This window comes from Hippocampus bargibanti, linkage group LG19 (assembly GCF_051943395.1).
Source record: "Hippocampus bargibanti isolate YZ-2025 linkage group LG19, ASM5194339v1, whole genome shotgun sequence".
NCBI classification, from domain to species: domain Eukaryota; kingdom Metazoa; phylum Chordata; class Actinopteri; order Syngnathiformes; family Syngnathidae; genus Hippocampus; species Hippocampus bargibanti.
Window position 1 is genome coordinate 5517924 of NC_142752.1, and position 222077 is coordinate 5740000.

Here is a 222077-nt window from a genome sequence, read left to right on the forward strand (position 1 = left end):
GTTTATCATATATCTTCCATAGAAGGCTTGCATGCTATCGTGTTGTTACATATTGCATACAATCTTGTGCTCAGCTGCTCTGATTGTAGAAAAAAAGCTGTCCATTTTCTGTACTGCTAGTCCTCACTAGCAACACCTTTAAAAAAAAAATCTAATTAGGTAGTGAAATGTTTGTTTTTATAAATTAAAAAGGGTTTTTTTTAAATAAAATTTCAGGCACAATGCAACAAGTTTATGACAGCAACTACGAGCTAGCAAGACTTTACCCTTACCGAATCTAATCCTTTCCCATGCACTTACTTAGTATGACATGTACCTAAATCTAACATGAACTTTTTCACAGTCATGCTTTGGTGTTTGTGTTTCATTTCTAACATATTGTGCACCATAAAAAATCTACCATGATGTTAATAATGTTTCGGCTGGCGTGTTTTCTAAGCATAATACATAAAAACCAAATTTTCACATTAGTTGTGCTACAGGAAGTGGAGTTTGTTATTACAGTTTAACAATATCATTTTCGACAAGGGCTCAACTTGCAAAGCGGTGACCTCCTAAACTGTCAGATCACTTAGCACCCTCTTGTGGACAATTTTGGCAAACAAAAACTCCTGCTCGACTGAAATTGTCTTTTCCTTATAATTTTGAGGGTTTCTTTCCCCTTTTCAATACCAACTGTTATGTTTAATCCAACAGTGTGTGCCGCATGCACCTCATTCATGTATCTGCAATGCTAGTGTATGAAGTAGTGCCTTCACAGATGAAAATCACTTTTTCCCCCGACACTGCCCTGGAAGAAAACGTTTGTCTCATCGCAACCTCCCAACCCTCTTCGCCTTCAACTCTTGTTGTCATGGTAACAAAATGAGTCCTCCCAATTACCAAATGTGCAGTGAGCAATTGGTCATTTTGCACAAGATAATGATCTCCCCACATTTTGGTATAGCGCCATCCCTGCCTTCAGAAAGAATTAAACCTGCAGTGTGCTTACGGGAACAGGTGGCAGGCGTCAGACACACACGCACAGACACACACATAGTTAATTATTGATCCACTGACTGAAATACTGACATACACACCACACTTCCTGAAGTGTCTCAGCTGCACAATTGAAGCTATAGTCACATGTTGATGGTTAAAAACCCTCCACAATTTATTGTAGGGTGTTAAAATACAGTATATGAGTAGCTTTAAATCGTTTTTTTGTAGAGTTTGTGAACTACACATATTTATGAATTTGATGTAACAGTAAAGACTTGCTTTGTTGTAAAAATATTTATTTATAATGCACGCTGCTAAACTTTATTTTTTAATTCAGTTTTAGTTTTGTAATATTTTCTTCTCGTACGTGTTTTTAGACAGGGAGCTAATAATAGTCAACGGAGATAATTTTCCATCGGACGCTGCGACTTTTTCTCGGATGGAAGCAGCAAGCAGAGAGTGGAACGAACCATTCCGTGAGTAGGGGGGTTGGCAAATATGACTCAGTCACAATTTAAACAGACAACATTTCACCACTCTAAACATTCATTTTAACAACGTAGTAGTGAATTAAATCGCATAAAAACTCGTTATTTCACAAGGTGTTGTGATAAATCACGCGTACTTTGGGTCATATTTGAAAAGTAAATCCCATTGTTAAATTTTTGGTCGAGTCGGATGAAAATCGAGATCGTGCCACATCTTCCTGCAACCGTTAAAGGTTCTCAGCATCGCACGCAGATTGTAAATAGACAAACATCGTGAGTTGACAACATTTTTTCAACAACTTTTGAACATATATGTAATTACCCCCCCCCCCCCTTGTTTTGGTTGGATTCATAGAAGACGCTAAAGTTAATGGTGAATCCTATTCTGCTGAAGACGACGTAAAAGTGGACCGACCAAAGCGGACTTTTCTCCCGTGAAATTACCAAATCCTCCCGTTAAAGGTAACTTTTATTTCAGTATATTTCATAACAAACTTCTTGGGACGTCAAAGTCTTATTAAGTCTACGATCGGATGTCGTACCAGTTTTCTCCTCAAAAAGACACGATGGTAGTTTGAGGGTTACACCCATTGAAGACCAGACTGCACCACATTCCGATTTCTGTCAAGGCTGAGTGAATTCTTCAGTCCAATTATTTCATTTCAAATTCATATTATTGTGTTACGTTACAGTTGCTTACTTAAAAAAAGTGACGACTGGAAACCGTTATTACGCATCAACAAATAATTGGAAGGAAGTACAGTATCCTTTTTAGTTCGTTACTCTAGTGTCAAGCATCATTCGTAGGGTGGGGAAAAACATTTCAGGAAACAACAAATGTCATTCAGATTATTAATAACAAAGGCTAACTGCACTTTGCATAGTTATCAGATTGATGGAAGTCTTACGGAGAGTCAGAACATTTGATTTAGTCTTATTTGTGCTATCTAACCTCATGTTAAATTGTGACTGAAAAAAAAACACAATGGACAACGACTTTAGTCCACCCACACATTGCACCCACGTGAGTTCTTCCATCCAGCAATATTGTCCAGTTCACATCGAAACTACAAAGAATTGTAACATTATTGCGATTTGTGTTTCTTAACTCTGAGCCCTTTGGATGTGGGGGTCTTCAAACTACCCTCCAATGTCTACTAGTAAAGGTCATGGAAAATGCTTGTGGAACGCAAACAGAAAATGCGTGACGCAATCTCAAACCACAGGAGGGAAACGTTACATCTGACCCCGTGGTATTGGTCAGTTTATCTTAAGGTGAAATGTGACGTTTTTGAAATTAAAGTCACAATAATGATGGGAGGCAGTGACAAAACATTTCAAGAACATTGAACATCATAAGGTGCAACTGTGCAGTTTTTTTTTTTTTTTTGCAGGTCTCTGTGGTGCACACTTTTTTTTCCATTTCACTTTCTCAGAACTCATCTTCTGCTCTAAATCCAGTGTAAGCGTGACAGGTGTGACAGTCATTGCTGTTTGCCTTCTCTATCTTTTTTGTTAAATGCAGTTTCTGTGATCTGACTCTTGGTCGAGGCTGAGCAAATTTAGCTTATTTATAATTGTGTATTTTTTTTCGGAAAGTTGCTACCTATCTCAGACATGTTTTGTTACAACTGGCTCACAGTATGCTAGCAAGAGACTAGCTTAGTGGCAAATGTCAACAACCACGGTGCCGTGGACCATTACCGGCCTTTGGGTTATTTGGTACCAGGCGGCACAGAAAAAAAAAATAACTTCCATTTTATTTTATTTTAGAGTCTGAAAAAATATTTTATTTTGAAAAATTACCTTTGTTAGATCCATGTTTAGTATTACATTTCAAAAACACCAGTTTTCATGCAGATTATATCATATTAATTTTGTTGTACTTATCCAACACACACCCTCAATAGAAAAAAAAGTAGAAGCTTACCTGTTTTTTCGATTTTGGTCAGGTGACATTCGCAAAATGAGGGGAGTCCTTTGGTGTTGTGATGTCATTTTCAATCAACAAAAGTACAAAACAAAATGGCCGCCCTGGATAGTGACAAAAAAATGGGTGAATTATTTTCAGTCACATTGTAACAAATGCAATATTAATCAGAATGCCATATTTGGGCAAGTGTTGGCGCATTCATAAAAGTCTTATTCTGATGGATGGCAAAATCAGAATACGCAATGACATGCTAATTCCTATTTTTTTGCTATAGTATAGCTAGCTATCAATGTGTGGACTGGAATCTTGTGGCAGAATTGACTATTTTTGAAGCGCACACCTTATAAGGTTTGCTAGCTCATCTTTAAACAGTTATGAAAAAAAAGTCTTTGCATGACACCATATTAAAAAATAAATCTAAATGGTCTTCGGATCATCTTGGAAGTCTTTGGAGCTCAATTACCGTCATATTCATTAAGGCATGGCTAATTGTATTAGCGTATGCTAAATTCTGCATCATCTGTCCCGCAAGAGCCCCAGATTGGCTTTTTTGCATTGGCTCCCTTTTTCTTTGCTTCAGCACCACTATTCGGTTGCCGTAGCAACTGGTGTGTCAGGGGACCTCATCCCGAGCCAGCGCACGATGTTCTCCGTAGCACTTCAGAGAAAAGCACAAAGCGAGAAATGACACGAGAGCTCGTTTAGGCTTAATTTTTTTTTTTTTTTTTTTGGAAGACCAATTAGTTTCTAAAGCAATTCTGGGTTGACAGATTTCAGTAGGAGTGACTTAAAATGAAATTAAAGTTAAACAATAGCTCCCAATTGAACATTTTAATATTTTTAATCTGTTTTTTTTTTACTTGCTATCCCATCCCCTTGAAAAAAATATTAGATTTCACATTTTTTAAAATATAATTTATCGGTATATTATTTATCAAATTTCGGGCCATTATTATAACAATAATGGCGAGAATTTTCCAGAGTTGAACCCTTTCATGGTATTTCGTCAAACGGATGACACACCCGGCTCGGAAAGCGCCGTCATCTCTTGAGAGCAAAGTTGACGGGTTGAGGAAATACGGTAATGAGGATGGAAACAAAAGACAAGTGTCATTTGTTCTGTTCCCTTAATAAAATCATTCACATCGTTTGTTCTATTCATACGCTATGGTCGGAACGTCTCATTCATGCAATTAAATACAAATAAGACACTTTTCATTCACTCCAGATTATTATTTTTTTCCTTGATGAAGTCACATACAACAGTGGAATGTATTGACTTTAAACAAAAAAAAAAAGCCAATGAATGCCAGTCATGCTTTTTTTTCAGGGAAATGTCCTAATTTGGCCAAGCAGATGGTTGTACGATAAATGCAGTATATTTACAATGACTCATCCAATCCAAGCGCGGAAACAAGTGTGATTGTTTTTTCCTTTCATGCTCATTGACACCTGCACTACCTGTGATGCTGCCATCACACACTGATGCTGCTCATGAAGAGCCAATTATTTTCAAACTTCTTTCTTTTATTTTTATTCTTTTTTAGCTGGCACCCATAGCATCCACCTGAGTAATTTCAATCAAACAGCTTTTGCAAAAAAATATACATACTATATAATTACACCTATACACAGTACATATATACATACATAAAGATACATACACACACATATACACAAACACATATACATATATACACACACATATACATATATACACACACATATACACAAACACAAGTATACACACATATACACAAACACATATTCAGATTCATATACATACAAATATATGTAGATATATTTTTATATCTATACATATATAGGTATATGTATATATACATATACACACACATACATACATACATATATACATATAAAACACACACATATATACATATACAAATATATACATATAAAACATATATATATACACACATACATACCCATATATACATATACATATAAAACACACACATATATACATACACACATATACACAAACACATACATATATACACAGACATATACACAAACACATATTCAGATTCATATACATACAAATATATATGTATAGATATATTTTATATATATACATACTATATAAGTATAGGTATATATATACATATACATATACATATATACACACACACATACACATACATATAAAACACACATACATACATGCACACACACACACACACACACACACACACACACACACACACACACACACACAAATATACACAAACATATACACATATAAACACACATGCATACAAATATACACACACGCATACAAATATATACACACATGCATACTCATATACACACATGCATACACAAACACACATGCATACACATATACACACATGTATACACATTACACACAGACAACTTTTTCAGGGACAGCGGTTACTACGGCTGGAGAAATGGGTTATAGAGTACAAATACCACATGTATTTGTATTTTACATTCAAAAAAGTGAACTCATGATAAATCTGTTTGAGAAAAAGTGGTATTGATCATTGATTGAAACAATTAATTATTTTCCCATTTATATGCTATTTGATGGAGATATTGAGATTTGACTGTTCCATATGTTTCTCCACAGGAGTGCAGAAAACAAGGTAGTCGTCCCAATCCAAAGCACTGGGAGTGTCAAGAGCTTCCAGGAATAGTGTTAAAAATATCGCCCGAGCAATCATCCCCCGTCGACGGGACCGCTGCATCATGGGAAAACAAAACAGCAAACTCCGGCCCGAAGTGTTGAACGATTTACGAGAGAACACGGAGTTCACCGACCACGAGCTGCAGGAATGGTACCGCGGCTTCCTCAAGGACTGCCCCACGGGCCACCTGACCGTGGAAGAGTTCAAGAAGATCTACGCTAATTTTTTCCCTTACGGAGACGCCTCCAAGTTCGCCGAGCACGTTTTCCGCACGTTTGACACCAACGGTGACGCCACCATCGACTTCAGGGAGTTTATCATCGCCTTGAGCGTGACGTCACGTGGTGGGCTGGAGCAAAAACTGCGCTGGGCCTTTAGCATGTACGACCTCGATGGCAATGGTTACATTAGCCGGGCCGAAATGCTGGAGATCGTCCAGGTGAGATTTGTTTTTTACCTTATTGCACCCAAATGGTCAAAAAAAGTGCTTTTAACATTTTTTATTATTTATTAAATGATATTGATTTTCGTATTTTAACTCATTCACTACCAGATATGTGCAAAAATATGTCCACTCCGATGCCAGGGTTTTTGTCATTTTCACTCAAATTCCACACATTTTCACTCAAATTCCAGGACCCACAAAATATTAAGTTTTCGGACTACATAAACATTCAATATAGCGTTAGAAACCTGGAATTCTCTTCTTTCATGTGAAAAAAAGTTAATTACTAAATTATATGGGTCTGGAGTTATATGAGCTTGAAATGAGGGCGGCTGTCCAAAATACAATACATACATACAGATTTATATAGCGCTTTAACAACAGCTGAAGCCGGACAAAAGTGCTAACATGGACAAAAGACAAATGCAATCCCTTGCAATTTGCAAATCCCTTATGGAAGGGAAAACAACATTGCCAGAGGTCTGGCCAGGACGTTATCAGCACCCAAGCATGAAACAAATCCGGCGGGAATGGCGCTTTGCGTCATATTTTCAATTCCCGAATAAATTCGTGAATGGAAGTGAATAAGTTAAGTGTTTACACTGACATCATCATAAACATAATTCAGTTAAGAAATGAATCAGATATGATAAATGGACTTTGACGGACATGGGATGTCAAACACTGGTATTATTTTATCTGAATCCACCAGCATATTCTCTCGACATTCCAGAATTTGCCCTTTCCATGGTTATATTTACTCCTCCGCCATGGTGAGCTCAGCTGCCTGCGAGGTCGTATCAATATTGGCTTTAGAACTGCATCTGAGCTTTTTTTTTTTTTTTGGGTCGTCATCCAAGGCTGAGATTTTTTTTGTAACGATTTCCAAGGTTCTCGCTTGCATCATGGGGAAAAAATGTGAAATATGACTGAATCCCTCTTACATGGCAGGCCATTTATAAGATGGTTTCATCGGTGATGAAGATGCCCGAGGATGAATCCACACCAGAGAAGCGCACAGATAAGATCTTCAGACAGATGGACATCGACAACGACGGTGAGACTTGAATCAAAATCCGGGAGACTATTAGTGCGAAGGCAAATAGTTGTAAGTTCGACCCCTTAAAGGACAACCGACACCATTTTTTTGTTTCCTAACTGACATCAGAAAAACGTTTTATAGCATCTAAAATACCCAAAACACGCAGTATGATATTTTTAGTCAAATGCAAAACACCAAGAAAAACGACTTAAAGTGTGCTAAAACTGCAACAAAATGAGCTGCGAATTGGGGATTTTCAGAAAGTCCCGCCCCCAGTTCGTGACGTCATGCCTTGCTCCAGAATCAAAACATTGGCTTCAGAGAGTTCACATTCGGAGGAGATGCTTTCTTGCTACTCATCCAGTTATGAATATGATTCAAATAGTTCCGAAGAGGAAAGCATAAATGTTTGCAATCGATTAAAGAAGTTCTTCCATATCAATTCGAGCCGTCTGGACTCCAATGTAGCGCCCAGAAAATGCACAAAATGGCGCCCAAGCTCCGTTGGAAATAGGCTGATTTGTCTGCCGGGAATTTGTGTCGACTTCTTTATGGTGTTACCGCAATTGGTAGTAGTCTTGGTGCAACACACAACGATTCACCATCGAGGTTATTCATGTGTTTTCCTTCTAATTTCGCCATCAACACACAAAGTTTTCAGACCAAACAAAGTACCCAAAATGCATTGTGTGTCGCTTTCTCGGTCATGGGCGTTCCTGACGCGATGTCACGTCAGGCATCGGCATCAACTCGAAAACAAGACTTCCTGAATATTCAGCGCGAGTCTTAAGACATAAAATATAGCTATATGCGGTGAAATCTTTGTAAAATACGCTCAGTAGAAGTCATTTTACAAATTATGGACACAACTTGTCCGGCGGTGTCGGTTGTCCTTTAAGTGTTTGTGCCGTGTCACCAACAGGTCGTTTGTCCTTGGAGGAGTTCATCAAAGGTGCCAAGAGTGACCCGTCCATCGTTCGACTGCTGCAGTCCGATCAGGGAACCTCTCGTCAGTTCTGAAGCTAAAACGCATGTGCGCCCAAGCAGCACTCCATGACGTCTTATTGTTTACAAATCCGGGTTTCCAAAAATACCGTTGACGTTGAATGGTTAATTATTAACTCATTCACTGCCAGATATGTGCAAAAATGTGTCCACTCTGGTGCCAGGGTTTTTGTCATTGTCACTTGAATTCCAGGACCCAGAGGAATATTCAGTTTTAGGACTACATAAACATTCAATAGAGCGTTAGAAACCTTAGAGGCTCTTCTTTCAACAGAAAGAAAAAGATAATTGCTAAATTATATGGGTCTGGAGTTATATTAGCTTGAAATGACGGCAAATGTCCAAAATACAGGTAACATCCGACTCACGACCGAGTTCCATTCCGACCAAACGGTCGTAAGTCAAAATGGTCATAAGTCGAAATCCATTCAAAATGTTGAAGAGAGACTCTGAGGTTAAATGCCTTGCAAACTACCCCCTCTGGTGCCATCACACGGTCGATTGCTGTGCGAGCGTGAGATGCTGGCTGGCCAAAATTGTCAAACACGTTGCCGGCCTGTTAGCGCGTTGCAGTGCCAGGCGTAGATTAAAATTTTTAAAAAATGGAGGTCGTGGTCGTAAGTACGGGTGGTTGTAAGTTGAGCGGGTCGTAACTCGGATGTTACCTGTACAATGCAATACATACATATTGGTTTATATAGCGCTTTAAAAACAGCTGAAGCTGGAACAAAGCGCGAACATGGGAAAAAAACGGAAATGATGCTTCCTTGTGGAAGGGAAAAATATGCTCAGAGGTCTGACCATCGGCACCCAAGCATGAAAAAAACAAATACAATCGGGAATGGCGTTTTACGTCATATTTTCAATTCCTGAATGGCAGTGAATGAGTTAAACACACAAAAAGTGGCCATTTTGAGTCCAGATCGTTCTTTTTTTTGGAAATGCAGCTTTTCATCATTCTATTTTTGTGGCTTCTTATCTTGTGGACTGCTGCGCTTTTTTTCCTGCTGGGTACACATTTTTGATCCTGAAATGGACTTTATTCATCCTCTTAAAAAGTCAAGTGCCATATTAATATTTATATTGACTGGATTTCTCACATGGCAAGTATTAAAACTCTCGCTTTGTTACCATTCAGTGAGAACTCATCATATCGCTACGTTGAGATTTGATTCACTTCAACTGTTATCGCCCGGGAATGCTTTGAGGGCTGTTTAACACAGTCAAACCTCAGTTTTCGAACGTCTCCGTTCTCGATTAATTAGGTTTTCGACCCCAAAAAAATCTTTCTTTTATGACTCGGTTTCCAACTGAATCTCTGATGTCGACTTAACCGAGTGCACCTGAATGCACCATTTGACTCCCCTTTGCTTTCTTAGACGTCACTTCCTCATTCACAATTGAACGCTACACAAGCATACAGTGATACCTTGGCTTACAAACTTAATTGGTTCCCAGAAAGTGTGTGTAAGGCAAAAAGTGTGTATCCCAAACATTAATGTCCCATAGGAAACCATAAAAAATGAGAATAATCTGTTTTCAGGCCCCCATAAAACACAATTTTCTACTAAATAAGCCTTAAAAGTACAGAAAATATACCGGCTTTTATGTATAATAAATGTGATATTGTACTGTAATTAAAGAAATAAACTGTACTATATAATAAAGTCGTTTTATTTACCTATATGATGGTCAATGTCGTTCCCGTGCTTCTTGGTGATAATATCCTCACTAACACGGTCCCTGCGAGCTGCTTTTCGTGAATCCAAATCAAGTTTTTCAACCTCTTCTATTGCCTGAGACCGTTGCAGCCATTGTGGCGCTGTGTGTTTCTTGAAAACTAGTTCGTATGCCAAGATTATATTCTCCTCAAATTTAATGTTTGTAAGGCAAAAAATTCGTTAGCTAAAACAAGGTATCACTGTATTTGTATTGTTCAATCACGATAAACAAACCAAAAAAAAAAATCAGACATTTCTAATGGGAAATGTTTCAGTTGTCGAACTGGAACGGATTATGCTTAAAAACCGAGGTTTGACTGTACAGTATATGCCTTTTAGTATCGCATGCACTTTTGTGATATACTCAACGTCGTGACTTTAAATAGAGAGACCATGTCTGTTTTTTTTCATGTTTTATTATTGTAACAAATGTTTTCACACCATTGAAATAAAGTTTGTGTAAGAAAAATCTACACAATAACCCCCCCCCCCCATCCTGGCCCCCTTTTAATCCACTTAGATTTTTCACCCATTTGGGATTGGAAAACCAGGTAAAAGAAAAAAAAAAAGATATGATGTAGCAAGGAGTTTTGACGTTGGAGCGACGGTTCTCCATTTAAATACGGGACAAGAATCAACAGAAAGAAGTATAAAAAAAAACAATTGTTTTTTTAACACATCCAGCGGCAACGTTCAGAAGGTTCGTAAATCATTGACCCCCCCCCCCCCCCCCCCCCCCCCCCTCATCGTATGAGTATTTGACAAAAAAAATGGAGTATTTCAGTTACTGCGACCAACCTGGCCTTCCATTCTTCCACAGGAGAAAGGGGGGGAGGGGAGGAGGCACACGCGGGATCAGACTAGACCGCATCATCCGACGTCAACCAGCCTGGATTATAATCTGAGCCGCCTTTTGATTTGGATTCTGAGCTTCACAACTCAATTTTTTTGTCAAAGTCATCCTCCAAATCAACATCGCTCAGGTCGTATTCCTCTTCCTCTGGAAGCTGGTGGTGAGAGAAAAAGATGTTGTTGATTTATGACTGGAAATGAATCGGACATTTTGCGTTAGTCGGAATTTGTGATTGATTGATTTATCGCCCAGCCCGAATTTTACCTGTCCATCTTTTCCATCCCATGGTTCAGTCGATTGAATTTTGGGAATGGCGCCTCCTGCCAATGTGGCAGTTGAGCCTCGTCCTACAGAAAGTTCCCTGCAAACGATTCAGCAAATAATGTTTTTTTTGTGTCATTCCTGCTGTTAACACTTTCACTGCCATTCAGGAATTTATTCGGGAATAAAAAAATATGACGCGCAATCCCGAATTAGTTTTTTTTTTTCATGCTTGGGTGCTGAATAAAGCGCTGGCCATGGGCTCTGGCTATGTTTTTTCCCTTCCAGAAGGTGGCAGCATTTCCCTTTTTTTCCATGTTAATGCTTTGCTCCAGCATCAGCTGACGCATTAATATTGTTGTTTTATTTTTGCGAAAATGATGACGTATTTAGCTAAGATCTCCTGAATATTATGATTTTAAAGCAAGCAGAGGATGGTTTGAAAAGTTAGTGTGCCCTGTGTTTGGGATAGGTGCCAACACGCCCCGTGGCAGAGCGATAGAGAGATTTTTATGTACATATGTTGATGTTAAAAATTGGTGAAAATAAAAATAGAATATTACACATGACCTGCTCTAGTATTAAGTTTTTATCCGGTTTATGCGATGAAATAGTTAAAAAGTTGTTTTCTCGACTTTGAACGGATTAAGAATTTTTACATTGATTTTAATGGAAAGTGCTGTTTCGGTTTTTGAACAAATCGGTTTTCGGACAGGTTTCTGAAACAGATTATGGTCGAAAACAGAGGTATTGCTGTAGTCTAGGTTTTTTACGCTGCAGTGAATGTTTACATCATCCAAAAACTCAATGTTCTGTGGGTCCTGGAATTCAAATGACAATGACAAAAACCCTGGCAGTGAAATGGACATATTTTTGCAGTAAATGAGTTAAGTTGGAGCCTCACCTGAGGAAATCGTGAATGCCGCTTTCACTGAACGAGCCCTTGAGCAAGGCGAATTTCATCTTGCGCGAGTTGATGGCGGCCATGGCGGGATAACCGAAGCCGCCGATACCCAGCGAGGCTTCCAGCTCCATCTGACTGCCGGCTTCGGCCCACAGCCAGCTGATGAGGGGGTGGGGGGGAGGGGTGCGTTGATATGATTAAGTAATTTCTTTTTGGAGATCAAGAGTTTGGCTGTCGTTCTTACCCCCACATCTTCTTTTTGTACTTGTCGGCCATCTTTGTCATCACATCCAGGTAGCCGTTTCGTCCAGAGGCGCCTTTTTTTTTCAGATCAAACGGGACAAATATACTTGATCATAAAAATGTGCGAGTGTGGGTGGGACGAGGGGGTGACAATGACAATTCTGGCTGAAATCTTTATGAAAGATATTTACAAATAAAAAATCTGAAACTATATTTTACATTTATAAAGCACACTGAAAATCTCAAGACAAAAGGTCACATGATATGAGAAATTTACATTTTACCAATACTGTTTCAAAAAAATCAGTACCAGAAGCATAAAAAAATTAAAGCGCTGGGAATGTTTCTTCCCTTCCAGGAGGAGGCCATTTTTACAGCCACCCCTATTTCAAGATCATATAACTCCAGACCCATATCACTTAGGAATTAACTTTTTTTCCTTGATGAAAGAAGCGAGTCGAAGGTTTCTAACGCTGCAGTGAATGTTTTTGTAGTCCTAAAACTCAATATTTTCTGGGTCCTGCAATTTGAGTGAAAATGACAAAAACCCTGGCACTGGAATGGACACATATTTGCATATGCATATACTACAGCGATACCTCAGTTTTCAACCTTAATCTGTTTCAGAAACCTGTTCGAAAACCGATTTGTTCAAAAACCGAAACAGCACTTTCCATTAAAATCAATGTAAAAATTCTTAATCCGTTCAAAGTCTAGAAAACAACTTTTTAACTATTTCATCGCATAAACCGGATAAAAACTTAATACTAGAGCATGTAATGTGTAATATTCTATAAAAACAAACTTATTTTCACCAATTTTTAACATCAACATATGTACATAAAAATCTCTCTATCTCTCTGCCACGGGGCGTGTTGGCACCTATCCCAGCTGGTAGTGAATAAGCTACAAAAAAAATTATACTAAAAAAATCACTACATATGACTTGAGTTTGTATAGAGATTAACTGGTGAGTGACATGGGTGTCAGGGAACCAAAGTGCAGTTTGCCGGACACTATGGGCTCACCTGTGTCCAGGATGTGCGGCAATACACCGATGACGCACAGCTGACTGTCCTCGCAAGTCTTCTTCAGGACATCTTCGTTAATAATCTAGAAAAGAAGACATTTTCTTCCTTGAAGTTTGACGTTTGAGAAGGTCAAATCTCATTCGTTGACTGACCTCAAGCAATTCAGGAGCAGGGGCATTATCAGAAAACAGATCCAAGGCCCTCTCGATGATGTCGCCACGGGAACGACCACCCTGGTAGTCTTCGGGTTCCTCCCCTTTGCGGAAAATCTTAATGGTGGGGAAACCTCGGATCTGCAAACACAAAACGGAAAATTAGAGCCTCTTAAAGCAACGTTGTCGTGTTTAAAATATATATTTTTTTAAATTCCAAGTTTTAGACTCACCCCATAGCGGCCAGAAACACCTTGATGGACAGTCGCATCCACAGCTCCAAGGCGAACTTTGCCCTTTGTCTGCTCCTTGACGGCTGAAGCAGCGGCTGCCCATTCAGGCTCCAAGCTGACAATTGAAAAAAAAAGGACGTGATGACATCACTTTCCACATCAAAGGTGTTTTTTTCATAAAAACGAGTTCAAAACTTACTTCTTGCAGTGTCCACACCAGGGAGCAAAAAACTCCACCAACCACACGTCGTCGCTGTCCAGCACCATCTTGTCAAAGTTGTCATCAGTGAGCTCCACCACGTCATTTTTACCGCCACTCCCACCGCCACTCTGATAGGGAGTAAAGCATTACTTTTTCGCACTTTTTTGACACCTTAAAAGCTGCATTGACCCTGCTCGTACCTGTTTGCTGTATCCCGAGCTGCCAGAACTTCCACTTAGACGTTCTTTAACCAGAGTGCGCGCGGCATTCATGGCTCCATCCACGATGGCCTGGCTAGATCGTCCACCTGAAGATGGAGGAGGCGGTAAAAAAAGTTGTAAAGATCATTTCAAGTGAAATCTAAAAAAGACGGAAGTACCTTGATATTGTTCCGGTTTGTTCTTGTTGGCGCCAAAAATCTTGATCGTGGGGAAGCCGGAGATGCCATATTGGCTTCCCAAAGACTTGTGTTGATCTGCATCTACGGCACCGACCTTGACGATACCCTGAAAGAAAACAAAAGCAGGTAAATTTAAAAGACAACCGACACCAGAAAAACGTTTTATAGCATCTAAAATACCCAAAACACGCAGACTGATATTTTTAGTCAAATGAAAAACACCAAAAAAATGACTGAAACTTTCCCAAAACTACATCAAAATGCCCTCAGAAAGTTTCAGTTTCAGAAGGTCCCGCCCCCTTGTTCGTGACGTCACACCAGGAAGTCTTGCCTTGCTTGAGAATCAAAACAATGGCTTTAGATTCGGACAAAATGCTTTCTTGTTACTCATCCAGTTATGAGTATGATTCAAATAGTTCTGAAGAGGAAAGCATAAATGTTTGCAATCGATTAAAGAAGTCCTCCCATATCAATTCAAGCCGTCAGGACTCCAATGTAGCGTCCCAGAAAATGCACAAGATGGCGCCCAAGCTCTGTTGGAAATGGGCTGATTTGTCTACTGGGAATTTGTGTCAACTAGTATCCAATAGTAGTGTTGATGCAACACACATTGATTCACCATTTATGCGTTTTCCTTCTAATTTCGCCATCAACACAAAGTTTTCAGACCAAACAAAGTACCCAAAATGCATTGTGTGTCGCTTTCTCGGTCAGGGGCGTTCCTCCATGACGTCACATGGGGATCGTCATCAACTCGAAAACAAGACTTCCTGAATATTCAGCGCCAGTTTTAAAACGTACAATATAGCTATATGCAGTGGAATCTTTATAAAATACGCTCAGTAGAAGTCATTTGAAGTGATTTTACAAATTATGGACACTACAATTTTTCAAAATATGGGTATCACCACAATCCACAGTTGAAAGTCAAATGACTGTACACTGATGTCATGTTTACCTTGAGGGCCGTTGCTGCCTTCTTCCACTCTGGCGTTAAACTCTGACAATGGCCGCACCTGATAACGTCAAGGCATCAACATTAGTCACCTGTTTATGACAGTCAAGAGAACCATTTTTTCTAACAATGTACATGATACCAAAAAATATACATAATGAAGCTAGAGATATTACAATTAGTGGCCACAATAGACAAAATAGCATTTTTTTTTGTTGGGACACCACTAGACACTGTTATGTGCCGACCAAACTTGTGTTTGCACACTAACCAGGGAGCGTAGAATTCGATCAGCCATAAGCTGTCGCTTTGGATCACCTCTCGGTTGAAGTTGGACGGGGTCAATTCGACCACATCGTCGCTGGACGAATAAAAGGCTTGCACACGAAAAAGCAGCAAGCAGCACAACAACACCCCTGAAAGAAAATCCACAGCAACACGATCAGTACTTTTTTTTAGTTAGCTATTGATCTGTAGCACATTTAATCAGCAAATGAGTCGTTTTGAAACACATCTTATCACGCATTGGCACATGATTATATTTCGTAGAGTAAAGCTTTACCAGTGAAATTTGTATTGAATCAACGAGGCCTCACAATGACGCTTTCGTGATTCAAGCAAGCTAATCAGCCAAACTTAACGATTTCTTATTCAAAGAATCTCTGTGCCTTTTAATAAAGTAATTTCAAGGTTGTTTTGTTCCACTTACCAGGAAGTAACGGTTTCATTGTTTTAGCAGCGTTTACGTCTCCTCCTGCAGTTGCAAATACCACGGTTTGCTACTCTTGGTTCAGCAGCCTGAAATAGTCAGTGGAGGAGATTCACCGTGGCCCACGCTGATTGGCTGAAATCGGGTGATGTATATAAAAAACGAACGCCGATTGGCTGCAAAGAGAAGTTCCGAATTGCTGACCAATTGGAAGGCGCCGTGTAAGGTTTTTCAAGGAAGTATTTCATGCAAACAAATAAAGAAAAGTCAAAACACGGGAATGACGTTTAGCGATTAAAACACAGAGAAAACACCACAAAGGCTGATATGTCATGCATTGCTTTTCTGGAATACATTTGTAATTGTAACGTTTCAAGTCAATGTCCTTTGGTGCTATGAAAGGCTCCTGTCAATGAAATGTATTATTATTAATGAGGTTGATTGGCAGTTCAGATTATTCACTTGTTTAGTGCAATTTACGGAAAGTTAAAAATAAAATATAACCCTGGGTCTGTTCACAATATATTTTTTCGCCTATAGATGGAGACAAATAATCATTCAAAAACTGTGAAGTATTTTTTTGTACCACGATTTGTAAATCCCCTTTAAAAAAAATAAAAGATCGCTCTTATATTGTTGTCGTACCGGAAGTTTCCCTTTTCGTCATTTTTAGCTTGACGCATAGTTGCGCACTTGCAATCCAACTTTGTCCACTCCCAGAGACGCCAAACCTCAGGGCGTAAAAGCAAGGACAGAGCTTCGGATTTTTTCTTTTTATTTAATTACAGCAATTAATTTTATTTGACTTTGGCAAAAACATAGGGACACCCCCGCCTCCTATTCCATTATAATGTGGGGAACCCACAGGAGCCGGCATCAGTGCGTCTCCAGAGCCAGTGAGGAGCCCGAGATCGTGGTGAACATCGGCGGATTGAAACAGGTGTTCTGCCGGGACGTTCTCAACCGTTTTCCGGACACTCGCCTGGGGGAACTGGTGAACTCTGTGTCCCTCCTCCCCAGGGAGGACATCTCTTCCCTGTGCGATGACTATGACCCTGAAAAAAGAGAGTTTTATTTCGACAGGGATCCGGACGCCTTCAAGTGCATCACGGAGCTTTATTATTACGGAGAGATCCACGTCAAGCGTGGCATCTGCCCCATCTGCTTTATGAAGGAGATGGACTTTTGGAAAATTGATTCGGATTTCTTGGATGAGTGCTGCAAAAGCCACTTGAAGGAGGTGGAAGATGAGCTGGAGGAAATCGCAGAGAAAGTGAGGACCATTCTGGTGGATCGGGATGGAGACCCGAACGTCAGTGGCTGGCAACGCTTCCAGACGAGCGTTTGGAGGCTGATGGAGAAACCCGAGTCATCCTTCGCTGCTCACATCATCGCCATCCTCTCTTTTGTCTTTATCCTCATCTCCTCCGTGGTTATGTGTGTCAGCACAATACCGGATCTGCAGTTGGAGGACGAGGAGGGGAACCTCATGGAGAACCCCACTTTGGAGGTCACATTGAAAAAAAGGGGAATTAAAAAAAAGCTTTCAGAGTTGTCTGAATCTTTTAAGGTTTTTAAAAGAAGTCACATCTCAGTTTGAGATGTTCTATCTATCTATCTATCTATCTATCTATCTATCTATCTATCTATCTATCTATCTATCTATCTATCTATCTATCTATCTATCTATCTATCTATCTATCTATCTATCTATCTATCTATCTATCTATCTATCTATCTATCTATCTATCATTAAAATTAATACGAAAAATAAACTAAAAAAATCATTTACAGGGGAAAAACAATTAAAAACACAAAACCAATTCATCAAAATCAAAGATTTCGGCAATATTAGATTTATCGCTTCACCAAATATTTTTTGATTACTTTAAGCATTTCATTGATAAAATAGTGGTTCTTAACTCATTCACTGCCAAAAATGTGTCCACTCCAGTGCCAGGGTTTTTGTCATTGCCACTCCAATTCTAGAACCAAACAGAATATTGAGTTTTAGGACTACATAAATATTCAATATAGTGTTACAAACCTCTTTCATCAGAAAAAAAGAGTTAATTCCTAAATTATATGGGTCTGGAGTTATATGAGCTTGAAATGGGGGCGGCTGTCCAAAATACAATGCAATACATACATAATAATAATAATAATAATAATAATAATAATAATAATAATAATAATAATAATAATAATAATACATTTCATTTATAAGCGCCTTTCAAAACTCTCAAGGACACTTTAGAATCACAGGATATTTTTTCTGCGGGTGAGCAGCGGCAGCCACACGCGCCAGCGTTCACTCAACCCAACGCCAGGGTTTTTGTCATTGTCACTCGAATTCCAGGACAAAACAGAATATTGAGTTTTAGGACAACATCAACATCCAATGCAGTGAAAGAAGCAGTAGACTCTATTCTTTCATCAGAAAAAAGGGTTAATTCCTAAATTATGTGTCTGGATTTATAAGAGCTTGAAATGAGGGCAGCTGTCCAAAATACAATGCAATACATACAAATTGGTTTATATTGTGCTTTAACAACAGAAACAAAGCACAAACATGGGGAAAAAGGGAAATGATGCCCCCTTGCGGAAGGAAAAACACTGCCAGAGGTCTGGACAGTGCTTTATCGGCACTCAAGAAAAAAACAAAACCCAAACAAATTCGGGAATGGCGCTCTACGTCATATTTTCAATTCCCGAATAAATTCGTGAATGGTAGTGAATAATCAAATAAAATTCCATCTGAAATCAGAAAATAATTTCAACAACTTTCATTTTTTTTTTTTGCCCCTGCTAGTGCATCGAGACGGTGTGCATCGGCTGGTTCACCATCGAGTACGTCCTCCGCCTGATCTCCTCCCCGAACAAAGTCAAATTTGCGCTGGCCTTCATGAACGTGGTGGACTTCATGGCCATCATGCCGTTCTTCGTGGTGCTCCTCCTCACCTCGCTAGGCGCCGGCGTGATGGAGCTGGCCAACGTCCAGCAGGCGGTGCAGGCCTTACGCATCATGCGCATCGCTCGCATCTTCAAGTTGGCGCGCCACTCGGCGGGATTGCAGACCCTCACCAGCGCCCTGAAGAGCAGCCTGAAGGAGTTGGGCCTTCTCCTCATGTACATGGGCGTGGGGGTGTTCCTCTTCTCGGCGCTGGGCTACACCGTGGAGCAGCATCACCCGGAGACGTTGTTCACCAGCATCCCGCAGTCGTTCTGGTGGGCCGTGATCACCATGACCACGGTGGGTTACGGCGACGTTTACCCAAAGACCACCCTGGGCCGTTGTAACGCCGCCATCAGCTTCCTGTGCGGCGTGATCGCCATCGCTTTGCCCATCCATCCCATCATAAACAATTTTGTCCTGTTCTACAATAAGCAGCAGGTTCTGGAGACGGCCGCCAAGCACGAGATCGAACTGATGGCGCTGCGCTTCGATCAGGACGGCGGTGAGAAACACGTATGCGGGGTGCTCCCGAAGAGCCCACGCAAGGCTAACCGGGGCCCCGACCTCCATGCTAGCTTGTCGAGAACAGCTGAAAACAAACGTTCTATGGTTCTCTGAACAATTCCTCACGTTAAAAAGATGGCAGAGCATGTCAAAATGCAGCTCTAAGTGTATAATATGTACAATATAGATTTTAAAGAAATAAAAAGCCTAGCTTTTAACCTGATCATGATTAGCATTTATGTTAGCTAGCTCCAGGTCTGTTAGCAGTTCATTCCATTCCATTAGGCATAGCTAAGGGTTTTTTTTCAAGACCATGAAGCCTCAATAAAAAAATAAAACATATGACAAAAAAATTGATTGAACCATGCATATGTGGAACTGTCGCGGCTCGGAATTGAAGCGGATTTACATGAGGTAGGAGATGTGAGACAATCTCTTTTCGTCAATGGATGCTATAGCTTCGTGTTTGCTTTCAAAATGTAGCTTGTAGCAGACGTGCATATGTCACCCTGACGTCCCTGATCCACTGGTGAAAAGGACGATTTGAACCTCTCCTCTTTCATCTCAAGCTGCTTTAAACGAAAAAAAGTGGGCAGAAAGTGTGTATGGTTGAAAGGCTGTCTGTGTCTTGGTGTTGTTATTTTGATTATTTTGACTTCAAGATGGCGCCGCAAGAGTGGTTACCTTTACAGCAGTTCCTGTATTTTGTTTTTCTAGTTCCTCTTTTTCTTCCTTTTATCACTTTGCTGCTGTGAAATGTACATTACTCCAGTGTGCGGCTAGTAAAGGCTAATCTAATCTAATCTAATGAAAAATTAGACAGAGAGAGCATTATTTTTTTTTTCAAAATAATTGAAAAAAACATTTTTTGAAATGATTTGTTCTTACTGTTTCTATTATGAACCTGCTATATAAGCAGATGTGTGTTTGCTTTGTGCATATATCCAATCTAAAGTAAGCCTGATATTTGAGAGCCTTATTCTTCTTCTGTATGAATCATAATGTTCCTATGTTTGTTTTTGTGTCATTGTGAAAAGTCTGGGTGGGAGGGGGGAACAATAGGACGCTTTACAGTGTTGTGACATTATAGCAGCTTGGTGCTTAACCACGCTGGTGTTCTTAGATTTTTTTTTTCTCCGTTTTTATTTTGATTTTTTTGGGTGCTTGGTATAATAGATTTATTTCATTTTTTTATTATTAGTGAAGGCAATATTCCAAATGTTTTTTGTTTTATTAAAAAAAATCCCTGTTATTTTTTACACTGTTTTGAGTTTTTTTCTGTCATTTCCACAACTTAACATTTAGAAAAATATTCAGGGGGCAAAAAGGCAGAAACAAATATGTATATGTAATAATAATAATAAAATATATAATAACAATAAAATAATAAAAATACTAAAATTCTAAAAAATGGATAAATATACATAAATTATAAATATAAAATATATTGATTGTATCCGAGGAGTTCACAAAACTCTGTCGTGGTTGTTGTTATGCACTCTGGCGTAACGTCACAGCTGTTCACAGTGTGTCTGTCGCTGTCATATTTTGGGCCGCGGTGGAATTGCGAGGCATTGGATCTACTGTAAACTCGATCTGGTGGGGGTGGAATATTTCTAAGGTCGTGACCCTCTATTTTTTCCAAACCCACTGTAAAACTGACACTGCAGGACATTTAACCGGGATGGCTTTAAATGTTGTAGAGGATATGTCCTTCTCTTTGGATGATCTCTGAATGAAGTTGATTGCATGTGATCTTAACAATAGCCTCAGTTACTTGAGCTTTCATTCATCCTGTAACTTGATAACATGATAAAGTTTGCACTGGAGTAATTGATGTCCCGAAAAGGGTTCAAAGTGGACTGATATGTAAGATTTTGTGTAGAACAACAGTAGAGTGAGAAATGTGCCAGATTTAAATGATTTTTTTTCATGTAAGTGATGCTTAAAATAAAGATCAAATAAAAAAATGTTTTGTGATTGACAGAGTCATTCTTTGCGGTCGCATTTGAGACGACAATAAGCAATGTTACAATGTCTTTAGTTCACCGGTAGGTCAAATAATGTCACTTATATGCAATTATTCATTATTACTATTATTATTATTACATATATTTTTTGAAGTATATCAAAGGTGCGTCGGCGCAAAATGTCGATGCGGATGTGGAGCTGTGGCGGCTTGGAATTGAAGCGTATTTACGTGGGACAATAGATGTGAGACAATCCCTTATCGTCAATGGATGCTACAGCTTTGTGTTTGCTTTCAACACTTTCAGATGTGTACATTCCATCATGACGTCCTTTATCCACTGGTGACAAGGAGGCTTTGATCCTATCTTCTTTTATCGAGAGCTGCTTCATGTAACAAAGAGGGTGCAGAAAGTGGTTAAGAGGGAATGACTGTGTCTTTGCGTTGTCATATTAATTTGTTATTTTATTTTTTTGTTGTTGTTTTGACTTCAAGATGGCGCCGCGACAGTGGCTACCTTAACAGCAGCTCCTGTATGTTGTTTTTCTACTTCTTCCTTTCCTTTCCTTTCCTTTCATCACTTTGCTGCTGTGAAATGTAGATGTCACCACCGTGAGACTAATAAAAGGCTCCAAATAAAATCCAAAGGCGCAAAAACAGCCCAAAGTGCAAATCCCAGCTAACGAAACCTCGTCTTGTATCCATGGGGCTGCACGCGCAAGGTCAGGCAGGGCCAGACTGTGCGCATCTGCATCGCCCACACGCTCTGCCGACGACGACGGCTGACCAGCATGCGGAGAAAAAGCTTTTTGTGCACAATGACAGCCGACGTTATAGAGTGAAAATATTCTTTAAAGAGGATTGGATCATACATCTTCGGGCGTAAATATAGATTTCACAAGCTGCCAAGCCGAGACAAATATTCTCGTTTTCGCCCGCCCACCTCGGATGCATGCAAACAACTGCATACATTGGCTCCTATAGTTGTGAGCTGCTGTAGGCTGATGGCTAATCAGTATTTTTACTCCTCCATGTTGCTTGTCTGTGGCATTCTGTGGGCGCTGGAAATTTGGAACAGATAATCATAACAATAATAATAATAATAATAATAATAATAATAATAATACTCAATAATCATAATAGTAATAGTAATAATAATAATAGTAATAATAATAACAATAATAATAATAATAGTAATCATAATAGTAGTAATAATAATAATAATAATAATAATAATAATAATAATAACAATAATAATAATAGTAATAGTAATAATAGTAATAATAACAACAATAATAATAATAGTAATAATAATAATAGTAATAATAATAATAGTAATCATATAGTAATAGTAATAATAATAAATAAATAATATTAATCGTAATAATAATAGTAACAACAATACTAATAGTCATAATAACAATAACAATAATAATAATAATAATAATAATATTCATAATAATAATAGTAATATTAGTAATCATAATAGTCATAATAATAATAATAGTAATAATAATAATAATAATAATAGCAGTAATAATAATAATAATAATAATAATAATAATAATAATAATAATAATAATAATAATAATAATAATAATAATAATAATAATAATAATAAACGTTTCTACAAGACAGAGAAATAAAATGCATCCAAACTTACTAGACACACAGAAAAAAATGTAGTTCAAGTGACATATTGTGGGTCTATATTCTCCTGCTTCCACTTCTTTTGACACCTAAGTAAACATTTAGACGAGTTAGGGTGGGCGGACAATAATGGCACCGCGGCTCTATTTAAAAAGAAATGTTTGTCCACGTAGGAGGCAATTATTCCTGAAACTCCATTTCGCTGACCTTTACTTCTCATTACAAATATTCATCGTGACCTGGTGTAAAATAAAAACATCTATGGAAGAAATACGCCTCAGTTGCTTTCATGAAAAGTAGTCCTGATTTGTATGATATGTGAATGAAATTTTTTTTTAATATTTTTAATATTATTTAAGATGTTTTGGGAGGTGTGGAAAGGCATAAAAATATTTTTTTTATGTTATTATTAATATTTTTACACCCCTTAACAGTTCTATTTGTGATTGCATTTTATTTATTATAGTACTGTACCTGTTTGTCTGTGACTGTAAAGTCTCCTTGAGAGCTTTGAAAGGCGCTTAAAATAACGTATTATTATCATTATTAAAAACAGAAAATAATTATTCAGGAAAAAAGAGAAAAACATTAAGTATATATAATAACAAAAAATAAAAACACTATTTTTATATATCCGTTTTTTAGAGTGAATGTATTTATTTATCATCCTCCATTCCAATGTCGATATTTGGTCCTCCTATGCAGCAGAGGGCGCTAGACTGCGTTAGAAACAAAGATCCTTCTTCACTTTAAATTATTGTGTTAAATTTCACATACAAAATGGTTTCCTGTTTGTTTATATCGAAGAAAGAAGTGTAACTTTAAAACACTGTGTAAAATTGTTTAAAAAAACTAATAAAAAACATTTTAACTTCCTGATCATTTAATTTTACAGCGTTTTACCATCTTTTTAACGCTTGTTCGACCGTTGAAAATATTAAAATATTGCCTTCATTTTTTTGTGCTTTTAGAAGTTGGAGAAACCTGATGACAAGATGTTTTTTGACATTTCACCTGAATCTGGGGGGAGAAAAATGAAATAAATGAACGCAAGGTGGCTGATGATAAAATCTGATGCAGCATTGATTTATCAACACCGCATTATAGAGATGTAACATTACTGTCTTCTCTGTTAATGGAAAAGATAAAAAACACATAGTCGGAGGAGAGTTGAAAGAATGCTTCCAGGTGCGTGGAAAAAAAAATATACATTCAGCACCTCACTATCTTCCCGTATCGGCGAAGAGTTACGGACTCATTATTTTTTCTCCCACGTTGCAATCTAAAGAGGAATTAGGGAGCTTCTAATGTGAATGTGAAAATAGGAATTTAAAGTCAGTTTCACCCATGATGAGATTTGCTGTTGTGTAAATTACTTCTTTGCATAGATTGTTGTGATGTGTGGATAAATTTACTACTAAAGGGCCAAATTATTTGCTGAACGAATTTCATTTTGTGTGCTTCATTTTGTCTCCGTAGTATTTTTTCTTTGTTTGCTAATGTGGATCCTTGAGCTCCCTGTGTTGCCGTTGAGCGTTATTACCCCACCTCCCCCCTAGCAAACGGTAAATTTCTTTCTCGTTTGGGTTGCGCGGGCGTTACCGACGGCGCTGCCTCTGAGTGTTTGTTTACATTTGCTCATAAAACACTCCAGGCTATAAAAGTCATGGAGACGAGCCGATGCTGGCATGCGCTCGTGAATGCGGCAAACGTTTATGCATTAAATCAGATTATTTAGCTTTTGTTTTTTTTTGTCTTATTTCGCTCTTTGGCTCAACTGTCTTTTGTTACATTTAGCATTTTTTTTGTCTTTACTCTTGACTTTATTCTTATTTCTTTTTTCCTCCCTTCACTTCTTTTTATTCATCTCGATTTTAGCTACCTATACCCACCTATTTAAAATAGCATTTTCTATGTAGCTTTATCTCCTGTTTCTATTTATAATTGTATTTTATTAATTATTGTATCCATGCTTGTCTATGACTGTAAAGTGTCCTCGAGAGCTTTGAAAGGTGCTTGAAATAAAATGTATTATTATTATTATTATTATTATTATTATTATTATTATTATTATTATTATTATTATTATCATGATCTATCTGGCGAGCTACCTAGCAAGCTAGCTTTTTGCTATCTATTTGCTTTCATCTAATCTTCATGTAATAAAGTGTTTGTCTTGTACTCAAACATCATAGAGTATATGCCTGTTGTGTTTATTTTTTTACTTTATGTTGACTATTATGTTGAAGGGAGAAGCCGAAAGGAAAAGAAGAAGTTGACTATTATGTGAAGTGCCTTGTTACAGCTGCAGCTGCTGTGAAAGCGCTATATAAATGAGGATGTATTGTATTGTATCTATTTGGTAACTATTTGCTGCCTAGCTGGCTATATATTAGCTATATAGCTATTTAGCTAGCCACCTATTAGCTATGCCATTCGCTAGCAAGCTGGCTTTCTATCTATTTGAGTGTGTGTCCGCCGCTGCTCACCCACAGAAAAACGTATCTTGTGACTGTAAAGTGACATTGAGTTTTGAAAGGTGCTTATAAATGAAATGTATTATTAATATTATTTATTTCCATCCAACATTCAGAAAATATTCAACCCATCATTCGCCCGATGATACATGATCATGCTTTGACCCTCCCCTGGTTGCACCCTGGGCAGCCCCGCAACAGGTGAAAGGTCTTTTATAGATGGGGCACAAAGCCTCCTCAAGGGGACAGTTGCTAGCCGGATGCTAATCCCTTTCACATCAGAGCGAAAGAATCGTTAGAGGATCCAAATAACTCATGGCAAGGGATGCGAGAAGCCGTCAAGGAGATTTAGATGTCGCACGCTGATGAAATACCCTGTGCTGTCTTTTATTTATTTTTTTCTAATCACCTCTTTTGAAATATGTGGAGGTAATTAAACTCTATCGCCAGTTTTTGCCCTTGCTTGATGGATCACTTTGCTTGTATAAATCAGTGTACAAAAGTGAAAGGGGGTGAGACACAAAAAGATGGTGTTGTTTTTTTTGGTACTGGTGGACTTTTTATGAATAATTTTAGCATGGCAATGAGGTGTTGCAATCCAAGTCCGGGAGCATAATGAGCTTGCGCTTTATTTTTTCACGTCAAAGGTGAAGGTGAATTGACTTGGAGGAAATCATTAAAAGTTTTAGTGGCTCTCATCAATAGCTAACCCTGACCCTGCCCTCGACTGAGCAGAAACTCTTTTTTTTCATGCTTGAGTGGGCAAAAAAAAGGTGCGAGGGATGACATGAGATCCTTACTTTTAATAGCTTTTAATGTGAAGATGTTGGAAACTTTTTTAAAAGCAGGATGTGCTAGTTGAGCTGATTTGAGAAGAATTGCCAATTGAATCTGATGTTCTGGTTTATCGTTATGAATGTATCCATCACAAAACATTTATTCCCAAATAAAACACATCCAGCTAACATCAGGATATTAAAAAAAGAGTACATTTTAAGCTATAACAAGAACATGGTTTAAAATTGACCCACCAACAAAGAACCAATGGCTCGGAATAGTAGGTCCAATTAGCCAATTTGGAAAGTTTAAAACAAAATGGGAAAATGGGATGAATATAAAAATAACAATGAAACAAATGATTGAACGAATAACACCACACATCAGGCAAAGTCAATATAATACACAAATATAAATCCAAAATATGGAAAACTTGTCACTATTGAACACTTTAAAAATATATTTCTTTATTATTTTTTTATTGACAGGTTCATTGGTTGTTTTCCTTGTTGAAGAATGTGCAGTTACACACGGATGTTGCTATAGAAATTGGCCACAAGTAGTAATAAACAAGGCATTCTGTATTCAAATATTCATTTTCCTCTGGTCTTATATGTTTTAAAAATAATAAAGATGCAAGTTACACAAAAAAAGTAGATTTTCAAACCATACCTTCACTTTAGCCGGTGTAGATTTATGATCTGGGTGACGGAATGGCTACGATGCACATCGAGGTAGTGACGGAAGATGATGGAGGGTGAACACAGGGGATGTTGTGTTTTCACACACATTCACCCCAGCGATGCGATGAAAAATCCCGTAGAGCCTCAACATGACATTTGAGTCCCCGCGTCGTGCGTGGGTGATTTGATAAAAGGCACAGCGGGGCATTCGTATGCTAATGTTGCCTGGAAGCCACCTTGAGGTTGCATTTTAATGAGGGGAAAAATGTCTACCTTTTAACCTGAAAGGTGGTTAAAGAACCAAGTGCGCTCTTAATGTTCAAAATTGAACTAATTAGTTTTTTTAAATACCAGAAAACTTCTAATGGAGTTCTTTCGGTGACATTGTCGTGAAATTATGGAAGAGACGCCACAAACTCAAGCCAAGAGCAAGTGACTCCGGAAGTGTTCACATTGTGACAGGAAGTTACCCGGAAGTGCCACATCGCCCAAAAATAAAAATACCTTTATTTTTCAACTTTGGATTTGTAAAAAGCTCAAATAACACACACACACACACACACACACACACACACACACACACACACACACACACACACACACACACACACACACACACACACACACACAAATACACACACACACACAATATATATATATATATGTGTGTGTGTGTGTGTCACACACACACACACACACACACACACACACACACACACACACACACACACACACACACACACACACACACACACACACACACACACACACATAAATTTAGTTATCTGTCACATTACAGGAAGGGACATCGACACTTTAAATTGTGACCTTTTGTATTCCCGTGTCAGACCGACATCTGAACGGCGCCGCTGTGGTAAAATGTCAAAAGGTTTCTTTGTCATTTCATTTCAGCAGCCTGCTCACTCTGCAACGAGAAAAAATATGACAGCCCCGAAGATACCTTGCAGCAATTTTGGCACCATGGAGCCCGCCGGTGCATTGTTTTTTGCTTTCACACTAAACGCAGTCTTTGAGCCTCTTTATCAACATTTACCTCCCAGTGTGTTGAGCTGCACTCAGCCCGGGCCTGTATATCAAAATCAAATTGTTTTCCTCAGAGCTTTCTTGGATGAACGATGTGTCATTTTCATAAGTGAGGATCGTAGCAGCAGGCTGTATTTTATCCTTGATTGGAATTACAACCCTTGCAGAGGTTCCATCATGGTTGTTAGTGATGACGAGAGAAGGGAAAAAAAGCCAGAGGAGGTCAGCTGGATGATTCAACCAGACAGACACATCATTCAAACAACAGGACACTCTAAATAAAAATAAGGACAAATATGCATCAATTTTATCACAAAAATGACACATGCCGAGAGGAACACAAACAACTACTTTGACAATGAACGATCTTATCTGATCTTTATTTTCATGGAATCTTTTTATCTAATGATACCAAGTTCACTTTCCGTTAAAGACGCCACTTGTCTCTTCTTGAGAACTTCGGGCCCATCGCAGGTCATCTCCTCCACATAAAAAACATTCTGAGGATGTTCATTGAGCCATCTCCACAGATAGTCCATTTTCCCATCGCAAAGCCATGGATTGGTCGCTAGGATCAGCCGAAAAGACGAATCCCTGTCATCCAGCAGGCCCACGGGGAGATTTTGCAACCTGTTCTGGTTGAGAAGAAGTAACTGAAGTTGTCGTAGACCCGAGAGGAGGGATGGTGGAAGGTCCCGAAGTTGATTCTCTTGCAGAAACAGACGCGAGAGCATCGGGTTATATCTGAAGGTCGTCAGCGTCAAAGCGCTCAGTTTGTTCCCGGCGAGATTAAGAATATCCAGGTGGTGCAGGTTCTTCAAGGCATCCGGTTGCAGCGCTTCTAGTTTGTTGTCGCTCAAATCCAAATGCTGCAGATGTTGCAGTTTTTCAAGAAACGTCACCGGGATGTCGGATAAACGATTCCCGGACAAGTCCAACAAGATCAGGCTGTTGTTCGCATCAAACCATCCTGCTTCGGCTTCTTCGATGCGATTGTTTTTGAGTATCAAATCGCGGAGCGTCTTCTGGCGGAAGACTCCCAGAGGAAGACGGATCAGCCGGTTCCCCGTGAGATCCAACGAATTCAGATGGGAAGCGTTCCGCAGAAGATCCGGAGGAAGTTTGTCCAAGTTGCTGGAGTACAGCTGAAGCCTGTTCAGAAAAGGCACGGCATTGAAATGACGCGCTTCTAAAGACGAGATCTGAGTGGACCAGATGGACAACACCGTGGTGTTGGACGGTAAACCGGCGATGGGGAACGACGTCATGTTGGAGACGTCGGCGCACTCCACTTCGGAACTCGAACAGGAGCAGCCATGTGGGCAGGCATGGACAGCGCCGTTACTTAGCGCGCAGAACATTAGCACCAGCTTTAAATTCATCTTCAATCACTGCAAACATGTACCAGGATGATGAAAAATAAAGACGATGGCAAAGATTTTTAGTCTTACCTAAAACTGGAAGGAAATAGTTCCGTTATTGCCGAATGGAGCTGCTGTATGGTGAACAAGGACAGTCAGTTGGGACGCAAGAGGCAAACAGAATCAAGTCAACACACCACATCATCCACAGCTGACCCATTGGGTGGACTTTCTACCTTGGACTTTTAGCCCTAAGTGACAGTGCAGTAATTCCAGACCATCGCTAAATCCATTACAGTGATACCTTGGTTTAGGAGATTATTTGATTCCCAAAAAGTGTGTGTAAAGTGAAAAGTGTCTATTCCAAACACTAATTTCCAATAGGAAGCCATTAAAATTAGAATAATCCGTTCCCAGGTCCCCATAAAACATAATTTTCAACTAAATAAGCCTTAAAACTACACAAAAATACACCTTATTTTATTTATAATAAATGTGCTATGGTATTGTAATTAAAGAAATAAACTGTACTGTATAATAGTCATTTTATTTACCTTTGTGATGGTCGTTGATGGCTTGATGGAATGGAGTACGAGGGAAAGTCACATTCAATAAGGACTGTAGGAAGGAGGGTTAGCCTATCTTTCATAGGCTTATGCCCAGGGACGAACTTTTCTTCCTGTGTAATGAAAGTCCGGTTCGGGATCTTTTTCCAAAAAAGGCCAGTTTCATCAGCATGTTTTCTCTCCATTGTTTCACCTTTTTGTGTCCCCTCCCTTCTCGACCACGGATCTTGACCAATCACGTGCGGCATTAACCGAAGACTGAGGGCGGGGAATAGAGGACAAAAAAAACCCGGCTGCCATTTCCAGCTTCGTTCACTTCAGAGATCCAGCTTCAAGAACCAGTTCGTTCGCGAATGACACATCACTCATTGTGGCGCTCCGTGTGTTTCCCGAAAAATAGTTTGTATGCCAAGATTATATTTGTGCGAATATAAGGTTCGTAAGGCGAAAAGTTCGTTAGCTAAAGCATTCGTAAGCCGAGGTATCACTGTATTTAGATTTTTTGGAAAAAAATATTTTCTGTTACCAGAGCAAAATTTGTTTTAAAAGGTTTTGACAATAGCATCAGTAATATTAACAAAACAAAGACGGGTCTTATTATTTTTTTAATCCTTTACTCAAATTTTTAGTTCAGCATCTGTAAGTGACATCACCGAACGACCCTTAAGAGATTGAGGACCGGAACAAATGATGGTCTCGGGTAGGAAAGCTTTCTTTTGTTGTTTTTGGAGCCATTTGGAGAGGTACGACATCTTCCCATCGCACACCCACGGATTGGCAGTCAGGTCCAGGCCTTCGTCCTCCAAGGCGTTCAGATGGTCGAGAAGTCCTTGAGGGACACTGCTGAGCTGGTTGTCATCCAGACTGAGGTGCTTGAGTTGAGTGAGCTTCTGGAAAATGTTTAAGGGAAGATTGCCGAGCCGGTTTCTAGAGAGGAATAAGTAGGTGAGGTTCCTGGCCTTTTCGAATAAAGAAGCATCCAGGCTTTCCAGTTTGTTGTTCTGCAGATTTAGACGATCAAGTTTGATGAGCGGATCCAAAGAATTTGCCATGATTTTCACCAGACGGTTGTTGGAGAGATCAAGATTTTCCAGGTGGGGCATTTTTTGAAGAAATTCTCCCGAGATGGTGCTCAGACGATTGCCAGAGATGTCCAACCAGGTCAGGTTGGAGTTATCTGGAAGCCACACGGCGTCCGCTTTCTCCAGCAGGTTGTTCTTGAGCACTAGGACTTGAAGTGGGGCATGGCTGAAGACATCTGCGGGCAAATGGCTCAGCTTGTTGCCAGTGAGGTCCAAAGTGGTGAGCAGAGGCACACCTCTGAGGAGGTGCGGCGACAGGTTGTCGAGGTGATTGTTGAACAGATGGAGCTGCTTCAACTGGGGTATTGCGTTGAGATTCTGCTCCGAGATGGATGTCATGTTGGTGAACTGGATGGTGAGGAAGCTGGTGTTCTCGGGGAGGTTCTCAATGGGAAATAGCGTCAGGGGAACCTCATTGCAGACCACTTCTGCTCTTCTTGGGTAGCATTTGCAAAGCGCCGGGCATGCTAAGGTGGCATGGCTAAAATAGGCCATGAAGAAGATCACTGCACCAAACACCTTCATGACTGGGGGGAAGGAGTAATTATAGTTTTAATTATTCGATACATTCAAGTTATCCCTAATTAGTAAAATCTGTATGCTTTCAAAATACTGCAGGTTCACTCCTCCCACTGAAAGATAGTTAAAAACATTTTAACTACCACCTTTATTGAGCAAATATGTACGATCATATCAGGAATTCGTCTCTAGTAGTTTGTGCCACAAACAACGGTGCCTCATTTCACGCTTGTTTTCACATCTTAATTCCCAATTTTTGTTTAAAAGTCAGATTTTGTAACATACAAAGGAGCAACAAATACAAACACATCTTAAAATAATATTCATTGTTATATATTATCTGAGCACTGTAGGAACTCATGTTAAATTGAGGAAATGTGAAAACATAACAGACAAATTTCTTCTTTGTGCTGTTAAGATGTATCACTGTCAATCGAACTCAGTGCTGACCCCTGTGGCCTAACAAGGTATTACACGGAGGGCACACCACATTCTTGTTTTGTCGTACAAATTCCACTGGTTAATTGCAGTTTTGACATTATGTGGATGAGCATTTAATTTAATATGTCATAAAACGTCACTGGCTGTGACTGATGGACAACAATAAATTGCGTGTAGCGCGGAAATTATTTCAAATTAATTGAATGACATTTCCAGTGCATACCTGGTGATCGCTCATGCTGATGCACCACAGTTCGCTCATTATGAATCACTGGCCGAATGTCGTGATAACCATCTAGAATCCAACTTACCGTCGTTGCTGATGCTTGAAGGCGGATGAGTGAGAGTGAAGCTGCAGGATCCGCAGAACCACTGAGTCATTCGGGGAGCCCCGATCCCAAATGTAATCATTACTTAGTATGCAAACAAGTCACTCACACAAACAGTCAAGGACGGACACTTGCAGCGGATCATGTGACGTGGGGTGAAAACAACAGGACATAAAGTTTACCTATTACATTTGATGATATGGTGAGTAAGGGGTTTTTGCACATGGGCACTTTGAATATACAGTGATACCTCAGCTTACGAACTTATTTGGTTCCCAGAAAGTGTGTGTAAGGCGAAAAGTGTGTCTTCTAAACATTAATTTCCCATAGGAAACCATTAAAAATGAGAATAATCCGTTTCCTGGTCAACATAAAACATAATTTTCTACTAAATAAGCCTTAAAACTACAAAAAATATAACTTATTTTATGTATAATACATGTGATACTGTATTGTAATTAAAGAAATGAACTGTACAGTATAATAAAGTCGTTTTATTTACCTTTGTGATGGTCATTGATGTAGTTGCCTCTTGATGATATCCGAGTGAAGTTGCCATGCTTTCTCAGCGATAATACCCTCACTCACAATGTCCCCTGCTAGCTGCTTTTCGTTAATCCAAATCGACAGAAGTTTTTCAACCTCTTGCCTGAGACTGTTGCTTAGATAACACAGAAAACTAGTTTTCTCACAAATTTAATGTTCGTTAGTTAAAGCATTCGTAAACCGAGGTATCACTGTACAAGCATTGTTTGTCTCAATGTACTCTGTGATTGGCTGAGACTCACGCTCAATCTAGATGAGAACAAATTCCACAGAAAATGGTTAAATGCCTTGGTATAGGTTTCACAAAAATTCTGTTTGTGGTTATGAGTTATAAGTTTGGTGGTCGTTCAACCAGGGAATTCAATGTGTAGTGTGAAGGACAATTTTTCGCAGATGGCTAACATGATGAGGTATTCCATTATGTATGATGAGTTCCAGTTGGGTTTAGGCGCTTTTTGAAAAATTAATGTAAGCTCCTACTACCAGAACACTTGAAGGGAGATAAAACGATTCTGGTCAAATATTTTGTGAAAAAAAATCTTTCTCTTTTATTGAACACAAATTGTTGATAAAATTGGATACACTTTAAGTGTGAGTGAATGAGGACGGGGGTGATCCATGTGTAATTTTATTGGCGCATTGGAGCAAAAATAATAACAAAAAATGTATTGAGTTATCTTTAAAAAGGCAACTGTCAAATGTGACAAAATAAAACGTAACTGGTGTCTCAATATTAATGTGCAATTTCGGTCGGTAAACTATTTCCAGAGAAGCTCGTGTTGATGTGATAATATTTGACGCTGAGAAAAAAAAAATCCACGTGTACGAAACCTTCGAAGATTTACACAAATAGTCCTCTTCATTTGATGCACGCACCCTGTTGCACTTCAAACCCAACTGTGAGCGTTCGTTTTTGTTCTTAAGGTCCATTTGACAAATTGGCATGTAAAAATTGTGCTCTTGTTCATTATTTTCAGAGTAAAACTACTTTCTGAGTAAAATTACTTTCCTGAAGAGTTGGCACGCTGCTGTCAATCTTCCACAAAGGAAGAATTCCTTCGTCGAGTCAGGGTTAACTGGAGGAGAGAAATAGAAAAGAAATTACATTAAAAAAAAAAAGATACCCATGCTGCCAATGGCACACGCACACACAAGCAAAAAAATATTTAAAATATCAATGAAGAAAAATAATTGTCCGCTTGGACAAATACAACACTTCATTAAAAAAAAATTAAATGAAGTTGTACCAAGCCATAGAAAACTATATAAAGGCCCATTCTGTCAATGATTATTTTTGATGCTTCTGAATTCACCGCAAGTGTCAGGCAAACACACAAAAACGTGCTCGTAATCCAGATGCAAAGGTGCAGAGGCCAAGTTTACCCTCCTTCCCCCCTTTTGTCACTTCTTTCAGAGGAAAATATCATCATCACTGTCGGTGTCGTCCAATGACCACCTCAAGTCTTTCAGGCCAAAATCAAGCAATCTGCAACGGTAAGTCGGAGGTTCAACTGAGGGACGTTAGCCACCAGCAATAATAAATCAGGGGGGGTGCAGAGAGCTGTGAGTGGAACGATGAGCAGGTTAAATCGGCGTTGCGGCATGCGGGCCGGCAGGTGGGGAGCTGTTGTCGAGTGGAAGCTCAGTTACTTACAGTCTCCCAAACATGGGAAACATTAGAATGGTGTGTGAAGAGGTCAGTGGAGGATGATGCGTAGCATGGGGCCGCTGCTGAGGGGCGAGAGCCAGTTAACTTGGGGGGGGGGGGGGTGTGAACAGTTAAAATTAAAAACAGGACGGCTGACAGATTGTGCGGTTGCCAATCGGCTTCATGTAAAATGTCCGTTGCTCGAAAGCACAATGCTTGGTCCCATTCAGGTGGGCATTTGTGAACACGTACAAACATGAATACAGTGAAATCACATTCATTTCACGATTCAATATTTGCAACGTTTTTGATGAAGGGGAATTATTCACTGAGAAATAAATGCATGTTGATTAATTCTTATGCTTTTTTTTGTAAAGACACAAAATCGCCATGTCAGAAGAGTAGCTAGCATAAGCCACTGGCTAATAGCCAGCTAGCTTGACAATTAACATTAGCGTGATTCCAGCTAGATTGACAGTTAACATGAGCGTGATTCCAGTCAACGTCGGAAAAAGCAGACTGTTCAATTTTTCTGACGACGCAATGGAAATTGTGGTGCATATTTTTGCTATTTACGTAACTCTGATGAATAGCTTCATATAATAGTCACAGAAATATAGAAATAAATAAACACATGACAAAATGTTTGAAGTAAAGCAGCAATAGATGATAAACTTGTGTATAAAAATAAGTGTCAAGACAGTGTTGGAACCCTTACCTGGCTTTCCCGGATGACTGCTGCGGTCTGGTGGATGAGACTCTGATGGCCCCGCGATGCGGCGAAATCTGCGGCGAGCCCCTTGGTGACGGACGGGGCGAAACGCGGGGGGAGGATCGGGCCGATGCCTCGGGTCGGTGGGCCGGAGCGGTGGACTGCGGGTGTTTCCTAGGGATGCGTTTGAGGAGGTGGCTAACCCATCGCTGCTGTTCCTCTCGGCTGCCGGTCAGCAAGAGCAGCTCTTTGGCGGTGGACATGTCGTAGTTCACTGTTCACGGACAAGAAAAGAACCTTAGATTGACATTTACGTCAAAATGAACAAAGTGAAATGGGTTAGCCATTATCGATCTGACCTTTACAGGGGACAATGACCTCCTCCTTCTTATCCAGGTGGTCCTTGTGGCACTTGACGTGGCAACGGCGGCACTCGAGTGCCGGCGGCGGCTTAAAGACGTGCCACAAGGGTCGAGTGCACGCCTCGCAGCTCGAGGGGAAGTGATAAAGCGTCAGGATAAATTCGTGGCCCTTGTGGCTGATGTGGGAAGGGCGTTCGCCGAAGGGCGTGGTCTCCATGACGACCTCTTGATCACGCTTGCTCTCACCCTCGTTGGCGTACAGGATCTGGAAGGAGGTTCGGTGTTAAGGGGGTCATTGTGCTTCATATCAGAATGGGCCTCAAATTGTTTGAAAATAATATTGCAGTAAGCATAACTGGCCACTTGTGGGCAATGTAACTTTGTCATTAATTTAACTGACTTTAAAATGTAATGGAACAATACAGGAATCCTCCGGATTGTTTCATTTTTCTACTTTTGATGTACAAAAAGGAGGAAAAAAAGTGTCATTTGTATTGTACGATCGCCTTACCTGAAATATCCGTGGGATTTCTACGGCGTCTGCACGGTACACATCAGTCTGAGTGACAGGTCGGACGTGAAAGAGTTTGCTGCAGCAGACAAAAGAGAATACTTTAAATAACTGGAAGAATCCATAGGAAATAATATAATGATAAATGGGGTCACAGTATACCACTTCTCGACAAGTTAAAAATTTACAATGGTCTTGAAATGCCGATGCAGAAAATGTATTGATTTTAAATGAGATCTTATGGTCATATTCAAGCTATGAATCATCATCTTTTTAGGGATTCTCGTCTCTATTTCGGAGCAAGAACGTCATTAAAGTTGAATGATTCCTGGCCCCGGCGTGTTGGAGGTGGCTCGGGGGGCAAAGTAGAAATCAAAGCAGACAGACTCACTCGATGTCCAAGATCATGAAGGGGTTGGCCTGTTCTCGGTCCTGCTCGCTATTGTAGAAGAGAATCTTTTTACTGCTAACAACGACAAACTGTTGAAAAGGAAATGAGGGTGAAATTTGGTCAGAAAATGAGATAAAATAAAGTTACTTGACGTAATGCTGTTACCTTTTTGTCCCAGCCGAAGCGCTTTGTGTGCTTGGTAGGGAGCGAAAGCCAGCCCTCGAGTCTGGAATCTAAAAACAACACAGTCAACAATGATGTATTTTATGTGCTCATTGATGGAATTTTATTTGAATAAATTGAATCTCTTAGACTCCCTCTCCCCGCCATTTATCATACATATAAATAAATAAATAAACAAATAAATAAATAATAAAGGCAAATCCAATCCAATAACAAATCACGTGCCTCTTTTGAAGTCAAAAGTCAGGCTGTGATTATGCATCGGTGGACATCGAGGATATTAAGACACGGCAGAATCAGAGTAAACAAGAGGAGAAGGGATTAGTTGACGTCACGCTGAGCTCAACCGTGGTCGGATTTAGATTTTTTTTCCATGCACAGAGTGAGACCAAATTGGGTATTCAGCGGGACCTAATTTCACAATGGTACGCTTAAAAAAATTGTTATTATGTGTTGGATTAAAACGACAATAAGAGCGAGTAAGATCTGTCAAATCTAAATCTGTCAAAATTGAGACGAACACAGAGAACTTCAAGCATCTATAATTTTGAGTAAGTAAGGTTTGAAGCTTCAAGCCTTTCTTTAATTTTCACCACCATGCAAGGGAGAGGACTGGAGGGGTCACCTGCAAGATCAGGCTCCTGATAGGTGAGAGCCAGGGGACGCCGTCCCCGCTTCTCATTTTCAACTTTTTCTCCATCCTCCGAATCAGAGTCGGAGTCAAAGAGAGAACGCGCCGAACGGAGGTCAGGCCGGGTGTCCACGCACACTGATTTGTGTGTGCGCTCGTAGGTGAAAGACATTGATTCGGAGGTGTGTGAGTGAGTAATGCGCACTGCGCCCAAAGGGAGGGGAAGAAGAAAGGAGGAGTGGTGCAGAAAAGCGGGAGGGAGGAAAAAAAAGTCAGAAACACCGCAGACGATGCTGCGGAATATGAAGTAAAAAATGAGAAATGAGACGGAAGACTGAAGAAGTGACGGACGCTAATGATACGCTTGAAAATGGAAAGTCACGTCGTTACCTGGGTAGCCTTCGCCCGCGTCCATGTCGCTGCTGATGCTGGTGGTGTCCAAAGAGTGAACGCTAAGGGAGGTGAGCTGGCAGCGGAGTTGCTCAATGTCGCTGTCCTTACTGTCTAATGTCATCTGAAGCTCCTGACGCACTTGGTTTTCCTCTGCTATCACCTGGGCGGACAAAAACAAACGCAAAAAAAAATGTAGATGGATGAAATTTGCTTTCAAAGTCGTCAGAAAAGAACTGGAATGACGTTAATCTGTTCCTGGCTTAAAAAAAACAAAAAAAAAAAAAATGCTTTTGAAATACAGTGATACCTCAACTTACGAACTTAATTGGTTCCCAGAAAGTGTGTGTAAGGCGAAAAGTTTGTGTGTCAGTTATTTCCTATAAGAAACCATTAAAAATGAGAATAATCCATTCCCAGGTCATCAAAAAACATAATTTTCTGCAAAATAAGACTTAAAACTACACAAAATATACCTTATTTTATGTATAATAAATGTGCTATTGTATTGTAATGAAAGAAATAAACAGTACAGTATAATAAAGTCGTTTTATTTACCTTTATGATGGTCATTGATGTAGTTGTCTCTTGATGATATCGGAGTAAAGTTGCCGTGCTTTCTCTGTGATAATAACCTCACTCACAGTTTTTCAACCTCTTCTATTGCCTGAGACCGTTGCTTAGACCACTCAGAAACACCCTTAGCCACACGTAGCAATGGTCGACTTTGCATATTGGTACTGGGACGCTAAGTCACACAAACGCACACCTCGTATGTGTTTTTCATTGATCTTCTTCTGCTCTTCCATAATTTTCTTTTGTGTCCTCTTCGGCTTAACACTAGCCTGTGGTGGGGTCTTTTTCGGTCCCATAATACCAAAAGTACTCCACTCGATAACAAACCACATCTGCATTCAAAGGGGGTGTGAAAAACTAGTCCGCCAGCCACGGTGGCGCTGTTCGACCGTGGCTGTTCGTATGCCGTGATTATATTCTCTCAAATTTAATGATTCGTGACCCGAGGTATCACTGTATTATGAACATAATAGAATGTAAACAATGAAATGGGCACAGTCAATCTCTGCGGAAGATAAGCCATTCTCACCGCCTGCATTTCCGACAACTCCCGCTGGTATTTGATAATGGTGCTGTTCAGTTTGTCCTTCTCTGATCGCAGCTCAAGTTGGAGCTTCCTGTTCTCCTTCTCCTTCTTGTGCACCTCCGTGTCGGTGCCTCGATGGCCTCCCCTCGCCGGCTCCCTGCGGTTCATCACCTCAGCGAGCTTGTTGATCGCCTGGGTGACGGATCGCACAATTTAGTGAGTAAACCGAGTGAAATCGCAAGACTTGCTCGAAAGCATAAGACGCACTTGAATTTTTAGCGTCCGTTCAGTCTGCAGTTGCTTTTCAAAGGCCACGATGAGAGTGCTCATGTTCTGCTCCTCATCCTTTGCGTCCTGGAGCTCTGCGGTAAGAATGGAACATTAACGGGCGAAGTTGATTTGTGGAGTAGAGGGAAAAAAAAACATTTGAAATTATTTCTCGCACGTTGCTGCAGTTCTTTTAGCTGGCTGTTGAGTTCCTCCTTCTCACTGGCGAGGTTGGCAACATCCACCGTCAGCGTGCGATTGGATTCTTCCAGCTGGGAAGGAGAAAAAAAATGGTTCGAACAAGTGCATCCACGTGCATAAATAAATTGCAAAATGTTAACAGTTTGGTGGAATAACGGGTCTTGTAGTGGTTAGCCGCGCCTCACCGATCCGATGGTGGCCTCCTTTTCGCCAAGTTCCTGTTTGTGTTTTGCCATCATGTCTTTGATCTCCAGTTCCTTCATGATCTTCTCCTTTTCCAGATCAGAGTATTGCTCCTCTGCAATGGAGCGCGCCAACTGTTCAGAGTCCGCCTTGGTAAGGCTGACTTCAAGTTGGGAAGTGAGCGATTCCCTGTGGTTGGGAAGAGAAGGGGAAAAAAACAATCGATGAAAGTGATCGGGGGGAAAAAGTATGATTCTCTGATATGTCATAAATTCAATGTGCAGGGTAACACAGACACACCTATTTTTTTTTAAATTGGAAATAAATTCAGGCGTCAAAAGGATTGAATTTACCATTCTTGTTTGTTATATTTTGTAGTGACAATATGATCTGGAGAAAACACTAAATTTAAATGACCAGGTCGTTAAAATGTTTCATATTTGAGGGTTTTGTTTTTTTTTATTTTTTTAATTTTACACTTTCATCACAACGTGCTTTAAAGTTACACTTTTGATATATAAAATTTAATTTAACGCAATAATAAAAAAAGTGAAGGATCTGTTTCTAATGCTGACCGAATATTTTTTTTGCCTGAATATTAATAATAATAACATTTTATAATAATAATAATAATAATAATAATAATAATAATGCATTTTATTTCTAAAGCCAATACTTGGCATTTGTACTTCGCAAAACTATTTTCCGGTGTATAAGGCGCACCAAAAAGCATTGATTTTCTTCAAAAGGTGACAATGCGCCTTATACGCAGTTGCACCTTTTATTTGGAAAACTTTTATGTATTGATATACAGTATTATATTTGTAGTCCGGTGTGCCTTATATATGGAAAAAGTTTGAAAATACACCATTCATTGGGGGATACGCCTTATACACCAGAAAATAAGATATTTTTAGAGGAGGTTCACAATTCCAATGTCCTATTTGTGGTAAAAAAAGGCTGCTCTTTATACCGCCAAGTGGCACAAATTGCATGAGAGCAGAAGCCCTGCAGCATTAAAAAATATACATTGTTGCTACTTTGTGCCCCTTGGACGTGTTGCGCTAGCGCCACTCAGCCGCAATTACCTCTCCTCCTGGTACTCTTCCAGACGCTGCTGAGTCTCTTTGTACAAGGTGCTCCTCTCATCACACTCCTCCTTCAACTCGCGGATCTGCGTCTTGTAAAGGGTCTAAATACAGAAGCAGGGTTTCGTTTCCATTTCAGATTGGAAAACTCGCACGGGGGTGGGGGCAATACCGACGGTCAAACATGGTGGGAAAAAAAAATTCCAGAGAGCGTGAGAGTTCTACCGTGAAATATTGTTCCGCTTCCAGCTGGTCCTTTAAATCTTTCAGCAGGCCTTCCGACTCTTGCTTCTCCCTGTAACGGCACCATCAATCTATCACGCCCACATCGGTTTCTTCAAATCAACACGTGTGTTTTAGATCACCCATGCTCGAGGTGGTTGGCCTGACCTGCGCAGTTCTTGGTTTTGTTTCTCCAGAACCTGTTTCATCTCCAGGAGTTGATTGAGCTCCTGCTTGAGCTGTTTTTCGGAGGTGCGCAGGACGGTCATCTGCTGTTTCTCCATCTTCAGGTCACTCTGGGCCAGGCTGAGCTTGTGAACTTCCTGTTCCAAACGCAGGCCCAGGTTCCTCACCTACGTGAGGACAATGTCCACGTGATCAATCACTCATCATTATCTTGTAATAAGTCGTATCGCTGCCAAGCTCACCTCTTCGGAAACTCTTTTCTTCACCGAGTGCAGCTCGTCCAGTTTGTGCTGCGCCTGTTTGTAATCGCAGTCCAGCATGGAGTGATCTTTCTTGAGCTGCAGGAGCTTAGCTTCCAGCTCCTGCTTCAGAGTGCGCTCCTCCTGAAGGCTGCGTTCCATCTCTGAATGACCAAATACATAATTTCGATGAAAAAGACTTTTAAAGCAGAGGAAAACGTTTTTTTTTGCTTGTTATTTATAACCCGATTGTTATCGAGATTCATTTGGAATAATTTTATGGTTATACAGAATCCCTTTAAAGAAGATTTTATGATAAATCAAGTGAGAGGTATATTTCGTTTCCACTCACCTTTTAAGGCTGCAGATTTTGCCACCTCGATCGACTGATAAATTTGATTTTCATCCGCCAACTTGGCCTTGGTAGCTTTGTGTTCACCTTCCTCCTGCTCCAGATTATGTTGGAGTGACTTCAACTTAAACGTCAGCTCGATTTCTTGGTTGCTCTTTTCCTAAACGGTCCGAGCAGAGTTTACAGGTTACATTTTTTTAATTATTTCAATCAAACCATCAACATCCGAGTTTGGTAAATCCGGTAGTTAAAACGAAGAAGAAGCCAACCTTCTCAAGGTTATTGAGCTTCTTCTGGAGTTGGTTCTTTTCAGTCTGGACGTTGGATAAACATGACTTAATTTCTTTCACTTCCTCTTTCAGCCCAGATGTGTGTCCTGAGGGAGGTGAATACAAGTGTGTATATAGAATAAATCCTTTAAAAAAACAGTCAAAGATAAATAAAAAACAGCCAGACATCTAGTAGTGAGACATGATGACATAATGTTTGTCTAACGTGGGCCCCAAAAACAAATAATATATTTTACACTTATACCGATCTTCGCCCATGTGATTTTTTTAAAAACCAATTAGAGAGGAAAAATGGAGTCATCGCGCGAAAAGGCCAAACTCTGTTTCCACCCACTGATGACCGAAACATTTCCAAACATTGACTTCAAATAAACAATTGACATCTTATTTGCCTGTTAGAGCTCCAAGTGGGAATTTATCATCGCAGCGGATGTGAATATTCTCTTTATTATTCAAAAGTATGAACAATTTTCAGTTATTTCATTAAGATTCAGATTTGTAAAAATGGCAGCATTGTAATCCAGAATCGTATACAACCAGTTGCGTGCACGAAGCCCCGTCATGAAGCAAATGGCTCACCCTGGAGGTTGGCAATAAGATCCATCTTGATGCTGCGTTCCCTCTTCTCAGTCTCCAGCTCGTCCCGCAGTGCCGTCAGCTGCTTCTCCAGCGCCGACTTGGCCTCCTCCAGCCGCTTGCACTTCTCGTGTGCTTCCGTGAGGCTCAGCTCAAGGCTGTGGGTCTGTTTCTGCATCTCCGCCTGGTTCTTCTTGAGCTTCGTCGCCGTCTCCTGTTCCGCCTGAAGTGTCCCCGCTGCCTCCTCAAGCTGCCCATGAGAATGTTTTTACTTAATTTTTTGGTAAGTCTTCTCAAATGCATGTTGAAATGATACATTTTGACTACTTGTTATACTTTTTGTTGTCTTTATCTACACAAATTGAGCTTGTTTTCCTGTTGTGGTGCGTGCTGAAGGAGAAGAATATTTAATCTCATATTCTGCAAAAACTTTGGTGACAGCCGGAACATTTTCTCTCCTATTCAGACATCACCCTTTACTTCTCTTTTCCTCACTTGTTTCTGCAGCTGGATGTTCTTCTCACTTGAGATCTGTGAATTGTAGTTTTTCTTCTTGAGATCCTCGAACTGGTCCTTCAGGTTATTCACTAGAATGACACAAGTATGAGATGGCAAAAGGTTTCATCTAACAACATCGGTTAAAAAGGAGCAGTTTGAACACACAGAATGACACTTGGTAGCATTGAAATATGGCCGCTCACATTCGTTCTCCAGCCCGCGTTTCCTGTCAGTCTCAATCTCGACTTTACGTTGGTTCTCGGTACTGTGGTGCTGCAGCAGCGCGTGTTCGCGCTCTATCTGCCTCAAAGAGGCCTCCACGCGCTGTCTGCTGTTCATCTAATCAAAAGGAAGACACTCAAGGTAAGCCGTCGGGGGGGATGGAAAAAAAAACATGGCTGGAATGGCATCTATCCTCACCTCCTTGTCTAAATCCTTGACTAACTTGTCTAAACGATTGGTGGCATTTCTGCAAAAAAACAAAGCATTTGTCACGACAGAATATTGAGTCCAAAAGTGTCACATTGTTTTTCTTTACGGAGTTCCCCTTGTACCGAAACTTGTGCTCCAGCTCGTCTTTGGCCTGCATTTCATGGTCGAGCTGCTCCTCCAGTTCATTCAGTTTTTTCTGCAGTTGCTAATAAATCACAGGACACTGCTAGTACCTCATTTCTATCAATTCCGTTTCCCCAAATGCTTACTTCTTTCTTGTTGTCACAGTGCTGTTGCTTTTCCTCCACTTTTTCCTTTTCGTTCTCTTGCACAGACTTGTTTTTCTTTTTCTTCAGCAGTCTGGAAGACACAGGGAGCGAAAAAAGTCAAGCGTTAGTTAGCAACAGGTATGTAGTTTTTACATGTTTATGTCATATTTTAACCTTCAGCAGCTCCTTTAGATGAGACAGCTGACGCATATGTTGGGAAAAAAGCTCATGAACTCTGACAACTACAAACCCAAAATGGATTTTTATTTATATATTTTTTTTACAGGCACGAAAGCGTGCAGGCTTAGGGAGCTTATGGTGAGAGACGAGGGCAATTTTGGGTCGGCTGTCAGAACAAGGCAGCACAGTGTGAAGACTGAACAAGCATACAGTGTGTGAAATCTGGTAGGCTCTTTAAATAAAAGGTAGCTGCCGTGCCCTCGGTCTCCAACCGTCACAGGCCTTTAAAAAAATAACTCATTAAAAAAGTAATAATATAGTATCAGGATAAAAATAAGAAAAATGACATACTGGTCTTCCTTGAAGTAAGTGAAGCCCACAAATGGTAGCTGGTTGCCCACGAAGGCTTTCGGTGGAGGGAAGGTCTCAGCGGCTCCTTTATCATCCTCAAAGTCATCAAAGTTGCTGGTGTCAATGTCGCTGTTCAGCTCGGGTACGACGGGAGCGACGGCTGTCGGGAGACATTGGGACACGTTAAAAGTGCCTTCAAAAGTGCCTTTCACAAGTGGAGCAGCTTCTTGCTTCGCTGCTCATAGTAAAAAAAAGGAAAAAAAGAAAAAGAGAGAGAGAGAGACTTGCGCATGGACATGGTGACCGCTGCTCCTTTTTTCACACACAGTGCTTACTTTGTGCGAACATGATCGCACGCACACATACACAGTGGCTTCCATAAATATAGCCTTAACGCTGGTCTCTTCTAAGGGATGCTCATGAAAAAAAATCTGTCAAAAGACGACACGGAAAGGTGATAAATGACGTAAAGCTCTTTATGATGGCTTGAACGAAAATGATCACTTCCATTTGTAAGTTTGCTGTTAATAGCGTGTGTATTCTTAATACTGTATATACGAAGTTTCAGGGTTCCTTGGCTCAAGCCATAAGAGCATTTGAATTATACTAAATGTTAAGGTCTGTGTAGGCTCTCAGTCATACAGGAGTGGTCCATCGATGAAAAGGTTTCTTCATCCGTCATCTGTACTTCTTTGAAAGTGTTGGACGTTTCGCTTCTCATCCAAGAGGCTTTGTCAGCTAACTAAAATTTTTGCTAGTAGCTCTGGCCCTATATACTGTATATATCCCTACTGTGGTGGTGTTGCCAGACCACTGCTCTGATAGGTCCCTGCTCTGAGGTTGGGGGGGAGCAGAGGACTATTTCTTGAGGCTACACTGATTACCCCTATTGTCCTGACTGATTATGGTCTATGACTGGCCTGATTGCCCCATTTGCTCTGGTATCACCTCATCAGCATAACTAATCCTATGTGGTAACAATCTCAGATGTGTGTTGTAAGCACGATCCAAATTAAACCTCACACCAACAGGGTTATTTAGTTCTGCTGTTTTATAAAAATAGCTTATTTTACTCCCCTTTCAAATGTTTGGCCGATTGAATTGAATAGTGCCTGTGGCGATCGCTTAGCTGTGAACAAAATGCCATGCAAATGTGTTTTTCATTCAGAATCAACAACGTCATTGATATCAATGACATATGGTTAAAAATAATTTTCTTTCGTGGTGGAACTTTCAAGAAAAAAAGTGACAAGAGCTCATCCTCGCAATCTAAATTCATCTTCATGAAAGTCGAGCGCGGAGAATTGAAGCGAATCGGGATTAAAAAAAAGGCAAAAAGTGGTGGCGTTTGTGGCTCAATTTCCCAGAATGCACCCTGATAGAGGGTGCCTAATGACAGGCAGCGTAGGCCACAGTGACAGCGAGCGAGCGGGCGCAAAACCTCGCTACCGGGGCGTCCCTTCTCATTACGCCCCGGCCGCACGGTGGGCCCCACCCGACCCTACGAGGAGGGTGCCTCTGCCTGCCACATCCTTCCAATCACCCGCTGGGACGAAGTCCTGGTAGGTCGAATCTACGAGGCGCAAGGATGGCGTGGAGGGGCATTGGAGGTGCATAGGAACATGCACTCGTCAGATTCTGATCAGAAATCATGTGTTGTCAAAATGAAAGGCAGATGGAGCTAAAGTATAATTATTGTGCTCTTGCTACGAATCCTCCCCCCTAAAAAACACGCAGTGTTACGCAGTGTTACGTGCCTATCCTGTACTTGATAAAAGCCAGGCAAATATGACATAATACTTGGCTCACAGTTATCCGGCTGCTCCGGAGATTGTCACAACCTTTTTGCTTTGATTAGTGTGACTCTCAAAAGTATTCTCATCCATTATTATTCCACTCTAGGCTTCACGAAAAGAAGATTTGTTGAGTTATTCCTGCCTGCAGGTCCCTTCTGCATCACATCTTGAAGGATGAGCACATGGAAATCATGCGTGCCAAAAATACAGCGCATACATGGAAGTCATCCGTCAACCGTTGGCAGGCCCTGTGGTACCAAAATGCTCAAAACAAGAAGTAGGAAATCTCAAGAGAAATGAAGAAAATTTCCAAAACAGAAACTTACTCTCTCGGATGTTGTCAAAGGTCCACTGATCGCTCTTGAAGAAAGGATGGCTTTTGATTTCCTCCACTCCGGTGCGTCCCAGACGAACCTCCCTGCACACAGGGGGGGGTGGGAGGAGTCTAAAACAATCTGACTGAAAACACCTCCACTGTCAGCATTGATCCTCCTGTGACTGCCCGAGATACTCAAAGTCCAATTAACATGCACAGACTGAAGAGCACCCCCAACTTGCACCTCTTTGAAAGTCAACCTACACCCCCCACTGGGTGCACGGCCCGAGAGACGCGAATGCCACGTGTGGGACATTCCAAACTCAGCCAACAGGAAGAAAAATGAAGGGGCGGGGTGAAGGAAAGGCGGCACAGTGGGCTTAAAACTCGCCCGCTCACATAATTAAAAAAAAAACGGTGAACATTCTGTCATTGGAGAAAAGGGAGAATGCTGAGTGAGACGGTAAATAAACAGAGGGGCAAAAAAGTGAAAGGCTTCTCTGTATTGAGGTAGAAATGGTTGCGTTTGAGTCCTTTTGGGCGTGGGTGCGAGGCGTGAGTTCTAAATGTAAATAGGAAGCTGTCTCTTCTCTCGTGAAGCTATTTTTTGTGGGTTAATATGATTTTAACTCATTCACTGCCATTCAGGACTTTATTCGGGAATTGAAAATATGACGTGAAGCGCCATTCCCGAATTTGTTCGGGTTTTGTTTTTTACTTAAGGTGTTGATAAAGCGCTGGTCAGACCTCTGGAAATGTTTTTCCTTCCAGGAGGGGGCAGCAGTTTTTTCCATATTAGCGCTTTGTTCCAGCTTCAGCTATATAGACTATTATGTGTATTGCATTGTATTTTGGAAAGCTGCCCTCATTTCAAGCTCATGTAACTCCAGAACCATCTAATTTAGGAATTAACTTTTTTTCTGATGAAAGTAGAGAATCTAAGGTTTCTTACGCTGCATTGACAATGACAATGACAAAAACCCTGGCACTGGAGTGGAGTGGACACATTTTTGCACACGTCTGGCAGTGAATGAGTTAGCTATCTAGCTAGCTATTAGCTATATATATTAGCTATGTCCTTGAGTTTTGAAATGCGCTTATAAATACAATGTATAATAATAATAATAATAATAATTATTATTATTATTATTATATATCAATAATAATAATACATTTCATTTATAAGCGCCTTTCAAAACTCTCAAGGACACTTTACAGTCACAGTATAATAATTATTATTATTTAAAAGAAATAAAATATATGGTGTCAATTCCAGGGCGTTGAGTGTAAAGATGAGAACAAACCTGTCAGTTAGAAAAGCACAGATGAGGTTTTTGGCCTCCTGGGACATTTCCATATCATCTGGAAAGATGAGGGAACTTTTGTGGTTCATGATCTTGCCGTAGGTTCCCACCAGGGAATCGGCGTAGAAAGGAGTTTCCCCTGTGTGACAAATAAGTTCACATATTCATAGCGGAAGGGTAATCAGATCAAATTTAAAATGACCTCTATCGTTGTTGGGTGCGTACGCACATTATATCCACAAGAGGTCACTCACCCACTAACAGCTCATATAGAAAGACCCCAACAGCCCACCAGTCGCATTCCCGCCCGTAGTGACCCTCGCTTCCTTGAGACTGCAGCACCTCGGGGGAGATGTAGTCGGGTGTGCCCACGGCCGTGTCACAGTGGACCATGCCTGTCTTTGGACACACAGAAGCACATTGTCGATGGTTGGGTACTCAAAACACTAGGTGGGGCAATTGAGCTCGGCAAAGAATCAACCGGGAATGAGAACAAGGTCCAAAGTACACAGACGGCAACTTACAGAGTCCATCTTCATGCAGGTTCCGAAATCGGCCAGTTTGAGATGCCCGTGCAGGTCGAGGAGCATGTTGTCTGGTTTGATGTCGCGGTGGATGAAGCCCATGGTGTGGATGGCGTCCAGGGCCAGCACCGCCTCAGCCGTGTAGAAGCGAGCCCACTTCTCCGGGATGTCATAGTTCAACGTGAGCGTGACCATGTCGCCCCCCGCCATGAATTCCATCACCATGTACAGGTGGCGGTCATCTTGGAAGGCGCAGCATAACTAGGAAGCGCACATAAGCAAGCGGATGCATTTTTTCACGATTTTTTTCAAGTTAGTTATCTGGCTAACAATGTGTTGCTAACATCTAACATAACTTTTAGGGGATCATTTTTCTGCGGTTCAGGGTATCCCTCGCCCGTTGCCCGAAGATTTGTTCACTCCGCTCCTGCCCGTAAAGTGCATAAATTGCAACAAGGACAGGATCTTCGCTAACCTGGATGACCCATGGGCTCTCGGAGAAGGCCATGATGTGACGTTCCTCCCAGAAGAAAGCCGAGTCGCATCGTTTGATCATCTCAAATTTGTTGAGCTTCTTCATGGCGTAAACTTTCCGGGAGGCTTTGTGTCGGACCTGGGGTGGCAAAATTGGCACAGATGAAGCGTTCGCGCCCCGGGAATAATCAGAAAAAGTATTATAATGTCGGGACGATTGGGATCATTGATGAGGCATGAAGCTGTAATTAACTAATTCGCTGCCATTCCCTAATTTATTCAGGAATTGAAAAGTGTGACATTTAACGCAATTCCTGAATTTGTTATTTTTGTTTGTTCTGCGTGGGGTGCCTATAAATAACAATAACAGTAATCATCATCATCATCATCACCAACATAATAATAATACATTTCATTTATAAGCGCCTTTCAAAGCTCTCAAGGACACTTTACAGTCACAAGTTTTTTTCCACGGGGGAGCAGCGGCAGCCTAACGCAGCACAAAGCGCTGGTCAGACCTCTGGAAATGTTTTTGCTCTTCCACGTGGAGGCAGCATTTGCGTTTTGTCCATGTTAGAACTTTGTTACAGTTTCAGCTGTTGTTAAAGCGCTATATAAATCAATATGTATGTATTGTGTTTTGCAAATCGTCCCCATGTCAACCTCAGATAACTCCAGACCCATATAACTTAGGAATTAACTCATTTTTTTTCTGATTAAAGAAGATAGTCTAAGTTTTCTTATGTTGCATTGAATGTTTATGTCGTCCTAATACTCAATATTCTGTGGTTCCTGCAATTTGGGTGAAAATGACAAAAACACTGGCACTGGCACATATTTGCACATCGTCTGGCAGTAAATGAGTTAAAATGCACACGCCTGAAGAACGACGTGCTCGCACATGTTCAACTCCAGCGAAGCAATACCGCCATACACACACAGACATACACAAAATCACTGGCATCTCACGTGCTGCTCCTGTCCCAACAGGCTCGTCGCACAAGCCTTGTGGTGCTACACAAGCTCCCTTATGAGCTTGTGCCTCCAAACTTGAATGACGAGCATAGGCCTACTAGTATAAATTATTATCATGCTTTCATTTCACTCATGTCGCCAAAAAAAAAACAATCACTGATTTTCAGTTTCGGTACAGAGCAGATCTTTTTTGATACACCTCGATCGATTGTGCAGGTGTACCTAACAAAGCGGCTGCCGGGTGTGCGGTTCATTGAGTTCCCGAGGCCTCTCACCAGCTGCACTTCTCCGTAAGCTCCTCTTCCGATCAGCTTCACCTTTTCAAAGTCATCAAGCTTGACCTGCAGCTCACGGAGCTGGCTCACCGCCTTTTCGTCTGCCGAGAGAGTTGATGGGGTCTTTTTTTTAAACACATTTGGTTGCAAAATGCTTGGTAACACCGAAGCAACTTACATCGGCTGAGAAATGTTTCAATATTCTTGTTCTTCCGCAGAGCGGGGTAGTTTAAATCGTGAGCCAAGGCATTTATGGAATCCTGGAAGAGAAAGAAAAATAATCATCAGGAATTATGACAGACCGACAATATGAGAAGTCAGGACATGAACTCGAGACGTAATAAAGGATAAGACGCCTTGATCAAAATGTAGAGACAAATCAGTCATTTTCATCTCGACACACGACCCCTTCCCCCTGCTTCTCACTACTGCCCCCTCGCTGTCAGGCGGATAGTTGGCTTAGCGCCACGGCCTCCCCTTGCGTCAGTGCCTGCATCGGGTTTCTACATGGCATCAAAACGCCAAGCCAGCCGGTGGATCTTTCACAACCCGTTAGTGACAGACATGTGCCTGGGTGAGCAAGGGGGGCAACCGGAACAATTCTGTGCTTTAAATAGCAGCAGTGAAGAGAGATTCCCCCCTAAACCCCCAACCGCAGATGGGTGGAAATAGGCTCACATGCTATTTATTGTGCGACAAACAGCTTATGGCTTTGGACTTGGAAAAAACTTCTATATGTTTGGCATTAAATAATGTAAAAGAAAAACTGATCGGCTGTCTACTGTATTGATCGATGATGAAGAGTATTTTTGCCACGGTTAGACCCTGGAATGTATCATTTCATTGACATTGTTTCCGATAAAATCACCATTTTTTTTCTTATTTTTCTTTTTTAATTTCATTGACATGTTTCACTTGAGACTGAAAGTTTCTATTGTTTCGTATTTCCGTTTGCTGTGTTTATTCTTATTGAAAGTGCAAAAAAAAAACATAGGATCTATAACGATTATTAATACTTTCAAGTGATGTGTTGTTCTCAACCGTGACCATCTCCATTGATCACACCAAAAGCGCAAACACCTGTCAAAACCTTACAAGTTGTCACGTTTTCAGGGAAATTCACAAATTTAAACAGGCATGCCTTCGTGAACAAACGGGATGGAGACAATGTGAGGTCACAGCGGGTTATCGGCACCTCAATTCCAGGATGTGACCAGACGCTTCCTGCGTGGGAGGTGCCAGAGCACTTAGCTAGCTTAGCGGACATTACTGTGTCCATCTGGCTGGATGTTGAAAAAAAAGGAGACACCCATGACAGTCTTTGTGATTACAAAGACACAAAGTTATTTTCTTGAAATGACGTTGCATGATGTCATTTACAAAAGTGACAAACAATTCAAGTATGAGGAAACATTCCTTTCAGGACTACGTTGACATTTATTTGGAGTCTGAATGAGGCCATGAATGAACTAAACTGTAGAATGTTCGGAAAATCAAATAGGAAACGGGGTTAAACTGGTCCTGTATTCTTGATAAAATGTGATAGCAAGCAACAACTGGCATGTGAACTTTGTATTTGGCACAACACAACAGTGGAAAGTCAAAGGTAGCCCAATGTTAACCGATGATAACGTGGGTATTCCTACCCCATTTTGAATTGAATTCCAGCGGTCTTAAAATGTCACAGAATCTGATTCGCGTCGTTTGTCTTCGTGACCATGCTGGAGCCTATCCCTAGTTGTCTTCGCGCTTGCAATAGTAAGGTGCACTATGACAAATTCACCCTCACAATCACACCCAATGACAATTTAGAGTGATCAGTTAACCAACTAAGTTAACCTACGCAGTACCCAGAGAAAAGCCACATAGGTGGCCAAGAAGGCTCTAGCCCAGAATTGAATCACAGACCTCTGTAATGTTTTGTCCTTTTATATATGAAGAGTGCTACTCACAATCGAACCAATTCCAAAAATCGATTGATAGATAGATTGACATGCACAAACGCACACACATTGACATTTTAGGAGTCTTTAGCGAACCTAACATGCCTGTTTTTGGAATGTGGGAGGAAGCAGAAACACGTAGAACTCTGCACAGTGCACACACAGGAACAGAGCTGAGACTCAAAACCCCAAACTGTGTCCTCACAGTTTGCAAACCACTTGTCCACCGTGCTGTGGGTAATAAATGATTATTGTCTGATCAGCATTAATCAGAAATAAGACCCGAATGTGTAAGTGTAGCTATGATAACCTGTCTCGTAAGTGTTTGTGTTTGCAGGTGTTATACGAGCTCGTCTAACCGGTGGCCATTAATGACGTGAACAGAAAATGACGTTAACATCTTTAGTGTCCCTTCGATGTGTTTTTTTCTACTCACCAACAGTGTTGCCAAGTTTAACACCGACTCCGGATTCCTCATGAGGACCTCCAGCGTATTTAGCCGGCTTTCTAGTCTGCTCTCCGCCCCGAGCATACTTAAATAAAATCCTCTTCAGATATCATAAAAAAAATAAAATAAAACCACACCGGAAGTGTGGTTTTTCCCCTCTCCTCCTTTTTAGTAACTTGGCCCGACTACTCAACCGGCCAAGGGTACTCTCGTGCTGCCACTCCAGTAAATGTTAGTTAAAAATTAGCCAGGTTTATGAATTATCCACAGAAAAAGTTCCACAATTGTCCTGGACTTGGTCCTCAAAGGTGTCCCTGAACAAGTGGCCGACGACCGGAGGGGTTTTCTGTGCTCAGGTGCGCCCGCGTCTTGAAAGCCCAACAAAACTGATCCGAGTTCAGCGCGTCAACGTGGGACAAGCGCCTCTGTTACTGAAGTGGGTCGCATCCTTTCCGGTTTATACTACCAAAATAAAACTTAGCTCTTCTTTATCTTCGTATTATTATTATTATTATTATTATTATTATTATTATTATTATTATTATTATTATTAGCTGGTGTGAGAGAAGAGGATGCACAAAACCGGGATAGATGGAGGACATTGATTCGCTGTGGCGACCCCAGAGGGGAAAAGCTGAAAGGAAAAGAAGATTATTATTATTATTATTATTATTATTATTATTATTATTATTATTATTATTATTATTATTATTATCAATCCATTATTGAGACCGCTTTATCCTCATTAAGGTCACAGGGGTGCTGGAGCCTATCCCAGCCGTTTTCAGACACCAGGCGGGGGACACCCTGAATTGGTTACCAGCCAATCGCAGGGTGCAGAGAGATAAACAACCATCCACACACACACTCACAATTTGGAGTGTTCAATCAGCCTGCCGTGCATGTTTTTTGGAACGTGGGAGGAAACCGCGGGACCCGGAGGAAACCCACGCGGGCCTGGGTAGGCTGGACCGGGTCTTGAACTCACGATTCTGCACTATGAAGCCGGCATGCGAACCACTCGACTACCGGGTCACCCTCATTATTATTATTATTATTATTATTATTATTATTATTATTATTATTATTATTATTATTATTATTATTATTATTATTATTATTTTATTTATTATTATTTTTTTTTTCTGAAACCCATGATAATAGCCCGAGGAAGAATTAGAGGATTGAGGGTTGGGGAGGCCAAGGTGCCTTTTTTTTACTTTGTTGTCTGGGTGTGGCTGTCTGTGAAGGTACAAATAGATAAATGGAGTCTGTATGTGACCATTAAATAACAAAATAGATTATGTTGTATTGAGGTGTACCCCCTGCCCCATTTAAACCCCCCTTCTCATCCCCATGCACACAATTTAGAAGACTTATAGGTGTTTCAATATCACGATTTGTCAGAATAACCCCAAGAATAAAGAATAGCACCCTCTTAGCTTTTTTGTCATTGCCCTTTTTCTGCTGTTATATTACATTTTTGTATGCTGGTGTTTTGCATTTTCTAAGGGTGTGTGTTACCGACAGCTGGCTGCTTGCCTTGACATGCAGTATAGCAGTGCGTAGTTTGAAAAACATGCTTGCCAACATAAAGACAACAATAGGATACTTGTTGCACATGGATACACCGCCAAGCAAAAAAATCGCCCGTGACGATGCCAAAAACTTGAGGGAACAATTAAATTTTAACAGTTTATATTATCACTCAAAATACGTATACTGTATGGTGGTGTGGAATTTCATAACCAAGCTGTTTTAAATTGTACTTATCAATTTATGTCTCATTTAAACAGCAAAAGGAGAATTATTTACATTCCCAGCACTACTTCATGCTTTTATTTGGAAATTTCCGCCAGGGTTCTATTTTATTTGAGCTCACTTGTCATGCAGCTTCCCCGTTTTACATATACATTATTATTAGATCGTGTTTTTCAAAGACTTAAGCCAGACCGATTTATTCATCCATCCTGCCCATCAATGTTGTTCCCTCCTATCCGGATACACTTGCACCCTTCCCAACCCTCTCACCCCTACCCTTGCCCCCACAGGCCGGAATTCCTGCCCTCTTATCTCATCAATCTGTTTCAAAGCCTCAACTCACTGACTTTCAGTATTTGAGGAATGCTGATGCGCAGCCTCACAGACATGCAGTTGCTGCTAAAAATAGACTTTTGAACCTACAACTCTGGCCGTCATAGACCTGAATTACTTAATATTGTAAACAAATGGAAAAAAATCAAAGATTTGCTCTTAGAATAACTTTTATTTAACTTTACAAATAGTACAAATACAAACAACCTGTGATGTCTATTTAATGGACTAAATGTGTTATAGCAACATAACGGTGGCAAAAGTAATTTTTTTATCCAAATTTCGGTAAGCAAGCAAAATGCATAAAGGCGTAGCCAAAAAAAGCAACAAAAAACAAACAAACAAAAAATGACAGCCAATAGTTCAAATGTGCAACAAAATCAGTACAGTAAGTCATTTGTTTGACATTTTAATCCTATGGTGTGAGAATATAGTTTTGTTTTTTTGAAGTGTTTTTAGTGACTCACACAAGCTGTTGTCCAAGTTCCCTGGCCAGCCAAGGATGACTTCTAGTAATAATGGCGTGACCTGTGGCAGTGAGCATAGTGGGGAGGGTTGAATGAATGTGGGGTGGAGTGTGGGGGTGTTTGGATGACGTGGTTTGCAAAGTTACACTAGCATACAGAAGTGGATATGTAGTTGTGAAATGGTGGTACAGATAGGGGTCACATGTGGATATTCTTTGCTTCCTGACCCATCAAATAGGAATACACGGTTTTGCATTATTTATTTATAGTTTTTTTTTTTTTTTTTTTTTTTTTTTTGGGGGGGGGGGGAGGGGGTGATGTGATAGTGCTTTATGGGTAGGACAAATAAAATAATGGCATAGCAGAAAATGTTTTGGCATGAAATGTCAGTCTGGTGGCATTATTGACTTTCCTGACATTGTCTCAATATAAACAGGCAGGGAATCGGTAATATTTCCAAAGCACACACTGCTCTCTAGTGGGGGCGCAGTATAAAGTTAGATTACAGGAGGTCAGTATTTTGAACCGTAGAAGATTTTTAGAGAACCCTTCCTGAATTACTATAATGGATTTGGAAACGTTAAGATGTGTTTAAAGTATAGAGTTGAGTTCATTCTGTGGTGTTGTATCAAGACAATTTTTTAAAACTGTCCCCATTTGACTCAACTACATTAGCACAATGGAGATTCATTTACGCTATAAATTGAGGAAATTTACTTATGTTTAATCCCATGAGTCTCACTCATCTGCCATCAGTACAAAATGCAGATATGTCTATGATTCATTAGCAAAAAAATGACATACAGTAGCATCTAGCTCAATAAAATCTCATGATGTGTTCCTAAAAGAGAACTGTAATACTGATCGCTGTATAATACAGCATTTGATGGTTGGATATAACACAAACACAGTTATTATCGGCCAAATAAGCACCTAAACAAATCAGGTGAAAGTCGACAGGTTGAGTATTTAACCCTTTCAAGGACAGCGGTTACTACAGTGGACAGCTTATTATGTTATCAGGTTACAGGGTGCATGAAAGAATAAAAAAATATTAATGGACACGCATCATCAGGACCACGAGAGTGATCACATACCATCACGGCTATTGTGTACCAGTCTGCAATCCCTTTTATAATCTGTGATTTCTATACATTATTTTACAGGAGTAAAATTCAGACATCTTATCATACTGCTCAGTCATCAGTTTTAAACTCCAAATTCCTCTATGGTGATTAAAAAAAATATCACTCCTCCCTGAGCTAGCTGCCAGCTCAGAACTCCAAAGTGAGTGTATTTGGATTGGGCAATGAGATGGATGAGAGGAGGTTATCCTATATTTCTAGCTGTTTGTAAAAAAAAAAAATATTAATAATAAACCTCTCCTCCTGAAGTCTGAGCTCACGTCGGTCAGGTAACCCAAAACCTGGTTTGGAGAGTCGGTGTGGTATATAGGGGAGAGGAACAATGTGGCTCTTTGTGCAAGCTGGGCAGAGAAAACAAGCCATTTCCCCTGGAAAGAGATCATATTCAGGCTCCATCTGAGAAGACCACACAGGGCTGATCGGTGCCCTGTCTGCAGTGTGGAGCAAGGAGTCGGGGCAGGGGGGGGGGGGGGGGTTGAGGAAGACGACTGCGCAAATATCGACACACTTTCGGGGATTGTCTGACAAGAAATTTAAAAAAACGAGGGTCCATAACAAGCAGTCTTTGGACACAACAGGGCAAATTAGCCTCTGACACTTTTCTTTGGCCCTCATCGTCGCCCCCCTCCACTCCTCACGTATAGACTTGGTGTGGCCATCTGGGCTTCCTGCTTTGGCAACCTGCTGGCGCACAGGCTAGGCAACACTGGTGGGCTGTGGGTAGCGGCCGGGGAGGTGTTAGCACTGGCGCCGTCCACACGAGGGCGGGGGAATCGAATCTGGCACTGGCCATACGTTGGTGAACAGGGGTGCTCTTCTTCTAGGGAAAAAGATGTAAGAGATCCTTTAAACATATCACATTTATTTATTCACCCATGTCATATAAACACTTTGAGTCAACTCGACACTACCGATAAATTACACAATCAAACCAAGAACATCTGGTCTCTCTCTCTCTTTCTCACACGTGCATATTAAATGACAACAGGCGCACCTCCGTCTTTTTTCAAAAGCCCAGCGAATACTCAAGCGGCCGGTTCAGATTACACAAGCCTATAAAATATCCCAAATAAACGTACAGGAAATTTAGACAGAAAAAGCAACCGTTTCCTGTGCTGAAATTTCCCAGTCGTCGGCTGCCATTTCTGTCAAGAGCAGGATATATTTTAAAATACATTTGGCCGGTAATGACAATGAGAGAGGACAACGATGCCGCTCTCATAGCGCAGAGGTGGTGAACTAAAGCCATTCACGTATGGCAGCGGCCAGCTCTGGTTACACACAACGGCCGGGCCATAAATCCGTCAGCACGACGCAAGCAGCGCGCTGTGATTTCATATGTCTCGGTTACTAGGGGAACACTGGAAGCCACAACAAATGAAAACACTCACTTTTCGTGAAAGGGAATCGTGCAAAATTTGCACCAAAAGCTTATTAGAAAAGGCAACGTTTTGTGGAAGCTCTGTCAACAGGGTCTGAAAATAGTTTTTTTTAAGTTGACCGTTGACCTTTTGAGGGACGACGCAGCGGAAAACCAGAGCGGTTGAAATGAAAAACCATGTCTGAAATATCAGCGGATTAATCTCGGGACATACGGTAACACTATCTCATTATGGCAAGATATCAGTGGGCGCGGGCGGACGGGTGGTGTTACAGCCATTTGGACGACCAACTCGTCGATTGAAATAAAGAGAGTCCTTTGATAGGTCCAAAGTCAGGAGGCTGTTCTGCTATACTTAACATCTGGTTGGCAACAAACAGCATTTGCTGGTGCAGACGGGGGAATAAGATGATAGGAGAGCGCTTGAGTCAGCCAAGCTAGGGTGTCACAATGACGTGCTTAATTGAATCATTCTGTTCTTGTCCATATGTTTTCAAAAGAACCCCCAGAGCTGTATTCCAGCTGGGTCGTACTCGTACAGTAGTATCTTGTAAGCCTTTCTAAAAATCATCTGACTTCTGCGTTGACACTCAAAGATAGTTGTCTCAGTTTGTCTTCACGGTTGATGGATCAATTCAGTCATCTATCATTTGCCTGATACAAAAAAATAAAATAAATAAAAGCCGACAAGCAATTGGTGCACCGCAAACTACCCTGGATAAAAGTGTATGTTATCCACACACAACTGAGTGGAGCCAAAGGAATTCTGGCAGGCAACCAAAGCATTGTGACTGTCAGGTTGTCGAAAGTGATCGCCTTTCAAAGTGACTCTCACTACCCGTGCCCTTCACCCCCTTCCCCCTGTTTGTAACCTTAGAGCCCTGAAGAGTGCCAGGTAACCAGGATTCTCTCCGTTCGGCGCCATGCTGTTTAGTGACCATGTGCGTGTGAAACCTGTGCTTCAGTTTCCCCTACGGGAGTCTTTGTGCAGACTTTCCGGTCCTTGGTCAAATGATATGTGGTATGATTGGTGGTTTTTAAATTCATAAGATGGCATGTCACTTAGAAAAGGGTTTTTAAGTATTATAATGCAAGAGGATTTTTAAAATAAGTATTCGCGGCTTCTGACATGCACCAAATTGAGTTTGTTAAGTGTTCTCTCTCTCTGTGTCTCTCTCTCACCTAAAACCTTCATTTCTTACCTCTTTTATTTGTTTTGATCGCGGATTCGTAGGCATCTTCTCTTCAAAGCTGGCTCTGTGTCTCCAGCGCTGGGTATTTGAGCGGAGCTCCTTAAACTACCCTTGTCCCTGAGTTTGGGCAAGAGTAGTGGGGTGCTGGTCCCACCTGCCTTTGGTGCGGTAGGTAGAGCATAGGCGTGGTCCTCGTCTGGCAAATGTGGGTCTTCTCCTATATCCCTACTGGCTGTTGAAGGCTCCTCTGTCTGATGAATTGGGCCCTCAACCCGTACAGAGCAGACAACTGAGCACTTGTTTTCTTTTATAGATTCCATCTCGGTTAGTGCGGGCTCTGGTGCGGGTTGTCTCTGGGGTAAGGGTGAGTCCGCACTAGCTCTGGATAGCACTGAGGAAATCCCATTAGTACCATGGTTTTGAGATTTCAGGACCGAAGCCATGGCATCATATGAGTGGTTGTTCACTGTAGGGCTCGAAGTGTGTGATGGTGAGGTGCGGTTGTCCTTATTTTGGTATACAGTGTCATGCGACGGTGTGTGTGTTGATGGAGTTGGGCCTGATTTGGTACCCTGCACAGACCCTGACTCCTCTAGCCCTGAGAAGTCTACTACTGCTTTCACGTTGGGTTCCAGCTTCACATGGGATCTCTGTAGAACCCATTGTATAACTTGTCTTTCTGAGTGGTGTTGTTGTTTGTAGTCTGTCAGTCCTTCTGAGCTGCGTGTTGAGGAGGGGGATATGTTGTATTGGGCTCGGGGAGATAATGTTCCACTGTGGCACGTTGATGATGGGGATGAAAATGGCCTCTCGGATTTAACCCAACCTATGTCCTTGGAATTGGAGTCATTGGGTGAAGGGTGACCATGAGGCAAGTTTCCATTCACTCTGTGGTTTATCATTTGGCTTTTCCCATCATGGATCCCAGGGGATGGAAACCTTGCTGGTATGGATCTACATCTGTCTATTCCCTCTGGCACGGGCTGTATAACACCAGTGTGGTTTGGGGTTTCGAGGTTTGTTTTCGAAGGGACTGGAATTGGTATCGGAATGGGTATCGGGACAGGTAGAGGAACAATAATGGGGTATGGTACCAGGACAGTGGGCTGGGGTAGAAGAGGACTAAAGGAAGGAATGGCAAAGTTCATTAAGGGAGGCATTGGCACAGGCCCTCTGGGTAACATAAGTGGAGGAGAGTGTAAGCCATGGTAATAGGGGCGAGGGAGAGGATGCATCAATCCTGGGGGGTTAACGGAGGAAGCATTGGGAGGTTGCAGGTGTGGAGACTGTGGAGGTCTGTGGATAGGACTGGATGAAGAACCAGGGGGTCTTGGGTGGTGAGCATTAGCTAGGGGGCTTCTGAGGCCCTGGGCATGAAGAGGAGGTCGAATAAAGGGCATTTGCATTTGAGGCATCCGCGGATGTTCTAATGGGTGGCGTGGAAGAGGAGGTGGAACAAGTGTAGGATGAGGTGATACCTCCACACCAGCAGAAGGTGGAGGGGGGTGAATGGGTCTTTCTAGAGTTCTCTGCCCTGTGACAGGAAGCTTAGAAGAAGATGATGTCTCTGATGGTGACACAGAGGATGATTCTGATGATCCCAGGATTGGTGTTGGGCCCTTGGGAGATATGTTCCTTTGATGCGCTTCTCCTGTGGTACTAGTGTTGTTCCAGGACTCTGGCGTGAGAAGATTTTGCCCGAGAATGTTGTGGTTTGATTTCTCCTCTTGGCCAGCTCTGGCAGGGCTTGAGCATGTAAGAGCCGCTCGAGCTTCTCTGTAGAACACATCCATCTTGTACTGATTCAGGCATTTGGTGCTGCAGAATTGGAGTCGTTCTTCACCCGATCCAAAATCCAGGTATTCTTTGGTGTGGCGGACATGCTTACACCAATCGCACACCTGCAACACAGGGGAAAGAGACTGTGGAGGGTCACAAAGATATTCAGTGATGTTATTATCAGTGTAAAACTGTTGATTAAGGATCCTCTTACTCTGACGCTGCTGTTTATCTTCATCACCAGCCTGGGTGAGTCCTCCGTTTGGGGGTGCTGGGGTGATCTCTCCCCGTGGAGGTCTTCATCTCTGGCCTAATTGGTATAAACCACAGTATGAAACATCCACAATGAATCAACGTCAAACAGTTAAGCACATTTGAGTTCACACATGTGATGGATTAACTTAAAACGAGAGTGATGTGTTCGCTTGTAAAACATACTCGAGTGGAATTGATCTTTGGCCAGCAAATCAAATTTGAAAAACTCTGGCAACAAGCAAAAAAAGGGCGAAATAATTGGCCCTGTCATGAATGCCATCAAACCCTATAGGTCAGTTCGGTGAAGGGAAAATAATTATGTGGTGAAATAGATACGCATATACAACTAGGGAGTGAGGTAATGCAACCAATGGACCGTCATCTTAATGTTGCCATTATTAATAAGAGAATTTGTCTGGATTTGTGTAAGATGATCTTTTGTGGATCTGAGTAGTTCCCCTGGCCCACCGAGTCGTGTTGAGTTACGACACATGAGGCAGCTGAAGGTAAGGTATGCACTGAAAGTGGACACCTCGCCTCAGGCCTCCTGGTCTTCTTCTCAGACAAGCAGCAACAAGTCAACCACACTGTTTTCCTTCCCGCCTCTGAAAATGTAGAAGGCTTGTTGCACACACTCGACCCGGACCGCCGTTTGGTCCTGACACTGTTGTGAATAAACCCATCACACTATACACGACAGCAATGATGAAAGGGGGTATCGATGCATGTCACCCCGGACCTAGAGATAGTATATCCATGTCTTAATGGAAGGTGACAAATCATGTGTGCATCCGAGCGTTGCCTCAAGGTCGCTGTTGGAGTCTTTCCCCAAACACCAAAGCCACACTAATGTGCGACCCCCCTCCATTAACGAGAAACTGATACAAACCATCCTGGAGAAACTTTGACCTGTTTTTTTGACAAATTAAGTGATATGGAATGATTTCTTGCAGCACCCTTGGTCAGTTCGGGTTAAGGGGGATAGGGTTGCAGGAAAGGTCAGGGTAGGGTTAGTTTAGTAATTTGATTGAGTGGCGAAGTCCAAGATTGGCAGAATCAATGGTCAAGATGTGTCTTTTGCGATCTGGTTATACTCACATCTTAAAGAATGACGTTCAGCTATGTCACAACTGACTTGTGTTCACAATCCCCAATGATCTGCCCACTGCTCACCTTATTGCGCTTGAAGTAAGCCCGCCTGCAGGCGGCAAAACACTTTTCACTGCAGAAGCTCTTGAGCTCCGAGCCCATGCATAAAGAGTAGCGCTTAACACCTTCCTTCTGGCACCAAACACATACAATCTGCACATTCTGCACGTCATCCACTGAAACGTTGAACAAGAAAAAAATTGCAATCAAACCACTGCAACTCATAAAACTCAAATCTTCCACAATTTTGCTTCGTGAATCAATTTAAAGGATTCCGTAAACATATTTCAGTGGGGTTGGTATCTCAGACAGGTGGATTTGGTCAATCATCCATTAACTGTCTCCAGTTGGTTCATAATGCTGCTGCCCCCTTTTGAACTGGTACTCGTAAGAGGGAGCAAAGTTTTATTCTTTGGTTTTTGACCGAACAACGATTATGATACGGAAAATAATTTTTAATTCTTGCTACCTGCTGATGGCTTTATTAGCGGTACGATAACGGGCGCACTCTTTTGCTCCATGGCCGTTCTTGAGGAGGTGTTTGTTGATGACGAGGATGAGGAAGATGAAGGAATGCCGAATGACTCCCTCTCAACGCTCTTCATCGTGAGGACCGAGTGACTGACTTTGCTGTCCACGGTTTTGGGTTTTGGCAATGAATTTTCTGAAAAAAAACATACCAAAAATGTCTTAACCATAAAGAAATTGCGTCAACCTTCCAAAGGCTGGTGAGTGATCAAAGATGGATCTTGTTTGAAGGATGACGCTAGAAAATTGAGTGATTAAAATGTTAGCATAACATGCAGAACTTGTCGACAATGTCCTTTTCTCAACTACAACGAAGCAACTGCCCTTACCTTTCAACACGGATACATGCTGCCGTCTCTCCCTGTAGTTCCTGATCTCATTGGCCTCAGCATCTCGGAGATCTACTTTGTCATAGCCATACCATCCCAGAAGCTCGTTCATTGTGCTTTCTGCAAAAGTCTACATCGGAAAAATGGAAGAAGCAGTGGCAGGTTAGCATTGTTTTTAAATGTGTAAAGAGTAACAAATAGAATATTGTTTATATGGTTGCGGTGGGACTTTTTATTCAATGCTAAACATAATCCGACTTTACTGCCGCGATTGAATGAAAGGGATTCTTTCTCAGCACCAACCTGGTTGGAGAACTGAATATGAGCACAGTGGAGTCCAGTATGACACTTTTTTCCATGATGTATTCATGTTGTTTACCCTTGCTAAATCCGAGACCGAGAGGTTTAAAACCCGACACCGGCGTGAGATCTATGAATCATCCTTTGTTTATCTCATCTAATTAGTAAAAAAAAAGCGGCAGAAATGAAAACGGTTTTCCACAGATGTGTGGTCCCCCTTCTTCTTCTTCTGTTATTTTTGTATTTATTTTTTATTACGACCAGATGAAAAAAAAATCTAAACACAAAGGTCTCTCTTCATCCACCCACCTCTCTCTGCGGTTTTGGAGGAACTGGATTGGAGGAGAAATCTGATCCAGAATGGGCAGAAATCAGAGTGGGACACCCAACACCACAGCGAGGTCCCACGCTTCTCGGAAATGCCCCGCTTCTCTTCCTTCTCCCAGCTTTACCCCCTCTCCCCCTCACTCACATCCATCCTCCCCATGTTTGCCATCCTCCCCTCCACCCCGACACCTTCCAGCCCTGACACCCGACCCGGCCCGGCCTCTCGGGTTTCACCCTTTTCCAACACAGTCAGTCTGCTGTGGCGGCGTTGAAGCGCCGTAGTACCGACTACACATTCTTTCCCTTCCTTTCGCTTTCCTCACGCCGACCTCTGCTCTGTACCGGGGCCATCAAAGAAATGGATCCCTCCCTTGACTTGCTCACTTTCTGCTGCGTATGTGTGTGACTGAGAGCAGCGGTATCGTATCCAGCTAAATATGCCTAACAATGATTAAAGTCAAGTATCCGGTGTCTGCTGCTACGCTCTTGGGCCTGACACGAAGGGAGTAAGTTTGAATGTGGTGTTGAAACAGATGTATTACAGAGACAACACTGGGCCAGACCTCGGCGGAATGAGAAATCTGGTCTCCCTTCCAATCTGTTCCCCGCTTTCCATTGTACCTCTGCTAGTTCAAGCTCTCAAAACTTACGCTCAATTGTCAGATTGATTCAGAGTAAACTTCAGCCAACCTAGATCTTTAAAAATAAGAGTAAAGTTGTTCTCTCAAGGTACAGTACATACAACCCGAACGTCACTCCTGGATCATTGTGGCACCATCCAATGTCGAGATATGAATTGTCACGGAGTCATACGGTTCTATCACTCTGTACCTGTTCCAGGGGAAAATATACAGTGACTTTTCACCCTTTCGTGCACCAAAAAATGAGAACCTATAACCTCGTCAGATGTCCACTTTAGTAACCCCTGTCTCTGAAACGGCTAACGTCCAGTGATTTGCCCTCTGAGGTTCACGCGTGTAGATCGGACCCTTGGGAGAGAAGCTGACCCTCCCAAGTACACGTATTTCCTGACCCCTTGTGGTGTCTTATTGTATTATGATCTTGCTGTTTCACCCTTTTCCGTGACCTAAAAGCTCTGAGGTCAAGTATTGGGGATTGCACTCTGAAGGACAGTACTTGTCTCTCTGACTGCTTCAGGACAAAAATTGAGCCAAACTGAATTTGACAGGATCGTGACAGAAATTGATTGCTGGAGCATCCAAGGTATACCACATATCCTGTAATCAGATTACATGGGAAGAAGACTCATATCCAGGTAATACCAGTTGCACACCCACTGCACCCCTGAAAATTAGCGACAGTAATGTCAATGTACATACACAACTCTGTCGTTCTTTCAACGGTTTTGCCTATCCGCCCTTCCCACAGTGTTGTTTGTGTTTCTTTTTGGCAGTTCAGACAAACATCTGCTTTGTGAGAGTGACAGCCCGTATCCTAAACCACAGTGAAATTTGTGTCCAAAGCCAACAAACAGGGTCTGACCCAAAAAGCCAATTGGGGTAGCTTTACATCAAGCGAGGATAGCGTTTCGCATGTTTTGATTCAAATTAGTGGAACTCGTAACATTACACGTCATCTGGATATCAAAACTCCACAGTCCAAACCACTTAGTAAAAAAAGAACACATTTCCTTCCCGCGCTGCCAAAATCATCCCCTCCTTCATGAGAAAAAGGGAAAAAATTCGATTTACCAGTGCTGTAGGCTTGAAGGAGCCTTGGATATCCCTTACCAACACTCTCAAATAACCACTGTCCGAACTCCAACAAAGCACACAATCCTTGGATAGGTTTCCATGCAGTCATGTGTTCATAATGGTGGGAGTGAATTGCGTCGTTAAGTGTGATTTTAACTTGTCATTAACAGAACAAGGAGAACCTTTGAGGAGGCGAACGTCTCTGATGTTCAAGCGGTTATTAAGTCATGTTTTGCCACCACCCGTAAGGTTGACGTGAGCTCATTTGGGGATATTAATGTCCGAACCTTACCACCGCCCCCACCTCTTCAACTCCACCGGGGGCTGGGAAGAAGTGACGCACATCTGGATCTCCTGTGGACGCAACTGTGTGCACGTCGGGGCCACAGCTGGCCTGACACTGCGTCACTAAGTGGACAACCTACTTTTTTTTCCCTCCATCGGCTAACATCTAGAGTGGAATGTCAATTTCCTGTATGAGTTAGATTCATATGTGAACATTTATTGAAAAAAAAAATGGCTTTGAGAAGTTTTGGTATGGTGACATTAAATGAATAAAAGACACACTCAACATGTTAATCCTGCAGTGATTTGTGAGTGTATAACTGAAATAGGAAGAACAGTTTTTTTTAACAAGTGACCCAACATCCTCTCACCTTCATCTCCTGATTTATTTCCCTCTTGACGGGATGCGCGGGTTTCCTGCTGCGTTTACTTTCTGGCGGTCTCCCTTTCTCCATCTCTGGCATAGTCCCAGTCTGTGGTGGATCCGGTTCTGATTGAAGTTGGATGTGGTAAATCGTCAGAAAAATTCTGTGGATCAATGAAGAGGGCCAGAGTGAAAGCTGTCACTCACTTTGACATCGGCTGTCATTCCCCAAATGTGGGAGCTCCTTATCTGGGGCTCCACGCAAAAAGAATCTGCGGGAGATGCGTGCGCGCTCCGTGCTGTAGGCTCCACTGGCGAACCAGCGCAGTTTGCTGAACTTTGCGTTGTCAAGCTTGTGTCGATGGGCGAAGGGATACTTCCGGTTAGCACTGAAAATAAAATAATTATAATAAAATTATTTGAAAGTCATTTGAGAAGCTATTTGATAGTTGTACACACTTTATCCTCACCAGCAAATACTTTGGTACACAAGAATGTCCTTATTAGTTAATAATGTTTTACACAATAATTTTGTGCATAGCACCCCCCAATTGTATTTCTGCGCGTGAATAGGATGATTTGGACACCAAATGAAAAGTTAAGGTTAACCAGTGTTAGTTTTAGCATGGTTGGTGTAAAAAAATATGGCAATTGGAACCTAGTGCTTTCATGCTAATTTGTATTGCTTTTATTTTGAAAGCTAAACAGCCTTCTCTTGATTTAAATGCATTTTTTTTACGATGCTGCCCCCTCCCGCTCCTCAGGATGGAATAGGGCAGGCTTCTGATTTGATGTAACCCAACACTAGCCCCCCTCCCTGCCTCCAAAATCTCACCAGATACATTTCATAAGGAATGCAAAGACTGTGTTTTATCTGAGGGCACAGTACAAACACTGCCTCTTGTCCTAAAATAAGGAAGGAGATGATAAGGCCACTGTGGGTTAAATGATACGTGGGAGAGGGATGGGGTGCTTTTTCCACTTGGCATCCTTTTGATCAGAGCATATCCAGTGAAAAACATCTGAAACATCCACAAGGTCAAGATGCGTAAAAGGTGAAAGTCAGGTAAAGTCCTGTTCTGTATAACTTTACGCATCTGGAGTTTTTTTTTTTTTTTTTTTTTGAAGAGAAACATTTGTGCCGTGGTTATTCTGGATGTTAAAGGCCAGGCAAGGAATCGTGTTTCCCAGCCGGTGAGGAAAAAGATGGGGAAGATCAAGTTGCATTCAGTAACATAAACATGAATGTGAAGTGTATTGGGTTGCTTGAACAAAATTATTTTTACTTGATTATTTTCGCATGCATGCTCAGAAATAGGACCGACGCGGGAGGGGTCCATTTCTGTTGCTTCAGTTACAATAATGTACTCAATTGGGTTAGTGACTGGACATCATCTGTGAATTTTGTGGAATTTATGTCTCATGTAAGCAATAGATTTGAGGGTATCGCCCAATGATTGAAGTCCACGCTGGTTAATGTATATACAGTGATACATTGGCTTACGAACTTTGGTTCCCAGACAGAGTGTGTAAGGTGAAAAGTGTGTATCCCAAAAATTAATTTCCCATTGGAAACCATTAAAATGAGAATAATCTGTTCCCAGGTCCCCATAAAACATAATTTTCTGCTTTATAATTTTTCTAAGCCTTAAAACTACACAAAATATACCTTATTTTATGTATAATAAATGTGCTATGGTATTATAATTAAAGAAATAAACTGTACTATATAATAAAGTCGTTTTATTTACCTTTGTGATGGTCGTTGATGGCTCGATGGAATGGAGTGGCCGGTTTCATCAGCATTAAACAATTGATGAGGAACGTAGCATTCTTCTTTCACCATCTTGAGGAATGATCCCTTGTAGGTGCTTTCTCTGCAATAATTTTACCTTGCTCCTCATCAATTGTGTTCTGTTTAGTTGGGTTGAGAGCTTTTTGCATCAAGTGTACAGATGGCTTGTGCGGGTTATTTGTGGAGCCTGATTGATGGGACATTTTAACCTTGCAGTCTACATTCTGCTTTTGAAGTATCAAAGTTGAAACAAGTCCAAATTTCACTGTTTTCTATCCATTTTATCACTCTCTCTCTGTCGTCTGCCTGTCTCTTTAACCCCCCCCCCTCACTGCTGCGCTCTTGACCAATCACATGGCTTGAACCAAAGACTGGGGCGGGGCATAGAGGACAAAAAAAAAGTCAGCTGCCATTTTCTTTTTTGGAGAACAGCCTCACTCTTTCTCTGTCTGTAACCTCCCGCCCCCCATTGCCCCTTACTGCTGCATTCTTGACCAATCACATGGCTTTAAGGGGTTCATAAATTACAGTAAAGTCTCGTTATATCGATATTCAAGGGAGTCCGAAGACCGAAGTTTGTAAGCCAAGGGGTTCATAGAATTTATATATATATATATATATATATATATATATATATATATTAGATGTTCTATTATATGTATATAGTTCATAAGTTCATAAGTTTTATACTACAGTTCCACCATACATACTTTCGGCTATACTTTTTTATAATGGGAGACAGACAGGAAGACAAGCGCTTTCCTCACTGTCTCCAGTCTTGCCCGATCTGCTCTGGTTGGAGGAATCCGGGCAGCTCGCTCATGTAAACAGAAATTTGACCCGGCGCGCAGGTTTTGGGTTTCTCCCTCCTCGTAGACCCACTGATGACACTTGATCCGGCTCTGCTTTGGGAACAGGGGCTTATCTGATGCCTCACAAAAGGCCCCCTCTTTCTCCACATCTCCATAACAGTGCACATCTGGTGCCTCTGCAGGGAGCGATGGTCTTTTCTATGAGAGAAAGAGAGAGAAGGCGGGTTGGTAGGGGGCGGTGGGAAAGGGAGTTCTTAGAGCAGTGAAGCTCTGTTTCCTCAGCCATCCAATTACACAAATGACAGGGGACGCGGGGCTGTCCAAAGGGGTTAAAGTTTCAGTCGCCGAACATCTGGATTGAGTTAGGGAATGTCCACGGATACATGATCGCAGTGAGTTTACGTTCTCAATTTGGAGGATCTGGAACATCTTGTGTATCCTGTCCTCAGTATAAACAAAAACACACTGTAACACAGAGTGGGCAACAAGGTGCAATGACAACCTGATATAAAAATAAAAGAATACAAGTACACCCCAGGGGCCACATCTGCACCGCCTGCGGTCTCTGACTGGTCTTCATCCTCAAATCTACCTCTAAAGTCAAAAGAAAACATCAAATAGGCAGTGCTTTTATTTTGAAAGTGGTGCTTTCATTATATGGGCACATTTATCGATTTCGGTACAAGCGAAGGAGCAAGCAATTTGTGTCTGTGGTATTACCATAGTGTTAAAATCCATTGTGTTCTGTTTTTGGTTGCTTTTTTTCTTAATTCAGTGTAGGTCGGGCGCCCCCCACAATCATTGCACCTGACTCACACCTGACAGTCTTGACCCTGTCAACCTCACACTCCTCTACAGCATGAATGCAATTCTAAAGAGCGACCGGTTGTCAGTTTGACACCAAATTTGCATGTCCTAATCTTTGTTGACAATTTTTTTTGTGCTTAATGGTGCAACATATTTTATTTACAATGTTTGTGACTTTTTTCTGGCAATGGTGGATGAAAGAGGGTCCAGAATTAAAACTAGAGCCAAACTGGAATACAATTGATTTTAATTGGTTAGTATTATTACTTTTATTAATATATTATATTCTTCTTATTGTAATTATGATTACCGGAAGTTATTTTTGTTATTGCATGCAGGGAATGAACAGCAGGAGGAAGCAGTTTCTCAAACATTGTATATCCATTTATTAATCGCTTTCGCTTTGGACGCTAGATGTCGCTGTTTCCACGCTTTTAATACCCACAGAATGGAAAGCAACAGGTTAAGCATGACACACTACCACACTCCGTTACTGTTTTTGAAATCGATTAAAATATCTTACGTATTTTATTTGCAGAAAAAATAACAAACAAATAAGCTCACTCACCTTTTATTTTGGAAGGGTATCCTGCTAACAATGCTCACCATTGCAATATAATGACCGTATTCGATGGGTCGTTTTCTTCTCTGAGAAAAGTAAAATTATATTAATGAAAAAAATTAAAACAATGACAATAAAAATAAGCACAACTGACTCCCCAATTGTCTGGAAACATATGCAATTAGCGCCTACGTCAATTCACGTGTTGAATACTGCCCACCTCCTGGCCCATTTGGTGACATCACGACGGCTGAGCACGAGTATAAAAGGTGATTGGGAAGCTGCAGACACCATTGGAGGCAGAAGCATCGAAGTAAGGAGGGCAAACATCACTTGACAGCCCCCCTCCTGCACGACAATCTTCTTCACAAGCAATCCAAAATGTGCAAAATGACCATCGTCCACCTGGGAGTGATCGTTTATGCCATTTGTTTATCAACACAGGTAGGCTTGCATTTTTTTTATTTTTTTTGTGTGCTGGTTTGTGTGTGGTGTTTAGTGTATTGTTGTCATCTTATGTAAGGTAATTGGATATGTGGAATAGCCTAAATGATCAGAAAGTATAGGAAAAAATACTTGATGACCTGTTAAGACAAAAAACGTAATTATATTGATTTATTAATTGTGAATTCATGCTAATTAGATGAATTGGTATCAAAAGGCTACTTCGATAGATTAATTTTACTTTGCTGCCCTGACGCCTAAGCAAGACTTTGGATGCTGCGTGACGCCAGCCCCTGTGCAAATGTGGCGTGAGCATCTAAAGTTACTTTGGGTTGTCAGAAGAAACCTGACACAGGCGTGTGGGCTAATTGTTTTAAAAGGTTGAGGAGGCTTTCTTATTAGCTAAGATTGGACACATCTGTTTGGGATATATTTTGACCTACATTTGAATATTGTTGCTCAAATGATATTCTTCTGATTTCAAACAGGGGTGTGGCAACGTTTTTAAAATGGTTACTTGGGTGCATTTGTAGTTTTAGCTCTAAGTCTTATATTTTTGAATAGGTAGTTATTGTTTAGATTCTAAACAAGTAACAAGTAATATTCTAAACTTTAGAATATTGCACGGGAGACGTGTTCAAATATTGATTCAATAGGTTCCTCCCCAGCTTTGAAGAGTAAATATTTGTACATGGGGTATGATACCATTCAATTTAATCGAGTATATTTGTCAGGTTTTTCCATTTACATGTATAATAAAATCCCAAAGGTCCACCAGAGCACAAAGTATGAAATTGAATTTGAGTGACAAAATGAATGGAAAATATGAAACAAATACCCAAGAAGAAATAAAAAAAAACAAAATATGAAAAAAAACAAATAAAAAAACAAAGATTTTTAAAAAACAAAATATGAATCAATAATCAATTAAAAACAACAAAATGAATTAAAAACAACATTAATTAAAAAAAATGAATGCAAAAAAAACCAAAATGCAAAAATAGAAAAAATACTAAATACAAAAATACTAAATAAGAAATAATCAATAAATAAATCTTCATTTATATCTCCCAGGCATGTCTCATAAAAGATGATTTGATACGGACCTCTGAATATTTACTCCATTACAAGTTGATGAGGTTTCTTCAGCCGTCATCTGTACAAATTTGAAGGTGTCGGATGTTTCGCCTCCTATCCAAGAGGCTTCGTCAGCGAACTCCATTACACGTTGTCTATTCAAAGAGGACACACTTTAAAATTTACCACTTTGATTCAGTTCCATTAATCAAAATTGATTTTCAGTTTCAGGATATTTTTCCCCACTTGCAACTCTAACACACACACACACACACACACACACACACACACACACACACACACACACACACACACACACACACACACACACACACACACACACATACATAGATTTACAAACCTACATTTTCACTGTATATTAAAAGTATTGAATTGTCTTCACCCTGGTTCCAGGTGGTCTCCCAGAACACCTCAGTCCCCAGCACAGAAATGACTTACACCTCCAACAGGAGCATGCCCACCATGGCCACAGACATGTACAGCGGCTCGACCAATTCCACCTCCTCCCCCTCCGGAGGCCTCTCGCTACACACCTCCTCCTGTTCCTCCGCTCTGCTCTTCATCATCCTGGGGGTAGCTTCTTTTTTGCAGCGCCTTTTTTGAAAGCTCCCCATTTCCAAAGAACCCATCCGCTCCGACTGGAATCACCACCACCACCATCATCATAATTGCACCAGATGAACAGAAATGGACATCTAAGTAATATTCATAATCGAAATACTATGTTATCAAGAAATGGGGGGGGGGGGGTTCCCTGCAGGCTGATTCCCTCAGTGCCCCCTTTTTGCACGACATGAAAAAATAAAATGCTCTGCGCTGCACTTAATGTCACATGTTAACATTGTTGATCACTGTTTATTCTATGGCTTCAACCCCACTAGGTGATCAATGCTGCAATGGCTTTTGGCTCTGAAAGTGTAAGAGTGTGTTTGTATATATAGTATTTAATAACTGCATGAGCCAAATGATTTGGTTCCCCCTTTTGATTTGGCGCCTCAATCTTGATATTTAAAATGTCGGTTGTATGTAGCAATTACTTGCCTTGTCATTTTTAAAAGTTGTGGTCTTTGTACTAATACCCCCTCACTTTCTAAAACACAAACTACTTTCTCAAAATGACCACATGGGTGGGGTAAATGTTGTTCTCCCTTCAGAGCTTTTTTTTGTACAAAATGTCTTGTGTATGAGTTTGATTTATGAATGATGTAAAATAAATTGATGATAAAGAATGTTTCATTTTTCTGCTCACATTGTCAATTTTTTGACTTGCAATTGTTTACGATGCAATAGCCCACCATGTTATTGAATTAGCCTGAGTTATTTACACAAAACGATGGTGCTACAGCTGCTTTAATAGGCTGTCTTGGACGTCACGAAAAGGGCTGCCAGGCAGTCTAGACTGGCAGCTAGTGGACTATAAGGCCAGAGATGGAGTTTGTATTCCCTGAAAGCACCACTGATTTCTTTTGGGCCAGAGCACATATCACAATTGCTATGACATTTTGGGAATACTAAATACATTAACACAGGCTTTGTCTTAACGCCTTCAGTTAAACAGTTGAGATAACAGGAAGTCATAACCCCGAAAAACAGTTGTGTCAAATTAAAATTTGATTTATTTTAAACCCAATGCTGGCGCATTATTACTCTAATCCAGGTCCTGAAGTACCAAAGCACTCAGACTATCACCTGTGATCATGATTTTTATTTCATTGAATGCAATCTAAGTTTTATAGCAGAGGTAATGAGCTGTGCAACTACCAAAAAGTCCCAACTTTTAATTCGTCAATTCAGAATATTTTTCCAAAGATACTGAGGACCATAAAGATGATTTTTAATGAGATGAGCTTCCTTTGCCACATATTTGATTGCCTCTCAAAAATTAAAACTTCAAACTAGTCAGTGTGAGGCCAAGCTAACAACTAAAGCTTGGAATACATTTCCAAATACTTTAACTCATTCACTGTCAGACGGGCAAAAATGAGCCCTCTCCAGTGCCACACAATATTGAGTTTTAGGACTACATGAACATTAAATGCAATGCAAGAAACGTTAGACCACAGGTGTCAAAGTCAAGGCCCGGGGCCCAAATCTGGCCCGCCCACATTTTTTTTCGGCCAGCGAAAGCAAATCAAACTTGTGAAATTCCATGATGCTTGCTAAAATCCTGACCAAAATTGCATATTTTTGGATGTAAACCACAATAACAGTCAATATTCTTGACTTCAGATTTGAAAATTAGTTATTCATTAATTTGTTGTGCGCTCAATATATAATTATATATTATAACGGCCCTCGAGAAGAAACCATAACTAAAATGTGGCGTGCAGCAAAAATGACTGACACCCCTGCTTTAGACTCTTCTTTCATCAGAAAAAACGAGTTCCTAAATTATATGGGTCTGGAGTTATATGATCTTGAAATGAGGGCAGCTGTCCAAAATACAATGCAATACATACATATTGGTTTATATAGCGCATGAACAACAGCTGAAGCTGGATCAAAGTGCCAACACTGAAAAAAGGGAAATGTTGCCTCCTTGTGAAATGTAAAAAACTACTAGAGGCCATGGCCAGCGCTTCATCAGCACCCATGCATGAAAAAACAAACCCCAAACAAATACGGGAATGGCACTCTATTTTCAATTCCCGAATGAATTAAGGAATGGCAGTGAATGAGTTAATAGCTTGATAGAAGTTAACAGAGTCAGCATGTTGTAGCATTTCGGACACTGCGATGGCAGAGCGAGTTGCGTGGTGCTCGGAAATGTCTCAGCACTTACAAAGCCAGCCTCATGACTCATGATCCCAGCCTTTTGTCTGTCAATCCTCAGTTGCACTATTCACCTCTGCACAACACCCCCAGTCTATTAAACATCCTTTTTTCGGATCCTTCCTATTTCAACTGTTAGCCTTAGCATTGAAAAAAAAAGTGTCATCCCAAATGTGTTAATGCACTTGTCCTGGAGTTGACATGGTTTGAACTTTGAAGTTGAAACTAGACCTCACGAGGCGGTCGGACAAATATTTGGTCAATTAGGGTTGACCACGAAAGCGGCGATTGCTACAACAATCACATGAGGCATTTCACGGCAAACCTCTGGAGGCTGACGCAGCACATTGATGCATTTCCTATTAGGCAGTCGGTTTAGTCCTTGTGCTATGCTTTTTGTAACCTCCCCCCGAGAATACTCATAATCTTATCCTCATTGACCACTGTGACTAAGTTATCTCTCATGATGAGAAAAAAAACACATTAATCATTCAGTGTCACCATGAATTATTAAGGCAGTTACTGTGGTGACAAAGACAATGTCAACATACGTTTCCACATCTAAACTTCAATCCGTTTATACCTACAAAAGTGCGAAAAGGCATCCAGGAGACTACTTAAACATGTCACAGGGCAGTACTGTGGTTATATTTTTAAAATTGTGACTGCAAGTCACCAGCATTTGTAAATAAAGACAACTACAATTATTTCTCTAATTCTTATAACAGAGGATTCCATATGATCTAAACCAGAATTTGTCATTTGTTGAATTTCTGGAATTTTATCCGTAGGCTTCAGGTTTGCTCGTGAAGTTTGTGAATTATTCAGATGGCAGTGTCGCATGTCTGGGGTGACTCATAATTACCAAATGTAAAGTGTCTAATTTCAACAGACTAGTACATACTATGTCACAAAATGATTTCAATATGCCAGGTTGTATATTGTGAAGATGTTTACCTGCTGGTTGTCATTTAAATGTCCATCCTAGCAAACCCAAATTCTTTCAAATGCCTTCATGACCCCGTGATGTCAACCTGTTGACTGTGGCCATTTACACACATTTAAATCAGTCCTTGCAAACCAAATAACTCGCATTATTTGCAAAGCCGGCCTCCCCGTAGCAAACAACAAATACAGTATCGCCGGTTAAAAAAGAACATTTGACCAAAACATTTCAACATTAGTAGACTGGCACATTTCACCATGGCGTCCCTGATCCACTGGTGAAAAGCACGCTTTGTTCCTCTCCTGTTTCATATAGAACTGCTTCATACAACAAAGAGGGTGCAGAAAGTGTCTAAAATTGAATGACTGTCTCTGTCTTTGTGTTGTCATATATAATTTTGTTTTTTGTTTTGTTCTTTTGATTTCAAAATGGCGCCACGAGATTGGCTGCCTTTACAGCAGCTCCTGTATTTTGTTTTTGCTGCTGTGAAATGTACATTTGTCCACTGTGAAGGCTCATGTAATCTAATCTATTGTAATCTAATCAATATTTACTGCTTAGTAAAAAAATAGATATGTGAATAAAGATAATAATGAGAACAGTTAGTGTTTTGAAGCATAGGCACACATCGCCTTATGTACAGTAAAATAAGCTGGATTTTTTTTTTGCAGTAAAGGCGACACAATGTCACATCTTTTGGACGCCTTCCTGCTTGTAATCAACTCTTCATGTCATTTACTTAATAGGTCAATGTTTATTCCTTCTATCAGAATGAGAATCAGAAAGCCTTTGATAGTCCCACAATGGGGAAATTTGCAATATCTTGTGTATGTTTGGCATGTTATTGTTTTTGGTTGCCGCATGGAATTTTGCAATGAAATAAGAAGTACCGTTTTTTTTTTTTTTGCTGGAGTAGTGCTTTGGGAATTTTGCTCGAATGCTCTTTCCTGCCAGATGGCCACCTGCATTTCCTTTTTGTCCCCCGCGGGATGCTGTACCAACAGACAGCTTAAGTGGATCAGCTCCGATATAAGTTGTTTAGTTGGTTTCAGTCGTCATAAGTGGCTCGACAATCAGACAGCAATTAGCTTGTTCGTTTGACGGCTTAGGTTTCAGGGATTCCAATCTGGGGTTGCCATGGAAACCAAACAAAGAAAACCACTAGTCATGGAAAGCTGCCTGATAATGGCCCTTGTCAAGTCACACTGTGTATTTATGATTTTTTTTTTCCCTTGTTTTGTTGTTCAAACACTGGAGCTCATTTGCTTCATCCTCTGTCAATAGTGAACACAAACAACACCAGAAGGCTTTAATAGAAATATTTAATGAATATTGACTCTGCCACCATTGAAGCTCTCCCTTTTGAGGACTTTGTTTGGCCTGTTTAACACGTCAGTTGTGATCTAAAAGAGCTAACCTGATTCCATAAGCAAATCAGGTTGGGTCCCCGATTTAGAGCACTGATGTACTTCTTGCTGTCCATGGCAACCAAACTGAAGGGACCGCAGAGAGCGACTGGATAACTAGGACACCCCCCCACCCCTCTTTGGCCCTCACTTTCGCAGAATCCTTCCATCCCTGTCTAACCTTTAGGAAGGACACCTGATGCGGTGCACTGGCACCTGTTTGTTGCATGGCAATAACCGCCACTCGCGTGGGGTGGTGGTGGGGGGGGGGTGCGTTGAAAGAAAGCCACATGACAATTCAGTGCCTTACAGTGTACATGAATAATCCTGTACACAATGACTGTTGACTATTGCGTGAGAGTGCGATTCTGTGGCACCATCTGCCTGATGCGCCACACTTTCCTCCCATTTTTCTTTTGTTTGTACTGCATTCAGCTGTCGACAACACCCAAACATGGAAAAAAAGCATAGTCCATATCCATACTATTCATTTACATGGAGTGTTCCTCAGACAAATTCGTGAAAAGAAGGAAGCACACTTGGAATTTCAAGCTGAGCCTATTTAATATATATTCCATATGAAATAAAGCCAATAACAGTAATTCAATCAGAACGCCATGCAAAAATTTGCTGCTAAAATGGTTGTATCTCATTTGCAGCTTGACCCACTGCCCACCTGCCCAACACCGCCTGTGCTCCTTCCACCAATTCAACAGCCGGCACTGACATTTCTATAAAGGTGGCTCATTTTCACGTCTGCACAGCTGACGTGAAACATGGGGTAAATCCAGTCGGGCTTTTATAAATCTGCCTTAAACAAATGTTGAGTTTATTCATATTCACAAAGGACATAGCTTAAATCAAGGGTCACATATACTTCGGTAATAGTAGCAGTAAAACAACATTTTAAAATGGCAGTTTCAACGCTGAAGAAGTTAATTCAATCGTATTTTTACTTTGGTGCACTAATTAACCCTTAATTTATCATATGTAAAATTCAAGACATACCTACCTGTACAATATACAGTATAACATAATCATGTTTGATTTTAACCAGTTTAATGCTCGAAGCAAAGAGGTTGCTTTATCAGTACTAGCACTATCAGTAAAGCAGGATTCTATTTATGTGAACATCAGTCAGGGGTAATAATTCATTAGGCAGGCCCACTGTAATGAGCCTGTGCAGACAAAGCACCCAGTTTCCAACGCGTCCTCTTTCCCCTGGGAGCTGTGATCATAATGACAGCACTGTGACTTGCTTGGTTTCGTGCTGAATCGACTCATTAAAATAACCAGATAATGATTGGTCAATTAGTGCCCTCTCCTGTCTTTCTCTGTTTATTTTTCACTTCGGTTTGAGGAAGATTCGTGTTATGATGTGCTCTGTAAACAGGATACTGTCTAGGATTTTTGTCTTCATCCAATTTTAATGTAATTGTTTAATTTCATTTTTCACATGTATAGGTTATTGTTCACTTTTCCGCTTTTTTTAACTTTTTTACATTGTTTTGTATTAATCCAATACTTTGAATCAGTGTTACCGAGTGGTGACGTCATTCATATGAATCTTAGTGTGAATTAACATAATAAATTAAGACTGTAATGCAGCTAAAAAAGTAGAGGGAAAACTATTGTTTTAAGTGTGAATTATTTTGCAATCTTGTTACTCGCAATTTAAACTTTAAATTGTTGTGTTTTGTCTCATCAATGACAGCGGGGAAACCCAAGACACAGTGGTGATGACGTCTGGTAAAACCGCGTGATCCTATTGGTTAGAATTGTGAGCATCGAGAAACGTGATTTGCTGCTGCTGAGAGTTGAAAGGTTATGTGTCATGTCTCCACCTAGCTAGCATACGAAAACAATGTTTTGCAGTTTGTTTTTACAACGTCTTGTCCCTCTGTAACGTGATTTAATACTCGTTCGAGCAATTCAATATTCCCCGGATAACTCCGACAAGAGAAAACAATTGTCTTAAAGTTTTTTTCTCACTCAGAAGGAGGACGTTCGGCTGCTTGTTCGCAAACTGTCCCCTGTCTTGCATCTTGCAGGCTGATGTGTCAAAAACTGACCTTGTCATTTGAAGGACGGTTTTGAGTTTCGATCCGTCGTAATGGCACATGTCAGGTTGCTTCCCTTATTCAGAATCGCTGCAGCAAGTTCGACCCAAACGCGAGCAGCCCGGGGTGGACGGTGCTTCCGAAAACATGTCAGCACTTCAGCTTCTCAAGCACAGAGCTGCATGTCTGCATGGGTCATCGACCAGTTTGGCAGGAATGAAATGCTCAGGTACTCTGAAGACATCCCAGTACCCACGATCACTTCGTCCAGCCAGGTGATGATCCAAGTGCACGCTGCCAGTCTTAACCCTTTAGATGTCGCCATGAGAGGTAAGCGCCCAGTTCACTGAAAGGCATGACAACAGTCTAACTTCTTATAAATATCACTTTGCTTTCTTAATTGCAGCTGGTTATGGAGCTAAATTGCTACACCTACGAAAGAACCCCTTTTCTGTAATGGACGGTGATAGTGATTTCCCTTTGATCCTGGGTCGAGATGTGTCTGGTGTTGTGGTGGACTGCGGATCTGAGGTTGCACACTTTGTCCCAGGAGATGAGGTATACAGCTGTTCCCACGAAGCGTTTTCATTTTGAATGCTTCAAATGCGCACAAAAAATAAATAAATTATACAGGGGAACCTCTTTGCTAAAACAAATCAGCGGCAGCATGCTGCTGGACCTCCAATTTCTTCCATCAGTGAAGAAAATGTGAAAGGTTAGATAGACTTGGTCAAAAATACCAAATTTGTTTTTCTGATAATATTCCACTCATCAATCATGTAGAATGTGATAATATCATTTTCAGCGTGGATTAGCATCTCTGCGCAGGGAGTAATTCACTTATGAGGATTCCATGCGAAGCGAATGTACAATATGATTATAAGCAAATGTTCTTCCTGTAATCTTATTACATCATTGCAGAAATATTTCTATGGATGACTAATGAACTCTCAGCTTCAACTGATTAATGATATTTAAAGCGACAGTGGTTTGAAATATCAAAGTGATGTGCTTCAGGTTTGGGCTGCTGTTCCCCCGTGGAAACAAGGAAGTCTGGCAGAATTTGTCAATCTGACAGAGTTTGAGGTGAGCGCACGGCTGCGCTTTATTTTCAAATTATTCCAGCAGCTTTTGAGAACGCACTGACGCTTGATGAACTCTTAAAGGTGTCCCATAAGCCCAAAAGTTTGAGTCACATGGAGGCGGCATCCATCCCCTACGTAGCCAGCACTGTGCTGTCTGCACTTGTGAATGCCGGTGGTCTTTGCAGAGACAGCTCCTTGAATAAAAGGCAAGCTCAACTCAGTTAAACAGTAAAAATGTAAATTTCTCCATTGTGAGACTAATAAAGGCAAATCCAATCCAATCCAAAATCCAGAACTGCAGCTTTGATCATGTTTAAAAATAAAACCAATTTATTGTTGAATTACAAGTTCTTAACTGCACATTTCTCTTACCATTAAATTTTTTTTTCTTCCTTTTTAGAGTGTTGATTACTGGAGGCTCAGGAGGCGTTGGGACGTTTGCAATTCAGGTGGGACATCCCAAGTTACGATTCTGGGCTTTTTTTTTTTTGTGTGTGTGTGTGTGTGTGTGTGTGTGTGTGTGTGTGTGCGTGTGTGTGTGTGTGTGTGTGTGTGTGTGTGTGTGTGTGTGTGTGTGTGTGTGGTTATTTCAGTGTTTTTATCCTTTTGTGTTGGCAGTTGGCAAAGGCCTGGGGTGCCCATGTTACAGTCACTTGCTCTCAAAACGCAGAAGGCCTCGTTAGAGGGCTCGGAGCCGATGAGGTGGTGGACTATAACGCGGAAGATGCGGTGGACCAGCTGGAAATGATGGAGAGGTTCATGACATTGCTCTGATTAAGTGGGTGGGCGGTGGGGGTGGATATTAACTATTAAATAGCATTGTAAATTGTAGCATGCTAGTTCCTATTAAAGTGTCTTCATTTATCCAGCTGACATCTCACAGTCAACCAACCGCATGCGGCACACTTTCCCCCCTAGTTTTTCTAGTTTCCATGGATACCAAGATTTAAGGCCAGAGCTCAAAATCAGTCAAGCCCTGTTGAAGCTGTGAGGATGAAACAAATGAACACTGTCGTGAACAAAGAAAATTCAAAAGAAACCTCTCGTTATGGTCTCGCATTGCCAGATTTGACGTGATTTTGGACGGCGTGGGCGGGGATGCTGAGGAGTGGGCAGTAGGATTGCTCAAACCCTGGTCTGGGGCCAAGTATGTGACGCTGGTAACACCTTTGCTCTTCAAAACTGATTCTCTCGGTCTAGTGGATGGACTCGTTGACGCCGGATCTAACCTGGGCACCAAAGTCATACAGGTAATGTTTTCAAAGGAAAAAAAAAAATCAAAACTATAACGCAAGCCATATATTTTCCCACTCAATCTTAAAATGAAACTTTTGTTGTATGTATGTTGACTGAGAACTGTACTAAGTCCACTTCCTTTATTCTGCTCTAGCAACAGTACATGAGGAAGATAGAGTCGGGCGTGGGGGCGTTAGTGTGTGGGTGGCGATCATGCGCCGAGTGCTGAAGCAGCAGTATGCTGTGTTTGTGCAGATTGTAGCCAAATGTTAACCCCCCTGTACTCCACACCACATGATCTTGCCCTCCCAGCAAATAGCAGTGTTTGTGTGTTTCTTGCCAAGCCGCCTCCCCGCCTCTTTTGTCCATGGCAGCAACCAGCTGGACAATTCAGAGCGTCTTAACCACTGTGGTCACACCCTCACTTCATAGCTTCTCTCATAAGACATCACAGCTCAGCTGAGCCCTCTACTGTCAAATCATTTGGAAGCACTCAAATAGAATACACTTTCATTTTTGGGGGGGATTCAAGGACATCTCACAAGGGATATTTATTCGGTGAAATCACTTATTGTATAATCCTATGCCATGTCGATTTAAGATCTTTTTAAAATTGACCCATGAAAAAGTCCCTATTTATGATATTTCTATCTCTTTATTCATATTTCTTATGCCTGTTTAATCTCTTAATGACAACACTATGGCTATCCATGACTGTCTTCATGCTGTTCCCCCTCTCAGAATATGATATCAAATGGCACCTTCTACCGCTGGGGTTTCTACACTCCAGATGGGACCGCCCTGGATGAGATCAGCAAGCTGGTAGATAGCGGAAAGGTACTGTATTGCTTCACAACCAATTCAAAACATCAACCAAAGCATCCAATTCAAATCGGAGACAAAAGAAGGATTCCATACATTCCCAATCTCCCGGCAGCTTTGTTTCCGAGTGCGCTTGACATTCCTGCTGTGCTTGTGGGTTGCCATCTGATAGAATCTGAATGGATTTTTACACAGTGCTGAGCAACTATTCGGATGGGCTTTTTGTCCTGGTGGTCAGCTATGAACACACACGCTTACCCGAAGTGCCGCTATCAGTCAGAAGTATTTCCAGCGTGACATGCCAGCTCTCGCTTTTCATTGTAATAACGAAAGATGCTGACTAGAAAAACAGGCCGGACCTGCTCAGGATTGTCCAGCCTCATCACATTCCATCTCCACTGTGAGACTAATAAAGGCATATCCAATCCAATCCAATCCAATTCTGTACTTCTCCCCCTCACATTTCCCACATTTGGAAGCCATGGAATTCTGACAATTTGTTCACGTAGACTAAATCCAAAATGTGACTGTGTTTTCTCCGCCATGCTTGTGTGCACAGATCTTGCCAGTGGTGGAGGCCCAGTTTGCATTCAGCCAGGTCCCTCAGGCTTTCCAGAAGTTGGAGAGCGGCCACGCCAGAGGCAAAACTGTGGTCAGAGTGTCAGAGGAGCAAGATGGAGAAGAGCAAGACATGCGCCAGAACGAGGCGCAGGAAACGGTAACACAAAATTAGCTCCGGCGCAAAGAGAACAAAAGATATGACAGTTCTTCTATGTACAACCTCAGGTTGCAAACTTCAAAGGGACTAGATCTTTGAAAAAATTGAACCGTCAACCCTTTTTGAAGACTGTATAACAAAATGCCTGAATGGGTGCTTAGGCGTATGATGATGTTGCTTTGGCATCTAATAGCAGACCTTCCCAATTCCTAAAAAGATAATGCAATATAGTGCCATGACATAGCCTCGCTTTAGGATTGAGTGTGAAAAAGGCCATATTGACAAGGAAACATTCTGTGTTGACATTTTTTAAAAGCAAATGCTGTACATTTTTCTCCTTTAGGTCACTATAAACATGTATTTGCAGGCTGTACATTATTATCCCCGAAGTGCATGCAATTTCCTAGTGATTTTGTTGTGTTGTGCGGGCTTGAATATATTAAAAGATCATACAAGGTGAGCTGAGGTAACTCAAACTTTGTTTTTATTGCTGAAGAAAATGCGATATAACGTTCAGGATAAAAATGCATCAGATGCATTAACACTGTTTTAAGTTAATTTACAAAATGGGTACATTGATTCATTCACTGCAAAAAGGGGGGGGGGAGAACATTTGAGCTATAGGACTTGGAATACATTCTTTAAGCGGTCTTTACATAGCGAACATTGTCAGCAAATATACACACGGTCCTTGAACACTGGTCTTTGTGCATGTTTAATAGTCTTAAATAATTTCTATATCCCATTTTTGGTGTGCTTTGTTTGGATCCAGGGTGTTGAGAATCAGTTGGTTTTTGTCATAATGATGTCCACCTGGAAAAGACAAAACATATTCAAATACATGGTGCATCATTATTTGAACACAATTCATGTTAGTTTATTTTTTCATGTGTGGGGTATTTGTCTAGTGCGATATTAAACATATATTTTTAAAAAATATATGTTGTTGGAGTTAGTTTGTATCAACATGTTTTTAATTTCCTGAAAGAAAATGTGTTTTCCCTGAAATAGAGCCTCGTGTGCCATTACCTTTTTATTCCACAAGAGGGCAATGTCGACAACGTACGAAATTGTACTAACTAAGCAGATTACTTTCTTCCCTGCCAAGTTTTGAACAAAACCTTTTTATTGTCTCATAAAAATGATGTCACAATTTTCTAACAGATTCTTAGACAAATTTACTTACGCGGTGTGAAACTGGAAACATTTTACTTGAACACAAAGCTATTATATGATTGACAGATGTCAAATTCCATTGTCCCTCCTCAAAGAGCATTTCCCCCCATATTGCCTGATACTATACATATTTTCGTAACACTTATAATCCTGACGGAGAGACTGCTTAGTGTTAAAGTCCATCCAAAGTTATCTCTCAGTGTTAATTATTTACCAGCTTAGACTCACCTTTCACCTCCAAGACCAGATCAGACGTCGGCATATACCGGATGAAACCTTCAGGGGTGATACTCCACACGTGGTTGTCCACCTCTGGTGTGAGTCCTACACGACTTCCCGCTATGGTCACAGTGCCGCTGGGACTCAGGCAGCATTCATCGAGGAGCTGAAAAACCCACCCGGTCATCAGTCAATAACACTCTGCTAGCTGAGTCAGGAATTATAACCGATCCCACTCGTACCTTGCAGTAGAGATGGCCGCCACGGTAGACCCAGATCTGCTCGAGACCGTTCGTCTCCTCTGCCTCTTGAATTCGCAGCAGTTTGACGTCTTCCAGATCGCCCGTCACAGACATCAAAAGCTGCGTTTGTCTGTTCCTTACTCGGAAGTGCACGCGCCTCTGTGCAACAAGACACCCATAATAAAAAGCTCAGTGTTTCTGTTAGACGACTAACATCACATGATAGACGCTTGTAGAGCTTGTAGTGTCTTGGGACACTACTATGCTGAAACTATACCTGTACATGCACATGTGCATTTTTGAGAAGGGGCCTTACATACCTGTAAAAGTGGACGGAGTGATCCGACTTTACTCCACTCGCTGAACTGGTGCCAGTCGGGCACCTCACCGGGTTTGAGTAAAATCTGAGCGCCTCGATAGTTGATGCCCTCATATAATATCCACCTGACAACACAGGAAGTAAACAGAGACAACAATTAGCAACCGGTTTGTTTTAAACTCATTCACTGCCATTCATGAATTTATTCGGGAATTGAAAATATGACGTAGAGCACCATTTCTGAATGTTTTTTTTTTCTTGCGGGACTGTCGATAAAGCGCTGGTCAGACCTCTGGCAATGTTTTTCCCTTCCACGAGGGGGCAGCATTTCCCTTTTTTCCCATGTTAGCGCTTTGTTCCAGCTTCAGCTGTTGTTCAAGCTCTATATAAACCAATATGTATGCATTGCATTGTATTTTGGACAGCCACCCTCATTTCAAGATCATATAACTCCAGACCCATATAATTTAGTAATTAACACCTGGATGGCCAATGCAACGAGTAATATACTCACATGCCACCCTCCACCAGCACCGACTGGACCCGGGCGCAGCCCTCAGCCCGCTGAAGGTTAACGCATCCATCCGTCAGCACTAAGCGCTTTCCACGCAGACCGCAACGCTCGAAAAAAATGATGGACGGCTGAGAGAACTCCTGCCAAAGGGGGGAAGGGTGAAAAAAACAACAACAGGTGGAGCGGGTGCAGGCCATGCAAAGTCAAATGGCGATTTCAGTGCTGTTACCATGGAAACAGGCACTCAAACCTTTGCTCCTGTGTATCCCCCTTTATGTGTATGTGTATGTGTGTGTGCGTTTGATGCAAAGGACAGGCTAAAAGACTCAGAAAAGAAGATGTGTGGCTCCTTAATGCAACAAATACAAATAGTGTTCTATTCTTATTTTCATGAGAAGATTATGAAAGTGTTGTGAACTTATGTATATATGAGCAACTACATTTTGTGTATTCTGGGGGGAAAATATTATTTTTATGGGTTATACTTTTTGAATTAACTCATTTACTGCCATTCACAAATTTATTCGGGAATTGAAAAAAAAGACGTACAGTGCCACTCCCGAATTAGTTCGGGTTTTGTTTTTTCTTGCTTGGGTGCCGATAAAGCGCTGGCCAGACTTCTGGCAATGTTTTCCCCTTCCATAAGGGGGCAGAATTTCCCTTTTTCCCATGCCAGCGCTTTGTTCCAGCTTCAGCTGTTGTTAAAGCGCTATATAAACCAATATGTTTGTATTGTATTGTATTTTGGACAGCTGCCCTCATTTCATCCTCATATAACTCCAAACCCGTATAATTTAGGAAATAACTTTTTTCTGATATAATAAGATAATTTAAGGTTTCTTACCCTGCATTGAATGTTTATGTAGGACTAAAACTCAATGTTCTGTGGGTCCTGGAATTTGAGTGACAATGACAAAAACCCTGGCACTGCAGTGGACCCAGTTTTGCACATGTCTGACAGTGAATAAGTACTGAAATGATGACTCAGCAGCATAGCCAACTGACATTGACCTATATATTTGATATTAAATTGTTCATGCTCACGAATGGTGGTAAATGCATCATGATTGTTTGTGTAATTTTGCAGTAAATCAACTTACAAAGCCAACAGTCTGTAAAGAACGGATGGCGGCATTCGCGTTGACGCAACCCATTGCCCTCACATCCTGGTAGTTGCCCTCTTCCAACAGATACATCCTGCCAGCAAAGTCCTGACCTTCAAACGCCAGCCAGCTAAGGGACGTAAATATCAAATAATAAACGACACATCGCGGGAAACTGAAATGATATCAAGACCACATTTAAAAAAAACGCTCACCTGCCTACCAGGACCTTGCAGGAGGCCACGGAGAAATCTTGCTGCAAGGTAGCCACACTGTCCTCCAAAGTGACGAGACTGCCTTGAAAGCCTGGCTCGGAGAAAAGCTGCACCTGAGGGTAAGGAACACATGGCCCGTTACACCCGAATCATTCATTGCAAGCACCCTCTCAAGTTTCTCTCAAAGACAAAAACCTACTTTGAATTTGGCCACGTTTTCAAAGTCATCCTGAAAAACATAACACAATACAACAGTGAGTTTATTTATCCCTTCTTCACAACACCATCAATCCTATGCAGGCAACCTTTGATTGAGATTTTAACTGCAAAACAATGGAAACTCATCATCATGTGGTTCCAAGAGGGCGAGGTGGGGTTGTAGGGAGGAAGCCCACAATGAGTCATCAAGACCATCTGACAAGCCTTTCCTCATTTTGTGGCTATTTTATTTGTTCTGGATTTTTCTGTGTCACATGCTTTCGAGCAGGAGCAACAAGATGAAAATGTGTCAAGTAAGGACACGGGGGAGGGGGGGGGGACTTGTCACATGCACTTAATATCAGTGTCAGTGATGGCAGTTTCTGAATGAGAATGAGAGGACTACACGGGGGGAAAAATCCAAATATAAAATATTTATAATATAATATATCATGCTCCATTAAACAGTGACATTGTATGAAAGTCAATTTAAATTTGTATTTGACTACAATTGTTTTGCTTTACCTCTCTCATTTTAACACGGGCGCTAATATATGTACACCGATCGGATGTCTGTACAATTAGTGCAAATAGTCAAATAAACAAATACATACATAATTAAAAACAAACAAACAAACAATAACAACAAATCAAAAAATACAATAAAATGACATATAATGACATATAATGACATATATATAATATATATATATATATATATATATATATATATATATATATATATATATATATATATATATATATATATATATATATATATAATTTTTATTCAAAACATTCATTGAATCATATTTTTTCCGCTTATCCCGTTCAGAATTTAAAACCGAGGTTATTTAAATTCACGCAACTAGCAAAGGTCTTTGAATGTATCACAAGTTCGGAAGTGCTGTCTCAGCACCGCCCCAGGTTCGACGATTAACATAACGCACACAATTTTTTTAAAGTGCAGGACCGAGTGAAATTATCGTAACAACTCCCAGAAACTAAGAAAAAAAACGGCAAGTAACGTTTCTGAAGATAACACGTTGTTGTTTGTGATGCACCAGATTTTAGCGTCACGATGCAGACCCAACGCTTAATTGGTTGCACATGCGCAACTTGACTAGGGTGCGAGGAAAATGTAATTAATATTTCTCTGTTCGGATCGACAACGGTTGTTGCTCCAGGGACGTCAAAAGTACGGACACGGGTACATGCATTATTATTAAACCTGCTCACGCACGTCTGCAGAAGTAGAAATGTGCTGTTTAAGTCAGATGTGACAACAACATTATGTAAAATCACCCCCCCCCCACTTCATCAAGACAAACGTCAACGGTAAGAGCTAAACTCTTTTGAAAAAATGTTCACAACTAAGGAAATTGTATATTTTCAAAGCTTCGAGAAACTAGGGAAAAAAGGACTCAAATGGTTTAAATTGTTACAATGGCTTGTGGTTGTCCTTGTGAATCGGTGTGCAGTTGTTTGGGGACAAGCACAAAGCGAAGCAATTTTAGTACTCATATAATTCATCGCTGCAGTGCAAGAAAAAAATGGCAATGTCTCATGTTCTTTGGAAGTGAATGGATTGAATGTCATGTCTATATTTTCTTAAAAACCCTCAAAATCAGTCTAGGAGTGTAATAAATATTTCAGTGACACTTTTAGGCCGGTTAAGGATAAGTCATTGCATCACATTCGAAAAGACTGCAGGAAAATAATCAAAATTGAAATTCCACTGTAGGTATATAGTAACTTAAAAAACGGTGAAAATATTTTTTTTACAAGCGAAATGTGTTTTTCTTTTTATGAGTAGCACAAAACAGCTGCCTTACCAGCACAACGGGCATTACTGAGGCAATCCGGTCCTTTAGTGCCCCCCAGTCCTCCGGGTTCCCATATAATCCTTTTTCCAAGATGTAGGACTCCCCACAAAAACCAGGCTCTTCAAACGCTACCCAGCTAAGAAAAGAAATATCAACTGTCATTTTTTTGTACTTGTTTCGCAAGAGAGTATGTTTCCACAGATGATGTGGTCTATTTTATTTGACATTTCCTTGATTGACAAAACTTTGAAATGCTTCAAGACATGATTGACTGAACAATAAATCCCATTCGTACTGTAACTATGACGATACTTGATATATAAACACCATTTTTTTTTCTTCCGGGGACCAGAATATAACCAATATGCTTAAAGATAAAATGGATGCCAATTTCGATATTCACTAGTCAAATTTTGATTACTGATAAACTTGCTGATTTCACAATAAATAAAAAACGTGACAAAGAACTTGTATTTTCATCTCCCAACACTGATCCAGGTAGCAGCCACCTCTCCGTGTCGCTGTCTTCTTTGGCAAACATTTGAAGCATGTTCTTTCTGGATGACTCACTGAACGTTGCTTTCAACACAAGTGAGGGCTTTTGTTGACTTTTCCAGTGCATTTTTTTGTGTGCCAGCAAGCGTAGGAGACCAATCACGTACAGACATGACAAACAAGCATGCTCATGACAAGGGCGTGCCGTGCGAGCCAAAAACATGTTAACCACGCAAGAGCAAACATTCAATGTCGTGACAGAACGCTTCCTTCTCACTGGAATCACCGGTGCATGATTAGAATGCCAATTGCATATTTTCTTGTAGTTTTTTTTTCTTTGTAGCATCGTCTGATCAAAGCTAAGAAACTGGACTTTCCACTCTGCAGTCCTTATCACCACGGCAGAACTCACACCTGTCTGTGATGGATAACAGTATTTATTTATTTGTTTATTTATTTTATTTGTATTTATTTTTATGTATTTTATTTATTTTTATTTATTTATTTATTTGCATTTTTATTTGTATGTTTGTTTATTTTAATGTTTATGTACATTTTTTTATGTTAATGTTTATATTTACGATAATTCTGTTTTTATACGTATTTTAATTATAATTTTTATATGTATTTTTATATTTGTAGTTATAGTTTTTCATTTATGTATTTATTTGTTTACTTCTGTATGCATGTATTTGTTTATTTATGTATGAATGTATTTATTTATGTATGCATTTATTTATTTTTCTCTGTCCATTGTAACAGCAACATTACATAGACAGTTATATAGATAGATAGTTGATATATATATATATATAGTTATATAGATAGTTGATCGTTATATAGATAGATAGTTTTGGTGTGGCAGAGTGAAAAGCCTCAGCTAACCTACTCGTGTTGACATGTGCATGGGTGTGGTGCCCTTAATCCTACACACTACACACACACCTGCACTGTTCTTTCAAAGTGCAACAGGAAAGCACAAAATTTATTGGATGAGGATGAGGAACGTGCACAGTGCACGTAGAACTTTGTCAGATTCCTAAAGGAATGGCGGCGTCATAGTGTAGTGATCTCTTAGTTGTTCGTAGGAAATATCGGCCAAGTATGTGAAATGGATGATAAATCATTTTTGAAACGATTTGAGGTAAAAAAAAAAAATAAATAAAGTCGACTTACGTGCCACGAACGACGTCCACAGACTGCGTCCTGGTGCCGTAACCCGTGCCGTCCATGTCGATGACGGGCACGATGAGGTCGATGTTGACCCCCCGGTCGCTGAAGTTTTTGTTGCTGAACATTTTGAGGTGTGGTGACATGAAATCCTATCACAGATGTGAAAAATAGAATATATAGTAAGATTTTGAAAAATTGATTTCAATTCGACAGCGAGTGGCAGTTCAGGACAAAATGGCCGCCTCTTGATTGAATAAAAAACGTTTGACTTTTTCTGCTTAATTTATATTCCACAAATGTAATTTTTTGGTATGATTTCCACTTTGAAGGAACTCACAGACAGGATGGGTCGCAGTGACAGAATCTGCCCAGAGTCTCCCCAGTCGCTACAATCCAGGTACTCCCCTTCTTCCAGCATGTATTGTTGCCCTTCAAACCCTTCTTCGCTGTATCCGACCCAGCTGGAAGATAATATTTGCAATTGTGTATTCATTATGTCTGAGGCTATACACCACATTTCGCAAATTATCACGAAAAAACAAAAACTCACAATCCTCCAATTATTTTCAAAGAACCCACAGACTTCATCTTGCGAGTGTCATCGCCGTTGTTTTGGTCTCCTTTGCAAAAGCTGAAAAGATCGCTGTCGATTTCCAAATAGGGACCTTCCAGTCCAGGCTGTTCATACACCATAGCCTGGCAGAACGACACGGGCGGTCTTTTCAGCAAACATTACGGGTGTTGGTTAAGAAAATAAGAAGCAATTTTTAAGACACATAGGATATTGTGTTCAATGACTTTATGTACAAGAAAACTACCAAATTAAACAACAATTTATCTTTTTCCACTAAAGACACACACACACACAAAAGACGTTGGATTCATCACTTTTCTGTTCTTTTATAATCGTACACTCCAGTGCCAGGGTTTTTGTCATTGTCACTTGAATTCCAGGACCCACAGAATATTGAGTTTTAGGACTACATAAACATTCAAAGCAGCGTAAGAAACCTTAGACTATTCTTTCATGAGAAAAAAAGTGCATTCCTAAATTATATGGGTCTGTAGTTACATGAGCTTGAAATGAGGGCGTCTGTTCAAAATATAATGCAATACATACATATTGGTTCATATAGCGTTTTAACAAGACCTGAAGCTGGAACAAAGCACTAACATGGAAAAGGGGAAATGCTGCCCCAGTGTGGAAAAAAAAGTATGTCATATTTTCAATTCCCAAATAAATTTGTGAATGGCAGTGAATGAGTTAATTGGATTTGGCCGCCTTACCTTAACTTCATTTGGGTTCTCCACTTTAAAACCACCCTGAAACAAATACGATATTTATCTTAACATTTTGCCACAGATTCTGCTCATTCATACTTTGACAATATCTGCACAGTTGTCCAAACAACATTCAGCTCGTCATTAAAAAGCCATTTATATTTAAAAGTTGTCACAGAGATTTCCGCTCATCCTTGAATTTTCTACTTGCAATGCAAAAATGCTTGCGAACGCTACGAACCATTTTGAGGGGTTTGAGGGAGCCCACGAATGGCGAGGGGAAGCCCCAGGTTTCAGGTACGGGGTACACTCCTCTTTCCAGAACAGCCAGCATTCCCTGTAACCCTGGATCACTGAACACCAGCCACCTAGAACCAGGGGAAAAAAGAAATTGTGTAAAAAAAATTATATATATATATATATATATAAAATATATATATATATATATATATATATATATATATATATATATATACACAGTAAAGTCCCGTTATATCGATATCGGATATAACGATAGTCCCGGTTATATCGATACTATTTCTATGCACGCACGGAGAAAATTACATGCAAACAGGGTCGGATATATCGATAGTCCCGGTTATATCGATATTTTTTCGGATTCCCTTGAATATCGATATAACGAGACTTTACTGTATGTATATATATATATATATATATATATATATATATATATATATATATGTGTGTGTGTGTGTGTGTGTGTGTGTGTGTGTGTGTGTGTGTGTGTGTGTGTGTGTATGTGTGTGTGTGTGTGTGTGAAAGGTAAAATTTCAATATTGAAATATATGGCTGCATATTTTTTTTTCCAAATCATGATCCTGTTGTTTGGAAAAAAACGGAGTGAAATTTGTTTTCCGCGAAAGGTGCGTCATGTAACGTAAACAAAACACAGACAATCAACATCTTCCAGGCGTTGAGCACAAAATGTTTTGTCTGACCCACTCGTGTGGTTTAACATTTTCCCCTTTCTCCACCGCACCTTTTTGTCTGTCACTGTCATTCCGCCGCCTCACTTTCCAAGCAACTCACCCTGGGCACACGCCTCCCGCCTTCGAACAGGCATCGGCATGACAGACATTCCTAAGCTAGCACGTGACGGCGAGGCGACGACAGAGAACCAGGAAGTCGTGATGATGGGGGTTTAGCGCACATTACACTGCAGTCTTTGAACACATACTGACTGTATAACTACACCAGTTGGTTGACAACCGTATTTTCCGCAAATAAGCCACTTCTAAGTACAGATGCTCCTCAACTTAGGAACGAGATACTTTCCGAACGGTCGCTCGTAAGGTTAATTTGTTCGTAAGTTGCTTCAGTGCTATATTTTGTATGGAATGTATGTTTAGGGCTTATTTCAGTATGTTTAAGGTTTATATAAATATGTTTAAAGCTTGTATAAGTAACCTGTATTGGTTGGTACTGAAAGATAAACTTTTAATAAAATACATGCTCTATAAAGATATGTTCATGTACAACTGTAGAGAATACTACATATATTCCTATGTACCGTTGTTTATAACTCGAATGCTCGTAAGTAGGGGAGTGTCTGTATAAGACACAACGTCAACAAATGGCCTATTATAAAACCGTTTGCGTACATAGGGCGCACTGCATTATAAGATGCAAAGAATAGCATACCACAGTAGCTGCAGTTACACTACACATCCACTAGATGGAGCTACGCTAAAAGGAATACAATAGCTTTATTCATATGGTGCTTTCACAATCACTGCATCTGTCAGAGAGCTTGACAGAACATTTAAAATAATACGTCAGAGAAATCAGAATATTGATAATTTTAAAAGGTGCATGGGTTTATAAGGCGAACTGTAGATTTTTGAGAACATTTAATGCTTTTATATACTCTAGATACTACACTTGAATCTGAGCTACTTACACCCCAGAGTGAACTTGGATGGATGCGGTGCTCAGTGGGACGCCAAATGATCCGGTCTCTATGGCGTCATCGTGGTAGGCTGTCACTCTACCGTGGCCCTCCGGTTCAGTGAACAGATCGATATGAGGTGTGCAGTAATCCTGCGGAGAATGGTGGACAAAAACGGAAATTATCAGCACTGCCGCATGCTCCGTACCTGAAATCGCTACTTTGGAACTGGAATTAAGTGACTGTTGTTACATTTAGCTGCTGTCCAGGAACCCACAGTGAATAAAAATGTGGCCATTATGTCATATTAGTCAAAATGGCGGGGCCCTGTGTGGTAATAACATCTCAAAAAAAAAAACAATCAAATAAAAAATAGGGTCAGAAGAGGTGAAATCGTTTAAGCGGCACACTCACACAGACGGCAAATCGAATCGAGCCAATCAGCATGGGCGAGGTGTTGTTTTCCTCTGGTTCGGCCCACTCGTTTGTCAGTTCAAGGCCCCCCTCCTCCAAAGCGATACAACGTCCCTGAAAATCTGGTTTCTCGTAAAGGATCCAGCTGTAGGGGAGAAAAAAAAGTTATTTTGCTAGGTCGACTGAGCTCACGGTCGCTTTCTTCCTCGGTTGCCTCAGCAAAGGACCGCAGGCTGCCAGGCATGCCGTTGGACCACTCTTTGTCTTTATTCTAATTGACCCCTAGTAAGCCGTAATGATGCATGTGAACTAACTTGATCTTATAACGCGCTCGGCAAATGTCACAGCAATCGGAGATGATCACAGTCTTTGGACTTGAATTAAGAATTCTCGAGGATGACTATTTGATATAGAATTCAAATAAGTCATGGATGGGGGTATTTTCAGCCGATGCGGATTTCCTTAAAACACGACTAATTTGACTCGACATGCCCCAAAAAGGTACAGCTTACCATCCACGTATGACCTTCACCGATATGATACTGGAGAACTGGAGCTCAGTCGCATCTGGGACATCCCGATAGATCTCGTAGGCTTGGCCACTGAACTCAGCATTTTGGAACAGGACAATCTATGAAACAAACAGATTCATTGCTTTTGTTTCGCGAACATGAGTCGAGTTAAAGGCTGACATTTACAAAACCCAGTGTCAAACATCCACGTAGTACAGCGCGCGCCATATATCATACTCATACTGCATTTTCACAGAAAGAAAACGTAACCTGCCTGGCAGATTTAAAATAAATCTGGCTAAAATATTTTTACTTCAACCATCAAGAAGTCTCATGTTTACGCCGGTGACTGGCAGCCCCGATTCCCATGACGGTAATCACCTCCAGCTTTGGACCAAAATGTTCTTTTAAATGTATTTATACCCCCCCCCCCCCCCCCCTTAGTACAACATATGAAAAGCAGATGTTTTCACTGCACGGCGAGTCAGTCTTTCCAGAGTTCCTTTCCAAACTCGGTACATTGATGTGTTGTCTGTACCGTACCTTTCCAGGTCGCTTGTGAAATCCCCTGGCAGTCCTCACCTAGGAGTCAAAAGCACAGAGGCGTTAACGTGGCACAATCTAAAGAATGACATATCTGCAAGGCTGGTATGTGTTTCTTTGTGCAGAGTTGATAGTCATAACCATTTTTTTCCTGTTCCGAGTGCCGATGGGGATGTTTTACATTTGCGTGTCGTCAAAGTAACATGGCGGCGAGGCCTTTGCAACCTTTTAATGAAGTTTTTCACGTCATGACGCAGATGTTGAAACACAAACAATTGTGAGCTGTAGGCAAAAGCACAGCAATGTCTTTGTCGGTGGTAAAAAGGCCCCTCCCCTACGGACAAAAGATCCACTGTTTGTGTAAATAGAGAAGCTTATGTTGCAACTAATGATGACTCTCTGCACAAAAACTAAACAGCGAAATAGTGTAGCTTTGTCATGTACAAATTGTAATTGCCTTGATACTCCACTTATAGTGCCAAAAGCAGATCATGTTCAAGAAAAACAAAGCAGATGCATTTGTATCAATATTCTTTCAATGGTTAAAGAAGTAATATGTGTGTGTGACGAGGGGAGGAGGGGTGATTGAGGCCATACTTACATGATTAGTATGTATCCTCTGAGTCACAGGCTGCTTAAAGTCTGAAAGTGCCGGGTAAATTTGCGGAGGATTTCCACTTCTATTTCCAAAAGCGGGAGGCGTAGCATTCGGGTGGTTCAAATTTGGTTTTACAACCAGATCTGCTTCTGTGCTAAAAGCTGTCGTTGATATTTTTGCAGCCACCTAATGTTTAAAGTAAAAAGAACAGAAAAAAAACACACTTGAAGCCCAAAGTTTTGTCACTGTCACAAATCGCTTTTTCGCTTAAAATATGCATTGTGGGGACAACACCATGAAACGTTACATTCCTTCAGAATATCACAGAAAACAAACAAACCTCTGCTTTCATTTGCGGGTGTTCCTCCATTCTCTGGACTGAATTTTCTGCTTCCCGAGGGAGGTACTTCTCTAAATAGTCTGGCAGCTTGATGTCGTCAAAAGAGGGAAACGGAGGACCTGAGTCACTGACCGCAGCCGCTGTAGGCTGGATTTGGTTGCCGTTTGGCGTGGTGACATTTTCGGCCAAAGAACTGGTGGTGGTCGGAACAGGTGAGGTTGACTCCGACGAAGGGCTGAGCTGGGGCGACACATCCCGTGTGTTTGAACTTTCTGACAGTGCCTGAAATCCATCTCTTTTACCCCTGGCGCTGGGGCTGGTGAGGCTGTTGAGTACGCAGCTTCCCTGCAAGCGAGACTTGACAACAACGTGGTCCTCTTTCTCCTCCGGGCTTTTCTCCTGCTCTTTCTTTGTGGTCTTGTCTTTTTGATGAGAAGATTCCAGACTGCTAATCAAAAGACATCGATCAGTGATACTCACCCTCGCTGGTTTAGCGCCACTTTTGGTTTCTGGGTTTTGAAGCTTAGCTAAAAGGCTCGGGCCTGTGTTAAAGGATCGATTTTTCTTCCTCAGGCCAAATTTAAACTCATCCGGGTCAAACGTCTTCTCGAAATGGTCTTCCTTGATGGCCGGCATAGCAAATGGGGGCTGGGGCGGCCTGAGCGGATTGTGTTTACGAGGCGGTAGGGAAAAGGGAGCGCACAGCCTCTGGATTTTTTCAATAAAGTCCTCATCGTCTAGCTCATCGTTGTCCAGAAGATTGCTCTCGCTGACGGAGGCGCTCAACTTGGGCCCTGAGACTTTGAGTCTCTGCTTGGGAAAGTCCACATCGAGCCAACTTGATGGAGCGTCCTGTTGAATCGAAGAGTCATCCCTGCTTACTCCTCGCTGCGAGTGCATCTTCTTCGGGGATAACGGCTGAGCTGAGTCTGAGTTGAGCTTTTTAGAGTTTGGGGATGTTGATACCTTTATAGTTGGACTCGTCTTACTGACCGGTTCATCTTTGACTTGAAGTTGAAGAGGAAGATCACCATTAGCAGTCGAGGGATGCGCAATAGTCCTTGTGCTGGAAAGGCTTCCGTCGGATTTGTCCAAGCTGTTGGATGTAGAGGGATCACTTGTGCTCACTGCTTCTTCAGACTGAGGTTTTGTTGTCAAGACTTTAACATCCGCAGTTTCCGCCTTTGCTGCTAAACGTTGAGTCTGACTCCCCCGAGGTTTCCCGTCAGTGCTTTGAACAGAAATATTGGCCGACTCTTGTTTGGATGCCGTCTTGTCGGTCTGACTTTGAGACCCATCTACTTTTTCCGCGGGTGCACAATCAGCCCGCGCTTCTGTTACAATCACCGGCAATTGATGTTCTGTTATGACCCTTTCTTTAGATTTTGATGACATCTCCGACACATGTGGTACTTTCCCTTGTTTGGAAGACCCTTGAGAATTTTTTCCCCCAACCGTCTGTGTGAGGACGGTGATATCGGCCTTCTCTGGATTTGGAATAACAGTTTGGTTGGTAATCACTGTTGAAGTCGGGAGCTTTGCAGCTTCTTTGTTGTTTTCCAAATCGGCTTTTTTAACATTTCCACTGGCCGTTGTATCCTCTCTTCTCCCAGTCAGATTTTTCTCATTGTCCATCGCTTCGCTTTTGCCTGTACCTGAATTTTCTGGCCTGGACTGAGAAATCCGGGTTGTCGCTTGGGTTTGTGTTTTGTCCGACGGGATTAGATTTTCTTCAGCCTTGCCATTGTCACCATGTGACCTTTCAAATTCATCAACATCTTTTTTCTGACTCTGAATCGTTGGCTTTGTTTCTAAGTTTTGGCGTGCATGTTCTGTGTCTTTTTTAATGGGCCGGATTGGTTTTAATCGACTTGTTGGTACAGGAGGTTCCACGTCTAATTTTGGACCTTCGGCAGGTGGGATCCGAAACACCAGGGTAGGCTTCTGTTCAACTGACTCAGAGCGAGAGGCCGATTTCTCCTCTGCTGTAATTTTGATCTGCTGTTCAGGTGACAGAATTTCTTTGTCTGCCATTGCCCCTTTTTGGGCTGAAGTAACGGAAACCCCATCAATGGGTTTCTTTGATTTTCTGTTGGGGGCAGCGGTATCGGTTTCGTCTTTGTTGACAGTTGTCGGTTCAGGTAAAGCCTCCACTTTGTTGACCAATTTATCGGTGACTTTAGCATCAGTTGACGTTAACCGCTTATCGGATTTTTCCGAGTCTTTTACAAATGTACATTTATTGGAGATGACTCCCTCCACTTCATCGGGTTGCTGAAAAACGTCATCGTCTAGCTTACTTTTGACCGAAATGGAATCTTGCTTACTTGGATTGGGCTTGCTTTCTCGAGTTTCACTCACCGGACTGGTGGCCTCCCTACTTTTTCTTCGCTTGGAACGAGACCCTGATTTGCCAGTGGCTTTGGACTGTGCACTTGTATTGTTGGTCACTTCTATGTGTTCACCCGAGCCTTTCATCGCAATACTTGAGTCTATGCTGTTGGGTTTCGTACCCTGATCCGCCGTCTTTGAAGACTGTGTGCCATATTGTTCCCGTGGTGTGGAACCTTTCGCCCTCAGAGCAGTGGTATCCTGTCCACCGGGTTTTAGTGTTATCCCTGTCTTTGCTTTCGTATCCAGTTTACCCTGACTGTCGGGTTTGGATGACTTTGATGCAGTGGTGGCTGCAGATGAGCCAAACTTTTTTGCCATTCCATTCTTGGCTGATTTTTGAGGCAGCATTGATTTTGAATGCTTCGTTGATTCCTCTGTAAAATTCCTCGCTCTTTCTTTCACCGTCAGTGGAATCTCATTTTTGGGTGGTAAGGGACTGGACGTAGCACTGTCATATCGCTCAGCTGATTTGGACCTCTGCGTCGATGACAAAAAATCAGCTCTGAGCTTGGCGGCATCTTTCCTAGCAGGAGAGACATCTGCGCTGCGAGGGTTTTGGAAAGTTCTTGTGAGGCTCGTCACAGCTCCCTGGTGCTCAAATAAGTTGATCTTATCTGTAATTCGTCCAATTACTGGTTTGTCATCGAGTTTCTTGTCCTGTTCCCTGCATATGACCACAATTAGAATAATCAAAACTGTACATGGCTCAGTTTAGGAAGAAGAATGAACATTTTAATTTTGACAAGTGTGTGTGTAACTATCATTTTTTGAAGTGCCTGTATTGAATTGTCTTGTTTTATACTGCCCAAAAAAATAGTCTATAAATAAATTGTATTAAGGTGTGTTAAGCTTTCCAGCACAGTGTCACATTAGGAAACTCGATGGGCAGGTTAAATTATTTCCACACCCGTTGCACTGTATTGAACACGTATTCTGCGCTAACAATACAGGTAATAGAAAACTTACCTTGGATCAACTTCTGTTTTGATCTCTTTATTGGCTTTATGTTTCTCTTGATCCGTTTCCAACTCCACTTCTGCTATACTTTTCTCAGCGTTCAACGGCACATTTTTGGGGAATAGCTTCACTTGTGTCCGTGAAACCTTGATACTTCTCCGTTTGGACTCCGGGGTCTCTGTCTTGCGCTCCACTTTGTAAAAACTGTCGTCGTCATCCATGACTGCACCGCTATCAACAGCGGCGACTGATTCCGAGCCCAGGAATTCGGCCGCAGACTTGGGATAGGAGGTCTCCTTTTCCCCACCTCCAGGTGAGGCCGGCGAGGTGAGGCTGGAGGAGGAGTCTAAAGGCTGCACTTCGCCATGGCTCAGTGTACTTTGTCCCTGTGGGCTGGTCATTGAGCTGTCAGATGAGAGGAATCCTTCTTGCACATCGGGAGATGTTTCCCCCTGAGGGCTACATGTGACGTCTCCCTGACAGGTCTTTCTTGATTTCTTTTTAGCAGAGTTTTTCCGGCCCATTTCGTAAGCCTCTGTTTGCTCTGTGCGGAGTTCCAGCTCCAACTGCCAGTCTTTGTGTGGTTTCTGTGCTACGCCCTCTCGTGGCACGACCGCAGGCTTCGAATTTGCAAGCGCGCTCACATCTGCTCTTGAATTTGAGCTCCGCGACAAATCAAACGCCGACGACTTTGGCGATTTCGACTTTGATAAGACGGGCAGCTTTTTCTCAATGGTGGTGCGGATCACTTCCTGCCCTGTCAAGGTGTCTTGACCGCAATGAGTCACGCTGGTCTCTTCCAGGTACACGTGGAGCTTCTTTCCTCCCTGTGTTGTTTTCTGGGGCAAAGGCTGGCCATGAACCCGGTCAGAGTTCCATACCACACCCTGCTCCGAGGAGGATGCGTTGGCGGGGAAATCCTTCAAATGACTGGCAACCCGTTCAGAATTCCCGCTCACCCAAGTAGCATGACCGCCCTCCTTGGCCTGCCCTATTCGCTGCCTTTTGCTAAATAAACGCTCCTCCTCTTTAGGAGGAGTCACTTTGCCGCTCGCAACAGAGTCGTCTCTGCGGGCAGACTGGATGGCGTCCGCTTCTTCAAAGTGGAAAATGTCTCTTGAGGGACCAGACTGATCAGGATTGGAGAATTGTGCCTTCTCCTCCCACTTTCGTTTCTTTGCCTCGGCTTGCGTGTCTTCCTCACAAAACTCTCCCTTGGCCTTGACCGCCTGATCGCAAGTGGGGGATGAATTTTCTGTCTGAGTTTTGGGACTCCTTCCCTTCCATGGTGAAAGCCAATTCCCGATTCGGCCCAAGACTCCAGGACTCTGTTGCTCCTCTGCGTTCTCAGACTATGGCAAAAAAGACGAAAAACTCAGTTAAATGCCATTTCAACAGTATATTTAAAAAAAAAACATGCAATTTTGGGATGTAGGGGGTGAAAAAGCATATAGCGCATGTCTTATATATCGTCTCATTAGAAGCAGTGCAGATTTAGGAGCCTTTTTCGTTGTTTTGAGACTACTTTTTTTAGTATGGCCATGCATCTCTCAGACATGCAGGAGAGCATACAACCTGAGACCTTACCGTGGTAAATACCATATCATTCAGACTCCTTATGTAGTTTGTGAACATTTTTGCTTTACAACATACAATCCTACAGATCATAAACAAACAAAAAAAACAGGCATCACAACGGAAATGATAAAAAAGCAGAAATATTCCCCACCAGCACATTTTGTCCGAGCAAAGTGAACAGACCCCTCGCTCGCTTTATATCCAAGAGCAACTCACCCCTTGATCAAACTTCAGTTGTCAACTTTTCAAACCCCCCGCAACAGATGAGCCGCCGCCAGCAATCGCAGGCCGTGCTCGGCACATCGCCTCTGAACTGACCGACCTACGCGTCGCATTTTTTTTTTTAGTCCATCCGCTCCAGACCATCCAACAACTGTACGCTGGAGTGAGGCATGTGAGAAATGCAACCTCTGCTGGAAGTTCTGCCCCCTCCTTCTCGCCCCATGCAGCTGTGTGGTTACGTGATGCCTTCAGTGCGCCTTGTTCCAACGGATTTTTACATACCAAACCGGTCAGGTGGCAATTTTTATTTGTTTTTTTTCGCTTTCCAATTACCTAGTGAACTGTAACATTGGCTCGTCATCAAGAATCAAGCGAGATATGTTTGCGTTGAGGAACTGACGACACTGACACATTCCATTTATTTTGAGTTCTTAGTTGAAGTCAACGTGTGTGTGTGTGTGTGTGTGTGTGTGTGTGTTTAGAGAAGATTGGAAAATATATCTTTTAAAAATACATCAATGAAAGCTGAATTTAAACTTCTTTGTCATTGAATCAAATTGTAACAGTAGTTTTTTTTCCTCACATTTTACATGACAAAGTGTAAATATTGCGCAATTTTGCTTTACGCTTGTTCTGGATTGTTTATAAAAAAACAATGCCCAAATGTCTTAAACTTTAGCAACTCTGCCTATAAATAAGTTAGTAGTACACTGAGCATTTGAACGCAGCAAAAGGCAGAGCTTCTTTCCATGGGAGGGGGTGGGGGTGACACATTGGTTCCAGCTTTTCTCCAATGTGGTTGCGCTTTTTGAGCGGTTTGACTCTGACTTTCTCAAAGGAAGCACCGTTTTAACCCATTCACCACCGACTGCATTAGTGACATAGACAAACAAAGTTTGGCGCGTTGGTTTTTAAGTTTCTTCCCCCCAGGAGTTTGACAGTTTTGCCCCCCTGCCGGTGCATGTGGCTTATTACACGCAGTCATGTTTACAGTTGAAACATTGCGCAGCTCAGCTTTAGCGACGACAACAGTAAATCAACTGATATACGGTTTGCTATTCATGTTGTAAAAAAGTTGATTTTTAACCAGGATGACTTGCTCTCGTGCAAACCGCGCAAAATCTCTTACCATGATCACACCGGTCTCCGGCAAGCCCCCCTCATGGACTGAACTCGTCTCCCCTCTCCCGAGTGCCCGCTACGTCTTATAAATATCTAAGAGTGCCTGGCCCAACGGAACCTCTTCGGCCGCTTGTCGCTATTATGTGTCATTAGGAGTTGGGTTTATCTTTTGAAAAGGAGCGTTGCTCGTCTTCCGCGGTTAATAAGGGAACGCGGTTACAGATGGAATCTGGCCGACCCAGCTCTCACACCCCCTGAGGCGTCTTTTGAAGCGCGCGCACACACGAACACACATCATTCGAAGAGTGAAATTCCGTCTTGTCATTGGAGGGGGGCGGGAGGGTATGGCTCCCCCTGCAGGAATGAGTGAACTTCTATTGTCTCTAAACTTTTAACTGCACATATGCAGCTGTTCTCTTGCACTCGTTTTTGCACAACTTGCTTTTCCAAACATGGAGATGGGGAGGACAACAAATTGTGCAAAACAAACAAACAAACAAACAATGAAAAGTGCATTTCAAGGTTTAGAGTGCAATTTTAGAATCGGAATCAGAACACTTAAACCTTTAATAGTCCCACAATGGGGAACCTTTCCAATCTACAGGGGAGGCGGGTCATAAGATAAAGTATTCTTTGCACAGAAGAAAATGCAAAGAGACTGAAGTGTACAACTGCACAAAGAAATCATAAAAAGAACTGTACATGGTGCAGAGTATAAAAATATAAATATATAATAAACATACTTGATATTTGATATTTATTGATATAACTTAGGTTAATTCTGAAGTGGTGTCTGTATTTGGAAGAGTTTATTTCCCTCGCTGCAGATGTATACCCACCGAGAAGGGCTTCTAATATTTTTGCCGCAAACTCAAAGCTGATCGAGGCCACCAAAAATAAATGAACATTTTTTACCAAATATGAATAGTGACGATTGGCATCTTCGAACTGAAATACATTTATGATTCTTCCCCATAGAACGGCTCCTCCGAGGTTTTGATTTTGGATTTGCACTGCGGGTCAAATCAAGTTCCTTTATCGGCCCCCTTTTGGCCCACGAGCTCTAAGTTGCCCAACCCCTGCTCGAGAAGCATGCATAGCGTGTTTTGTCAGGTTTATCCCACATGACTCTTTCATGTGACATCCGACTCCCTCGTCCACCTAATCAAACATTTAAATGCTTCTCGTTTGCACTAAAGCCCCCCCGTAATGTTCTCACGAAATGCTTGAAAAGCTGGAAATTGAACTCATTTTGAGTTTCCAAGCGCGACTGCATCCAGGTTTTGACGAGGGGCAAACTGAGCTCTCTCTCTGTGTTTTAGTTTTTGTAAAAGTTCAGGAAAAGAGTAATGGAAATGAAAGCACACTGATATACAGTATTTATCCAGAATGAATGTACCAGAAATACACAAAAGGAAACACTGAAACTTTCAGTTTTGAAAGGAGGTTTTATTTATTTTCTTCCTCTTTTTCATACCGCCCGACGTGACACGTCCATCCAATTATAGCTTTTTGTGAATTTCTGACTAATCCACTGTGCACTACTGTGTTGTCGAGTCAGTCATCCTTTTGTAATCTATCAGAGCTCTCAGCAGAATTCAGACCTCTGCCAAGGCTAAAGCATCAGAGTTTCTGTTCGCTGGCTTTCTTTTAACATACTTTTTGATATCCGTTTCATTTTTTTTAGACTTCAATCAAAAGGACATTTTCCTTACAAAGAGTTGAAAAAGAAAACGGCCCAAGGTGTCGTATGAATGGATGGCAGTTTTTACCATGTTGAAACTATCAAAGTCCAAAATTATAGTCCACGATGGTGGAACTGTCGCAGCTTGTAAATGAAGTGCAATTTAGTAACAGTGGCCACGATATTGTACATTTTATCATGTAAGCAGTTTCTAGGGAGCATGAAAGGGTTAATGAAGAAGGCAATCTCTGTATGACATAGTTCTGTTCTTATGGCGGTGTCATGATCCATATTTATTAAGTTTATTGAATAAAGTAAACTTCAGAAAAGGCTCCCCACATGCCACCAAAACAAAAAATTGATCACACCCCCAAAAAATTAAATAGTCCGTGACTGGAAATGTAAATGTTCTCGCCATCCGAGTTGTTGTTCCGTCGGCGGATAATTTGACCAGGAGTTTTCACGCCTTGACACCTCTGCACTTCAAAGTCAACGAGATGGAGTCACGGGTAAGTCCCATTATTTTCTGCTGGTGCAACTTTGGTCTGCAGGCAGTGATAACCTTAGCTAATATTAGCGAATGTGAACTCATTCACTGCCAGATGTGCAAAAATGTGTCCACTCCAGTGCCAGGGTTTTTGTCATTGTCACTCGAATTCCAGGACCCACAGGATATTGCGTTTTAGGACAACGTAAACATTCAATTCAGTGTAAAAACAGACTCTTATTTCATCAGGAAAAAAATATTAATTCCCAAGTTATGTGTCTGGAGTTATCTGAGCTTGAAATGGGGGCAGCTGAAAAACAGCTGAAGAAAAGCGCTAACATGGACAAAAGCTAAATTCTGCTCTCTTGAGGAAGGGAAAAATCAGTGCCAGAGGTCTGGCCAGCGCTTTATCAGCATCCCCCGTGAGAAAAAAAACTAAACCCGAACAAATTCGGAAATGGCGTCACATGTCACACTTTTCAAAGTCCCGAATAAATTCAGGAATGGCCGTGAATGAGTTAATAATTTAGTTAAAATGAAGTTAGTGCATGCCACATTGAATTCATCAATCGGTTTATCTAATTTCCAATCTTGTGTGATATTCCAAATAGTTCCAATGAAGAAGAAGAAGAAAACACAACCAACATTTTTCATCTCTCTCTAGTTCAAATGTTGAGATCACATGTTCCGATCTGGCGTGATTGGTACCCCGCGCAAGGAGTCATCTTCTTCCAATGAGGAATTATGCTCACACGTGACAAAGTTTGGAATGTGGAAGTGGGACAAAAAGTCGCGGTCCATATCCGCCCTCCTCTCATTTGCGAGGAGTTCATCAAAAGGTAAGCAATCCTTATCTTCATCCACCCGTTCCGTCACCGCGGAGACGCTCCCTCCTGACTGGTTAAAAGTTCCCCACTGTCCATTTTGCTTTGTCCTCGGCTTTTGCCACAGTTTATCTTCTTCCTCCTTACCGATGTAGAAATGAAAGTAAGATCGGGATTCGGCCAGGAAGGCATGAGTAACAACATTGTCGTCGTCAGAGTTCTGACAGATGATGTCCACAAGGCCGTTTCCTTGACCAGGCAGGTTCTCGGAGTCTAAATTTCTGACGAGGACAAAAAAGGGAAACACGCGATCTACTTTCGATATTGGTCTTTTGGGTCATGCGTGAGGTGGAGTCAAGCTGAGATGACTTGGGGTGAGTGGACTGGTTGTTTGCCAAAATGACAGTTAAAATAATAAACCTATAATATTAGGGAAATGAGAAGCATTAAAAATATCTGGGCACAATTTACTTCGTGTTTTTGCATCTTAATTAGATTTTTTAAAAATCTTTGGAATTCCATTAAAAACCACAAACGGATGCAATTGTGCCATACTCACTCTCGCTGCGGCGCCCCCGTCTTGGTGAGCATCGTGAGCACAAAAAACATGAAAATGACAAACACAGCAAGTCCGACCCAGAAGCCGATTACGATGGAGTCTGTAATGAGAGCAAAAAAATAAAAAAATGGTGGAATTTCACCATAATAAACGTGCTAAAAACCAACTGACGAGGGGGGGGGGGAGCGGGGGGCATCGATTTGACATACATCTGTGTGCTTTGAGTCCCTCAAAAGAGACGGGCTCGTCGTCGTAGTATTCATACTGCCACACGTAGTCGCTGCTCCGCGCGCTGCTTTGGCTCCGGTTGTGCCAGCTCATGTCATCCAGCCTTCACAAAAATTGTCACAAGCGACACCAATCAAAATGAGTCGACAAGCTCAGACCAACGTACCTTTGTGGTTTAGTTTGCGACGTTTGGATTTATGTTGGCAAACTCTCCATCGATGCTTAATCACATTTGGGCAGGGATGCACATCCTAGGCTTTTTCTTCCACACAACGGATCCTTCGTTTAAGGCTCAAATGTAGCAGATTATATCATAAGGCAATGAAACACATGTCCTTTGGGACTAATCTTAAAAGATCTGGTCGGGGGATGTCACAAGGCTGAATCCCAAAGACAAAAATGAGCTGAGAGCTGTACAGTTTGCACGGTTAGTACTGAAAGTGCACATTTCAGTCATCGCCAGACACCACCCTCTTGTGGCGTTAAATAGGAAGTACCTCATCCTGAAACAAAAGTGACTATGTATAACCTTCACACTTTCTTTATAAAACTAGCTAATTACATTTGTATGGCAGAAGTCAATTTTCCAATAATAACTACTGTAACCATATCAGGTATTTTTCCTTTATATTTGATTATTCCGTATACTGGAATTGTGAGCATGGAGTTTGCAGATTTGTTCATAAAGTATAACATGATGAGGGGGTTGACATTTGTACCATATTTTCTGGTGTGTAAGGCGCACCGGAGTATAAGGTGCACCCCCATTGAATGATATATTTTTAAACCTTTTTCATATATAGCGCGCACCAGAGTATAAGGCGCATCTTCAACGAATGAAAAAAAGTTTTCCAAATATAAAATGGAAAGATATCAAACAATTCTAAATCTAAACTTTATATTATAAAGCACACCCACATTATAAGGAGCTACAGTAGAGGCTGGGCTTGCATTATGCATCCATTAGACCACAGTTGTCAAAGTCAAGGCCCGGGGGCCAAATCCGCCCCGCCACATCATTTTTTTTCGGCCCGTGAAAACAAATCAAACTTGTGATATTCCGTGATGCTTGATAAATTCCTAACCAAAATTTCACATTTTTAAAAAATTGTTGTGTGCTCTATATGTAATATTTGGAGCGCATTAAACATTCTAATGGCTTCCCCAAATTCATAACGGCCCTCGAGAGGAAATCATAACCACAATGAGGCCCAGTGCAAAAAATTACTTTGACACCCCTGCATTAGATGGTTTCTATGCTAAAAGGAATGTCAACAAAACAGAGTCAGATGCTGAATAAACACGTGAAAATCTGGACTCACCTCATCCATATTGTAAATAGCAAAAATTATCCAGGGTTTTATCAGGGTTGATCACAATAATAAATACAATTTTCTGAAATTATCATATTTTCCGGTGTATAAGGCGCACCCTCAATGAATGGTATATTTTCAAACTTTTTTCAATATATAAGGCACACGTTCAATGAATTAAAAAAGTTTAACAAATATGATATATAAACATATACATTTTCCAAATATAAGGCACACCACATAAGGCGCTACAGTAGAGCCCGGGGTTTTGCAGTACTTCTAGAGAGGGAAATGTTACTTCCGGGTAGAGTGAACGCTGGCGCGAATGACTGCCGCTGCTCACCCACACAAAAAAAATCCTGTGACTGTAAAGTGTCCTTGAGAGTTTTGAAAGGTGCTTAGAAATTAAATGTATGTATTATTAAATGGACTGGGTAGTTACTGAGAGTAGTTGTGGAGAGAAATGTGGCTCTATACTACTTTACATATAAGGTGCAGGGTCATTTTTGAAGAAAATCAAGGCTTTTGGGTGCGCCTTACACACAGTAAAATACAGTACATTGTCTATTTTATTGTCCATCATCATAAGCTTGCAAATGGCTTTACAACCGAACTGTTGGTTTCCAAGGTAACAGTCAGGACTTCAATTAAAGGGAGGATGCAATGCATCCCGACTGGCAAGCGCTTGAGTGCATCATCGTTACAAGGGATGCATCGGAACAACGTGACCCGATTACATGTTTGGGTTCATGTTAATCAATTTTGTCCACCCCTCTAATTGCCTTGTCATATTCCGCATGTGTCTCGAGTTGCCCGCTGAAGACAACTGACCTCACTAAATGCCCCCAAAACAAAATCCCCCGCTTTGTTGAACAGTTAAGAATAATTCAACCACATTTAAGATGATCTCTTAGTGTCACTTATCCAACTCGTTTCGCCATTTGTGTGTTGTTAACAAAATGGCATTTTTCTTCTGCATTTCTACATCTGCTCTTGTTGACATATGAGCACCCCACCCCGACCACCCCTACTACCCTGCAAACTTTGTTTTGTGTACACAAGGCTGACACATGCCGTCACCCCCCTTGGACTGCTTCCATCATTCAAACAGCGGGGACTGACAGGAGGACATGCCTTCACACAAACATCCAAATGGCGCGTTTGATATTTATAGTTGGCTATCTTGTAGCGGAACGTAGCTAGCTCAAGTAAAAATTATTGGACAATATATACATATGTAAAAGTTATAATATAAATGGATATGTAAAATAGCAAGTGCTGCAAATGTGGAACTGTCGCGGATTGGAATTGAAGCGGATTGACGTAGGACAGGAGATTTGAGACAATGGATTCTACAGCTTCGTGTTTGCTTTCAACATTTAGCTTGTAAGCAGACGTGCACATTTCACCATGACGTCCTTGATCCACTGGTGAAAAGGACGTTTTGATCCTCTTTCCTTTCATCTAGAACTGCCTCGTAGAACACAGAGGGAGCAGATGATTGTGCTCTTTGTGATGTCATATTTTGTTTGTCTTTGTCTTCAAAATGGCGCCGCGAGAGTGGCTGCCTTTGCAGCAGCTCCTGTATTTTGTTTTTCTACTTCTTCCTTTCCCTTCCTTTCCTCTAACTTTCATTACTTTGCTGCTGTGAAATGTAAATTTCTCCACTGCGAGACTCATCAAGGCTAATCCAATCCAATGTAAAAACATTTGATGCCATTTTTCAATGTTTTTTTTTTGCCGTTTCGCAACTGAGCCCTGCTTATTTCACACGTTTATGTTCCCATCAATCAACCAAAATGCCAGCATGTGTCTTTGCATTACCCCCTACTGATGCCCACTAGGAGAGAACAACAGTCTTCAACCCCAAATGGAACTAATTAAATCAGCAGATTACAGTTTGTTTTTATTTGTCAAATAGATTTGCATCCATCCTAAATGTCATTATGGACTAATGAGGTGTGTGTGTTGGGGGGAGAGTGACCATGTATACATTATGTTTTACAAACAAGTTTTAAAAAGGTGTTAATGGTGGCGTTTTGCAAAATTTAATAAAGTAGGGCAATATAAATATTAGTTTTAATAGGCTCTATGTGGAATTCTATTAAAGCTGATTTTGGATATTGTACTATAATAATTACATTTCAATTTAAAATTTACAAAACACAATTAATTTCACAAAGGAACTATTCGAGTTTTTTTAACGATGTGGTGGATTAAGAAACACAAATGCTTACATTGCAATTGACACTTTTGGGCTAATTCGTTGCACTTTATTTGACTATTCAAATAATTTCAGTTTCTGTTCTGTTCTTCTCAGCTTAAAGTTTGCAAAACAAGACCCCAGAATGCATTCACGTGCACTTTTTGATACTTTGGTTTGTCTTTCAATGCGCATTGTACTAGCGAGGATTTAATTGATATGACTTTTAAAAAATCATTTAACAAAATTTATGACCTGTTAGGGAACTCATCCCATTGAGTTTTTTTTACTTTTCCTGAAATGCTGACGCGTGTCTACCCCCACCCTGCTCCCCCCTTGCCTTCTCATCACTCCACGCAGCGTGGCGTTGTCAAGAACGGCACGCGCGACTTCGCACCTTCCACCCAAATGATTTTACGCATATAATCTAATATTTGAAAATAAAAAAAATGCCCATACTTCCAAGCACGTGTTTGAATTGTGACCGGTCTTTTTTTTTTCAAATGTGGTTGCGGTTTCGTTTCATTTCCTCCCCTTAGATTTCAGCGTGCTCATCGATCGAATACGCAAATCAATATGCGGTTTCGAGGGCGTGCGTATAGGCGCTGCAGGATTTCTTTGCAGTTACGTGAGATGTGATCGAAAACAACGTTAAACTCCCCAAAAGTAAAGGCAAGTTTGGCCCATATGTTCGGAGTTTGCTCATGTGTGACTTCACACCCTTCGCGCTGTGGCGCATGGAAACACTTGGCGACGCGTCAAAAGTCCAATTTGGTGCAGCCCCCGTTAAATAGTTGCGTCCTTCGCGTCACGACCCACATTTGAGAGTGAGGGAAGGACACGACTCCACTCTCCCCGGATCCCCTGCGTCATTTTTCCGCTTTCTTTTGCAAACATGAACGCTCGCGGTGGTGGATTTAATGTTTCGGACGCGAACCAAGCGTCCGACGTGTGGAGACCGTGGATTCGAAATGACTCGACAGCTTCCTTCCTTCTGGTAATTTTGACATGACTGCGCGATTAAAAAAACAGCAGTGGAATGTATTTCAGCATGGAGGAAAAACGCTAACTAAAACATCTGAAACTTTTCAGGCTCCTTTCAATCCCGCCGAAACGCAACCCAAACCGGCCCTTTTCGTTCACCCAGTCAAGTAAAATTTTCATTTTATGATCCAGCATGAATTGATGTACAATATGTCTCCCACGCATACTGATTATTTTTTAATATCCTTTTTTAAGGTTGTTTTGGCCCAAAACCAAATGTTTTGACTATCTGTACCGGGAAGCGGAGATGCTCCTTCGGAACTACCCGGTCCAAGCCACCATCTGCCCCTGTGAGGATTCTTCATCCACTGATGATGATGATGATGAGGAGGAGGATGATGATGAAGATGAGGATGATAGTGAGGATGAAGTAACAGAGATGGCCAAAGAGCCCCAGTAAATTTCCAGTTGTGTGCATAATGGTTTAATATATTTTCCTATTGCTATTTATTACTGTAAATAATTGTAAAAAGATCACCTGTCTTTTTTATGTAAAACACACCCAAAAAAAATCTAAATTATTTTGTCAACTACCTCTGTTTTGTACAGTATTTTGTGCACCCTGCAATAAAATACTTTCAAAGTACCTCCATTTCTTGCATGTTTCCTAATAAAACCGGGGTGAAGGAAGTGAATTTTGGGAAATTTAACCCATTGGGGCACCAAGTTGTCATAAAGCAGATGCATTTCCCTCCTATCACGCCACATGCTCATTTCCTTTTCCCACTGATAGAGTGCAAGGTCGTAAACGTAGCCACTTCCTCTGCTCAGTCGCCTAAGGTGTGTGCGGTGAGTGACAAAATGGAGGTGTTGGCCTTCAAGGAAAAAAAATGAACATGTGGACTGGTGTCTTAATACACTGCCTTATTTTAGATGTTTGGCAGTTAAAATATGTGTTTATATGGTTGTATAAGTAAGGTGCAAATGGTATTAAAAAGGTGTCCTGTGAGGAAAAAATGTTGGATTTAAACAGCTTTAGTGTACCATATTTTTCAGTATATATGGCGCACCCCCAGTGAATGGTGTATTTTCCAACTTTTTCCATATATAAGGCACACTGTAGTATAAGGTTCACCATAGTATAAGGTGCACCATATTATAAGGCTCACCTTCAAAAAATGAAAACAGTTTTCCCAAATAAATATATAAATATATAAGTTTTCCAAATATAAACCAAGCCATATTATAAGGCGCAACAGTAGAGGTTGTTATGCAATACCTCTGCTGGGGAGGGGAAATTGAGTCAGTGGCTGCTGACCGTCATTGTGAAACCTGTTGTGGGTCAATATTCACATATAAGGCACACCTGTGTATAAGCCGCAGGCTCATCTTTTAAACAAAATCAAAGCTTTTGGGTGCACTTTATACACCGGATAATACAGCACACTGTGTATTTTATCGGACGTCTTCCTATGCCTGCAAATGGCTTTGCATCCGGACTTTGCATATGACAATTCCATTTTAGCTAATATCAACTCAGGACTTGATAGTAAAGTCAGACTCGTTGTCTTTAATTTGGGCCCAAATTGCTCCATTTTGTATCAACCAAGGATGCTCAAAATCTTTTTACGAGCCACCAGAAGAATTTGTCACAACGTTACGCCTTCAGTTAATCTTTAATTTTTTTCTCCATGCAAACAATGCAAATGACGGCTAACACTTAGCGGCTCTCCCTCTTAATTAGAATAACACATTCAATTTATAAGCGCCTTTCAAAGCTCTGAAGGACACTTCTTAGTACGATGGCACTATTTTGATTTATAACAAAGTAGAAATTCCATTTAAATTCATTTGTATTTTGGACACAATTTTCAGTTCCACGCGAATGGCCTAAACTCTTGTCAACATTCTCAGGCGGACCGTGGGAACTCTATGGGTTAACCGGACGTGTTTTGTAGGGTGCAAACTCTCCACACCTTACCCGGGAGAGACTGAACACACCGTTGCCCCTGAACTCATGACCTCCCGCTATTGCAATGACAGAATTATTGTCATGCGCTTGACTTCACAATACTCACATTTTCCCACTCGCTCATTTTGAGTAACTTTTGAGTAGCTTCATGCTCAATGCGCAACTTTACAATTAGCACTAAACTGAATTTATGTCAAAGGGAGTAAGGGGAAATGAGTCGCTTGTGGCGCAATATTCGTAAATTGAATGCGATGATGTTCTGATAACCTCTTCAACTCAAGGCTACTTGCCTGGAACTTTCCCAGGCTTGGGTGTCAGACTTAATGCTATCAGCGGTGTCACCTACTTGGGTGTGAAATGCACTCACCTCTGCAGTTAAATATAAAACCAACCACTGATGCCCTAGCTGATGAACTCTAGACCTTTAATGCACAAATACATTGTTTAAAAAAATGGTTGTTGGGAAAATTTCAAGCCAAATAGACATTGTTAATAATCATAAAAAAATTCTGTTGAGAAATTGGGTTTCCTGCATTTCACCCCAAAATAAATAATGAAATAACAAACACATACCTAAATAAATACACAAAATATAAGTAAACAAACACACATTATAAATAAATAAATAAATAAATAACTAAATAAAAGGGTAAATATAGACATAAATCAATACACAAATAAATACATGCACAAATAAATAAATAAATACACACAAATAAACATAAATAAATAAGTAAATACATAAACACAGATAAATAAGTAAATACTATACATACATAAATACACAAATAAATACACAAATAAAAAAATAGAGACATAAATAAATTAACAAATAAATAAATGCATACACACAGAAATAAATACATACACAAGTAAATACATACCGAAATACATACACAAATACATACATACACAACTAAATAAACAAAGAAACAAATACATGAATAAATAAATTAAACACACACAAACACATAAATACATGAATAAACACACACAAAACACAACTTAAATAAATAAATATGTAAATAAATAAACACACAAAATAAAGAACAAAACAACTTGCTTGCCTCATTGTGCTAACATTATTGCCATACGCATCCACAATTTACATATATATATGTATTTTTTGTGTAATTTTTTATATATATATATTTTTTTCCCCCCCATTGTGACATTGGGACCCTGTGTGAACTTTGCACCATGCTAACCCTTGCGGCACATGCTGCCCTTTTTCTCATGGCTGGGGTGTCAATTAACAAGGTGCAAGTTAGACTCACCTTTAAGGGTGTGCAGACCATCACCTCCAACCCTTCCCGAGCCCTCTTTTGACCTCTGGTACTTAAATACCATGCCTCGAAATAAACCTCCGACTTCTATTTATCGTATAACCATCACACAGCCTCGATATATATATATATATATATATATATATATATATATATATATATATATATATATTTTTTTTTTACTACTCACAGCGTTCATTCACCAAACGCACCCGATTTGGTTATACCGTTGTCAACATCGAGTGCAGTTTTGATTGTGAGAATTTTCTCTGCGCGTTAGTAGAAGGCGGTACACCCTGTGACCTCGCTTAGCGGTGTGAGCAGTGACACTCACAGAGGTGACAAAGTGTGACCCAGATGAGTCCAAGACTGTGAAGATGCTTCTCACAGTCACACCTTTGGTTGTCTGGTTTGGCGTATGTTAAATTTATATGTACTGTATGTAGCATTTTATATCTTATGCTAGCAGTGAATAGCATCTTTCAAACTTGCCAGTAAAACTAATATCAAAGTGGTGCTAACACCCAAGGGAATTCCTCTTTTTCATACTGGGGGATTTAAAATGTCTCTTTTTTTATTTACTTGACCTTGAGAAAATACGGGAAAAAAACATTGGAAGACCCAGAAAAGCATATTTGAGAATACAATAAAGCAATGTAACAAGTTTGAGTGTTGACAGAGGTGATGTAATTTGCCATTATTTCCACTTGGAGGAAGTATTGCACTTCTACATTTGACCAGGCTGTTTCTTTTTTTTTTGTTTTAACTAAACCCTTATCTAACAGAAAATATCATTTGAAAATAGAGTGCAGAGTGGATAACAAATCCAAGTTATTTGCTTTGAATAAAGTCAGGCAGGGAAAAAAAGGCTTACAATTACCAACTACCAAATTGTCCTTTGACAGTGCATGGATGTTTCATGGCGTCCATCCTTATGCTTGAGCACAATTAAACGATACAAATAAGACTTTTGTCAAAGAGACATAGCCTCCATTTAAAAGACTTAGTCTCTTTGAGATACGTCGACGGGAGATAATTACAATTTCGGCAACATTTGCCAGGTGATTACCTCATAATCCCCAATTTCATTTGACAAGTCACGCATTGATTCGACCGCGAGTTGAAGCTAATGGAGTAGCTAACGCGCCGCCTCAGTGATTTGTATGCCGGGGCGAATAGACAACGGCAGATTGAAGGCAGAAAAACAGACGCTCGCCATCGCTTTATACTCAGTTAGCAATGAAAAAAAAAGAGCTTTAATCACAGCTGCCTGAGCCAAAATAGTAAATCGCCGCTGTCAGTTCAAATAGTCTTTCATTTTTAAACGTTGTTGCTTAAAAAAAATAGTGGTTCCGATTGCAAGGTAGGCAAAATGTAGTGGTAGTGGGTCATGAGGGTGGAATGATAGAAACAGTGGAAAAAAGGGAGAGACGAGCCCTGCTTTGTATTCACCTGCGTCTCTGGATCAATAAAAGATAATTTGGGCTGATTCCTCCCCGTAGGCCTCTTAGCAGACGGGAGGGGAGAGGGGTCAGCCGCTGCTGAGCTGCCAGGAGCTGGAATAACTTAGAAACACACTGCAAATTACTGGCCCTTGTTTGACTATCTCTCATTCGGCTTTTTCGTTCTGGCGAGAGAAGCCGCGTGAGGCAAAGTCCTCACATCTAATGGGAGTGGAAGGTAAAGAAGGCAATTCCGCCATGTGTGCTCGAATACAGTATACTTTCCGACTCTGATTCTAAATAAATAAATACATAAATAAATAAATAAAATACACATAAAAAATCCTACCTGCATGGTTGATGCGTGACATAAAATATGACTTTATTTTATGTGCCATAACAATGAATATAAAACATAAATCAATGCAAAAGCCAAAAACACGATAGTAATATTTCGCCATAGTTTCAGCAAACGCACAATAATAATAATAATAATAATAATAATAATAATAATAATTAATAATAATACATTTTATTTCTCAGCACCTTTCAAAACTAATAGGTAATAGCGTAACATGAACATAGATGTGGAGCTGTCACGGCTTGGAATTGAAGCGGATTTACATGGGATAAGGAGATTTGCGACAATCTCTTTCGTCAATGGATGCTACAGCTTCGAGTTTACTTTCAATATTTAGCTTGTCGTAGACGTGCACATTTCACCATGACGCCCCCGATCCACTGGTGAAAAGGACACTTTGATTATTTCCTCTTTCATTTAGAACTGTTTCATATAACCAAGAAAGTAATAATAATAATACATTAAGATTAAATGACTGTGTCTTTGTGATGTCAAATTTGTTTTTTTTGTTCATGTTGTTTGTTCGTTTGACTTCAAGATTGCACAGCGAGAGTGGCTGCCTTTACAGCAGCTCCTGTATTTTGTTTTTCTACTTCTTCCTTCCCTCTTTGATTACTCTGCTGCTGTGAAATACACATTTCTCCACTGCGAGTCCAATCCAATCGAACATCTCATCAGATTGGTTTGTTATTTTTATTTTTTTCATTGGGATTTGATCATTCGGTGGTTATTGAACTGAGAAACTTGCAGAAAACAATTGATAGACTGCCACTCATCCCCACAAGGACGACTCTGTGTTCTGAGATGTTTGGATTCACAGGTCACGGCCTCGTAAATTACCAACGAATCAGGTTGAAGGCAAGGAAATAACACAAGTACTTGCCGGGCTGAAAACACCCCCCCCCCTAGTCCCCCTAAGGTGTGATTTCCTTCTTTTAGCCTTCAACCTTATTTCTTCCCACCCAGAATCCGCCGCGATTAGCCCAAAACGTCTAACTGCTTCTGTCCCTTTGGAGTCCTTCCACATTCCTACATCCAAACCTTCTCGCAAGTGGGGATGGGGGGGCAGGAGGGTTTTGGTGTTATAGGCATGGAGGTTGCCGTCCATCACAGAGGGTCACCAGTCTGAGTGGAATGCGCCATGTCAGGAGATGTCAGGGGTGCGAAGGGGGTCCCCGGGGAGATCCCAAAACCATTCGGCCTGACCATTGGCTGTATGTGAGGCGTTCTCTATCAAAGTACCCATTAAAGTGGTCACTATTTAATTCGTAGGAGGTACAGGTGGGACCTTGTGTGTTAACAGACCCCTTAAAAGTAAACCTTTTCTTAAGTTTTTTTGAACATAGATTCATTTTCTTGAAAATTACATTTAACTCCTATCACAAGGCCGAAACAGAAAGGAAATAAATCCATTCAGGGTATATTGCTGATAGTCCGCCAGCTTCATGCTAATGTCATCTTAGTCCCATGTACTTGTATGTTCTTTCAAAAGGCTTTTCTGCAGTGGCTACCCAATGCAAATTGCACCAATCTCCCGAGTAAATCAGCTGTAACCTACACGAGCGGTTCAAAAAGTCCCTTTTCAATTAACTCTTTGATCAAAAAAATAACCATGCGATCAAGAATCAATTCAGAAATCTGATTAATGCTGCTGCTATTATATTTCAGCATCCGTCATTGTTTCTGGTAGGAGTGCATATTAATTTCCCGACGCGCGGAGGGGGGGGGGGGGTGCATGCTGTTTGAGGTTGACTTACCCGATGAGTCATTTCCATTCTAGTAGGCCGATGTAATCACCATATCATATTAGCATTCACATGAAAACACTAATTACAAAGACAGGGTGAACCTGATTTATGCTAATTGAAACGTGAATATGTGACAGATAAATTCATCTGGAGTATCGGACCCTATGACGGCGTTAACCGTCATTACCATGCGATTAGCATAGCATGGGATTCGCTGGGCTGAAGCAAACGGTCGACTGGATGGCGGCGGCGACTCTTCACTTTGAAGTGATGCTCATCGTTACTAAATGAACTTTCATTTCGTTTATTCCAAACAAAAATAAAGTGCATCGCAAAAATCTAATTTCGTTTTTGGAAGTAAAGGTTTGCATTCGGTTTCATAGTTTGACATCTTGGCGTTCTGTAGATATTTGGAAATGAGTGTTAATGAACAGCACCTCTGCTGGACAAAGTCAAGCAGTGCACTCCATTTCACTCAATCCCTTTCCACTATTGCAACATGATGATTACCGTACAATCAAATTAAATATTTGTAAAAATGTCACAGTTTCTGGACCTCATCATTCCAAGAACTGCCTCTAAAGTGTGACATTTAGCGCCATTCCCAAATTTGTTTGTGTTTTAGTTTTTCTTGCAGGGGGTGCTGTAAAAGCGCTGGTCAGACCTCTGGCAACATATTTCCCTTCCACCAGGGGGTAGTGGAATGGAGCTTCAGCTGTTGTTAAAGCGCTATATAAATCAATATGTATTATAATTTGTACAGTCGCCCCCATTTCAAGCTCAGATAACTCCAGGCCAATATAACTCAGGAATTAACTATTTTTTTTCTGTTGCAAGAACAGAGTCAAAGGTTTCTGACAATGAATTGAATGTTTATGTAGTCCTGCAACTCAATATTTAGTGGGTCCTGCAATTTGAGTGACAATGACTAAAACCCTGGACACATTTTTGGACATCGTTTGGCAGTGAATGAATTAAGCATACACACAGATGCATTGATAGAGCACAACTTTTTTCTGTCAATCCGCCACCCCACCTCGCCGGTGCTGCTTTTCTGCACCATCTGTTGGAAACACCCAGACCACCTCTGCCGAGCTGTTGCCAACAAGAGGATGCGTTTGTTTTGGGAGACAGGACAGCACAAAGAGATGGGGCCCTTCTTTCTATCCTTACTTTGATCCCTCCATTGAAAGGACCCGGGCGTCTCCCCTCTTTCGCTAAAGCCCACTCTCACCCACAACATCCCCCCCATTCCTCTTAGCTAGCCCCTGGCTGGTGGCTGACTTTGGTCAACGCGCACATGGCACTCCAGCAAAATAAGCCCATTGACGAGGCAACAGATTGCCTTTGAGTGTACCTGATGGTGATCCACCCCTACTTCTCCCCTCGGCTCGTCCCCTTTTCATCGTCATCCTCTCGCAAAGATCTAAAAAACAATCCAATCCCCCCATGTGTCTGTCATTCTCATACAAATTGCAAGTGGGTAGTGGATTTAGGAGAGTGGCAGAAGCCATTGTTTGCCAATCTATATCAAAAAGGGAGCGGCAATGTGGAGTGCCGTCCTTTTCTTCGCCGGGATTAGGGTCAGTTTTTGCTGCGGTGTGGGGGGTGCATTTGCTAGAATTCATGTAACTTTAAAGAAAAGCGTTTAAAAAGAAAAAAAAAATCATTATATTTTCAATCTCACACACACAAAAAATGCTTGAGATCACAAAATTGAATTGTAGATGAACCCTTTAATGCACCTTTTCAGAATCAGAATCATCTTTATTGGTCAAGTACGTATGTAGAACACACAAGAAATTTGTCTCCAGTAGAACACGCAAGCGCATGGATCGGCAACACCCTGCCTGAAAAGGTGCTGGAAAAGGTGGTGGGCAGGGTGCGGAGAGTCCAGTCGGATTTTCTGCGCTCTTGTCTTGATTCTTAGTGTGCAAGTCCTCAAGAGTGGGCAGTCGCCGCTGTCCCCGACAGGGTTGATCAGATCTAAAGTAAACCAGATTGAATTTGATTTGAATATAGATTTGTTTGTGTTGATGTGACCTAGATGTGTCATAACAAGTCAAGATATGCAAGCTTGTTAACCGCCACATTCAGCAAAGGAGCCTGAGCTCGATCTATCAAATGATCTGTCGTCCGTTTTCTATCAAGATATTTTTTTTTTGTCATAAGGATTGCATTGTTTTCGGTTGAACACAGCACAGACCAGGAGACTCATTTTGTGTGATTTTTGTTCTTTTTATCCAAGCTACATAAATCAATATCGGCACTTCTCCGTTTCACAGTTTGATATTTTGATTCGCTGAGAGTACTTGCAACAGGTCTTGTTTTTGGTTGAACAGTTTCAGCCGCGACTCCCTTCCATATTTTTGGATATCGACTTGTGTGTCACAAACGAGCGTTCCGTGAGCGATGCAAATCTTGGTTGCGTCTTATTCGTCTTGTTCATGTATTAACAGATCCTAACCCGCCCAACTGTTATGTCAGCTTGAATCTTTTCAAAAATGCAGCCATTTGGCTGACCGCTCCACTCTTACTTTTAATGTTTTTGTCCTTCTCAGATATGCTGCTCTGTCTCCTGACCCCAAAAGACGGACAAGTCCAACGTCCTCTTGAAATTCCTCGCCGAGATGACCTAAAGCATCAGTCGGCGCAACACCAAAATAACACGACCATCGGTATGTTTTATTTATTTTTTTCCATTCTCACTGTCATTTTGGATTGCCAACATAGAAATATCAAATGCCAGACGTATGGTTTTGTCCAGAGAGCATGACAAAAAGAAAGTCAAAAAGCACATCCCTCGCGCTGGCACGAGTGTCACACCCCATCATCTGCCTTCAAATAGGCCTTCTCAGGTGTTAGCGCTGATGTCTGTTTGCTGTCGGGAAACAGAGCCTGACCCTGCTAGCCCCGCTACGACCCCCCCGCCCCGCCCACCCTCCGCCCTTCCTTCTACTCTGGTCCCTCATCACCCCAGCTAATACCAGGCTCATTACACCGCCATCGATCGCCTCTCGACGCACGGCGAGAAGGCCAAAAGAAGTTCTCCATCGCATTTCGCTCCCCTGTAATCATTCCGCGTCCTTTTTATCATCCGACTGTTGGATCGTTTCTGTTCTGATAACCTGTTAGCGAAATCCTGGGATGACAATTTCTGGTTTTTGTTCCTTGTCCGTGTCATCAAATTGGCAAACGATTAACAATTGCAGTGGGGTTTGAAGTATATGTCGTATTCAATAGCATCGTGTTGCTAACCTTGCTTTGTTTATTGCTGTTGTTTGGCTGATTGACAAATTTCTTCCCGCAAGTGAGTCAGAATAGCTCATACATGCACACGCGGGTCAGCGGCTGTGCATGTACAACGGGGAAATGTGCAAAATTTGTTTTCGTTACACTGCCAAGTCATCTCCTATCCTTTCCCCCAAAATATGATTTTTATATCAAAAGTGAAATCAAATCTCCTCGTCCCTCTCATCCATCCCCCGCAGTCCGACCCGCGACGTTGCTTTTTATCCGGTCCCGTGGCCGCCGATTTGACGCCTTCATATAATAAGATCCAATTTATTATCCAAATCTCTATAGTTGGGCGGTCGTGTGTGGTCTGAAGTATAAACACCGCGGCGATGGCTTTGAGGGGGAAAGCAGGTGTTGGATTACAACACTTCCTAGTGCAGCGGGCAGCACGTTTCACGCAGATGCGCTTTACGGTCGGCGAAACGGCTTCGCAGGAATTCATTGAGTTGCGTTCAAAGACTGTGTCAGATTGAACAAGCATATTTCGAATGTTCAGTAAATTGTTACGTTCAAACAATTATACTTAAATTGCATTTGAGGTACCCCATTGTTGAAAAAAAAAGCCAATTTGTGAGTCCTCCTGCATTTGCAAATAATAATAATAATAATAATAATACATGTCGTTTATAAGCGCCTTTCAAAACTCTCAAGGTCACTTTACAGTCACAGGATACGTTTTTCTGTGGGTGAGCAGCGGCAACCGTACGCGCCAGCGTTCACTCAACCTGAAAGTAACTCAGATAGAAAGATAGCTGGATAGCTAATAGCTAGCTAGGTAATTGTTAGGGCCATTATTTAATGAAGCAGGAATCAAAAGTAAGAACAAAAAGATTCTTAAATTTTTGGGATGGCACATAATGGAATTGCCTGCACCAGTGGGTGCGGGCAGCTCGCGCGATGGTAGACGCGAGGGGAGAAGAGAGAGAGAGCTGTTTGGGAGAGCTTTTGTAAAGAGTGACACGATGTGACGCCATTGACCGGATGTATAAAAATGGAAGTCTAAGAAAATAAAATGTTAAGAAAATAAAACGATGTGTAAAATATGTTCGTGTAGCAAATTGGCTTAACAGTAATAGATAGCTAATAGATTGCTAGCTAGCTTGATATGTAATAGATAGCTAGCTAGATAGCTAGTCAGCTAGATAGCTAATAGATAGCTAGCTAGACAGCCAGCTTAAAAAAATCACCTATAAATCCTCATTATTATTATTATTATTATTATTATTAACATTAATACATCACGTAACGCTCTAAGAATCTACTTTCGCAGAGAGAAAAAAATCACAATTTGAAGGGAGGGAAGCAATATACCGGATAATATCTCGGATTAATGGAGCGCATATGTTTTGGGTAGGAACAAGAGCAAAGTGCTTTTCTGTAGTGCGAATTATTTGCATTTCCTCCGCTACAGTAACTCGGCAAGGGGTTGTCTGTCCTCTGACCTCGCGCTGACAATCTGCGAGGGCCTGTTTAAGGATAATTGCTTACATACCACGCTACACCCACCTCTTGACTCGCCATTTGCATCCAACCCCTCCACCCCCACCCCGCCCAACCCCGCTTTGGTTGGCTTTAATAAGCGGTTTACAGTAGACTTTTCAACTAGCAGGTACCACATGACAGAGGTGGCGCACCGTGCCGTGGTCTGCTGTTGTTTGTCAGGTTGGCGGCACCCTCTAACACCGCCTCCCCCAAACCTCCCAAGACACCCCAAAACCCCCCACTCACCCCTCGTCCCCACCTCTACCTCTACATCTTTGTTTCACGGCTGACAGAAGAAGTGCCAGAACTCCTCCGGCTCGAGTGATTTATGACCAGCAGCTGCTTTTGCAGCCCATGACCCACACAGCTGGGTGTCAGATGTGGTCTCCCCTGTAAGCAGAAACTTATCTGGCAACCCAACATCAGTCGCGAAAGGGTAAAGAGGAGAGAAGACCGAGTGGGAGGAAGATGGAGTGGCCAGACTGATCCTTGGAAAAGAGAGAAAAAAAAGATGAAAGTGATAGCAAGGCAGAAAAATGGTGCTGGACAACAAGACGAATTAAACAACGCAGATTTGACAGTGTTAAAGAAACAAAGAAGCGTTAAGTCGAAGTTCTTTCCCGGGGAAAAAAAAGCAAAGCCCGTGTGGCTTGAGTCAATCGATTTGAATGCAGCAGCTTAGCTCGCCATTGATTTCCGCCGGTGCAGGGAAAGCAAAATGTTTGTATTATTTCATAAGCCAATTAGGTGCAAGGATACTCCTTCTCCCTGTGTGCCTATTGACCCGCAGTCTGTGGTTGCAGTTTTATTGTCAGGGCGGGAAGGGGTTGAAAAGGGGGGGGGGGGGGCTTTATCAAACATCAATAACAGGCGAGTGATTGGATTATCGGTTAATCAATGCATTGTGCTAATATATCACCAGAGTGATTACAGAGCACTAGCTAATCGGACGGCCTCGGAGAGCGCCGAGGACATCGACACAGGAAAAGTGGGCATCGTCGATGAAACTCCGCAAGGGGGGGGGGGGGGGGGTAAAGTTTGTCACACGTGTTGTATGTAATAGGAGGCTAACAGTATATTGTGTGGAAAAATTGCAATATATAATTTGCATATGCTGTGTATACTGTATTTTCTTTTTTGTTTGAGGCGCATGGAAAAGCTGCAGTTACGTTGTGCGTCCACTAGGTGGAGTTACACTAAAGAAATACAATCTTATACAGCTTTATTTATATGACGCTTTCACAACCGCTGACATTTAGAATACGACGTCCAAGGTATCCGAATTTTTATCCGTGGATCAGGTCTACCGGATTTTGAGAAAATCAAATGCTTTTAGATGTGCCAAATAATCGGGAAAATACAATCTTCTTTTGCTTTCGGCTTTTCCCTTCAGGGGTCGCCACAGCGAATCAATGTCCTCCATCTATCCCGGTTTTGTGCATCCTCTTCTCTCACACGAGCTACCTTCATGTCCTCCTTGACCACATCCATAAACCTCCTCTTGGGTCTTCCTCTCGGTCTTCTGCCTAGCAGTACAAGGCTCAGCGTCCTTCTCCCGATATAGTCGGGAAAATACAATAAATAAGAAAATCCCACAAAGCACTTAAACACAATAATGTACAATGTATATTTGTCACACTTCAAAAATGAAATCCGATCTGTTATAATGATTTACTTGACAAAATAGCAAAAATAAGCATTTTTCAGGGTAGCCCGTCCGCCGTAGCTCAAGTGTAAGGTGCTGGATAACTTCTGTGAACATGCCGTGGATATCTTGTAACTTGAGAAGTGTTGTGGCTGGTCCGCAAAACTTGAAGACCATAAAAGTCGGTTTATCCTGAGGTGCCATGGCAACCACTGAGACCTTTCTCTCCCCCATTACAAGCCTGTTTAGCCCACAGCGAAAGTAGTTGGCGCCATGGACCACTACGCTGAGTCGTTGCGTCGTAACAAATCATGATGATGACCTTTGAATTAAAAGACACTCACTTTTAAAACGGCAGGAACAAAATTCTCCCGCCCAATGAGCCGACAGCTGCTAAAGTAGCCCATTGTCTGCTCGCCTGAGAGCCGAAACGTGACCAGCAGGCTAATCTTGTTAGACTCTTAGCGGCAGAAAAGCAAGTAAGGTAATAATACAATTATCACGATGAACCCCTTTCGCGAGTAATCATCCGTGTTTAACAACACATCGTCAGATCATTTACAGCAACCGAGCTAACGATCGCTTTCGGTCCTCCGCAGACGTTTAGAACTTTCAGGAATATGACGCTAACGGCTATGGCGCGCTCGGATGGAAGGATTGGCACTTTTGTTCCACCTCTTTATCCATCTTGATTCTCAGAGACGTAAGAGAAAGTGACCGACTGAATGAGATGTGGTTAAACATTTCAAATCCTTTTTAAGGTGTCTTTGTTTGGTTTCTTCTTAACTTGCTTTGTCCCGTGCCTCTTGCTCAAACACCAGCCCGAGACATCATCTGGTCCAGCCGGGCTCACACTGAGGAGCTTTGCTAAAGTTCCTGTTTGCCGAAGAGTTTAAGGGATGGAGTTGTGGGGGTGGGCGAGGGATTCCATGTGACAAATTGTCAAAAGCGCTTTTATGGAGCGTAATGAAAAGGCAAAACAGGCGAGAAGAAAAGCAGCCGTGCGCGCAGAGTCGGCACAGGGAGAAATGCTTTGACCAAATGAAGAATCTTTTCATTGACTTGAGTCCTTCAATTGGATTTATCAGAACGTAAAAATAAGTTTGAATGAGAGCCGTCCTCGGATTGAAAATGTACAAGCATTCAACCTTGACACTAGGATTGAAATATGCTGAAAAAAAAAATATTAAAGTGCGCGTTATCATCTCAATGCAATGGAAGATTTTGTATTTGTTTGATTCGCGTTACATAAACACCGTTTGAATCCGTTTGATCCGTCATGCAATTTGGCGTTTAGGGTGTCTGAATGCAAACTGTTGCACTTGGAAGTCATCCAAAAGGTTGTTTAGTGATACAGATCAAAATTATTCGCGTAATCGAAACACTGGTTGGCATACAGACAACGGGTCTACGGTGATACCTCGACTTGGAACGGATTAGGCTATTTACATGTAAAACGCATCTCACTTCCAGAATTTTCACGCAAAGAAATTTCTTTCGTAAGTAGACGTATCATCGTTATTGTTTTCGGACTCCGGTTTATAGTTCACGATAAAAAGTTCTCAAATTGTGATTGACTTTTGAGGCTCCGCCCACCATCAGAATTCCGATTGTGATGATGCCAAAGTCGCATTTTTTTCCCATTTCATCATTCTATTTCCATTCATCCCTTGACGCTGACGTAACCGATTACGCGCTATGTCCGACACGTATCCAAATGCTAAACCCAGCTCGCCTTCGCCACCTTCGCGCCACTTCCTATCAGCTAGAAGCTTTATTATTACCCACTTTCCCCGCCGCCATCACATCCCACGCTGTTGAAGCGCCTGTTTAAACTACCCCCTTCCGTCCCAGAGGACTTGTCTTTTACCCATCAGCCTCGTTGAAAGCGCTAATCAGGCGCAAAGCCGAGGGTGCCCGCCGTGCACTTGTTAGCCCTCGTCACAATCTTTCGCCGCATCCCCCTTTGACATCCACACGGGCACTTAATTCCCCACCATTATGTTCTTATGTTTCTATAGCCTCCTAATGAGACAAGAAAGACGAGTATCAGGTTGTGTCCATTGATGCGGGCCGTGCGTTGAATGAAAGCGTGCGCGCAAACTCCGAGCCATCTGTCCGTTACAAGAAACGTGGCGGCTAATAGCGGAACCGTGACCGTGGGGATCAGAACCCTCGACGGGGAGTCTTGTATTCATGGACCTTTCAAGGCAGCCAGCCAGCACTGATCTGCCACGCCCCATCCAACCCCTCCCGAAAAATAACCATCCCTTCTATCTCCACTTGTTTACATGCACCCCGAGCCCCCGTCCATCCCCTGATTCCTCAGGCTTCCGAATTCACGTTGCCATGGGTGATGCGGGCCGCGGGGTCAGAGGTGCTTGTTGGAGGTGAGGTTCAGACTGTGGACCCATCTGAGAGGACCATCTGGACGAGTGACCTGACATAATTAGTTATTAATTCTTCGTCAGGAGGACAGCAGGGGAGGGGTGAGCTCTCACTCGGCTAACTAATGCTGCTAGCCGCGGCGCTCCTGTTAGCCTTGGTGTCACAAATTAGCTTAACTCATTCACTGCCAGACATGTGCGAAAATGTGTCCACTCCAGTGCCAGGGTTTTTGTCATTGTCACTCGAATTCCAGAACCCACAGAATATTGAGTATTAGGACTACATAAACATTCAATGAACCTTCGCCTCTCTTCTTTCATCAGACAAAAAAAAGAGTAAATTCCTAATTTATATGGGTCGGAAGTTATATGAGCTTGACATTAGGGTGGCTGTCCAAAATACAATGCAATACATACATATTGGTTTATATTATAATAATAACAATAAATTTCATTTATAAGCGCCTTTCAAAACTCTCAAGATCACTTTTCAGTCACAGGAGAAGTTTTTCGGTGGGTGAGCAGCGGCAGCCACACGTGCCAGCGTTCACTCAACCCAGAAGTAAATCAAATACATAGAAAGCTAGCTAGCTAATAGATGGCCAATAGATAGCCAGCTAGACAACTAGCTATATAACTAATAGATAGCCAGCCAGATAGCTAGCTAGCCAGCCACTTAGCTAATAGATAGCAAATGGATAGATAATGGATAGCAAATAGATATCAAATAGATAGCTAAATGAACTCTAGCATATGAAAAAAACTAACTGATTACATATCGCGCTTTAAGAACAGCTGAAGCCGGAACAAAGCGCTAACATCGAAAAAGGGGATATGCCTCCCCTTGTGGAAAAGAATAAATTGCCAGAGGCCATTGCCAGCGTGTTATCGGCTCCCAAGCATGAACAATCAAAACCCGAAGAAATTCGGGAATGGCGCTCTACGTCATATTTTCAATTCCCGAATAAATGTGATAATGGCAGTGAATGAATTAACAGAAACAAGTGGTCACGTGTTTCTGGCTTTCTTTCGGGTAGACTCAAGCAGGCTAAAAAACAAACACCTCAATATTGCAGCCATCTTGACACGGGCGTCGTTCCCCATCAAAACGGGGTTTGCCATTTTAGTCTCGATGCAAAATCCCCACGTTCACCTTGAACGAGTCACTTTTTTTATCATTTCCCTGCAGTGTTGAGCTCTTTTATGAGAGGTGTCACAATCAAAGCGCACGGTGGTCCAATGTCAGCACCGGGGGCCCCCACCTCCCGCTGATCTGGCAACCCCCCCTCCCCGACCTTAACGCCAGCACCACTACCGCCACCGCTGCAGCCGCAGTCACTGCAGGGGAATCTCCTCATTGGCATGCAGGCGGCGGCTGGAGCTTCGTCGCACCGGCTCCCTCGCTCTCTGGGGAACGCTGGCTTCCTTTCTCCTTGTCTGTTTCCAGCTCGCTTCCTTTTGGCCTCGCCATCACGCAGCTGTCACAATTTTTTAGCCGATCCGGAGGGGGAGCTCGAGAACAGGGGGACGGGAGCCTGACTGGTGCGACGGCATCAGAATATGAGCGAAGCTAACGTCTATTAGCAATAGCCTACGTATCAGTACAGCGCTCAAGTACGACCAGTGGGTTCATTATGCATACAATTCATGGCACATGTTGATGACATGTTTGCATGGATGGGGGAGCGGGGAGGCTAAGATGCAAACAATCTGAACAAACAAACAAACAAACAATTCCCGCGACATGTGTCGGGAAGCTTTTTAAAGGGGACGCAAGCACGCAACCTTCGAATTTGGCGACAGTGAAAGCATAGACGAAAACGCCGCCGGCAGCCAGACTCAAGCTGTGGCCAAATCAAGCATGAAATCGGGAACAAAGGGATTCACAGGATCGCAGGGCATTAGATTCACACTTTTTTTTCGAGCACTGCCAGGGTGTGTGCGTGTGTCACGATAGTGTAATCATTTTTTCTTAATGTCTTCTGTGAAGGATTAGTACATTTTCCAAATCAAGCTGGTTTTCTAATGCGTTTCTGAACGCTTTTCAAGACGGAAATGGCGTTTAGAAATAACCTGGCAATTTCTTGTCTGCAAACCCGTCATTACAGTCACTTAAAAAAAAGTTGAGTAAACTTTTTTTTATTACTTTTTTAAGTTATTCATTGCTAGACGCGCGAAAATATGTACACCCCAGTGCCAGGGTTTTTGTCATTGTCACTCGAATTCCAGGACCCACAAAATATTGAGTTTTAGGACTACATATACATTCAATACAGCGTAAAAAAATGTATACTCTCTTTTTTCATCAGAAACTCTCCTAAATTATATTTGCCTGGAGTTATCTCAGCTTGAAATGAGGGCGGATGTACAAAATACAATGCAATGCATACATATTGGTTTATACAGCGCTTTAACAACAGCTGAAGATGGAACAAAGCGCCAACATGGATAAAAGGGGAAAGCTGCCCCCTTGTGGAAGGGAAAAACATTGCCAGAGGCCATGGCCACGCTTTATCAGCACCCAAATAAGAAAAAAACAAAACCGCAAAAATTCGGGAATGGCACTCTATGTCATATTTTCAATTCCCGAATAAATTTGTGAACGGCAGTGTAAGTTAAGGTAGAAATTGCATTTAGAAATCATGTCGTTAGCAAACCCGTCATTAAAGTAACTTAAAAAAACATTGAATGAACATTTTTTTAACTTCTTTTCTTAAACGTGGTTTCAGTCGTAACGACCTTCCAATGGGAATGCTAACTAAAACGTCACGCTAAATGAAAAGTCGTGTATTTTTCATTATTTCCTTCGTCATCTTCTTCACTATAAGTCAATTCCAAAGTCATAAGTCAGGTGCTCCAACACGCTAAGGAACCTTATTTCCGGCCCACTTTGTAGAAGTGGGCCGGAAAGAAGACCCCCCCCCCTACCCCACCCCACTTACCTGGCTCAGCCAATTAGATCGACCGCATGACCTCAATATCATGCCCCAGCCAATCCGAACATCTAGACAGGACGCGGTGCAGCGAGGCCTGCAGTCGAGGTGTCAGCAGCCCCCCCCCCCCATTCCGTCGTAGGGGGGGACGGAATGTTTATTCAAACCCCCGCACACTTCAATCCTTGACCACCGACTTGAGCGGCAATGGTGCACACTTTTGCGAGCGCTTAGAAAAATAATTGGATGCACATTGGATTCATTTCCCCACCCACACCCACCTTCCACTCTTGTTTTTTATACAACAATGCATTAAAGAGGCACCATTTTCAACAATGGCACGTTTATGCTCACGGAAGCCGTAAAGTTCACGAAACATGTTGAAGCGTTTTATAGTCGAGTGGCTTCTGGAGAAGGACTCCCCACCGAGCGCTCGGCTGAATTTCTTAAATTGATGTATGAATATGCAATTGTCCCTCGATGCGGGACCTGAAATCAATCAAGTCGACATTGGCGGGGGGGGCTCCACTGAGCCTTGCCACCTGTGTACTTGTGTGTGTGCACTTTGTGCGGTTCACCATCCAACCCTGAAAATTAACCACGCAGTCGATCATATCAACGATGTCGTCCCGCGACAACTGCGCTGTCTCCCGATCTGCAATAAGTCAATGCAAAACAGCTGCGGCGGGTAGTTTGGCGCGAGGAATGAAATAATGAACAAAACGGGATTTGCTTTTTGAATGATGTATTTATATTTGTGATATCAGGTTATAGGGCGCCTGAAAGGGTTAAATTATGATTTGATGATAAATATCATGAAACGCAGTCAACTTTTCAAGTATTTATTCAAGTTATGCTCTGGATCATTTGAAAACTTTTTCTTGAAAACTGAGCATGTTTGGTTGAATCTTTTCTGAAGTACTTTTATTATTATTATTATTTTTGTGTTTACATTATATTAATGGGAGAATCGCTCCATATTCTTTATGCATATGCTATTGTTCTGTAAATTAACTCAATCATTGCCATTCACGAATTTATTCGCAACCAAAAATATGACGTCCAGGTTTTGTTTTTTTCTTGCTTGGGTGCTAATAAAGCACTTGGCCAGACGTCTGTTGTTAAAGCACCTTATAAACCAATTTGTATGTATTGCATTGTATTTTGGACAGCCACCCTCATTTCAAGCTCATATAATTCCAGACCCATATAATTTAGGAATTAACTCTTCTTTATGATAAAAGAAGAAAGTAAGGTTTCTAACGCTGTGGTGAATATTTATGTAGTCCGAAAACTCAATATTCTGTGGATCCTGGAATTCGAGTGACAATGACAAAAACCCTGGAACTGGAGTGGACATTTTTGCACACGTATGGCTGTGAATTAGTTAAAAAAACAATTCAAAAGTGATTGGCAGTATTTTCACTCATAACTCCCTAAAAGGAGCTTATGTTCCTAATACTTTCATTTTTGCTTTTGAACATACTGTAATTTATTGCATTTACAATAGAGTACTTGTAGTGGAGTCGTGGAGTGCTCTCAAGGGTATGCGGGAGGAAGGGGTACAGTGGGAAGAAGGTGGGGGAGGAGGGTGTAAACATGTGAGTCTGGGCAAATGGCCTATGTTTAGCCTCATGTGAAGCCAAGTGTAAAAGCCCGGAGGCCACATCAGTCAAAAGCCCAATTTTCCTGACCCTCCCACACCCTCAAAAAAAAAAGAACAGCTTTTGTAATATTTAAACACACCAGCTCTAAATACGCACACACACACACAGACAACATTTTTACTCTGTTCTCTAGCATCTGTGATCCCGCTCGTGGAATCGGTGCAGAGGTGATGTCTGGCAGAGCTTCACATGATCATGTCAGATGTTACTGATGCCTCCAGACCGTGACCAGGTCCAGACTCGGCGAAAATGCACACACATTCATAGAAATGCGAACAGCAGGCGTAATGTGTGCAAATTGAACAATTTTGGAAACACACTTCTCCGAATGTCCATTAACTAAGCCAGCATCTGAATTATTCTTGTTGTTCTTATTACTATTATTATTATTACTTATTACTATTACTAGTACTAGTACTAGTACTATTAATAGATCGGATTGGATTTTCTGTACCTTTATTCGTCTTGCAGTGGAGAAATTTACATTTAACAGCAGCAAAGTGATGAAAGGAAAGAAAGAACTAGAAAAACAAAATACAGGAGCTGCTGGAAAGGAAATAATGTATTATTATTATTATTATTATTATTATTATTAGTAGTAGTAGTAGTAGTAGTAGTAGTATTAGTTATATATCTCTATCTAGCTAACTATCTAGCTAGATAGATCTAGATTTCTGTAGTTATTGAGTTGTCTGTCTTTGTCTGTCTGTCTGTCTGCCTGCCTGCCTGCCTGTCTGTCTGTCTGTCTGTCTGTCTGTCTGTCTGTCTGTCTGTCTGTCTATATATATAGACACATACACTTGATAATATGACACAAAGAAGAATACAATTAGCATATCAAGCTCACAGTTCTGAGATTCAGGGTTTAAAATCTCAACACTAGGCTTTACATTAGCCCGTTTGTTTCCTCAGGGGTCCTCCGGGCTCCTTTTCACATTCCAAATAAATGATTGTCATGTCAATTGAAGACTCTTTATAATAAATTGAGGTGTCTCTAGTTAAGATCTCTTGTACTAGGTCCAGCTCACGCATGACACGTATGATGACAAGCGCAATGGCAAACAGATGATGATAGTGGATGATGTTTCAACTTGAAGCGCTGACATCATGTTAGCGCAACAATAGAGCTGTCCTGGCCCGTTTAGGAATCGCGCAAAACCATCAATGTAGATATAAGTAGGGATCACCATGGCAATCATACGTGTCTAGCCAGTCCAGAAAAGAAATGGGGGAATTAAAATAAATGATGTTTCAAAACAAAATCTTTGGTCTTTCATTGAGTATAAATTTACGACATGAACGGAAACGAGGCTGACTTGATTGTTTTATCCCGACGAACTTTACGAGCAGACATGTTGGCCGCAAATGAGAAGTCGTATCATCTCGGCGTCGTCAGCTTTTCATCTGCGAGTCTTGTGGATGAGCCAAACCTCGTCCAAAGTTGATGGAAATCAAAGAGCCGGATGTCATGGAAGTGAAAAGAGTCATACGGGTTGTCTAATCGTTGAATGATATCAGTGGTTATCAAGTAGTATTCATCCACGTATAAGCATAATCTGTCGTTGCGCAGAATTTTGTTTTGGTTATTAAAAACTTTTGGTATTTGGCCTGGTAGAATATTTGAAAATAAAAATTATTTAACACTGCATTACAATATCATTTTATATCGATTGATATCACACCGCCCTTGACTGGATGATATCATTTCAAGCCGTATCCTTAAAAATAGGAAACTTAGCACCCAATTTAGTCTCTGTTGTGCTTTATCCTGAGTTTTTGATTCATTTGGGTCACGTTAAATTCTTTGGTTGTTCTATTTACAAGAATGACATACTTTCTTTTGAGAATATATATTTTTAAATGTTTATTTTCTCATCTGTGTGACGGCACAATATTTCAATCAGATTGTGCAAAAAATGAAAAATAATCAACACAAACACACTGTTTGTTTCGAAACTGTATTCCGATTCAAACAACTTTTTTTTGAAACCAATAAATAATCTCGCCCTCTTCTCCAAAGATTGATCATGAGATATTTACATTATAAATTAAACAAGAGAAAACATTCCGCCTATTTTTCGATCAGACAAACAAATTGCATGTGAAGAAAGATTGATAGCAGATGGTACTTATGCTACATGAAAAATCTGCCGGACATTTATATCCTGATATGTAAACAATGTGATGTATTTTATTTCTCTCTCAAACTGATATCTAGGTGAACAATATTTGGACCGTATTGGATTGTAGCAGTTTTACAAACAAGCATTCAGTTTGCTGTTTCCGCTGCACATTTAAACACCGAAACGTGAGATGGATGGCACCTAATGAAACAGCCCACTGACAAATAAATACAATGAGATTTTACACCAGAGAGGGGCAGGAGGGTTGGGGTGGGGGGGCTGTTGAGTAAGCCATTACTCCTACGTCTCTCCGTGGTGGAGGAAAAGGGAGCCAGCGGAGCGACACATTCTCATACGGCCACTGGAAATCCAAGACAGATTAACCAACAAAGCCAATTGCGTGTGAGACATTTTGGCAGCAAACATTGGTTTGATGTTTAACCAGACAAGAACTTGTGTCGCCTCTGCGGGAAGAAATGGAATTCAGTTCGCCGCCATTCCAATCGCAATCGTTTTCCCTTCCAACGCAAACCCAAAGCGGCTGCCTTTGCTTCTTCGGCTTTTGCAAACTCGCCAGCGTCAGATATTGTCAGCTCCCGTTGGTGATAATCACAGAGGTGGCCTTGTGTCCCTGCATCTGCTCGGCCTGCATCCTCACGTGAGACGCCACGTCATACTGGACCCCCCCACAGGCCAGTCCCGAGTAACTCCTGAGACTCTCCGGGTCATACAGGTGTTCCAAGGAATACCCAGTCAATGCGTAGGCCGCTTGCCTGTCCAGAGGTTGCCTCTCTTGGGGTGTATAGAGCAGAGGACTTCCTTGAGGTTGCGACTGATGAGGGGACAGATCCGTCTGCATGTAGTCTTTGGTGAGGGGGAGACCGGACCTGGCGATGACATCTGAACTGGGACTGCTGAGGCGAGAGAGGGAACCAGGACTTGTTGTATTGTCATCGTTGTCTAAAGGACCGGGAACTTTAACACGGTGATGGAGGCGCTCGGAAGGGAGGTCGATGCACGGGGCGCCGGGACCCCGGCACACCACACTGGGCATGGTGAGCTGCGAGTGATGAGGGATAGAAGAGTTGAAACATGGACTGTGAGTCTTGGAGACGTTGAGCGGGGGTTTGTGCTGCTGGAGGCGGCTCTCTTCCTCTTTGATCATCTGCTGCGTGGCGCGAATCAGGGTCTCCATCTTACTGGGCTCTCGAGGGCTCGCTTGGAATTGGTCCCCGTGGTAGCGCTCGCCGGAATCACTGGTGGAGCCACCACCGTCCGGCGAACTCATGATGCTGTCTTCATCCCAGTGACCTCGTCCTGTTTAAAAATCAGAGGGAAAAAAAGGCTTTTTACTTCCTGCCAGTGTTTCCTGTCACATATTTTATTGGAAAGAATTTCTGCACTGAATCTGCGCGCCATTGAATCAGGCAGACAACCGTGATTTGAGGCTGCGCATTGTGAAATGACTTGGCTTTCATTTTTTTTTTAAAACAGATGGTAGCAATCGACACACTGGCAAGACACGGCATAAACAACTTGGCGTGTCCCATAATAACATTTTGGAACGCCGCTACCAGTAGGGGCAGCAAGGCCAGAGCTATTTCCAGAAACAGATGGTTGCGGCACCTCACCGTGAAAGGCGGCGTGGTAGGACGTGATTTCGTAGCCCTCGTTGTTGTCCGCAGATGGTTTGGGAAGGGCCAGCACGGAGCGCGTGGCATCCCACCACACCTCTCGTCCAGACTGGGGGGCTCCTAGGAAGTATCGTCCGCTTTGACATCGCACCCGATCGCAGGTGGTCGCAAGAGGGCGGGTCTGGGCGTGGGCAAGGTCCTCTTCCAGGAGACCCAAACCGTAGCACAGGGAGCCAGAATCCGGATACAGTCTGTAGGCGCACGATGCTTCCGCGGCCTCGCTGGGATCCAACAATTGAGGCGAGGCGGCCTCCGTCAGTGGGCTCCCTCCCCATTGGCTGTCTTGGTCCGACTCAGAACGTTCTGGATTGAAGGCTGAAAATTGCTGGAGAGGCCGGAAGACATGTTTGGAATCTGCGTGACAATCAAGCCTGGCGTTCTTCCCCCCTTGTTTTGTTCTATCAAAGTCGATTACCTGTGGGTAGGGTGACACTCTGACTTTAGCTTTTGACTGTGTCAGACGTGACTTTGTGCTCTTCCTGTCCTCGTTGAGGCTGTCGGTGTAAGGAAAAGCCGGCTTGGTGGGGCTCATTTGATCCAGCGACAGCTGCATTCCCTTGTATTCCGTGTCCCTTTTACACATTGATACAAAACGCTGTCAGGCGTCACGTATAAAAGCTTAAGCTAGCATTTATCCTCATACCCTACCACGGATTGACCCCGTAAAGTGATGGGATCGTAAGATTCAACCCTTTGGTTCGCTGTGATTTATCATTAGCGTGTTTTCGTCTTAGGAGTGCAACGGGGACAATTTTAAAACGCTCTTCTTCCAGCGTTCAAGCACGATTGCCCCTCAGCGATTGCACTTTTGACAATTTCAAACCGGTGTTGAACTCCAGCCAGTGTCAGCGCGCAAGGGGGCGACGAGGCTCTCGTGTCAAGTGCTCAGCAAACATGAGCCCATTATAACTTATCACATCAACAGTATGTAATAGCAGCCGCCTGGCATTTTAAACCCCCTGGCCCACCCGTGACCCCGCGTCGCCAGCCTCTTTAATAGGCCTCTAAATATGACCCATTCTTTATGTACAACACCTCAGGAGAAAGGCTGTGTTTGGATAGCCCACCAGCGAGTGAGTGTTATTTGCTCTTTCGAGGTGGAGTTGCGACGTTTTCATCGGGAAAGGGAGGGGGGGGGGGGCGTCCTATCTGCACCCTGCTGACTCGTGGTTGAGCCAATAATGTCGGGCCATTGTGCAAACTCAGCTGTGTTAGCCGAATTCCACCCTAGGGTCAATGTCAGACCACCTTGCGCCTGAAATGCGCCAGCGGTGTGGCTCCCGACATCTTTTATTAATGGCGCCTTGTTGGCTGTTTGTCAGTAATTGTTTTGCTCTGAAATGTTAAAACAACACCGTCGATTTGTTCCCGTCTCGATTCGGCGAAAAACCAAATTGTCGGATATGTATGTGTGTGTGTGGATGCGTTACACGCACTTAAATATGACACGTTAGATGAGCCGAACTTAAGGACAATCTGTCGTGCACTATCTGGGAGATAGCTATTGATTCCCAGCCCTCCCCACCAGCCCCCGCCCTGTTCGATCGACTTTGCTTTCTTTACACTGCCGATCGATAGCGGCAGTAGAGGCCTTTTGATGGGGTTCAACCCCGATGTTTGTCTTGTTGCCCTGAGTGTGATTTGTGCTCTCATAACAACAACTTCTTGTCAAGAAGAGAGTATTTGGGGATGTGTCTTTTCTACAATATATATAATCTATCTTGGATTAACACAACCTAGCTATATAAAGGAGAAAGGAGCGTCAGCGCAGAGCGCCAATGCGGATGTGGAACTGTCACTGCTTGGAATTGAAGCGGATTTACGTCGGACAGGAGATGTGAGAAAATCTCTTTTCATCAATGAATTGTACAGCTTTGTGTGTGCTTTTTACATTGAGCTTGTAGGAGATGTGCACATTCTACCACGACGTCCCTGATCCACTGGTGAAAAGGACGCTTTGATCCTCTCCTCTTTTATCTAGTTCTGCTGCATACAACAAAGAGGGTGCAGAAAGTGCTTAAGATTGAATGACTGTCTTTGTGTTCTCATTTTTTTGTTATTTAATTTTTTGTTGTTGTTTTGACTTCAAGATGGCACCACGAGAGTGGCTGCCTTTACAGCAGCTCCTGTATTTTGATTTTCTACTTCTTCCTTTCCTTTCCTCTTCCTTCTATAAGTATGCTGCTGTGAAATGTAAATTTGTCCACTGCGAGACTAATAAAGGCTAATCCAAATCCAATTTCTATATACCGGTACAGTATTTATATACAGTACAGTATATCTATATACTGTATGTATATTTACATTTGTTGTCATTTTCTTTTTAGATTGTAATAATCACACCCGGGTTCACAAAGGAGGCCAGAGCCTTCCAAACTACACCCTGGACTTGTTTCCAGTCCGCCACCGTGCAATTATGTGGGAAGAAAATCACTCGCTGACTACATGAAAGTCCACTTCGTGATCAACGGAACGACCAATGGCCCCATCAATGTAAGTTTCAACATTTTCCCAAATCTTTTTTTCGACTCACGTGAGGACGTAGTTGACACTGACGATGCAATGGGGTCTCGATGACCTGCTGTTGTGGACGATGGTAGCATAACTCTGCACCCACACCCATCCGCCATGCTTGGCCAGGAAACGGTAATACTTAGTGGTGACTTGGCCCTTTACCAGCACTGGTTGAAGGGGGTTGAAAGGGGGGGGTAATAAGAGGAATCACACAGATGACAGAGCTTAGCGCGTTTGCGTGCATAATGGTCCGCATGTGTCCGGGCACACTCACGGAGGTGGTGCGCGCAGCGGAGGTGGAAGATGTCACAGCTGTGCACGTGATGGTACAGAGTTTTCTCAATCAGGTCCTGCGGCTCATAACCTGTCAGCTCGGCAACCCTGGAGTAACATGATTAGGTTGTTAAAAATAAACAAATCATAATATTTACAATAATATCAAACGAACCATATCTATGTTTTACTGCCTAGGGAAGGCAAATCTGGTTGTTATCAGGTGGCACTCGCAAACTTAACTTAATGACGGTCATTTGGAAACGAAAGCTCACCTGGAGTCCAGGAAGATGAGCTTCATGTCCAAACTGGCCCTGAACATAAACATGTTGCTGTGCAGTTTGATTTCGGTCACGGCGCTGGGGGGCAGGGAGTGCCCCACTGCTACCAGGCCCACGTTCTGGTAGCATCCCTCAAAGGGGGCCATGTCTAAACTGTACTGACGGATCTTTAAGTAGCCACTGCAGTGGATCACCTGAAATGGAATGTGATTTTAGGAGGGAAAATGTATTCATGTCCAAAAAAATGTGCAAAAAAAACATGCACATTCGTGGTTTATTTGTTGGTTGTTTTTAATCCTGTGAAACGCGAAAACAAAGATTTTGGAACCAAAACAATCACTTCATTTGGAGCAACTTTGAAATCAAACTAATTGATATTTATAAGGAACAGTGTGATTTACCACAATAAAGCATGCCTTGTTTGCTCCTAAGGGGCATGTAGGTTTGTAATTTTGTTTTTCCTTTGTTCCAAATGTGGGGAAGCAATTTGTCACATTAGGCTAACCAAAAATATGTTGTTGCATTGACCAATTATGATTTTTAAAAAAAAAACGGATCCAATCCCATTTTTATATTACCTTATATCCACCACTGGTAAGCCCTGCATTCCTTTTTGCCAACACACATTTCATTCTCAGAAAGAAAGAACGCTCCACTTCATATTCTGGAAGGACAATCAAAAAAATATATATATTTATTTTTGGGGGATTACCATACTTTTATCATACATATTATTACAGTACAAACACACGATAGTATCTGCACTTAAAAAACTAATACATAATTAACAAACACTGAAATGAAGTTTATTCGGGGCCTCTAGAGTGACTAGAACACAAATGAGTAAAGTAAAGCAATCAGAGGGCTCAAGAAAGCCAACTAAATACTTCCAGGTGTATACTTTGGCGACATTTACGCACACCGTGCGTCAATCATGCGTCACTTTAACACTGACACGTCTGTTCCAATGATTGCAGGCGCTGAGCACGCTCATGACATAACAAATAGACAAGAATAATGAGATTCAAACTCTGATACAATGGAGATTTTTTTTTTACCTTGGACAAAATGTGAGTGGTAAGGTTGATGTGGCGTCAGCACAGCTGTCATCTCGTCGTGATCAGCTGGATGAACGTATTCATAAATACTATTTCCGGTCAACTCTACCTGTGGAGAACAACTCCGATCAAGAACGTGTGCGGGCATGCAAAATTATATCAAAAGGAACAAAAAAAGAAAAACCGACCTGGGATAGTCCTAAATGCACTGACGCAGTCTCTGAAATGTACATTATTTTCCCATCCGGAGCCACAACGAATATAAAGCCATCCAATGTCTAAAAATAAAAAGTGACATTTTTAAAACTACTTTGCAGAATAATAATAAGAACCATAACCATGCTTATATTAATAATAAGAATAAGAAAATGGATGACAGACCTGCAGTAGATGAGACCCCAGCTCACGCCCAAGATTATCCAACGGCCTCGTTCGGTTTGTATGACCCCAAGCTTCACCCAAACCTGCAATAATTTTAATAATTTAAAAAATAACAAACCATAAAAATACATCTTAACCGCACCTGAATATTTTTTAAAAAAGACATTAAAAACAGGGCATTGCAAGTCACACCATTTTGCATTTAATTTAAATGTTATATTTTGTGGCGGTCTGTAAAAAAATTAACGAGAACTCAGTCTAATGGCCAATAAACGAAAAATAAATAAAGTAAATAATGACGCTTCATTATGCAGGTCATCGTTATTGGCGTTATTCGCTATCGACACTATCGTACGACAATTATGAATCATCGTAGAAATAGTCTGAACAATGCGTGACAATGACAGCCTTTAAAAAAAGATAACACGCTGCATATTATCCACTTGTATTTTTAATAAGAGCGAGAGAAAGAGAGAGAGAGAGAGAGAGAGAGAGAGCGTTTAGTGCAATGTGTGTGTGCCAGTGTGTGTGCGCGCGCGCGCGTATTTCCTCGCGCTCACATGGCTTAAGGTGATTACAAGCCCTGCAGGGCCCTCGCCATAATAGCAGCGCCTTGCTCGCAGTCACGCAGCCTGCAGAGAAACTGCCTTATATGCTATAGTGGGCGAAAAAAAATGAAGATGGAGGTCTTTGCTTCATTTGCAAAGCTGCAAGCTCGATCAATGTCACATCCACTTTTTGACCACTCTTCCACTTGCAGTGATTGGATTCAGAAGGCCAAACCTGCTCCGAATACCGACGCACTTCCTTACAGTCGGTTGAAATGGTTTTAAATACGTTCTTACTAGATTATTAAGTTTTTTTGTCTCCGTGAGTTGGAGTTTGTTGCTTTGCAATGTGAAATTATTGTGGATACATTTGCTCATTGGTGAGTGATGTGAAATTGAGGTTACCAATTTTTCTCGACATATTTTTTTCCACCACATGTTGCATTGACCATCCGTGCATTTAAATTCAAAATGCATTAAAATATTTAAATATAATCTCCAATGAAAATAATGCAACTCTGGCTCACCCTGCGGGAAGACGATCCTCATCTTCAGGTAGCTAGTGGTCAGCCGAATGATGGACGCTTTGTCCAGCTGCGACGTAATGGCCGATGGGAGCGGCAACATTTTAGCCAGCTCATAAAATTCACTATTCTCCTTTTCCCGTCTAGTCCTTGCCGCGGTTTTCGACTTCTCCTTCATGTCGATGCCGCTTCGTCGCTCTTGTCGCAGATGCTTGTGACGACGATGATGAGGAGGAGGAGGATGAAGGAGGGGAGAATTGCATATGCGGCCCGGTGTGCTCCTTTCACATCGGCGGTGCGCTTTGCCTCCTCGCCATCGTCAATCAAATCGTCTGATTCGTTTTGCTTGTTTAGTCAAAAGGAAAGATGCACTCGGGATTTTGGATATCCAACGTGCGTGTGCGTGTGTTTAGATATCCTCGTTATTCCTGTGTTCCACAATCATGCGTCCGATGTGCAGGCTTGCATCCATCACCTCCTGCACAACCCAAACAAAACGAGACAAAACGTTATTGCTGCTCTTGCCAACTGTGTGTTTATATATATATATATATATATATATATATGTGTGTGTATATGTGTGTCTATATGTATAAATGTGTGTATATGTGTGTCTATATGTATAAATGTGTGTATATGTGTGTCTATATGTATGCATACGTGTATGTATATGTATATTTATACATATATATGTATATTTGTATACCCAAAGTATATACAGTATATATGTCTGTGTGTGTGTGTATATATATATATATATATATATATATATATATATATATATATATATATATGTATATATGTGTTTGTGTGTGCTATACATCGTCTAAAATGATTAAATATATGATATAATTTCATGGATTACTAAAGTACAACTGATTTGTTTCTGTAATATTTGTAACAGGAAATATATCTCTTTAATAAGGGCAGAGTTTACCCAGAAATAAATGTACATCTAAAATTATTGTAACATTATAATTTATTGACCGGGAAATGTCGCCCTATCATTACTATTATTTTTTTTCTTGTCTATGTTTATTTTTATATTCTTTCATTGACTAAAATTAAAGCGATCTGTTTTTCATTTTATACATGATTTAACGCAAAATATAATTTAGAATACAAATCACGAGGTACAAAGGATAGTTTTTGAAAAATGTTTTCAATTTTTTTCTTGAGCAATCCACAAGAGAAAAGCATTGTTTTTTTTTGTCAATTTCTTTGAAAAACGAATGGCATGGAATACGCATTGACATCTAATTAATTGTATTCTCACATTATTATATATGACGTTCGTGACATGAAATTCAGTTGTTTGCATTTTTTAAAAGCATCAATAGCGTCGCAAATTCAAAATAAAACAGCCAGCAAGCACACGCGTTTTGTAAATTCGCTCATACGCGTTAAATTTGAATAATACTCATAATAATACTAATAAGAAATAACGCGAAAGAAAAAAAACACAATAATAATATTGCATGTATGCTGGCCGCAGAGACGGACGCTTCTACGGCATCACTCGTGCGAGTCGATTTTACCTCGTGTGCTGGGAATGTCACCTGTCCTGAACGGCTTGGCCAAGTCGCCCCAATTCGGTCCCCCTTTTTTCAGTTCTACCTGGAAAGGCGAACACGCGGTCGTGCACTGCATACACCTTCCCAAATTACTGGCACGCGCAACGAGTGGCATATGCGTGTCTTCGACGAGGCTCCTTGGGCTTCACACCCTCACCGTTTCTTGCTGGAGCGGTAAGGAACCCCCCCCCGCCCCCACCTCCAACTGCTCTCCCATTGGCCACAATCCTCCCGTGCATTTTCCGTGATTGGGTAGTTTCATCCCAGTGGGCAGGGTCTTAAGGCTGCGGGTCGCGTGGACCCCACTTGTGGCCGTGTAAGGGCGCATAAAGTGAGCCCACCCGACAATTTTGTTGCGTTTTTGTCATTAGCTGGCATCAGCCTGGTGGCAAATAAAAATACAGCTGATTTTTTTTTTTTACTGAATTAAAATGCACATTAGAATAAGACCATTTTAATACACGGGATTTCCCCCTACCCTCCAATTTAATGGCGTTATTCCTATTCCACAAGTAAGCAAAATCGTCTCAGTCACAAATAAAGCAAAGATGTTGCCAATATTCTGAACTTAGTTACATAGTGAAGCTCTCAAAAATGAGCCATATTGGGGACAATTTAAATAGTAATGCAATCAAAAGATTATGATTGTGTACTTTATTTAATAATAAGCAGGGGAGAAAACATAATCCATGAAAATAATAATAATAATAATCATAATAACGATAACGACAACAACCATAACAACTATAACAACCATAACAATAACAATAATACTACTGCTAATAATAATAATAATAATAAATAATAATAATAATGCCTCCATGTTGTCTTCTTATCGTGACAAAACATTTTCATTCAATCCAAAACAAATCATTTGGTCAAATTTCATTATCACGTGATACACTTTGCAAGTGAAGTAATGACATAAGCAAAAAAACAACAACAAAAACACGCACGCACACACACACACACACACACACACACACACACACACACACACACACACACACACACACACACACACACACACACACACACACACACACACACACACTAATAAAACGTATTTTGAGTGGCATGGCAAATCATATTTTTTCCTTCTTCAATGAAAAATACAAACGCAAACTGAAACAACGGATCGTTTCACAATAAACATATTTTCATATATAATATTCCTTTTTTAAATGTTTTTACACCAAAAACATCAATTTACATTGGTAAAGCTTTTAAGTGTAAATCCTATTAAAGTCAAGCATTTTTTTGCTCGAAGCTAATTTGCTTAGTGAATTGCTAAATAAAATCTTCAATTCAATACAAGGTTGTGTAAAACTCATTTCTTTGCTGTAAAATGCTAGAAATCCAACTCCCACAAAAGATGCTAAACGTAAAACTAAAAATTCCCTCAACTCAAAATCTTATCTGTGACATTTTTCATTCAGCCAACTATACCCCACCCCCTTTTTAATGTGCGTCACTTAGAAATGACGTCATATCTCAGCCGATTGTATAATATCTGACTTGATGAGGTTGCCTGCTAAAAGATGGGTATATTTGAGAAAGCAAACAGTAAAAACAGTACATATTCAGATACTATTTCTTTTTATAATATTTAAAAAATTTTAACTGGTAAAAAATCATATGCTATCATCTTTCTATATTACTGTACATATATACATTTTTAAACTTGATACCAACAAGAAACCTTTCAGAAATTCAAAATATATTTGTTAAACATACCCTTCCAGTTTGCTAAATGTCATGAAAACTGTACCTGCTTCCACTGTTCACCTTAAAATGTGAAATTATTTAAATGTTACAAATATTTTTCAATATAATAAAAATTCCAGCTGTTTTGCTTTGTTCGTATGAAAAGGTATTTGACTGCAAGTTACATTCAGTATTTTCTACCAATTAGACCACTGTTATTGTCGCATTATAACTTTGTATTTTAACCACACTTCCAAAGCCAACCTGCCTCCCTGCCCCCCCCATGCTTTTTATGCCCACCCCTTCCAGCGCACACGGGCATGGAGAGCAGAGCAGCTTGGGCTCGGTCCAGATCTCCTGCACTATAGTCGGGCCTCCGTCAAACACATTTATGGGCGGATTAATTTCCACTGCGGGAATCAGATGAGAGCGCCGCTGTGCATGGACATTTTTAATTAGTTCGCCCGAGCTCAGATGGAGAGCTGCTGTGTGAGCATGGGTTGGGGTGGGGTACTGGGGGGGGGGGGGGGGGGGGCTTGTAAGACAGGGAGAGGGGGGGGGGTGTTCTGTGACGAGGTCGCGGACGCATGATGGTGAGCTCATTACGCACATAATTAGCCCTGAAATTGATGCTGCATTGTGCCATAATTGGAGATTTCTCCCTCTGACTCTCTCTCTCTACGGCATGCGCACGAGCGGCCTCCTTTAATGACTTCTGATGGACTCGGAATTAGCCTCAAAAGGCTTCACCTCTTGATTATTTTCTCATTTCTGATGCATTTAAAAAAAAAGACAACACATTCGGAATTAGAAGACGGTCTCTCAGATGCCAAGTGGACTACAGGTGTGACATATTTTTTCGAATATGTAACCACTTTTAGATTTCAACTCTATTTATTCATGAAGAACAACAATGCAGTCACAGGCTTATAAAGAATTGGAACATTCTTGGAGGGTGCATGAGCTCTGATTGGATATTCAGCCTCCCTCGATGTGCTGTTAGCATGCCGCCGCGGGGGAGCCCGCCTTGATACTTACCAACCTTACGCCACTGTCCCCTCCATGCACCCATCTCTCCGATTTTGATTGTGTTTTTACAAATTGTGCTTCTCAGCGGGAGAGCAGGCTGGAGATTCTCCACGGCATGCGAGAAAAGCTTTGGTATTGCCGGGGGGGTGAGCGCACAAAGGTTATTTATGGAAGGAAAAGGTGGAGGAAGGATAGATGGGAGTCGTATTTTTGTCATAGTTGAGCGCTTGTGTTGGCTAAAAGGACTTTTTATTTATAGGGGTCCGCTTTAGTTATGACAAATGAGGAATTTAAGTACTCATATCATTTTGTTTTATTTTCCTATTGGCGGACTCATAATGCCGCGACAGGCCAAAAAAAGAAAAGCGTTGCAAAAAAAATTCCCATTTGATTTAAAATGGAGTCTTTGAGGAGGAGTTAATGTTAACATGGATTTTTACAGAGTCGCTAAAATAGTTTGTGTGCAGTTTTAGAAATTTCAAAATAAAACAAAATATTTGAAAACTACCAAGAGGCCAAGGATAACACTGTGTTTATGCCATGTGGCATTGTATTCTTACAATGATGCTCATAATTAGTCTGCTCTTTCTGTGCTGTTGCTAATCCAGAAATGTCATAATTGCACGAATATTTTACCCCAAATTCGGATTCACTTTAAAACCACAACGCTGCCGTGTGATGACGTGTTCTGACGGTGGACGCCATTCCTCAAACGGGAAGGTCTTATAATACATTGGGACCATTTACAGTAAACTCAATCACTGTAAAAATCGATGCCAGGTCAGACTGCAGCCATTTAAAAAACTTTAGAATCGCACCAGAAAAGTTTGTAGCAACACTTTTGAACCCTAATATATAAGTTATATATCGTATTTCCCGGTGTAATAGGCGGAATATAAGGCGCACCCCCAATGAATGGTGTATTTTCAAAAAAAATTCCATATATAAGGCGCACCGAACTATAAGGCGCACCTTCAATGAACGAAAACAATTTTCCAAATATAATATATAAATCTATAAAATTTTCCAAATATAAGGCACTATAGTAGAGGGTTAAGTTAGCCACAACATCTACAGTGGGAAATGAAGTAGGTGGCTGCTGACAGTAGTTGAGAGACATGTTGTGGCTTAATATTACCTCACATATAAGGCGCACCTACGTATAAGGTGCAGGGTCATTTTTTGAAGAAAATCAAGGCTTTTGGGTGTGCCTTATACACTGGAAAATGCGGTATATATATCCTGCTTTAATGGTAGCATGCCCATTTTGAACAAGCGGAGGTTTTTGCACATCTCCCACAAAATCTTGCCAGATCATTCTGCGCACGCGTTGCCTTATACACATTAATGCATCTGTTTTGTTTTTAGTCATGAATATGTGTATTGTCATATTCTTGTGATTTTTTTAAATTTTATACAGTCGCATGCAACCTCATTACGAGCAGGTTGAGATCATCTAATTGGATGTAACAAAACATGTCATGGAGAATATAAAGTCTGGGTGGACTCGAGAGATGTTGGTGACGTGGGGGGTGGATTGGGGGAGGTAGTGGAAGAACTCCACATTCCATTATAAATCAATCCGAGGGAAAAGGGAATGAGAGCAAAAAGCACCATGTTGAGTTCCACTCTGTGCTCCAAGATTGGAACAGTTGGGAATATGTAAACAAACGGCCTATTGGACCAAGCGTCCATCGTTGTCCTCTGAACATTATTGTTGCCACCTTGTATTGTTTTTGGTCTCTTATTTTCACCAAAAAGCTCATTTGCTATTCCGAGCTCCCAGCGCAATGCACATGGTTACCCTCCAGCCGTTTTTGTTTGAGAAGTCTTGTTTTGAAACGTTCTCTGATGTGTTCTTTTCCTCACATTAACAGTGACTCTCAACTACCTCTTTGGTTGTGTGTGTGTGTGTGTGTGTGTGTGTGTGTGTGTGTGTGTGTGTGTGTGTTCGTGCGCCAAGCCCTCCAACGAGCCCATCTGCTGTGTGCTCGCCATAATTAAGTACGCTGCCTTTTCCTACATCCACCCTCCATTTGAAGTTGCCGAGAGTGCACGAGTCAGCCGAGCAAGTTCATCAAAATGCTAATTTGGCCCAAATTAAAGTTGTGATTAACATTATACAGTTTCCTTCCTGCGCGGACAAAAAAAAAAGGATTCCCTCCCCGAATTGCCCCCCTCCACCAACTGCCCCTCCCCAACCCCTTGTCAGCTCGCTCCTTCTGTGGGCGTCGGGAGGTGAAAAGCGAAGACGCTTTCCCAGTGGAGGTTCTTAAGAATAATAATAATAATAATAATACATTTCATTTATAAGCGCATTTCAAGGTCACTTTACAGTCACACAATACGTTTTTCTGTGGGTGAGAAGTGGCAGCCACACGGAGCAGCGTTCACTCAACCTGGAAGAAACTCAAATGGCATAGTAAGACAAATAGATAGAAAGCTAGCTAGCAAGCCAATAGGTAGCTAATAGTTTGTCAGCTAGATAGCTAGCCAGCCAGCCAGATAGCTATTGTACGGTATTACAGAAGAGAAAAAGAGAATAGACTCAGCACAATATTTCTTACTAATGTCTACATAAACCAAAGTCAAAAGAACAACAAAACAAAAATCTGCTATTTTATTATTTATTGTTTTATTCATAATGTTATTGTTTTATGGATTGTTGTTTTTATTGTAAAGCGTCCTTGGGTGTTCAGAAAGACACTTGTAAATTAAATGTACTGTATTATTATTATTATTATTTTTTATTATTATTATTTTTTTTATTATTAAAAAACAAACTAAATAACAAATAAAATGACGACACAAAATGATTAGTGATCATTTCTATTCCCTCTTGTTCCCTCGCTCCTCTTCCTCCCTCCACCTCTGTGTGCCCCTCCCTGCCTGTCTCAGCACGATGAGGGACAGAGCTTTCAGCTGCTCTGCCCCCAAACTTTGGAACTCATTTCCTCCCAACATTCGTAACATCGATTCTCTTCCCACCTTCAAATCTCATCTCAAAACCCACCTATTTAAAATTGCATTTTCTGTGTAGCTCTATCTCTTGTTTGTATTTATAATTGTAGTTTATTTATTGTATTCTATTTATAATTGTATTATATTTATTATTGTATCTATGCTTGTCTGTGACTGTGTCCTTGGGAGCTTCGAAAGGCGCTTGATATAAAATGTGTTATTATTATTATTATTATTATTATTATTGCTAAAATAGCTAACTAGCTCATAGTTAGCTGAGTGTGACTTTGAAACTTAATCGAATTTAATTTTATGTCAATTACTGTACTACCCAAAATGTAACATTGTATTTTCGTTTGTTAGCTAAAAAAAACATGGCCGTACGACTATATTTCACACATCTGAGCTGTCAACAGGCTGTGAAATGCTAACCAGCAAATAAATTTGTAATGCCGAAAGGCAGATGAGTATCACCCGTCTGGCCGACTGCGTATTAATATAGGAGAGCCAATCATCGCGCCATATGTTGCGGCTCCGGCGAAGGGGGGCGGCCATATGCATTTGTGTTAAAACAACAACAGCTTGACATTCCCGATGGGCAAATGACAGAGGACTACTTATTTGCGTCGAAGCGTCCCCGCGCACGTATGAAATTCGCCGGGTAATGAATACCCCCGACGTTCATCGCTCGGTCTTAAGCAGCGGTTATCGAAGCATTAAATATGTCTACACAAGACTCAGGGAAAGGCTGCTGGGCTCACCGTTCTCCTCTGAGAGGGTCTCTGTTTGCATACAGACAGCTTGGGCGACGAGGTGGGAGAGCGGCGCCGGGGGGATTGGGTACGTGCGCCGAATGGAGCCCGGGAGTCGTAACTGGGTGCCCGCCACTTTGGCGTTAGTGCCATTATGGGATGTCGCTGTGGGAGAAGCGTCGCTCTTCAGCGGGATTACGAGAGATTCGTGCGGAAATTGAGCAGAATTGGAAATTCGGGCTGAGGCTTGCGTTGAAGATGTGTGTGCACAAGGCAGAGGGTGCGCTGACACACCGTTAAGCCTTGTTTCCATTAACTCTTTCACTGCCAGATGTGTGCAAACATGTGTTCACTCCAATGCTCTATGACCACTAGTCATTTTTCATGAGGATAAAGAATACATGCATTGTGTCGTTATCCCTCCTCCTCAATGTTTGGCCCATAATTGGCAGTGTAGGAAACTCATGACAAAAAGTTACCGGACACAAGGGCAGACAACTCTGAAAAGTTGCCTGCCCGGCCATAAAGTTGTCTGCCCCATTTTTCACAATTTGAAACAAAATACGATGACTAATCACGAAAAAAACCATTGTTGCAGGCCAGCCAGGATTGCTTTTTTTTAGTATGGATGTACCTACCACAAATGCTCCCATGTTGTCGTTTGTTCATACACTGTTCGGCATGTTGCACATTGCGCTGTCTGCTACAAGCTACGTGAACTCCTCTTTCCACGATGCTTTTAATAATAATAATAATAAATCATAATCATAATAATACATTTAATTTCTAAGCGCCTTTCAAAACTCTCAAGTACACTTTACAGTCACGGTATAATGTACATTTACGTTTTGTAGCATCATAAAATTTGTTAGCTTCTTTTGAATCTTTCTTGCCTGAGGTTCTGTGGGCTGAGGTTCTGTGCAATCTACTTTTGACCTTATGACGCTCGGGAAAGTCTGTAAGCACGAAGCAGGCTTCTGATTGGCTACCGCGCTGAGTACGCAAAATGCCAAATGAACCGAAATTCTGAAGTTTCCAAACCAAAGGAAGATTTCAAAATCGGAATAATTTATTCTGATTTTGAAATCTTAATTCAAACATTTGCTTTATTGAACAAAACCAAACGTTTGATTTGAAAAATAAGTGGTCGGCCACCTGAGCGCAGACGTTTTGTAAGTTGTACGCCCGACATAAAAGTTGTATGCTCCGGGCGTCTGGGCAGACGTTATTTCTGACACTAAAATAAGTGTAATTGGTCACTATAATATACCACATTCAACTTTCAACAAATACACTGCAGCAAACTCAAATGAGATGTTTTGGCTGGTCTGGTGATTTTGTAGGCCACTAACCCCTGCCCATCCCTCCAACAGGGGCCACTGACCCCTGGCTGACCCTTACTGGGCAGTGGGTGGGTGTTAATGTTCACCCGGACCAAGGTCGCACTCATCATGTTTGTTTAATGGACATCTACCCCCCCAGAGGGGGCAGTGGGGGCAGGTGGTGGTGGGGTTTGGTCGTCACACAGACCCCCACAAACTCCATTTAGAAAGACCTGTATCAATCATAAGCCGTCTTTTTTGGGGAAAAGGTGCGTTACACGGGTCATGTATTTAGTAGTCATTGACTGACTTTATGTGGATTTGCGTCATTGCAATAGGTGTCAAATGCTTGATTTGGTTTGCAAGCGAGCTTTTTCGAGCGCGGCGGCAAACCGCCACGTTTGTTGCATGCAAACTGGCGCTCAAGGCAGAGCATAGCCCGCCGCGCTGTTCGCCGCTGCTGTTTTGCATTTGTCATCACGCTGCGTTGCAGCTCGATGAGGCGCTCGCTCATATAAGCGGCGGAATGAAAAACTTTGGTTGACATAAAAATACTTGACTCAGGCATCAATGGATGTTTTTTAAAATTGTATCAGGTTACATAGTACACAAAAGGGCCAACATTTTTTTTAGATTTAAATGATATGTTTATGATTGTGATATTTGAGTTGCTTATTCTGTAGCCAAAAAAGGGACATAAGTCTTCTTGTGCCGGTCCCAAGCCCGAATAAATACAGAGGGTTTGTCAGGAAGGGCATCCGTTGTAAAAGCTTGGCCAAAACAAACATGCGAATCAAAGCTCTGAAGATGGAGGACACTGATTTGCTGTGGCGACCCCTTTGAAGGGAAAAGCCAAAAGGAAAAGAAGATGATTGTGATATTTATGTTATCACCATCTGATGATGACACCTGTGACGTTATTTACATGCTCAGTGAATGTCAACACAGCCATCTCGGTTATGGATATGTCACATGAAATGCGTCCATGAATGAATAAAGTTGAAAAATGAATCAGAATCAGAAAGCCTTTAATAGTTCCACAGTGGGGAAATGTGCAATCTGCAGCAGGCAAATTTAAGGAATAATAATAATGATAATAATAAATATTTGTATCTGATTTCTGCATGAAATGGATTTTAGAAAATATCCTGTCAGTGTTTGGCTTCCTTGGCGGCGCCATTCCTTGGACAATGGCTCTATTTACATTCATTTCTATTGGGAAAGTTGATTTGATCGGGCAAACAATAGATTTGTACCAAAGAGATTTATTTTGACATGTCTTCACTACTTTCCCCTTGCTCTCACAAAAAAAAAACAGACAAAACACAGAAAATGGTCAAGTCGACCAAAAAGTATCTTAATTCATTCATTGCCATTCACCAATTTATTCAATAATTGAAAAGCATGACATTGAGCGCTATTCCCGAATAAGTTTTTGTTTTGTTTTTTCTTACTTGGGTGCCGATAAAGCGCTGGCCAGATCTCTAAGCAATGTTCTTTCCCTTGCACAGAAGGGCAGCATTTCCTTTTTTTCCATGTTAGCACTTAGTTCCAGTTTCAGCTGCCAATCAATATGTACGGATTGCATTGTATTTTGGAAAGCCATACTCATTTCAAGCTCATATAACTCCATATAATTTAGGAAGTAACTTTTTTTTCTGATGAAAGAAGGGAGTCCCCTGCCAACATGGCCACCACATTGAGACGCTTTTTTTAGCCTGCTCTAGTATACCCTAAAATCTTTTTGTCTCTAAACATAGAGGAATGCGAGTCAGAAAACAAATGACCACTTGTTTCTGTCAACTCATTCGCTGCTATTCACAGATTTATTTGGGAATTGATAATATGACGCAGAGCGCCATTCCCGAATTTGTTTGGGTTTTGTTTTTTCATGCGTGATTGCTGATAAAGCGCTGGCCGTGGCCTCTGCCAAAGTTTTTTTTCTTTTCCACAAGGGGGCAGTACATCCTTTTTTCATGTTAGCACTTTGGTCGAGCTTCCGCTGTTATTAAAGCGCTATATCAACCAATATGTATGTATTGCATTGTATTTTGGACAGCCGCCCTCATTTCAAGCTCATATAACTCCAGACCCATATGAATTAGGAATTAACTATATATATTTCAGATTAAAAAAGAGAGTTGAAGGTTTCTAACGCTGCATTGAATGTTTATGGAGTCCTAAAACTCAATGTTCTGTGGATCCTGGAATTCAAGTGACAATGACAAAAACCCTGGCACTGGAGTGGACACATTTTTGCACATTGTCTGGCAGTGAATGAGTCAAAATGATATAGAATGCCATTTGTCTTATTCACAAACATAGCAACAACAAAAAAAGAGTGGAATGGATTAATTGCATTCCCCCTTCATCTCAAGTGGTAAATTATTTTGCCACGTTCGGAATACTTTTCAGAAAAAAATATATAGTACTCTTTGACGGCGATACATTTCGATTGACATTTGCTGTTGAAACATTTGCAGTCGCGAAATAGTATTGTTCCACATTGCGAGTGCAGTTGACTTTAGATTGCAGACGACAAAGGCTATTGTGTCTGCGTTTGACCGACAGCAGATAAAAATGACGCCAAAGTCAAATACGGGGCTCATTCTTCACAGGCCCCATGCACTGCATGTGAACTATGCCCAACTGTAATCAAAGACATCCATAGAAGAAATACACACCCATGCCAATTCTCCACAGCCACCGAACCGCATGACTTTTAACACCGAGCCGTGCGTGTTTTTTCACCCGTATACTACGCCGAGCGTTCAATCAAATCAACCAATTACATTTTATCTTTCACTTGTTGTTATTCTGCTAAGAGGAAATGAGCTGAAAGATTTATTGGTCCATTTGGCCTATCCCTTATGTGCTTATAAAACATCCCCCTCATCCTCCCACCACCTCCACCGCACCGCTACAATTAGGGCGGCATAGATCACATTCTCGCATCGGCGGCGAGCAGACAACACCATAAGGCTCGGCCCCGTCTCATTCGGCCCCGGAAGATGCTTCCTGGGATGGATTTATATATGGCCCTCTCTGCCTTGTAGTGATTGAATGTCTGTGTGCATGTGTCGAGACGACTCGGCGTGAAGGTGTCAGGGGACTCATAATGCAGCTTTGAATTAGGCATGAGTTTGGCCAGCGTTTTCTGTGTGTGTGTTTGTGTGTGTGTGTGTGTAACAGGCAGTGCTTTATGGTGTAAAAGGAGTCATATGTGGTCTCTTTGGGATTAAAAGAAATGATTGGGATAAATGCAAATAATTGTTCCAAGTCATACGCTTATTGTTGAGGTGCGGTTTCCTTTTAAAATCAAAGCGCATATGGCGCATATTGAAACGTGTTTTGTTTTTGTATCCCCCCCCCCTCGCACCCCCTCATTCTTTCAATTCAGTGGTTATTAGCCCAGTTCCGCCGTATGAAATCAAATCTGCGAATAGTTCACCCAATCTTCTTCATGGCGCTTCACTGTCGTCTTTAAACAGTCCACACGCCGTAAAATACGAGCCGGAGAGTTGTGGGAGACAGAAAAAAAGGAGTTCCTTTTAATGTAAGATTGATTTACAAACCCCACGTTAAAACTCCAACCGGTCACGGGTCGTTACGTTGGGCCTGTAAAGGGCCGCGCGGACTTCACAACCTGCCGGGTTGAGAAATGCAGTGGACTGGTTTTGGGTGTCTCTCGTGTCTAGACGGTAGCACCGACTTAAACAACACGGGTGGTGCAAAGATAGAGTATACAGTAACTTTTATTTGACTTTTCTTTGCGATCCAAGTTCAAGATTCCTGTCAAACTAAACATCAAACTAGGAGAAAAATAAATCCAATTTGTTCTTTAACCCATTTACGCCGATCGTGTTCAATTTGGGGAACATTCCAGCGCTTCAGAATCATCTTTATTGCAAATATGTATAACACAAGGAATTTGTTTCTGGTAGAACACACTACAAAAAATCATCAAAAAATTGCAAAGAGGCACTATACAGTTCTATTTGGGTTACTGTTTAAAGAGTTAATTGCTTGGGGGAATAAGATCTTTAAATGTCTGCTGGATTTGGTGCGCATGGATCGGTAGCGCCTGGCTGAGGGGAGTAGCTGGAAAAGGGGGTGGGCAGGGTGCGGGGGGTCCAGTAGGATTTTCCGCGCCCTTGTTTGGATTTTTGCAGTGTTCTCGAGAGTGTGTAGGGCAGTGCCAATGAACATTTGCATCGATGTTTTTAGCCACGGCGAGAACAATACAATAACAAGTATTATATTATAATGTATTATTAACGTATTATTAACTCATTCACTGCCAGAGGTGCAAAAATGTGTCTACTCCTCTGCCAAGGTTTTTGTCATTGTCACTTGAATTCCAGTATCCACAGAATATTGAGTTTTATGACTACATAAACATTTTGTAAAGCGTTACAAACCTTAGACACTCTTTTTTTTTTTCATCAGAAAAAAAAGAGTTAATTCCTAAATTATATGGGTCTAGAGTTATATGAGCTTGAAATGAAGACGGCTGTCCCAAATACAATGCAATATTGGTTTATATAGCGCTTGAACATCAGCTGAAGCTGGAACAAAATGCTAACATGGAAAGAAGGGAAATGCTGCCCCTTGTGGAAAACAAAAAACATTGCCGGAGCTCATAGCCAGTGCTTTATCGGCACCCAAGCATGAAAAAAACAAAACCAAGGCAAATTCGGGAATGGCACTCTCTGTCATATTGTCATTTCCCGAATAAATTTGGGAATGGCAGTGAATGAGTTAATGTTGTTTCTTGCCACATGAATTATTGTTAATTATATACTCTATTGGAACCTATTTGATACTCTATTTTGATTTTATTTAGATTTTTCAACCATGAATTATCATTTGTTCATATGAACATGCTCACCCTAAATGGATTAAGGCAGCAGTGTACTTTAAAAAAAAGTGATGTTAGGTGCAATTACATGGCAAACATAGTCCAATTGTGCTATTAATTCGACTCGCATCAAATCAAGACAACAATCATTTTGTGTTTTTATTGGTTTCCATCCAAACGTCTTTACATGGTGATTAGTAGAATTAGAATCATGCGGGGAAAAAAGACAGTGTTTAGACAACAGGGAACGCTTTACCAATTTGTGTGTTAGGCTCAATATCTTTTGGCCAAAACTAGCATTTTCCAGATACATGTATTTCCTTTTCGGCGCGCTGGGGGGAAAACAAAGATCAACGTTGCATTTTGTTTAATATCACTGATAAAAAGTACGTTTCTGACTGTCCAATGCAGGTCACACTGTGCAATAATGTTAGTCATTCTATTCTACATTTATTAGATTAGGTGATATAATTACACATTTTTAATAGCTCGCTCGTTAGCCCGATAGATTTCTGGATAGATAGACACAAAAGGCTGTATAAATTTGTAAAATAGCATGCCCTTCAATTGATTCGAACCCCTTTTAAACTTTTTAAGGCCCACTAAAGTGGTCACACATGCTGAAGCATGCAAGGTGCTGCCCCAAATATGGCTTCTATTTCCCCGATATCCCACGACGCGGCTAAACGCTTCCACGTGAGATTACGACGAAAGAGAGTTCTGCGTCCCGCGTCGTCTGCAACCGCTTCATTGATGGCCTTTCTATCCAAATGGGTTGCGATTTCAGATTCATTTATAGGTCGGTGGCCCAAGATAGACAGCGCTGACAACAATAACAACCGCGTCTCCTATGTGTCATGCAAATCGACAATACTCTGTTCATTCTGCGGGACAATCGCATTTACATTTCATGAGCTCGCTAACCTTTTTTTAGCAGAGGCCTGTCGCATTGACTTGTCACTGGCCTGATTTAGTGGATAGGTCATTTCCATGCAGCCCAGCGGGCTTGCATACTGTCCCTGCTTTGCAGATGAATATTTACATGGCAGTTAACAGGTGGCGAGTAGTTTAATGGCAGTAATAGCTTCATGGCACGTGGAGCATGAGCGGAAGTGTTTTGCCCGAGGGTGGGGGGGTTCTCCCACTCTCGCTGCGATGCATCCCTTGGGAGCGAACGTGTGTTTGTGTGTGTGCGTGCGCCATATTTTACCGTATTTATCAGTTATTGTACTGTGTAGTGGGACTATACATGTATTACAATGTTTTCTTTATTACATTTTCAACAGGTCTTTGTTTACGTTATTTTCTATTCATTTATCAACAGTACGCCAATACTTCTACAAATAATTAACTAGTTCATTGCCATTCACGAATGTGACATAGAGCGCCATTCCTGAATTTGGGGTTTTTCATGATTGAGTGCTGATAAAGCACTGGTCAGACCTCTGGCAATGTTTTTTCTTCCCCTCCCACGAGTGTGCAGCATTTGCCTTTTGTTCATGTTAGCGCTTTGTTCCAGCTTCAACTGTTGTATAAATCAATATGTATTGTGTAGTATATTGCGCAGCGCCCCATTTCAAGATCATATAACTCCAGACCAAAATAATTTAGGAATTAACTCTTTCTTTTCTAATGAAAGAAGAGCATCTACGGTTTCGTACATTGCATTGAATGTTTATGTAGTCCTAAAACTCTCTGGGTTCTCGAATTTGAGTGACAATGACAAAAACACTGGCACTGAAGTGGACACATTTTTGCACATTGTCTGGCAGTGAATGAGTTAATTAATAGTGGCAATTATTTTTCAGTGAAGGCATCAACTACTTTGCCCTGCTTTTTTTTTTTTTGGGGGGGGGGGCATGTAGCAGTACTTAAAATCTAGTTTGTGGCTGTCAAAAGTCTTGTCACGACACAAAAGTGTGAACTCAATTAAGTGTGTAACGTCAGCTGTCTCCGAACTTGCAAGTGTAACAAGAGGCCAGGTCTGGGCTTAGTCAAACAAATAGCAAACTGGATCGTGCGTGTGTGTGTGTGTGTGTGTGTGTGTGTGTGTGTGTGTGTGTGTGTGTGTGTGTGTGTGTGTGTGTGTGTGTGTGTGTGTGTGTGTGTGTGTGTGTGTGTGTGTGTGTGTGTGTGTGTGTGTGTGCGTGTGTGTGTGTGTGTGTGTGTGTGTGTGTGTGTGTGTGTGTGTGTGTGTGTGTGTGTGTGTGTGTGTGTGTGTGCGTGTGTGTGTTCCAGTGATTTATTCAGCTCCCATGCTGCTGAATGCCATGTAATGGCTGGACACCCCGCTGCTCGCAATGACAGGCTCCATAGCGAGCTGCCAGACGCACAGCAGGAGAACACAAGCGTCCCCGCTTCCATTCTGGGCTGCAGAATGGAATATCTATCATATTGCTCTGCTCGGAGACATCCTCCATCCCTTTGGCTGGCTTTACTCGTGTGCAAGGATTCAGAATTTGATTCAGAATTTGCATCGGTTAGAGATCAGGGTTGCACGGTCGCACTGTCGGACTGTTTAAATGCAGACTAAAGCAATGATATAGAAAGATGAGGTTTTTTGGGTGTTTTTTTTTGGGGACCATTGCTAATTAGCTTTTTTTGAATTAAATTAAACTAGATCCCCTTTAGGAGCGTGATGTAAGCATAAGAAGATAAAAATATTGACAAAGCAAACCGTAAACGGTCCACGACACACATCTAAACAACCACGGACGCGATCCCGCATTTGGCTTTGTGTATTTTTTGCTGTGGAAAACATGACGCCTTGTTGCTCTAAGCCTGCCCCAGTCTCACCACTCAGCCAGCCATCCCTCCTCTATAATGACAGATCAATCACGGTGGCCATATGTGGTGATGTCATGTGCCAGAGTCAGAGGGGAGGGTAAGGGGGAGGGGCTTTGCAAAATCCATCTGTTCCAGTTTGAGGAACATTCCTGCGCTTCAACATTTGCATCGCTGTCAAATGAACGATAAAAGCTCTTTTTTAGCCACGGCCAAAAAAAAAATGTTTTACATGTCCTGATATTATTAACTTTCACACACTTTTCTTGAAAAATAATGCAACAAAAGGGCTCAACATGAGTTAAAATTAACATAGAACTGTAGATATAGTGATCATATTTTCATCAAATGTATTTCTGTCTGGTCCTGAGAACCAATGATAAAAACTACTTGTCCCCCTGGAGGTAGAAAACGTTCTCTACCACCGAAGAATTGATGCCATCATCTGAAGATGCAAATGTACGTCGTCAGCATAGCGATGAAAATCCACCCCGTGCCTCCTCATGACACCCCTGAAAGGGAACATAGATCAAACAAAAAAGGTTACAAAGTTGATCCCTGAGGCACACCACAAGACACCTAGCAGCTTTTCGAGAAGCTTAAACAATAAAGTCTCGTTATATCGATATTCTCGGGAGTCGGAAAAAATATCGATATAAACGGACTATCGATATATCCGATCCTGCGGGCATGTAATTTTATCCTTGAGTTCATAGAAATAGTATCGTAATAAGCAGTACTATCGATATAACCGATATCGATATAACGAGACTTTACTGTATCTTTAATTTTGCCCCAAAAAATCGGTTGACATGACAAAAATGATGAAAACAATAGAATGAGATATGTTACTACCCTCTGATACAATAACTACCAGTACACACAACATACATCAACGCTACATAAATAACAATAATCCTCAGTATTATTTTTAGATATGCAAGAATAATAACAATAAGGATGCATCCACCTTGTATCTCATCAGACAGAACAAATATGGTAAATAGTTGATGATTGATAAAAATGGCAAGGTAACGTGAGCGCTGTATAATTTATCTGGAGTACAAAGTAAGACATTATGGTTCAGCTCTCAAAGCGCGTGGTTGACAAAGTGGAGTCTGGTGCAAAAGTTTTAGGTTAGTGTGGTTCTTGGGTTCGAATCTCAGCATACAGAGTGTATCCATCATTTTTACACTGAATGACAATTAAGAATGTAAAAACATTATTTAAAATGTTATGGGCCAAAACTTGAAAAGCCCTGTTTTGGGGAAGTGGTGATTTAAAAAAAAATGTTCAAAGGATACAGACATGTCAGTGTGGCCTGGTTGTTTCCAGGAATGCCAAAGGGAAACGGCAAAACGTGCAATTGCACTGAAGAAATAATAGACTGGGCTCATGGGTTTGGATTGAGACATAACTGCAATGATGAAGACGTATGCGTATTTATATGAGCCCACAGAAGCCTCCGTAATCAATCTCTGTATTCAGGCGCAAGTTAAAAATGCAGCATGTGAGATAGGAGTCTACCGTCTTTAGAACCTAATTATGGATGGATTTTTGCGCATTGGTGTAGATGTCGTCTGGCAACATTCCAGGCTGACCAGTTGCAATCACCGATGCAATGTTATGACCGGACATTGGTTTGAACTCAGAAAGGTGCTTGTCTGTATGCAAAAAATGCTCATCAGTTCATCAGTACAGCACTGATATAAGGAATTCTTTGTGGACGATGAAGAATATACAACTGTGTACTCTTATCTGTCTGTTATTGCTTATATGTACACCTTGCTTCACTGTTTGTTTCCAGTACATTGAATTGGATTGGCTAAGTCTTTATTAGTCTTGCAGTGGAAACTTTTACATTTCTCAGCAGCAAAGTTATGATAAGAGGAAAGGAAAGGAAGAAGTAGAAAAAAATCTGGGAGCTCTCGTGGCGCCATCTTGAAGTCAAAAGAAAAAAACAAAACAAAATAATATGACCACACAAAAGGCACACTCATTCAATGTTAAGCACTTTCTGCACCATTTTATGAAGCAGTTCTAGATGAAAGAGGAGAGGATCAAAGTGTCCTTTTCACCAGTGGATCACGTTATGGTGAATGTGGACATCTGCTACAAGCTAAATGTTGAAAGCAAACACGAAGCTGTAGCGTCCATTGAAGAAAAGAGATTGTCACATCTATTGTCCCACGTAAATCCGCTTCAATTCCAAGCTGCGACAGTTCAGCACAGTCTTCTCCTTGATGAATGTTATGGCCAAAAATGCTGCAAAACAATCGGTATCCGTGTGTGTTACATTGCTTGGGTTGTAACAGAGAATTAACATGAACCTAATGGACAGAAAAGCTGATGCTTGTGGTTCTTTTGAATACACAACGTCTAATTCACCTGTCTTGAGTTTCACGCAATTGCCACACAGTCAGCCCCAAATGAAATTTATGGAGCGTATTGAGAGACTTCTCCACTCGTTCCGGGAGTTGTGAGGGTGCGAATAGTGAACAAGGTCTTAGGGGCAGATTACAGCCACGGACATAATGTATGAGAATGTAAGGAACAAGTGGCCGTTTCAAATGAGCAGTCATGAACAGGTTTCGGCTGAGTGAGCTCTCAGGGGCAGTTTAGCAAGCAGAGCCGAGGCTGACTCGCAACACAATTTCACTTTTCCGTCCGTAATGGAGGAGGCAAACAGGAATGAGAATTTCTATTTGCCTTAATGGAACATAGTCCAGGTTATTTTTTTCCTTCTGGTTTTTAACCCATTCGGGGATGGCAGTCACTTGCGGTGGACAGCCTATCGTGTTATCAGGTGACTGGCATTTGATTTGACTTTATCAAGCCACACTTTTATTCACCGTGCGTTCTCCAAGCTGTTCACGTTCCAGATGGAACGCCGCCCGACAAATAAGGTGTTCGCTACAAAACCCAGCTGTGTCAATTGTTAATTTTGAATTGGTAAACAACCAAAAAAAAAAAGCGAAGTCATCCACCGAGGCAAATATGATAATTGTTTGCGGATTATGGAGATCTGTCTGGTAACTCGGCCGAGGCTGTGAGTAAACGGGAAGAAAGCTCAGCTCAAACAAATGGACTCAGTCCACCAATGGCGCCGTAAGCCCGATGGCACACACGACGCCGTGATCCGCAGGGGTAGAGGAAAGGGGGGTAAGACCCAGCCGCCGGGGCCCCCCGAAAGGCCTCTGAAGAAAAGGTCATTGAAATCGTTTAGACAAACATTAAAAAAAAATGTCAGTCATACATGAAGATTGCAGTTGGAGTTTGTCTGTGTAGGCTCTCTAGCCGTACAGAAAAGGTTTCTTCAGCCGTCATCTGTACAAGTTTGAAGGTTTCGGACGTTTCGCCTCCTATCCAAGAGGCTTCGTCAGCGAACTAAATTCTGACTGGTCGTATCGGCCCTATTTATATATCCCTAATGTCCAGCTGAAGAAACCTTCTCATCGTCATCTGTACTTCTTTGACGTGTCAGAACGTCTCGCTCCTCATCCAAAGAGTTTGTCAGCGAACTAAAGTTGTGCTGGTAACTCCGGCCCTGTCTATCGATGCAGTTGGAGTTGTATTCAAGAATGATGCACTTATCTCACCGGATGAGAGAATAGCGTCACCTTTCAAAATAACATACTTTTATACTTATCCAGTGATACCTCAGTTTACGAAGCTTTAGCTTACGAACTTCTCGCTTTACGAACTTTAAATTTGTGAGAATATAATCTCGGCATACAAACTAGTTTTCGGGAAACACACAGAGCGCCGCAATAGCTGGTGGACTAGTTTTTGGTGGAAGAACACCAAACCACACGGCCGAACAGCGCCACCATGGCTGTCGGACTATTTTTCCACACCCCCTTTCTCTGAGTGCATACGTGGTTTGCTATTGAGTGTGTTTTTTGTGTTTTTCTTTTGCTTTTTTGGAACTGAAAAAGAACCCACCACAGGCTAGTGTTCAGCCGAAGAGGACACAAAAGAAAATTATGGTCGAGCAGCAGAAGGAAATCTTTGAGAAACACAAACGAGGTGTGCATTTGTGTGACTTAGCGTGCCAGTACCAGTATGCTAAGTTGACCATTGCTACTTATGGCTAAGGAAGTTTCTGTGTTGTTTAAGCAATGCTCTCAGGCAATAGAATAGGTTGAAAAACTTCTGTTGATTTGGATGAATGAAAAGCAGCTGGCCGGGGACAGTGTGTGAGGGTATTATCGCCGAGAACACACGGCGACTTCACTCGAATATCATCGAGAGGCAACTACATCAATGACCATCACAAAGGTAAATAAAACGACTTTATTATACTGTACAGTTTATTTATTGAATCACAATACAATAGCACATTTATTATACATAAAATAAGGTATATTTTGTGTAGTTTTAAGGCTTATTTAGTAGAAAAATAGGTTTTATGGGGACCTGGAAACAGATTATTCTAATTTTTAATGCTTTCCTATGGGAAATTAATGTTTGGTAGACACACTTTTCGCCTTACACACACTTTCTGGGAACCAATTCAGTTCGTAAACTGAGGTATCGCTGTACTCGATTTTTTTTTCTTTGAGCTGTGCAGGGCACCGGTTTAGTCCTCCTTCAAATGAATCCTGCAGATGCCGACTGATAATGTCGTTTTAATGGGCTAATAAATCGGCCGCCCCCCCACCCGCAACCAGTTAACAGCGTCGAGTGGGCGGGGCCAGCGTGTCCATCTTGAATGACTATTAAACCAAGTGAACTAAATCACCACGTTCTCACATCCCCGACACTTCGTTTTCGCGAGCGCATAGAACGTCAGCGCGACTTAGCAATGTCGCGCCGCTAGCACAACGCAAATCCCGCGCGAGGTTTGGATTAGCGGGTGAATACAAAAAAAATTAAAACTTTCCAGTGTGACACGACATCCATTCTGTCGTCTGACATGAAGTAGCCTTGGCAAATTGCTTTTCTGTTGCTTTTCATTACACTGAATGCGGGCGGTGTGATAATCTGATCTCGAGAGAAGCTGCGGATCAAAGCATGCCAACATGGCGGCCCTCCAGTTCCCCTTATGACCAAGCTTGGGGGGGATAAAATACCCCCTTCTTCCCAAAGGGTGTGTGAACTGGATAATGGCGAAAAGGAGTTTTTAAACATGCCCGGCGATGTCAGAAGATGCGGCGGCGGCGGCGGCCGCTTGGTCATTGATACGCGCCCCCTGTCGCGCTGTGTTATGTAGCGTGAGTTCAGTGGTCTTCAAGGATGGGTGGTCCGTCTGGACGTGCGTTTTGTGTGAGGCGCCTTTGTGTCAAGGGGAGAAGAAGCCTTTGTTCTCTTAACCAGGGAGGCGGGACGGACAGATTAAGCTTTTAGAAGTGCAGCCGACCACCATGAGGGCACGCCACCGGGAGGGGGGGGGGGGCGATACTCGCACATTTGCGTCTTCCCCCCAGCACACCGTCACTAGAAAATATGAGCCGTCGCCAGAATCACACTTTTTTTGTAGAGAAGACGAAGGGGTGTAAAAAAAAAAGTCAAAGTGGGTATTTGTAGCAATTTGCATGAGAATTAGCATGAGCGAGTGAGAATGTGATGCAGGTCAACGGGTCAATAGTTCTTATCCATCTGTCCTTCTGATGGCATGCCTCCCAGGTCAGTTTGATTTCACTGTGAGCAAGCTTAATCTTACCCCAGTGCTCAGCGAGCCTCTTCAGCATACTTAGATCAGCTCCTTCAAGACTCTTTGACACACACACACTCACACACACATGGCAAAATAAGATTGACACACCAACGCATGTAGATGCCACGTTTGCAAATCAATGCTCGGTTGCTACTTTGTAACACATTTTCAATTGTACCTCCATGGCCAAAAAAAAAAAAGAAATAAAATACCACAAGGATAAAGTCATTGAGATGTAAAAAGACTTAAAGGACAACCGACACCATTTTTTTTTTTTCCTAAAACGTTTTATCGCATCTAAAATACCCAAAATGAAAAAAACTACTTCAAAATGATCTGAGAAAGTTTCATTTTCAGAAGGTCCCGCCCCCTTGTTCGTGACGTCACGCCAGGACGTCTTTCCTTGCTCGCGAATCAAGACAATGGCTTCAGATTCGGAGAAGATGCTTTCTTGTTATTCATCCAGTTATGAATATGATTCAAATTGTTCTGAAGAGGAAAGCATAAATGTTTGCAATCGATTAAAGAAGTCCTTGTCATTTTGAGGCGTCAGGACTGCAATGTAGCGTCCCAGAAAATGCACAAGATGGTGCCCAAGCTCTATTGGAAATGGGCGGCTTTGTCTGCTGGGATTTTGTGTCAACTAGAATCAAATCGTAGTCTTGGTGCAACACACAACGATTCACCATCGCGTTATTTATGTGTTTCCTGCTAATTTTCGCAATCAACATGAAGTTTTCAGACCAAACAAAGTACCCAAAATGCATTGTGTGTCACTTTCTCGGTCAAAGGGGGAATCAAATGGAATACTTAATCCTTTCATGCACCAAGAGTGAGAACCTGTAACCTGACAAACTGACCGTTGTCCCAGAATTGGGTTTAAGATGACTACAATTTGTTTTTAATTTTCAGTACGCATTTCTATCTATCCATCTATCTCTGTCGCTCTCTATCTCTCTCTCTCTCTCTCTCTCTCTCTCTCTCTCTCTCTCTCTCTCTCTCTCTCTCTCTATATATATATATATATATATATATATATATATATATATATATATATATATATATATATATATATATATTTCTATCTCTATCTCTGTTTATCTCTGTATCTCTCTCTATCTGTATCTCTGTATCTATCTCTCTCTCTATCTCTTTATCTCTCTCTATCTTTCTCTATATATCTATCTTTCTCTCTATCTCTATCTCTCGATACGTCTATGTAATCTCTCGATAGATCTCTCGATCACTCTGCATCTCTCACTCTCTCTATCTCTATATATTTCTCTATCTCTCTATATCACTATCTCTATCTTTCTCTATCTCTATATGTCTGTCTTTCTCTCTGTCTATCTTTCTCTTTTTCTCTCTATTTCTCTGTATCTATCTATCTATCTATCTATCTATCTATCTATCTATCTATCTATCTATCTATCTATCTATCTATCTATCTATCTGTCTGTCTGTCTGTCTGTCTGTCTGTCTGTCTGTCTGTCTGTCTGTCTGTCTGTCTGTCTGTCTGTCTGTCTGTATCTTTATCTGTATTTTTTTTATATATTTATATATACAGTATATGGGTGGATGTGTGGCCCCACATCCAGCAGATTGTGCTCTGATGAGAATAATGTTTGAATGCCTCTTAATTAATTAATGTTTTCCCCCAAACTTGCCAAGATAAGAGAAAGTTTACACATTTCAGGGACAGTAGCGACAATTCACAGTTTATCATGTTATCAGAATACAGGTTGTGTGAAAGGGTGCATAAAAAATAAAATAAATAAATCCGGCACTGCTGTCCACTTTCTCTTCATGCAAGAAGTCGGACAAAAATGTTTCTCCCAATGCCTTGCGCTGCCCCCTCGATTGTAATTCTTCAAATGTTCCGCCGTGTGTGTGTGTGAATGGGGCCATCCCCCTCCCAAGCGTCGCCCCGCGCGCCGCATTTTGTTTGTGAAGCGGGTTACGACATGTGCTACGGATTAGCTTTAAATACTGTTTGACCCGTGTCTTCGCAGAAGCAAGCTTTGGGAATTGGACAAGCACACCATCTGGGAGGTGTAGTCCTCCATCCATCCTCTATCTCATGAAAGAGGCACCTTCCTCCTCCACCTTCTCTTATTCCCTCTCTGCCCTTCATCAGTCTTCTGCCTTCTGAGCGTTTGTTGCGTCCGTCATGGCGTCTGTCTGAACAAACAAACTCATTCGCCGTTCGGTAGCGAGACAGACGGCCCGATGCGGTATTGTTTGTTTTTCCCGCTTCTGGTGTGGGAGACAGTTTTCTTACAGAGGAGGAACTACAAAACAAATATTTACTCCCCCACCTACCCCCTTCCATGCCTGCTTCCAGCACCTGGAGCCTTCCCGTTTTCCCGAGTATAGACCCTCCTTTGGTTCAGAGGAGAAAGATTGATGAAGGTTTTATGCTTCTAAAATGGCTACTTGGTCATGTTTACACTGCACTAATTCTATTCGATTGCCATATGCAAAAAAATTTTGCCCTGAAATTTACAATTGTGACATATGAAGCTTGCATAGATAGTGGGAGCGCAAAATCAGTGAGCACTTTGGAAGACAAGAAAAACATTTTCATTCGTGGATGCGGCACTTCATAAACGACACTGTGGCCGTATGGCGGTTAGACTTGCATCCACCCACCGCTGCATCCACAATTTGATTGAGTCAAGTACCACTGATTAGTAACAACAAAGAAAAAAAATAGTGTCGCTATACTTGCAGACGTTTGCAAAAGTATTAACCCCTTGTGCTTTTTGACCTATTTCAACTTTCAATGTTAGATTTGTTTTTGCGGGGCATCAAGAATCAACACAAAATGGAACACACAATTTATGTGATATGTCGTTTAGATATTTTTTTAACGATTAACTCATTCATTACCATTCATTTTTTTTTCTGAAGTTGAGAATGTGACGTAGAGCGCCATTCCCGAATTTGTTCGGGTTTTATTTTTTCACGCCTGGGTGCCGATAAAGTGCTCGACAGACCTTTGGCAATGTTTTTCCCATCCACAAGGGGGCAGCATTTCCCTTTTTTTCCATGTTTGCGCTTTGTTCCAGCTTCAGCTATTGTTAAAGTGCTATATAAACCAATATGTATGTACATGTATACATTGTATTTTAGACAGCCGCCCTCATTTCAAGCTCATAAAACTCCAGACCCATATAATTTAGGAATTAACTCTTTTTTTTTTCTGATGACAGAAGAGAGTCTACGGTTTCTAACACTGTATAAATTGTTTATGTAGTCCTAAAACTCAATATTCTGTGGGTCCTGGAATTTGAGTGACAATGACAAAAACCCTGGCACTGCAGTGGACACATTTTTGCATGTCTGGCAGTGAATGAGTTAAAAAAAACTACAAAGTAGGGCGTGCAAAACTATACACCCCCGCCCCTCCACTTTATTCCCAGTGCAGCCAATTGACTCCAGAAGTTCCCTGACGATTTATGAATGATCCAACGTTGACCGAAAAGATAAATAGAGCCCACCTGTGTGTAATCTGGTCTCAGTATAAATGCACCTGCTCTGTGATCATCTCAGCGGTCAATCAGAAGAGCGGCGAGCAAACAGCATCATGAAGACCAACACACCTGGCAAGTCTGGGATAAAGTCACTTTGACATGATTCCGCTTGTGGGGGGGGGATTGTGGGTGTTTCTATGTAAGACATATATTGATTAAGATAGGGTTGCTTGAAGGTGACCCTGGATATTCACCCTTCCTGTCATGATCTGTGAAACTCATTGTTGAGATTTCACTGACTAAAATTGAGAAAGTAGGCCAGTTGTAATCTGGTCATTCAGCATATACTAAAATTGTGGATGAATGGAAGAAATATCAACATGAAGTTCTGTAAATCACACACGGCGGTGTCACTGGACTCCGCAACCACAGGATTCTCACCCTGCGTGAGACATTGCGCGTCTCCCTGCCTTCCTGACGCGATCATGTCCAAATGAACCGCTCTGCCCGTCCCTCCAATGCCGTCATTAAGCCCACTCTTTATCCGAATTGAAAGCAGTCGGGCGTAAATATGCACATGTTTGACTGTCGGGTCAGGCCGAAAGCAGAGACGACAGTGGATGCACGCCGCCGCACATCGCAGATGAACAATAAAGTGGCGTGTGAGGGCACTCGCAGGAAGTGGAGGATTTCACTTGCGGGCAGACGTGTTGATATCCTACCGGAAGGGAAATAGATGTGCGCTTTGCTGACCCCCACTATCTTCCATTTTGAATTCTTGATCCCGTTGTCATATCACTTGTTGGATTGAAATTACAATACTTTAGAAACTAAGGCAAATCCTTTTTTTTTTTTGTTTTGCATGGTTCTGTTTTCAAATAATGAAGGAAAGGCAGCCATCCACTGTTGTCCCTTAGCATGAGAGCATCCCACCACGCGAGCCACACTTGTCCAATGGCGCTCTCTTGTGTCCATCATCACCTCTGCACACCCTCTCCCACTTTTTGTTCCAGGTGAAATGGCGCACGCAGACACGAATGGAACCAATTCATGAAATGTTAAATATTGAGAAAAAAATCCTGATAAAGATAAATTTACGCTTTTTTTCATCAATAGAATCACAAAAAAATTACAACGACATTCATTGCACTTGCACTACTGAAAGCCTTTTCCTATTATTTTGCTAACCTCACACAATACACACATGGCATAAAAATCTGGAAAATATGAAAAAAACATCACATTCAGATGTAGTTGACCATGTTTACCACTAAGCGTCGCTGCAGGTTCATAAAATACTGCAAAAAAATGGAGCCTTGTGAACGTTTCACTCACCTGAATTGTGTACATTCAATAAAACGATTTTATTGAATGTACACAATCATTTCCGAGTGAAGTAAATCGTTATATTTAATAGTTTTAATTTATTATTTTGAAAGAAGAGTTTATCGATCATCATTGGTCATGACAGAGGGCGATTAAAAGTCAGAATCAGAAAACCTTTATTCGTCCCACAATGGGGAAATAATAATAATAATAATAATAATAATAATAATAATAATAATAATAATAATAATAATAATAATAATAATAATAATAATAGTCGAGAGAGTAGAGCATTTTTAACACTAATATCAAGAGCAATTTCCGACTTGACAAAAAGGAATGCAATAGATTTTATTTCCCCACACTGTGAGCAAAAGTTTATGGACAGCGAACAGTCCCATCTAATTCTATCAACCAATTCCCCTTTGTGTTGAATACCCCACAAGATGATATTCATGCACCTAACAAGACAGTTATAGGCCTCGATTGATATTAACATAATGATATTCATCAATCTATTCTCATCTCATTTAATTAACTCTCATACCACCACCACCACCACTCCCACCCCGTCATCATTAGGTGTGCAATCATGATCAGCATAATGAGATGTATTCTGTCAAACAATGATCTCGCCTGTCCATGTGGCCATCTGTCATCGCTTCATGTATGCATTTATCCATCCGCGCAGTCCTTTGTCCAGTTAGAGATTTCAGTCAGGGGCCTCGAGAGGGTGCGAAAGATCCCATCATTATATTATCGGGGCGAATCTGGGCATTTAGCCTCCCTTGCAATTAAAGTCAACATAGGTACAATTGTCGGGTTATCGCCCTGAATGGCGTAGGGTATGTTCAGTGATATTCCCCCCCCCCCAGTGTAGAACTGTTACTTCCTCAACACGTGTTGGTGTGTTAAAATATTACTTTCTCAGCGAACCCATTTTCCTCCTTTGAAATGAGCCAAAAGTTCTTTTATTTCAATGAAGCGAAATATTCACTCTATCGTGAAAAACGATAAAAACGCAATCTCTTGTACAATTACTATGTGTGGATGTTTGCCTTTAAGAGGCGTGGCTTACTTAGTAACGTCTAGATTTGGCTTTAGTCGCAGGGAAGACGGGGCAATCATGGGCAAGGTTGCCCGTATTTCGAAGTGGCGACATTTACATTTCACAGCAGCAAAGTGATGAAAGCAAGGGGAAAGGAAAGCGAGAAGTAGAAAAACTAAATACAGGACCTGCTGTAAAGGCAGCCACTGTCGGGGTGCCATTTTGAAGTCAAAACAACAACAAAACAATAAATAACAACTCATGTGACACAACCAAAAGCCACAGACAGTCCTTCAATCTTAAGCACTTTTATGCACCCTCTTTGTTGTATGAAGCAGTTCTAGATGGAGGAAGAGACGATCCGAGCATCCTTTTCACCAGTGAATCAGGGACATTAGGGTGAAATGTGCACATATACTACAAGTTTGTTGTTGTAGGAAACGTGTGTTGAAATGTTGAATGCAAACACGAAGCTGTAGCATCCATTGATGAAAAGAGATTGTCACACATCTCCTGTCCCAAATAAATCCACTTCAATTCCAAGCAGCGACAGTTCCACATACGCTCCAATCCGCTACAACCAAGTGCACAACCTAACGCCCCCACCTCACTCGCTCCACCTCCCAGCGTGTCAATACCCACCGGAGCGCTTTTCGGCAAAGCGGCCGTTAAGGGGGAAAGGCTGTCTGAGGATACGGATGCTTCCAGAGCTCATTAAAGTGCTGTCGGAGTCATGCTGAGCCGTGAGAGACAGCCGGAGATAGAACGGGGCATCACACAGGAATTCCATCCATCACGCTCCTCCATGACATTAATATCTATCACACGGCTCTGACAAAGCAATTCTGCATCCCCGGAGTGAAACATTGGTCCTGTCACGAAGTCGGCCGGGAAAGCTACTAAAATCTAAGCGAGTGTCCCAGTGCACATATGTGCTCAAACGACACAGAGAGGGGCCGATCATAAAACAAGGACTGGGCTGTTTATTTGATTTTCCGGGCAAAAAAAAATACCCGTTGATGCTCTCCAGTATGCGAAGTTGTCTAAATTTAGAGCACTACCGCGGGATATTTACAGTATAGCATAGCATAGCCTTATTAAATCATTCACTGCCAAACGATGTGCAAAAATGTGTCCACTCGAGTGCCAGTGTTTTTGTCATTTTCACTCCAATTCCAGGACCCACAGAATATTGAGTTTTTGGACTACATAAACAGTCAAAACGGCGTTAGAAACCTTTGATTTTTTTCTTTCATCAAAAAAAAAAGAGTTAATTCTAAGTTATATGGGTGTGGAGTTATCTGAGCTTGAAATCGGGGCGGCTGTACAAAATACATTACAATCCATACATATTGATTTATGTAGCGCTTTAACAACAGTTGTAACAAACCGCTAACATGGAGTAAAGGCAAATGCTACCCCCTTGTGGAAGGGAAAAACATTGCCAGACGTTTGACCAGCGCTTTATCAGCACCCCCACAAGAAATAACTTGAACAAATTTGGTAATGGCGCTCTACGTCACATTTTTTTACTCTAATAAATGGACTCTAAATTTGTTAATGTTTAATGTATTAATCCGTTCTAATCACGTTTCATGAGCAACAATGTTGTGCATCATGATCAAATCCTGCGCCGATTGTGCGACGCCTTCAGCGGCTCTATAACCACGAGTAATTTTTCATGAGGATAAAGAATAGGACAGGTTAACTTTGGGTGACCTTTAGCTCAGTTTTTTTTTGGGTGTGACTTGTGATTTGAACATGTCTGGTTACGGGTTACTTGGGTGTTTAATTTTTCACTTCATTAGCGGGCGACCATTCCTGCAACCTAACTTTTTATCTAATTGTACTACAGTCTTGACTCCACAATTATTTCTGAAAAATGAGCTTTTTTTTTTACAGCTAATCTGTCGAACTGAGTCCTTCTAAAGAGTCTCCCGGCGTGGTTCAAGGCGCAGAACGGGAAAATTACAATCCGAGCTAAAAGCGAGTAAACAGCATCCTTGGATGTAATGAATCAGTTCACTGCACTTCGCTGACAACGGAAGCCTGTTGGGTATAAAAAACACACGCATAATTATCCCCCGGGCTAATATTTCATGGCCGTCCTAGGAATTCAGTGAAACGCCACATTATGATGAACCAGCATCCGTTTGAGTACTGAGCATATGCCAGTGCACATTTGTTGATGCTTAGCTTGTATTTTCTTCACCCTCCTCCGCTCCTCGATGGTAATTCATCATAATTTTGAAAATAAGAACACCTTAATTCTCCAGAGTGATGTCTTGTTTGCAGTCTGCAAGCGGCGGAACTCTTTCGCCGCCCAATAAAGACAAATCCCGCACTTAAATCACAGTTGGTGTAAAAGCACCGGAGTGACTAATGTTTTCACAGAAAAGAATAGTGTGTGTGTGTGTGTGGGGGGGGGGGGGGTGAGATATGCACTGCTAATTAGACCACTGGCTATCTCAGTGGACCTCCTGTCATTGCCCCTTCCCAAACGCTGGCTTTAATTACCCGCCGAGAAAAAAAAGAGGATGTCAAGTAAAAATAGCAAGTAGGTTTTCTTGCTAGCACGTCATGCAGGATGATTGCTGCTGTGGGCCCAGCCGACTTTCTGGAAATAATTCTATGCGCCTGCAATCCATCACAGAAGGCTGCCTGCAACTTTGAGAAAATAATTACAGTATAAGGCCAGAAAAAAAACATCAACACATACGTCTAATTTTGGAAAACACGCACACACACACACACACACACGAACGCACACACACACACACACACGCACACACGCACACACACACACACACACGCACACACGCACACACACACACACACACACACACACACACACACACACACACACACACACACACACACACACACACACACACACACACACACACACGCACATGCACACACACACACATACTTGGGTATGTTTTGATATATTTGCTTCCATTTATCATCACCGCATGTAGGAGAACCAACCACAAGGAAGATTTTTTTTTCACTCTGCCTCAAACCAAACAAGTATGGGAGACAAATTATAGTCTGAGAAACTAACAGCAAAATAACCCGCAATCTTTCCAATTATGTATTTGTGTGTGTATATGTGTGAATATCCACCAACTTCAAGAGTTAACAAAAAAAAAAAACACACAACATTGCGATCGCGTAGCTCGCCACAGTTGCCATGGTAACAGGTGTCCCAACGGAGCAGGGTTCCAGTTGAATCCCATGACGCTCTGTGTTTGATTGAACTGTTGTCAGGAGGCGAGACAAATGATGACGTATGAGACGTGCTGACAGACACACTACACGCACACATGCGCACACGCACACACTGGACAGCTTTTAACTCATTCACTGCCGGTCGGGCATGTGCAGAAATGTGTCCCTTCCAGGGCCAGGATTTTTGTCATTCTCACTTGAATTCCAGGACCGACAGAATATTGAGTGTTAGGACTACATAAACAATCAATAAAGCGTTAGAAACTTTAGACTCTTTTCTTTCATCAAGAAAAAGACTAAATTATATGGGTCTGGAGTTATATGAGCTTGAAATGAGGGCGTACATACATATTGATTTGTATAGCGCCTTAACAACAACTGCACCTAGAACAAAGTGCTAACATGGAAAAAAGGCAAATGTTGCCCCCTTGTGGAAAAGAAAAAAATATTGCCAAAGGCCATGGCCAATGCTTTATCGGCACCAAAGCATGAAAAAAAAAACTAAACCCGAACAAATTCAGGTATGGCGCTCGACGTATATTTTCAATTCCAGAATGAATTTGTGAATGGCAGTGAATGAGTTGAAGCTTTTTGAGTGTGTAATTAGCAGTGCCTTTTTTCACTGTATAGCATCAATACATCTACATCAAATGTCGACTAATTTAACGATACATTATGCATTCATTGGAAAGCATGGAGGCAAATTGATAAGGATTTAAGATCTTCAAGATCAGCTCAACCGCTAGCTGTTGCGATAAAATTTAGCATTATGCTTCTTAGCATACATAAAGCGCTTGAGAAAAGTTATTGGGCATTTACTTACAGTCTATTTTCTAGTCAGCGACAACATTGAAAAAGGATTTAGCTGTTTTGCAGTTAGCGTAATTTACATTTCCAACATGCGATAAAAACTACCTGTTGACAGTAAGGTGCAAAAGGTTCCTAAATACCACTGGGAAAAGAATACCGTCACTGCGGTAAAATGGCTTTAGTTATCCTACGGTTTCCTCCCAACGACGCTCATTAATATTACATGTAAAATGTATACTCCGCTCAAACATTTGATGCAACCTTAAGAAAGGCCAGACAGAGGCAGACGCATTTAAATGTCAGATTATGCCAAATCTCTCTCTCCTAAATGCTCTTTGTCCTCCCCGCCAGTTCATTTCTTGTGATAATTAAGCCCTCACCACATTTTCATATACTTCTACTTTACATAATTAGCCTCAAGCCAAATTTCTGCTCTATGGGGTAGTCACACAGCCGGATCTTAAAGAAAAAGACCCTTTTTGTTCCATGGGAAGAAAATAGACTGCACGGTGGCTATAATCAACAAGGACTCTTTGCACTTTGCCGTACTTATGGATTTAAGAGCATGTACAGTATATGTACAGACCTTCTAGGATAATTTGCCTGTTTCCACATACTGTTGTTGTGTATATGTGTGCATGTGTGTCTGTTTTTTCAGCAGCTAATATAAAATATGCATGACTTCAATTGGAATCATGGGAGAACAAAATAATCACAACAGCCTCTAATAATCATCTCAAATAAAATGTAATATCAGTAAGTGAGTGGGAGAGATACTTCCTGGACTGATTCACTTATTTTATTGCTTCGTTTATGACTCCCGATGTAGACCGACCGCTTCATCACAGCACGCCGAGGGGATGGGGAAGGTCACTCGTGTGTTCATTTGAATTCTGTTTGTCTTTTTTTTTTTTTTTTTTTCTGCCCGGGCACAAAAACGCAATATCGCCAAGGTCTTTATGCGTAAGATTTGTCAGACCGGGAGCCTGATTTATTTATGTACCGTTTTTTTCCCAGTGTATAAGGCACACTGGAGTGTAAGGTGCACCCCAAATGAATGTATTTTCAAACTTTTTCCATATATAAGGTGCGCCGGACTATAACGCGCAAGGTCATCTTATAAAATAAATGAAGGCTTTTCAGTGCACCTTATACACCGGAAAATACGGTAATTAGGTATTAACTTCGTTTTTCCTGATGAAAGAAGAGATTCTACGGTTTCTAAAGCTGTATTGAATATTTATGTAGTCTTAAAGGACAACGACACATTTTTTTTGTTTCCTAACTGACATCAGAAAAACTTTTATGGCATCTAAAATACCCAAAACACGCAGGCTGATATTTTTAGTCAAACGAAGAACACCAATAAAAATGACTTAAAGTGTGCTAAAACTGCAACAAATTGAGCTGAGAATTGTGGATTGTCATAAAGTCCCGCCCCCAGTTCGTTACATCACGCCAAGACGTCTTTCCTTGCTCGCGAATCAAAACAACGGCTTCAGATTCAGAGAATATGCTTCCTTGTTTTACCTATCCAGTGATGAATATGATTCAAATAGTTCTGAAGAGGAAAGCATAAATGTTTGCAATCGATTAAAGGAGTCCTCGCATATCAATTCGAGCTGTCAATGCAGCACCCAGAAAATGCAGAAGATGGCGCCCAAGCTGCGTTGGAAATGGGGTGATTTGTCTGCTGGGAATTTGTGTCAGCGAATAACAAATAGTTGTCTTGGTGCAACACACAACGATTCACCATTGCGGTATGTGTTTTCCTTCTAATTTCGCCATCAACACGAAGTTTTCAGACCAAACAAAGTACCGCAAAATGCATTGTTTGTCTCTTTCTCGGTGAGGGGCGTTGCTGACGTGGCGTGACGTCAGGAATCGTCACCAACTCAAAAACAAGACTTCCTGAATATTCAGCGCAAGTCTTAAAATGTGAAATATAGCTGTATATGCGGTGGAATCTTGGTAAAATACGCTCAGTAGAAGTCATTTGAAGTGATTTTACAAATTATGGACACAACTTGTCCGGAGGCGTCGGTTGTCCTATAAAACTTAATATGGGGATAAACTTATTATTATTATTTTTACAGTAAATTCGGACTTCCCGTATATTCTGATGTATAAAGCGAATGGAAGTATGGAAGCCGCTATTGGGGCTCCATATTACTTCACATATAAGGCCTTATATACCGAAAAATACTGTATTTTATTTGTCATACGGTTTCATTGTGAGTGAAATAATTGTCTTACAAACGGAAACTACCCGAAAATAAATTTTACGGTTGTACAATAGATTGATAAATTATAATGGTGAAAATGGTGAAAATTCCGTCTTTGTCTATAAATTTAACACCAAACCCTTTTTTTAAAAAAAGGGTTAGGGACTGCGGTTACTATAATGTACAGCTCATTGGGTTATGGGAGAGGGGGAAAGACGCTAAGCACATTGGGGCTCGCCGGCTTTGTGTTAGCTAAGGACTCGACAACAAAAGGACAAATATTCACAAATTCACGATTATGACATGAAATCATTTTGCACATAAATCCCAAAGCGTCTTGTCGACATGCGAGCATGAGTAAATGACAGCAGTCAGCCCCTTCCAACACGCCAAACGGGCGACAAAAGGAAGCATGTTTCTTGCCGGTGATAAATGAGTCTATATAGTGCTGTCACTTATACTTTGGCATCCAGTCAACGACACAATTTAGCCTTTTCGAGATGACCAAAAGTTTTAACGCTGATGTATGATGAGACGAGAGGGAGTGAGACGTTCTTGGTCATGGGGTGGGGGTGGGGGTGACATTTGCGAGTAAATTGTAAAGTAAATAAATACAAATAGTTGAGTTTGTTTTTGTAGCCTTTGCCATCCAACAGAAAAACTTGGGGTGACTTCCAAGGACCTCTGCTTCAACCCCGACCCCTCCTCCAACTCATCTACATGCTCCCGGCGTTATCGAACTCAACGCAAACGGGCGTGGCAGCGGCGGCTCTCACGGTATAAACTTTCTCCACTCCGAGAAGAGCTCGCGGGCTTTTTATACCAACGTCTCTGCGCTCGTAGGTGTCATCCAGACTCGGCCTAAAGTTGCATTTTCGATGGAGATTGTAGCAAATAATCGTTTTTCGGATCAAACGGAAACCATCGTCAATGAAATGACTTGATATGAATTCTTCTCCACCACGGCGCGGCATCATTTCACTCTCATCCATTAATCTCCCAATATTCCTGCGGCAGTGACGGCCTATTTATAGGCCGGCGGGGATGATTAAGTGGAGACGCGCAAGTACCACAAAGGGGCTCCAGCTCATTTTATTCTTCCTCTCGCTTGCTTTTACCTTGCCTTTGTTTCGCTTTTACATTATGTCTTATTTATTTGTTGGACAGTCTACGGCTGGTGCATGGCGCCGATGTGTATGTGGAACGGTCGCGGCTTAGAATTGAAGCGGATTTATGTGGATTTACAGGAGATGTGAGACAATATCTTTTTGTCAATAGATGCTATAGCTTCGTGTTTGCTTTCAAAACTTAGCTTGTAACAGATGTGTACATTCCACCATGACGTCTTTGACCCACTGGTGAAAAGGAGGCTTTCATCTTTCTCTTTCATCTAGAACTGCTTCTATTCATATATATATATATATAAAGATATATGTATATATATTTATTTCTTCTTGTATCTATGCTTGTTTGTGACTGTGAAGTGTTCTTGAGCGCTTTGAAAGGCGCTTGAAATGAAATGTAGTATTATTATAAATTCCACACGATTCAAACGCTAATTGTTACCCCCCCCAACCACCCAGAATCGACATAAGCTCCAAGGACACCTATTAGCGGGCAAAGAGACGAACATACGAGTCACGGTCCTACTTAGACTTGTACCGCAAGCCGTCCTTGAGTGGATGTGGAGCAGCGGAGGGGAAAAAAGGGGTGGGGGGGGACTAAGCCCATTTCCATGCGTATACTGATGATTAATGGGAGAGGAGCTGAGTCCAATAAATGAAGCCTCAGATATTTCTGGGGTTGTTTTAAAAGGATGCTTGGGTGGCTCCATTTTCCTGGAGGACTTCAAATGCAGGATGCCGTAAAAACTAATTAAGAAGACAATAAATGTGCTTGGACAGCCGGGTTTTGTCGCAAAGTGTTTATGCGGCTGATTCTTTATCTCTAATGAATACAGGTGATAGTTTCTTTCGCTCCTAAGAAGGGATTTATTCATTTTATTTGTTTTTTGTTTTTATTTCCGTGGAAAAGTACGTGATCTGTATACAGTGGGTCGATCGATGTTTTTCATTGATATCCACAACACACACACAAAAAAAAAAAACCATCACCGGCAGTTTGTACTTGGCTTCCTGCAGCCAATTAGAAACCAACCATTGTGCAGTGTAGCCTCGATTCCTCAGCACCGCACGTTAGATCTCAAGCCAGTCACTGAATCGTTAGGTTTGTGCATGTTCTTCACTGTCAGTTGAAAATCAGGTCTGTAGTTGTCTCTGTTCGGTTCAAATTCTTGTTTCTCTTCTGGTTCGGTGTTCAACGAAGTTCAGTGATAAAAATATCAGTGACGACTCTTTTTAAAATAGCCGAAATAAGTTACATACTAATCGCCGTTTGAGGGACAGCGGTCATTATAGTGAACAGCTGATCATGTTATTAGGGTACAGGGTGTGTGAAAGGGTCAAAATAATCATTTCCGAGCAGCATTACAATCGGAAAAAAAATGTGCAGCTCATTCATGCCAGGGTTATCGGAATCGGGCGATATCACGAATGGAAGATCGGCATCGGAATTTGCAACGCCAAACCCAATTGCGAAAACCTTTCGTGTTTAGTATGCGAAAAAAAAGTTTTAACTCATTCATTGCTATTCTTGAATTTATTCGGGAATTGAAAATTTGATGTGGAGCGCCATTCCCGAATTTGTTCGGGTTTTAATAATAATAATAACAACAATAATAATAATAAAACAACTACATGTCATTTCTAAGCGCCTTTCAAAACACTCAAGCTCACTTTACAGTCACAGGATAATTTCTTTCTGTGGGTGAGCAGCGGCAGCCACATGCGCCAGTGTTCACTCAACCCGGAAGTAACTCAAAAATTTAGAAAGCTAGTCTCCACGGACCAACTTGCACCCCTTATGTGTCAACCCCAAGGGGTGCTAACAGCTAATGCAATGACTTGTCTCCATGGGTTTTGCAAGGTGGTGCCGATAAAGCGCTGGTCAGACCTATAGCAATGTATTTCCCTTCCACAAGGGGTAGCATTTCTGTTTTTTTTCTATGTTAGCACTTTGTTCCTGCTTCATCTAAACCAATATGTATGGATTGCATTGTATTTTGTTCAGCCGCCCTCATTTCAAGATAAGATAACTCCAGACCCATATAACTTAAGAATTAACTGTTTTTTCTGATGAAAGAAGAGAATTTAATGTTTACTATATATTAATACTATATACTGTATTTAATGTTTATGTAGTCCTAACACTTAATATTCTATCGGTCCTGAAATTCGAGTGACAATGACACAAACTCTGGCACTGGAGTGGACACATTTTTGCACATCATCTGGGAGTGAATGAGTTAATTAATAGTTGGGAACACAATGTATCATTTCCGATTAAGGGTTATTATTTCGTACACCATGCTTCCGAATTTTTGGCCCAGGCGCCGTATTTCGCAATCATTCAAGTATCGCATTTCACAGTGTGATTCCCGCCGTATTGTGCATGCACACTCCCTGCCCTCCTCCTCACCTTCCGTCGCTCATCTCTCCTCGCATAAGTACGGAAATGGAAGACGGAAGGGGGGCTTTAAGAGCAGAACCCCTGAGATATTTTCTCCCGAACCATTCAAGCGAGTGAGAACAATACAAGAGACTTTTTCACACTGATAAGTCATATTAGTCAGGCCAGGTTTCTTTCTACGGTTCTCCCCAAGCCGCCTTGAATATAATAACCCGCAGTCACAATAGCTGACCTATTCCGTGGAAACATGTCGGTGTAATCTGTACAACTTGAATGTCGGGAACAATGGTTTTGTGTGTCGAAGCGGTGGAGGTACAAAGTGAGCACAAACCACGAGTCACCGCGTCTTTGTACTATTTTTAGGGACGCTGGAACAGTTGGGAGTGCATTAGAAGGACGGAAGATATGCGAAGATCTCCAACACGTGTAAGCCGTTTTTAGTCAGCAACACAAGTAAGATGTTTTTAGTCATGCCAAGAATTGTTTCAATTGGATTTTAATGCACACGGGATTTTGGGCATTAGCATGGAATTTGAACAACATGATTCAATGGCCGCGTAGCTGACCGTCATCAGGTCTTGAAAAACCTGAAAACAAATTGACAGGAAATAAATTAGTGAGATTATTTTTACGCTGTCAATACTGTGGCTTTTCCAACTGGAACTCTGCCACGCGAAAAACAAGAGTTCACTGAAACACCATCTGAAAGGCTAATTTAGCGATTCGCTCCAGTGTATAGACGGATCCATCCATCAGGGTCACATCTGTTCCCGAATGCTGTTTTGTTACTTGCAATCTTTTTAGTCTGAGTGTGATCTGCCTGGTAGTGGAGTTTTAGCCCCCCCCGTCTCAATACCACCCCACCACCCCCTACCTCGCTCCCCCTTGTCTCAAGCAGCCCTGCTGTCAATAATCGAGCGCTCACAAGTACTTTGGTCTGTTGACGCTCTCTGCCAGACTATCCAAAGTCTGGCGTTGACGTTGAGTCACGGAAAAAGGCAAATGGAGCCCCGAAGTACATCGGCACGTTGTCCACCAACTCCCTCGTTTACCGCCTGATGATAATGATTTGCTTTGGACTCCGACCGTCATTTGACGGCATGCAAAAACCGGGTGATCTTCTGAAAATATTTGGACAGCATATCCTTGTCTCTTCTCGGATCGGCTTGTTTGGCGTGACATCTGCGCTGAGTAGAGCAGATTGTTCGATGACGAGTTACTTTGTTTTAGGTGATGCTGATTCTCGGTCCTTGTGCATGGAGCCGCAATGGATAGTCGGTTCCATTCATTATTTGACTTTCTGATTTTCTTTGATCTTTAATCTTCTCTATTTGATTTTTCTTGATTTTCTGCATCAGAAGGCACTTCTGAGTACCATATTTTTCAATGTATAAGGCACACCAAAAAGCCGTGCTTTTCTTCAAAAGATCACCCAAATCCATTTCCTCAAGTAGTGTGTAATCCCCGCCTCTACTGTAGCGCCTTATAATGTGGTGTGCCTTATATTTTGAAAAAAATATATATACAATAAAGTCTCGTTATATCGATATCGGTTATATCGATAGTACTGCTTATTACGATACTATTTCAATGAACGCAAGGAGAAAATTTACATGCCGAAGGATTGGATATATCGATAGTCCTGTTATATCGATATTTTTTCCGACTCCCGAGAATATCGATATAACGAGACTTCTCTGTATTTATATATTTGGAAAACTTTTTTAATTCATTGAATTATAGTCCGGTGCACCTTATATATATGGAAATAGTTTGAAAAGACAACATTCGTTGGGAGGTGCGCCTTATACACGGGAAAATACGGTATACGTATATATATGTATATTTTAAAACAGTTTTCCTATTTAGGGACGCTGCTATTTTACCCATGAAAACAAACAAGGTTTGAACAGTTATTTACATTTCAGTTGTGTTTAATGTCAAATTCCCATCACAGTGCATTTTAACTCATTCACTGCCAGACATTGCCAGAGACCATGGCCAGCGCTTTATCAGCACCCAAACAAGAAAAGAACAAAACCTGTGATATTTTCAATTCCCGAATACATTCATGAATGTCAGTGAATGAGTTAAATAAAGTAAACCAGATAAAAACTACCAAATAATGGCTGCAGATGCTGTACGTAGCCTCTAAATGGAGCTAAACTAAAGAGAATACAACACAATACAGCTTTATTGATAGAAAACCTTTCATAACCACTGCACCTGTAACAAAACATGTAACGGAACATAACTTACATCCAATAAATCAAAATATTGACCCCTAAATAAAGTCCCATTGGATTATAAAGCGCACTGTCAGCTTTTGAGAAAATGGAATACTTTTAGGCACGCATGATAATGCGGAAAATACACTGGTAAATTGATTTCACTTTTCCATTGCAGGAAGAACCACAATATATTAGCAGCGAGATGAATGTGCCCATATTCTTTACATTTTTTTTTTTTTTTTTTTACTTCTGGCTCCATTTCAGACTTATCGCTGTCACCCTCTTTCTCACTCTCTCCCACACCCAAATACACACACACGCACGCACGCACGCGCACACACACACACACACACACACACACACACACACACACACACACAAAGTTTCCTCATTATTCACACTGAGACTTGCCTTGTAAGGACATCCTTATCCCGCTGACCAGAATGTGCTGGGTTCTCTGTAATAGTCGGACACCAGACATCCTCCACCGAATCAAGCTTCTTTTCTGCTGAGTGTGTGTGTGTGTGTGTGTGTGTGTGTGTGTGTGTGTGTGTGTGTGTGTGTGTGTGTGTGTGTGTGTGTGTGTGTGTGTGAATGCTAAAGATCTGAAACTGCAAGGCTGAGAAAAAATGAGTCGAAAAGAACGGAGGCAAAATTTAATATTCAGAATTCTGTGCGCAAATTGAGCCATCAAACAATTGGATTTCATTCGGCTATCTCAACAGTCACCCCCGTTGTGATATTTACGTCAATAGTGCCACATGCTAGGAAGCTGTCATTTTGTTTTGAATTTTTGGGGGGATCTGTCACTCTTTATTTTGGCCCCATTTCCATTTCTGAACGCAGATATGTTATCAACAAGTGAAACGGTACGACTGGCGTTGTTTTAATTGGACATCTATGCTGAGTGTGCGTTCCCGGCTTTAGAAATGCCAAGCTAATTCCAAATATTGATTGTCGGCAAAACAGACACACCGACTTGCCAACACCGGGCGGCAATAAAGATGTCCGTCAAGGTGCCATAGATGCTATGCGCCTTGTTATGAATAAATGACTTCCATTTAATAGCTGTCTGAATGTGTTGAAATGAAACGGGCCTCGGGCTGACCCTTATCAACACCCGCAGCTCCAAGCGAGCAGATACGAGCGGCTTTTTTCCAAGCGGCTTTTTTTTTTAACTCATTCACTGGCAGACGTGCAAAAATGTGTCCACTCCAATGCCAGGGTTTTTGTCATTGTCACTTGAATTCCAGGACCCACAGAATATAGTTTTAAAAATAATAATAATAATAATAATAATAATAATAATAATAATAATAATACATGTTATTTCTAAGCAGCTTTCAAAACTCTCAAGGATACTTTACAGTCATGGGATAAGAAGGTTTTTTTGGTTATTTTTTTGTGCGGGTGAGCAGCGGCTGCCATTCGCGCTAGCGTTCACTCTACCCGGAAGTAACACAGCAGCAAAGTTATGAAAGGAAGAGGAAAGAAAGAAGTAGAAAAACAAAATACAGGAGCTGCTAGAAAGGCAGCCACTCTCGCGGCGGTTTTACTATATAAATATTCAGTACAGTGTTAGAAATCTTAAACTCTCTTTTTTCATCAGAAGATGAGTTCATTCCTAAATTATGTGGGTGTGGAGTTATATGAGCTTGAAATGAGGGTGAGTGTCCAAAATACAATGCAATATATACATATTTGTTTTATAGTACTTGAACAACAGCTGAAGCTGGAACAAACGGAAAAAAGGGAAATGGTGCCCATTTGTGGAAAAGAAAAAACAGTGCCAGAGGCCATGGCCAGCGCTTCAGCACCCAAGCATGAAACAACTAAACCCGAACAAATTCGGGAATGGCGCTTTATGTCATATTTCCAATTCGGGAATGGCAGTGAATGAGTTAAAGATGAAATATTAACCTGGAAGCCTTTTCCCAATCGCAGTTGTCACTCTTGCGGTTCCCTTCCCATGTATGCGCTCGATTGCCCATGATCCCTTCGCCCAGACATACATACTTTACATATGTACCGTTGATACCGTCTGCAAAGTTGCAAGTGGCTGTCACATGTCAAAATAATGAGGCACACTCAGTCTGCAAGCCCCCCTCCCCTTCCCAAGGGTTAGTGCGGTTTTGTTGGGTAGCAGTGAGAATGGCAGTGGGTGGGGGTTGATGGGTCTCCAGGCACGTGTCAGCGCTAACAGGAAGTGACAGTTTGCGGAAAGGTCCTAATAACTGTCTCACTTGCCTAATTGTCGTTTCTGAAGAATATATTCCCACCGAGGTCCTTGAGATGTCATTGGGCGCATTTCTTTAAGACGTTGTCTTTCGTCGCTCACGGTGACATTTTTTTTCATCCCAGCAGATTGTCAATTCCACAGCCGAGTGAGCTAAGGTTACGCTGCATGAGAATCGGACGGCAAACACTTGACCTGAACGGAACAAATCATCTGAGCAATCTTGATTCTTCATGCTCCGCCTGCTAGTTGTATCAAATGTTCTTGCAAATATATATATAGGAGAATGTGTGTGTGTGTGTAAGGGTGTGTTCAACAGGCAAATCACAGTCTAGTTTAAGGCTCCAATTCAGTTTGTCACGAAGCGAGGCCATCTTTTGCCCTTGTCACGCGAACAGAACAGGCAAGAGCGGTTAGCTTTTGAGGACCATGTTGGTTTTTTTTTTGTTTTTTTGTTTTAAAGGCAATCATGACATACTGAATAATGCAGCAACCGTTAGCGCTGAAGGGGGGGGGGGAGGCAATTGAAGTGAATGAAAGTCCTCTCTGTCAGGGCTTACCATTCAAAGCGCATCAGCTTATGGTTTCCATGGCACCCTGGTTCTGTTTTCCACCAGCGTGCTTGGGCAAGTGATCGAGGGAGGATGGATGGACGGATCTGGGGAGAAGAAGTGTGAGACGCTCACGCAGAGTGCGACGAAAGGCTTTTCAGCAACGGTTATCTCGCCTTTGCATGAAGTCCCCTTTGCATTCTGCGGCGTGACAATGCTTTTTTTTTCATATAGGCTCATATAGGCGAGCGTGTGCAACTCATGTACAGGGCTCTTCATTTGCGGTCTCCTTCAAAAGTGGCGCGGTTTGATCAAGAGGGGTTGATAAATGGGATACGGCCCCCTCAAACAGCGCAAGGATTGCTTCCTCGCAAGTCCCGGCCGTCGTCGGTCAGTGGGGATGTAAACGACTGCTACCACGTCCACCGTTTTGGTTCGCGGAGCATTTGTAAGTGTTTGCAACTAATCATTAGGACACACCAGGGATCAGCAACTTTGCGTGTGCTTTCAAATTACATGTGGCCATTTTTTTTCTTCTTTTCTCGTGACTCACTTCTGTGCAATGCGCCTTTGTCGTCCATTAAAGGACAACTGACGTCACTTTTTTGTTTCCTAACTGACATCAGAAAAACGTTTTATAGCATCTAAAATACCCAAAACACACAGTATGATATTTTTATTCAAATGCAAAACACCAATACAAATCACTTAAAGTGTCCGAAATCTGCAAAAAATTGAGCTGCGAATTGGGCATTTTCAGAAAGTCCCGCCCCCAGTTCGTGACGTCACGCCAAGACGTCTTGCATTGCTGGAGAATCAAAACAATGGCTTCAGATTCGGAGAATATGCTTTCTTGTTACATCCAGCTATGAATATGATTCAAATAGTTCTGAAGAGGAAAGCACACATGTTTGCAATCGATTAAAGAATTTATTCCGTGCCATCTTGAGGCCATATTGGGGGGAAATGCATCACCAAAAAAGAGGCAGAAAATGGCGACCGAGCTCCTGTGAGAAATTAATCAGCCCGTTTCCACAGGCTGATAAATTCCTTATATGGAGCTTGGTCGCCCTCTTCTGGCTGTTTTTGGTGCAAAATGACGTTTTCAGACCAAACAAGCACAGCAAAATGAATTGACGTGATGGAAGGACTGCTACAATGTGTCCTTTTTTCGGTCAGGGGTGTTCCTTCAGTGACGTCACGGCCGACTCGTCATCAACTCAAAAACAAGACTTCCGGAATATTCAGCGCAAGTCTTAAAACGTAAACTATAGCTATATGCGGTGGAATCTTTGTAAAATACGCTCAGTAGATGTCATTTGAAGCCATTTTACAAATTATGGACACAACTTGTCCGGAGACGACGGTTGTCCTTTAAAGCTCTCTTGGTAGTTTAGACTGTTTTTTCGTCACTTGGACCGCGCCAGGGTTGTCCTATATACTTCAAATGACTCAAACACCGACCCCTCCCGTAGCAACAGCGAGCCTCCACAGAACAGCTGCGGAATAACGAGCTGAGAAAATCGCATGCATTATGCCGTCCCTACCTGAGTACACAACGCTTTGGCTCTCATCTATCATCCTTACACTCGCATGAGCTGAGCAGGAAGACGCAAGCTCCCCATTTGGTGTACGCGAGGCGCATTTGTGAAATATGCGACCATTCGGCGTTAACTTTCACAGAGATGCTGGCTTCAGCCTTCCCATTTGGGATAAGTGGATCCACTGCTGTGCCAGCCAAGTCGGGAAGATGCAAAGCCGGTGGAATCTGTGTATTCATAAAGCATCTCCGTTGCCATCTGTTTACTCGAGGAGACAATCTGAAAGCCCGGTGTTGAGATTCACTCAAGTATAATCAAGAATTTGGTCCGGCTGCTGACACGCTGGTCACAAGATTAGGTACCCGTTCCCAATTTGAAAAGTTCTAAGCTGTACTTAAAAATGGTGCTTTTCATTACACTGGACAACAACTATCCACATTTTTATTTATTTATTTGGTTTTATTTTATTTATTTGTTTATCTATTTATATGTATGTATTGTTATTTATTTATTTTTATTTGTTTTATGCATTTATGTATTTTGTTTATATTTATTTATTTAGTTATTTTTTATTTCTTTATATATTTTTACTTATCTTTTATTATTTATTCATGTATTCATTCATTTATGTATTTTTATTTATTGATTGATTGTTTGAGTACTTTATTTATTCATTCATGCATTCATTCATTCATTTATTTATTTATTTATTTATTTATTTATTTATGTATTTATTTATGTATTTATTTATTTATTTGTTTATATCTGAGGATTTAAAAAAACTTTTTTAACCAATTTTGGGGCAGTCAAAAGGACGGAGACCTTCGGACTCGAGTCCGCTGCGGCTTTAAGAGGACGGCTTCTTCTGCCGGCGCGCAATAAGCATTCCTTTCATGCTTTGTGAGGTTCCGCCGACTTGCGCCTGAATCCTCAACTTCTCCGTAATTATGCAAATGTCCCAGATGGCGACACGATGACTTCCCATTCTCTTTTGATTTTTTCCGACTCTGCAGATGGCCGACGCGCGGACCCACGCAAAGTGACACTCGCTCAACATCAGTGTTCAATGCCGCATTTGTGATCCCATTGTGAGGGAATCTCGTTTCCATATGCAGCGCCACCATTATTACGACGAATAGAAACATATTGTATTTATTTTCAGCTGCTTTCACATATTTCTTGGCGTGAAAAAAAACTCCAATCTTTGGTAGCGGGGCTGCCACCCATATCCTTAGCGGAGGTCCATCGACCCACTGGGAGACGTTCGTAGGGTGGCGGATGCTGATAAGGTGCGGGTAGTGTTCAATCAATAACATGTAGGCATATGCTGGAACTGTAGATCGGCATCTCGTCGCGACATATCCGCTGTTTTGAAGTCGTTAATCAGAGCGATAAGCCATCTCACCACCTGCGTGGTTGCCACTATTGTTTCCTCAAATACAAACAATCGAAATAAACAATCCCCTTTTCTGCGAGGCCGTTCATTTGCAGAGGTCAAATGTTATTTCCCTTCCTGTGGAATAACCAAATGGATGTTTTTGACATTGCAAACCGTCACAAAGAAAATAATGTAATATATGGCGTTCAACAGGGAAGCGGTTCAGGGCCACTTTGCGAGTAACCGCCCTCTCCAAATGTATCAACAAAAATAGTCACAGGGGAACACTGCACAACCCCAATAAGTAACGTAAACAGAGTCCCGAAAGACCCCATGACAGGCGTGCCACGATCCCACTCAGAGTTGTGGGCGTGGCAGTCACTGTGTGAATGAGTTCCATGTACAATGTGTTCACTCAAGTGCCAGGGTTTTTGTCATTGTCACTTGAATTCCAGGACTGATAGAATATTGATTGTTAGGACTACATAAACAATCAATACAGCGTGAGAAACTTTAAACTCTTCTCTTTTATCAGAGTTGGATTGGATTGGATTGGATATGCCTTTATTAGTCTAACAGTGGAGAAATTTACATTTCACAGCAGCAAAGTGATGAAAGGAATGAAAAGTTAAGAGTTAATTCATAAGTTATATGGATCTGGAGTTATCTGAACTTGAAATGGGGGCGGCTGTGCAAAATCCAATACAATACAGTACATATTGATCTATATAATTTCTCCACTGTGAGACTAATAAAGGCATATCCAATCCAATCCAATCCAATATAGCACTTTAACAACTGCTAAAGCTGGAACAAAGCGCTAACATGGAAAACAAGGGAAATGCTGCCCCCTTGTGGAAGGGAAAAATATTTCCAGAGGTCTGTCCAGTGCTTTATTTGCACCCAAGCATGGAAAAAAAAACCCGGACAAATTTGAGAATGGCGCTCGGTGTCATATTTTCAATTCCTGAATACATTCGCGAATGGCAGTGAATGAGTTAATGATGACCAACAGGTGGGATGTTGGAGGAGAAGCCCACAAACATCACCTGTTGGTCAAAAATGGGAACAGGAACATGACTGTAAATGATGAAAACAACAAAAACAGAATCACGACAGCTCCGGCATTAAAGTTTTGCGAATGTGGGGGAGGGCGAACAAGTATATAAACTCCCAGACCGGAAGTTCAAAGTGGATATTTGTAATTTTAAAACTTTATTTGCAACATTCCAGATTTGCTTATTTATATCGGTTGCTCAAAATGCACATTGTGACTTTTGCTTCTGTTCGTCGCTCTCACACGTCATCCGTCTGACGCTCTGGTCTTCGTCTCTCTTTCTCTCTCTCTCTCTCTCTCTCTCTCTCTCTCTCTCTCTCTCTCTCTCTCTCTCTCTCTCTCTCTCTCTCTCTCTCTCTCTCTCTCTCCCGCTGTCTCTCCCACTCTCTTCTCCCTTTCTCTCGACTAACCTTGGCGCCACGTCACAGGCTGTGCAGCAGTGCAGTAGAACGGGAGTGCATGCGAGCCACAGTGCCTCATAGGTGGAGTGGGGGGGCGCTGCATATCGCTGCCGCGTCCACTGCTTGCCGCTCGTCATCTCCCCACATCCTCACCTCTTTACAAGCCCATGCCCAAGCTCCTTCTCCCCCGCCGCCGGCGCGACTGACAGCAAACGCGCTCCCTCCTCAACCCCCGCCCTCTCCCTTCGACATGGACGTCCCGTCGTCCCTCGAGCTGAAGGATTGCCACGCATTGGTGCAGTGAGTAAGACGAGGACCATGCCGGGACTGCTAATGGATTTTGGGAGAGTGCGAGTGACCATGCCGTGAGCTTCGCTTGACCGTCTACAGAAAAAAAAAGACACGGCAAGGCGAAGAAACGGGTGTTCGGACCCGCGCGCCGGCGGGATTTTAAAACCACCGTGCATTTTGTTTTTTGTTTTTTCTCCAACCTCATTTACCCCCCACCCCCCGGAAACAACATGAAGATTACCTCCCGTCCGCTGATGATAAGCAGTGTCGTTGTCAGGTCCAAGCTCAGCCTCATTCCGCTTCTGCTGCTCTTTCTCGGTCACTCTCGCGGGATGCCGCATGTGCTCAGATTTGGTAAGATTGCACTTCTTTCCATTTTGTCAACAATGTATTGCGCTTGTGTGGTGGTGGTGGGCCACATTGAAATGACATTGAGGGGGGGCTAATTTGTTGAGACTCATTTTTCCCCCCATCCCAGCCAGAGTTGGTAAAACACTGTTGCTCCTGCTTTACTTTCTAGTCACTAGAATCTAGTCTAGTGCAATGCTACCATGTGTGTGTGTGTGCGTGTTTTCCTATCTATTGATCAATCTATTGACATATCGATCCATCCATCTTCTTTTTCAACCTGACAAACTTTTTTTTTCAACTGTCACCATGGTGAGCGTAACCCTGCCTCTCACCTAAAGTCACCCAGGATAGACTTACAGCTCAGCCGGAAAACTAATGAAGATGAATGGACTTCTTTGTTTAGTCAACTTATGTCTAATTAATTTTTAAGTATTCAATCAAACATCTCAGGTGTATTTTATCCAGTACAAAATGACCCTTAATTTCCTTATTAGGATTGCCAACATGTCCATTGCAGGAAATGTTTGTGTTAAAAGCCCAGGTGCGCATCGACGCATTCAATTGACTTGGCATCCTCATTGACCCCCACTGCCCCCACTTGCAACTCTACTACTTAAAGTTATTGGCATCGACATGCCTTTGGACCTAATTGTCTAAATTGGAAGCTGTTGTAAAAGTAATCACACGGAGCATCTCGTTATACAACGAATACCCCGAGCAGCGGTTGTGTTGTTTAGCCTCGCAGCATCTTCGCCGCGTCCGTTTCTTAGCGGCGGGGCACGTCGGCGTGGACAGAGCGCTTTTGCAAGAGTGACAGGGGTGACAGTCTGTGTCGGCCAGCGTTGACAGCATGTCCTTGCATTCCCCCCTTCACCCTGGGGGGTGGGGGGAGGGGGTATTTGAAAGTCAGGCGACGTCTGCGCCGCTATGACAACGAGCCGAGGTCGCAAACGCGGCCTGATGAGCCACCCCTGAGTCGAGGTCAGGATGTCTGCTCAGCTCTAATATTCTACCGTAAATGGAGCATATTCATGGCAAAGTTTCCCCTAACTTCTAATTATCTCTAGATGACAGCCCCCCACGCCCCGCCCAAAGTCCCCTGGACTCTATAATGGGGGTTGTATATTCTTATTGATCCCATTTTCCACCATGGAACCTCTTGAGGTGCCAGCCCTTAAAACCTGCATATTGTGAGACACTGGTTTCAGCACCCTGGACAGCGACTTTGCACATCTTCATTCAAATTCAGCACCTGGAACGATTATTCAGAGACTTGTTTTCAAATCGATACAATCTATTTATTAATTGTCACAATCACTACTAGCAATTTCGTTTCAATTCAGGATTTTGATATGAGGCAGCCGCTTCAATCTCTTTCGTGCCACTCCCAGTTGAAATCAATTGTCAAACTGAGCACAAAATAGAGAATTACAGATTGTGATGAAAAGTGACACCACTCTGCCGTGATTTCAGCTAGCTTAATGCTCACACAGAATGTGAAATGCTATAAACGGTTGAACGACTCACATCGGTTTGATAGTTTTGATTTAGGAACAGATATTTGAACACTAATGGCGCAGCAACCAATGTAAACTGACAATTTAACAATTCTCAAAGGTATATGTTCTTTATCCTCTTTGAAAGGCTATTAATGTCAGAGTTGCTAGTTAGGAAAGTAAATCTGTATGACATTGTAACACCTTGTGTGTTCAACCTTCTAATTAAAAGATAAACAAATTCAGTAATGTACATGGATTATACTAATTTGTACAAAGAAAAAAAATCAAACATGTTATCTGTAATTTTAATGCACAGGCAATTTGCGTTGCCGTCTATGATCTTCTATTTTTAGTTCCTTAATTGGCACCCAAGTGTATAAACAAGGAACTAAATAAATTTGAGTATGCGTTGAGTATATGAGAAAACATGAATATAAACAACACTCCCTTGCTTCCAGATTTCTATTGTACATTGTCCTTCTTTCCTCACATTCTTCTCAAAATCCCTCATTGAGGTTGAATCTTATTTTGGAATAAGTGTCACCAAAAGGCCAAAGCGGATTTTGGATAGACCCACGTCGGAGGAGGAGATGAAATTTGTGTGAGAGACACGCCAGCTCTCAGCGACCTTGAACAGAATAAGCAGTTTAGAAAATGCGTAATCAAGACCTGATACGGATCTGAGGAGATCCAATTACACGCACGTCTCCCTCGCTTACACTGCCGTGACTCTTGTCTGAACAACATATTGGATTTTAAAACCAGTTGAATTGAGGATGCCAGTGTTTTTTTTTTTTTTGGGGGGGGGGGGGAATAAATGCCAATTCATTTCCAAACAGGAGAAACAGAAATACCATATTGAACTTAACTCATTCACTGCCAGACAAAATTGTGTCCACTCCAGTGCCAGGGTTTTTGTCATTGTCATTCGAATTGCAGGACACATAGAATATTGAGTTTTAGGACTACATAAGCATCCAATACAGCATTAGAACCTTTTCGTTCATCAGAAAGAAAAGAGTTAATTCTAAATTATATGGGTCGAGAGTTATATGAGCTTGAAATCAGGGTGGCTGTCCAAAATACAATGCAATACGGGTAACATCCGATTTACGGCCGGTGCGACTTACGACCACCCGTACTTACGACCGTCAGACCCTTTCTTTATTTGGACGCCCCCATGGCGTCCGAATCAGGTAGTTTGCAAGTCATTTCGCACCAAGTGTCTATTCAACATTTTGAATGGATGTTGACTTGCGACCATTTTGACTTACGACCGCTTGGTCGGAACGGAACACGGTTGTAAGTTGGATGTTACCTGTACATACATATTGGTTTATATAGCGCTTTAACAACAGCTGAAGCTGGAACAAAGGATTAACATGTAAAAAGGGGAAATACTACCACCTTGTGGAAGGGAAAAACATTGCCAGAGGCCATGGCCTTTATCGCCACCCAAGCATGAAAAAAACAAAACCTGAATATATTCGTGAATGGCAGTGAATGAGTTCAAAGCCCATAGGATAGAAACTACAAACAAATGGCTGCAGATGGATTATGCAGCCACTAAATGGAGCTACGCTAAAGAGAATACAACACAATACAGCTTTATTGATAGAAAAGCTTTGGAGATGATTTCTTACAGAACATAAATTACATTTAAAAAATTAGATTATTGATCCCTATATTTTAATTAATTGTATATGGCTGTTGATATACTGTCGTTGGTCAAAAACTAATTGTGATTCCCACCCGCTCTCTCATCCTTCTCCATTATTACAACATTACACTTTAATGCAAACCTGTAACATGATAACCCGATAAATTGTCCACTGTATCAAAAATGTCCCTCTGATGTGCAATAACTGATTACGTCCCTACGTTTTATTTATGCCATAACTATCTGTTTTTATGAAGTACAAATAAAATCCCACCTATTTTCATGTCATCAGCATTGACAATATCCCTTTCGGGGACAGCGATGGACAATTTCAGATTGTCATTATTGCTGCATGAAAGGGTTAAGGACAAAAATAGTGCAATGCTTTTAGTCATTTGCATACAGTGCCTCCCAACATATACAAAAATAGATGACAGCTACGGGGGCGTGGTCATCACAAAAGGAAAATGTACCGAGAGCATCATTGGTCCTTTTCCAATGGGAAGCGCTGAGTCATCCAAAAAAAATATATATATATCCCAGCTGGGCACCGCAGAAAGGCGTCCGAAACGGGGAGGTCAACTCCCCCCCCTGGGTCTGTCTGTTTCCTTCTGGTGCCAGTTTGTGTTCTGCCAAGACAGTCGGCCCTCACGGTGCCCGTAGTATTGTTCTCTTGTCAGACGCTTGTCCTCACAAACGCAGCGCAGGGGCGTGTTGGAACACGAAACAAAACAGTGGCCTTTTTGTCTAGGCTTCGTGTAACGGCGGCCTCACCTTGTCGCGCAAGAGAGAGAGAATGCTCGACGGGCTTTTATAGTCATCAGCTGAAGATACATGCATTTTTATAGGAACTGCTGCAGATTTTTACACGGCCTAATAAAACACACTTGTGCCTTTATATCCTGCTCGCTCGTGCCTACGGAGGGTATTAAACGAGATGTTGTAGCCATGGATACAGCCTGGAAAACGTCCACTTTGGATAGGGAGGCGTCACAAGCGTCTGTTTGTTTTTTTTAGGCTAGTAAAGGAAAAAGGACGTGAGAAATTTCGGGTGTTGCGAGGACATGTAATGCGAAGAAGCTAATGCAAGGGGAGTAGTTGGAGTTAATGAAGTCTGCTTTTTCTTCCTTTTATTTCTTACTTTGTGCCAGGCTGAATTATCACCATGGCGGAGTTTAGTTTAGGATTGCAAGAATTAGAGATAACACCCAGCGCCCCAGCCACGGCCCGGGCCCACCGCCAGCACATTGAGCGCAAAAAATACATTTAAAGAGGCACAAAGCTGCTTAGAATATTCATGTGTCACTTGGCCCTGCGTGGCGTAGCTTATAGAAATATGAAACCATCTCCTCTCTCCTCGCATATGATTTCCACGGTTTAAAAATATCGACTGTGGGTTTCAAGAACAAAGAGGAGATTGCGCTGACATTAGCATGCGGCGCCGCGCATGGACCTGAAGCGGCGGATATGATCTGGATGGATTTCTAAAAAAAAAAAAAAAAAAAAAATGTGTTTACCGTCTTTGAAGGTCTTGGCTCAAACGTTGCATGGATGACAGATTCATGGTACAGACTTCCAAATGGGAATCATCACCAAAAGACGTGCTGATACCTCGTTTGTATTCACCATTGGCATTGAAGCTCACTTTTTACGCTCTAATCCAATCAAAGCGACCGCCCAAAACGCCCCCCTCTTTTCCTAACCTTTCACTCAAGGTGGTCGTGACTCAAGTGTTTCCCTGCCGGGTGGGCAGGGGTTATGTATGCGATTGTCCTGAAAGAGACCCCCCAACCCCCCACCCGCCTGAGAGGAGCCCGTGCTTGCATTTCTTGCCTCTTCCTCGCCCGTCCAGCTCAGCGCTCGAGTGAAGGTCATAGCCGAGATCACTCACATGGAAGGAAATGCAGGACACGTGGATCTGTCCAGCTCTGCGCTCCAACTCGGGGAAGACGAGCATGGGATGGGGGAGAGGAGGAAATTTGATGTCACGCTGGGCTGAAAGCAAAGAGAAAGCCAAAGAGCATGTTCGGTTGGAACAAGTACAACAACAACAACAAAAAGAACAGGAAGGTCGGTTTGCAGTTGGCTCACATTGGCGGATATGATCACCCCCCCCCCCCAAAAAAAACAAACAAACAAACAAAACCCATTACAATGCACTGCATAATAATAATTATATTAATAATCATCATCATCATCATCATCATCTTTTCCTTTCGGCTTTTCCCCTCAGGTGTCGCCACAGCGAAGCAATGTCCTCCATCTATCTTGGATTGGATTGGATTGGATTTGCCTTTATTAGTCTCGCAATGGAGAAATTTACATTTCACAGCAGCAAAGTTATGAAAGAAATAAATCTTAATAATAATAATAATAATAATAGCTGTGCATTTTAACTCATTCACTGCCATTCACAAATTTATTCGGAAAATTAAAATATGACGTAGAGCGCCATTCCAGAATTTATTCAGCTTTTGTTTTCTTCTTGTTTGGGTGCTGATAAAGTTCTGGCCATGGCCTCTGGCAACTTTTCTTCTTTTGCACAAGGGGGCAGAATTGCTATTTATTTTCACATGATAGCGCTTTGTTCGGGTTTCAGCTGTTGTTAAAGTGCTATATAAACCAATATGTATGTATGTATGTATGTATGTATGTATGTATGTATGTATGTATGTATGTATGTATGTATGTATGTATGTATGTATGTATGTATGTATGTATGTATGTATTGCATTGTATTTTGGACAGCCACCCTCATTTCAAGCTCATATAACTCCAGAGCCATCTAATGTAGGAATTAACTCTTTTTTTCTGATGAAAGAAGAGGGTCTAAGGTTTCTAACACTGTATTGAATATTGATGTAGTCCTAAAAATCAATATTCTGTGGGTCCTGGAATTCGAGTGACAATGACAAAAACCCTGGCACTCGGGCGGACATATTTTTTTCTCGTCTGGCAGTGAATTTGTTGAAGTCTTTTGACTTCAAGATGGCCCTGCAAGTGTGGCTGCCTTTACAGCAGCTCCTGTATTTTGTTTTACTACTTCACCCTTTCCTTTCCTATTACTTTCATCACTTTGCTTCTGTGAAATGAGTCTCATAAAGGCTAATCCAATCCACTCCAATGACCTTTCTAGTCAAAGGTCATGTGTCACGTTACCCACCCATTTTTTTTAGCAACATTTGAGGCTTTCAAGCATACTTTGGTTTAGTTGTTTGTTTTGAACATAACACACCTGTTAACTACTTTTGACTATTCCCATTATTTAATGGCTCAAAATGTCCTGGTGAGTTTTGTGAATGTCTGTCAGTGTTTAGGACAGCGCGGAAGAACATGCGTGCGCCGCTGTGATGATTACACAATAGACCCGTAATTCTGCCGCGGTAATTAAATTTTTAGATGATTAGCGCTTGAAGGAAGGGAAACAAACATGGCTTCACACAAAGGTTCATTGTGACCACCGCCAATCGTGCTAATTGCCGCCGGGCTAAATGTTTGCCGCGCGCTTGCATTTTGATTAATCAACCCAAGAAGTGATTGCCTTCTCGTCAGAGACGTCATAGCGAACCCCATCGCATTGGCTGAATCACCCCCCTCCCCGCCCCCGCCACACCGTAATTATGTGGCTTTTTTTCAAAGCCAAGTATACAGGAAAAGGCATCATACAGTCAATGAAAGCAGCAAAGCCGCGGAGGTCAAATAAATTGGCTAAAAAGCACTGTTGCTATGACGCTACGCCGCTAGCGAGTTTCACCTTTGTGTTTTTTTGCCAGCGCAGAGAAGGAAATGCGAATTTGACTTGCACAACCTGTTTGAATAGTCAACCCAAGGACACGTGAGGAGCGAACATTCAGGGAGATTCGCTGACGTCATCTGCATTCAATCAATAACGCCGCATTTTATCCGACATTCACGATCCAATGTCAAGTAGGATGTGTCCGCTTTTATGATCGGTTCTTTCAGGGAGCAATTGAACGGGCAGAATGCTGTTGACGTTCGAATCCACAAAACTCGGCGATACGCAAGAGGGTACTAAATATATTCAACGTCTTTCATGTCATTGAATGTTTGAATCGCAAACAACAACTCATGCCTGATCAATGTTGGAATTTGGAGAAAACACGAAGACTTTAATTGACCAAACAACGTCTGTCTACCAGTCTTTACTTTTTTAGTGTAGTACAAGGGTGTCAAACTACATCTGATTAACTCATTCACTGCCAGGTGATGTGCAAACATGTGTCCACACCGGTGCATGGGTTTTAGTCATTGTCACTTGAATTACAGAATATTGAGCCTAAAATTCAATATTCTGTAATTCAAGTAGTCCTAAAACTTTTAGGACTACATAAACATTCAATACAGCATTTGAAACCGTAGACTCTTTTCTTTCATGAGGAAAAAAAAAAGAGTTAATTCCTAAGTTATATGGGTCTGGAGTGATATGAGCTTGAAATGAGGGCGACTGTTGAAAATCCAATGTAATACATACATATTGATTTATATCGGGCTTTAACAACAGCAAAAGCTGTAAAAAAGCACTAACATGGACAAAAATCGAATAAAGGTATTCTGATTCTGATTCTGATTCTGAAAAGTCAAATGCTACCCCCCGTGGCAGGGAAAAAAAATATTGCCAACGGTCTGGCCAGCGCTTTATCGGCACCCCTCCGCAAGAAAAAACAAAACCCAAACAAATTCGAGAATGAAGCTCCGCGTTAGATTTTTAATTTCTGAATAAATTTGTGAATGGCAGTTAATAAATAACTAGTTTTTAAATTTGAAGTTAAAAATAATGACTTTTCGTGTTTTACATTGGACAATTTCAAATTTGGGTTTGGAGTTTAGCACATGGCACTTGACATGCCTCATTGGCTTGGGCCGAATAAAATGATGTGGTGGACCAGATTTGGCCCCCGGGTCTTGTCTTGCACACCCGTGGTTTAAAACAAAACAAAAAAAAAATCACATTTTCACTCAGCATGATGTGAAAAAAAGTCTGTAATTTTCCACCAATTTTACTTTATCCGTTTATCCTCCTTTTCCTTTAGAATCCATTAGCCAGTGGCTTATCCACCCCCCGCTCCTCCTTTCCCCACCGCTCCGTTAAATCAGCGCCTGTGACTCTTTCATTTCTGTTCACCCCTCGCTTCTGCGGGTTGCCTTTGCCGCAATTGGCCTTTTGTTGTGCCAGAGAATAAGAAATGGACACACCCTTGCAGCTAAAGTGCAGCTTATCGACTTGCACCTGCAGTTGTGTTTGTCTGCTATTGCGTGCAACCTGTTTGGTGGTGGCCTGATAACTACAGAACCAGGGAACTATTTTCTCCCCCCCAGGTTGGAGAAGTGGAAAGAAAGTGTGTGCGTGTAGATTTCGGTTTAACTAGTGGACCGTCCAGTATGTCTTTTAATTGTGTGTTTTTAATCTTTGTCCCGCCTCCCCCATTGTATGCTCTCTATCTTCAGTGAACCGTTTGATATTTATGTTTTTTGAAGTTGAGAGGTGATTTCTTCTGACAGCTTACTCAATTTGGACATCACCTGTTGACACAGTTGAGCTTTTTCAGACAGAGTCCAATACAAATTATCGGTCCATCCGTTTTAGGACGCACGGCCATTTTTTTTTTTCCATCGAATCCAATATTTCATGGGAGCATATAAAATGAATTTAAATCTTTTAATTCTATATCCGAAAATTGTTGAACCCAATTGGAGCGACATGTTGGCCCAGTCCGCCACATTGGATGTGGCTTGTATATTAATTAACTCATTCACTGCCAGATAATGTGCAAAAATGTGTTCACTGCAGTGCCAGGGTTTTAGTCATTTTAACTCAAATTGCAGGACCCACAGAATATTGAGTTTTAGGACTACATAAACATTTAATGCAGTGAGTCTCTTGTTTCATCAGAAAAATAGTTAATCCGTAAATTATAGTGGTCTGGAGTTAAATGAGCTTGAAATGAGGGCGGCTGTCCATAATACAATGCAATAAATACATTGCTTTATGTAGCGCTTTTGCAACAGCGCTAACATTGGAAAAAGGGAAATGCTGCCCCCTTTTGAAAAAAAAAACATTCCCAGAGGCAATGGCTAGCGCTTTATCAGCACCCAAGAATGAAAAAAAAAAAAAATTCGGGAATGGCGCTCTCCATTATATTTTTGATTCCTGAATAAATTTGTGAATGACGGTGAATGAGTTAATAATATAAAATTAATTTATAGTGTTAATTCTGGAGTGAAATGATCCATTTAAGTTGAGAATAAAAAGTGATATGCTAATGTTTGGAGCAAAGTTAGCGCTGTCGCAACTTTCGGGTATTCCAAACAACTTTCTGTGGGTACAATCATTGCTTTAAGATACAAAGTAGCTTTGCCTTGAAAGTTCTCCATGCTCGAGCTGACAGTATAGCTTCACTGTTGACAAACTTGCATGTTTACTTGCCTTACATATAAAGTAGATTCTGTATCCCCTCCCTCCTGCAGTTCATCTATTGATGTTTTTCATTCCTCCATCGCTTCACTTCGACATGCTGCAACTTGCTATAATGGACTTGGACGCCTCTCACCTTCAAGGACTTCTTCTTTTTCTTCCCTCTTGTTTTTGTGTTTTCGTCCTTCATTGTCCTTTGTCTATGCGCCTTCTTTGTTTTCGCCTCCCCCCCCCCCCCTCACATCTTTGTACTCACTGCCATGATTACCTCGTTTCACTGCGTGTGTAGTTTGGGGGAGCACTGTATCACCCTCAGAGCTTTTTCAAAAACGTTGCTTCCCTTATTTTGCTTTCATGATGAGCCGCACTTGGTGCAGGGCTCAACAAATCATGCACTGCGCACTTTTCCCGAAAGTGTCAATCACAGCGAATGCAGAAACATTATTTAAAACGGTGATTTAAATGTAAAGATGAACCTCTTGTAAAATTGACTCTCGCCTCCCTTTTGGCCCAAATCAGCTGTGTGCATTAAAGAGCTTCGACCTGAATTAATTCGTGACCTCTTGGCTCTGCCGGTGGATAACATCTGCCACTCGACAAGGAAGAAAGTGTCATTTTACAGCCATTTTGTTCGTTTTTACAATGTAGAGGAGAGCGGAACATGGACGGTTTGATGAGCGGGTGGGGGGAAGAGTGAGAATTAGAATAAAGGGAAAGGAGCAGCGAACGATAGCGTGGCACTTAATTGCGACAATAATGGATTTTGTTTCCCTGCGCTGCTACATGGTTGAACGGGGTTAAAATGATAGACAGACAGGGAGAGAAAGAGAGATGAAAAATAACGATGTGATAATTGAATGAGTCATGTGCCTTGTTTGAAATACCCATGAAAGTCGGTTGGACTTTATAGTGGTTTTTAAAAGTATAATTAATCAAATAAATTGGTCTCCTTGAAATGTTGTAAACCGAAATCAGAATGAATGTATTGTAAGTTTTTTTTCTTTCCTGAAGAAATGACTGTATAAAAAAAATAAGTCATTCACTGCCATTCACGAATTTATTCGGGGTTTTGTTTTTTTCATTCTTGGGTGCTGATAAAGCACTGGCCATGACCTCTGGTAATGTTTTTTTTTTTCAAAAAGGGGCAGCATTTCCCTTTTTTTCCATGTTAGTGCTTTATTCCAGCTTCAGCTGTTGTTCAAGCGCTATATAAAACAATATGTATGTATTGCATTGTATTTTAGACAGCTAACCTCATTTAAAGATCATAAAAGTCCTGACCCATAAAATTTAGGAATTAACTTTTTTTTCTGATGAAAGAAGAGAGTCTAAGGTTTCTTACGCTGCATTGAACGGTTACGTAGTCCTAAAATTCAATATTCTGTCGGCCCTGCAATTCAAGTGAGAATGACAAAAACCCTGGCACTGCAGCGGACACATTTTTGCACATGGTCTGGCAGTGAATGAGTTAAATGCCATAAATAAAAAATGAAGAGTGGTGGAAAGTAATGCAAATGACCAAAATAAAGGACATTGTTAATTCTTAAAAGATGTTCATAAAGAGATGAGAATGACTCTAATAATCATCAGTGAGCAGCAAAAAAATGTCCCTCGTCAATCCAAGTGATCGCCATTGGCTAATCTTGCTAATAAAACCCTGATCGGAAAGAAAGCCTCCTCATAAATATTTTTAATAAAACCGAAATTGGCTTTTTCACATAAGCTCCTAAAAAATATCGGATTCTTTTTCCAGCGACGTAATGATTAAAAAAAAGCTGAAGACAAAAATCCAAATGACAACAAGTTCCATAACCCCGCTCCTACTTCTGCAAGTCAACCGCGCCATCTGTCCATCTGCTGTATTTTTTTTTTCAATTTACATCCCAGCCTCGACCGTAAATACTTCATGGCGCCCCAAACGCATCATAACCACCGAAACGGTGGCCCATGGGCACCAGCAAAATCACCATTAAAAAGAAAAAAAGACAACATTGCCAAAGATGGACTGACTGACTCGCCGCTCTGTCGTCGCGCAGTGGATAATTAGCATATCGCTCTTGATTAAAAAGGGAGCCGTGCTACGGGGTCGCCATCTGTCACCTGCGGACGCCATCAGGAAACAGACTCTCGTCGCCGAGCGTATGTGTTTGCGCCATATGCGTCCGTTTGATAAGACACGGGGGCCACCGAAAGAAATGCTTTTAAGTGTCAACATGATGCTAACCTTGGTTTTCATTGGCTAGCGGCATGCGAATTGGAAGCTCCAATTATTTATTTACATTTCATTTGTAAGCGCCTTTCAAAACGCTCAAGGTCACTTTACAGTCACTGGATCAGTTTTTCTGTGGGTGAGCGGCAGCCACATGCGCCAGCGTTCACTCAACCCGGAATAAGTCAAATAAATAAAAAGCTAGCTAGCTACCTAGCTATTAGACAGCTAATAGATTACCAGCTAGCCAGCTGATAGATCGCTAAAAGATAGCCAGCTAACCAGGTAGCCAGCTAATAGATAGATAGCCAGGCGGATAGTTTGCTGACAGATAGCTAGCTAATAGATAGCTAATAGATAGCCAGCCAACTAGCTAACTAATAGACATCCAATAGATAGCTAGCTAGCTGGATAGATACCTTATAGATAGCCAGCTAGCCAGACAGCTCATATACAGCCAGCCATTAGCCCGCCAGCCAGCCGGATAGATAGCTAATAGAGGGCCAGATAGCAAGCTATATAGCCTGCCAGATATCTAGCTAGCTAATAGATAACCAATAGATAGCCAGCTAACCAGCTAGCTAGCCGGATAGATAGCTAACAGATAGCTAGCTATCCAGTCAGCTAGATAGCCAACAGATAGGCAATCCATAGCCAGCTAGCCAGCCAACCTGATAGATAGCTAACAGATAGCTAGCCAGCTAGATAGCTAATAAATAGCTAAAAGATAGCCAGTTAACCAGCTAGCTAGCTTTATACATCTTTTGTATATTCTGTACTTGCACTTGACTATCGCGACAAAAAATATTAGTACCGATGACCGACATGACAACCACATCTTTGCTGATTTTTTTTTTTATTATTTTTTTTAATCCAGCGCCATTCGCAAATTAATTTCAGCCGAGATCTTGCAAGCGGGCATGAAGTCGTTTGAGGGTCTGGCACGCGGGGGCCCCTGTCGAAGTGTACTCACAATTTGGCACAATTAGAGCCAAAAGGGCTCCCTCCTTGACAAATTAGCACACAAAATGTCAGCTGCTAGTTGAGCGCAGCCACTGTGAGGCCTTGCAAATTAGCACGTATTTAGCGGAGTTAGCTGGCACATTATTGAGAGCGGCGAGAACGCGCACATCTGTTGCCGCCGCTCCCCGTGAATACGTGTTATACCATCACGGGTGCTTCTTGTTGGAACCGGGTCAGCTTGGCGCCGCCTTTTCTAATTGAAGTGTGCACACAGTCCTAATGGGAAATTGATGAGATGGACCGTTTGGCAAAAAAGGTGGACTTATTCTACATCTCCTGAGTTAATAATTTAGGCAGCCCATCAAAGGAAAGCAGACTGTATTTGCATCTTGAATATCTTTGAATAGAAATCAGATAACGTACCAATCCCAAATTGTTCCGTGCTGACCAATAAAAAGGTCCGTCTGATCTTAAAAAAGTATTGTATTGTATTGTATTGTATTGTATTGTATTGCATTGTATTCCCATTTGCGGCGCTGCATCTAGTGGATGCATAATGCAACTGTAACTGCTATTATAGCTTCCATTCTATGTGCCTTATAATATAGAAGAAAACACCTGTACAATGTGCCATTCATTGAAGAATTGAGTATTACTGTATTTTCCGGTGTATAACGCGCACCCCCAATAAATGGCGTATTTTCAAACTTTTTCCATATATAAGGCGCACTGGAGTATAAGGCGCACCTTTAATGAATGAAAAAAAGATACAACAGTTTTCCAAATATAAGGTGCACCAAATTATAAGGCGCTACAGTAGTAGTAGTAATAATCATAATCATAATCATAATCATAATCATAATCATAATACATTTCATTTCTAAGCACCTTTCAAAACTCTCAAGGTCACTTTACAGTCAGAGGATCAGTTTTTCTGTGGGTGAGCAGCGGCAGCCACATGCGCCAGCGTTCACTCAACCCGGAATAACTCAAATACATAGAATGTTAGCTATCTAGCTAATAGATAACTAATAGCTAGCTAGATAGCTAATATATAGTAAATAAATAGCTAGCTAGCTCGATAGCTAATAGATAGCAACATGAGCCAGCCTTCACTCAACCCGGAATAACTCACATAGATAGAAAGTTAGCTCGCTAGCTAATTGATAACTCATAGATAGTTAGCTAATAGATAGCTAATAGATCGCAACTTGATGTACGCATTATTTATTCTACAGGGGAGGGGAAAATGAAGTTGGTGGCCGCTGACACCTGTTGTTGCTCAATATTACTTCACATAAAAGGCGCACGTGCATATAAGGCGCAGGGTCACCTTTTGAAGAAAATCAAGGCTTTTTGGCGCGCGTTAGTAGTAGTAGTACACTGGAAAATATGGTAATTTTTTTCTAATGTAATAACAGAGTCTCAAGGTTTCCAATGCTGTATTGAATATTTATGTACTCTTAAAACACAATATTCTGTGGGTTTTTTTTTTCATTTGGGGATAAACCTACATTTTTTTTCAAATGTAACCTGGAACTGACCGTATTTTCCAGTGTACAGTATAAAGCGCACCAAAGTATAAGGCGCACCTGTGTGCCTCAATATATGGCTCAATATTACTTCATATATAAGGCGCTACTGCGTATAAGGCACAAGGTCATCTTTTGAAGAAAATCAAGGCTTTTGGGTGCGCCTTATACACCGGGAAATTACAGTACACCAAAGCTGCAGCAAGCGCCACAGGTGCGGCCGCGCAACGCTCCCATTTTTTTTTTGCCGTACTTGTTTTGTGGCTGACAGCTCGGTTTAAGCTCAACGGTGCCGGCGCGTGATTGTGTGTGCTCGCACGCGTCACTTCAAGTGTCTGAGTCAGCTGGAGGCTTAGCGGCCCCGAGTGTCAGGGGACGGTTGAGCTCGGTGTCAAAATGCTCGGGACTGACAGGGCAGGGATTGTGTGCGCTCTCAATAGCATTCTGTTTACTTATCGTAATGCGGGGCTGTGGTTCATTGTTGGATTTATTTATTTTTGAAGACAGGGTGACACTTGATTTGTCTTTATTTTTTTAGGTTGTAGGTTAGTTTTAATGTCATGAAAATTCTCCATACAGTTCATTTGGTGTCAATGTTTTCTCTGTGATCAATAAGGAATGAGTCATAATAACATAAAATAAATAAATAAATGCTGTCTTTGCAGCAGCTCCTCTACTTTTTCATCTTCTAATTTCTTCCTTTCATAACTTTGCTGCTATAAATTGTCACGGTTTGCGAGGTGGTGATGGTTGTGGATCCCAAATAAGCAGGCAAGAAGGAGCAGCAGGTTGTATTTGACAAATTGTATTAAAATAAAGTCAGCAGGAACAAAATCTAAAGCATCAAAGTCATCCGAACAGAAAAGTACAAAGTATCAAAGTAAAAATCTGCCAAGATGAAACAAATCTGACAGGGTGACGCAAACACATACAATGACCCGACACGGAATGGTTGTGCTGGGAGTCCTTTTAACTGCCACTGATTGGAACGACCAACACCTGTGCAGGTGCAGGCGGGGCCGATAGCGCCACCCGTTGGTCGCCAACCAGATTGTGACATAAATTGGGATATTTTTTTCCATGGTTAGAATTATTCACTCATTCGCTGCCATTCGGGGTTTGCTTTTTTTCTTGCTTGGATACTGATAAAGCGCTGGCCAGACCTCTGACAAAGTTTTTTTGTTTTCCACAAGGGGGCAGCATTTCCCTTTTTTCCATATTCATTCATTTCATATTACCAAATTTGTATGTATTGCATTGTATTTTGTACAACTGCCCCCATTTGAAGCTCAGATAACTCCAGATCCATATAACTTAGGAATTAACTCATTTTTTTCTGATTAAAGAAGAGAGTCTATGGTTTCTTGTGCTGCATTGAATGTTTATGTCATTCTCAACTCAATATTCTGTGGGTCCTTGAATTCGAGTGAAAATGACAAAAACCCTGGCACTGAATGTGGACACATTTTTGCACATTGTCTGGCAGTGAATGAGTTAATCATGATTTTCTTATACTTATTGTTTTTCTGACATTATCCAAATTGAGTGGTCTTGGTCACACTTCTAGGTGGTCTTCCAGGAGGCAAAAGCATCCCTTACGGATGTCATGTTTGAAGGTCGGTCCATTAGCAACGGAAAGGGCAGATTAATGAGTGGGCATGGCTTTAATGCATCCACTCGCATTTGCAGGCCAACATACGGGGAGCGGTCCAGAATTTACATAGCGTAACCCCACCCAAAAAGAAATATATGATGGTATAGAGGCTTTCACGACCCGACTGAGAGTCGGCGTGCACTCACCTGGGCCACTTAGCCTAACAACGCTTTTGCTCACCGGTTGCCATGGCAGCACAGGGCCCCCGCCACCAACCCGCAGCTAAACCTCCGGTCATTAGTCACACAGGCAGTCGGAGACAGGCCCATCCGCTCTATCTCGGCGTCCTTCCTCTACCAATCAGCCGGCTGGCGCTCGCAAAGCGCCGCTACTTCTCAGCCGTGGCGTGGATGCGCCCGTCGCCATGACAACATATCTGACTCAATCTCCGTCTGCATCCTTGAGTAAAGAAAGCTAATTGTACTTTTCATGCATCGCGCAAACCTTCCCCCTTTTGCTGTCCGCGCGTCCAGTTGGCTTCCAATTCAAAAAGTAATGAATGTGATTTCAGAGTTACGATTGTGTGTTTACTATTTAGCCCCCCCCCCCCTTCATAAGATCCCCTCCCAAGGATAATAAACCAATTTTCTCTGCAACACATCAAGGCACTCAGTTTGCATTGTGTATATTAAAGGGAGTAAAACACACATAAAAAACACCCTCCCACGCAGCACTTTCATTTCCACTCTCCTCTCACTCTTTGGTGCTCTCACATACACAATCACACCAGAGCAGGAAAGCTCATCCACAAACATAGTGGGACACTCAAATCGGCAGCCCTGTTTTCTCGCAAAGGGTGATTATCTCGCATTAACTCACGCCGAGCTTTGATTTGCGCCATTATTCACACCCGTAACTCTGATGGTGGCTTTATCGCTCATCTCATACACAAACACACACACACACACACACACAAACCACTCGCCACTGTGATTCACACACCTGCAGTCATTTAGACCAAAACAACATGTTATGAAAGGACAGAACGGAACAGAGGCTATTTTGCTTCAATTATGAAAGTACTACTGCGAAAAAGAAAGAAAAACAACCTCTGCTCCCTAAATTAAGCAGGTGAAAATAATTCGGCGTCTGTTTCTTTGAAAGGTGCCGCGCAACAAGTAGTTAGGTGTTGTTTCCGAATTGAATTAGCGTGTTATTATCTGATCATTTTGCAGAGTAATTTAATTTTAGACTCTCAGGACATGCCGAAATGAGTTTTTCCCCATGCTGGTGTAATCTTAAAACAATTTTGTGTTAGGCTGTTCGGCACTCAGGAGGGTATTTTTCTTAAATAGTCCTGTTTCAATCTGGCAAACAAAATTGACGAACGTAGTCTAATAGCCGTGGAGTCATTCGGCGAGTACTTTTGGACGACTGCGTCTCTGCCTAAGTCTCTTCTGTTTCGTTGACAGTTACACATATTTTTAACGTATTCACTGCCAGACGTGCAAAAATGTGTCCACTGCAGTGCCAGGGTTTTTGTCATTGTCACTCAAATTCCAGGACCCACAGAATATTGAGTTTTAGGACCACATAAACATTCAAAACAGCGTTAGAAACCTTAGAGTCGCTTCTTCCTTAAAAAAAGTGTTAATTCCTAAATTATATGGGCCTGGAGTTATAAGAGCTTGAAATGAGGGCAGCTGTCCAAAATACAATGCAATACACACATATTGGTTTATGTAGCGCTTTAACAACAGCTGAAGCTTGAACAAAGCGCTAACATGAAAAAATGGGAAATGTTACCCCCTTGTGGAAAAGAATTGCCACAGGCCATGGAATGCACTTTATCGGCACCCATGCATGCAATAAAATAATAATATAATTCAGGAATGGCGCTGTACGTCATACTTCCAATTCCCGAATAAATTTGCGAATGGCCGTAAATGAGTTAAAGAACAAATTAATTGGACTCCACAGTTACTGTATGACAAGATACAAAATCAATTTTCGTTTTTGCTTCTTGTGAGGCCAATTCGAAATCCGCACATAGAGGCTGAAATTTGACCAGATGAGGAAAAAATAGATATATAATAAGCGCTGCAGCAAACAGAAACACAATTAAATGATAGGAAGGGACTTTTGGGAAGACTTGAATACAATTCCATGAAACAAATATTTGAATTAGGCTGTAGATGTTATCATGTTCTTGTGGCGACCAGAAAAGGATTGCATTTAAAGGACAACCGACGTCTCCGGACAAGTTGTGTCCATAATTTGTAAAATGGCTTCAAATGACTTCTACTGAGCGTATTTTACAAAGATTCCACCGCATATAGCTATATTTTACGTTTTAAGACTCGCGCTGAGTATTCAGGAAGTCTTGTTTTTGAGTTGGTGACGAGTCCGTACGTGACGTCACGAAAGGAACGCCCCTGTAGCGGTCCTTCCATCACGTCAATGTATATTGCTGTAATGTTTGGTTTGGGGACCTCGTGTTGCACCCAAACGCCACCAGAAGAGGGCTTCCAAGCTCCATATAAGGAATTCATCAGCCTGTGGAAACGGAGGTGGCCACAGGAGGTCGCCATTTTGTCCCTCTTTTTCGGTGAGAAATTTGCCCTCAATGTTGCCTCAAAATGACAGGGAATAACTGCTTTAACCGATTGCAAACATGTATGTTTTCCTCTTCAGAACTATTTGAATCATATTCATAACTGGATGTGTAACAAGAAAGCATATTCTCCGAATCTGAAGCCATTGTTTTGATTCTCCAGTTATGCAAGACGTCTTGCAGTGACATCACAAACTGGGGGCGGGACTTTCTGAAAATGCCCAATTCGCAGCTAAATTTTTTGCAGATTTTGGACACTTTAAGTCATTTTTATTGGTGTTTTGCATTTGAATAAAAATATACTGTGTGTTTTGGGTATTTTAGATGCTATAAAACGTTTTTCTGATGACAGTTAAAAACAAAAAAGTGACGTCGGTTGTCCTTTAACTGTTTCCTGAAATAAGAGTCCAAATTATGAAATAAATATTTTCAAAATAACAGTTAGTCATTTCCGACTGTTCACAATTTGATTTGAATTAAAAAAAAACAGACTAACTCCTCACCACGCTTCAACAGAAGAAGTGATACACTGTCGAATTACTGTACATTATTTTTTTTTTCAGTTTGAAAATTGCCTAATTCAATCCATAGGGTAAAAAAGTCCCTTTTCAATCCAACTTTCATGTCCAGGCCATGCAGAACGTGGCAAAGAAGTCAAGAGTGTCACACACACCCCACTCTCCACCCCACGCGCCGACTGCTCATTTGAAGTCTGTTTGAATACACCCAGTGAGCTCTGCCTGCTCGCAAGAGGCCGCAAGGCCAGAGCGTAATCATTGTGTATTAGCTGAGGCTGACGTGATTCCAATTATGGATTTTCTACCCCCCCCCCCTTTCCTCCCTTTAAGGTGAGATGAGATGGATGAAAGAAAATACAATTCCATTACTGTAGTAGTAGTAGACTCGATGACAAGCACAACAAAAATCCTTCGCTTAAATGACTTGATGAGTTCAAATTGATACTTCGCCACGTTTCATCTATTTCCATTTAATTTAATCCCGTTCAGTTCTGGCCTCGAGCGGAAAGTGAAAATGTACAGGTATTGTAAGGAAATAGCTCAATGTACACCCAACGCAAAGCGTTACTTGTGTTGAGTGTGTTTTGATCATGTCTTGTGTGGTTCCATCCAGCGAGGCTGCAGTGGAGGGCTTTCCTTCCAGCATGCACACCCGCTGCCCATTCGGTCATCCAAGTTAGCCAAGTCTTTAAAGGACTGCTTTCTGATGCCAATCTAAAAATTGAAACAATTGGATAATTTTTTAGCACGTACAAAATGGTGCTTAAAAAGAGAATTCCTACCTCATTTCTACTTAAAATATATAATACAGCATTAATACCCCTTGATATGGTAAATTGGAGTTTTTGATCAATTAACCTTCATTATAATTAGCTTGAAGGGCCATTATGAATTTTGCACAACCATAAAAATGTTTGATAATAATAATAATAATAATAATAATAATCTCATTTATAATCGCCTTTCAAAACTCTCAGTCACTTTAGTCACAGGATCAGTTTTTCTGTGGGTGAGCAGCGGTAGCCACATGCGCCAGCGTTCACTCAACCCGGAAGTAACTCAAATAGATAGAAAGCTAGCTAGCTAATAGATAGCTAATATCTAGCTAGCTATATATTATAACAATACAACAATAGCAATGATTTTATTCATTGTGTCAAATTCATCCGATGTGTTCACTTTATTTATTTATTTATTATTTTTTACAACCGAAGTCAAGAATAATGACTGTTATCGTGGATTACATCTGACAATTAGAAATTTTGGTTCAGACTTTAGCGACCATCATGGATTTGTTTTTGAGGGCCGCATACAATTATGTGGAATGCCAGATCTGGCCCCCGGGCCTTAACTTTGACACCTGTGATGTCTAGCAGGAAATAGGGAATAGTTTTTCAAAACATTCAATCAGCTGCTCTTTTTAGGAATATTTGGATGGATTTTTTTTACTGGATTTTTTTAATTCATATTTTCTACTTGCTAAAAAAAGAAAAACATGGAGGAAAATTTCAATTGCTGCTGTGGACTGCAAATGTCCCCATTGTGGGACGAATAAAGGTATTCTGATTCTGATTCTGAAAATCAATGCGAGCTTTACTTTGCCTTATTTAAAGTTGCAAACGATACTAAGGGGATTGTTTGTAGCTTTAATGGCTTTTGCTCTGCTCCACAAAAAAAAAAAAAAAATCCAAGGGGAGCTGTTTTAAAATTAACGATACCTCAGCGGTGATAATTTAGTCTCAAACAGTATGCGTTGCTTGCAGTTTATTGTCACCGCACTCTTGCTTTGTCGATTCCCGCTCATTAGGATCGTCTCCGTGCAGACATCAAGGAAACAAAAAAAATGAACATGAGCGTGCAATGACATTTGAAAAAGATGTTTATATTCAAATCACGTGCTAAGTTTACCTCTTCGCTGTCTGCGTTTTTTTTTTTTTAACGTTCTAGTTTGATGATTGATTGAAATCAATAGAGGGAAATGGAAAAGTCAGCCTTTGCCGTCAAGGCTGAGTGAGGCGGTTAAGGAAGGTCGCCCACCACTGAACTCAACCTTTCATCTGCACGTCATTAATTATGCCAAAGAGTACTGGGAACCAAATGTGCTTATGTCGCCCGTCAATGTTCCACTTGGCACCTTCACACGCCATTTGCGGTATCCATCGCAATTTGTTGGTGTTAGGAAATCATGGAAATGGAGTTCATTTGGTCCGGGGTCGTGGCGTCTTCATCATAAATAAATACATAAATAATAATGATAAATAGATATGTAGATATGCAGAGAAATAGATGAATAGATGAATGAATAAATAAAAACAAATAAAAATATGAATATATAAATAAATATGTAAGTAAATAAATAAATAAACTGATGAATAAATAAATGACTAAATCACCAACTAAATAAATTGGTAGACAAATAAATCCATAGATCAATAGATAAACGAATAAATGAATAAACGAAGTAAAAAAGTACATGTATACATAATACACGAATAACTAAATAACTAAATAAATAATTAATTAAATAAATAAATAAACAGATATAAATAAAGGATAAATACATGAATAGATAAATAGATAAGTAGACAAATAAATCCAGAGATAAATCGATAAGTTAATAAATAAATTAAACAACAAATGAATACATGAATAAACCAATAAGTACATAAATACACAGATAAATAAATAAATACATGAATAAACAGATAAATAAATAAATAAGCGAATGAATGAATAAATAAATAAATAAATAAATAGACTATATGTATAAATAATAAAATTACCATAACCAATTACATGTGCAAATGTAATGGATATACATCAGATATTTATATACGGTGTCAAAAAATGTTATTCCAAACGATGCCCAATCTGGATTGAATCCTGATTGTGTTTTCAGCACCAATGTAAACGAACCAATTTGACATTGTTGCAATGCTGGCAGTTTTATTTTGAATCTGATCAGATTTTATAATACAGTAAAGTCTCGTTATATCGATATCGGATATATCGATAGTCCCGGTTATATCGATATTTTTTCGGACTCCCTTGAATATCGATATAACGAGACTTTACTGTAGTTGACATGTTTATGCGCAGCCAAATTGGATTCAAATGTAATCTGAGTCTAATGAACATATTGGCAACATGGTCACTTGACCTTGCATTTCTTCTCATCTCATCTCATTTTCCGTACTGCCTATTCCTCATTAGGGTCGCGGGGGTTGCTGGAGCCTATCTCAGCTGTCTTCGGGCACGAGGCGGGGGACACCCTAAATTGGTTGCCAGCCAATCGCAGGGCACACAAAGACATACAACAGTCACTCTCACACTCACACCTAGGGACAATTTGGAGTGGTCAATCTGCCTGCCATGCATGTTTTTGGAGTGTGGGAGGAAACCGGAGTACCCGGAGAAAACCCACGCGGGTCCGGGGAGAACATGCAAACTCCACACAGGGAGGCCGGACCGGGACGCGAACCGGCGACCTCTGCACTGTGAAGCCGGTGTGCTAACCACTTGACTACCGGGCCGCCCACCTTGCATTTCTTGATCTAGATAAAGATGAAAAAATCATTAGTGGGCTGAAATATTTGTTCAACTCTGGTTTTCTTTTCTGCTTGCAGGAGGAATATTTGAATCCATCGAAAGCGGCCCGTCAGGAGCTGAGGAACTCGCCTTCAAATTTGCCTTGAACACTATCAACAGGAACCGCACTTTGCTCCCGAACACCACGCTGACCTACGACATCCAGAGAATAAACATCTTTGACAGCTTCGAGGCCTCCCGCAAAGGTGAGCCGACAGAAGGGTTCGGGAAATTTGGGAACTAAACTTTTGCTAACTAAAATAACCTTGAAAGACTGATGGACTCACTGGCCGCTTCAATGTTTTTAGTGGATATCAGTGATATCAGTGTTGAAATTGCTCTTTTATGCCTCCGGTCGCATCCTCGCCGCAGCATGTGACCAGCTGTCCCTGGGAGTGGCAGCCATATTCGGACCGTCGCACAGTTCCTCGGCCAATGCGGTCCAGTCCATCTGCAACGCTCTGGGAGTGCCCCACGTCCAAACGAAATGGAAGCATCAGGTGTCGGACAACAGGGATTCTTACTACGTCAGCCTGTACCCGGACTTTTCGTCCCTCAGCCGAGCCATTCTGGACCTGGTCCACTTCTTCAAATGGAGAACCGTCACCGTGGTCTACGACGACAGCACAGGTACAGGTAACAGCTGCTGCTTCTATTACCTTGTTAAGCCCGTAAGCCATTTCCGCAAAGTCACAGGAGGTTGCTGTTGTTGTTGATGGTAAAAAGTGCTAATCTTTATTTTTTTTTTAAATGCCCTTCGTGGCAAGAGGCACCAGACGGAAACTACAAAAGACACACTCAAGAGTGGGGCGAGTGCTTTGCAACCTGTCAAGCTAATTCCAAAATCAATAGCTTCCTGTTCTCGCTCGGTGCTCCGGGTACAGCTCTCCTCGCCGTTCTTCCTACAAAGACATCACAAGTATGAGGCTTTAAAAAAATAAAATAAATAACTAAAAATCAGAGGCAGGACCACATTACCCAGAATGACCCACTGTCTCTTCAGATTAATGCAATGCCGCACTGTGTTGTGGGTGCTTTGACAGACGCCATTAATAACACACAGACACTTGATCTCTAAAAGTGGGGAGGGGGGCCGGGGTGTGCTGTGAGCCATTTTGTCTCTCCGTACGCTTGGTGAAGGGCCTCATAATGTGCCTTTTAAGAGACCAGTTGTATTTTAGCGGCTTGATATTTTTACGAGCGAAAAGGTAATTGCCCCGCCGAAGGTAGCGCCATTCAAATAGTACACAATTTACGAGCTTTTGGGGGCGATGGCAGCTTAATGCAAGGAAAATAGCGCACGTTATGAGTTTTGAAGTATTGGCGAGTGTCACAATGTGGAAAAACATTAATTCCCCCCAAAAATCAACATTTCTGGAACTTGGAGTGCATTACATTTAATTTTGTTAGTTGCCACCGACAAGGTTGGACTGGTTCAATATTTGAACACATTTTCTTCAAACTAAATTGTAGCACATATCAACCCTGGCAAAAATACTTCATCATCATTTTTTTGACGGGAGCATTCCCGGATAAAAACGCTTAAAACAGTTCTGTCGACGACGATAAAAACCATTCTGTCAAGTTGCATCATCGTCCATGAGCGAGGCCACTCCCTGCTAACTTAGAGAACCCCGCCCCCCCAAATAAAAACAATTGGTTTGGATTACCCTTTATTAATATCGCAGAAGGGGCATTTACATTTCACAGCAGCAAAGTGATGAAAAGTAAGAGGAAAGGAAAGGAAGATGTACAAGAACAAAATACGGGAGCGGCTATAAAGGCAGCCTCTCTCGCGGCTCCATCTTGAAGTCAAAATAACAAAAAAAAACTAAATAACATATAAGGTGACACGCCCTGTTCGACTTCTTTTTTAATACTAATACTAATACTAATACTAATACTAATACTACTACTAATACTACTGCTACTACTACTACTACTACTACTACTACTACTAATAATAATAATAATAATAAAATAATAATTGGATTGGATTTGGATTGAATTGGATGTACCTTTATTCGTCTCGCAGTGGATGAATGTACATTTCACAGCAGCAAAGTTATGAAAGGGAGAGGAAAGGAAAGAAAGAAGTAGAAAAACAAAATACAGGAGCACTATCACATCCACTATCAGCGCGCCATCTTAAAGGTAAAAGAACAAAAAAATGAAATAACAAATAATATAACAACACAAAGACACAGTGAGTCATTCATTCTTCAGCACTTGCTGTACCCTCTTTGTGACATGAAGCAGTTTTAGACGACAGAGGAGAGGATCCAAGCGTCCTTTTCAGCAGTGGATCAGGAACGTTATGGTGGAATGTGCGCGTCTACTACAAGCTAAATGTTGAAAGCAAACACGCAGCTGTAGCATCCATTGACAAAGAGATACTACTACTACTACTACTACTACAAATAATAATAATAATAATAATAATAATAATAATAATAATAATAATAATACATCATTTGGGTCAACGTTGGTCGGTGTGAATGCCATCCGAGCTCATATCAGGCCGCATATTTGTCACAGTGGTTATTATCGGATGGCGCTGGATAACTCCCGGGTGTTTGCACGTCACGTCGCAGCATGCTAGCCCCCGTCCCAATAGCCACATTCATCTATGTCCGTCCCCTTGAGCTCCCCCGCCTCCCTTGCTCGGGAGCTCCGCATGTCGTCCAGCAAATCGCCACTCTGAGACCTGCTCCAAAGGTGGATTGAGGCAGGGGAGTGTTTGCGGGGGGTGGCGTCGAACATACCTGACGGCGTTAAAAGTGTGACAGTTGTGTAGCCTCGAAAACCTTTCCCACCCGTCACCACCACCACCATCTTCACCTGGCCCCAGGCTCACAAATCACACAGCTTCATGCTCCAGGGCCCTTAGCTACTGATTTGGAGCCTATCTGACGGCTGGAAGGGAAAGACTATCGGAGAGGATAAAATATTCACACACAGCCGTTAGAAGATCCAGGGGGGGAAATGTCTGAAGGCATTAGCGAGAACCCACAAATATCTACACTGACAGTGTTTCACAAACGTTCAGCTCCCTTGACAGCTTTTTTTTAAGATTAACACCTCCCAAAATGACAGTTTCAACACTTGAGCGGACATGTGTCTGTATAGCTTCTCAACCTTTTCCATTAGAAGAGAATTGGTTTGCGTATTGGGCGTCAGAGCTCTTATTTTTCAGATGCATCCATTGGGGATTCCATCCAAAGTTGCACGCAATCTGTTTTCCAATGCCAATTCACTTCCAAATGTTTTTTTTTCCGAATCTATCCCACCTATAGAAAACATGATTATATTTTTATTCCTAGCAGCAAATTTCATCAAAAGAGCTCACTGTGACTGCCATAAAGGCCTCCATATTTGGGCCAATATTGATGTTTGCCCTGAACTGAAACACCCCCTACCCAAAAGTATAACAACGGCAATTTCTATTCCTTTGTTTTTGCTATAAACTGGTTGGTTTTCAGATCAAAAAGCTGAATTTGAAACAAAAGTCCAGTTAAAAAAATATAATAATAGGAAAACAAAAGGCTTTGCCGTTCTGATGCTTCTGAGCTAATCGTTAACTTCTGAAGTGAGATCACAAAAAGCCGGAAGCTAAGCAAAAATCATCCAAAAATCTTGCGCAACATCATACATAATCATTGAATCTTAGTTTAACCCCCTCCCCACCATTTCTAAGACTTAACTCATTCACTGCCAGACGTGCAAAAATGTGTTCTCTCTAGTTCCAGGGTTTTTGTCATTGTCACTTGAATTCCAGGACCCAGAGAGAGAGATTCACTTTTAGGACTACATAAACATTCAGTACAGCGTTAGAAACCTCTGACCGCGGATGTCGAAATCAAGGCCGGGGGGCCAAATCTGGCCTGCCACATCATTTTATTCGGCCCGTGAAAGCAAATCAAGCATGTCAAGTGCCATGATGCTTGCTAAAGTCCAAACCAAAATTTAAAATAGTCTCATGTAAACCACAATATCAGTCATTATTCGACTACAAATTTGAAAACTAGTTATTCATGAATTTGTTGTGAGCCCTATATGTAATATGTGGAGGGAATTAAACATTCTAATGGCTTCATTATGGCCCTCGAGAAGAAATTGTAACTACATGTGGCCCGCGGCAAAAAAAGGATGACTGACACTCTTGCCTTAGACTCTCTTCTTTGATCTGAAAAAAGAGTTAATTCCTAAATTATATACGTCTGTAGTTATATGAGTTTAAAATGAGGGTGGCTGTCCAAAATACAACTCAATACATACATATTGGTTTCTATGGCGCTTGAACAACAGCTGAAGCTGGACAAAAAAGCACTAACATGGAAAAAGGGGAAATGCTACCCCCTTGTGGAAAAGAAAAAAAACACTGCCAGAGGCCATGGCCAGAACTTTATCGGCAACCAAGCATGAAAAAACTAAACTTGGACGAATTTGGGAATGGCACTCTGCATATTTTCAATTCCCGAATAAATTTGTGAATGCCACTGAATGAGTTAACAGTCAACAAGAACCCCTTTACCCCCTCATCCACGAACGTACAAGCCACTTCCTCCTCTTTTTCTATAAAAAAGAGATTTTCTGTCACACATGGGCGTCTTTTAGAATCCCCCAAGGAGAGCTTTGGAGAGTTTGGCCATCCTTCCTCACAATGTTCGATTTTTTTTGCTTTTTTTTTTCACACAACAAGAAATCCGTGTTCCTATTTGACACCCCATCCAGAGATCCAGTCTCACTCCCGGGGACCCCATTATGGTGCTCACACGCTAGTTCATTTCAACATAAGAAATAGGCTCAGCTATCTTAAAGTGGTTCCATAAAAAAAAAAAAAAAATCCTATCTCACTTCTCAAAATACCCTCGGCCTTCCATCCATTTTTATAACCATGACAAGTAATCATCTCTCCCATCAATCCAACCGCTTTCATCGGATGGGAGGGATGACTCGTTGTGGTCTCATCACAATGGAGAGCTTTCAACTAGGGCGTGTAGTCCAAACTGGAAAAAAAATGTGAGGGGGTACAAAAAGTGAGCATTTGACAAACAGAACCTGACGGAGGAGTACGACTTTCTGCTTTTGTTGCGCAACATTCCGACTTTGTATGAAATTGCTTCGATAGGTCCGTATTGGTATATTTGCTCTTCAAGTACGAGTAGGAGGATCAATGAGTGGGCAGGCGGAATGGGGGTGGAGTGAGGATGTGGATTAGGGAATCATAAGCAGATGAGCCTGGAGAACCTCTTTGTTTAAGGCATCTTCGCATCGCTTCAAAATGGCGGCACATCAAAACAATTGCGCACACAATGCCATCTTTTTTTTTTAACGCCACGGCGGCCGTCCGCATCTCCTTTTGTCCGCAGGACTCATTCGACTGCAAGAGCTAATCAAGGCGCCGTCACGATACAACATTCGTTTGAAGATCCGACAGCTGCCCACCGAGACTAAGGACGCCAAGCCGCTTCTCAAAGAGATGAAGAAAGCAAAAGAATTCCACGTCATCTTCGATTGCGGTCACGAAATGGCTGCCTGGATATTAAAACAGGTATGAGTGCCGCATTATCATTCAAGTGGCCATTTTATCCAGATATGAATGTTCTTGGAATGCGGGAGGAAACTGGTATACCCAAAGAAAACCCGCACGGACACGGATATTAAAACGGGTTTGAGTGCTGCATTATCATTCAAGTGGCCATTTTATCCAGATATGTGGGTTTTTGGAATGTGGGAGGAAACCGGAATACCCAAAGAAACCCCGCACGGACACGGATATTAAAACGGTTTTGAGTGCTGCATTATCATTCAAGCAGCCATTTTATCCAGATACAGAGGTTTTTGGAATGTCGTAGGATATCTGAATACCCAAAGAAAACCCACACAGACACGTTATCATACCCAAAGAAAACCCGCACGGACACGGATATTAAAACAGGTATGAGTGCTGCATTATCATTCAAGCGACCATTTTATCCAGACATGATGTTTTGGGAATGTGTGAGGAAACCGGAATACCCAAAGAAAACCCGTGTGGACACAGATATTAAAACAGGTATAAATGCCACATTATCATTCACGCGGCCATGTTATCCAGACATGGATGTTTTGGAATGTGGGAGGAAACCGGAATACCTAAAGAAAACCGTCGTGGACACGGATATTAAAACAGGTATGAGTGCCGCATTATCATTCATGCAGCCATTTTATCCAGATATGTAGGTTTTTGGAATGTGGGAGGATACCGGAAAACCCGAAGAAAACCCACACAGACACATGAATGCAAACTTCTCCCAAATCAGCTTGAAAATTTTACTTCTGATGCTTTCAAAACGTATGCAAACCATCCGGGATTGTCTCATCCATAATTCCTTCATAAAATATGAGATTTTAGCGCCGATCCCATTCCGTCTTCACGGCACGATAGAGGGTTTTAATTAGAATATCTAATCTCACTCACACGCATGCTAAATTTGTTGAGCAGAGTCATATTCTTTATGAGAACCGCAGGGGCTTCGAAATGAACGGACGTCGTACCGCCAGCATATTGTCGGCTGAATTGCCTTTACAGCTGCGTCTCGGCAGGAAACAACAAGAATGATTATTTATTGAAGAATTAAAGCAGCGGTTAAGATCTTTTTTTGCGTTGGGGTTCCCCCAACGCTTGTGTGTGATCATATTCTGCGGTAAACAATGATTGTCAGCGGATATAATATTTTGGTTGACAGCGGCTAACGCCGGTTAATGACGCATTAGTGGATTTCGCTGATTTAATAACAGGTCATAAAATATGAAATGATTGACAATTATAGCGTGAAAGGAGTCGGGGATGGTCCATATTAATTTTTTTGTGTTGAGGAACTGAAATACAATGGGATTGCTCTCCCTCCCCCTGCCTTTTATTTCTGGGAGTTTCTCCTCAGAGTTTGATGGATGAAACACACCAGAAAAGTCAGGCGTGTTTGAGTTCACAGAAAATGTCAGCTTGAATAATTGCCAATGAGAAAAGCGTTTGCGGCTTGAAGTAAACAAAATTTATAATATTAACTCATTCACTGCCAGACGATGTGCAAACATATGTCCACTCCAGTGCTAGGGTTTTTTTCATTGTCACTTGAATTCCAGGACCAACAGAATATTGACTTTTGGGACGACATCAATATTCAATACAGCGTTAGAAACCTTAGACGCTTTTCTTTCATCAGGAAAAAAGAGTTAATTCCTAAATCATATGGGTCTGGAGTTATATGAGCTTAAAACGAAGACGGCTGTCCAAAATACAATGCAATTCAAACATATTGGTTCATATAGCGTTTTAACAACAACTGAAGCTAGAACAAAGCGCTAATATGGAAAAAATGGACATGGTGCCCCCTTGTGGAAAGGAAAAAACATTGCCAAAGGTCTGGCCAGCGCTTTATCGACAACCTAACAAGAAAAAAAAAAACAACACCCAAGCAAATTCGCTCGCTCTAGGTCATATTTTCAATTCCCAAATAAATTCATGACTGGCAGTGAATGGGTTAAAGATCCTTGACGCCTTATCTTTTAATTTTTTTATTTACATTCCGCTACTCTGAATGTCACACATTGACTTAGTAACAAAAAGTAACCGTGATGGTGTTGTTCAATCCAAAAATCCATGTCTAAATTGCATTTTATAAGTCATTGTTGTTTGTCAGCGTGGCGCATCGCTGCCGATGAAATGAAATGTGGATTATCGTAAGGTGTGCTTTTTTGAATGATCTTTTTTTGCCCTGCAGGCTCTTGCCATGGGGATGATGACAGAATACTATCACTATATTTTTACCACTCTGGTAAGTCGAATGACCTTTTATACTTTTTTTTTATCAATAGAGATAACTGTGATTAAATGCTGTTGTTGTTGTTATTTTCGCACGACTCCATTAGTAGAATTACTTGTCTGTTTACCTGTCGCCGCCGCGTCTTTGGTCGCCGAGAATAACTCATCATCCGAGCGTCCGTTCAAAAACAACTCCCCGTTATTTAAACCATCATCTGACTTTGTTGTGATTGACAAGGTTGAACTTTCCCCCAACGCAGGCAGCTCACTATAAATACACCTCCTTTTGAATTTTCAGCGCCTTCGACTTCAATCGATTTTTTTTTTTCCAATCCCGCTCCGCCCCAACCTTTCGCACCCAAATTCGCCGTCCGCAATCTCAAGCGGTAGAAACAAAAACAGTTTGGAAATATTTTAGTGTGCTTCTGACAGCCTTTGCCGTTTGATCAAGCGTCCACAAAGAGAGCCGCGGATGAAACAAGGCGTATCTTGGCGGAACCCGAATGAGGAAAAAGAGGTCTTGGAACAGGGCTAATAGCCCTGACGAGATGTTACTGTGAGCTATTAGGTCCATTATGGGCCTAATGAACATGTGACACTCTGTTACCTGAGCGCCCAAAGACAAAAGGTTGAGCAAGACTGACCTGCAAACGACATGTGACAGCGCACGGCTGATAAGCGATGAGAGCGCGACACAATGTGGCCAAAGATTTCAGGACACCGTCCATATTATTCGGCCTGTTTTTTTAACACAATTAAAAGTAGAATGTTTAAAACATTTAAAAACAAGTAAAAATACATTTTCCATTGGCGGCTTATTCCGTTTGTGTGCAGCACAACAGATACATGCTGCTTCACCATGTTTGCTTTGCACCACTGATGAGTCTGCTACACTCACAGCCATACCAGGTTTTATTTTCCATATCCATCCATTCGTAATTTCAATGGCTCGTCCTCACAAAGGTTTGCAGGGGGCGCCGGTGCCTCACCCAGCTGCATTTGGCTAGTTCAGGATATAAACCAGGCGGTGATTTATTAACCATTAGCGGCTAACTATGAAGCAATTTTTGGTCATGCCAATGGTTCATACTTGCACTTGATTTGAGAAATGAACTGGAATTACCTTTAAAAAACTAAATGCCTCTTTCACGTATCAAATCAGAGCAATCTTGGCGTTGTTCCCGTGACTCATCCCACCGGTGGATTCATCCCCAAAGACAAAGAAGCCGTTGACAACAGATCCGGTTCATCCCAAGCCGTTCAGATCATTCCAATCCAGCCGTACTTTACACAACGGAGACAACAAGGCTTGTTTCCACCGCATCCTTTTTTTTCTGATGGCCAGAAAATCCCTCCGGCCCAGAAAAAAAAAAAAAACTGGCAGACTATCAGTCAGTGCTGCACAGGCTTAGGCAAATTTTCAGAACAAGAAAAAAAAAATCATGCAAACTAGGAAGGTAACAAGGAGAAACGACTGATTAACAGGAGCTGTCAAAATATTGCAGTAGCTCTACTCGTGTGTACGGGGGAAAAAATAATTACTTTAGCGTTTATTTTGTGAGATACCGAGATGATAATTGATTGCAAATTGTTTTGCCAAAGCTCTAGCTCTCATTTGCGGGTCTCCAGTGATCCGGGGACGCCATTTTGAAAATAAATAAATATTATTTATTTATTCATAGACAACGGAATTAGTTCATGCCTGGATGAGCTTAATGCATAACAATTCAGAAAAGCAGGTCTGGATTTACATCCAGGTGTAGTGGTCAGAAGTTGTGGTCATTCACACAAAATGCGTCCAACTCCAGTGCCAGGGTTTTTGACATTTTTATAATAAAATAATAATAATAATAATAATAATACATTTTATTTCAAGCGCCTTTCAAAACACCCAAGGACACTTTACAATAAAAACAAAACAAAGCACATAACAATAAAACCATAAGTAAAATGATACATAATAAAATAGCAGATAGAACTATACATTGAAAGCAATTTTAAACAAGTGGGTTTTGAGGTGAGCCTTGAAAATAGGGAGGGAGTCAATATTGCGGATGTTGGGTGGAAGAGAATTCCAGAGTTTGGGAGCAGAGCGGCTGAAAGCTCTGCATCCCATCGTGGTGAGACGGGCAGAGGGCACATAGAGGTGAAGGGAGGATGAGGATCTGAGGGACCGAGAGGGAACAGAGATTTGAAGCAGGTCAGAAAGATAGGGAGGGGCAAGGTTATGGATGGCTTTGAATGTAAACAGAAGTATTTTTAATTCGATACGATGTTTAACAGGTAGCCAGTGGAGTTGCTGGAGGACAGGGGTGATGTGGTGAAAGGAGGGGGTTCTAGTGATGATCTGGGATTTTTACTCAAATTGCAGGACCCACATAACATTCAATTAAGTGTAAGAAACTTTCGACTCTCTTGTTTAATCAGAAAAAAAGAGTTAATTCATAAATTAAATGGGTCTGGAGTTATCTGAGATTGAAATGGGGGCAGTTCTTCAAAAGGCAAATGGTGCCCCCCGGTGGGAGAGAAAAACTTTGCCAGAGGTCTGACCAGCGCTTTATCAGCAACCCACAAGAAAGACCAGTCGCCGAATAAATTCCGAAATGGCAGTGAATGAGTTAAAATAATGTTGTCAACATATCATACGTAATCTTGGAACCTCACGCTGCTTGTCAGGCGACTTTCTCAGATTGAAGACCAATGCCGCTGTATGTTGCGAGGCAGCCAAAGTGCCTGTACCGCGCTTGCGTTCAGGTGCAGGCAGCCAACTGTGACATCGCCGCTCCATTTCCGGGCCACTCTGTCAACGGTGCTGTGACGGCTCAGAGTGCCAGAATGCAGGACAATTGGGTCGTCCTTCTATGGGTGTGTGATAAATGGCAAGGGTACCAAACACATATGTGTAACCTTGAAAGAGTAAGGGAAAGGATGAGGGGAATAAATAAATAAACAGGTATCGCCCCAGTAAGAGCTAGCATACTGGAAAAAAAAACTTTCAACTCAAGTTTCGGGTTCTTTACCTTTGCCACTGTTGCACAAGTAACCATGAACTTTATGTGCGTGCAGGACCTTTTTGCCCTGGACATGGAACCGTACCGTTTCAGCGGCGTGAACATGACCGGTTTTCGCATCCTCAACACGGAAAACTCACAGGTGTCGTCCATCATCGAAAAATGGTCAATGGAGCGGCTACAAGCTCCGCCTAAACCGGACTCGGGCCTCCTGGATGGATTCATGACGGTAGGCCAAAAACTTGGTTGTTTTTTTGTGCAATGTCAAACGTCACCTGATTTGGTACGGTTTGGAATGTTGTCTCCAGATGTCAGTACCACTTCAATGTTCTAACTTCTGTGCCCTCCAAATATTTCCGCCGCACATTCTGTCGAGTTTGATGTTACGACGCCAGCTTTATGGTGTTTACGCTGCCCCGATAATAGCATGATGGCTCTCCGCGGGGAGCTTTGTGCTGGTGCTCATGGGTTTTAAATGTGCATTAATGAGCTGGTGTGAATGGTAATAGGCATTTATCTGCCCTCCTGCTTCTCTCATCTCTCCTCTGGGAGCGTGGCCAGAATATGACAATCTGTCAATGCGCGTGCGTAGACCGGGAGAGAGTTGGCCGGGAAAGGAATATGGGGCTTTAGCGGTGAGTGGGCTATTGGATGTAAATTACGGCCTTTTTCTTTTTTTTTTTCTTTTTTTTGGGAAGCTCTCCAAGTGTGTGTGGGATAAGGTGGTTTGAAAGTGAAAAA

General features: G+C 41.5%; 13 protein-coding genes and 3 long non-coding RNA genes across 36 annotated transcripts in view; 7 read left to right on the forward strand and 9 right to left on the reverse strand.

The window, feature by feature from the left end:
* Positions 1–1126: 1126 nt before the first annotated feature.
* Positions 1127–11038, forward strand: hpcal1 (hippocalcin-like 1). 4 transcript variants are annotated; one of them, XM_089021766.1, is made up of 5 exons: positions 1127–1457; positions 1825–1931; positions 6017–6513; positions 7471–7576; positions 8484–11038. In XM_089021766.1, the coding sequence occupies exons 3-5, from the start codon at positions 6136–6138 to the stop codon at positions 8579–8581; spliced, it is 582 nt and encodes a 193-aa protein (XP_088877892.1). In that variant the 5' UTR covers positions 1127–1457; positions 1825–1931; positions 6017–6135; the 3' UTR covers positions 8582–11038. The 4 variants fall into 4 exon arrangements, with proteins under 4 accessions (XP_088877892.1, XP_088877894.1, XP_088877890.1 ...); XM_089021764.1 differs by lacking the exon at positions 1127–1457 and adding an exon at positions 1661–1742; XM_089021768.1 differs by lacking the exon at positions 1825–1931.
* pdia6 (protein disulfide isomerase family A, member 6) lies at positions 10149–16365 on the reverse strand. Its single transcript, XM_089021763.1, has 13 exons — positions 16231–16365; positions 15793–15937; positions 15525–15582; positions 14546–14672; positions 14367–14473; positions 14164–14294; positions 13965–14079; positions 13732–13872; positions 13577–13661; positions 12550–12622; positions 12306–12464; positions 11405–11501; positions 10149–11294 (listed from the first exon to the last, which is right to left on the reverse strand). Exons 1-13 carry the CDS (start codon positions 16247–16249, stop codon positions 11220–11222), a joined length of 1332 nt encoding a protein of 443 aa, XP_088877889.1. The 5' UTR covers positions 16250–16365; the 3' UTR covers positions 10149–11219.
* Positions 16366–16824: 459 nt separating this feature from the next.
* LOC148883722 (voltage-gated potassium channel regulatory subunit KCNF1-like) lies at positions 16825–21668 on the forward strand. The gene is made up of 2 exons (XM_089022630.1): positions 16825–17740; positions 19043–21668. The coding sequence occupies exons 1-2, from the start codon at positions 17081–17083 to the stop codon at positions 19802–19804; spliced, it is 1422 nt and encodes a 473-aa protein (XP_088878756.1). The 5' UTR covers positions 16825–17080; the 3' UTR covers positions 19805–21668.
* On the reverse strand, positions 17597–27731 carry LOC148883723 (uncharacterized). The gene is made up of 3 exons (XR_016118534.1): positions 27236–27731; positions 18154–18215; positions 17597–17732 (listed from the first exon to the last, which is right to left on the reverse strand). It is a non-coding gene; the product is annotated as an uncharacterized LOC148883723 (long non-coding RNA).
* Positions 27732–28651: 920 nt separating this feature from the next.
* Positions 28652–30051, reverse strand: LOC148883724 (uncharacterized). The gene is made up of 2 exons (XM_089021530.1): positions 29742–30051; positions 28652–29681 (listed from the first exon to the last, which is right to left on the reverse strand). The coding sequence occupies exon 2, from the start codon at positions 29670–29672 to the stop codon at positions 28689–28691; it is 984 nt and encodes a 327-aa protein (XP_088877656.1). The 5' UTR covers positions 29673–29681; positions 29742–30051; the 3' UTR covers positions 28652–28688.
* Positions 30052–30811: 760 nt separating this feature from the next.
* On the reverse strand, positions 30812–32722 carry LOC148883725 (uncharacterized). Of its 2 annotated transcripts, none has more exons than XM_089021528.1 (2): positions 32571–32722; positions 30812–31826 (listed from the first exon to the last, which is right to left on the reverse strand). In XM_089021528.1, the coding sequence occupies exons 1-2, from the start codon at positions 32668–32670 to the stop codon at positions 30835–30837; spliced, it is 1092 nt and encodes a 363-aa protein (XP_088877654.1). In that variant the 5' UTR covers positions 32671–32722; the 3' UTR covers positions 30812–30834. The 2 variants fall into 2 exon arrangements, with proteins under 2 accessions (XP_088877654.1, XP_088877655.1); XM_089021529.1 differs by having other exon boundaries at positions 32483–32618.
* Positions 32723–33657: 935 nt separating this feature from the next.
* On the reverse strand, positions 33658–52848 carry LOC148883726 (rho-associated protein kinase 2-like). Of its 8 annotated transcripts, none has more exons than XM_089021519.1 (34): positions 52442–52848; positions 50241–50322; positions 50063–50163; positions 48814–48951; positions 48339–48599; positions 48069–48213; positions 47815–47953; positions 46521–46612; positions 44399–44558; positions 43868–43958; positions 43721–43803; positions 43587–43635; positions 43370–43505; positions 43164–43255; positions 42672–42918; positions 42072–42178; positions 41803–41962; positions 41454–41614; positions 41194–41378; positions 41029–41098; positions 40804–40907; positions 39718–39904; positions 39510–39603; positions 39332–39426; positions 39068–39256; positions 37963–38125; positions 37567–37776; positions 36924–36991; positions 36759–36847; positions 36368–36446; positions 35854–36121; positions 35501–35768; positions 34518–34620; positions 33658–34210 (listed from the first exon to the last, which is right to left on the reverse strand). In XM_089021519.1, exons 1-33 carry the CDS (start codon positions 52535–52537, stop codon positions 34545–34547), a joined length of 4485 nt encoding a protein of 1494 aa, XP_088877645.1. In that variant the 5' UTR covers positions 52538–52848; the 3' UTR covers positions 33658–34210; positions 34518–34544. The 8 variants fall into 8 exon arrangements, with proteins under 8 accessions (XP_088877645.1, XP_088877647.1, XP_088877646.1 ...); XM_089021521.1 differs by lacking the exon at positions 34518–34620 and adding an exon at positions 34789–34862 and having other exon boundaries at positions 52442–52847; XM_089021520.1 differs by lacking the exon at positions 34518–34620 and adding an exon at positions 34789–34865 and having other exon boundaries at positions 52442–52847.
* A 2469-nt stretch (positions 52849–55317) lies between these two features.
* LOC148883727 (sine oculis-binding protein homolog) lies at positions 55318–70083 on the reverse strand. 4 transcript variants are annotated; one of them, XM_089022131.1, is made up of 11 exons: positions 69961–70083; positions 69747–69826; positions 68327–68569; positions 65972–66153; positions 65772–65890; positions 62774–62903; positions 62386–62580; positions 61941–62092; positions 60727–60822; positions 58743–60634; positions 55318–56979 (listed from the first exon to the last, which is right to left on the reverse strand). In XM_089022131.1, the coding sequence occupies exons 1-10, from the start codon at positions 69970–69972 to the stop codon at positions 58748–58750; spliced, it is 3096 nt and encodes a 1031-aa protein (XP_088878257.1). In that variant the 5' UTR covers positions 69973–70083; the 3' UTR covers positions 55318–56979; positions 58743–58747. The 4 variants fall into 4 exon arrangements, with proteins under 4 accessions (XP_088878257.1, XP_088878256.1, XP_088878259.1 ...); XM_089022130.1 differs by having other exon boundaries at positions 58743–60655; XM_089022133.1 differs by lacking the exons at positions 69747–69826; positions 69961–70083 and having other exon boundaries at positions 58743–60655; positions 65772–66153; positions 68282–68438.
* LOC148883728 (uncharacterized) lies at positions 70045–72532 on the forward strand. The gene is made up of 2 exons (XR_016118483.1): positions 70045–70184; positions 71676–72532. It is a non-coding gene; the product is annotated as an uncharacterized LOC148883728 (long non-coding RNA).
* A 5679-nt stretch (positions 72533–78211) lies between these two features.
* Positions 78212–82661, forward strand: LOC148883729 (NAD(P)H oxidoreductase RTN4IP1, mitochondrial-like). The gene is made up of 9 exons (XM_089021346.1): positions 78212–78796; positions 78873–79024; positions 79484–79552; positions 79633–79757; positions 79952–80000; positions 80170–80306; positions 80618–80801; positions 81529–81624; positions 82169–82661. The coding sequence occupies exons 1-9, from the start codon at positions 78520–78522 to the stop codon at positions 82340–82342; spliced, it is 1263 nt and encodes a 420-aa protein (XP_088877472.1). The 5' UTR covers positions 78212–78519; the 3' UTR covers positions 82343–82661.
* A 128-nt stretch (positions 82662–82789) lies between these two features.
* LOC148883730 (uncharacterized) lies at positions 82790–101865 on the reverse strand. 3 transcript variants are annotated; one of them, XM_089021343.1, is made up of 23 exons: positions 101685–101865; positions 100343–100412; positions 98765–100107; positions 95405–98462; positions 95068–95250; positions 94467–94505; positions 93924–94042; positions 93412–93556; positions 93010–93149; positions 91330–91456; positions 91095–91130; positions 90358–90503; positions 90145–90268; positions 89811–89956; positions 88149–88275; positions 86315–86344; positions 86116–86228; positions 85898–86030; positions 84798–84937; positions 84285–84408; positions 83965–84123; positions 83732–83888; positions 82790–83140 (listed from the first exon to the last, which is right to left on the reverse strand). In XM_089021343.1, the coding sequence occupies exons 2-23, from the start codon at positions 100388–100390 to the stop codon at positions 83052–83054; spliced, it is 6726 nt and encodes a 2241-aa protein (XP_088877469.1). In that variant the 5' UTR covers positions 100391–100412; positions 101685–101865; the 3' UTR covers positions 82790–83051. The 3 variants fall into 3 exon arrangements, with proteins under 3 accessions (XP_088877469.1, XP_088877468.1, XP_088877470.1); XM_089021342.1 differs by lacking the exon at positions 101685–101865 and adding an exon at positions 100550–100913; XM_089021344.1 differs by lacking the exon at positions 100343–100412 and having other exon boundaries at positions 101685–101828.
* A 189-nt stretch (positions 101866–102054) lies between these two features.
* LOC148883731 (melanocortin-2 receptor accessory protein 2B-like) lies at positions 102055–106205 on the reverse strand. Of its 2 annotated transcripts, XM_089021348.1 has the most exons (4): positions 105626–106205; positions 105441–105562; positions 105232–105331; positions 102055–104953 (listed from the first exon to the last, which is right to left on the reverse strand). In XM_089021348.1, the coding sequence occupies exons 2-4, from the start codon at positions 105550–105552 to the stop codon at positions 104527–104529; spliced, it is 639 nt and encodes a 212-aa protein (XP_088877474.1). In that variant the 5' UTR covers positions 105553–105562; positions 105626–106205; the 3' UTR covers positions 102055–104526. The 2 variants fall into 2 exon arrangements, with proteins under 2 accessions (XP_088877474.1, XP_088877473.1); XM_089021347.1 differs by having other exon boundaries at positions 105441–106205.
* LOC148883732 (uncharacterized) lies at positions 104620–178325 on the forward strand. Of its 2 annotated transcripts, XR_016118369.1 has the most exons (4): positions 104620–104687; positions 119330–119446; positions 136324–136489; positions 178235–178325. It is a non-coding gene; the product is annotated as an uncharacterized LOC148883732 (long non-coding RNA). The 2 variants fall into 2 exon arrangements; XR_016118370.1 differs by lacking the exons at positions 104620–104687; positions 119330–119446 and adding an exon at positions 134575–135833.
* On the forward strand, positions 108379–110597 carry LOC148883733 (protein ripply2-like). Its single transcript, XM_089021350.1, has 3 exons — positions 108379–109972; positions 110068–110126; positions 110215–110597. Exons 1-3 carry the CDS (start codon positions 109871–109873, stop codon positions 110417–110419), a joined length of 366 nt encoding a protein of 121 aa, XP_088877476.1. The 5' UTR covers positions 108379–109870; the 3' UTR covers positions 110420–110597.
* Positions 132062–141265, reverse strand: LOC148883734 (single-minded homolog 1-like). Its single transcript, XM_089021345.1, has 12 exons — positions 141114–141265; positions 139579–140053; positions 138504–138586; positions 138311–138400; positions 138123–138231; positions 137643–137728; positions 137059–137258; positions 136785–136891; positions 136530–136677; positions 134412–134568; positions 133934–134321; positions 132062–133619 (listed from the first exon to the last, which is right to left on the reverse strand). The coding sequence occupies exons 2-12, from the start codon at positions 139751–139753 to the stop codon at positions 132892–132894; spliced, it is 2271 nt and encodes a 756-aa protein (XP_088877471.1). The 5' UTR covers positions 139754–140053; positions 141114–141265; the 3' UTR covers positions 132062–132891.
* An 8956-nt stretch (positions 178326–187281) lies between the features above and the next one.
* Positions 187282–222077, forward strand: part of LOC148883735 (glutamate receptor ionotropic, kainate 2) — a 73631-nt gene continuing 38835 nt past the window's right edge. For 2 of the 3 annotated variants that reach the window (XM_089021427.1, XM_089021429.1), the window contains exons 1-6: positions 187282–187911; positions 210557–210724; positions 210891–211154; positions 215891–216072; positions 218285–218338; positions 221392–221565. In XM_089021427.1, the coding sequence (XP_088877553.1) occupies positions 187788–187911; positions 210557–210724; positions 210891–211154; positions 215891–216072; positions 218285–218338; positions 221392–221565 (966 nt within the window). In that variant the 5' untranslated portion in view covers positions 187282–187787. The remainder of the gene's footprint in view (positions 187912–210556; positions 210725–210890; positions 211155–215890; positions 216073–218284; positions 218339–221391; positions 221566–222077) is intronic. The other variant, XM_089021428.1, reaches the window with a different exon arrangement.

Coding starts and splice junctions, on each gene's coding strand:
- hpcal1 (XM_089021766.1), top strand. CDS start 6,136: ATGGGAAAACAAAACAGCAAACTCCGGCCCGAAGTGTTGAACGATTTA. Junction 6,514..7,470: donor AAATGCTGGAGATCGTCCAG/GTGAGATTTGTT, acceptor CTTACATGGCAG/GCCATTTATAAGATGGTTTC. Junction 7,577..8,483: donor GATGGACATCGACAACGACG/GTGAGACTTGAA, acceptor TGTCACCAACAG/GTCGTTTGTCCTTGGAGGAG.
- pdia6 (XM_089021763.1), bottom strand. Junction 13,873..13,964: donor GTGTTTCTGGCCGCTATGGG/GTGAGTCTAAAA, acceptor TTGTGTTTGCAG/ATCCGAGGTTTCCCCACCAT. Junction 12,465..12,549: donor TACAAAAAGAAGATGTGGGG/GTAAGAACGACA, acceptor CCCCCTCATCAG/CTGGCTGTGGGCCGAAGCCG.
- LOC148883722 (XM_089022630.1), top strand. CDS start 17,081: ATGTGGGGAACCCACAGGAGCCGGCATCAGTGCGTCTCCAGAGCCAGT. Junction 17,741..19,042: donor TGGAGAACCCCACTTTGGAG/GTCACATTGAAA, acceptor TGCCCCTGCTAG/TGCATCGAGACGGTGTGCAT.
- LOC148883724 (XM_089021530.1), bottom strand. CDS start 29,672: ATGAATTTAAAGCTGGTGCTAATGTTCTGCGCGCTAAGTAACGGCGCT.
- LOC148883725 (XM_089021528.1), bottom strand. CDS start 32,670: ATGATTACATTTGGGATCGGGGCTCCCCGAATGACTCAGTGGTTCTGC. Junction 31,827..32,570: donor TTCAAGCATCAGCAACGACG/GTAAGTTGGATT, acceptor CCTTCCCCCCAG/TCATGAAGGTGTTTGGTGCA.
- LOC148883726 (XM_089021519.1), bottom strand. CDS start 52,537: ATGCTCGGGGCGGAGAGCAGACTAGAAAGCCGGCTAAATACGCTGGAG. Junction 36,122..36,367: donor AAATCCCACGGATATTTCAG/GTAAGGCGATCG, acceptor ACCTCCTTCCAG/ATCCTGTACGCCAACGAGGG. Junction 35,769..35,853: donor GGTCATTGTCCCCTGTAAAG/GTCAGATCGATA, acceptor GTCCGTGAACAG/TGAACTACGACATGTCCACC.
- LOC148883727 (XM_089022130.1), bottom strand. Junction 66,154..68,326: donor ATCGGGCAAGACTGGAGACA/GTGAGGAAAGCG, acceptor TTTTATTTTCAG/TGCTAACCGGAAGTATCCCT. Junction 62,581..62,773: donor GCATGTATCCGTGTTGAAAG/GTAAGGGCAGTT, acceptor GTTTTTTTTCAG/AAAATTCATTGCCAAAACCC.
- LOC148883729 (XM_089021346.1), top strand. CDS start 78,520: ATGGCACATGTCAGGTTGCTTCCCTTATTCAGAATCGCTGCAGCAAGT. Junction 79,758..79,951: donor GACAGCTCCTTGAATAAAAG/GCAAGCTCAACT, acceptor CTTCCTTTTTAG/AGTGTTGATTACTGGAGGCT. Junction 80,802..81,528: donor TGGGCACCAAAGTCATACAG/GTAATGTTTTCA, acceptor TCCCCCTCTCAG/AATATGATATCAAATGGCAC.
- LOC148883730 (XM_089021343.1), bottom strand. CDS start 100,390: ATGTTCACAAACTACATAAGGAGTCTGAATGATATGGTATTTACCACG. Junction 90,504..91,094: donor AGAACCCAAATGAAGTTAAG/GTAAGGCGGCCA, acceptor TCGTTCTGCCAG/GCTATGGTGTATGAACAGCC. Junction 84,124..84,284: donor CACTCCGTCCACTTTTACAG/GTATGTAAGGCC, acceptor CTTGTTGCACAG/AGGCGCGTGCACTTCCGAGT.
- LOC148883731 (XM_089021348.1), bottom strand. CDS start 105,552: ATGAGCTGGCACAACCGGAGCCAAAGCAGCGCGCGGAGCAGCGACTAC. Junction 105,332..105,440: donor GGGACTCAAAGCACACAGAT/GTATGTCAAATC, acceptor CTCTCATTACAG/ACTCCATCGTAATCGGCTTC. Junction 104,954..105,231: donor ACGGGGGCGCCGCAGCGAGA/GTGAGTATGGCA, acceptor TGTCCTCGTCAG/AAATTTAGACTCCGAGAACC.
- LOC148883733 (XM_089021350.1), top strand. CDS start 109,871: ATGAACGCTCGCGGTGGTGGATTTAATGTTTCGGACGCGAACCAAGCG. Junction 109,973..110,067: donor CGACAGCTTCCTTCCTTCTG/GTAATTTTGACA, acceptor GAAACTTTTCAG/GCTCCTTTCAATCCCGCCGA. Junction 110,127..110,214: donor CTTTTCGTTCACCCAGTCAA/GTAAAATTTTCA, acceptor TCCTTTTTTAAG/GTTGTTTTGGCCCAAAACCA.
- LOC148883734 (XM_089021345.1), bottom strand. CDS start 139,753: ATGAAGGAGAAGTCGAAAACCGCGGCAAGGACTAGACGGGAAAAGGAG. Junction 138,587..139,578: donor GAGGATCGTCTTCCCGCAGG/GTGAGCCAGAGT, acceptor AAATTATTGCAG/GTTTGGGTGAAGCTTGGGGT. Junction 138,232..138,310: donor TGCATTTAGGACTATCCCAG/GTCGGTTTTTCT, acceptor TGTTCTCCACAG/GTAGAGTTGACCGGAAATAG.